This window comes from Candoia aspera, chromosome 3 (assembly GCF_035149785.1).
Source record: "Candoia aspera isolate rCanAsp1 chromosome 3, rCanAsp1.hap2, whole genome shotgun sequence".
In the NCBI taxonomy this organism is placed as follows: Eukaryota; Metazoa; Chordata; class Lepidosauria; order Squamata; family Boidae; genus Candoia; species Candoia aspera.
In genome coordinates, this window is record NC_086155.1 from 161,746,048 (window position 1) to 161,974,707 (window position 228,660).

Below are 228,660 nucleotides of genomic sequence, written 5' to 3' on the forward strand. Positions count from 1 at the left end.
AGAAGGTGGGAGATCTCACATCTACCCTTCCAGAAGTCTCCTGGTCTTCCCACCTCCTACTTTGGGATAGTGGCTTAGTGATTTTTGCTGCCACCACCTGTGTGAGAGAAGGCTTTCATAACATCTTACCTTTCTGGCAATTAAAAGATGAAAATACAAAGGTTGAAATAATTCATATAATGCCAGTTCCTGGCATAGAGATGTGTGACTGGAGAATTCCTTCCAATCTCACAAGAGATTAACCATTTTTTTAATAATAAAAGAAGATAAAATAACCCCCTCCCCCTTTTTAACTTAAAGTATTAAAATGCCAACTTTCAACACTGAAGGAGATAAACACAGATCACAGATCACGACATAGTATTCAGCCACTTGCAGATCAGTTAAAAACTCCAGAAGAAATGGAAAACTGTGGTTATACCATAAGATGGTACATTATTAGAGATCAGAGAAAGTTTATAAATAGATGTAATTCTTTATGTCCAGTCTGAGATATAGATCAGGACTGACATAAAACCCAATTTTCTAACTTGTACAGAGCAATAAACAGCATTAGACTTAGTATAGCACAAAGACATAAATCAAGAACTAAGCCCAAAATGTCTATCTCTAGCAAAGGGAGAGGCTGGGGATATTGAATGTCTGGGCAGCCAAACAGAGGCATTACAGCATGTCAACAAACTGGAACTGTTAGTGGTTTGAAAGGCGCTTCAGGACTTCCTCCAAGACAAACCAGTCCAGATTGCATATAGTCCTTTGTTACATCAACAAGAAAGATGATACTACATACATTCTTATTACCACATACACTGCCCTTCTTTACCTCACACTGCAAATTTGCCATTTCATTCCATAAAATAAAATCTCACAACCATTTCTTCCTTTTTTGTTCTAGTGAATGGTATCCTCCTTTTCTAATCTCCTTTAAAAGCATGTTAATGAAGAGTTTGATTTGTCTTTACCCACTAGTAACCCCACAAGTGCCTGCTTGGAGTCTTTTTCTGTTGACTCCATACTAATGTGAAAGCTTTTTGAATCAATGCCTGCCACATTCAGCTGCTTTCATGGAAAACAGCATTTTTAATAGTAGTAACTTTGGTTCACTGGGTGGGGAAACTGTGCCTTATGTTGGGATCCACTTTTCATCATTGTTCATAGGGATTAAATAGTCCTTCATTAGTTACCTTCTATCTCCTAAACTCAGTTTCCACATTCCACTTAGTGCCTTTTTTCCCACAATGCTTCAACCCTGACTGGAAAGTCATTCCATTCCCTCTACGTTTAGAGAGCACCTGCTTTCTATCTATATCAGTGTCATTGTCATCATCATCCTCACCACAAATTTATAAGAGTTGGACAGCAAAATTGCATTAAAATTATATAGCATAATAAAAACTTATTTAAAACTGTATGTAAAATTCTAATGACTTAATTTCTAGAAACAGTCCACAGGTTCTTAAAATCAATTTTGCATGTACCTAAGTGTATATCAAATACATCACAAAAGCTGAAGGTAAGATCACTGAAAGTAGAGGCAAAGGTATGGCTAGTACTGTCAGTGTCATTTCAAAGAGACCTTCCTGGTTTGAGCCTTTCAATGCTTATCCAAGCAGTTGGGTCTTCCTGTTTGTTCCTACACAACAGTAACTCCTGTTGTGAGTTACTAAAGCAATAGTGTCCTCTTTCAGTATATGCTCACTCCACAAGCCATATCTGCAGCCTTTATACACAGGCTTTCCTTATGCAAAGCAGCTATTTGACATTAGCCTTCCACTTTCTCCAATGTTGCCAGTTGGATCTCAGTGCAGAGATAGGAACAGCAGTTCTGTCTTTGGTCACAACCTGCCCTCCTGTCCTGCCAGGAACTGAAGGATTTCCATAGGAGCCTTCCCTAGTGGCCCAGGCCATGAGCAGGACAGGATTCCCACCAAGAAATCTTATCAGGTTACAAGATTTGGAATGGGACCTATGCAGGCACATATCCCGTGTGTGTCAATTCACAGATGACAATTAAAAGAACTTTAGTTATAACTAAGTAATCAGTTCTTCTGGATTTAGTGCCATATCACATTTAAATTAGCTTTATGGGAATATCATCTTCAGTTGTATCCGACTTTTTTTTTTTAAAAAAAGACTTAAAACACTGAAACAAATATTATTAAAGTTGACCAGAGGAAGAAGTTCAAATGCTTATTTCTATTCCTATTCCAGATTCAGCCTGAAAGTACTTCATTGCTTCAGTAATTAGTGGTTCATTGGGCAGAGAATGCAGATACCGTGTGCTCACACACTGGTACATGAGGGTCACTGAATTTCCACTGCTCCTCACCTAAAGAGGAGAAGAAGTCAATGTCACCTTGTGTCCTCATCCAATCTGCCTACTAAATGATTTATGATAGTGTACAGGTAACTTGAACTAAAAAATTGACACCAAGAATTACATAAGAAGTGAGTGTAGATGTTTCAGTATCCGAAAGTAAGGTACAAATTAAACTACCTAATAGTGAAGAATTTTCTTTCAAATATACATAAAGAATCAATTTAAATGTTTCTCCTGGATATAAAAGAGATATCATTTCTGCTTAACCATCCTGTTTCTAACACACACTTAAGACTGATACTTTAAGGCAGGATACCTTTATGGCAGCTATTAAAATTTCCCTGTAACTAGAAAAGGTATTCTTATTTCCTGTTTTTCTTTTTTGCCACTGTTCAGTCCAGCAGTCCTAATAAGGGAAAGGGGAAAGGTAGCAGGAGGAAAGGAAACACTTAGAAGCTAGACAAACATATAATAATAAATCAATTTTTTAGCTTAAATAAAAATTTGATTCCCTACATCATCACTGCCGCCTCCTCCTCCTCCTCTAAACATCTATTCTCCCTGACTCTCAACAACTCTTTGTAGCTGACAAGAATCAAAGAAATTACAATAAAATCAATTAAACAAAAGATAAAGATAAAAGATGGTCAGCGTGACAGACTGGATGGAATGAAGTGAGGGATCTTGCTCTCCCTCACCAAAGGTCTGGGTGAAGAGCCAGGTCTTCACAGATCTTCTAAGCAACAGCAGAGTGGGAGCCATCAGGATCTTGGGAGGAACCTCATTCCAGAGGGTAGGTGCTGCTACAGAGAAGGTGTGCTTCTGGGTCCCAATAAATGACATTGTTTAATCAAAGGGAGCTGAAGCACACCGACCCTGCAGAATCAAATTGGCCAGGCAGATGCTATAGGAGACTGGCAGTCCCTCAAGTAACCAGGCCCTATGCCATGTAAGGCTTTATAGGTAAAAATCAGCACCTTGAATCGTACCCAGAAGCAAACTGGAAGCCACTGAAGCGTGTGAAGCAGACATGTTACATGGGCATACCGAGGCATGCATGTTACTACATATGCCACCACATTCTGGACCATATGAAGTTTCTGGGTGGTCTTCAAGGGCAGCCACATTTAGAACATTTTGCAGTAGTCAAGCTGCAAAATAACTAGGACATGAGTATCTGAAGGGCCCCCTGAACTCCATCCAGTGTACCAGTTGTGGTACACTGGATGGAGTTGTGCAAAAGCCTTCCTGGCAACAGCTAACACCTGCTTTTCAAGCAGAAGCTGTGAGTTCAGGAATACCCCAAGATGTGTACTTACCTTGAAGGGGGCAATGTTATCCCATCCAAGGTCAAAGGTAAACTATCCCCAGATCTGGGTGGCCCAAAGTTGGAGATGGCTCTTCCCCATCCAAACCCACACAAACTCCAGGCACTGGGACAGAACTTTGACAGCCTCACTTAGCTGGGCCAGGGTCAAAAGACATAATTGGGTACATCAGGGCTGTGAAAAGCTTCTGTTTGAAATTCAGTCAGTGATTGCTTCCACATATCATTTTAAACCATGGTACATATAACTATGTGTTGAATAAATCACAGTTGTCTAGATTTGTGCAATCTAGTTTCAGTGGTGATAAGTGCACCATTGGGAGACTTGAAAGAACAGGTTGTCATGGAGAAAATCTATCTATGTAGTCACTAGGAGTCGAAAACAATTCAATGGCGCATAATCAGCCATGGTTTATAACAGCTGAAACAGCAGCAAGATCCCACAACGTGTCAACTGTAATGTGGTTTATTTGCAAATATAAATAATCACAGGCTATGACTCCCTACAATTGGTATTTCCTGACTGGTTCACATTCCATGTTACATCATGCTATGGAAACCAGCGTGGTACGGAAGTCAAGGTGTTGAACTAAAAACAGCGAGTCTCAGGTTCAAATCTACTTCAGCTATGAAGTTTACCAGGTAAATCACTCTCTAAGCCCAACCTATCTCAAGGGATCATTATGGACAAAAGTTGGAGGAGGGAATGGTATGTACAATTCCTGGAGTTCCTGAAGAAAAGAAGGGAATAAATCTAACATAGAAACCAACATAAGTAGCAAAATCATTGGCAGATTCTAGCTGGACACACTGTGTCTAATGTCACATGATTTCTAAAGTATGGTTTACAGTTTAGCAGGTTGTGCTAAACCGACCCAATTATAACTTATTGAATAAACTGGTTACACAAATCATGGCTTAGTATGACGCCTGCTTCAGGGTAAGTTGCAGAATCAGGAAACTGAACTCCAGTACTGACACCTGTACTGTTTTGAGCTCTCAGAATCCCGGCCCAGGTTTAGCTTATGTCTTGCTAATTGCAGATCAGTTCTGTCAGGACTCCAAAACAGAGTGGAAGAAACAATGGAAAAGAAGTGAGAATAGGACAGGCCACAGACAGCTTTGTAGAGTTCTATGGGTGATTTAGAAAATAAAGTTTAGTTCATCAGCTGACTGAGCTTAAGATCTTACCTCAAGTCCAAACTGCAGTACAGGTAGTCCTCATTCAGTGACCACTTGTTCAGTAACAGTTCATAACTTTGAAGGTACTGAACAAGAAGACTTACAACCATGCCTTGTAGCTGTAGCTGTCAAGAGTCCCTGCAGTCACATAACCGTGATTTGGGCGCTTGGCAACTGGCTTGCAATTACGATGTTGCAGCATCCTGCATTCATGTGATCGCCATTTGCAACCTTCACTGCTGGCTTCCTACAAGCAAAGTCAACCGGGAACCCGGAAGGAGGTTGCAAAGTTGCAAATGGCAATCACGTGATGTGGCGCCTTATGACCCGGTGGGATTCACCTAACGACAGCAGTCAGAACTGCCAGAGCTACCATTGTAACTCTGTGATCACACGATGTTGCACTTTACAACCTCACTGCTTAGCGATGGAGTTCCCAGTTCCAATTACTGTTGTTAAGCTATGACTACCTGTATCTAGAGCATGCATTTTTATCCACAATATGGTTAGGGAAGACAACCAAATGTGCCTGAAGGACATGAAACACTAACTGAAAACTGGGGCTTGGGAATTGGGTGAAGGAGTGGAATGGAATGGGGATGTCCAAGAAGGTGGAGGGTGTCAAAAAAAAGCAGGATGGTGACTGTGACTGCACAATAAAAAAACAAACCCCCCTTTATTTATTTATTTATTTATTGAACTTCTCCACCACCCAACTCATATACAACGACTCTGGGCAGTTTACAAATAATTTTTAAAAAATCACTAAAAGATACAATATATGTAATATAAATATATATATAAAAATAAAAATACAATATAAATATAAAATACAAATATAAAATATAAAAACAACACACACACACCTTCTATATCCATCATGACAACTGTTGTGGCTATCTTGATTTTATTTACACATACTCCCACCCTACCCCCTCGGACACCCCTGATTTAGTAAAAGGAACAGAGTATATGGAAAGAAAGTGTTTCTAGCTGGTACCATGAAAAGAAACATCACATTTGGTTGCAAATAGCTGTGAATGAACTGCTGTGACGAACCTTTATTATTAGGGATCAGATTTTTGAATGGAGTCAAGGTCTGGAAAATGACTTACAATTTTGCTTATTGATTCACAGGAGCCAGGAAGCATGCAAAAGGCCATTTAACTCTTTCTTCTCTGTTGTGACCATAAGCAGTTACTTGCCATTTTCTCCTTATGCAACTCAGTTGCTGATCCCAAGCATAGGCAACAAAGTGGGCAATAACACAAATTGGAGATAAAACACTTTACTTGTGAATCAGTTTGTATAAGAAAAAAAGGCTGAGATTCCTGACATCTGGCTGAACATTATAGAAGATGACATTCAGTATATCTAGATGGCACCAACTTTGGAAAGAGTAACAGAAAATCAGATCAGGCTGTTGGATTCAAGAAATCTTCTACTGTTGCTTTTGGCTATCTATTTAGGAAACTGAAGTCATGTAAACAGATAATTGGGTCAGCTATTAAGGTTTTAAATAAGCAAGGTAGTCCTCACTTAATGACCACAATTGGGACTGGCAACTCTGTCACTAATTGATTCACTAATTAAATGAAACACATGACACCAGAGAACTTACGACCTCACTTCCACCTTGGTTAAGTAAATGTAAGGTTTGAGTCTGACTCTGAGGTTCAGGAGGGGGAAACCGAAACTTATGCTGAGAAAAATGGGGAAACAAAAGCTTATGCTGAGCTAAACGAGGAAACCGAAACTCAGGGTGACTCAGCAGAGCGGGAAAGTCTTGAGCAGCTGATTGGAGGATAACAGGAGCCCAGTTTAAAACTGCCAATCAGCACGAGGGAAAGGCGAGCTGAAAAGCGCGCCAAACAGAAAGAAGCCCGATTGGTTCCAGAAGGGGAACAGTGTGAAAAGAATGAAAGGAGCCAGCACATGGATCGGGTCGCCGGAGACAAACGTTCCACTGAGCTAACAGCTTCTTCTGGAGACAAGCCAGAATCATCCTCAGAGCCTTGCCCTGTAGTCGCTATGGAACCAGAGCCTTCCCAGTCTTCTGAATTCCACCTTACTGCCTCGCATCGAAGCCCCATTGCGTCCTGTCTTGCTGCCTTGCCTAGAAGCTCAGCTGAGTCGAGTCTTGCCGCCTTGCCTAGAAGCCCAGCCGAGTCTTGCCACCTTGCCCAGAAGCCCAGCCGAGTCGAGTCTTGTCACCTCGCCAGAAGCCCAACCGAGTCTTGCCGCCTTGCCAGAAGCCCAGCTGTCATGTTCATCATTTCAATGTTCTGTTAACATCGTAACGTTTCTCATGTCAAACCTGACAAACCTCTAATCCGTGTATTACATGCTTGCACGTTTGCTGGTATTTTCCATTTCTGCTGTGTTCTTTATCTTGCTACTTCGGAATGTATGTTTGGGTTAGTACTCTTTTCAAGGTTAGTTTCCCAGGCGCATGTAACGGTTGCTAGCACCTGGGGGGGGGGGTTGCTAACGAGCATTGGGGGCAGGACTGGTTCGGGCGCAAGGCTTTTAAGTTTGTATTTGGCGCGCTTTTGCTCATTCTCAGCTTTCTCTGTATTTGCATACTATTCCTTTAATAAATCAGTTATCTTTAAGCGGTGGCTTGTGAGACTGAGTATTTGGGATTAGGCAACCATTACATAAAGCTGAGAATCATTTATATCATCTTCCGCTAGCCCCATCCAAGTTTTGGGTAAAGGGGAGCGCTAGCGATGTCAGAACCTCAACTGCGCGAAAGTGATGGGAGCGAAGAAGAGCCGGACTCGACAAAGACCCTGGTAGCTCCGAGTTCTCGAGCCCAAAGGGCAGCATGTCGAGATAAGCGGGATGCCCAATTGGATGATCTATTGTTGGCGGTGCAGGGTGCTACACGGGGTGAACCCCAACCCGAGGTGGAAGCAAGAACGGGGAGGGAATCACCACAGCCATCCTGGGAACATGAAATCCCCTTATCACCGAGGGTGGTAGTGACCACTGGACCCTTAGAAGAACCTGTCACCCCTGCCCGCATGAAAGCAATAGAGGATAAAATGGACATTATAGTGGCCCTCCTGAAAGATATCCCCAGAGGGTCGGAGTCCCTGCGAGAAGATTGGGAGGAAGACCCCACCCAATTGATTAACCCAGGAGAGAGGTCCCCGTCACTCAGGGGAAGAAGTAGGACTCGGACTTTCCAACAATCGAGGGGAAAGGAGTCGAGAGCGACCAGGGATCGGCCACCCCCGGGGGCTCGATGTGCGTTGACGTTTGTGGAACCATCACAGCCGGCAGAGCCGATAGAACCCTTCCACCGTTTGGGGTAAAGTTCGATGGCGACCCTACCAGCTATCTTTTTTCATTACTAATGCTAGACATTATATGGAAGATTGGGGGCGATGTTTTCGTTCGGAACAGGGTAAAATTAATATTATTGCCAACAAGCTAAAGGGGCGGGCAGCGGATTGGTATGTGCAGTTATGCCAAACAGAAGCTACGGAGTTAGAGGACTTTGATGAGTTTCTGTGGGCACTAAAACAGCATTTTGAAGACCCCTTGGCCCAAGAGAGAGCGAAAAGGGCACTGAAAAAACTTTATCAGGGAACCCTCTCCGTCGCAGACTACGCTTTGGAATTTAAAGCCTTGGCGGGAAAGGTGGAGGATTGGTCCCAGTCAACTTTAGTGGAAATGTTTAAACAAGGACTGGAGACGGAAGTCCTCCGGTGGGCTTTGTGTCGGGACGATCCCAAAACGTTGTATGGGTGGATACAGTTGGCGGGCAGCGCGGAAAACGCTCTAGAAACGTTCGCCCATAGCAAGGAACTGAAGCAAGGCAGAGCAAGTAAAGGGGCTCGTGCCATGGGATTTTCAAGCCGCCCTAAAATGAAAAGTTGGGAGGAAGAAAGAGAACAACGATTTGCAAAAGGTCAATGCCTGAGATGCGGGAAAGAAGGGCATCGTGCCACTTCGTGCCCAAAACGCAGACCTGAGGAACGGCCAGGGAATTCGTCGGGAAAATCGCCATCATTACCGCGAAAGATGAGGGCTGCCTGTGCAGAAACCGACCTTTCAGACATCCCATTTGGAGAAGAGGAGGAGGAATTACAGTTAGACCAGCTGGCGGGAAAAGGCTACCACCTGCTCTGAAGGGCGCCGTTGGGCAGGTGGAAGAAACAGGGCGCAATCATGACTCAGTGAGTGGGAATTTTCCTACACTGACTGTCAAATTGAAATTGGGATCTAGAACCAAGACTGTGGAAGTCTGGGCTATGCTAGATTCGGGTTGTTCACGTTCGCTAATGCACCCCGATCTCGTAGCTGCCTTAGAACTTCCCATGTTCCCTTTGCAACAGCCAATGATCTTCACGCAATTGGACGGAACTATGGCTGGGGGAAAAGCGGTTACCCACTCCACAGGATTGGTGGCTTTGCAAATGGGTACCCATTGGGAAAAATTACCTTTTGTCATAGCTCCTGTGGGGGGTCCTTTAGTCATTTTGGGAATGCCTTGGTTCGTACAACAAAACCCTTTTATTAACTGGCTGCATAGAACTGTAACCTTTGCTGATGGATTTTATAAAGCACCAGAAAAGGATTTATTGGAGGACATTGAGGGTGGACGGGTGGCTACCACCACTGTACAAACACTTGAACCCCTTGAAGGACTGCCTAAGCAATACCAAGTTTTCGCAGATGTGTTTGGAGAAAAGGAAGCTGATCGCTTACCGCCTCACCGAAAGACAGACTGTGCCATTGAATTTCTGCCCAATGCAAAATTACCTCACCCAAAAATCTATGCCATGTCTCCTAAAGAGCTGGCTACACTGAGGGAATTCATTGACAAAAACCTAGCTAGGGGTTTCATTGAGCCAGCTAACTCCCCGGTGGGAGCCCCTGTTCTCTTTAGACCAAAAAAGGATGGCTCTTTGAGATTATGTACCGATTTCCGCAGGCTAAATGCAGTATCAAAATTAAATAAATATCCTCTGCCCATCATCAAAGATATGTTATCACATCTGGCCAGAGGCAAAATCTTCTCAAAATTAGATTTACGGGAAGCTTACTTTCGTATTCGCATAAGGGAAGGGGATGAGTGGAAAACAGCGTTTAACTGTCCTCTCGGGGCTTTCCAATACAAAGTGTTGCCTTTTGGTTTGTCGGGGGCACCTGGGGTTTTTATGCAACTAATCAATGAGGTCTTGCATGACCACCTATTTAAAGGGGTATTAGTGTATTTGGATGATGTATTGATTTATACTGAAACCATGGCAGAACATATTCACTTGGTCCGACAAGTGCTTGCTAAACTGAGAAAAGCTGAGTTGTATGCGAAACTGTCTAAATGTGCCTTCCATCAATCACAAATTGATTACCTGGGATATAGAATCTCAGCAAAAGGCATTGAAATGGATCCTGCCAAGGTTGAAGCCATTGTGGCATGGGAACCTCCCCGTACCAGGCGTCAATTACAAAGTTTCCTTGGATTCGCCAACTTCTATAGGGCATTTGCCCAAAATTTTGCTGAAATTGCCCTTCCCCTTACTGAACTACTAAAAACTAAAGCTCAAGGGGATACACGGCGCTCAAAGAACCCAGGCGCGCTCCTAAAATGGACCCCAGCCTGCCAACAAGCGTTCGATGCACTCAAACAGATTTTCACCACTGAACCTATTTTGCAGCATCCTGACCCAACTAAGCCTTTCGTAGTGCAGGTTGATGCCTCCAACTTCTCCATCGGAGCAATTCTGCTTCAAGCAGACCAATCTAGCACTTTAAAACCCTGTGCTTACCTCTCTCGCAAGTTCACAGAAATGGAGAGACGGTGGCATGTATGGGAGAAAGAGGCGTTTGCTGTCAAAACAGCCCTAGAAACCTGGCGTCATGTATTAGAAGGGGCTTCCCACCCTTTCGAAGTGTGGACTGATCATAAGAACCTTGAGGCATTAAGCACAAGTCGAAAACTCAGCCCCAAACAACTTCGATGGGCTGAATTTTTTAGTCGCTTTGATTTCACACTCAAATTTATACCAGGCAAGAAAAACTTTTTAGCAGATGCTTTATCACGCAGACCCCAAGATGTGCAGGGTACTGTGTGGACTGAAAAGCAATTGAGTTTGGCAGCTGTAACACGCAGTCAGACGCGAGCACAACAAGCTCAACGGCAAACCGCTCCGCCTCCCTCCCGTCCGGCACGTTTGCCAATTCCATCAGACTTGAAACAACAGTTGCTTTTCCACTTCAAATCTGACACTTGGTTACAGGCAAATTTAAACACTGTAACTTTCACTGAGGACTTTGCCTGGCGAGACGATCATCTGTATGTACCCGAGGCTTTACGAAAGACGATCCTCCACCGCTGCCATGATGATAAGGTGGCTGGACATTTCGGCTACCTCAAAACCCTCCATCTCATCAGACGTCAATTCTGGTGGCCAACTCTTCTGAAAGACCTTAAAGCTTATGTGGCTGCTTGCCCTGTATGTGCAACAACCAAGCGCAAAACTGGCAAGCCTCAAGGCTTTCTGCAACCTGTGGCAACCCCTTCCTACCCATGGCAGGACATATCTATGGATTTTATTGTCGACTTGCCACCCAGTCAACGAAAAACAGTCATTTGGGTGGTCAAGGACTTTTTCTCTAAACAAGCGCATTTTATCCCATGCGCTTCTATTCCCACCACACAACAGCTGGCACGCCTATTCCTCGTACACGTGTACCGCCTTCACGGAGTCCCTGCCCATTTGGTGAGTGACGGGCTCACAATTCACATCACAGTTTTGGCGGGCATTTTTGAAATTGATTGGCACCAAACAAGCCCTCTCCACCATGTGGCATCCGGAGACGGATGGATCTACTGAGGCTGTTAATTCAACACTGGAACAATATTTGCGGGCATACATCAATTATCAACAAGACAACTGGGTGGATCTTCTCCCATTTGCTGAAGTTGCCTATAACAACGCAGTGCATCAAAGCACTGGACAAGTTCCTTTTAAAACTGTCTTTGGGCGTGAGTTCGTCCCAATACCCGAACTCCCGCATCCACAATCACTGCCTGCCTCTCTCACTGACTGGGCTGAGACTCTAAAAGACTCATGGCAAAACATTCAACAAGCCCTTCATCATGCCCAATCCACCTATAAAAAACATGCAGACGCCAAACGCTCCCCCCAACCTATGTTTGCTGTCGGGGATAAAGTCTATCTATCCACAAAATTCATCAAATCACCACAACCTTTGAAAAAACTTGGTCCTAAATTTGTTGGTCCTTTCCCTATTATTGCACAAATTAATCCTGTGACGTTTAAACTTGATCTACCCCATAATCTTAAACGTTTGCATCCTGTTTTCCATTGCAGCTTACTTAAACCGTACCTACAGTCGGATCGCTGGCATCCCCAACCAACCCCACACCTCCCATCATGATCGATGACCAACAACACTTCGAAGTCAGGGAAATCCTTGACTCCCGACACCAGCGCTCCACCTTGCAATATCTCGTTCGTTGGAAACATTTCCCTCATCCTGAATGGGTTTCTGCTCACGACGTTCGCTCCCCTATCCTAGTTGCCCGTTTTCATTCTGCCTATCTGGGCAAGCCGGCTCCTTAGCATTTTTTTTAGGAGGGCGATATGTCATGTTCATCATTTCAATGTTCTGTTAACATCGTAACGTTTCTCATGTCAAACCTGACAAACCTCTAATCCGTGTATTATATGCTTGCACGTTTGCTGGTATTTTCCATTTCTGCTGTGTTCTTTATCTTGCTACTTCAGAATGTATGTTTGGGTTAGTACCCTTTTCAAGGTTAGTTTCCCAGGCGCATGTAACGGTTGCTAGCACCTGGGGGGGGTTGCTAACGAGCATTGGGGGCGGGACTGGTTCGGACGCAAGGCTTTTAAGTTTGTATTTGGCGCGCTTTTGCTCATTCTCAGCTTTCTCTGTATTTGCATACTATTCCTTTAATAAATCAGTTATCTTTAAGCCCTGGCTTGTGAGACTGAGTATTTGGGATTAGGCAACCATTACACCAGCTGAGTCGAATCTTGCCGCCTCGCCAGAAGCCCAGCCGAGTCTTGCCGCCTCGCCAGAAGCCCAGCCGAGTCTTGCCGCCTCGCCAGAAGCCCAGCCGAGTCTTGCCGCCTCGCCAGAAGCCCAGTCGAGTCTTGCCGCCTTGCCAGAAGCCCAGCTGAGTTGAGTCTTGCCGCCCTGCCTCAGAGTCCAGTCGAGCCAAGTCTTGCTGCCTCGTTGCGATCCTTAGCCAAGTTTTGCCTTGCTGTCTTGCTGTGATCTCCAGCTGTCTTGCTGCTGTCTCCAGTTGAGTCCTAACCAGTAGCCTTGCTGCCATCGTTGGCCAAGTCCTGTCCAGTCGCCTTGCTGCAGTTCTCAGCTGATCCTGGCAATGTTGTTTTGCCAAGTGCTCCACCATTGCCCACTTGGGTTTGAACAAACATTTAGTAAAAGACATTGCTACTGTAAATAGTTTGCTTGTAAATAAAGATTTCTAACTGAATTCTACTGGTTGTCTGAGTCTAACCAGAACAGTGAATCACCCACAGTTGTTAAGTGAGGCATTATATGACTATGACTTCTGATTTTATGGCAGCTTTTCCATTGACTCTGTTGGAAGCCTGCTGCGAAGTACACAAATGCAGATCACATGACTGCAGTGGGCTGTGACGGCCATAAACGTCCACCAGTTGTAAAGCATCCAAATTTCGATCATGTGACTGAGGGGATGCTGCATCGGTTGTATGTACAAAGACCAGTCACAAAGTTACTTTTTCAGTGCCATTGTAACTTCAAATGGTCGCTAAACAGGGTAGTTTTCAAGTGAGGACTACCTGTAGATGCAGATAACTATTTTCTCAAATACTTTAACAAGATTTTTTAAAAATGATATCCATATTTATATCAACAGATGTGCATAACTGAAAATAACCTTCAAGGCAGGATTTGCTTTGCTGCTCTAGCTAATTGTTTGGAAACTAAATATACATTTAAAGTAAATTCTACAGCTCCAGATGTAATTGAACAAGCACTCTGCTACTTTACGTTGCTGCATAATCTGAAGGGAGCACAGGATGGATAAAGAATAAACGAGGCTTCTACAAAACATTATCATCTAATAGGGATTCCACATTAGATTTTAATATTTCCAGTTTATTTCCCCGTTCACAAAGAAGGTTAGTGTAAGAAATTATTATTTTTATACTGTTGTTTTAAAAAGAGATGTTACATGGTGAGAGTTAGAAATAAAGAATGTCTCAGATTAGGTGGTTTTATTTTTGCTATGGGCAAAAGAGAGGAATTTCCTCATTTCATAAGGCTTCTCTTAAATTTTCAGGATTTAAAGAAAGGGCCAGCTTAGCTAGTGGCTGGTTTCATTCCTAGAATGGATGACTTGCTAGGCCCCTGAGGTTCAAGTAAGTAGCTCTTTAAATAACATATCCTCTGAGTTATTGCATTTATCCTATGTGCAGGAGCAGGTAACATACATTCTTTACCATCTTGGATGCTTTTTGATCATGAAGCTATGTCCAGATTTCTTTAACTCCACACTGCCCAGGTGTGTTTAACTTCAATTCTCATAATCCATAGCCAAATATGCTTCCATTATTGAAGGTCTCCTGCCTCTTTTTCCTTCCCAAGGAATAAACCAATTGCACTGATTTTCCTTTCTTGCCTTTCCACCCATTCCTTTAGTTCAGCTGTAAAATATATAAACTAATACTTCCCTAATGGTAATACATTTTTCAATGAAAAAAGGTTATAATTTTTCTAATAATATAGACTTCAATAACAAGACTTCCAGCAATTGTACTATTTTTGCTTTGATTTATTTTCTAAACTTTAATTATATACTGTACATGTATTTGAATAAAAGAGTTAAAATGCAACTCTTTGTAAAAAGACAAAGACTCCCTCAAGTTATGCTCAGCTCTCAGGTAGACATATCCGTGTAGTGCTCTTGCCAACAATGTGAAAATCACTTTCTATCTGGAATGTTTGTTTTTCAACATTCCTGTTGAGTTTAGAGTCTCCCAGTCTCCCACTGACCTCATCTGATCTTGCTTAGTTTTTTGGATATCAGCCCAAGTTGGATAGGTGCTACTACCAACATGTTTACTTGTGTGCTTACATTCCTTTAAACCCAGTAGGTTTCTTTCAGAGAAGGCATATACAGCAGCGCACTGTTAATCTCACTGAAAATCAGTCCAACGGCAAACCTGTGCATTTCCTGTGTGGGAAAGTTTGTGAGGCACAGTTTTCCCTAGCTGTAAGATTGAATCATGTGATCAAGAATGCAGAAACACCTTGCTGCAGGTTTAAAAATACAAACAACATAAACAGCATTATTTGCTGCAGTGCTTTCAAAGTCTTCCTGGTCTTAGATATACAGTAGTCCAAACCCTCATTTTCAACATATATATTTGTTTACAAATAGTGCTCTAATGATATCCAAACAGTGAATAAGACAATACACATAATAAAATGCATTCACCAAAACATACTGTTCCAGTTATATTGCATTGAACATTTCTGCTCATACAAGGTATAGTAGCATGCGAACCATGCAAAGTTTCAGAATGGGAGGATATGAGAGACAGGAATCCTTTTTATCTGGCTTTCCACCACAGATATATACTTCCAGAAGAAAGAACTGCTTGCTTAGTGCTTCTCATTTACACAGTAAATAACAAATAGTTGCATATTTCACTGTTATTTATTGAAGTATTTATAACCTGCTCTCAGGAGAGGATCTCAAACAGTTTCCATTCTTCCATCTCCATGTTACATCTCTAGCACATTTTTCTTTGAACATAGGATGTTTTGTCAATGGCACTAAACACATTAAGGTATATATTTCCCTATTTCATCTTCAACAAAAATATTTTAAATAATCATTCCATTATAAACTATAAATGGCTATAATGGTGCTGTGCTTAATTTTATGTTTACAATGTGGAATACATGCTAACAGAATTTGATGATTTCATCTCTTTGGTAAGAAATAATGGGAATGGACTTTGATGTCAATGTTTTCCTGACATGTTTAGCTGATGCAGAAGAAAATTGACAACAATCATTTTAATATCTGATTTGTAGAGGAAGCTTTCTATGGTTTTTTTTTCCATTTTCTCTTATGTAACAGAAAAATCTGTGTCTACCAAAACAATAAGGCATACATTCAAACGGGTAGTACGTTTCAGACAGAGCATTTTTTGTTCAAGGTTTCATCACTTATTTATGTAAGATTTGGATGATGCAACAGGGTGTGTGCATATGACTGCAGTTCTTGAAAGGCAGATGGCAAGCCATGAAGAACTTCCATTTTACGTAAGTTGTCATGATGACATTTTTAGTTTTGTCCTGAAGATTATATAATTTGATATATTTCATACATAAGATGATGTAAAGAAAAACTTCCTGATGACAAGATCTGTGGAACAGTGGAACAGCAGCAGGATTGGTAAGTGGGGCTCCTAAGTGAGATCTCATTCCACGGGTCCTTAAGTCACTGCACTGGTTGCCTGTGAGCTTTAGGCATAATTCAAAATTTTGGTCTCAAAGACTTAAAATCACCCATCAATATGTAAGGAATGCCTAAGACCAAATAAAAGACTCAGACTCTAAATCAAGTTTAAGCTCTGGCTTTTATTTAGAATAGAATGCACACCAGTAAAAAGCTGAGAGTGAGGGAAGCGCGCCAAAAGTTGAATTAAATAGTCTTGCGCCAAACAGCGCTCCACCCCCACACTCCCCGGGTGTGCCCCACGAGTTCCACGGAGTGACAGGCCATCAAGACTTGATAGGTGAGAGGTCGTCCAGCCCCATTCGCCCCGGGCATCGCCCTGTTTATCTTCCTGCGAGGTAAGGGTCCATTACCGGGCGATTAGATCTCGATATTCCTCGAAAGCCCAGACGCGCCCTTCCGAACCTCGCCCTGATCATTTCTTTGACAATGGTGTCAATGGTCGATTACCGGGCGATGAGACCTTGTTGTTCAATAGATCTCCCAAACCCATTACCTTCTTTGTCCGGTTTATCGCCTGCACCTCTCCAGTCATTGACACACATCCACGCTTTGTCATGCGAGCTGTTACGATGTCGCAAACATCGCAACAGCGATCATGACACAATATCACTCATCCGCTGAATTAATTTCAGCAGCTTAGACCCTATTCAGGATTCCAACCATGGCGTCAGATCATAGTAGAGGTACTACCATACCTACTGTGCCCCCGCCCCCCATTTACGGAGTTCTCTTTCTGGAGAATGGCTGCCTCTGACCCCATTTAGACCCATGCAACAGCTTAAGACATGGTTATTCACCCAGATATTTTCTGGGTAAAATAACCCCAGTTGTTTTTAATGGGCTTTATATTTAAAAAAAATGAGAGTGTTTAAATAATTCTTTATGGCATACGTTTGTGTGTGCGTGTGTGTGTGTGCGCGTGCGCATATGTGTGTACCACTCTGCCTATTGCTCTGCACTTCCTTTGGGAGAAACAATGGTTTAGTAAGGATAATGAAGATGAAGATGATTATTATTATCATGGAGCCGGGTTATCTGAGGGACCACCTCTCCCCAATCACATCAGCCAATCCCATTAGATCCAGCAGGGAAGACATGTAAGCGGGTTCCATCACCTAGGGACTTGCATTTAGTGGGTCCCAGGAGGCAGGCCTTCTTTGCCGTGGCTCCCTCCTTGTGGAACATCCTCCCCCCTGAAATTAGGCTTGCTCCTTCCCTGCTATCGTTCCTAAACCAGTCCCATAAGACCTGGTTATGTCGTCGGGCCTGGGCGTCTTTGGGAACAGGGGACATTCTTAGATGGGTCTATTATGATTGATATTCTTGCTCTTTCCGCGGGGTTGGTATATTTAAAAATTTTTTGATCATATTCTTATTTTAATAATTGCTTTTATCTTTTATAACCGTTTTTTTTACTTATTTGTTGTTTTTATTTAATTGTTGTATGCTGCACAGAATCACCTTGTGTGAGATGGGTAGCCATATAAATCTGAGCAATAAATAAATAAAGCTAATAATTGTTATACAAAACAGTTCTCATGATATATTCTTATTTTTTGATTCTTATTATATTGTTGAAACATGTTTATTTTTTATATACACACACACAGGATTAGATAATTAAAATGAAGATAGTTATTGTTAACTCTACTTGCCAATGGGAATAATATTTATAAAGGCAATTCAAAGGTTTCTTTGTAGCCTTGCAGTTGAAAAATCATATACTTCCTAGCTAGCACCATTTACTCCATGAAATAATTTTCCCTTACTCATTTTTAGATGGAAAGCTGCCTTACCCTAAAATAGAACAGTGTTCTATTTAGATCAACACTGTTTACTGACTTGCAGCATCTCTCTACCTTTTAGGCAGAAGCTTTTTCTGAAGATGGCAGAAGATTGAATGTGGTCAACCACAGTGTTACAATGATCAAAGCCAGGCATCTACAGAGTTCTTTCTCTTTTGGAGTCAGTGGGTTTCACATTTACTTAGACTTTCTTGCATATTAAGATTTTAGAAAGCAGCTGTTATTTGCTTTAGATGTTAAAATGTGATTAGCCCAAAACATTATTTTGAACTTCCCAGACAGATAAGACATGTAAATGAATACTTTTAAATGTGTCAGCTGTATTAGAGATGCATATTACAGTATTTTGTTCCTAAGACCACAGCTATGCAAACACTATTGTTGATTAAAAAGATTTCGTATTTGTCAAAATGTAATTATTATGACCATGAATGTTAAGTATATGCATTTCTATTCAAAAGACATTGTGAAATCATCAAAAGCAATAAGAAGTGTGATAAAGCAACAGCAAAGGCTTAACTGTTAAGTTCACAAATCATTCCAGGTAGCTGTTATAGCTGCCCAGTTTCAGCTAGAAACAGTTATAGCTATGGACTGTTGTGATGGCAACCAAAGTGTCTTGGAGAAGTAAGGAACTGATGGACATAAAGCCCGTAGTTATGATGACATGCAGATGAGGAGAATGTACACATTTTTGTTACTAATCAGTAGCTTTATAAGATCTTGTTTCATGAGAGTAAGAATACATGATCAGCACAAGGAGAAATTGATAATTTCCCATGAATTAAATCAGTTTTAGTTTTGATTTTATACTGCAGAAATAGAAAAAAAAAGACTGGAGGTCACAGTACGGATAAATTTTTAGTGCATGCTAAAATATCAACAGATCTTGACAAGCTCAGCAGGAATTGTCATCCTGACTGTTCTTCATAGACACCTTGAATATGCAATAATAGTGATATATTTTTGCAATGTGCAATTTTGTTTAGAATTTAATCCATTAGCTGAAAGCTATCTACTGGAGGGTGTAGGAGGCAGCAGAGAAGCAAGTAAGAATCTCTGAAACACACAGTAAGCCACCACACACCTGGCAGTTTGCCAGTCCTCCCTCAGTCTGAAAGAAATTGGAACATGATTGGTGAGGATGCAAGACAAGTGAAATCAATATTGTGTTTCGTGAGTTGGTTCTTTTATAAGGAAGGGAATTGGTATTACATCACTGCATATTCTCTTAACTGTGTCGTAATTTGCTATGTGTTCCAAAGGCCCACAATTTTAATGGCATCAAGTGATTTATCTATGATCATCCCTTGATGGAACGTGTCCACAAGCCCTGCAGGAAATATATGAAGCAGGCTTTTACTGAGTCAGGTGGCTGATCTAATTTCCTACCTGCAAAACATATGATCTGTTGCTGTGTTAATCAGAATAACATTTGGAAAACAAAATGGCCAAAGTTTGGGTTTTTCTAACTGCAGATAGTACATTATAAACCTCACAGATATTACCAGGAGATGCTTGTAAAATCAATTGCTCCTTTTATATTTCAGTCTGTGTTCACTTTTCCTTCTGTTTATAAAATGCGAACACAAGTTGTCCTGTTTTTGCTGCAATACGCTAGCACAGCTGCTCTTCTGGAAACTAGTTTGAAGTCTAGTTTGCATCTTTAGACTTATTTCTTCTACACATCTAATAGAAATAGAGGGAAATCAAACTCAAGAGCATTCAGAAATCTTCCTTTTCTTTCTTTTTACATGTGGAACTAAACAGGTCCTCCTGACTCAAGTCCTTGGATTATATTAAGACAAGTCTTTCTTTGAAATGTATTACTTTTTGAGAATAAACATATGTTGATCTAAACAACCCTTCCCAGCATGCTGCCCTCCATCTGGGTTGGACTTCAGTGTCTGTAATTCCCAGGCACTAACTAGAATCAGAGTTTAAGTCCAACACATATGGAGGGCTCACAGAGTGACCGGAGTGCATCTGGAGGCTTTAATGGGTACATACTATTCTGAACAGATACCCCTCAAGTCTTACAAGGAAAAGAGCCATCCTGGCTTCACGGTCAGATTGGGAGTGGAGGATGAGTCCAGCTGGCTCAGACAGGAAAAGGCAGAGGGTGGTATGTTCACAATGTCGTGGAAGCACATGATTGTTAAAAAGTGACCAAGAGCCTGAAGGGAATCCACCAATTTTTAGATCCCATCAACTTCTAGGAGATGGCCCTATTTATGTAATCTCCTCAAGACCATGTGCTGTGCAACACAAGCGGAACTCCACCTTCCTCGCTTCCCCTCCCACTAAGCAGATTGGAAAAAAAAGTAGAAGGAAGAAAAAACACTAGAGGAGCTTCCTTAAACCTAGTTTCCTCCTCCTCCTCCCCACGTTTCTTCTTCCTCCTCCCTCTTTATCATCCTCCTCCTCCTGGCCGGAGCTTTTGTTTTTCCTCCCAGCTCTGTTTCCCACACGTGATTGCCGTGTTTTTGCGCCGGGCGCTTGGCGGGCCGAGTGCACCTATAAATGCTAATAACTTTGGCCAAGGAGAGAAGAAAGGCAGGAGCCAGAGGAGAGGAGGAAAGGAAGAGGAGAGGGTGGGGGTGCACAAAGTCGGGCGCTCTATCCATGGAGGCAGCCGGGGGGGAGGCGGAAGACATGCCATGCAAGCCAAAAGTCCCCTGCTTCGCGCGGCTGGGGCTCCCTCGCCTCGCCTCAGCCTGCTGCTAACCCTCCGCTCGCCGCCGTGGTGGTCTTGCCTGCCGCTCGGAGCCTCATTCTTGCCCGCTCCGAGGGAGGGACGGAGGGTGGACGGACGGGCGGGCGGGCGAGCGAGCGCCACAGACAATGGCGGCGGCAGCGGCGGCGGCGGCTCCTCCTGCCGCCGCCGCCGCCGCCACCACCAGCAGCAGCAGCCCCGGTAGTGCCAACAGCGGCAGTGGCGGCGGCACATTCCACCAGCAGCTGGAGCCCTGCTTGAGGAAGCCGCCGCCGCCGCGCATGGACCCGCGGCGCAGGCAGGCTGCGCTCTCCTTCCTAACAAATATCTCACTGGACGGGCGGCCGGTGTTGCAGGGCGAGGAGAGCGGAGAAGAGAGCGACGTCGGCGCTGCAGTCGCCGCAAGGACCGCTTCTGCTGCAGCCTGCAGTATCAGCAGCAGCAGCAGCAGCAGCACTCGGACTCGTCGGGCCAACCTGAGCGCTTTCCAGCCGCCCGCCTCGCAGCAGTACGGAGCTTATGCCGCCGGCGGCAGCAGCAGCAACATCAAGCTCATGAGCCCCCTGGGATCGGCTGGCCAGCCGCAGCACGGCGAAGACGACGAACAGGATGAGGATGAAGATGCCTTTGCCAGCGTGCAGATGCCTGTCGCCGCCGCCCTCCCGGGCTCCTCCGGGACCCCCTGTGCAAGGGGTCGCCTCAGCTCTTTCACTCAGGGAATCCTGCCTGTCTCCTTCGCCAGAGCCGTCCCACAGAACTATTGCTGCCTGGAGCAAGGCCCGGTGGGCGCCAGCGCTTTTGAGTTGCAGAGGTCCCGGTAGGTGGCATCCAGAAGGGTCTCGAGTGGGTGTGGGTGTCTCCCTTTCTTCAAAAGGTGGGGGGACAGGAAGGGGGAGAGGGAGGAAACCAAAGTTTAAATCTTACCTGGAAGGTCTTTGGTATCTGATTTCTGAGATGTGGAGACTGATTTTTGTGTCACTCTGCACATGCCCAGGGGCACCCAATTCTTTAAGAATATTGAAGGTATCCCAGGGCTGGTAACTGTTGCTTACATTCCGAGCTCAGGAGAGCATTATTGTCAGTTCTCAATTTTGACCAGTTATGTATTTATTACTGCAATTTATATGCCGCTTAATTCCAAAAAAGCTTTGAACAGCTGTCATGAGAAATGTCAGGGTTTGAGGCATCTCAAAAATGTTTCCATCTACTCTCCAACGTGTGTGGGTAGGTAGAGGAGTCAATTTTTACACAGTGGTGAGAAGAAAATATTTTCTTCACGTTCAAAGGATTTTCTGTACTCTAAGGCTCTAAAATTTAGCAAAAGGGATTTGAGTTGAACTTAAGTGAAAATATAGTGAAAAGGGAGTATGTGGAAATATCATGTAAGGGGATTTAGTTGTTATGCATTGACACTGCTGTACTTAGTTGATCTTTCCACCAGTGCATATCTGCAGGTTAAATCAGGAGTCTAGTTCACTCTCTTTGTCAACAGTTGACATGTTGCACCTGTGTGGGCTCAGAAGCTAAAGGGGCTTGAGCTTGGTTAGTATTGGATGAGAGACTTAGGAAATCTCAAGGCTATAAGACAGACTAAAGGAGTTAAAGCACCTCGGAAGAAGGCAGTGGCACTCCATCTCTGTACTGTTGCCAAGAAAACTGCATGAACATGGGCATGACTTTAGCAGGAGTTGAGCTCCAGATAAAGGAATCTTGCTTTTTTAAAAAAAAAATCTGCTATGCAGCCCGATCCTCTGTAGACACATAGAATTCTGAAGGGGGAAAGATATTTAGGCCCGAGAAGCCTAAGAATAGAAATGTAAAATGCTTCTAAGTATTATTTTTTTGAAAGTGCAGAAATTGTTGCAAAATGCACAGCAGCCTACCTTGTAAACCCTCTATTACACCAATAGTAGACCCAGTCACTTTTATGTTCTGTACAAGATCTAGCATAATTGCAGGCAGCATTGGTAGGCTTCATATTAAAGCATTAGTATTAGTAGGCTTCGATATTAAATTTAGAATTAATCCTGAGACTATATCCACTACATTACATGAATGGACTTTTGCTTGCACAGTGAGACTTTCCTTTGCTGTCCTGATGCTGTGTGCAGAGTTCCTCCAGAGTAGGCTTGGGAAACCACTGGGAGAGATGGAAGAATTAGTTCTGCCAGTAGTTTCTTTGATAGATGGGCCAATACAAACTCCTGAATTTTCATGCTAGTCTGCCTCTGTCTGACATAGCACATAAGAACTTCTTGGCAACTCATATAGAGCCAGTTTGGTCTAGTGGTTAAGGTGCTGGGCTAGAAACCAGGAGTCTGCGAGTTCTTAGGTGTGAAAGCTGGCTGGGTGACCTTGGGCCGGTTTTCTCTCAGCCCAACCCACCTCACAGGGTGGTGGTTGTGGGAAAAATAGGAGGAGGAAGGAGTATTAGGTATGTTTGCTGCCTTGAGTTATTTATAAAAATAATAAAGGCGGGATAGAAAATAAATAAAATAAATAAATCTCAAAAGACTTGTCCCATCTTTGTAGGCAGAATGCTGACTTATTTTAAGAACTTCATTTTAAAACATTTAGAGCCCTGAAAAGCAATATGCAATGTGACAAAATACTCTGGTGCAGCCTTGGCAGAGTTTGAATAAATGTTGTACCTGATTTTCCTGCAGTCTCTGTTCATAAGCAAAATGAGCATGCTGAATTTCATTAGGGATTTGAATTCAGCTGACCAAATCTTGGCACTAGTCTGGATATCAGGACTTGTGCCATTTCTCTTGTCATGAAAGTTTGTGGCAATAATTTCTAAACCTGCTTTTTAGGTTAATGAGGAAGCCTTTTTTTTCTCAATTGCATTTCAATCTCTGAAATACCATTCAGCAATGTTTAGAATAACACTTAAAATATTATTAATGCTGAAACTACATAATCAAAGGTGAGCCTCCCCAATTTTTGACAGTTGCTTCTGAATGAAAGATATAAGCTATTTCTGCATCTTGATTAGATCCTCCCTTTCTGTTCTGTTCCAGTTGTTGAGTTTGGTGACAAATAGAACTCCTACGAGGGAAGAAACCAGCTGCTCAACCCTTACTACTGATGCAAAGAAGTAGCTTGGAGAGCCTCATTCATTCTCTCCTCGCCTTCTCTGTTCTGATAGCACTGATAAACTGTCATAATGGGTTTAGCATATTATATGGAGGTCTATAAATTTTCATTTTTAATGGGGTCCTCATTTCAGGAAATTATAGCAAAATTAATGAGAAGCAACATCTCCATTATCTTCCTGAGGTTAAATCTGGTAGACTGCCATTTAAAGTAACACTCATATCTAATCTTTTGTATGTTTTCTTCTGAGTGTTGATCTGTCTTAGTATCTGAAATCTTAATCCCTTCATTTATTCTCTGCTGTTATCATGCATTATTTATGAGCTGATGTACCACCCTATCACTTGCATTCTGTTCTTCAGCATTGATCTTTATTTAATGGGAAGCTGCTACGGCCTGTTTGTTTGAAGAGTGAACGTTCTATTTATCTTGGAAGTTAGGCAGGGTTGGCCTGGTTCTTGCTTGGATGAAGGGCCATTTGGGAATTCCAAGCCTATTGGCTAGGCTAGGGAGTCAGGAAAAAGGTCTTGGGAGAAGGCAGCTGCAATGGAACAATGCCAAGAAACTTTCACAAATGCCATCTCCAAGAGCCGAATTTAACTCAAAGGCATCTTTACCTTTACCTTACCTGTTTTGAAACATTAAAAAAAGTCTTTTAAGCAGTGATCAGTGAATAAATAAGAGTGACGATCCTGTGAATCTTTTCCCCTAAATGCTTTAAACTTGATTCAGATCTTAACAAAAATAATTGTCAGAAGGCAAGCATTTGGTGGTTGTAGTTGAAATCACAGGATTGTATCTGGCCTATGATGTCAGGTAGCCTGGTTGATCTGGATAGGGTAAAAATAGTGCATGGCAGCACTTGTTGGAGTCAGGATAGATGTTTATAAAGGTAAATGTGTATTTATTTGCTATAATGTGGGATTGCTTGGGTAAGGATTCGTATGTGCGCATATGTATTTGTACTAGATTTCTCTCTCTCTCTCTCTTTGTGTGTGTGCGTGTGTGTGCCTGCAAGTCAGTGCTGACTTCTGGCAACTGCCTGGACAAGTCCCTGCAGTTTTCTTGGCAAGGTTTTTTGGAAGTGGTTTGCCATTGCCTGCCTCCTAGGGCTGAGAGAGGCCCAAGGTTACCCAGTTTGCTTTCTACCTAAGGTCTCCCTGTTTCTAGCCTGATGCCGTAATCACTGCACCAAACTGGCTCTCTTTCTCTCCATGAAGGAGGTTAATTTATTGATGGGATAATCTCTCAATGTAAACATTACTGCTTATAAAGAAAAAAAAAAGGAATTGTGACCATATCTTAGAGGCAAGGTGGTTTTTATAATAAATTGATCAGTGGTAGGCTGTAGCTGATTGACATAGAAAAGGTTAATTAATGTATTAGTTAATGTGAGATAAGTGTTATCACAATTGTCCTCATCTTTATTTCAGGAATATAGCATTTACAACAAAACCCCTCTGAGATGAAAGAAAAGGCATACGACAGCCTTCAGCCACCCAAATCAGGTTAATAGGAGCACAGAAGTCCAATTTCCCTGGTCAAAATTTAACATTTATTTGTGATATCCTACTACTTCCGTCTTACCAGTTCTGGCCTGTTTTTGTTTTTCTTTACTAATTTGGAGCATGCTTCCTGGAGCTTAAAGGCTCTGATAAGTTTTTTTTTTTTAAATTAATAGAGCTGAGTTCCTACAGCATGCTTACACCAAGTGAAAATGAGAGTGCATAGTTTTTGGTTCATCATATTGTTTTGGAACTGAGCCATTGCTTTAGCAAGTTTTGGAAATCAGGCATCATGCTTATCCATAATAAGGTTTATTTGTTGGGCATAACATGTTCTGTCAAAACAACAGTTGCATTTCCTAATCTGGATTTAGCATGTTGTGTAAACACAGCTAATAATTCATTCCAGATTTATTTTGTATATTTATAATAATGCTCTGACAGTGATTTGGCATTTAGTTAAAGCCTTGAAAAGGATTTTATCATTTAAAAGATTTATATTCTGTCCTTTTATGAAATAATCCTCAAGGTTTACTAGAGAGCTCCACCAATAGACAATAGATGCAACTCACTATATATTCCATATTTTCTCTGCTTCAAATATTTAATTTGAGCCTAATGTAAGTAGGCTATTACCTACTTAGTGATATTGATATATGTGACATGCCAATGCACATTTTATTACCAGTTCTTTGCCAGAGGTAAAACATCTTGTGTGAAAGTGGCAACCTGTGGGCTGGGACTGCATCATGGTAATATTTGACTAAAGCCCTTTCCTTCCTTCCTTCCTTCCTTCCTTCCCTCCCTCCCTCCCTCCCTCCCTCCCTCCCTTTGGTGGAAATCTTGGTAAGTCTTTTGAATGTTTAATTGGTTGAATGCTACCTCTTCTAGTGATTTTTAAATGAAGTTTTAACTGTGTTATTATGATTCTAATTAATTTTATGGAAATATAGCATCTAAATAAGCAATTATTGCCCTTTGAACTACATGACCAACTGAATTAGACATGTCAGATAAGTTGTTTTAATGCCTCAATTAAATGTAGAATAGTATTCAAATTAATCTGTTGACAGACAGGATATAAAACCCGTATATAAATGAGATTCTCTCCATCTCACTTCTACTGTGGATTGTCCATGTAGCTGTGAAAACCACATAACATATTTTTCAGCAAATGCCAAACCACATTTTATTGTTGTTGTTGTTGTTATCATTATTATTATTCTTTTGCTAGTCTAGTCATTCAAAGGGGGAATTTGTGAGTTTCATGCCCACAGATCTGTTATCTCTATCCATTATCAAAAAGGCCTAATTCATATAAGGAAATTTTACCGGTGTATATAACTAGAGAACCAGTTTGATGTAGTGGTTAAGGCACCAGGCCAGAAACCGGGAGACTGTGAGTTCTAGTCCTACCTCAGGCACAAAGCCAGCTGGGTGACTTTAGGCCAGTCACCCTTTCTCAGCCCAAGGAAGCAAGCAATGGCAAACCACTTCTGAAAACGTTTCCAGGAAAACTTCAGGGACTTGTCCAGGTAGTTGCTAGGAGTCAAGATTGACTCGAAGGTGCATTTACACACACACACAAAATTACTTTCATAGGAGTCTGCAACTAAGTATTATGTTGCTGATGTTATATTCATTCTTCTGGTAGCATCCATTTGACATCCAAAATATGTACTGCTGTATGTATTCATAAATTATCTGCTAATTACTAATTGTAGTAATGCATAATGCTACAAGTTGGCATGTTGTAATCTGGAGGGTGCTCTTTTTTAGTTTCTTCATATGCATCATTTTAGCTCTGCTTTTCAAAGTAAAGTAGAAACTGAAGTGTAGTATCTACAGAAGCTATCTTCTTTCTAATCTTTATTCCCCATGTGTTGTGATGTCATTTTGCATTGTTTTATTTATGTGCTACCTCATTTTGGTAGTATAATAGTTGAATTTACTAGGAAATAAATTCTGACTAAAGATGGTTAGAATTCAGCTTCAAGCCATTTTTCCAAAATGAAAAAAATGATACAAATTAATCATTACAGGAATCCTTCAGTTTCTGGTTATGTGTAGAACAGATTAACTGAATACAGAGCAGCTTCTGCTCCTGGAAAAATAATCTGACAGAACCAGTCATGCCAGTAGAAAGTAGAAATGATGTATTCATTTATTTTGGCTTCTGCATGTTCTTGTGTGATATACTTTGAAACTATGGAATGAATCTTATAGATTAGGAACTACTGTTGACTCTGGGTGTCTTGTAGTTTCATTTGTTCAGCCAAACTCCAATACACGTGTGGGCACAATTCCCTAAAACTAAATGATGTGGCCTGATTTATATTTTGGTCGCTTGATATACTTATTTTTGCATTGTGAACCTTCTTATTATCTTCGTTTAAATTTTCATCCCATTATCAGGTACAACATAAAGTTTTTATGTTTACTTTTTAACTGTATAAACTTATTATATAAACCAGCACCTGGTTTAAGAAAAGCCAAATAAAAATTCTTCCCATTTGTTGCCTTTCTTCAGCTCCAGGTTTCAAATACAGACTACAGAACACAATGTAATCTAGAGCACTGTTGGTTTTGCAGTAACAGTGAAATATTAATTGCATCTTTAAGTTGGGAGATAAATATTATAAAACATAGGGAGAAAAGAAAATGACTGTTATACCATATATATCCCTACATTACAACGATGGGAAAAAAACAAACAAACTTCACCAGAGTATTCATATAAATATGAATTGTTTGTAGCAGTCTGCAATTTTTTGTTAGATTTGGGTAGCTAGTTAGAATATGTGGCTTACACTGCATAATCAAAATCCTCAGGTCAGGGAAGAATTAGGTTTTATCAGTGATGCTGTGCTGTACTTTAAAAGTGGAATTTAAAAGTGGTACAACTTTGTTTCTGATTATTAATGTAATTTCAGAAAGAAGTAGTCTTATCTGCTGCATTTGCCATATTGGTCAGATTTGATCACCTGGCACCATTTTTGTGGATCATTAATTGAATTAAATCTACATATGCTTTCAGATGAAATGTGTAGACATTGCAGAAAGGCACACCTTAGAAGAGATATCTGATGTGTGAGAGAGATTGGGAAATACTTCTTCTAAAATTGCGTTAAGAAAATCTATTTGTGTGGTTGCTGAGAATCAATACCGACTTGTTGGCACATAATCAAATCATAATAGCATGCTCAGTAGTTGCAAATGCTTATTTATTAGTGGGGAAAATAAACCTTGAATAATAAGGTAGTAGGGGAGAAATGGAAGACACGGAAAGAGGGCTTGGGTGGCTAGCTGACTAACTAAAACCCTCTGTTGGCAGATGCTGGGAAAGCCTTTAGCCCAGGAGAGGTCAAAAAAGTCACACACCAAGCATTTCTATAAAAATAATTTATTTACAGAAAGCAAAAACAAAACATATTTAAAGGACTTAGCTCCCTTGGAGCAAGCCTTGCTTGCTACGTATCGGCAGAGAGAAAAAAAAGGAAGTGAGAAAACAAGTCCGGGCAGGTCCTCCCCCCAGGCTATTTTGCATGAAGCACGTGCGAGGAGACAATCTAATACAACCCCTTCACCTGGCCTAAATGATTAGGCACAATAGCAGTCTTAATCTATTAGTAGGAAAACCTCAACACCCTCACTGTGAGATTTTGTCGCAAATTCTGCTTTAAAATTGATCAGTATAATTATAAATGCTCTCACTGAACTATTTGTATTATGTTTCTGAGTTATGCAGATATTAGTGAATATGCATGTTCTTAGTTTAAACAGAAGGTCTACTCATTCAGGTGTGACCTTTTGCTCCCTGTAAATGTGGAAGCAGTGGATAAATTCCATGTAATTGCAGGTAGATGTGTAGTAATGAAACTGCTTGATGAAAAACATTAGCTCATCTCAAGGTGAGTCATTAGATATGTATGATAAAACATGAGCCTTGAGGATTAGAAGAAATAGATAGTTAAAAGAAATGGAGCAGGTTTCTTTTCTTTTTTTTCTTTTGGTCATATATTATGTCTGTCATCCTCTAAGGTTCCTACAGTTTTTATTTTCAATTGAAAGAATAGCCACTTGGAGATGGATCTGTGCCATTTATTATGAATGAAGCAATATAGTCATTTTCTGCATTACACATACTTGTTTTCACGAAGCTTTCTGAAGCTCCTATAAAGCTATAATCAGAGTTCCTTGGCTTTTCTGTTTGTGTTAACAGTTTATGTAATTATATAGTAGATTATATTTATCAAGGTTATCATTTTTGTGGTTTGGACAGGGGTTGTACATGTATTCACTATACCCTGCCTTCTTCCCCCCCCCATGTTTTGTAGAGCTGCTAGATGTTAAGATGCTAATACATCAATTCATAAATCACTGCATAATCAGGGTGCTTCTAGACCTTGGTGGGCAGAAGTAAAACTGGATGGGCCTGGGTGATTTGTAGTCATATGAGCAAAGATTTCCTATTGTAAATTGCTTGGCAGTGGCAATCACACACAGCCTGGTTCTAGGTAAAAGTTTAGAGTAGCAATTGCCCTGCTGATAAGTAAAAGTAGAATTTTGTGTGGAAAAAAATTAAATTCAGGTTTTGAGAATTCTGTTTATTCTATCCTGATAAATGTTCCATTCTGTTCCAACCATGGGATGTGCGGAGGAGTATTGGGAAGTTCAGTTTAGCTTACTCAGCATTGGTTGGACCCATTGGAGAGTAATGAAGAGTGGTTGTGTCACTTCAGCCCTTCGAAGTGGGCAGGGTCAAGAAACAGGCACAGCAGGAATTCCAGGAATATTCTTTATTATTGTACGGTAAACTAACAGAATCTTGAAAGCCTGTCAGGATTTCTTTCTTATACCAAATGAAATCAGGTCAGGGTTATGTTGAGTTTCTTTTTCATGCTTTCCTCTTTCTCAGGACTGAGTAATCTTTTCTGAAAGCTCCTTTCCCATTGCCAAGGCCAAGTCTACATTCCTTCATACTACTCCCACCATCAGAATCCCTCCGCCCTCCCACATGCAAAGACCGGCCAGGGAAATGGACACAGAATCCCTCCCCACTTTCTCCCTTAGGCCAATGGAAAAGTCTGGCTGAAAAGGCTAGAGAGAAATGGAACGTACCCCCTCCCCTCCTGTTGTACAGCAGCCATCACTGGAGGGTCTAGTGTGGCATGAAGCAAAGAGTCTTCTTCATTCTGGCGGTCATTGCCTATCGATACTGGTGGCAGTTAATGGGGATGAGGCATGAGTGGGAATTTCAGATGGAATCAGTGGACAAGTTATGGTGCATGGACATCCTTTGCCTCCTCCCATGACCTCTCTGATTCATGGGAGCCCCTCCAGTGAATTCTAGATGTCCCCTCCTGTGTGTAAAATCCAGAATACATTCCACCTAGTGCTTCTCTTCCCCATCCACCAGAACCAGTGGGTGGAGGGAAGAACAGGTACAGAATGCAAGGGATAGGGCAGCTTCTCTTGAACAAAGAGTGACCAGTAAAATATTGAAAGGGAGACATGCCAGTAGAGGAATGCAGTGACAAATTCTGCAAGAGGCAACAATAAGGCCAATTGCCCTGCTGATAAGAGACATAGCAGTGCAAATTCTATTCAAGTAATGTGTTTGTCTTCTCTGATTGTCCATTAGATTATGGATCATGAGAATATGAATGTCCAGTAAGTGGAAAGAGGCCTTGCAAGGAATAAAATGAATCATCTTGGCAAACAAATCCACTGTCACCAAAATGGTCAAGCAAACTTTTACAGGGAAGATTGATAATAAAATCCAGGGAAACCACATCCCACAGTCCTGGAGTGGAGGGGAGTGGCTGGAGCAGATCACCTGGCTTAGTCATGGTAATCTTAGCCCAGCCCAGATATGACAGGATGAAATGTAATCCTTGACATCAGCCCTCATTCTTGGCTACCAAAACTCCCTTAGCACAAGATGCAACAGTTTGAACACTCCCCCATGTCTATCAGTTTTATTGTCATGGCAAAGTTGTAACACCTGTTCCCTGAGAGGAAGAGGTACATATAAATGACTATTGTGAAACAAGTGTCCTTCAGTCACAGAGAAGGGAGGAGAATCAGTCTGTGGGTCTCCCTTGGCTTCTCTAGAGTGCCCCTTCTGGGGGAGTCAAATTATTCTGTTTTAAGATTGTGGTTAGAAGAGATAGCCATCGAATATTTTGTGTGGGGGGAGAGGGTATCATATTTAGGCTTCTGTGAGCGTGCATATTACAGCTTGTTCTGTCACTAAGAACATAGATATAAAAATTGAAATGGAAGAAAAATTGTGCCCACGTGATCTGACATGAAGTGAGGGTCTGTGCCTTCTGCAGGTGCTCCAAATTCCTGTGAACTGTGTGTACCTCCTACAGGATGGGTTGCTCCCTCCAATTAATGTCTCTGTTGTTGGAACACTGCTTTTATGGCTAGCAGCTCTTTACTGAAAATATCATAGTTTCCACCCAAGAAAAGGAGTGTGGAGTAAAAGGTGCAAGACAAGAGATCCTCCCTTCCTCTGCCAAAGCCTGCAGGAGAAAAATTCCCAAATCTCAGTCCAAAGCATCGGTTTGTGCAAGAAAGGGATGAGTGATATCTGGATGCCTAAGTAGTAGGACAATGAAAAGAGATTCTTCAAGTCCTGAAAGATAGATTGCTCTGGAGTAGATCCAGAGCAATGTATGTCCTTTAAATGTATGTCCTTTTTTCGGAAGTTGAGTAACTAGTCTTGTGCATTCTGCAAAATTAGAGATGAATCATCTATAAAAATTGACAAAGCCCAGAAAACATTGAATATCTTTCACATTTCTAGGTGCTTGCCTTGTGAGAATGGATTGTACCTTTCCAGGATACATTTCTACTCTTTCTATAGAAATGTGATAACCCAAATAGTCTAGCTGGGAAAGATTGCACATTTCTCCATTTTAACAGTTTGTGCCTGCGAAGGTGTTCTAGGATATTTTTTAGAGGAGTTTCATGCAAGAATGGGTCTTCTGAAAAAAAAAAATTGTCTAGGTGTAATGATTGCCTACCCTAACAAAACCAGACTCACAAGTAGAAGCTTAATGATATCTGATTTATTAAAGAATAGTGTGCAAATACAGAGAAAGCTGAGAATGAGCAAAAGCGCGCCAAATACAAACTAAAAACCCTTGGTGCGAATGTAATCCCTCTCCTCGCCCAAACCGTTTCAAATTCCCCACCGCAGGTGCTGGTGACAATTTCTGCTGATGTCCTGGGAAGAAAACCTTGAACACACGAAATAACCCAAACACATTCCAATCCAACTGAATACAGATAACATCCCAGGAGACAGAATCCTCCTCCCCTCCCAACCTAAACACGCATCAGCAAAATGACATGCGAAACATTACGATGTACATTTAACATTGAAACGGTGAACATGACACTAGGTATACCACTACATATTTGTTTAAAATATCAGAAAATATTCATAAACCTAGAGAAGACTGTGGTGCATTTAACCAATCCATAGGGTATTGCTATGAATTCAAATTTGCCATACTGGGTATCAAAAGCTGTAAAATATTCATGGCCCTCTTTCATTTGGATTGAATTGTAAGCTCCTTTCAAATCCAATTTAGTGAAAATGCATGCCTTCTGAAAGTGATATATGAAAGTATGTGATATAAGAGGCAGTGGGTAGTGGTCCGTAATGGTTGCAGAGTTCAGAAGTCTATAATCACACATAACTCTCTTTCTTTTTTACAAAAAAAAAAAAAAGTAGGCCCACATGTTGGATATGTAGAAGGGTGAAGAATTTGTTTCTTCAGATTGTCATCCAGAAACAGTTCTAATGTGGATAACTCTTGACTAGTCATGGGATATTGCCTTTTACTTGGAATCTGGCTTCCATGTTTTAAGTGAATGATAAGTCACATGCCCAATGAAGAAGCAAGGCAACCGCTTCCTCCTCCCCTAAAACATCAGCAAAATTTGTGTACTTTTCTGGCAAGGAAGGAGGTTCAGGCAGTGGTGTGGAAGACAGAGAAGGAAAAAGAATGGAATGCCTGCCAATGGTGCTCCTGATACTTTCAAAAGGGAAAAGAAATTGTCCCTTGCTGCCAGTGGATATCTAGATTTGAGTTTGTGGCCAGTCTGTGCCCAATATTATGGGGACATATAAGGGAGTTGTGAGATAAAGTGGTAAGAATTCTATACAATCATATATTTTCAACTGCAGAGGAGTTGTACATCGCAAAATATGACCAGCATGAAGAGATTGCCCATCAATTGTCTTAACTAGCATAGCGTTCTCTAATAATGATGTGAGCAACTCAGACTGATGCACTGTAGTCTTATCTATGAAATTAGCTGTTGCTCCAGAAGCTAGAAGAGCAGAGAGTTGTATTTTTGCATCAGTGGGGATACAAAGAGTAACAGGGATAATCAAATGCACTTGCCTGAGTTCCTTTTAATTGTTTGAGTGCCTCCCTACTGAGCTCTTGAAAGGGGAGTCTGCAGAATTTCCTAAAGGTGAGACTCTAGACTGATTCAGGTCTTTACTCAGGAGGTAAAGTCCAGTTCTACAGGTGTAACACTTTCCAGACTAAGAAGAACTTTAGCAGAACAAGTCATGGCTAGATGTATGCTACAGTAAAACCATAAATTGAGATCCCGCTTTATTTCTCTGCTGCAATCAAGAATCTTTTTACTGCTCCTATTTGCATGGGCTCTCCTATGCTAGAATCCAAATAAGTCACAGGGAAACGGATAGGGGTGTTGAAGGGCTGTAAAACCTCTCCCTATTATTACTTCTGTGCATCAGTTCTTCCAGTCATCCATCAGTTAACACACAATGCTGAAACAGTTCTTCCAAATTCTCTGGTGTGCCTTGTCTTACCGACTCATCTATCAGTTCATCAGAGAGTCCTTCCCAAAACTGGTGAATCAGAGCAAGATTATTCCAACACACATTTTGGGCATACAACTGGGAATCCTTTATGTATTCACGTACTTTGTGATTTCTTCTGTTTGCAGATCTTCTGATTGGTGCTTGCTCTCCCAGCTGAATCTCAAAAGCAATTCTAAATCGTTGCATGAGGTTCTGGTAATTATCCAACCATGCATCACTTCCCTCAATGAATGGCATGGTTCAATTGGCTACTACGTCTTTCAGCAGACTAAGGAAAAAGGTGGCCTTAGTTTGATTTGCAAGAAATTCTGCTGGTCGGCCACCATGAACAGTTCTCACTGTGTCGTGAAAGTCAGGAATTGATCTTGATCCCCCTTCCCCCCAGAAACTTTTCCAGTAGAGCGATATTGTTTGCACAGCACATTGTGCAATCGCTCCTGATGGAGGTAAGCTTTGTCCCAATTGCTGTACTGGCTGTATCTTGATGTCAGCTTTTTGAGATAGGCCAGGTCAAGAAAAACAAGCGTGGCATGGATTCCAGGAATGCTCTTTAGCGTAGTATGGTAGAATAACAGAATTTTGAAAGTGTGTAGATTTTATACCAAATAAAATCAAGGCAGGGTTATTTTGAGTTTCTTTCTCAGGCTTACCTCTTTCTTAGGACTGAGTAATCTTTTGTGAAAATCTCTCCTTAACAACTTGCTCATTCCTTCCCAAGACCTGGTCTCTTTTGCCTTTGCAGTCACCTTGAGTTAAGCAGTTTATTTATGTATGCAGTTATACATGCATGCAGTTAGGCATGCATGCATGCATGCAGAAACACCTGATGGCCTTTGTCTTCTATCTGTAGGCCCCTTGTTGCATCTGGACATGGGTTGGTTTTAGGGCTAATAACCTTCTTCCCCACACAGAGATGACAAAAAGAACTTGGTAGCAATTAGTTCCCCCTCATAACATTCTCATAATATTCTATTTGTGTAGTATAAGCATAAAACAAGCCCTTTGGAAGCTAGCCAAGTGATCAAATAACCTTTGAAGAAAAGTGTAGTGGAAGAGAGACTGAAAGAATGAACTCTTTAAAAATGATATCACAGAAAGACTGCTAACAAAAATGGAGTAACATTATGACATGTTCATATATTTGAATAATGCTGGGAATTAGGTAGTTTTCTGCATTGTAGAACAATATAGGGGAAGCACATACAAATACTGGTTGCATACTTCACAGTATAGTCAATATCAGAAAAACTAGCAAATTTTGTGTAAAGGGAACATTTTGGAGACATTGTAAAACAATCTAATCTTGTCATTTTCTGTCCATTGTACTTAGTGTTTGTAGCACAACTTGAACAGCAGTTTATTCTCTTTTATCCTATTTTCTGTGACGATAACTATAGAAAAGGGATTATTTTATCATTAGAATAAACATTTAGGAATATATAACATTTGCATATATTTATAGCATTGGTAAAACTGTACATTTTAAAAGTAAAACCTCAGTTTAGTGTTGTAAGTTTTGTTGGTTCTTGAGGAAAATCCAGTTGAAATTAAAGTGAACGGTGAATTATAATATTACAACAATGACTCTTACTAAAAGCAAGGAGGAGTGGGGTTTTTGTGGAACCCTGTTGGTGATGGTTTTTGTTAGAGGGAATGTGTGGTCCAGGTGCACGGAACTGCCTTTTGATTGTTTTCCTCTTATTATCCTTACTTGTGAATGTAAGACACCAAGGGTAATTTTGGAGGCAAGCAGCCTCTAAATCCTGATCATCATCATCATCGTCGTCGTCGTCATCATCATCATCAAAAAGGCTAAAGAAAATTAATTTTGAAAGAAAAACCACAATGAACTAAAGAAACCTGCTGTTGCTGTAAATATAGTTTTAACAGGTTCACTTCTTTTTGTTATATATTTTAAAAATAAATACTGATTAGTTTCTTTTAAAAGAGAAAGCCTTATTTATATACTGGATATGTAACCATTGTTGGAAAATGAGAAGTTGTTACTAACATCTTCAGCTGTTTCAGAGGATGAAAACAAATTGATATTGGCTGTCCTTCTTTTCTATTTGGAAAATTCAGCTTGCTTCCTGCATTATCTTTCACTGAAAGTGGTTTTACGTTGGCAAAAATATTAGTGCCAGCAAACTTGTAAGCAGACCTACAATAATAAAACATACTTTAAATGTTTAATAAGAGGGTTTTTTTGTATACTTCTTAGATTAACACCAATCTCGTAGTAATTATAGTAAGCATAGCTAAAAAAGTCCTCCTTAGTAATAGATCAGAATTATTTTTCCAGTTGATCTTGTATATCTGTGGAATCTACTCAGGCAGTACTCAGACTTTATGAGGTGATTACACCTGGATAGTTAGAGATAGTTAGGGAGCCAGTTTGGTCTAGTGGTTAAGGTTCTGGGCTAGAAACCAGGAGTCTGTGAGTTCTAGTCCTGCCTTAGGCATGAAAGCTGGCTGGGTGACCTTGACTTTGTCTCAGCCCAACTCAGTACAATGTAGACTAGCCTCCTTGTGGTGCACCCTGGGCAACGTGACCTGACACAGCTGAATAGTCTACACATCTGGCTGCTGGATCTCACAAGGATTTCCCAGCAAGCAAAAGCAGCATGAACACCAAACTGCTATGCCATACGATTAAAAAACAACAACTGGATAGTTCAGATATCATTGACTTGGTTATCATTTGGATGGGTTACATCATTGGACTTGGTTATCAATTGGATGGGTTACATCATTTTTTTGTGTTAGAATGAGAAAGTAAAAATCATAATAAAGAATCAGTTTCTTTTATATAATATGGTAATCAAGAGTATACATATAAATCTGAACAGGAGAGAGAAGAGATGGGAGGGCATTCATTTTGTTCCCATAAAACACATCTCTGTTTTGAGGGGGAAGTAAGTATATTGTTACAGAACCTGAAAAATGGAGTTTATATTTTAAAGAGCCATCACCCTAAAAGGATAGTTATGTGCAAATGCACAACTCTTTCACTAATTATTTGAAAGTCTTGCAGATAAATCCATAGAAATTATTATACAACAGGATTTTAAAAATGGTAGTCCAGTAGCCAGTATTTGAGAACTGTGAGATAACAAGAATCTAAAGGAAAGATATATACACCTAGCTTTTTCACAGATAAATAGAAGATCAGATAGGGAGGGAGAGAACAGTTATGAATTAATATCTGAACAGCAGAGGACTGTAATGGAAATCTCTAGCGATGCAAGCTTCTAGATATTCCTCTTAACTCAGAACATACCCAAAATTGACCCTTCTAGCTCTGTGGGACCAGTTAACTAAATTCCTGAGTGTGAAGAACTCCCTTCCCCTTGAGGATAAATTGTGAGGGAGAAGTTAACTGGAAGCTTTTGTGCTTTTGAATCTTTCATGGGAGCAGTAGCTGCTCTGGGGAGGGAAAGACAAGGAAACAAAATCACACCCCAACCCCAACTTGTGTGGTAACCTCTTGCAGGACGGAATCTAATTGACCAGACTTATTGGCACAGTGAGTGACTAGATAGAGCAATGTTAGGATTCAGTTTTATTTTGCGGTGCTCAAATCAAACCTCACCTGATTTCCTCAAACCAGATTTTTCTCTGACACCTAATTGCTATCTTAGATGGACCTATCCATTGTTCCTTCCTCTTCTGAAGCTTAATCCTTTTCTTTAAGTGTAACACTATTGGGTTTTTTTCTTGTACTGTGGGTTTTTTTTTTTCATAAACTTTAAATACAATTTTGAACAGATATTTTTGGTGCCAGTTGTTTCTTGGGAGGTTATAATCTGATAACAGGCCTCTGCAGATTGACTACCAGTTATTAGACTTAAGGTAATAAATGTTCCTCAATATGCCTCAGTGCCTCAAAAAGGAAGGCATTTTCCTTCTTTTGGCCTTGCTTCTATAACACTGGTTAAAAGAAGATGTTGACAGCAGATACTAGCAAAGAGAGTAATTGTTGCAACATCCCAGACTGACTGGGTAGAGTAAATCCAGTGATAAAAAGCTTTTGACAAGAATAAACTAAGTTGGACCAAAATGGACAAGAGCAACCTCTTTTCCATATTAATGGGTGTTGGCATCAAAATGTCAAATGCAAATAAAGAAGGGGCAGAACTTGTATTGTGACATCACAATGCATGTTTGGCATTTTAATAATATTTTGGCTTGCTGTGCACACCCTTGGTGTTACCTACTGTACTATTGGCAAACTGCTTTAGGACAAATTAGCTTGATTATAATTAAACAGAACTGTGAAATAAAAAGTCCTCTTTACTGTATACCAGAGTATACATGGCTTATGTTCTGGTGATAAATATATAAACCATGTGTACTTCTTAAACTGATGATTTGAAAAAAAGGAATTAATGTTATTGTCTTCCATCATGTTGCATCTTGTTGCTAAATACTGTAGCCTAAGTTGACACACCAGACTGACTTGAAATCCATTTTTTCCAACTGACATTTCTTGTCAATTAGATAAGTTTCCAGAATAATTCTGCAGCATATCTTGGACAGATCTGACAGAATTACTGTTGTTACTGAGATATATTTTTGGCGGGTCTAAACAATGCAGTTTATTCAGGTACTTGGCCTTGTACTGGCTGGAAGAAAACCAGAAAAAACAAAAGCAGTCCCACCTACTTTGCTGCTTTAGTTTGATCTCTGTTTAGCTTTTTAATAATTGCTGTACAATCAACACTTCCTTAAAATAGGTGTAGAAAGTTCAATTAGGAGTTTGAAATTACTGTTAGCAACATTTAATGAAAGTTATTAGTTTGATCAAGCACTCTACAAGTTACTAAGTGGAACTAGAAATTTATATAGGTGTCCAGACAATAAGTAATCAGCCAATACTATTCAATTGCCAGTGTTTCCACAGTTGTGTATATAGTCAGTTGTGTGTTTGCTCTTTAAGGAGCAAGGATGTATAGCACAAATTTTAACACTGTTAAGATCACAAGTAAAATGTTAAAGAATTTATTTTAATCAAGGAAAAATACTTTCAAATAGCATTGAGGTCTCATTGGGTTCTTCATAACTGACTGGTCATGAACTCAGTCCTGATATGTCAGATACCCAGATGAAGCCATTCTTTATAGGCACATCCTTGTAAACAGTGATGCTATTGTTCATTCTTTGCTGCAGAACTCTCATGTCTATCTAGTAAAAATTATTCAACTGTTGTTTTAGTGACACATTTTAAGGATCTCTTGCCCTTTCATGTACTACAGTTCACTTGTCCATAAAACAAGTGTTTCTTTTTTCCTGTGCTTCTGTTCTTCTGCTTGAGGCTACAGCATGGAATATATAATGAGGGAAACACAGGTCAGATGATCTAAGTCCCTGTGAAAGATAAAAGGGGAATTGTTACATCTGAAATTAATTACATGAAAGCTATCACTTGTGGACCAGTTGTGGGTTGTCAAGTGGTTGGCTAACCCACTCTCAGAGCCAGAATTAGTGACCCTGACTCACTTAGACTCAGAGGATGGCAACAAAGGTGATATAGGGACTTGGGGATATGACTTATGCCAATAGGTTGCAGGAACTTGGATGTTCAGTCTGGAGAAAAGACTGAGGGGAGACATGATATCAGTGTTCAGGTACATGAAAGTGCGCCAAATGGTCAGGAACTATTTTCCATTGCCAGAGAAACTTGGACCAGAAATAACATGTACAGGTTACAGCTACTTAGATCTTGTTTAAATACAAGGAAACTCTTCCCATCAGTGAAGTGTAGTACCCGTCAATTGGTACTACAGTGGAACAGTTTACTTATGGAGTTGTGAGTTCTTCAGCTCTGGAGGTTATTAAGCAGCCACCTCTCAAGGATAGTTTAATTGGTTTCCCTGCACATTGCAGTGGGTTGAACTAGATGAATTCCACAATTCTATGATTCTGTGAAAGTAATATTGCATGCAGTTGAATTCTACATTACATATTTATTTACTTATTTGTTTACATCAATTTTGGAGGGGTAGTAAATCTTGGGGAAAATCAAAATAGTAGGAAAAAAGTGAAAGAAATGAGCATGTGAGTAGAACAATTGCAGGACAGTCCTATATGAAAAAATATTAGAAGACATATTAATCTTCCAATAGAGTGAATGAAAAATGGATATAAGGAAATAGGATGTGGTAGCTGCTTGGAACAGAGTAAAAAAGAATTATCTTAACAAATGCCAAAGAAGGCTGCTGAGTGGATTAATGAATTGAAAGAGACTGTGGATGAAGAAAAAATTCTATATAAGGGAATGATTTCTATTAAAAATAAGAATGAGAGAAAGATATTATATAATGAATATTGAGAGGAATACATTGTTGCAAAAAAATGTAGTCAAGAGAGCAAAAAACATTTAAGGATGCTGGAACTATTTTTGAGATTTATGTGGGAATGAAAATAATACATTAAAAAGTAGAATTACTATGAATATTAATATCTGAGAAATACTGTTGAAAGGGAAGCCATACACACTGAGCATATTGAGAAATGGTAAGCTTCAAGGCGTACATTTATTTATTTATTTGTTTATCAAATTTTGCCACCGCCCATCTCCCCTCAAACGGGGGTAGATGGTATAGCTTGAGAAATATTAAAATATGGATGCGGTGTACTTATGCAAGCAATGACTGAATTAGTTAGATTTCACAAACAACCCTTTAATGGGATATTTATCCAAGTTTATGCTCCAACCATTTAAGCACAAGAGGAGGTTCATGAGTTTTATGGTCAAGTTCAATCTGAAATCAACAGCACTTGCAAACCAGATCTGCTGCTTGTGGTTGGAGACTGGAATGCCAATGTTGGAAAGAGTGAGGAGGAATATGTAGTTGAACTGTATGACCTAGGAAAGAGAAATGAAGCCAGATCTCTTAATTCAGAAGGAGGTTCCAACCTTAAATTGGTATGTTAAAGGATGCCAATAGACAGATAGTAATTGATTCAAAGAAAATCAAACAAAGATGGAAGGAGTATACCAAAACTCTGTACAGTAGAGATGTTAACAGGCAAGATACTTTAGAAGATGTTCCATCTTCACAAGAAACTCTAGTAATAGAAGTTGAGGTTTGATCAGCTCTTTGGTCATTACCAAGTCAGGAGGCTGCAGGAATTGATGGCATATCTACAGAAATATGGCATGCAACAGAAGAAGAATCAGTAAAGGTTCTACCCAAACTATGCCAGCAAATCTGGAGAACAACGAAGTGGCCACAGATTGAAAGAGGTCAGTCTCTCTCAGAATCATACAGGCAATGATTTCCTGCTTCCTTTGTAACAACACTTTATGGAAGCGAAAGTTGGGTTTTGAAGAAGCAGGATAGGAAATGTAATGATCCTTTAGAACTTTGGTGTTGGAGAAGGCTCCTGAGAATACCATGGATAATCAAGAAAACAAACAAATGGATCATTGAACAAATAAATCCAGTTATTTGTCCTCACTGGTACAAATAACTATGCTCAGATTATCATATTTCAGACACATTATGCAAAGATCAAGCTCTGTTGAAAAGTCTGTAATGCTGGGAAAGGTAGAAGGAAAGAGAAGAGGATGACCAGCAGCAAGGTATATGGTCTCAATTACAGTGGCATTGGAAGACTTGGAGGGCCTGGTTGGGGACAGGTCACCTTGGAGAAGGTATGTGTGATTGCTAAGAGGTGAACACCAATTTGATGGCATATAACTATACTTATGGAAGTGCTGTGTAACTTGTTTAGCATGTGTGAAGACTGCAGTTCTACCTGACAGTTCGTGGACTGCCATTATTGTTTTCCTATACAAAGGGAAAGGTAACAAGAATGAATGTTAAAATGATACAGAGATTAGTTTGTTCAGTCTGCCTGACATGGTGTTTGGCAGAATTCTGATCAAAAGGGTACAAGAGGTTATAATAAGCAAAAATATGGAGCTTTAAACTGGGCAGGATGTGTGAAAATCAGATTTTTGCTCTTCAGGAAGTATTTAAGAAATTTAAGAATGTGAGAGAGAAAGTTGTGTATTTCTGATTTAGAAATAATGTATGATAAATTTGGTAGGCTTGAATTATGGAATGTTTTGCATGAATATGGAATTGAAGGTTGGTTGCTGAATGAGATTAAGAATGGTATATCATGGAAATCAAGCATGTATGAGAATAAATAGATTGCTTAGCAAATGGTTCAACTTTGAGCAAAGGAGTAAGCCAAGGATGTTTGAATGATAGCAAAAGTTTGTGAAGGAAGATAACATTATGTAGGATGTGGGGTAAATTGGGCTGAGATTTCCTACATTTTAATCACTTTGCAAGAACCAAGGTATCCTAAATTACCTTTCAATAGTATTCTCACATTTCACTAAATTTTTATTAAAATAAGAACAGTTAGTTTCTAGCTCTGGATGTCTCTCAAAAATACTTTTATAATGAGCAAATCAGGAAATAGCAACAATATATATTAGCAACCAAACTTGAACAATTTATGCAAAAAATATGGCTGTTGGCATAACATCATCTGTAGTTTATGGTATAGCTGAGACTGGCATATTGTGTACTTGTCAGTAGTTGGGAGTAGGCCGCACATTATGTCTTAGTTGAATTTCAAGTTTAGAAGACAAAATGTGGTAAGAATGATTGGAAACTGCAAGAAAGGAACTGGGATTAAATACAATTTAAATTAAAACATGATCAGTTTTTTTTTTAATGTAAAATGTAATAAGACTCTTTAAGAAGAGCAAGACTAGCAGTGGTTAATTCAGTAAAGCTCAGTCTTACTCTCTGGGGGCCACAGGCAAACAATTATTGCAAAGGTAACGGGATCTATGTTGCACACAATTAACTTTTTAAATATAATTTCTTGATTCCTCAGCATTACCAAGCAACAGTATGGTTGGCCTTTATATATTTTAGTCCACCAACCATAGCTACCCTGGTTCTCTAATTCCAATCATAAAGGTATACAACAGCAAAATAGTTCCAATGATTACATGCAGTGGAAAACTGGGGATATACAGTATAAATGCTCCCTTATTGGAGCAGATACAGTCCACTTTTCTGAAATGCACCTTGGGGGTAGACGAATCCACACCAACTCCAGCAGTAAGGGCAGAGTTGGGTATATCCCCTGTACAAAATCATCTAGTAGTTAAAGTATTCAACTATTGGCTGAAGACCTTATTTATGGACCTAGATAAATTACTCTAGCTATGTTTCAAAGAGCAGACATTTAATATGTCTCCTCGCACTTGGGCAGCCCAACTTTCAAATGCCATCTCACAATATGGATTCTCTGTCCAGTTCCCAGTCCATCAGGTCTGAAGGCCAAGAAAAGCTTCAAACAAAAGGTCTTGGACGTTGCTGCCCAAGATGTTACCACATCCCTTAAACGTGCTATGTCCTTGAAGTGGCTGGCTCAGCACAATTCAGCCCCCCAGACAGAAAAGCATTTAACAACTTACATGTTCAAGCATCTTAGAAGAGCTTTCTCTCTAGAATGTGTTTTGAACAACTAGATTCCATGATAAGATATGGGAGGTTCCATTTGAAGAAAGACTGTGTATCTGTGGTGCCCCAGCTGTTGAAGACATCACACGTAACATGTTTGATTGCAAACTATATTCTGTGGAAAGGACTGTTTGCTTAGACCCTTATTTAAAAATTAATAAATATTGGGACACCCACGAGAAACTGTCTTACTTCTTGCAGGGAGTGAACCTGCATATCACTAGCAAGACTGTAATTTTTATATCAAAGGACATTTTGACGAGGATAGAAAGCTGAAGAAAGTCAGCACAGTTGTGGTTTCACTTAGAGATCGCTTCACTTAACAACCGAGTTGCTGGTCCCAATTGTGGTCGCTACCAGTACTAGTTAACGCATAAAACAATATTGAATCATACCACGTTAAACCTGTTAGGCTGAGGATCCAAAGGCAGAGGAGAAAGTGCAAACACAAGAGCTTCTTCTGATTGGTGGGATTGTAACCAGTTTTCTGAAGAGCAATTTATTGACATGAAAATCTTTTATTACTTTTTCTACCCGGCCAATCTACTTAACATTTTTTATAAAATGTGTTACACGCCTGTATAATTGTATGTATCCTATTGTAGGACCATTCTATAATGTTTATCTGTAAACAATGTCTTCTTAGATAATTTTTTTAAACTACTCTGATTTTATATTAAAATAAAAGTTGAAATATAAGCTTTTTAACATTGAGGAATTAGGAAGACCAGTTTGAGTAAAATGTATTATTTTATTTGTATTCTTACATCTTTAACCCATACCTGCCACTTTATGGCTATTCTGTGCTGTTGTCATTCCACAACCCCCCAGTTTGCGTAAGGCTTGAAAATTTAATTTCTTTCTTTCTTTCTTTCTTTTTCCCTTGAGAGACGTCGGCTAATTTCCCAGAGGTCTTCACTGGAGACTTTGGAAGACATTGAGGAAAATGCTCCCTTAAGGAGGTGATTATGTTTTTCTGATGTCTATGTACTGTATATATTGTTCTGCCTTTCACATACAATGCAATAGGAATTTGGTAACAGTTTGCATTCACTTAAGTTAACAGTGATTTGTGCAATAACATAGTGTGAGAACAGATCCTTAAGTGTGTGATATTTCTCAGAATCCAGCCTAGCCTGCTAGGCATGTTTCTTGTATTCTTATGCAGGACAATTAGTTCAAATGAAAAAGCTTAAGGCAGGCAGCATATCTGGGTTTTTCACTGTATGTTAAAAGGAATGAGTGGCACCACTAGTTGGCCATAAAGGTTTTTATTTATATGCAGAGATGTAGTCCATATCCTTTTTCTTCAAAGGAGCCACAGACTAGCTAATAGTTAAAACCATTTGGTTAGAACGAACAGTAATCTGAAGCAGCAAAAAACCACAAATATAAAAGAGATGTGCTAACCCAGAACCTTTAACAGTCACCAAAAAATACGAAGATTTTCACTGGGCACCAAGAGAAATCAAAATTGATAGTAGACAACTCTTACTGGGGTGGATGCTCTGGAGATTAGATACACCAAAAGAGGCCAGCCTTATATCATCCCTGCCTTCACTTCAGGGGTTAGGAAAAATGTAAGGAAACTTTTGAAGACGATCGAAAGTTCAGAGAAAGTTCAAGTAGTCCTTACTGTACAGGGGTGGATAGTCTTTCATGAATGGGGGCTGTATTTAACATTTTGGGGGGCAGCCCAAGGGCTGCAGTGGTTAGAAACAGTGATGCAAAATGGATGGGGCTGTTTTTCCCTTGATTTGGGAGGATGGGGACCTTTAGTTTTAAAACTACTATGTGAAGCCTATTATAGGACTTTCCCTACAGTTTGAATGCATTTCCCACCTCACAGTGATGGGAACTGGCCCATGAATTTTCAACCTCATAATCAGGACTGCAAAGAAAGGGCTTTGTGCTCATACAGCCATGGAATCACAAGTTGACCACCCCTGTTAAAGCAAGAAGAGCTACTGTTTGAGGAAGCTGATTTTAGGAAAATTGCTTGCTCCAACAAATTATATCTACTTTGCTGGATATATTGTTTGCACTTTAGCCTTGCAAGTGCTTGGATTAACCATATTTAGAAGTTGTTGAGCTGGAGGTATTTTGCCCCATTATATATCACATTACACTTGCATAGTTTGAACTGCATTTGCTATTTAATATAAATTTTCTTAGATTGGAAAAGAAAGTTTTAGAATTCTTTGCTGTCTCTTTTGGTTTTAACCATCCTAAACAATTTGATTTTATCAGTAGACTTAGCCATCCCACTGTTCATTCCTGATTCTAGATAATTTATTAGCAACAGTATGGTTCTAGCACTGTTGAAACCCTATCCTTTACTTCCCTCCAGCACAATAACAAATTGTTTATTTTTCTTATCCCATGACAACTAAGTCTGCTTTCAAGTTCTTAGTGAACACTTTGTCAAGGGCTTTTAAATGCCCAAGGTGTACTTATTTATTTACTCAGTCAATCCATATGGATCTCACCCTGAAGATAATCCAAAAGTCCTTGAAGACCGGGCTGTTCTCCCAAACTTGAGGCTTGGGTGGATGTTGAGTTGTTGGTTGGTTTTTCATTACTGTATATTGTATGTTTTCTGGACATACATGGGTCTTTCTTTTTTTTGGCTCAGCTTTACGTTACTTTCTAATTTTTAATTGTTAGATGCCCAAAGTCATCTGGAGTTGGGTGGCCTCTATGTTTAATCAATTAAATAAATAAAAGATATGGCTGCCCAATTTACATATTGCAACTATGAGCGGCTTACATAGATTTAAGAAGGAGTAACTCACAAAAAATTCCTAAAACTTTGTAACATTTGCAGAAGCCATGTTAATTAGCTTTTCATTATTTAACCTGAACCTTCTGATTAAGATTTTTTGGATTTCCTTGTCAACTTTTTATAAATCTGTATTTTTGTACTGTGCTTGCTGTTTCCAGATTCTTTGTAGATTTTAAGAAAAAAAAACCTACCCTGTTTATAAAAAAAATGCGTCAAGGACTTTGCTCTTCAACACCTACATATTCTCGCCTTACTCCATCTTCAATCCAAAGCCAGCTGTACTAGATCACACCTTGTCCTTATTATTGAAGTATAGACCAAGAACATTTGAAATAATAAACATCTTTATTAATAACAAGTCTTTTTTGCTCATTTAATCATGTTTTGTACAACTGTCATATAAATACTGTTCAAAAGCAGTTTTCAGGCTACTTTCTTTTAAGGCATCTATAATTTGTGCAGCAAGAGAAAAGAGCTGCTTTGTCTCATCTCTTTCCTATGCTAACTTCAGGAGGAGAAGAAAAAAATAAACATAAGGAAGCAAGAGCTCTACAAACTCCCAAAGCTCCTGTAGAAGGGGACTGTCCTTACTTATTACACTCCTGTCACTTTTTGTTTATTTAGCATGTTGTTATACTATGTCAAACCCTTTGCAACTGAGCAGCATCAAGGGAGCAAATACTGTACAGATTTCAATAAGGTCTTTATTGCAGTCTGGACTAAAAACAGGATTTTGGAAACTGTAAAAGGAATTTCTAGTCCTGATTCATAGTGAGTTAATTAAGGCAGAGTCTCTTTGAATTACTTGAAATGCTTCTTTCTGGGTTTTTTTTGCCACCCAGACTAAGTTGCTGTTTATGAAATAAGCATATCATAAAATCTAATTTTGAAGTGCAGTTTGGACTTCTTCCTGGCCGATAATGTAGCTTAAAACTATTTTAAAGGATTTTTGTCCATAGCATTTGAAAGTGAAAACCAAAAAATATTAACAAATCCAGAAACAAAGATAATTTATATAATCAAATATCATTGGCAAAGAGAAGGTATACTTCTAATCTATCCCCAGTATCAGTGTGTGCTTGTAGAATCTGTAATCTGCATCATGAGTCTCTTTACCAGTGCAGCGTTTGGGCCAAATGCTATATAAACTGACAGGATATTAATTGTAGGTAATGGGGTTGTGCTTTATTCAGAAAGAGTGCTTCAGAACAAAGCTGCTCCTGGCTGTCTCTCCGTGCATGTGCCACTTCCCTTTTGTTGGGGAGGGAAAAGCAAAGCAAAGTGATTGTGCACACACAAACATACGAAGATGGCCCAAAGGTTTGTTGTATCTAGATGCACATCATAATCAAGAATTTATTTCATTGTCGGAAGGTGCTTTAACTAAAAAGCTGTTTTTGACATACACTGCCATCAGTGGTAAAGAATCTGGATAAAAGTAAAATAATCTATTTTGGGGGTTTAGCTTATGGTTCAGCACATCTAGCAGAAGTTTTATTTGGTGATCTAAAGACCAAGGCCCAAAATTTTCCAGAGGAAATGTTGCCAATCACCGACTGAAGGGAGAAGTAGCACATCTGTCCTATCAGGAGCCAAATGGGGGTTCTCTGAAGTGAAGAAAAACAAGGGAAATCCTTGAGTTGAATGCCTCTTCAATTCTCCTAATATGTCACTGGAGGGGGTTCTTTAATTGCTCAACCTGCATAGTAAATTGCCCTCCCATTGATTTAAATGGAAGACAAAAAGGATCACCAGTTGAAAAACCTGAAATGGCTACCCCTCTTATTTCCTGTCTTTTGAAAAATACATAACTACTACTACATAACTCCTTATATCATCTTATTAGACTGAAGTTTACCAATTCATTATTTGTTAAACTGAACTGAAACTAAAATTAGTTTGCCTTTTCCCATCTTTTAAAGCAGAAGCACAAATGACAAAATTTACCACATTCCTATTAATAAAATATGTTATTTTATACAGTATGTAACTGCCTATTCACAAGAATGTAAAAAAACTGTCATTATACATTATTCAAATGCATCTATAATTGCCAAAAGAAATAGTGTTTAATATTTCATATTGTTTACTTAAGGCAATCTTTCCAATGGCGTTTTGTTCACAGTGAGGTGTCTTTTAATTGGAACCCATTGTGATTGCCAGTAGCAATAGGAAAATGTTACAAGGAGAGAAAATTAGAATTTTGAAATAAGCATAATTAGCAGAATAAAGTCTCCAGAAAGGATATGCAGGTTTTTTTTTTTTTTTTGGTACCTTGTGGTCAGTTCTGGTTCAAACATATGAGTTATAGGACTAATACCCACATCAGTGCCAAATTACATGTTAACATGCAGTAGTTTTAGTTTTTTCTCTTAAACTTTTGCTTTTTACTGAAAAACCACAGAACAGTTAGCAGAAATAGTTTCCAGATTCTCTTAAAAGGACAAAAATGAAGAGATGCTATCTACCTTTCTTACAGTTTAGCAGTTTGTAGCTCCATTGGTAAAAAAAAATGTGTAAAGATCAACCCAAGTAATGTTTATAATTATTGTTCAAATAAACCAAATATATTTAGAAATAATACATTTTATAAAGTATAAAAAATTAAGTATTGCATATATTTCAACTTTTCCCGTAACTGCTATTCTCCCTTCCCCAACTCTCCACCACAGAAAACCCACAGCATTTTTTCCTGTTGCTTCATAATGTCTGGAAATTTTGGCATTCAGTCAATCCCTTGCTCAAAGTATTGCCATTCTGAATGTTGATAAGAAAATAACTAATTTTACTTGTCCATAGGATCTTGTAAACTCTTGTCCTCACTAATTATTTCAGGTCTGTAATTTCCTGTTCCTCAAGATAGGAGTATTTCTTTCCAATAAATAAAGACATTTCCTTTTCATCATATAAAAATAAACTGATCTGTCCAGAAATTACTGATCCCACTTCTAAGAACTTTTTTTTTTTACTATGTCTCTCTCTCACCCCCCACCCACGCCCAAAGAACAGATTTGGATAGGTGGTTATTCACTAATAAGCAACATACTGTGTAACATTTTCTTTAAAAGAAAGCAGTTTTTGCAGTTGTTTTGCTTTTGTAAAATGAATTTTATAATTAGTATTATTTAGATCATCATACCCCTCTTAGATGTCAAGTCTATTCCATTTCTGAGATCCTGTTGGCATACCAAAGGGAACAGAAAAAAGAAGCCAAAACACTTTAGGAAAATCTCATGTATCAACCTGTTATTTATGTGAGCCAGGAATTTCACTCATTCCCAAATATTTTGAAACATAGAAATTATAACACATACTTTAGGATGCATAATCAGAAAATTCTTTTGAGAGAAAAGAATGCTACACCCTAGCCCTAACCCTTTCCTAATGACAGCTACAACATAATCCAAGAAGCTTTATTTTTCCTTTTTAAATACATTGGTTTATTTTTTTAATGTAAGTTTCTTTTATTTCTACATTCTGCTATTGCTATAAATTCCTTAATTGGACTGGGGAGAGGGGTGACTTGAATAATTTTCTAATCTCTTTCATTCTTGTTTTTGTGCTGAGAGATTCAGCTATCCGGAAAGAATTTAATTGTTTCAACATCATTATTTTTTAGATGCCGAACTCTGTCAGGCTCACCCAGACCAAAGAACTTTAAGAAGATTCATTTCATCAAGAACATGCGGCAGAATGATACAAGGAGTGGCAGGTATTTTGTAGGAAAAAGACTCATAATTGTGGTAACACTGACACACAAATAGAGGAAATGAGAACATATTATTCTTCTGGGCATATAGAAATGGGATTCTAAATTTAGAACTGTACATTGTCATATGGAAGAACTCTGCAAATAAAATCAAGGCATATTGATGGAGAATTATTTATGTATGCTGCTCAGCAAGCTGAGCTACATGTTAAAAAAATGTTGCTGTGCTGTTGCTATGACCTAGAAAGCATGCTTTCTCTGTTGTGAACTCTGCCTTCTGGAATAACCTCGCCCCAGAGCTTTTGGCTGCCATGACCCTGCTAATCTTTAGACAATCTTTTAAAATGTGACTTCCTCCCCAAGCACTGGGATAGGTTGGTTTTGTGTTCACTGTGTGTATAATTTGCCTTGCTTACAATACGTTGTTCTCCTTGTTATGTCTAGCTCTATTTCATGTTAGCTCGGGATTTTTGTTTAGGTATTGTATTGGATTTAATTGATTGCCACTAAGAATCCATGCTAATTGGGGCAGCCTTTATAAATCTAAATTATAAATAATATAAATTTTATCTGCCTGTCTGCCTATCCAGATGTGTTGAAGTACAAACTAACATTTCCAGCCATCATGGCCACTACTGTGTCAGTTGGGAATTTGAGGAACACTAACTCAATACAACTGGAGAATACTAAACTGAGGGATGATGGTTTAAATCTTCTGTATTCCATCCACAGAACAAATGAGCTGGAAAGTCTTATTTGTGATACAGAGAGAAAATATCTGCAACAGATATCGGGGTCTCTCCATGCAGTTTCACCAACTATACATGCTAGTTAATCTTTATCGACATAATTTATGTACTGAAGGTTGTAGCTCTGCTAATCTCTTCAAGCTTGATTCATAGTAATATGAAGATTAAATCTTTTGTATGAAATCAAGCTTGCTATTTAGATAGCCCTAGGCATCTAGCTAACAAGGCATATTTACAGGTGATAGGCATCATTCTTCTCAATGACACCTTGATGAGTTTTGTGTGCTCTGCAACATAATAAAATACAGAAATAATAAAATCCTACATGTTACAGTGGGACTAGGAAATATAAGATAATAGGCAATGAGACTCTTAGATGCAGTAAAGAATAGTCAACTGTTTTCTTGGAACCTATTGTTAGATTTCAGTGAATGAGCAACACCAATCTATTGGAGTTGAAGACTAGGATCTTTTAAGTACAGAAAGGAAAGGAAGCTTGAGCACTCTATGCCTGGAATAATTATGTAAAGAATTTGTGTCTCTTATTTTGTGCTTGAGAAGTTATGAAATTGGATAGGATAAATTACCACCTAATTTATTTGATGGTGTACAAATGCATGTTGGGCATGCAAGAGGGGAAAGATATCCTACAACCATTACCTCTGAATAATTGAATGTCTTTCTTTTTAGCCATTAACAATCAGCATTGGCTTCCATATCCTGGAAAATACGGAATTTTGTTTATGAAATCTGCCTGCTTATTTTACCTCTTTGTATTGCCAGCTTGAAAGTTATGCTGCAGCAGGATAGACTTCTGTACATGACTAATGTTTGAACCTCTCCAGATTAGAAGCACCGTTTCACAATAAGACGATAGCATGTTATATAAGAACACAGCAGGCTGGTTTCTAGGAGGAAATATTGTTTTCCTATTTAGTCCAGCATGGCTGGCTTTGGCTTGCCAGGGTTTCTTCTAGTGAACCATTTCTTGTTCCCTGCCACTGGATCTTTCTCCCAAGAAAGGCCAGCAGCTGAACCTGGGGCTGTCTGCATTCCAAGCAGACGCTCAGTCACTGAACTGTAGTCTAATCACCAAACATTCACAGTGGTATTTCTACTGTATGTGTCTCTTTAAAGATCTTTAGATGAAGTTTCTTTGAAATCCTTTTGTGTGGTCAACTGCTTCCATGTTGGGTATGAAGCAACACCAGAAGCAATCTCCTGGATAGCTGAACTGGACATCCAGTTATGAGGCTACTGCTGTATCCCTGCAAAAGTTTTGTATATAATTGTGTGGACTGTGTGTATATATTTGCTTTTTCTCTTGTCATGTACTCATCATACGAGATATGGATGGATGGATGGATGGATGGATGGATGGATGGATGGATGGATGGATAGATAGATAGATAGATAGATAGATAGATAGATAGATAGATAGATAGATAGATAGATAGCCTGCTAGTGTAATACCTTGGGGGTTTTTCCAGCTTCAGTTAGGTATTGAACTTTGTTATGAATAGGAGTATTACCATTCAAAAATCTCAAATACTAGGTAGCAGAGACATACAGAAAATCCTTACTATTTACTATCATCTAATGGTTGTACAGGTTTCTGCAGTCCAAATGTGATAGTCCTAGCTATGAACACCTTCTTAATTAAAGATTAGGTGAGCAGTCTCTAGATCTGTCCTTGTGTTTTGCTTTATGTTTTTTCCACTTTTCTTGCAATTAAAATAAGTTTTTAATTGCCAGAAAATCACCCAGCAGTGCAGAGTAATAACAAAATAACTAAAGGGTGAATGAGAGTTCAGTTTTTATGCTTCATGAAGTTAAATTCCTATGGATTAAACGAACATTCCTAATAGATTAGCATCTATCATAGCAGTCATTCTGCATAGTATTTTGCCACAGTGTGGCAAAATACTTAGAAACCTTGCATACATTCATTACATACTGTGATATTACATTGTATAGTTTGAAGAGGCTGGAATATCAGCCTATTTTTGTAGGTTTAATGCCTCTTCTAAACTGTAGTACTTGATGTAATTTTTGAATGAAAACACAAAACAGTGAAGCCATCTGTTTGATGTTAGATTTGGTTAGCATGTTAGTATCTGTACTATCATCTGCTCAGCAGGATTTACCTATTGTTATCTTTATGAACACTGCCAGAAAGAATCATTTATTTCTCAAACATCTCTGGCACAGCATTCTGCTTAAAAAGAAAAAGGATAATCAGCTGTCTCATTAGTAGCTTCCCGTGGATTACCTTGTCAGGTATTTAAACATAATTAAAGAGACAAAACTATGACAGCTGGGGTTGGGGGGGTTTCTGAAAGTTTTATGGAGATGAAAATACCCAGGGTCAGGTCATCACTTCCTTATCTCCTGCCCATTCTGTACTTTCATTGTGTCTTAGACATGGTATTTTTAAAGCTCATGTTAATAATGTATACAGTATTCTGATCTGCAGTGGTTGTGCTTGTTTGAAATACAGAGAATAGACCTCCTTTTCTCCCACTAGAGATATGATTAATGCAACACTCTTTCAAAGCACTGGCTGCCTGTTCCAAAATTAGACGATGGGCTGTCCCTGTGCTATACAAATTCATAATGCCTGGACTTGCATCTGATGTAATAAATGAGAAGGAAAAGATGGATTTTGACATTTGAAAAATCCTTAGCCCACAACGAAATAATAGAGAGGCACTGTGTTCATGCAAGCAGTTAAAGTGTTGTATCAGGTCCTGTGAGAGCCAAGTTCAAGATCACACCCAGCCACGGAAGCTCACTTGGTGACTTGAGCTGCCCCTCAGGCTAACCTACCTCACAAGGTTGTTGCTGTGGGGAAAACTGGAGGAAGGAATGGCATGTACATTATCTAGAGGAAAGGCGGGAATAGCAAGGTAATAAGAAAGAAAAAGAAGAGTGAGAAGTTTATGAGACCATTCTGAATTGCTGGATATTCTGCTCCAGATCATATCCTTTATCTTGTTTGCCTTCTAGAATAGTCCTTATTAGTGGCAGAAGATCCTTCTGCAGCATATTTTCAGTGCTGCCATATCGGGACTGTAGCCATGTTGGGTATGTATACTTTTTCATAGTTTCTTTCTGAGCATACATTAAGTGTGACTTGCAATATGGATGCCACAGCTGTCATTTCAGGAAAAAGATACCTTAACTTAACAATTGTCTCTACCCAACTGGAAATTGTTGAAGACCTGGTTGATCTCCCAGGCCTTGGGTCAGGGCGTTTGTGGAGCCCCTGTTTGGTTTGCTTTGATTTTGTGGGGTTTGATTCTTTGTACTGTGGTCTTCTAGTCTGTTGTATTTTTCTTTTAATTAGTTGGTTTTTAGTTGTAAGCTACCCAGAGTCATGTGAGAGTCAGGTGGCCTATAAATTTGAATGAATCAATAAATGAATGAATGAATGAATGAATAAAGTTTGTCTTTGACAGAAAAACAATACCTACAGATGTAGTTACTCTGCAGCATTTGGGATTTGCCTCTTTAGAAGGGGGCCATTGTAGTCAAGCAAGAAATAGTGATGTGGTAAGATTAGAAATGAATTTGTCAAGGTTCTCTTCTTATTGTTCGGAAAAAGAACATAAGAACAACATTTCAACAAGGGGTTGTATTGCATGGCAAAAAATGAAAGTATTTTCTATGTTAAACTTACTTTAATAAATAAATAATACAGCAGATGCTTTTCAGGCATTTTATTATTTTTTAGCTTCTTCTAAGACCAAATATGCTTTAGCATGTAGGATGAATAGAGATAGCAAGAAGCTCAGTAATAGTGTCTGTTTCTTAAAGATTTTGGAACCAAATTAGTCGGAACTGCAATTTGACAATAATTGCTCTCTTTTTTATTAGTTGAGGTAGATTTAAAAATGAGATGTTAAGTCTAATCAGTGCTGGTATAACATGAATGGCTATCATGTGAACATTGATATTGTTGCCAAAGCAGAGCAGCTGGTTTTGTGGAAAAGTAGATATCAAATAAAGCCATACATTCATTGATAAGTAATATAGCTGCAGTTAAAGATACTGGAACTAGGTACTTGTATGATGCATAGTAAAAGGGGGGTCATTCTGAGCACAAATATCTTACAATCAAATTGTAAAGTATGTTGACTGCTTCTTTGCTTTTAATTGCTAATTATTAGAATGCAAAAGCTATTAACTGGGAAAGAAAGTGGAAGCTGATAATTATTAATACTGAAGATGTTAGAAGGACAATTTAAGACTTCCTTTGAAGCTAGCATTTGCTTTGGGAGATTTATTATTAGTGATAATAATGTCTCAAAGCACCTGCTAGCTTTAGAGCAGTGATGTTGCTCAGTGCTGCAACAGGAAAGGACATAATAATATCCACATACTATATGCCCGGTCATCATTCTTCCTAGCTGATCTGATCACATTTTTCAAAACCTGCACATTACACGCAAAGCAGATTTTAAGCTTGCCATCTGCTTTAAATACACAGTATTTTCAGATTGACTTTCGTTTAGCTATGATAAAAAAGGAATCCTCATATTTTGTTCTACATATCAGTGGTATCCACCAGGGGTGTCAAAAAAGGGAAGATGGGATCCATGACTATGCAGTCAAAGCCACCGTCATTTCTTTTTATGTGCATCGCAACACACATGAGCAAGGGACAGACTTCAGTTACAGCCATCATCTTGAATTTTTTGACTGCCCCGGCTCCATATAAATATAGTACACAGTGGACTGAATTGCCAAAGAACACTATTTTCAAGCTTCTGCTGCTGAGGAAGAGCATTGGATTTTCATTTTTGTTTTTCATTTTTTTAAAAAAAATGCCAGTTAAAATTGAATTATCTTGTAAATTATTCACTACTAAAGTGTTCAGCTTGTTACTGCTTGAAGAACAAATGCCTGCATTAGTTTTTATTGATCTTTCATTACATTCAAATAATCCAGTTACATCTTAAAACAATAGTATCATAAATTGTGACAGTGAAATTATTCTGTAAATTGCAGCAGCACTGGTTTCTTTATTGTTGATGTAACACATGTTTATGTAATCCATAAAAAGAAGGACTATAAATAACAGCTGACAATAACAGCTTTGTACAGTGAATGGTCAAAACAAGGAAATGGCACAGAGGAAGAATAGACATTCTCCTAAGCAGCATGGCCTTGATTCAGATGGCACCACCAGCTTCTTAGAAGGCCAGTTTAATAATAGTCTTTGCCCATTTTTGAGGAACATGATCCTACTTTAGGATTGGTGTATATTTCTTTACCTTTAGCTGCTTCTGGTGTACTCAGTCATCTGGAATTTTATGTGCGTGAAGACTGCAATCACAGGCACAAGGCAGCTGCAAGGACCTTTTATCAACCAGTTTGTCAGAAAATTTAGCTTTCATGTAATGCTATATGTCTATGTGAGAGAAAGAGAGAGAAGGGAGATACAGAAATACATCTATTGTAGTTTGTTTTTTACAGTGGACTGGTTCACATGCAATGCTAATCCATGTATTTTAAACAATGGTTTTCACACCACACTGATGTGTTCTTTCTGACCCAGAAGTTTATTGGTTATTGTTATCTTAAAAATAATATTTTGAAATCACATAACCCATGGAAGACATACAGTTGAATTTAAGTTTCATCAGTATATAAGAGAAAGAACATATTTATAAACATGAACTTTCTTGCATAAGGAAAAAGATAAATTGAAGGGCTGAGATAAAAAAAATATGCACCTGATTTTCCAGCCCTCTATCCAGGTGATGGAAGAAAACATATTTGAACAATTGTATTGCCTCACACTTGTATTGCATTTTTCAGCCACCACTACTCTTCATTCTCCAAATTGCTCTTAAAGCCTCCCTATTTCTAGCCATCAAGACAGAAGACCATGTCATACCATATCATATAGGAAACATTCCCTTGTGATGAAATGGCGTTCTTGCCCTAACTAACATTATCTTAGTAACAATTCTGATTGTCTGTTTGATGTTTTGATGATGTTTGTAAGTAGATCACTGATAATCTGAGTTCATATTATGAAGAAGAAGCCTGGTAAAGTAGAGAGAAAACAGAACACATTAACGTATTTCAGAAACCCTTAAAAATGGTGGTGAGAGAAAGACCATTGGAATGATGGGCCAGACCTTCATTTTACACTCCACAATGTTTATTAAAGAATATTTGGCAGAATTCTGAAAAGTTATTCCTGTTGAACGCATGTTACATGTCACTCAAGATAAGATGAACTGTAAATATAAGCTGGTACCACTATTTCACAGTTAAATTTTTAAAAATGAGAACAAAATGGGCACACTTTAACATGGGGTATATTTTAATCAGAATGGAAATAAATGTGATGTGTCTCCCTGACTTCAACTGATATAAAATTAAGAAAAACATAATGGCCATCCAAGCACCAAATATTCTGTTAGAAACAAGGTGGTTTATACATTTTCCAAGGAATGAATTTTTCTTTAAGAAGCCACTCTTCGGAAAATATATCTGGAGAATAAACAAGTACTTTCCAGATAAGATGTTACTATCTTGTGGTTTCCTCCTGTTGCATTTACAAATATTTCCTTGGTTAACTTTTTGAACTTTCAGGGCAGCATATTTGTGTGATACAATAAAATTCTAGGATATTTCACATGGTTTCAGATAGATGGTTGTTTTTATGTTAATGTTATCTAGAATTCCTATCATGAATGCCAAATGTTTGTTTATAGCATAAATTATTGCTTCTAAGCTTCTCCTGAATAAAAGTGGAGGAAAAAATCGTACATAAACTACAGTATATACTTAACTAAGGGATATGAAAGTAATATCATGGCCTGCTAAAAGAAATTTCACTAGGGATAAACACACTGTGGCATTTTAGTCAAATGAAATTAGGTATGAAATATCCTCAGGAGGGGGACATTTTTATCAGAGAGGGGAAAGAAGTGTTTAACCTTGTGTGTGGTTTTTCCTCTCAAAATAATTACCAGCATCTTTTGTCACATTGATACGGTAGAGTGAATCCATATTTATTTTGCAAGTATGGCCTAGAACTTGATGACAATAGGACATGTAAAATGTGAGTCTCAAGGGAAGCAGCCCTCCAAGGGCATAGTTAAGAACTCTTTCTTCATTACCTAATGAAGCTGCTTTATAACACAAAATGAACTTTTCTTCTTCATTATCTTTGCCTGCTATTTAACTAATATGTCCTTTTGAACCCTATTTTAAGATTCAGGAGGGCTTAATTAACCAAAAACATCCCTTCTAATTAGGTCCTTTTCATCATACTTCATCCAGCGCTAGGTTTATGCTAAGGTGCAGTTTCCTTAATCAGTAGGCCGGCTTTACATATCATACAAAGCAGTAAATCATGATTTTTTAACCAATTTAGCTGGGTTTGCACAAAACACTGAGCCAAAATAAAATAATTCACACTATGAACCCAGTCAATTTATGCTCCCCGCACAATAGATATATAGGTGTCAACAGCCAGCAACAATAACATCAGAATGCTATGTATTATGATGTCATAGCACAAGCTCTGTCCTTTCATACTTGCATCTCAATATTGCATGCAAGTAAGGGGTGGAGTCTGTGTTGTGATGCGTGTTTAGTCATTTGTTTCCCCTGCCCTCTGTAGATGCCTATGTATAGATATGCCCATCCAATAAAGCGGGAATATCCATATGCACAAAGGAATATTTTGTAGGAGTGTTTTGATATTTCTTCAACTAAATGGAAAATGTTTGTGAGTAGAACTACATCCATGCAATACACTTCCTGCACTCATAACAACTTTTAGAAGAGTTCATGGGTACAGTACTGGTTTGTAACAGGGTTTCTTTGGTTAAAAAAAATGTTCCATTTAGGCAGTGAAAATAAACCATTTTCCATCTTCAAGTATATAGTAAAATATTTAATAAAAATATTGCAAATATGTAGACTTATTACTGAGTTTTTGCTGTTTGTGTTTCTTTTGCATCTTAATCTATACCTGCAAGTACAAAATGTACCCTATTTAATCCAGTAAGATTATTATAACTTGGCTGCAAAAACAAGATGACCAAGAGATGGTAGCAAAGAGCTACAAGTTTTTTATAACTCCATGTTGCCAACTGGAGGTGGCAGAAGTATCCAGGCTTCTGCAGCCCAGGTATGGCAGTTGTAGATTAACAGATTCTGTATTTTTTCCAAACATTTCCTAACCTTGACTGGAATTTTACATGAATTTGAAGTTATTTTATTGCTTTCTTTATCTTCCTCATTTTCCTCTAGCACAAACCTATAGAACTAACAAATACATTTTTTAATTCAGCATTGCCACATAATTCTAAAAACTACATTCATCACTGGTTTTATTTCACAGAGATATGAAAACAGAAGGTGGAAGGCAATGTCATTCTACTGCAGGTGTTTGCTTGAAAGATATAGTTGGCCTTGAAGGTGTGGAATTAGGAGCGAATGGAAAGGTATGGGTACTTATTCTTCAAAATATAGTCTCTGAAGTCAGATACTGCATTAGATTAGCATTTTAGGGGAAATGAAAATTTCATGAATAGTCTCCAATTCTATAGGAAGTGTTATTATTAAACAGTTAGTACATTAGATTATTCAGTTCATTAGCAAGTTTATGCTAAAATCATTCATCTCCTTCCAGGGAGTAATCTTCACTGCATTTAATGGGTTTTATTGCTAACTAGTTATATAGTCAAGTTGAACTGTGCAGCAGTATTGTTCTATAAATAGCTCCCCCTTCATCTTCTGTGACGTGTTGTCTCAAACTGAACTTGAATTTCTTTTTCTTTTCTTCTTGATTAGACTGTTTCTTATACCCAGTTTCTCTTTCCAACCAACGCCTTGGGGACACGGAGAAACACGATAGACTCGACCTCATCCTTTTCACAATTTCATAATGCAAGCCATCGTAGCCTTTCATTGGGAAGAGCTAACAGCACCCAGGGGAGCATTGATACAGGTAGCATATTAACAATATGTGCACATGTGATCTAACTGGCCTTTTCTGAAATGATGTAACAAAGCTATCTTTGGACACATTCTACAAATCTGCTGCACTCTGCTTTTCCTCTGTTAGAGTATGAAATCAAATCATAGTATTACTCACTAATCTTGCAACAGCTGCTGATACTGATGGGAAGTCTTGCTTTAGCATATGGCCAAAAGCTAAGGCATCTTGCTGTGATTAAGCAAGATTAATTGTTCTAGATGCTCATTCGATGCAGCACAGCTATTTGTAGATCAAGCATTTCACTGATACTGTTCATTCTTCAGTAAGTTCATTTTCTACAAACATGATGTGAAAAAATAGTTTTATTAGCTTCTACATTGATATCTAATAATAGAGCTGATATGAAATTCATGCTTTATCATTTAGGTAGGAAGCCTGCCTTTTCCCATCTATACCTTGTGATTCCTTTACTTACATGTCTTCCATCTATTTGTCCATCCATCTACTTCGACACTTTCCTAAATTGTCTTTGGAAATTATATCAATTTTACATCCTACCTCAGCCCATTTAGTTTTAACTATATATTTCAGATACAAAAAAACCAAGGCAGAGGTAATATTATATAATTTGACTATCCATTTGTCTGCTGTTGTTTTATGTCTTACACAGTTGCTTCTTTTCATTAATATTCTTCATAGGCAGTGACTTGGGAGATTATACTGAATACAATCCTAACCTTTTAGATGATCCTCAATGGCCATGTGGAAAGCACAAGCGGGTGCTGATATTCCCTTCTTATATGGTGAGTATAATACTCTTTTTTTTTTTTATCATTGCATGGCATAGCAGTTCAGTGTTCATTCTGCTTTTTCTTCCTGGAAAATCCTTGTGAGGTCTAGCAGCCAGATGAGTAGACTATTTAGCCGTGACAAGTCACATTGCCCAGAGTGCACCATGAGGAGGCTAGTCTACATTGCACCAAGCTGGGCTGAGGAAGTGACTGGCCCAAGGTCACCCAGCTGGCTTTCATGCCTAAGGCAGGACTAGAACTCACAGAGTCCTGATTTCTAGCCCAGAACCTTGACCAGTAGACCAAACTGGCTCTCAATACTCAGTAAGATGACAGATAGTTAAGTTTCAGTTATAATGGTTGGTTATACTTCTGATTTTTATATGGCTTTATTACTTTTATGTCTTTTATGGCTTTATTACTTTTATGAGGGTAACAAATTGGTATGCTTGTACTGAAATTGGACTAACACTTGTAGAATTGTGCTCACAATGGAAGAAGAGGACAATGAAATGATCACATGATTTTTATTCAGTGCTTCAGCAATACCAAATACATTTATTATTTTCTTTTTTTTTTTAATGGATTGGTTGGCCCCCCCGTTTTCTTATGTACTCTTTTTCACCCTTGAGATACTGCTTTTCTGTTTATTGGTGAGTGTCTTGTAGTATTTCATATAAGGGACTGTTTGGACATCCATTTTGACTTCAGAAAATTCTGCTGCCACCAAGAGTTATAAGTCATCCTTTCTTAGTAAGAGAAAATGATCAATAAAGCTGATACTAAGAGCCAGTTCATGTGATATTCCAGCAACTCCTACCATACAGTTAAAAGTTGGACATCCAACAGTATACTTAGGCCTAATTATGATAATGCATCATTCCATTGTGGCTACTATCGGCATGAATTGTGTGTAGATCTCTTTGTATAAGCAGTTAGTTATAAAACTAACTTACATGGTTTGGTTTTCCAGTCCTCTGCCATCAGGAGCAGATTCTGAGGGTGTGTATTTGGAGGAAAGCTGAAGGGGTGAGGAGAAAAGAAAAGAATTCTTGCCTAAGTGGATTTCCACTTGCATGACATTGGATTCTGCCCACTGTATAACAAAAGCCAAAATAGATCTGTAACATTGAAGGGAATACTGTACAGCTATTTTAATTGCAACATTTTACAAGGGTGCCAAACTAAGAGTGGCCCTTGTGTCAGCAGGGAACAGTTTGTTCTCTGTGCGCTGAAATCTGGTTTGTAATTAAGCAGTCATTTGTTGGCAGGCTTTTGTCATTATAGCTTGGCAGCTACAGCCTTGTAAAATTGTTCTCTCTCATGGGCGAGGACACACGCATACATAACATGGAATGGATGGAAGTAGGATATACAAAATGGTCTGAAATAGTGCTGTAAATCAGCTTTTGTACCATAGATTCAAAACATCGCACTCTTGCACTCTTGTTGTCATTGTTTTTGTTCTAGTATGTAGAGTAGAATTATGTTGGTAGACTAGGGATATAATTAACTAAATCAGGACTGAGAATTTGGCAGAGGCAGAAAAATACCACAGAATTTTAAAATTTGAGGCATTTGGATTTCTTCAAAGAAATATGCCTTGATGTCACTGAATACTCGCATAACATTACTGAGCATGCTTTGGAGGGGGATTGACATAAAGTATTTCCACTAGCCATGCTAAGAATATAGTACTCTGGAATGTATCATTTGAACAGTGGTTTAAGAGGGAAAGAACAGAAGTTGCAAGAAATATGCAAACTGGGGTTTCTTTCTCCACAAGTCTTTGTTTCTCAAGGAATAAGAATTGCTATGCAGGGTTTGAGGAGAAAGAAAATAGATTGTAGTTGATGCTGCTTAAACCAATCTATGTCTAGGTTAAAAACAGAATTCTTTGGCAGGGTAATGTATTTGTCAACTTGTGTACTGAGAAATACATCTGTCTACAGTCTGGCAGAACGTTATATTCTGATGTAGTCCATTCCATCCATTCCATTACAGAAAAGCTTTTGTCAGATGCATGGGGAAGGATATGATTTATGTCACCCCCTGCACTTCCATCCTCCCCTGCTTCCAAATCTTGCGGAGGGAGTCAGGATTTGCAGAAGGAAGAAGAGAATAGAAGGTCCTGCTGTACCAATAAATGACTGCTTCTACAATATTGGATTTCACCCAAAGTAGCTTTACATTGAGACTACACTATACAACAGCATTTAAGATGACGAGGTACCTGATCAGGCAAACAGACCTGAAGGGCTTCTGCTCAGGCTGAAGTGATTTTTTTTTTAAAATAATACATTGCATTATTCTGTCCATTTATAAAATGCCACAGAAGAGTGGTTAGGGATGCACACTACTTCGAAAATGATTTGGAAGGAACACAGCACCACTGAACAATTCATGAAAGTAGGCTGACTTTTTAGGTGTCACATAAACCTGAAAAAAGATGTCACTGCTTTAAGGAACCCACACACTTAAATTAATGGAGCTTTTAAAGCAGCAGCACTTTGTTTCAGGCTTACCCAAAAATAAGGATGGTGTTTGCAGCCAAATTTCTTGCACCATAGCATGTCTGAATGCTTCAAGGCTGATTAATTTGGAAAATAAGGAAGTAGCGGTGCAGATCCAGAAATATGTACACAGCTATAACTTACATAAGTGATGCTTGTTTATATTAAGTTTTTACAGTTATATTACATGTTTCATCTTTTTCCAACTTGGAAATGATTGAAAAAAATATCTAGGGAAGTACATCCAGCATTTGATTTTGCTTCAGGTTATTTCCAACTTCGATAGTTACTGGAAAACCTCAGGAGTTATTTAGAATTGCTTTCATAGTCAAGAAATTCTCCATGGCGAATTGTCTCAACAGTGGGTTATAGCAGAAATTCAAAAGGACTTAAATTGTGCTGCAGGGGAGCACCTCATATTTAGTTGTCCATTCCATTGAAGGGGATTATTCTGCTTGCTGTGTCTGGCTGAACAACTGAATGTCTGCCAGGATAAATAAGTACCAATTCCAATGGATTCATGCCAGCTGTTCTCCCACATTTAAGTGCTAACAACATATTTCATGTCTCCAAAAGTAAACAGTCTGCCACATTCAACACTCTTTAGGGATGAAAAAAAATGGGCAGGTCACTGGGTATTTTCTTGCCCTTTATATTTTAAAGATTAATAAAATTTACAGCTATATTCTGAGGCGTTTTTGTATTCTTCAGAACTTAATAAAAAAATCCCTGCAACTCTATTTTGCTCTTTCTTTCAGTAATATATGGGCAATAATCAAGGATATAATAACTAGCATTATTAACCAAATTATTGTTCAGAAATAAAATAATATATTGAGGGAAAAAGGAAATTCTGGTAGAGCATAAAATGGAATGTTCTTACTTAGTATGTACTTTCAGACAATGACTGTACCTCACTCTCCCATTATACTTGAAAGAATACATTCCCTGAATTGTTCTTGTATTATTTTTATAAGCTATTTTGGAGTCTTTGTAGGTTTCCTGATAGACTATGAATTGTGATTTAGGACCATATGTTGGCATATATCTTTAAAAATGCCAACTGCTTAATATATTAAAATTGCTTATATATATGTATGTATATATGTGTATATGTATGTACATGTGCATAATTTTATTAAGAATTTTGATTATAATAGTAAAATCTAATACAAACTAAAAGGGAAAAGAATAGAAAGAATAAAAGCTACAAGGTAAAAGAAAAAAATGAAAGAGAGAAGAAAGAAAAAAGTAAGAATATAATAAAGAGAAAAGGAATATATAAATAAGTGACTTCCAAACTTCATCATAACAAGTATAAACAAATTTAGTGACTGTTTACCCGCTTTAGGGTTACAAACAATTATTTCTTCATCCCATATCCCAGTGTGCTGGCTGGAGAATTCTGGGAGTTGAAGTGTACACATCTTCAAATTGCCAAAATTTAGAAACATTGCTATAGACAAATCCATAAAGCATCATCTTTTCAATCCTGGTATCAGCAGAAAATCCACAAAGGATTGCCTGATGTAACAGCATATCTTGTTTTAACCTTGATGAAATAATCAAACTTTATATTCCTTCCTTTTACTTCAAACAGTCTTAATCTTTAGTTCAAATATTGTCATAGGATTTGATTTCTCTTCATGTCTTCTTTGTCCCATCATACAGAGTTCTTCAAGGCTTTAACAAGCCTCTTTTGTAAATCCAGCAGGAAAAAATTATCCAGGTCACTCTCTTGGTTTATTATTTGTATTTCCATTTTGAATTTTAAAACATCAGCCAATTTCTTTTGTAGATCCAGTGAAACACCCTTTTCCAAGTCATTCACTTGGCCTGTCAGTTGTAAATCTACTTTCAATACTATATCTTGTCAGATAAAATTTTTTCTACCTGTTATTTCTTCAATAACATATTTTGGACATAGTCTATCAATAGAAGCAGACATCATTACTTACACTGTTGATATTGTGGCTACTAATTTCTGACTCGATTCTTCAAAAGTCTCCTTCAGTATTTTCATCGTTGAAATGTTTTGTACTTTATAGGCTTGTATTTTTTAGCTCTACCTAAAATCTTTAGTCCCCCCTAGTGTCAAGTTTTTAAATCAAGAAATTGCTTATCTCTGTTATGTCTTCCAAAAACTAAAACAGATCTATTTCTCATGAGAAGCTGTTTTTTCTTTATAATTCCAAAATCTTATTGTAAAAGTTTCAATATTCCAGATTTGGCTGGACCCTTAGTCCATTTATAACCTTCTAAGATCAAAATCTTATTTAGCTTTTTGTTATTTATTTCAGAATCTTTAAGTTCTTAAGCTTATAATTAATTTTCTTTTGTTCAGAGTTGAAGATAAACTTGCCTGATAAAGACTTCAAAAACTTGTCATTCCAAAGGTCTCTAATAGCTTTAAAATGGTTAATAGGGAATTTCCAAAAGTGATTAGAAAGTGAGATTTTTGAACTTAATGTCCTTTAAAAGGCTTTGCTGTGGTTGCGAGCAAGATGGCTGATCCCATTGTCTCCCAGCTCTCAAACCTGCAGATAACTGCTGTCCTGCAGTCTTCGTGTGAGGAGCAGTCATCTAGAGCACATGTGGGAAATCTCCCATCCTCTCCTCATCTGGAGAGGTTCTAAGGAACCGGTCTCACTGGTTCCTCAGTCTTTACCATGGTCATTGGCTCTGCTTTCACAGAGCCATCTTTAGTTCACCATACCTCCCCTGGAAGTCCAATATATTGAACTTGCTGATGAATTTTCAGTCTGCAGCCTCCATATCAAGATTAATTCTGAACTATAAACTTTATGGCCACAAAATCAGATCTGCTTTTGTGACTTTACTGTTTTTTTCCCCATCCTCTGCTTTTTGTCTTGCATAGTTTGATGAAGAATTCTGTAGAACTCAAAAACTCACTCATTGGGGGTGTTTTGATCAATCCTAATTATGATATTGACCAACTGTTGATTTTAGTGTTTATTTCTCACAGACTAGACAGTTATCTTTGGATGTTTAGGCAAGCAAAGGGCTAAAGATAACTTGGTGCTCAAAAGTATGTTCTAAAAAAACTGCTTCATTAACGTTTGCGGCTTTGTGTATTTCCAAAGCAGAGAGCTCTCTCTACTTGAACGTTGAAAGAACATAGTAAGGATCTTCTAGATTTTGGCCAAACATTTGTTAACTCATGATGTGTTTTTCCCTGCCTCCAAAAAGTCCAGTGTATATTTTTAAGCCATTCAGTTCCTATACTGCCGTAGATGTTAAGTATCTTACTGCCTTTGTTAGAAATACAGACAGATAGAATAGATTTACCTAACAAGTTAAGAGAAAAATAGTCTTACACAAAATACAATGTGTGTACATATGTGTAAATGTACATATGTGTAAGATGTACATATGTACATCTTATACAAAATACAAAAAAAGATATGTACATTGTATAATTTATAGCTTAAAAGGCCTACATAGGCAAGAACACTTCACAGCACATAGAATTTAGTTCATGGAATCATCTAGCAAGCTAGCTTAAATATACTCATTAATATTTTGAAGATTAAAGGCAAATCTTCTTTCCACTTCATTACTACTGTGAATCTGTCTTACTTGTATTTATTTATTTAGTAATATAGGTAGTCCTGCATTCTGGGTTGGAAGGATTAGCCAGGGAAAGGATAATTCGCTGTTACCAGGGGGCACCACTTGGAGGTTCCTTCCTTGCCCACCGAATGCCTTTACCCTAATCCACACTGCCAAACTCCCAACCTCTTTCAATAGTGGTGGGTGGAGAAGAGGGTACAACCCTGATTTGATTTTTGTGAGTAACAATCTTAGCAACCAATGCAACTAAGAGGGTCTGGGATCTGATCCCTCACTCGCAGCATAGACCATTAATATGCGAGGTGCATTCTGTTATTAGGCCAAGAAATGTTCCATTTCGGTGTCACTTTAACTTCAAAAAAGCAAATTGCAGGCATTTCTCGGATGTATTTGATTCTGAATTGGGAAATACTAAACCAATACCAGAAAACTATGATCTTTTTGTTAAAGCTGTAAGCCATGCGTCCAGACAATCCATCCCAAGAGGGTGCCGAACTCATTTTGTAACGGGGCTTTCTCCAGATATTATGCCTCATCTTAATAACTATGTTAGAATGTCTAATGAAAACCCATTATCTGAAGAAACAGTTGGTGATAATATAATGCTACTCCAAGAGGGAGAAATGGAAGGCCACCCTAGAATCAATTGATTTGACAAAGAATAGCCAGAAGGAAACTCTTAAAGCATCTGAATAATGATCCAACTAATTCATGCCAACATAAGAACATTACGGCAAACCAAATAGCTCATCAGCTGTCATGAGTAAGGATGGCGAGCAGGGGGCTCCCTTCCAGACTGTTAAGCTCATGCGTAGCACTGAGGAATTGGTGAGCCATTCCAAGAGGCACAGATTGGGACCACCTTAACCTGCGGGGTTTATATGGCTGGGTTTTTCCCACGCTTGTTCAGTTTGTTAGGATTACTGTTATGTACTAGCAATACACATTAGAGAACAGTTCCTTGTCTCAGAGTGTTTCCTGGGAGTCAGGACATCAGCTGTTGTTAAACAGCAGGGCTAAGGAGAGACTTAAGAAATGCAGGCTTCCAAGGGCAATGGAATGGCAGGCCGGTGCTCTGACTTCCCCCTTTGACGGAGAAGAACTGGAAACAGCAATTCGAGATAATGAAGAATGGAAAAGCTGCGGGATTGGACGATATTTGTGTTGAACAAATAAAAAACTTCAGGGATTTTGCTAAGAATGGTTGCTGTCACTTTTTAATGTACTGTGTGGCCTCAAATCGTATTCCAAAGATCTTGTCATGAGTAAGGATGGCGAGCAGGGGGCTCCCATCCAGGCTGTAAAGCGCATGCGTAGTACTGAGGAATTAAGCAGCCATTCAAAGAGACACAGATCAGGCCCGCCTTAGCCTTTGGGGTTTATATATCTGGGTTTTTCCCACGCTTATTCAGTTTGTTAGGATTCTGTTTATGTAGCAGTAATAAACATTAGAGTACTACTCCTCGTCTCAGCGTGTGTCTCACTGTTAGGACAGATCTGGAGGAAAGCCTGGGTTATTGCACTTTTGAAACCTGGAAAAGAACCGAATGACCCAAAGAATTTTTGTCCAATTTCCCTCCTTTGCCATCTCTTTAAATTCTATGAGAGAGTTCTTCTAAATAGAATGCTTCCTGCTATTGAACCTATTCTTATCCCCCAGCAAGCTGGTTTTCAGCCAGGAAAGTCCTGCACAGGCCAGATACTTAATCTCATCCAGCATATAGAGGATGGCTTTCAATTAGGTTTAATCACAGGAGCTGCTTTTGTCAATTTATCTGCGGCTTATGACACAGTTAATCATAGGAAGCTTCTCTTGAAAGTATATAATATTACACACAATCTTGCTTTAACTAAATGCATTGAGGCAATACTCGGAATCAACGATTCTTCGTTGAATTCCAGGGAAAAAAGAGTCGGATTCTTCATTGAATTCCAGGGAAAAAAGAGTCGGTGGAGAGTTCAGTGGCATGGTCCCCACAGGGGAGTGTCCTTGCTCCCCCTGTTATTCAATATATATACTAATGATCAACCCATCGGTCCTGATACATTGTCCTTCATCTATGCTGACGATTTGGCACTTACCACTCAGGGAATTAACTTCAAGGAAGTGGAAAGCAAGCTCACTCTGGCTCTTAACAATATGTCTAAATATCATAACGAGAATGGACTAAAACCTAACCTGTGAAAAACTAATGTCTGTGCATTCCACCTCAAACATAGGCAGGCCAGACATAGACTTGCTATTATCTGGGATGGAGTGAGTCTGGCAAATTGTGAGACACCATGTTACCTCGGTGTAACATTGGACAGAACATTAACTTTTAAAAGACATTGTTGCAACTTAGAGCAGAAGATTTCCACCTGTAATAATCTTCTCAGGAAGTTGGCTGGTAGTACTTGGGGTGCTAACCCTACTATTCTATGCACGGCCACCCTTGCATTGTGCTACTTGGCAGGAGAGTATGTCTGCCCTGTTTGGGGCTACTCTGTGCACTCTACGCAGGTGAATAGGGCACTAAGTGACACATGCCACATTATTACCAGGTGTTTATGCCCCACTCCACTTGATAAATTATATATCTTGGTGGAAATAGCCCCACCAGGCCTTAGAAGGAATGTGGCACAAGGCGTGGAATATGGAAAGGTGTTACACGATCCTGCACGCCCATTATTTGGCCAAGTACCTCCTACAAAAAGATTGAAGTCAAGAAGGAGCTTCTTAGACTGCACTGAGGAGATTGCTACTACACCTCAAACAGAATGATTAAAAAGATGTAAAACATCTCCATAATTGGTTAGAATCGCTTGAGGAGTTGCCTGGAGGTTCGGAGGAGGAGTGGACGGGTTTGGAGATATTTAAACAGACTGTCCTAACAGCCAGGAACCACGCTGAGACAAGGAATAGGTCTCTAGTGTTTATTTACTGCTACATAACAGAGAATCCTAACAAACTGAAGAAGCGTGGGAAAACCCAGACATATAAACCCCAAAGACTAAGGCGGGCCCAATCTGTGTCTCTTTGAATGGCCACCTAATTCCTCAGTACTACGCATGCGCTTTACAGCCTGGATGGGAGCCCCCTGCTCGCCATCCTCACTCATGACACAGACCGTGCACTGGTTTGGCCAGAACTAAAGATTATATGGAAAAATGGGGGTTTCTCCCTGAGGGCAAGGATATTTGCTGCGAATGCGGCAATATTCAAACAACTACCCATCTTTTAGTGCCCCTTGGGACCAACATGCACACAGAGTGACTTATTGATCGGAAACACCTCTGCCATCAATGTGGCCCGGCATTGGGCTACAATTATATAAATTTTATATTTTTATTAAATGTTTTTAAGTTTTCAAATTTTAATTAATACTTTCCCCCTTTCTATTTCCTGCACTTCTGACACAAAACAAGATGAGATAGATGGTCCTCAACTTGCGACCACAATAGGGACTGGAAAATTCATCATTAAGCAGTGCAGTCATTAAGTGAGGCATCATGTGACTGCATCCAATTTAATGTCATTTTTGTGGCAGTCACTAAATGAATCATATGGTGGTTAACTGAATCATGTGGTTCCCCATTGATTTTGCTTGTTGGAAGCTGTCGGGGAAGGTCACAATTTGTGATCGCATGACCCCAGGATGCTGCGACCATAGTAAATACATGCTGGTTGCCAAGCATCCAAAATTTGATCATGTTACTGAGGGGATATTGTGATGGTTGTATGTGTGAGGACTGGTCGCAAGTCACTTTTTCTGGTGCCATCATAACTTTGAAAAGTCCCTAAACAAATGGCCGTAAGTCAAGGACTACCTGGTAGTAAACCATTCTTCTTAAATGATTTAAGCGTAGCATGAAGCAATGAAAGTACAGTGCATATGCGAGAATTAAAAACAACTGATAATTATAGCTAGTGGACTCCTGAATCTAAGTACAGGTACTTTTTACCACTGAAGACACATGTATTTCTGTTGATAGTTTTGGATCAAGGAGGACCATAAAGTGCAAACCTGTTCCTTTAGAGGAAATAAAAATACAGTCCATCTCCCTAATTATTGAACCTGAGAGCTATCTGTACGTAGCAGTTCTGTCAGATTCAGATTCCGTATATTGATCCCTATCCAGCCCACCCCTGCATTCACGTGGCCTCTCTTGGGGCAAATAAAAGGAAGAGGTGAGCACAGTGATGACATCACAGTCCAAATCACAGTTCCCAGTGGCTCCTCCAGTGGGATCCAGTTGTGCAGATGTAACGTGACTAGCTTAAATATACTCATTGTAATCACTGTTAAGTCCTGCAGCTAGGAATAGCATCACTGAAACAGAGACCTCCAGCAACTAATAAATAAGGTTATATTATTTTTTTAACTTCACACATCACACAATAACGCTTGCAGTGGTGGGAATTTTTAGGCGCCATGATGCTGCTGCTACCCTGCCACTTGACTGTCCTTATAAATGTTGTAAAATGTGGATTGTGTAGGTTAGACGTGAATTGTATTGTGAAGTTTTTGTATTTTTGTGATTTTTATTCAGGAGTTCCCTGAGTCCTAAACATTATTTCAAGAGTTCCTCCAGGAATGAAAGGTTGCCCTAAACTATCCAAGGTCATGCTAATAAAACGTAGCAGAAGACCCTTTTTCAACAGCAGTTTTACAGGCTTTGTTTTCTGAAAATAAAAATTAAAATAGGTTTGCTAATCCTCTGCTAGGCTTAATGCATTTGTTTTATATCCAATTTTTTATTCTCTCAAGATTCTTGGGAGGAATCTGAGGAATCTCAGATTTAAAAAATATGACTTCCCTGCCCACAAAAAAGGTTGCTTACCTCCAGTCTGAATAATCGGCTTCCTAGGAGTATATATGTAGCTAACGGGCCACCATCCTTCCTGCTAGACCTTATGAGCTGTGACAGGTAAGCATCAAAGAACAGGCCTGATCTCCATAGGCACCTGGTTCAATTGCTTAAGCCATAATTACTGAACTGGATCCCATAAGCCCTCAACTATATGGTACTTCAGTAGGCACCACTCAGTCTGGAGTGTATATGAATGACTTTATCTTTCATATAGTGCAGGTGACAGTACAAGTGGTCAGCTTCCAGAGCAACTCATTCACAACCTGCAAAAATTCTGCTGGGCACTTCTCTGAGAAATAGTTCTCAGCAATAAAACTCAGAGTGGCCCATACGCAAACCTATTGCTGCTCTTTGCTTTTGATAGCCTTTTGGCTCCACCAGTTGTGAAAAAGTAATTAGTAATGTATGTGTTGGTGTTCGTGCATGCAAGCATGCTTCCACATGTGCACTCTTTGTGGATATTGATGAAGAAATCTTGAGCTTATGAAAGCCTAAGCAAAGATATTTATATCGTTTTTAAAATGCCACAAACTGTTTTGGTGTCTTTTGATGAAACAGATGTGCGCTAGAAAATAATTACCAAGGTAATTTTTGAAAAGAGGGCAGGGAAAGGAAAAGACAGAGATTCTAATGCCAAATGGATATTAAATCTTGTGTGTAATCTATTGCAGACGACAGTCATTGATTATGTGAAGCCATCAGACCTTAAGAAAGATATGAATGAGACCTTCAAGGAGAAGTTCCCTCACATCAAGTTGACACTCAGTAAAATAAGAAGGTACTAATCTCAGGCAACTACTCTTTAACATATTTGGTATAGGGAGGTAAAATATTAACAGTAGATTTTCTGAAAAATGACCTTCAAGGACACACAACAAATCAGCTGCTTCCTGATTAGGATGCTGAGTAAATAGGATAGGAAGCACATGGGCCTAAGTATATATTATTGGCCTGCAATGTTTTAATAATTAACTATAAATCCTGAAAGGTAAAGCTAGAGGGAGGTGAGAACTTTTGTAAAGGCAGTAAACAAAATAAAAAAAATCTTCTATTAGATACCAAGAGGAACAGACAAAAGATTGAGATTCATTAATAGGATCAGTTGATGGAATAATTCATCCTAATTGTATTTTATTGGATTAAAGACTGCCTAGGGATTGGCAAATATGTCAGATTTAGTTTTCCTCATTGTTCGTTTTTCTAAACTTAAGTTCATTCCATCCTTGTTCTGCATTAATTCACAGCTTTTGTTTTTTAAGTCTAACAAAAATCCATGTTTTCCTGTGTACATTTCTCCTGAATATTTTTGTGAGCAATTTCCTCTAATATAATGCATTTTATAGCACTTTCTGTACTATGCACTTTTTAAAAATTACAGATTGTACTCTTATATTTGAAAAAGTGAGGATGTAAATAATGTCCAAGATGTGCAAATTGACACACCGTCTTTAGTTGTTTGTAGTATTATGCAAAGACTTTCCATTTTGCATATATATCTATATATCTATATCTATCTCTGTATCTATCTATAAATGCACATGCACATGCGCGCATGCGCACATATACACACACAGAGACGCAGTGTTAACAAGTCCTGTCAGAGGAAAGATTATAGTAGAAATTATTTTTCCCTATATGCACATGTATAAAAATAGATTGCCATGGGTACTTAGAGCAGCTTGTGACCCTTTGCCTCTTTTCAGAAGCTTTTGCTTAGACTCACTTCAGATCTCCAGCAGGAGCCTTGTTTAATGCCTGCTGGGCAGAGTAGAAAGAGGTAAGTGGGGAGGAAAGGGAGTTGCAAAAGATCAAAAAGGGGGTTGCAGGAAATACAAAAAGTGGCCCAGTCCAATTCTTGCTTTGGCTTCATCTTCTGCTGACATTCAGGTCCTACCATCACGTTTCTTAAAAAGAATTCCCTACTTCTAACATCCACCCCCCTGTTGTGCCACCTCATCATCATGGTGGTGTGATTCCTGGGAGGGATGAGTGAAGAATGTTGGGAATGTATGCCAAGAGTATATATTCCCAGGAGGGTCACCCAAGGCGTGAAGGTCATCTCAGCTGCCCAGCTAAAGCAAGCAGGCACCTATAGTGGGCAGCAGTGATGTAGGAAGATGCCAGAGGTAGATGATCACCTTAGTGACAATGGCAAAGGCATCAATTCATACTGCACAGGAGAAGGCAATGGTAAACCACTCCTGTGTTTTTACCAAGAAAATCACATGGATAGAAAACATAAAATCAACCACTACTAACATAGATGGAAGCATTTTTTGCTATTCATAGAGTATATTCAGGCAACATACTCAGTGCAGAGAAGGTGATTCCTTGGAGAAAAGGAGAACAGAGAAGAGCTTAAACAGAACAGGAGAAAAACCCCAATAAGAGTTGTTCAACAAAAACCAATAACCCAGAAGGAGGTAGTGGATCCCTTTTACTGGATGAGTTCATAGGTTGGATAGAACTCAAAATGGTAGCCATTTCTGATTAGCTAGCACTAACTAGAATTTGCAGCCAAGTTTAACTGCTGGTTTCAAATGTTGATTACTTGGTAACTAGAAAGAACAGCCATTCTCCATTTGGATGATAAGAATAGCTATAGGAAATCCACCAGCTGTAGTTGAGGAACTACATTGACAAGCAAATTGGTAGTATCTAAGTTCCAATTAACTGGCTGGAATGGCTTTAGCGTATCATGCGTACCCATATACATCCTTTTTCAATCACATGGATTAAGCTCACTCATTATTTTTAAATGAATTTATTGTCCCTTTGTGATGCATCATGTACTTGCAGGACTATAATCCAAAAACATGATCAAGCTAAAAGAAGAAAAGAGAAAAGAAGAGAATTCTATCTTAAGTTTATAAAATTATTATTTGCAATTGTCCAGAAGTTCAGGAGACTCTTTATGCGTTTTGCGGAATACAGTTGCATAGAGGAAAGCATAACAAGAGCCCTTCTTTGCCTTGGCCCTCACATATTTTTCAAGGGGGTTCACAGCATGTGACCAAAAGGCTAGGTGTGGCCTTCAGCCTGGAGACAGCAGTGCATCCCTAGTCTAGAAAGTAGAGTAGGGAAGAGGGAGAATAAGAAAGAGTTGTTAGATTAGAATTTCTGCTTGCTAAGTAGCCTTTTTGGTACAGCCTCGTGTGGCGCAGAGTGGTAGGTGGTAGTATTGCAACCGAAACTCTCCCTATGACCCGAGTTCAATCCCAGCGGAAGCTGGATCCTTGGGTAGCTGACTCAGGTCGACTCAGCCTTCCATCCTTCCAAGGTCGGTAAAATGAGTACCCAGCTTGCTGGGGAAGGTGACGACTGGGGAAGGCAATGGCAAACCACCCCCGCTATAGTCTGCCAAGAAAACGTCGCGAAAGCGGCATCCCTCCAAAGGGTCAGACATGACTCGGTGCTTGCACAGGGAATCTTTCACCATCAAGTAGCCTTTTAGGAAATTCAGTCCCTTGCTATGTTGGTTTCTTTATTTAGAGTGTTGCCTGGTCCAGCACAATGGAATTCAAAGATACCAGGCATATAATAATGCTGTGCAAATAGCCATGATTTTAAACATGGACATTTCAGTGTTCTGAAATTCAGGAGGCGTAAGTAATTACATGTACTGAGAATAATGTGCAACATAATACTACAAATATTTCAGCTATGTATACTTAGGCAAGCTTTCTAAATTACAGACATTGTTATTATCTTCAGTTTTCTTTGGCAACATAAGTTATTTCCCTTCCTCTTTCAGCTTGAAGCGAGAAATGCGCAAACTAGCTCAAGAAGAGTGTGGTTTTGAGGAGCCTACTGTGGCTATGGCCTTTGTCTATTTTGAAAAGCTTGCTCTCAAGGGAAAACTCAACAAGCAAAACAGAAAGCTCTGTGCTGGAGCATGCGTCTTACTAGCTGCCAAAATTGGCAGTGACATCAAGAAGCATGAAGTCAGGCATCTTATAGATGTAAGTATCTCTGGGCCACTAATTTTGCCATAAAAGGTGAAGCTAAAGGAGTATTGGGGGTGTCTCAGATGAAAGGGGTTGTGTTTTCTTCTGGGGTCGTTACATCAAGTATTAGCCTTTGCTTGAAAAACAATTAAGATGATCAGGAAATTCTATTTTAATAATAATGATAATAATAATTTAATAATAGCTTATTAAATGTATATGCTGCCTGTCTCCCAGCGACTCTGGGTGGTTTACAAATTGTTAAAAATATTTTAAAACCAAGGAACAATACAAAACACAAAATCAACACATATCGAAAGAGCAGAGATGGCAGAGAAAACAAACAGAATGGGAACAAGGAAAAGAAAGAGGGGCGTCAGATGTCCTCGCCAAAAGCCTGGGCGAAGAGCTGTGTCTTCAGGGCCCTTTGAAATACCAGCAGGGTGGGGGTTGTTTGACTCTCAGGAGGAAGCTCATTCCGGAGGGCAGGTGCTGCTCCAGAGAAGGAGCGCTTCCAGAGTCCTGCGAGGTGCCATCGCTTAACTGATGGAACCCAGAGTGCACCAACCCTGCCTGATCAAACCAGTCAGGCAGGGACTATTTTAATGTGTCAATAAAGTCAGGGGAAATTATTTCAAGTACTGTCTGACAATTGGTATCCTAATGCACTAAGCTGTGACTGTTGGCTGTGTTACAGAAATTGGAAGAAAAGTTCCGCCTGAATAGGCGAGAGCTGATTGCCTTTGAGTTCCCGGTGTTAGTGGCCTTGGAATTTGCTCTCCATCTACCTGAACATGAAGTGATGCCACATTACAGACGTTTGATCCAGAATTCCTAGCACCGGCTACCCTTCCAAGAAGGGGGAGGGGTTTACAAGCGATTGTCTGTTTTGCTCAGAGGAGCAGCAAGTCACTACTGGAAATGCAAAAAAACAAAAACAAAATGGGATGCAGAAGCCCCAGTGCCCTTTCTTCTCTTTTCAATGCAGCTTTTCAACCAGACAGTAGGAATAAAACAGTGAATTCCTTAAGACTTCTCAGGCTAGATGAACTGTTTAACTACTCAGCGCAAGTGTTGAATGAGTTTGCATGCGAGTGAACAGTGGGTGGAACATTCGTACAGTACTTTGTGGACCAAGAGAGAACTTGATTGCGTTGCCCATATAATTCATGAAAGAATGAGGAGTATCAGCACCTTTCCTTTTACACTCCTTTTTAATTATCCTGTTGACCCACTTGAGACTGGACACTTTCCTACTAGAGGCTGATGTCCACCTAACGAATGGATCCAAAAACAATGATGGGTTGTGATTGATATTGTCACTGTGTCAACAATGTGCCAATCTATTTTTGTATCTGTTATTGAAAGTGCACTTTTCCTGGTGGGTGGGTAGATTGTTGTGAGCAAAATGTTGGGCAGATTTGGAACCCATGGCAGCCTTGGATCATTGCAGTGATACTGTTTACTAAAGACCAGAGGACAACTTTTTTCTGTTTGCCTAACAAAAACTACTGGAAGGGAGACACATGGCTTCATTGGAATAACCTTGGGTAGTATTTTGTAATTCCTGATTATTTGATTTCCCCACCGCCACCTTTTATTTTTTCAAGACTATAGTACTTAAAAAAAAGCTACATCTACAAGTAAGAAACAAATAACTGGTCTTATGTTTTCACATTTGTATGTGATGCCATTCAGACGTTCAAAACAAAGATGCTATTATATGAGGATCTTGTTTTAGGCCACATGCACATTCTAACCACTGCACTTTTCCCTCTGTGTAGGTTAGATTTGCACTTGGTAGTGTTTGTATTTTGTGCTCTATGTTAGAGTGCATTCCAAGGCACATTGATGATGCTCTATGTTTAAGCAGCATTTATAAAACCAGGTTGTACAGCTGAGGGGCAGATTCAGCAGCAGCCTTGGGCCCTTATACTAGATGCATACCTAATGTGAGAAATTTTTATTGTTGAATTATTGTTGTTTTCACTAGAAATGACTGTACAAAATCAAACTTAAATTAGGGGCCATTGAAATTGCTACTTTTTCATACTACTCTGGAATCTTACAAACTTTATGAACTGTTTATAAACTGCATGTTCATAAACTACAAAGTGCAGGCTGAAAAAAAAAGCAGACTTGTCCCAGACACACTGCTGCAACTTCCATGTATCCTGTTTTCTAAATAAATTATGTATGCATAGGCTCACACATACACACAGATCTGTGAGTTGACAGCTGGATGTGCTTCATAACATGTTAGAGGACAAGCATCAGATAATTAAATTACTATTTTTATATATAGTTTATGCTCATGTCCCACTTTTTCCAGTGCTGATTCACTTGATATAGACCATGACTGGCACAATAATTAAAATAAAATCAAGTGTTTTACTGTTCATCATAGAATGCAGATTAATTGAACAACTGTTTTATTCTTGTTCCTCCTTTTATCAGTCATTAATGACATATTAGGATTAATAGACATGGAACTGAAAGTAGAACAACAACCACAAACTAAAAATCTATCGTCTCAAACTTCAGACATGGAAAAAATGGAAGCTAAGGCTTCAGACTTCAAAATAGCAGACTTCTATTTTATTTGCTTTGATTAATGGGGCACTACTATACTTGATGCAGTACTAGAGTGGGGTCTGAGCAATGCAGAGTAGAGTGGACCTATTACATTCTGTGATTTGGAAACTACACCTCGGCTGATGGAACCTACATTTTTCATAGCCATGTCACATTGCTGATTATACCACTGCTTGTGATCAACTACAATTCTAACATTTTTTACACAAATATTTTTACTAAAATAGGTGTCATATACCTTTGTATGTTTTCTTTAATAATTTTGCATTTGTCTTCGTAAATTTTATTCTGTCATTTTCATCCCTCTGATCTATCAGGATTGTTTTGCATCTTGCTTCTGTCTTTTAGGTTATTAGCTAACCCACCCAATTTTGTATCACCTGCAGATTTGGTAAGCATTCTTTCCATCTCTATCCAAGTCATTGTGCAGATGTTCAAGAGTACCAGAGCCAAATCTGAACCCTTTGGTATCTCACCTTGTTTCAATATGATAAGGAATTTTTTATAGTAATTTTATTAAAGATTATAATTACAAAGTAAAAATACAAACTAAAAAAAATAGAAGAATGAAAAGAAAGAGTAGAAGGTGCAGAAAAGAAAGAAAAAATAGGAAAAATATAGTAAAGAAAAAGAAAAGAAATATATAATGAAGTGACTTCCCCCTTCATCACAAGTATAAACAATTTTAATAACTTACCACCTTCTCTTAAAATACAACAAATGATCTCTTCTTCCAATATCCCATCTCTTATCTATAAAGAAATTCATAAAGCATTGTCATTCAGTCCTGATGTCAGCAAAAGTCCATTAAGGGTTACCAGAGATAACATCTATTTTACCTTTGATCAAATAAACCAGATTTATATTCCTTCTTTTTACTTCTAACAATCTTAAGCTTTAGTCCCTTCAAATAATGTCCTAGAACTTGATTTCTTTTCATTTTTTCTTTGTCCCTTCTCACAAAATTCTTCAAAACTTTAACAAGCCTCTTTTGTAAATCCAGTCAGTATAGGAAAACTATCAGGTCACTCTCTTGGTTTGTTGTTTGTATATCCCTTTTAATTATTAAGACATTAGCTGGTTTCTTTTGTATGCCCAGTGTAGCATCTTTTTCTGTGTCAGTCTCGATCTTGTCAGGTAGGACTTCTTCCTCTTCCATAACATCTTTTAGACACAGTCTGTTTATAGAGGCAGACACTATTAAAATTAACTTCTGGGTCCATTGTTCAAAAATATCCTTCAATACGTCTAGTGTTAAAATATTGTGCTTCATTCTGTAATTGTAAATCAAGTTTAAGTGTTCGCCTTTAATTGTAATCTTTAGTTCCCTCTAGTGTCCATTTTTTAAAATCTCATATGCTTTTTTTAAAATTCAAAACAAAAGCATTTTCTCACAGGAAGGATTCTTTAATTAATTCCAGAATCTTATTTCAAATTTATTTGGACCCCTAGTCCATTTGTAGCTTTCTAAAATCAAAGTTTTAATCACCCTTTTGCTGTTTATTCCCCCCCCCAATTTTTTTAAGTTCTTAAACATGTAGTTAAAACTTCATTCGCTAAGGATTAACGGAAACTCACCCAGTGCTGTAAAACTTATTGATCCAAAGGTTCCTAATAGCTGAAAAGCAGTTAACAAGCAATTTACAAAAGGGATTAGAAAAGGAAATATGTAAACTTAGTGTCCTTTCAAAGGTGTTGACCATTGTTTGAGCAAGGTGATTATTCCCTCGTCTCCCAGAGCTCTAAACCCACCAGAGACTGCTACTTGCCGGCTCTTCATTCCACTGTGCTCATCGGCTCTGCTTTTCAGACCTGTCTTCAGTCTGACATTTCTTCCTTAGAAGTCCCTGCAGTGTGACAAGGAATTGTTGATGGGCACTTTTTGAGTATGGTTTTCAAGCCAGCTGTGAATCGACCTAAACGTGCCATGCACTTCATGTATAATTTGCTTGCTAATCTGAATATTGTGGGGCAGTATTTCAAGATGTTTGGCTGAAATTTTACTGTGTTCCTATTTACTAAAGAAGTTACCCAATTTTCCAGTAAAGGAAATAAAATTAGCCTGATAAGACTTGGTCTTGACAGAGCATGCTGACTGCAGTATTTTAAGGTGCTTTCAGACCATTCCTTTAGGAACTGCTCTAGAATTTTTTCAGGTACCAATGACAGATTGACATTTGCTGCCCTCCAGTCCTTTCGTGCTTCATGTATTCTCAGAGATTTCTTAAAGATACAGAATAGCTGGTCAGCAGTCCCACAGCAAGTTCTTCCAGTATTTTAGAATTGCAGCCATGGGAATAAGAGCCGTGTGCTCCTTGAAGTTGTTACAGAACATTTATATACATCTCATAATGTTATGAGAAAATCCAAAGATCACAATTTTCAAAATCCAAATCTTTTTTTTAATTATTATTATGAGATACCATCTGTGTTTTGGTATGAAAGATAATCCTTGCCAAGAAAAATCTTACATAATCAGTTAAGGCAGTCCTTATCCTGATTTGTGATGCTGAACTCCAAGACAAAGCTGTTCTATCATTAGATTAGGAAACTCCATCCAGCCACCTTAACAGCCATTTCTTTTCATTAAGAGGCCCTCAGAGCTGTTCAGTTACATTCTGAATGTTTTCTAGTGTTTACCTATAGGAAAAGATGCTGATAAGTTCTAAATAATTCTAATAATTAGGACTGCTAGCCAGTTTTTAAAGAAGTTTTTCCTTAAATATCAGCCTTTACACTGTGCATCCTAGGGCTAAAGGGAGTAACATGGCTTAGTATGAGACTGCACAGTATATTCATATATACATACTAATTGAATAAGCCCCTCAAGTTTGAGGGGGCGGCAGACTTGTACCCCCATCTACTGTTTTCCATCTATGTTGCCAAGTATGTAACTTACACATACTTAGTCCATCTATACAGATGTCTGAGTGTAGAGATTCTCTACATGTTTTGTTTTGTTTTTTAGATTTTTTTAGCCGTCCTTTATTATTTTTAAAAATAACTCAAGGCGGGGAACATACCTAATACTCCTCCTTCCTCCTCTTTTCCCAACCAAGACCACCCTGTGAGGTGAGTTGGGCTGAGAGAGAGCAACTGGCCCAAGGTCACCCAGCCGGCTTTCATGGCTAAGGCAGGACTAGAACTCACAGCCTCCTGGTTTCTAGCCTGGAGCCTTGTTTGATGGAGGAAGGCTTGAAATCCTTTGCATAGAGGACTTATATATGAATTAATCAGAATACATGCAGGGTTTTCATGTCTGTCAAATGCTTTAGCATAATTGTCTTCTAGGAATGAACACAGCAATCAGCTTTTGCTTATTTGGAAGGCATAGTTCTAGATCAGGTATTAGCCTAGCTCTATAGCAAAGCAACGCCTAATCCTTTATTCAGACCTGCAAAATCAGTTTTTTTCTGAGATGTTAGTGAGGTCAACATAAATTTGTGACTTCTGTCCCCCTTTCTAAATTGACAGATTCTAGCAAAAAGATTGCGTAACACTTTCCTAGTATTGGCTGAGAGATTTGGCTTTTGGAGCAATGTAGAGTTTGTATTTGTTTTTTCAGTGTGTGTATATATTTATTTTATATATTGCTTTGTGTGACTCTGAATAATAACCAAATAAAGCAAATGATTTAGTCCTTTTGAGGATTTGAAGAATGGAAGTGACACATCTAAATCCCCTTTAACAAGCAGTTGCCCAGAAGCAAAAATGTTTGGGGGAAAAGAGATTCAAAGACCAATATTTGCTATGGAAACAGCCTGCATTTAAATGAAGCAATGCTGCAGACTGAATTTCAAAATTGTATGCAGCATCTATATATTTCCTTGCATATGTAGAGTCAAGACAAATTATGGAATACAGGTAAGTGTTATAACCCAAGTGGTATAAATATTTAGATATGTAATAATAACTAAATATAAGAGTGGAAAAAAAAAGACAAGGTTAAATGTGAATAAGATTCACTTCTTTTTTCATTCAATGCAACTGGTGTTGCAGATGTGCTGCATATCATTCAAATTTTTACTCTTACTTTCCACAGATCCCTGGGCACACATCAGATTCTGGCACGGGTTTGTTCTTTGTTTTGTTTTGTTCTCAAATGGTTCCATTTTATGCAGAAAGTAGAACTGAATGTGATGCTGTCACTTTACTGGAGATTAAACCACATCCTTGCTGCTTACCATTCAATTCTAACAGAGTCAGCATTTGAATATTCAGTGGTCTTGATCCCTACCACTGCAAAAAGTGCAAAGGAGCTGTGTGTTGGAAAAAATTATTTCTTTGCAAGGTAGGTTGGAAATCTGTTTGCTTTTGCTTTTGCAGAGGTTCAAAAATGCCAAATCCTTATAACCCTGTATCCATGGGAACAAAAATGAACCACCTTAGCCAGCATGCTTACATTTGCCCTTGCTGAGGCAGATGGCTGTGGTCACATAATATATATCAAAGCATAATGTGACTTGGGGTATTGTGACTTGTTAATGGTGAGTTTGTTAACTGGATTAATGTGCGTGAACCAATGATAGAGGGCCTTTAGACAGTGGTTCAACTTGCAGTTATATGGAAATAAGCACAAACGATTTTGTGTACCTCAGTTGACACAGCTAGAGTTGTGTGGTCGGACAAAGAGAAGGATACATCTTCAAGTACTCTTAAGCTATCAGATGATCATTTATTTATAGTGGTCATTTATAGTCTGGTTCTTCCTTGCATCCAATGTTTCCCTCACAGCAGGTTTGTAAAGGAGGCTAGGCTAAAATCACCCGGTGATTTTCAGGTGCCATCAGGACAGAACTCGGGCACAAATCCATAGTCTCACTCAATACTGTAAGCAGCCTTCCCCCCCCAACCCCATCCCTAGAGCATGACTTCACACATTTGGAAGTAAAGAAATAGCCATCTAAACCCCCTTGTAAGGCTATTCCATCCAGAATCTCAACTGCATGGCTACTGAATAAGAATCTGGAGCTGGGTTTTCTCTCTTGAACCATACATCACATAGGCTGACTGGTCAGTTTTTGATGTAAATGTTCTGAGGAATTAAAAATGAGCAATGGACATAGTAATTGTCATCATCTGACACAACAAACAAATATTAATTCCAAAAAGCACTAAGTTGCCTCTCATTTAGCAAAAATCATACCACAATGGCTTTAGTGCTTCATCTGTTTGCCCTTTTTCTTTGCTGGCAGTCACACATCTGCCAAACTCCTTTTTAAAATGTGTAATGACTTCTCTGTTTAGCTGCTTGTCTGATTCCATGGTTCAGATGCTTTCCCTTAGCTCAGTGTTTTTCCAACTTGGCAACTTTTAAGATGTGTGGACTTCAACTCCCAGAATTCTCCAGCATACTGGCTAGGGAATTCTGGAAGTTGAAGTCCACACATCTTAAAGTTGCCAAGTTTAAAAAACACTGCCTTAGCCGCATTCCACACTGCTTCAGTGTCACAGAACATAGCACTACTGCATGTGAGGGTCAGATCATAACGAGAGGTCATTGGATCTGCACCACTGGCCCCCCAGGATTGTTTGGTACTGATGCTCGCCAATGGATCCACTCTTCCAACACACTTGTGCTGCTGACATCTTCCCAGGGGGTGACAGAGGAGGATAGGGAAGCGGAAAGTACAGTATATTACCTAGATAATGTGCACCCCAGGCTGATGAGGACCGCACGTACGTCTGCAAAACATCAGAAATCAGAATACTGTATTGTAGCGCTTCATGAAGGGGAATTGGGTAATTTATTCCATTCTGCAGTAAAAGAAACAATTGTAATCTGAATAGAGTTCTACAGCTATAAGATTGGCCCTGAGGAGAGAAGAAGTAGGGAATGTTTGGCTAGTACCAGAGAAGTCCCGGTTTAGTGATGATCCTTCACTTGAACATAATGGCACAAAAAAGAATCAAATCCCATCTTTCTGCGTTGCTATTAATAGAAGCTATGGCTCAGAAAACAGACACAGGTAGAATGAATCCTACTCTACCCTATAGCCGTTGCCTAGGTTTCAGTGTGAAGGGGACTTCTTTCTGAGAAAGCCACCATGGGACAGCACTTGTAACTCGCTGTTTGCCTACGTGTCTTCATGATCGCTTATTCTCAGACTTTTCAATGGGAGTCATCTTCCTCACTTGCCAGTGTTCACGTGCCAGTCTTTTCAATGTAAAGAAGCAAGACTTCAGCAAATCCACCAAGCAAAAGACTGTTAAGAAAGAATAGCAGAAACTTCATTAGAAAACATTTCCTAGGACAGCCACCAGAAACACACAATCAAGAGAGCATAGCCCCAAAGCCAATAGGGTTCATTCTGAAGTATGTATTCAGCTTTTTCAATAATGCAAAAATCAACCTTCATGGATCGTTTGCTGAAAATATGATCACATCCAGGTTCCTTCTGTAAGACTCATTCCCCAACCTTAGTGGTCATGCACTAGGGAAGGTACCAACACTTGGGAAGGATATAGTTCCCTCTCCTGAGACTTTCTGAATTTCTCGTGTGAGTGAATGTGTGTGTCTGTGTGTGTGTGTGGAGGATCACTTGAATAGTCAACTGTCATGTGGGCATGAAATCCTTCACTTTCTACCACTGGGCAGTCTTGTCACTTCTTCCACAGCTGAGCCATAGGATCTTTAGAGATACAGAAGCTTAGTAATGCTGCAGATGTTCACCTTGCAACATCCTCTTGATTTTCCTTCTTCTCCATCAAATAACACTGTTACAGAATTCTATACATTTGGATGTAAATAGTTAAGGAACTGCAAACAAGTTGGTGGTATTTAAGTTCCAGTTACCTGCTTTGAGTGAGTTTAGCATACCATGCATAGCAGGTTGGTGAATTTCATGTACCTGCTTTTCCTGTTGCACACAGTTACCTCTCTCTTTATTTTAAAATTAATTTAATGTCCCATTGTGATACAACAGTTACATCAGTCATATAATTCTATATATGAACTAGAGAACCATAAATTCAATGACTTGAAACAAATACTGTGTATTTTGGAAGAGAAGAAAAGTAGTCCCTGTAGTAGTCAGGTCTAGTATTTTTAGACATTTAGAAATAAGCATAGCTTACACCAATGTTTCTCAGCCTTGGCAACTTTAAGATGTGTGAACTTCCAGAATTCCCCAGCCAGCCAGCCAGCCAGCCAGCCAGCCATGCTTTGCCAAGGTTGAGAAACACTGGCCTAAATAGATGAATATTCAGGTTCATTTGTTGCATATCGCCTTGATGCCCATTATTTCTCCTAGAATGTCTTTTTTAGGAATTCCCCTTTCTAGGAATTCCCCAGCCAGCCAGCCATGCTTTGCCAAGATTTCCAGGAATTCCCCAGCCAGCCAGCTATGCTTTGCCAAGGTTGAGAAACACGCCTACATTGATAAATATTCAGGTTCGTTTGCTGCACATCGCCCCAATGCCCATTCTTCCTCCTAGAATGTCCTTTCTTCCCAGTCAAATCCCAGGAAGGCATGGCCAGTGATTAATTCAGGGCATTTTGAAATACTAGCTTGGATCAAAGTATGGGGAGCTTTCGATATACTGTATGCTCCCTCCTCTAGGGAAGCTCCGGGAATAACAGGGTATGCGTGCTGCTCAGTGTCAGCCTCTTCATTGCAAGCATGAGGAAATTATGGCCCACCAAATGTTGTTGAATTACAAATCCCAGCAAACCTCAGCATAGTCTATGCTGGCTAGAGAAGCTGGAAGTCAGAGATCTGGAGGACTAGAGCTCCCCAACCTACTGGGTTAATAGTTTACTATAATTGCTACATCATCTGGCACAGAAGTCTGTAACTATACTGTAATGCTTAATCCAAGATTTATCTCTCTCTCATCCATTTATTTTTAAACTGCCACAATTGTATGACCCTCATAATTTAAAGGTGGATAGAACTATGATTAATATGCTTAAGACCGAACTTTGGTCTCAATGGCATGGATCAAAACACCCTGTGCATGAGCAAAAACCTCTGCTTATCCATAGTGCTGTTAATAAGTCACGAATTTCCCCCTTCATATTGCCCACAGTATCAGGAGTTTTCTTGAGCGCAGGCAATTTGCTCTCAGAGAATGGAATAGCATGGATGAAGCCAAAGATGACCAAATATACAGTTTCATTTTTGTGTGGGGTAGCAATTAAAGTGCTGGAGGAGGATCGGGCGACCTGAGTGCAAGTCCATCCACATGGGGATACCAATCATTCTCTCTCAGCCCACTCTACCTCACAGGGTTGTTGTGAGGCAATATGGGAGGAGCGAATGCTATATACACCACCTTGAGCTTCTGGTGAAAGGCAGGACATATACCTAGCAGATACATAAGATACAATTAGGACATCTTATCCTGCCCTTCCTTCCAAGGAATTCTAAAAGTGCCTACCCTTCCTTTAGGCTTACAATAACCTTGGGATTTGGGGTAGGCTGAGAGGAGGGAGTGACCCAAGTAAGCTTTGCTGCCCTGTAGATATAATGCAATGACTCCCCAACCTAAGCCTTCTCCCAGGCCATCTTTTACTTCTGTTTTAGTTTAAAAGAGACTTTATGTGAATTAACACATAACACATTAAAATTTATTTACTGAATGCTACTTGAAGGGTTTGGAAGGAAACCTCCACAGCAGCTTGGATGGATCACTTGAATTGCCTAATACGTTTCTGTAATGCTGCATGTCGCTCAGTGGCCCCTGTCATACCTGCCCCAAAGGTGCTTCTCCTGGCTTCTCATATTCCAGTCTGTCAAAGACGTTTCCTATCCTGTACTAATGTGACAATCAATATCAGCTGAACAAAGGATCCCAGAGGCATCCAGGTTCAAGGGGTTCATTTTTTGTTTCTGAAAAACAGCCCATGCATCATTCATCTTGAGCAAGGGCAACAGAGGGCTTCAAGGCTTTTCTCCCATTTCTCCCCCCCCCCCAAAATCAGCAAAATGCTGCCTCCACTCCATGTCTCTTCCAACAATTCAATGTTACAACCTTCTATTTTAGCCCCATGGCTTAGTTTACCAAAAAACCAAAGCCTCTTCTGCAACTATATCAATAAAACTGGAGAGCCAGTTTGGTCTAGTGGTTAAGGCAACAGGCTAGAAACCAGGAGATTGTGAGTTCTAAACCCACTTTAGGGATGAAAGCCGGCTGGGTGACTTTGGGCCAGTCACTCTTTCTCGGCCCAACTCACCTCACAGGGTTGTTGTGGGGAAAATAGGAGGGGAAGGAGTATTAGGTATGTTTGCTGCCTTGAGTTATTTATAAAAATAATAAAGGTGGGAAATGTAAATAAATAAATAAATAAAATTTTAAAAAATTGTACAATGTGTAGGTAAGAAGGCCCTTTTTATATGACAAGCTAGCAAAGCTGTCTGGATTTTGAGAACATTATACTCTTTCAGACTCTTAGTTTCATTAGACTCGTTCGCAAGTCACACGAATGCCTTTGTTCCTGAAATATGATTAGCAAGATTGGTGTTATATAAACAATACCATTTTTATACCATAATATACTCAAACCATTATTCATTGTAAGCCAAGGAGAGCCAGTTTGCTCTAGTGGTTAAGGCAACGGGCTAGAAACCGGGAGATTGTGAGTTCTAAACCCATTTTAGGGATGAAAGCCGGCTGGGTGACTTTGGGCCAGTCACTCTTTCTCGGCCCAAACCACCTCACAGGGTTGTTGTTGTGGGGAAAAGAGGAGGAAGAAGGAGTATTAGGTATGTTCCTCGCCTTGAGTTATTTAGGCACAAAGCCAGCTGGGTGACCCTGGGCCAGTCACACTCTATCAGCTGTAGGAAGGAGGCAATGGCAAATCACTTCTGAAATCTTGCCAAGAAAACTGCAGGGACTTGTCCAACAGTCGCCAGGAGTCAAGACTGACTCAAAGACACCAAAACAAACCAAGAAAAAATAAAAAAAGAAGACAATTTTCCTGTTCTAATTTGTAACTGCAAATTGATGCAAAGGGAAGACAAAAGAACTTCCTCACCAACAGAAATTTACTTTTTGGAATACAGTTCTGCACAATGAGATGACAGCTACTAGCTTACATAGGAAATTGGTTAAATTCATGAAGAAAGAGCTTTGATTAGTTACAGTGACTACTTTGTGGAACCCTTTTCCAGACATAATAAGGGGCAAAATCAATCATTCTGTCAGACTTGATGGGTTGGCCCAGAAGGAATCACTTTGTGTTCAGATGGCTCATGAACTTGTGAAGGGTCATTAATTTCTACCTCAATCAATAGATGCTGAAAGCTGTCTTTTCCACAAGCTTAGGCTCTGTTTATTAAGAAGTATGGCTTGCTGAACTTCAGTAAGGCTTATTCTGAAGTGGGGCTGCACAAGATGTTTCTATGGGCTTTGACTTTACCATTGCCCCCCCACCTCCCAGAGTAGGTTTTTCCAAACAATCATATCCTTTTTTTTTATCCTACCTTTATATTTTTATAAATAACTCAAGGCGGGACTAGAACTCATGGTCTCCTGGTTTCTAGCCTGATGCCTTAACTTCTACACCAAACTGGCTCTCTGTTTCCATACCAGATATACTTTATGGGCCTTGATTGTTAAAAAACCCTACTAAAATTAATGGGAATTATTCCCATGTAAGTGGAAGTACCCCAAGTTCATCCATCATTTCTGAGAAGACAAACAACACAACTTTAAACAAACAGCCGTGCATTGGAAGGTCCACTGTGACTCCCATCCCCTGAAGCAGGGTTTCTCAATCAGGGTTCCATGGCACTAGGGGTTCCCTGGGGGATTACAATTTATTTTAAAAAATTATTTCAAATTTGGGCAACTTCACATTCAAGAGGTAAGTTTCATTCCTTATGTTAAGTTTAAGAACACTGTTACTGCACATATACAGGCCTACCCATGAAATGAATATAACAACTTTGTAACTTCTGGCCTATATTTGAGCCTGAATGCGCAGGGGTTCCCCAAGGCCTGAAAAATATTTCAAGGGCTCCCCCAGGGTCAAAAGGTTGACAAAGGCTGCCCTGAAGTGTCAGGGTAGCAGGAGCAGCAACTGGAGGAAAGGACAAGCAGCAAAGAGAGGCATCTGTGCATAGCTTGTCCATCTCTGGCATACAAGGCCAATGTGTTTTTTCCTCCAAACAGCAAGCTTCCCTGTCTGGCTAGCCAGTGGAGGTGTACTACTTGGTACTCTTCCTATGCACAGTTCACAAATCTTACCTTAAAGCAGGCCCTGTCACAGTGTACAGCTTCAGTTCAATACTTCCTTCTCTAGTTGTATAAAATGTTCTTTCTATGCAGCTTAACTCTGTGGTTTGGCCAAACTGGCCAAGTCTGAAGACACTAAGGAAGATGGCTTAGAAATTCAAGGACATTTAAAATAACCGCAACCCTCTGTGTAAAATACACACCAGCAGGCAGTTGGTACATTCACTGCAATCTCAAAGAAGAATGGAGACAGACCAGCTGTGATAACCTAGAAAGAGAGTAAGACAGAAGGCAGGTTGTGACAATAATTTCCTGTTAATTAAGCCACAAGAACTTACAAAGAGCCAGGGCAGGGATGTACTCAGGGTGTGGTCAAAAAAGTCAAGATGGGCACAATCGTGCAATTGACGCTTAAGTGTGGCATATACCCTGCAGAAACCCCTGAGCCAACAGGAGTGGGGACAATATTTATCTTTATTTCAAAGGTCTTTTTACATATACATATTAGCACCTTTCACAGATTCCTTTGGCAATCTTGTAAGAACATATGAGTACTGTGGATCAGGTGAAAACCCCATCTAGTCTAGCATTCTTTGTCACCATCAAATACATTTGGAAGCTCCCTGAGAGGATGTCTTTGGACTTAAGGGAACTGGCAACCCCCTTTTTGAGGAGAGAAAAAAAATCTGCCAACAAAAGTCTTACACTGAGTGTTCCAATGAACTAAATGTGTTATTATTAGAGGTAGTCCTCACGTAGCAACCACAGCTGGGACCGGCAACACAGCCATTAAGCAAAGCAGTCACTAAGTGAAACCACGACTGCGCTTACGATCTTACTTCAGCTTTCCTTTGCTTTACAGACCTGCGAAGGTCATAAATGCAAGGATTGGTTGCAAAGTTACTTTTTCATCACCATTGTAACTGTGGTCACTAAATGAGGACTACCTGTATTATGATTTGGAGGTGTGTACCCTTCAAAAAATGAGTCTGAAGTTTAAAGAATATATTCTGATAATCCAGCCAACCAAAGGAACCAAGAAACTGCTCTTCTAGATAGCCAAGCAGCAGTCCCCCACGCAAGCAGTGATCCCATGCTGTCATCCCGGATGGGGAGCTGAGCTGCTACACTTCTGTCTTGGCTGCAGTGTATCTGGTACTGCAGCAAAGCTAGTATTTCCTTTTTGCAACATATGAAATGTTGACCCAGTGGGAACTCTCATTTCAACCCATCTCCCAGTTCATGCAGTTGAGGCAACAGTTACCTTCTTTTTCCCTCCCTCAGCCTCAGTTTAGATGGTATCTCCCGGGAACTTCCATTTCAAGGCAAGAAAGAAGAGAAAACAAGCAGCAGCAGCAGCAGGGCCTTTTGCAACCAGCTGGCCCTCTGTCAAAGGGAGGACAGAATTTCTTGACAATTTCACTGCTGTCCCTGGAAAGTAATTCCTGCGAATTCCCCCACTCTTCCTGCTGCAACTAAAATAGCATTCTGGCTGGGGAATTCTGGGAATTGAAGTCCACACATCTTAAGGTTGCTGAGGGGGAGAAACACTGATTTCAGCTATTGTAAAAAGTGCCAGATTGTGAAAGTTGACATGGTATTTTTTCAGCTTCACAGTACCAGGAGCTTTGAGTAGGAAAGGAGCTTTTGCAACCAGCTGAGTTCCCCTCATGGCAACCACTCGGATTTCATTTCCTTTTACAAAGGCCAAATGTACATCACTAGTACTGAAAACGTGTGTGCGCGTGTGTGCATGTGCTATACATTTATTTACTTTCCCTTTGGTGGATTTTTTAAAAAAAAATCTCCAGGGAGCCAGGGCACTGATGGAATGTCATTTTTTAAACCATCTGCTTTTAAAGCATCCTGATTCCTGTCCCTTGGGAATGTAATGATATTTTTCAGTGTCTCTGGAATTTGGAATACAAGGGCGAAGGAAGGAAGATTGTCAGGGCTCTGCAGCCACAATCTATTGGAGATACAGAAAAAAAAATGGAGGAAAATATGGAAAAAGCCCCTTAAAATGGCCAAATGACTCGGGGTACAGAAAAAAAAATCAGGTCAGAAAATAGAATAAATGTACTCCATCTCCTGTAGGGAACGCTTTAATTGTCTGAATACTGGTGCTGCTGGTAGTGGTGATGATGTTGATGACAATTACTTCTTTACCCATTAAATACTGTATCATATCTTTCCTCAAGGAGCTCAGAGTGGTGTGTGCTAGGTTCCCTGAGATAAGGATGAACATGACTAGGAACTATATCTTTATGTATTCCAGGAAACAGTAGCCATATAAGGTAGATGCTACTTTCTGAGTGACCAGAAATAGTGGTCCAGAATTTATACTCAGAAGATCTCAAATCCTTTGTACTCTCTTGGAGTGCCTTCCTCTCAGAAAATGAACCTTGAACTTCTCTCTAGCCCTCACAGTGTCCTTGAGGATGGATGCTTGTTTACAACCTCTGCGTTCCTACTGTCAGCCCTACAAGGCAGACCAAACCAAGAAATAAACTCCATGGAACACTAAACACTACTTTTATTTAGGTTGGTTATAGGGACATAATCTTGCAAGTTTGATTGTGCTCCCCTTCCTCTCTCTCTTTGTAAAACCATGGGAATTAGGGAGGTGTCTGTCTGAGGCATCTGTGCACAATTTCTACATGTCCTGGATTTAATCTATGTTTTGCTTCTTGTCTCTTTGGTAATAGTTCCGCCCTTTCTCCCTCTCCCCCTCTTTACTCTCTATACCTACTGTTCTTTCAGAGAAGCCCACCAAGTTTGGCTAGCATTTTCCAGCCATTAACTCAGCCATAACACCTCCAATTTTTCCATTAACTCCAATAACACAGTGAGGTAGGGTAGCTACTGACTGGATGTTATTAATTGAACCTGAGTCTCCTTGGTCCTAATCCAACATCTTAACTTTTAAACAGAGAGACACAACTTTTTCAGGTATAAGAGGTACACCTGGCTTTTGAAGAGTATGTATGTATATATGTATGCATTTCAAATGCTTTTATGCTACTGCAATCAAAAGTGAATCTAAGTGGCTTACAAAAGTGAATGCAATAAATTAATGCTCCACCTGTGGATAAGCCAACTGTAATTTTTTATGGCATTTTGGTTAAAAATTTGAGGGTCAGCTTATCTGTGGATGGACTTATTCATGAATATATAAGGGAAATACAGGTACTTTTTTAAAAAAGTATTACCTTATATACTTGCAGTAAGCCCATAGTCCTTTTTTTTTTTAGAGTTGTAAACGGCCCAGAGTCCCTCTAGTGAGAGGAGATGGGTGGCGACAAATTTGATAAATAAATAAATAAAATAAATAAGCCCATCTGTGGATAAGCTAAACCTGATCTTTTGGCACCTAAAATTCTAGGCTTATCTGCTAATATATAATGCACATGCAATGTTAATAAGCAACATCATCATAATATCCCAATAACACACTCACATGTATTCTAGGTACACACATCCTAGGATACATCTCAATTCCCTGATCTGATTTCAGGAGGATGGCACATATTCTGGAGGCTGCACTCTAAAAAGCAGTAGGTGAGAGCAGAACACCCTGCCTGCCTTTTGAAAGGCATTAAAGATCTGGCTTTTTCCTCAGGCAAGAATGAGTAGATGACCCACAGGACAAAGTTTTTCCCTGTACTTACATGTGTTCATATGTTGTTGTTTCAGATTGTGTTTTTATACATTGTTTTATTATGTGTATTTTATTGACATTATTGCTTATTGGCGATATACTGTATGCTACCCTGAGTCATGGGCTCAGTAAGGAGCAATATAAATCGGTGAAATGAAATGAAATGAAATGGATAAAGTAGATGTCATTTCATTTACATTTAATTAAGATTAATTATAGTTAACATTATTATTCTCCAGTCGTATATTTAATCATTTTTCTCTTCTATCATGTTAACACAGTGTTTCTCAACCTTGGCCACTTTCAGATGTGTGGACTTCAACTCCCAGAACTCCCCAGCCAGCCTTACCAAGGTTGAGAAACACTGCATTAACATTTAAAATTGAGTAACAGTGTTTAAAACTCTTGGGATGATGGTAGTTAGATCTCTGTACTATACTTCATTCTTACATTTTCCCAACTCAACACGGGGAAGATTTACTTGGCTGTTATATCCTTCTGTGTATCAACTGCCTTACTCCCAGAACACATGACAACCAACCTTGTTGATGCTATTTTCCCTCAAAAATCTTTTTTTTTTCCTGACAGGTTTTACAATGCTTTTTGTGAGCAATCATGACTCCTGTTACCTGCCAAATCCAAAGAGTTTCACGTCTGTAATACTATCAATTTCACTTAGAGAAAACTGATAATGGAAGATACAAAGGTGCAGGCTAAACACATAAAATCAAGTTTTCTATTGGCATCTTAAAACTGACTACAACAGACTAAAACTGGGTTGGCTGATAAAATTAACTTGAGAAATCAAAGCAAGGCACTTTGCCACGGGCAGAAAGTGGAGAGAGAGAAGAAGTTCTGAACTTTCTTTTCCCCAAATTACAGGTAGCATGGAAAGGACTGTATCAAATGCAGGAATTATGTGTGCATGTTGTATACATGTGCATGTGTTGCAAATAGAAAAAAATGGACTTAAAGTCATGCAGTGGCAACGAGAGTGTGAAACTGCAGTCCTCTTGACTGCAAAAACCACATCTGTGCCACAGTTAGGTATGAATGAGGAAAGACTCTACATCAAGTCACCAGTACTAAAACACAAAGCTTTGATTAAATGAAATTCTGACAAGCAAATTGATATTATTATTTAGCAATATTGAAATTACTTGGGAAGATAGTGGTACTTGGAGCAGCACAAGACAGCTGTACTTACTTAACATTATTTTTAATTCACCCCCAAAAAAGAACATTTCTGTTATGCCTCTAGTGCTCTTTCAAATATTGCTGTGCATTGAAGAATAGTTATTTATGCTTATTTTCCATTTCTAATTTGAATTCCCCAGGCTGTTATTGAGACATTATAAAAAAGCAAGAACAAGAAGGTCCCGGACCTGCTTAAAGGGACAAAACCAAAACAAAACTGCTCTGCTGATCCTGTTCCATCTGTCCCCACACAGCTAAAATTTTTGATTCTGCCACTTTTTGCAGTATGTCTGCTGTTTCTCAGATGATGTAATGGAAAAGCAAAAAGGAAGAAAAGGAAGCAATGGGGGTTGTGCTATGCTTCATTTTTCCATGAAAAGATTGGCAATGCTAACTCTGTGTTAGAGGACTCTGATCCATCCATTTCTTGCCTAGTTGTTGTTTTTAAGGTCTTCCTCCCATTGCAAACTAACAGCTGATCTAAATGTCTCCTGAGTCTAGGGCAGGCTTAAGATCTTGAGCTATTCCTACTCAGCACTGGTCCCTTCATAAGTTACATGCCTGAAATGCGGAACTGACACTTCGATATACTTTGCATAGCACCTTTGATAGCCAACTCCAAGGAAGAAACATCAGTCTTTTTTCCCCCAAGTTGAGGGTAACTCTTTGGTTGGAAAAGCAACTTTGTTAAAATCTACTTAATTTATTACTGCATAAACTGTTATGTACCACAATCATGTGATCCATTAAGCTTAAGTGATACTAAAAGGCAACAGTGATAGGGGGAGATATGCCCAATTAAATGCAAAATTCCAGAGGTTAGCCAGAAGAGACAAGGAATTATTTTTAAACAAGCAATGCGCGGAAGTGGAAGAAGACAATAGAATAGGTAGGACAAGAGACCTCTTCCAGAAAATTAGAAACATCGGAGGTAAATTCCAGGCCAAAATGGGTATGATCAAAAACAAAGATGGCAAGGACCTAACAGAAGAAGAAGAGATCAAGAAAAGGTGGCAAGAGTATACAGAAGACCTGTATAGGAAGGATAACAATATCAGGGATAGTTTTGACGGTGTGGTCAGTGAGCTAGAGCCAGACATCCTGAACAGTGAGGTTGAATGGGCCTTAAGAAGCATTGCTAATAAGGTAATGCTCAAGATCATGCAAGGTAGACTTCAGCAACTCATGGAGCAAGAATTGCCAGATGTACAAGCTGGGTTTAGAAAAGACAGAGGAACTAGAGACCAAATTGCCAATATCCACTGGATAATGGAAAAAGCCAGGGAGTTTCAGAAAAACATCTATTTCTGTTTTATTGACTATTCTAAAGCCTTTGACTGTGTGGACCATAACAAATTGTGGCAAGTTCTTAGCAGTATCGGGATACCAAGTCATCTTGTCTGCCTCCTGAGGAATTTGTATAACGACCAAGTAGCAACAGTAAGAACAGACCACGGAACAACAGACTGGTTTAAGATTGGGAAAGGAGTACGGCAGGGCTGTATATGCTCACCCTACCTATTCAGCTTGTACACAGAACACATCATACGACATGCTGGGCTTGAGGAATCCAAGGCTGGAGTTAAAATCACTGGAAGAAACATTAACAATCTCATATACGCAGATGATACCACTTTGATGGCTGAAAGTGAAGAGGAACTGAGGAGCCTTATGATGAAGGTGAAAGAAGCAAGTGCAAAAGCTGGCTTGCAGCTAAACCTCAAAAAAACCAAGATTATGGCAACCAGCTTGATTGATAACTGGCAAATAGAGGGAGAAAATGTAGAGGCAGTGAAAGACTTCGTATTTCTAGATGCAAAGATTACTGCAGATGCTGACTGCAGTCAGGAAATCAGAAGACGCTTAATCCTTGGGAGAAGAGCAATGACAAATCTCGATAAAATAGTCAAGAGCAGAGACCTCACACTGACAACAAAGGTCCGCATAGTTAAAGCAATGGTATTCCCAGTAGTAACATATGGCTGCGAGAGCTGGACCATAAGGAAGGCTGAGAGAAGGAAGATAGATGCTTTGGAACTGTGGTGTTGGAGGAAAATTCTGAGAGTGCCTTGGACTGCAAGAAGATCAAACCAGTCCATCCTCCAGGAAATAAAGCCAGACTGCTCACTTGAGGGAATGATATTAAAGGCAAAACTGAAATACTTTGGCCACATCATGAGAAGACAGGACACCCTGGAGAAGATGCTGATGCTAGGGAGAGTGGAGGGCAAAAGGAAGAGGGGCCGACCAAGGGCAAGGTGGATGGATGATATTCTAGAGGTGACAGACTCGTCCCTGGGGGAGCTGGGGGTGTTGACGACCGACAGGAAGCTCTGGCGTGGGCTGGTCCATGAAGTCACAAAGAGTCGGAAGCAACTGAACGAATAAACAAACCACAGTCATGTGATCCATCAAGCTTAAGTGATACTAAATTGGTTTTCAAGGTACTACCAGACCTTTTGGCTGTCTCAATATTACAGGCAGCTGTACCAAGCAATCTGGTACACATAGCTGGGATAAATTAATCTCTTTTTCAGCAGCCCAAGTTTCTGGATCATGCATGCCAAGTCAGCTTGCTTGCCAAAGCTGTTTTATGTTTTGTTTCCCCCCCCCCTTTTTTTTTAACCAATTTGACTTCTCCTGGCAGTGTCCTGGCAGTATTAAGAGTTCTGTCTAAGGACTGGAAGGAGAATTAACACAGATATGACTGTCTTGCCCTTGCTTTGGCCTATTTTTCTCCCATCATCTTGCCTGTCCCATAGCTCCTATTCACCCTACCAACTGCTATTTCTTCCACTTAGAACTGCGCCAAGAAACAGGAAATAAGGACAAGTTATCAGATAAGATTTGGCACAAAGGACAAACCTGAAAACCAAGTAATTCTGAAAGAAACTCTAGACTATTGCACTGAATGAGAATGAAAACCATACTTGTGACATAGCACTATCTAATTTCAGTATCTTCTAAATCGGCATATTTGTCAGAGTTCAATCATCTGACATATGTGTTTGCAAATTATTCCCAGACCAATTCTTGTTATTTTTTCCCTTTACTGTCTCCATGAATCATTGTTCAGCTTACACTACCCAACTATAAATAGCTTAAGAGAGAGACTAAATAAAAACCTTGGATTGCCAAGGTGGGCACAGGGAAGAACCTATTATACAGACAATAATTCTCAATTAAAGATCAGGTTTTAATAAATTCTGGAACTCACTCATATTCCTCTATTAGGAAGCAGAAATAACATTTGAAATGGTAAACAGTAAAGAGGAAGATGCATTACAAGGCATTGTAATAATGTTATCAATATGGGTAACTTGGCAGTAGTCTATACTTTTCAGCATTTTATACAATAATCTTACCTGTGACCAGAAAAGAAAAAAATAGTAGTATCCCCTGGTTGGATAGTGGTGGAATGGAGAGGATTGTTGTTTTATTGTATTTTTTTTAATCTGTTCAATCATGTCTGATTCTCAGAGACTGCCTGGAGAAGTCCCTGCAGTTTTCTTGGCAAGGTTTTTTGGAAGTGGTTTGCCATTGCCTTTTTCCTAGAGCTGAGAAAATGTGACTGGCCCAAGGTCACCCAGCTGGCTTCATGCCCAAGGCGGGACTAGAACTCATGGTCTCCTGGTTTCTAGCCTGATGCCTTAACTACTACACCAAACTGGCTCTCTATTTTACTATTACTATTTAATATATTTCCATTCTGACTTTCTTCTATAATAGAGTTCATGTTATGAAAGGACATAGAGGAGGGTTCCCAATATGTCTTCCAAACCAGCTTAGCTTCAGCAAGATTGCTACATCATATTGTCTTCAGATCATGCCCTGCGTTCAATTACTGTCTACAGTGATTGGCATGTATGGGAATGTCCAGTGTGAATAAACAGATTAAATTGCTTACAACCCTAACGTATATCAAGGTAAATGAGGCAGTATTAAGACTAGGATGAAATATACCCTGTATTGGAGTTACTGTATCCTTCCTTAGACTGTTTTTCTATAGATTTGAACTGCAAAAGCTCCTTTTGATAGTTTTAATCTCATGAGAGAAATTCTGATTGATATTGTAGTTTTGAGTATCAAGGGCACATCAGCATTAACTTCAGTATAGAAGGAGAATTATATCTAACGCACACGTGTTGCTATCGACTATTTTGAGGACTCTGCAGCAATTTGAGTGCTGGATAATTAGTGCTGGATGCTTCAAAGTTATTATCAAGTCATCTCTATGGAAACAAGCAGAAAGCCTACAATTATATCTGCAACAAGTCCCTTGTATCAATCTCCTCTAAACTCTACATCCTCTTCAGGTATTGAAATTGTATGCAGGTTGAATAGTTTGCTTTGGATATGACTTGGGACCAATGCTCACTATTATATTATAGTCATAGACCATAGTGGCCTTTTCAACACATAGTTAAGTGGAATCACTTAGTGTTGCCTTTACCTTTTTCTGATCTCTGCTAGTAAATTGTTATAATTATGGGAATATCTATATTTGTGCAAAATATTTTTGGCTGCAGAAAATGTCAAGCGATCAGTATTTGTCCTTGCTGGCCCAAAGGTGGCTAACAGGTATTTTTGTACCCCCTGCACATTTTGCTTACAATGAGCTTGCCTAGATCATGAATGAACAAAAAGCCCTTCATTCCCCCACCAGAAAAATAAAAGCATTCCCCAGCTTTCTCATCCACCCCCAGTCTTTATATTGTCTATGTGTGTATTTGACTAGATTTGCTTAGCTGTTTGAGGAAAAAAAACAAACTGAAAGGCAACTATATGAGGGTCATAATGAGGCAAGACTAATTATTAAAAAAAACAACAAATATTCCTGCATATAGCAGCTTTGTGGCCATGGTAATACAGCAATAAATCTACAAGTAGAATACTTTCTACTAGGCTTTATGAATGCTGGCTTGGCAGCAAATCTATGTATAAAATTCCTTTTCTCTCTAGTTGCATATTTAATGAAGCCCAGCCTTCTGAGTGGTGGTAGGAAGAGAGAGAAGGAAGATCAGTTCTAAACAACACATATACAAACACCGTAACACTGAAAGCTACATAACAAAAAGTTAAGCCTCAATGTAGAAGGGGAAGAAGTTATTGTAGAGGGTTGTAATGCCCTTTAGTTTCACATGGAAATGAAATACTGAAATTGAACATAGCCGCTGGCAGGGAGGGTGCAGTGAGAAATCCCAGCCCCCATGGGGAAAAAAAAATCCCACTACCACCATTGGCTGCAGAGGTATGGCTCTGGTTTCCAGTGTAATAATGCCAATAATTTTGTGGATTTCAAAGAAAACCCTAGTTTTTTTGTCTTTGGGGAAAATGCCCAAAGAGTTCTGTTCTATGAAATCTCAAAGAAACATAATAATTAAAAAAAACACATAAAGTATCCTTAGGGAAGAACTATACATAGTTTGATGAAATCTGTGAAGGAAATGGAATTACATAGTGAGAAAATGCTCACTTCTTTTTTTATTGTTTTATTACATTACAGAAAACAAATAATAGCCAAGTACAGTGGTATTTATACAACAGGAACTGAAAGCTATTCACACTGAAAAGATAAAAGTAAATTAAAGAAAATGCCCACTTCTTAAACTCTTGAGCAATAGAAGAGTAATCATCTTACCTTTGCTAAGAAATTCCAAGCTATATACTGTCCTGAGGAGCTGTTGCTTTTAAGTTTCATAGTATGTAAAGTCAGAAGAAATCCCAGAAGTCCACTGTGGTGGGTAGTAGATAAATTTATTAGTTGATTTCTTGTGTTCAGCTAAGATCCTTAAGAAACAAGTTAATGTTTTTTAGAGATGAATAGCAACAACACTGTGTTGTTAACACTGTTCCATCACAAATGGAAAGGTTTAGGTCAGCTTTCCCAACATGGTGTTTTCCGGATGCATTGGATATTAATTTCCATAATTTCCAGCCAGCATGGTCTTTGGCACCAGGTTAGGGAAGGATGCTTTAGATCCCATAAAGAATCCCATCAAGGAAGGCAAGATGCGCAATTTCCTCCAATTCCTTTTCCCTTTGCAGTACCATTCCAATTCTGGAACAGACTGTGGTGGGAGAAATTAGGCTACAGGGAGAAAGTCAAACCAGCAAAAGTGTTCCTCCTGTCTGCTGGCAGGAGCATCCTAGTTGCAGAACTTTGGTCACAGATGTTTTGTTTGGTGGGGACAAATCCTGCACCACAGTTCTGTAGGGATTACTATAATCTGTCCATCTTTAAACCATAGTTCAAATCTCATTTGGCTATTTAGCTCATTAAGAGATTTTAGAGAGTCGCTATTTTTCAGAATGGGATTCTTAAAATCATATCCTCTAAGCCATCTAAGGCTCAGTGGAAAAAGGCCAGAATACAACTGTGATGGTATGCTTCTAGGCTCAAAATACAGGTGGTCCTCGAGTTACAACCACTCATTCAGCAACTGTTCAAAGTTACGATGGCACTGAATGAGGGGGACTTACGACCAGTCCGTGAAGTTGCGGCCGTTGCAGCGTCCCAATGGTCATGTGATCATGATCCGGGCACTTGGTGCTCAGCTCATAATTACAATGGTGCAGCAAGTTGTGGTCATGTGATCACACTTTCTGACATTCCCTGCCATCTTCCCCCAAGCAAAATCAATGGGGAAGCAGCAGGAAGTTGGAAGTCGCCCCCACTTTTTCACCTGCCTGTGCTGCATAGCGCCTGCCTGTGGCACCTCCTGCAGCACCTGTGCATGTGCCCACACTCAGTAGTGCCTGCCTGCAGCACCCCTTGACCACCCCACAGCACCCATGTGTTCCCCCCCGCCTGCTTGCCTGGGACTCCAGCCTCTTCCTGCTTAATGATCCACGTGGTCCTGGGGTTATGATGGCAACCAGGATTGCGGAATTGCTGTTGCTAGGTGATGCAGCCACCTGACATTGCACTTCATGACCGCATCACTTAGCAATGGAAATTCTGGTCCTGACTGCTGTTGTAACCCCAGGTCTACCTGTAAATATATTGCTTAACAAAATAGGTAGCTGAAGAATGCCTCCTAAAATGTCAGAGATGGAGATATCAGCTGAGCAATCTTGAGAACCCTTGGAAATATTACTAACTCTGACAGTTGGTTCAATCTGGTATGAATACTTTTAAAAGCACACTTTAACAAACTGAGTCAAGGGGCAAAATGATTTAAAAATAACATTTTGGGTTGCAGTCCTGTGGGTATGACTAAATGAATAGACATGCACTGGGACCTTTGGTGTAATTCACGAACCTTTTCCTATGTTGATGCCTTTCATGAGTGCTGCACTACAACTTGCATAATCCCCAGCCAAATTTTATGCAACCTTTTGCTGCAACAAAATCATCCCATAAATTATCCACATTATAATGTTTGGTATATTTTGAAGAACACATTTTGTTAAATTTCAGATGTGTATGATGCATCACTGTTGACAAATAACTGAATGTTTTGGACCATACTTGAGCCTAAAAAAGAAAGCAGATAGTACAAACCTTTAACAGCTCATCAAAAATATGAGCAAAAAACCCCACAATTTTTTTTTCACCCATATCATAAGGTCTGAGGTTCTTGGATACTGAAAAGTTACCTGGCAAGGCAACTGCTGTGAAAGATGTAGAAGTATAGGAGTGGAAATTCCAAGGCACTGAAGAGATCACCTAAGAAATAAAATCATATGTTTAGTTTTAAAAAAAAGTGGCAACAGTACTTGGTTGCTCTGTTGAAAAATGGATAGAAGAACAGAAGAACACAACAATAAGAACCTGGAATCGAATGGCTTGTTCTGGATTTTAACATGGTTTTTATCACTTCTGTAATTTGCCACTGCTTTTACAACATTTCATTCTCATTCTCATCAGCCTGAAATCAGGTTGTAAAAAAAGGGAGAATGGCATTTAATGAGTATGTTTCTACTTTAAAAATGATTGTATTTTCCATGGAAAGTCATGGGCAAGACTCCCATTTATAATCATGGTCCTTCAGGGAGTAATTTGTTTTCCACTGACCATGTTAATTCTTTTTTGCTTCATACGATGCCGCAGGAAATACTTGCAAGTATTGACGATTTCCCTCTTTAATTTTGAATTGTGAAGAGAAGAAGAAACAGAGAAGGAGGAACAGAGAAGAGACCAATTGGAGTGCCATTTCAGGGTTTCAAAAAGAAGGGACCTGTCAAGGTACATCTGAGAATACATTGCACAAAAGAGGTCTTCTTCAATAGCGTTGTATGTTAAATGTATTCTATCTCCTAAAAATCAGAAATCTTTGTGCTCTTGAAGAATAATCAGATCTCATAAGATCGATAAAACTGCTCCACTATCTTCCCTAAATAGTAGACCAGAAAATATATTAGTCACAGGGGAAAAAATAGGAATGAAGTGTAACAGTTTATAGGAAAGGCTCTACAGACAATAGAAGTTGACCTTTTTTGCACCTGCCCATGTTATCATCTTTCCTCCATCTGGGAGAATCAGGACCTAAAGAAAGGATTGGCCACTCCTTTTTCAGATTGCCGAAACAATTTGGAGGAAAACATACAAGATTTCCAACTCTGTGTTTCCCTTAAAATGGCCTGTCCTAATTATCTGAGGGAATCTGGGAGCTGCAGATCCAATATATCCGGAGGGAAGGCCACCTCACAATAGCTATCTTGCTTTGGGATATTGACTATGAGTGGCTGAAAGAGGGATGCCAATTGTAAACTAAAGCCCTGTCCAGAACCAATCTAGATCATGCACAAAATTTGCATTACCCCTCTTGCTTTACTAATGTTGTATGTTCTACAAGTGGTTTATTTCACAATCTTTGAAGGCCAAAATTTAAGGACTAAATTCTGCTTTATAGTATGCTAGAAGAAAAAGGGCACTTTACTAGCAAATCTGAACTCTCTCCTTTGTAGATCATCAACAGAGAACAAGCTATGCTTCTGGCTTGAAAGATCTGTATCATTCCCAAAAGCTTCTGATGAAGTAGTGCTCAGCATAAAGAAAAAGACTTGGAACTGCTGCTCTGCAGGCAGTCGGGAGCCTTGCTAGAAGGCAACAAGGGCTGACACCACTGCCTGTAAGAACCTGAGGAGTGGTGCACAAAATGCTGGAATCAAACACAGTATACAGTTCTGATTCATACAGTAAGCACAAGTGTAATTTGCCAGTTGAGATGCAACCATGAACAATTTTATTTTTCAGACTGTCCTTCACATGAAGCTGGGCTGCACTCCTTGGCCTCAGCGTCAAACTGACCATGCCCTCTAATGTGCACACATTCACAACAATATCTGCAATGAAGAAGCTATGCATGTGCAGTTCCCAAGTCATGCAATATCAGAGCAACTCAGGGGGTATAATCATCCACAAAATAAATTATTTTTGGATTAGCTAATGCTTTTGAAAGGAATAGAGTCCTGATTGTGTAGAAATGATTCGGATGTGTGGCTGAACACACACACACAAACATAGATCAACAAACCAAGAATGAACTATAGCTTATAAAATTCCTAAGTAGCATTCATAAGGAAATAACACCATGTCTAAAAATACATACACACACATGCCAGTTATAATTATTGATATTTTTACCTGTTGGGTGGGATGCAAAAGCCAACATCACCACGCTAGAAATAAAAGATATTATTAATTTGAATCTACAAGTATATAACCCTTTTATTTATTACAACACTCTTCCTCAATCTAGGAGTCTTGCAGAGACTTTTCTCAATTCATTTAAAAATATTCTCAAGATGGCTGTGGAATCTTTTGACTATTTTCTGATCCATCTGGGTATCAGAATGCTATAGGTACAGCATGCTTCTACATTTGTGAGTCTAAGATTGCAGATACCTGTCAGCCAACCACAATTTGCCGTTTCTGGCCAACAGCAGAGCACAGGGTACCAAAAGCGAACCGATGTTCACTCGCCTGCAAGGAGCGAGTGGCTCGGCCCACCTCTTTAGGCCCATACCTAAACACCCCCTCCCTTCCTCCATCAAAAAAATAAATCAGAATAAATTACTGGCATTCCTTCTTTTTCTGAGCTCACCACAATGGCAATTTTCCTAATGCTGGCATGCAGACCATTCTGTATTTGGGCTGTCTTATCTGATGATACTCTCATGCTGGTAGTGGGACAAGCCAATAACACACCTCTTGAGCAAGGCAGTAAATACGGTTCCAAAACAGTATTTGCTGCCTTGAAATGACAGTCCCACAGATTCAGTGCAACTGCCATGGGGATCTACTGAAATTGCTTGCAACGGCAAACCCAAGACTATGACATTGAATCAATAAGGGCCACATCTCATCCAACTGCAGGGACTACATTTTCATCTAGAAGACCCTCTAGAGCAGTGTTTTTCAAACTTGGCAACTTTAAGATGTGTGGACTTCAACTCCCATGCTGGCTGGGGAATTCTGGAAGTTAAAGTCAACACATCTTAAAGTTGCCAAGTTTGAAAAACACTGCTCTAGGGTTTTCCAGATTTATTGGAGTTCAGTTATCACCATCCTCAGACAGCATGCTTTGCACCAGATTTAGCAAACTGCATTATGTGTTTTTTAACCTACACATACTGTTGTATTCCTAACCACTGCAAGACAGATAGCACCACTTTAGGAAGCAATAATCAGGAAAGTTTTTCTGATTATTATTTCCTAAAGGGACACTATCTGCATTATTCTTACTCTTATTGGGATTTTGGCTCAGACAGACATTTGTTACAGATGGAAGCAGCGTTCCTGAATGTTGACACACACACAAAATATGCCTTTCTAATTCCATTTGCTTCTCAGTGTAGATTCCATAGATGGCAACATGATTGCTTTGGGACATGACATTATATCATATTCAATTCAGAATTCTCTACTCTTCTATAACTAGCCGATAATGCATACAAACATGGCTCTGGTGTTGCCATCAAAATCTAATTAAGTAAAAAAAAAACACTAAATAAGATGAACAAGCAATATGAATATTTATTTATTTATTTATTTATTTACTATCCCATCTTTATTATTTTTATAAATAACTCAAGGCAGCAAACATACCTAATACTCCCTCCTCCTCCTATTTACCCCACAACAGCAACCCTGTGAGGTGGGTTGGGCTGAGAGTGACTGGCCCAAGGTCACCCAGCTGGCTTTCATGCCTAAGACAGAACTCACAGCCTCCTGGTTTCTAGCCCGTTGCCTTAACCACTAGACCAAACTGGCTCTAGTGAATATATATGAATATGATAGGCATTAAAGTCATTCAGCTTAATGTCCATACAGTTATGAAGAGATGGTAAACATTCTATATATTTTTTTCTTAATCAAAATAGAAAGTACCTGAATGCATAGTTTATGTACTGTTGTTCAGAGATACTAAGGAGGAAAAAAAAGTCAGTTACTTTAATGTCAGGAGAACTCTATCAAAACAGTATCAGTAATTACTTAAATAATTAGACATATAAACACACACTTATGGTACTAACTTTTCTTTGCTCTCAGTTATAAGATTTCTTGAATCTGATTTAGGCAGGTCTTCTAATCTGACAGATACATTTTAGCTTGACTGTATATTGTATATTTAACTTGACTTTATATTGTATAAAACAAGATCACTTGTTTGAGATGGGCGGCCATTCAAACTGAATCAATCAATCAATTAAATATATAAATATTGTGTGACAGCTAGAGTTGTCTTGGAGATGGAAATGTTTTCTTTCACCAAGGGTAGTCAAATATTTCATAGTGGGTAGCTAACAAGAACTGGCAGAAGTTTAATCAAGCTGATCTTCACATCATTTCTATGCTATATTGCTGCAGTAGTGTTTTTGATTCCAGAAAAGTACAGATTAAGCCTTCCTACACACTTTTCACACTCTGATGTGAAACAAGAATTTTTCCCCTTCATACGAAAAAGTGAGCAGATGCTTAATTAGTCTGTGGAGTTAGAAAAATATTGACACTGTTGTCTATTGTTTTCAGAGGTTGTCCTCACTCAAAAATGTAGCCATCTGTAAATTATGTATCTACCTTTCAATTATATTTTCAGGGAGTAAACCAATTATTTGTGGGGTCTGTTCTGTCTGTACTTTCTGTTGCTACTGACTTTAGCTTGTCTGTGGTTCATGACATGATTAAAATTCAGTAGAAGCTGGATCGTGATTAAAGTTGCAAGGAAAAGATTTCCAGAGCCAACGTAATGATCATTCCACATTGTTGAGAGATGGACAACCAATTTGGATGATTAGGATGCATCTGCTGAATGTCCCCTCCTATCATGAGGTGCAATGGGAAGAGCATCATGGAGGGTGTTCTTTGTGGGAACTCTCCTCTTTTGGAACAGCATGCCTCCAGAAGCAAAGGTGGATCCCATGCTCATGACCTGAAGGCAAGTAAAAACTGGTAATTTTGGAATGCCTTTGGGTGGGGATTAGTTGCATGGAGTTAATGAAGTCAGAATGGTTGTTACTGTTTTTCATCAAACTATATATCAATTTGTTATTATATTTTAGACTTGTACACTGCCTGGAGTCCCTGAGGACTGAGGCAATCAATAAATTTTATACATAAATAAATCTACTCATCCTGTTTGTATTCTAGAGACTGTTTAATTACCATGTTGGGTGGTAAGAATCTTCTACTGAGCAATATTTCCATTCATTACATCTGTTTCTGCCTATGCTATTCTTTCAAACCAGGTTTTTCTAAATGTGTTGGGACTGAGAGTAACTTCCAGAATTTTCAACTGCTACTGTATATGCTGGCTAGGAATTCTCGGAACTTTAGTTCCAACACATCTCAAGGGTATCAGGCTATGGAAGGTTAGCCTACACCTGCATGGGGCAACCATTAATTTCTTCCTTCTGTCTTCTTATTAATCCTTTATGTGAAATATATCAAGAGCTAAAGAATATAATACTTTTTTCCTTATCCAGACCAGCTAACAATTTCCCCATAAATGTCCTGCTGCTGGACTCTGTGAAAAAGAAGAAATGACTGAGATTCAATTTTCAGCTAAAGAACATCAAAAACTTTTTCATGTAGGGATGTACTCAGAGAACCCCAGTACTTCTCTGATCTGTAGAGTTATTAAGGCTTCTCCTTGATAGAATTTCTATATAAAATATAGATCACCTTAGAGAATTTGGTTTCCACAACTTGTGAAATACTTTGTAAGCCCCTGTGAAATAAAAAACATGAAGTTGGAGTCATAATACATTTTTCATCTGGTACAGCTAATGAATTATTTTGGTTAAAGATCTACTTGCCCTTATAAAAATCTAACCCTTCTACAGCATCAAAGCTATTTGTGCTGGGGTTGCATTCTATAACAGTCATTTTTCCTTTCTAGTACAGATTAAATTTCTTTTTCTAAGTTTACTCTTTTCAGTGCTGTGATCTCTCCAAACCATTTGGAGAGCTTGATCTTCCATTATTAATTTACTTTTCCATTTTCATAATGCTACATAATACAGTGTAAAGTTGGATTCATACATGGGCCTTTGGAGAGGACGTATAGTACAATTTTCCATTCCAAGAGAAAGTAACAGAGACTCTGCTTATGTAAGTCGTCAGATATTAAGACAGAAAACTGAAACTCTCAATCCACAACCCTACTAAAGCAAAGAGGAGCTACACATAGGCTAGAAAGTTTAATTACTTCTTCTCTAATTTATTAAAAACTTACCAACACATAGTAAGTGTATGAGGGCCCAAAAATAGCCATCTGTATCAAACTGCAAAATAAAACATCAAAGTCCAGAAAGATAAACAGATCCTTCATAACTTGTTTCAAAATATAACTGTTGCAGTAAGGAATACTCTAATTAATAAATAAAGTATCTTAGAAATCTGCATCACTTTCAGTGAAATGTATTACTCTTTCTGAACAGTTTCCCTCCCCATAGCAACAATCTTATGGCTTTCATATCCAATTATATAGAAAAAGCAATTAACAGAGAGTTGGAAATTTAAAGAAAGAAATCAACGTACTGATAGAGAAAGATTGTTTGGGGGACATAGTACATCAGGACACAGGGTGGTAAATTCTTCCATGCCAAGATTGATCTAAAGTTTTACTTCTATTTTATCTAATTAAAAATATGTTGCGTCTCCCTTTCTGTTAGAAATTTTTCTAACACAACCAAATGTCAAGGAAAAAAATTAAAACACCATTTAGAATGCCTGTTATCCTTGGGAACAATTTAGCAGGATGCAGACAGGATGCCCATGGAAGCAGAAAGCCTTCCGCACAGGGCATATAATGATTTCAAAGGCACCAAGGGCCTCTCTGGGGAGGGGGTTAGGCAGCCCCCTCCCTCTTTCCAGGCAAACCTAAATCTGATGTTGATAGGCTACGCAGGAAAGCCTCCCTGGAGCAGAGGCAGGCTGATATGGAACAAAATGGTCATGCCATTCCCTCTAGTTTTGTCATTAGCTCCTCTGAAAAAAGCTGTTGGGAATAAGCACGCTCAGGCTGTGTACCTTCTAAAATTATTGAGTGCCAAACAGAAAGTGCTTGTGCATTTTTTCTACCAGTTTAATTTAGCAACAGAAGATTTGTTTTCAACATTTATTTCAAGGGGAAGGTTTTGTCTGTGAGAAGTTCTCTAAGTAAACGTTCTTTCTTAGTTATGAGATGGCCACGTGGTGTGTGCCTACAGCCTCCTTTCACTGTACAATCCTCTTTCCAGTGGTCTGCACTGTTTGCAGCTTCCCGCATTTCAAAAGAAGAGAATTTCCCCCCAAGGCTCATTCAGACTGAGAAACAAGGGCAGCCTCAGAAGCTTTACAGTGTGGGAAAGGTGCATAACAAGTCTTTACACCAGCAATTGCATCTTTGGCTGCCTCAACCAATAAGCAAGCTCAAAATACTCCTAAAAGTCATTCTAAAGAAATTCTCATGCAGTCTGAGAATGAGGTAGGGGAAAAAGCCCCTCTTTCACAGAGAACGAAAACTTTTGAGAAAGTGCAAGACTGATTTTGGCACACCGTTCAAATTATGGAAAGATGTAAAAAAAAAGAGGTCCTGAGGAATACTATATTAAAATGCATCCAACTTGGGGCAGGGGTATAAAATACATGCATTTTTATATACAGTGAATCAGAAACAAGGAGTTTAAAATGTCCCAGGAAAATAACATTGTATGTACTGCTGAAGTTATTATTGCAATATGCAATAATAAATTTATTAGCCTTTAAGGGGCCACAAATGTATTTGCTTTTTGTTGACTTGCTTTGTTCTACAGCACACCTGAAATGCGGTGGGCTAAGTTTAATGAATTGCTGTGAAGTCCTCTTCTATGGATTTAGTTGTTGTCCCTAGAAGGTGACCTCTGTTTAAATGGTGAATGAACCATCATGCTCTAGGGCAGTGTTTCCCAGCCTTAGCAAATTTAAGATGTGTGGACTTCAACTCCCAGAATTCTCCAGCCAGCATGGGGAATACTGCTGAGTTCAAACCATTTGGTGAAGTTCATTCTATCAGTATTCCAGGCATCTCTTTCAACAGAGCTGTGCTTTTCACAGCAAGTTCAGGATTTGTTTGAAAACAACTAACCTGTGGGTCATAGAAAGGAAGCCCCACTGCTGCCACCAGAAGAATTAGCACTCTGCAATTAAAGGGGAAAAGGCCACGTGACTGCCACTTAGTGCCAGAGATTCCGAGAAATTATACATTTCTATTTCACACTGTGGTTAAAAATAATTATATTATTGATGTTAACGTTTCTCATTCTTAACCCCAACAAGAGCAGAAAGCATACATATCATCCCTGCCCCTTTTTTTATTCTCATAATAATACTGTGAAACAGTATCTGGTCCAAAGTCCCCAGAGGGCTCCATGGCTGATCAGGGATTTGAGCCAGATGCTAATGTGATAATCTAATCAGCCTGGCTTCAGTCTCATATTTATTATTGTGTATTATTATTAAAATATGAAAACAAAAGCTGCTTTGAAAAAGCAGGGTAGGAAGACTATTGACAACTTTGAACTTTGGTGTTGGAGAAGACTCCTGAGAATATCGTGGACAGCAAAGAAAACAAACCAATGAATCATTGAACAAATCGACCCAGAGTTCTCACTTGAGGAACAAATGACCGGGATCAAATTATCCTACCTGGAACACATTATGCAAAGACTTAGCTCTCTGGAAAAGGCTCTAATGCTGGGAAAGGTAAAAGGAAAGGAAAGAAGAGGAAGAACAGCAGCAAGGTGGACAGACTCAGTTACAGCGTGGATGAGTGCAGTGTTGGAAGACCTGAAAGACCAGGTTAGAGAGAGATCATCATGGAGTAAATCTGTCTATGTGGTCGCTAGGAGTTGAAAAGGAGTTGATGGCACATAATCAATCAATCAATCAATCATTATTAATGGCCCCATGTTTCTATAAGTATTTCCCCCACTGAGATATATGATTATATGCCTGTTTTCTCATTCAGCATCACTCTGAAAACAAGATACTAGATTAATCATGTTATTAATAAATACTGCTCTTAAACAACCCTAATTTTAGATTGTTTGATAGAATGACCTATTTTAAAATGAAATTATTTTACTCCTCCTCTACCTACCATAGTTCTTATACTAACTACTTATAGTTCTTATATATCACACCAATCGGTGGTGATAGAGAGATCTGACCCTCAACCCCTCCATTATGGGGTGCCACAGGGCTCGGTTCTTTCTCCTCTCCTATTCAACATCTACATGAAACCACTGAGTGAGATCATCCGTCACCATGGGATGAGGTATCATCAATATGCAGATGATACTCAATTATATATCTCCATCCCAGGGGAAGTAAGTGATGCCGTGACCATCCTCTCCAGGTGCCTGGAGGCTGTGGGGGTCTGGATGGGGAACAACAGGCTCAGCCAAACCCTGGTAAGACAGAGTGGCTGTGGGTTAATGGCTCTTCTGTATCCAGGACTTTGTCATCTTTGGTTCTGGATGGGGTTGCACTGCCCCAGACAGACTTGGTGCTTAACTTGGGGGTCCTCTTGGACTCATGGCTCCTGCTCGAAGAACAGGTGGCAGCCATGGCCAGAAGGGCCTTTGCGCAGCTTCGTGTTGTGCATCAGTTATGCCTTTTCCTGGATCGGGAAGCCCTTTGAATGGTCACTCATGGCCTTGTTATCTCCCATATTGACTACTGCCACGCGCTCTACATGGGACTACCCTTGAAGAGTATCTGGAAGCTTCAGCTGGTCCAGAATGCAGCCGTGTGGGTTACTTTTGGCACCCCCAAAAAGGCGCATATAACACCTTTGCTGTGCAAGCTGCATTGGGTACCGGTTTGCTTCTGGGTCCAATTCAAGGTGTTGGTTATCACCTTTAAAGCCCTACATGGCATGGGGCCAGGCTACCTGAGGGACCACCTCTTCCCTGTTACATCAACCTGTCCCACCCAATCATGCAGAGGGGGCATGCTGGGGACCCCGTCAGTAAGAGAATTCTGTCTGGCGGGGTCCAGGAGGCGGGCCTTCTATGCAGTAGCACCTGCTCTCTGGAACATCTTGCCCCTGGAGGTGAGGTTAGCCCCATCACTTCTGGCCTTTTGGAGGAACTTGAAGACCTGGCTCTGCCAGCTGGCGTGGGTGGGGAGAATAGTCATGCCTGGGGCTGGCTAGTGCCTTGAAGTACCCCTTCCATGCAAAGACTGAACGAGATCATATCCACCTGGACTTTGCTCTTATTTATATTTATTAGTGATATGTAATTTTATAATCCATTTTATATATTTATTGTTTTAATGAGCATCTTGTTGTAAACCGCCCAGAGTCCCTCCGGTAAATAAATAAATAAATAAAATTTTATTTTAATGTTAGCTCTGATGTTTGTTTTAGGATGATCTTATTATGTACTGAATGGTATCTGGGGAAAGTTGTATTTGAAAGATGGCTGAAAAGAGCGGTACAGATTTAATACTATTTGTTTATTCCCTATCATTATATAGGTCTTTAAAGTAAGAAAGAATACTAGGCCAGATATTTAAATACTGTCTTGACAATAACTCTTCTTTCTCACACACGCTCCCTGTATGCCCCTATTTCCTTATCCTCTTGCAATTTTTTTCTGGATTATGCAATACATATGTCAGCACCTATGCTCACTGAACATACAGTACCATAACTGGGATGTAACTGAGAAGTACAGTTGGAAGACTTTTTTTCCAGAGTGAATTGCTCCAGGTAATGATGCAAGGAAAAGGAACTGCTGCAGGTTAGCTGGGAAGACAACACAATCCATATCTGGGCCCCTGAATGCAGATATGGATTGCCCCAGCTTACAAAATCGGTGTTAGGAAGAGGGGTCCAGTGATCCTAAAACAGGATATGGCCCAGTGATATAACAGAGTTATGGCTCCCCGTGTTGGCCCATGCATATTCCTTGCAGGAACAACAGGGGCCATCAACATCATACATAGGACTGGAATTTCTGGTGCATTTTCCTAAGGAGCTCCTGAGAAATCAGGGCCTTCACACATCCGGAAAAATGTAATTCATTCCTTCACACCAATTCCCACAGGCAAATAACCTCCCTGAAATTGCTTTCAATTTTAATTGTACCAAGGAAAATATATAAATATACAGAGTCCTAATAAAATGAATTCTCAAATGTTTCTTAAATGAGCTTTCTCCAACCTGCTGTTCTCTTGATAAATGAGGTAGAACTCCTATAATTTCTACCTGGCATGACATTTGCTATAGTGGCAAATAATAACTGGAATGTAATCAACTCCTATAGGCCAAAAAGTTGGGGAAGCCTAACGAAGTATTAGTTTGAACTTCTTTACAGAGCAAGTATAAAAGCTGTTTCCTGTTTCCAGAAGGTTTTTTTTTCCCTCCACTATATTTATATAATAGTTTTTTATGCTTTTGTGTGCCTGGGAACAATAGCCTTATTGCCAAGGTTGTTTGAAAAATTTTTTCCCTACTTAAATATAATCAGAGAATAGAAACTTTATTACTAAACCACCCTATCAATTCTTGACAAATACAAATGCAAATTTAAGCCCAACTATAATCCTTGAAAAGGTTTTTCTGAAACAATCATATTTTAAAGAATCATATTTTTAATTATAAACACTATGTACATTGGTCACAGGTTTGAACAGGATTTAGGTTTAACTAAGTGTAAATACAACCTACATTGCAACCTACATACAGGTAGGTCTCGATTAGTGCAGTTAATGAATCCCACAAAAATAGTTGCATTATTCGAATTCACACTATTCAAAGTGATATTTCTATGGAAAATATGGTAATTAGTTCCAGCTCAACGGAAATAGGTAATGAAAAAATTTAAACATAATTTTTATATGTATATTAACAAAATATTACAGTAAAGAATAAAAATATATACTTATATTTTAAGTCACAGAGTAGTTATAGAAAGCAAAATTTTTAAAAAATCTATCATAGATTCAGGCATTCCAACATCTCGTACTATTTTAGCATTGCTATCACCATGTTCATGACATTCAATCACATTAAATTTTTGCTCTAATATAATAAGCCTCTTCTTTTTTAAACTTGTACTGTTTTCCTCTGATGAAATCTTCCTTTTCTCCATTTTGCACACACAAAGATGAGCTGTGTCTAAACCTCCAACCTCAGCTGTGCTTGTGCTCGCCTCAACTGTGCACGTATTAGTCTCACATTAACTGAATTTTGGGTTGCATTAAATGCAACCTTGTATCAATTTGCAATTTGCACTAAATTGAGTATCGCATTATTCAAACTCACACTAATCACAACCTACCTGTATGATATATGATGGACCCCCATAACTCTTTGTTAAATAGAGGATCAACTGTTCAGTTACCATCTCTGTGGAGTTCCATATATTTGCACATTGGACAAACATTGGAAACTTACCTGCAGAGTTTTAGGGCGGAAGTCTGTTGTTAAGAAGAAAAAAAATACAATAACGTGATTAAAGACCTCCCATCCAAAGCATGATTAATGAAAGAAAACTACCTTATCATGCATTTGAATGTCACCTGTTTTCTATGGGATTTCAATTAAATGTGACTTCAGTAATAGAAATACAAAACTTAATTTACCCTACAACCAGGAACACGTGCTAAGCTGTGGGAGTAACTAATCCAAAGGTCACCCGTTGACTACAGATTTCAGGTTGTAGTATCCTGAAAAGCTAAGTAATCCTTACTTAGCATTCTCATCAGTATACTGGGGTGGGCATCCAGTTGTTTATAGATCATATATATCCCATGAACATTTAAAATAATCTCTAGAGATCCTATATATCATAATTCCAAATTTTGGTAGCAAACTTTCTATCATCAGCTGCCCAAAATAAACAAAAGATAATGTATGCCCCTGCAAAGATTATCTATCCCACACTGTGGTATTGGAATGTTTAGCAGATGGAACATAAAATACTTTAAATGTTTGTATTTCTGCAACACATATTTCACTTGCAAATAATTATCAGTATTAAACATTATAAAATGTCCAAATATACATAGTGATTTGCATTTATACTAAAATGTGGGTTGTGGACATCAAATCCAGCTCAAACATCTTCAGCAAGATTTGGTAACTACTTCCTAGTGATTTTATGTACAGTTTCTTCAGAGATTTTAGGAATTATTATGAAAAAGAGAAATATGATTGTTCTAAGTTGGTCAATATTGATTCCAAAAATGGAACAATTTCTCAGGATGCTGGACAGATGAAAAAAGATGACTTCCTTGAATCAAGGTCCATGTAGTAGTGCATAGAAGTAGTTGCCATTGGCTTCTTCCTGGATGTTTTTTCAACTTCCCAGGCAAGCCTACAGCCCTTCTTGGTGGTCTCCTATCCAAGTACTAACCAGTCTGTGGGAAGATTGTTTTTCACGGATGTATATCTGATCTCTTATTTCCACTAGTGACTCCATTTCTGGTCAGAAAATATGTAGATGACTGAAAGAGTAATAGGTGTCTTTCTTCCATAGTACCTTTCCCCAACCTTTTGTTCTTCATAGATGTCTACCACAATTCTTATCACTCCCAGCCAACCTACATACTGGTTGGTGTGATGAGACTGTAGCCAAATACATCAGGAGAAGGCTGCACAAAAGGAAACAAGCTACTGTAGATAAAGAAAATGTCCAAGGCCTATAGTTAAAGGCAGCACAACACCCCACTTTTGAGTAAGGAACAGATCCAGAATCAGGAAGCTAAATTAAGATCCCACCAAAATCATTCTGGGACTAGTGATGGTCTAACTTCAATCATGTGCTTTTTCACTTACCCAAGGGAGGCAGATGGATTTTTGCTGGCCATGCTTACCTGGCTAGCAAAACCCCCACCATAAAAAGTGGCCCTCCTGGTTTGGGAAACTCTAGAGTGGGCAGCAGAAAGGGCTCCAATAAGAAAAGGGGAGTGGGCGATATCAAGAAGCACTTGAGAATAAGGCAGTGCCATCATTAAAATACAACTCCTGTAGATTCAACCCAAGGCCTCCTCAAAACAAGCTTTGCTTTGACAAAACCCACTTCTTATGAATCTTCAGAGTAATACTCCTTGTCATGCAGTTTTCCCCTCACATGTTCCCCCCATCTCTCTCCCATATACCCCCAAAGATTTACTTTAAATATACCATCCCCTAGCAGAATTAAATTATTTGAAATGCAAATTAATTTCATTTAATGTGTGTGCATGCATTAAGATTAATATCTGAAATATTTAGCCTAAGAAAATATAGTTAACAAAGGGACTAGGAATCCTGATATATAGACTATTTATTTATTTTATTTGTCTAATTTATATAGACACCCATCTCACAAAGCATTAGTTCTCCATACCTCTTTCTGCACTGATGCTTCCACTCCATAAAATGGAACATCTGCAGCATTGTGTAAGGTAAGAAAGATAGGAATTGGCTGCCAGGAAAGAAAATGGGACCAACAGAGTTAGCATTGCAGACCCTCTCAATCATGCTGCCCATCACCATCCGCCCATCTGATGGTACTAAAAAGCAGACATTTGAAAGGACCTCTCAGAAGTCTTCCTTCAGTTTCCTCACACTGCCGATGCTCAGAACTAACTCACAGGTAACAGCAAGGGATATCTCTGATGTGATGAAAAATGGCAGTGGTTACAATCAATGGAAGGAAAGTGATGCCTCCAGATGCAGGTCCAGGGTCCACAGCCAATTAGGACAGGGGGCCGATTTAGCACACATATCTCCCCCTACCCTTCTACTCGTGGCTGGTTGGCTCACTCCCTTACTAATATCCAGGGTGTACAGATGGGCCCCTAGCTGAACACAATGAAATGCACTGCAAGTCTTGAGGGTCTTCTTTCTTCTGTTTCCCAGATCAAAATTTCATTTAAATGGTTCTTATAAAGTAAGGTGACCAAGTGGAGAAGCCTCCCTTTTTTTTTTTTTTTGCTATTCTCAGACCACTTCTGGTAGCAGTAATATTCAAGCATCCTGAGCCTTGGCACTATGATGGTCATCACTGAGAGAATAGCTGAATTTCCTTGAAAGTAATCCTCATATACCTAAAAGTGAGACTTGCAAGAAAAAGGTTGCAGGGCAGAATGTTCCCCAATTCAGATTCATTTATTCTCCCTCCACCCAGTCTATCAACCTTCAAGGGTCACTTAACATGCTTTGGTTGTGTAAACAATCAAGTTTCCCAACCTGGCTATGCCTCCATCTTTGAAGGAGATGGCATTGTTTTGACTATATGAACAAGGGCATTCATAGCCTGAGCCATTGAAACAGAGGGCGAGAATTATATACAGTACTGCAGACTTACCCTGTTAACTCATTTTCTTATTCCAAAAATGGAATGGAAATGATGTGGGAAGTTTGGAATATTGAATGTCTAGACCAGTGTTTCTCAAGCTTGGCAACTTTAAGATGGCTGGCTGGGGAATTCTGGGAGTTAAAGTCCAGACATCTTAAAGTTGCCAAGATTGAGAAACACTGGTCTAGACAAATTATAAGAAATCTTTTTAGATATGAGGTCTCTTTCAAGTGTTTCCCAATATTTTGAGTCTAGCTAGTATTTTCAATGGACAATTTATTTGTTCTTTTTTTAAGTTAACTGAAGAAATGAAACACAGCCAGGACTGAGTAAATCTAAGAGATAGCAGCTACAGAGCAGTTTCTTTCTGAAGACCTAGGAATTTGTAAGAACTGGTATTAAAAGAAAACAAATGAACAAGGAACACAGATAACAAGCCTTTCAGCAGAATCAGGGGGTGGGGGTGGGGGGGACAGCTCACAGCTCCACTGCTGGGCTTGTTGCCATTTTTGTTGCTGAGAGAGAAGGAAGATCCACCGTCAAGGACAAGTCTCTTGAACCAGAGCACAATGAAAGGAAACACTAGAATAATGCTATCTTAGGAAAGCTGACATCAGAATTTACATTTTTTCCTTTTCTGCAGCCAAATTAACATACTTACACACACACAACCTTCACCTCCTTTATGCTATTGGCTCTTCATATGGCCAAGAGAAATGTGTTTTCCTGCCAACAATGGCTCCAGATTGCCCAGCTCAGCTAACCCTCACCAGATGTTTATTGTCTTTGATCATCATTTTTATTCATTTTAGTCTTTAGAAAAGGAAATTCAGTATGTTGGGTCAGTCAGTTTAAGTTCTCATCTCTCCAAATCCATCAACTCATCAATTCATCTCAGCCAGATGAGGATCTACAGTGTCCATCTCATTACAAACCTCGATTCTTAGAAAAAGGAGAAACAAAGGCCCACGCAGGCCCTTAGGCCCAATTCTGACAGCAGCATTCTGAGTAATATCTGTGGTATTTCAATTGCAGAAATCTCCTTTGTGATGCTCCTTGGTCTGAATCTTTTTACAGGTGGGGAATTAAGGTGTTAGGGAATTAACAGCAGGACAGGAATTTCAGTCCAGTCCAATGTTGACCACCCACTGACTTCAAGTACAAACAGGATAATAAAAATCAACTTGGCCAATTTAGTGATAGAACTATATCCACAGTTTTAAGCTGTTTGGGATCAGCAACAATAGCCTTTTGGGCACTGATTTATGAATGATATGGGACTGAACAAAGCATCTTTCATATTCACCCATGCCACTGCATATTCAAAAGCTGCAGTCAGATTACACAGGATATGTCCTGCAGAATTGGGAAGTAGAAAAGGAAAAGATTATGGGATGGAAAGCTTTGCACCAATCAGACTTCTCCAGACCTTTATCAGTGGATCTGGGTCAGCAAAAGAAAAGACAGGAAGGGAATGCACTTTGACTGTTGTAAAATGTTAACTACTTTGCCCTAAGAATTCCTAGATTTCTGCTGGTATAGGCTTTTCTTATCCTGTTATGTATAACAAAAGCCTATACCAGCAGAAGCCTAAGAACTTTTATAATACTGGCTATGACCATAATAAACTATAACTAATTATACTGTTTATTCTGTATATAGGATGACTAGGCTGTTTATTTAAAGAGCCACATCCAGAGATTTGGCTGAACATCCCCATCTCATTACCTGTTTCACTGTTTGGTGCTAAGTTTATATTACATATTACAGGATACATACTTCCATTTTCTTGATATTATACAATATTATCATTGCAGAAATAGAGGTTATTTTTTTACCTGCATATATTGAGAAAAGCTGAAAATAATAGATTATAGTATCTGAAAACTGACCATACTGGTCTTCCTGTATTTATTTGGGGAAGATTAATTTTAGGCTGTGTTGGGCCTTCCCATCTCACATGCAGGAGAAGAGAAAATAGTTGCAACTGAATTTAGCTGCAAAACTGAAGATGTACCTAATATCTTATATCTGAGTCCTATTACAGAACTCAAATCCCAGCATCCCCAACCTTTGGCTAAGTTTCCTAGGGCTGCTAGAGTTGGAAGTTCAGCAACATGTGGAATAGCATAGATTGTCCACTTCTGGGTTAGAGCAGGCAGCTTTCCACTTGTAGAGAAAAGCCCACTGCTGGATCTGAGTGGAGGTGCCCCCCCCCAGAGGAACAGTTAAGCAAATAGGTAAACAGCCTAGCTACGTGCACAGCCACAGCCAGCAACAGCAAATCAAAAGTCCTGCTTGGATGACTAGCTTGAAGCTGGCAAAAGAAAAAGAGAGGGGTGAAACATCAGCAGGGCAGGAGCTACAGTAGGGGATCACTCATTCCACTATTTCCTACCTTGGACCTTTTCTGGATGTTATTCCTAGCCACCCAAGATGAAGTATGCAAGACAATGTTATGCTCATAAAACTTCTATGAGTTTTTAAGATTCAGCCTTGCATCTTTTGCTACTTTCAGATATAGGAGTTTATCTTCTTGTGACCTGAAATAGTCTTAGACAATAAAATCATCTAATGGTCATGCTTTTTCTCATTGAATGATGGCAACATCTGGAAAAATGTTTTTTTCTCATGACTCTGTGCCCTGGTTTTGTGCTGTATTGTCAGAGTAGTAGAGTATCCAGTTCAACCTTCATGGTATACCTGACTAGCAACTGAATTTGAAGCAAGGATTTTTGCAGTAATGCTATTTGTTTTGATTATTTGAAGAGGCAGCAGGAACTGAACTGAGAAACAGCAACTTGCAAAATATACTCACTATAACTAACAATGGTTTCTTTTTCCCCCTCTGAGTTCATAAAACATTTAAGTATGTTCATATTGTATATCAAACCACACAGACTGCTGGAAAAAGAACTATTTCAACCTGAAACAATGGACCATTGCACAGCTGCAGGAACCTGTGAACAGGGAAATAACTGAGGGCACTTACTGACTGCTTGTGCAGAAAGCCCTATTCTGACTTCTAGATGCTTCTAGACTCCAAAGCAAGGTTCTCAACCTTGGCAACTTTAAGATGTGTGGACTTCAACTCCCAGAATTCACCAGCCAACAATGCTGCTCCAAAGAGTGTCCTACATGTGTCTTTAACCATTGTAATGTTAATTACTTCAACCTTAGTATGACATTTGTAGTAAAACATTAATAAAAAGACATGTTAGATACTATTTGCATATCTTACCAATCTGGATAATGCCCTGGAACCTGAATAAATAATACCCACAAAAACTGCAGAAGCTGGAAGCCATGACAATACTTCAGACCTGTAACAAATAATCATAATCATCATCATCCTTCATTTATTATCATGTCACCAGTTTCTGTTTATGAACAACTTCAGAGGACATCCCTTTTTTTCCCTGAATAAAAATAATTTCAGCCAAAGAAAAATACAAGCCAGAATCACTTTGATCAAATGAGAGTAAAATATGTAGAGTTGAAAGCAATCCAAGGTACACATGGTGTCTGAATACTTCTGCAACACATAGATCTGTGTCTGCATTTTCTGATAACTAGCTTACAGTGGTTTATTGTGTGTGTGTGTGGGTAAAGAGTGAGTTTTGAATGTTCAGGGATGTATTCAAATGACCTTATAGCATGTTTTTTAAAGATGCCTTAACATGTATATTCAAGGGTAGTATGAAAAGAAATAATGTTGTATAAAAATACTTTATATTATACTCAGAAGGACAAATTGTTTCAATAAAATGAAAACATTTGATTGATATTTAATTGTTGACCATTACTGAAAGTCAATATGACTTAAATATTCAATGGTTATGCATAAATCTGCTTTATAGTTCAAATTATTAATTAACATATGCTGGAATCTTTTGTTACTCTATTTACAGTCAGATAAGGCTAAGCAGAAGTTTGAATATTATCATCCCTTTTAAGGTCATTGATTTAGATAAAGTTTTTTAGGACCAATCTAGCAATAGTAATTACATTGTTGGTAACATCAAATCAGATGCCCCTTTAAAGTAAGCAGAGTCATCTGAGCTGGGAGGAAAATAAAGCACCAAGGCTTGAGAACAAGACCGCTGTAGGAGAAACAGAGATCACTGACCAGAGTGTGAAGTTTTAGGAATCTCTGGCCATAAGAAGCAATGGAAAAGAGCACAAAAGCTGTTCCCATGATGTAACAACCGAAATTTGTGCTGCCAAGAGAATTGGAAAAGAATGTCTACAACTACAGGAAATGCTTCAGCAGCAGTCATTATTGTTATGGGCCAAACCATACAATGGTGAAACTCAGAGTCTGCTATAACGACTATGCAGAAGCTCTGGGCTGTATATTTTTAACATGCCAGGAAGAAATATGTAATATTACACAAATAGGAAGGGTAACCGTATCACGTTAGACTTGGGGATGACAGATCAAAACTACAGTCCTGGGTTAACCATTATTACTTTTTCACAAGGAACCTTGCCAGTAGCTGTTCAATGAAAAAGTCAATAGCATAGCCAGAAAAAAATCAGTATCCAAATAAAGGACAATTCCAGACTTCCTTTGTTGATAAGCTTAGAAGCCAAGTTCATTTAAAAACAATTTAAGGTTGCTATATAGGTGCCCTCTTTGTCTGAATCACAGCCTGTTCAATCAGAGGAACAGAATGGAAAAGAAAAGTTTCAAAAAGCATGCCTGTGTCAACAGCAAACTTTCAACTCTTGGATATTTCAATCCATGCTACACTTGTAGAATATAAATTGTGAAATATTATAAAATGTTCTTTTTAAATGTTATTGAATGTTATTGCAATTAATGCAGAGAAATTTAATAATATAAAAGATGATAATTAAACTGAAACTTAATTCATAATTCTCTCAAATTTACATTGCAGTTCACCAACATTTATAAAAATGTGGGTTATGAAAGAGTATACAAAAATGCACGAAAATTACTACAAATATGCAATATTAGTTTTTTTTAAAACTGCATTTGTTTAGAGAAATATCCATCCAAGTAAAATAATCTTGATTTCAATGAACTAAATGTAACATAAACAGAAATGAGAAACTAAAAGATTTCCAAAGTGGTAGATTCAACCATTCCTCACTGTTAGTACCTCTACAGTAAAAGCAAAGTATATTTTGAAGAAAGCAATAGCAAAAATGGCTGAAGAGAGGGAAGAACTCATGACCTGAGCATTATCTAAGTTTCAGTCTTTATGTTTGACATTTCTATGTTCATTCTTGAACTGAATTATCCAGAAGCTTCAGGAAAAAAAATTGGGACAGGAATATGAAGGAAGTATGTTAACTATCAGACAGAAATACAGAAGAAGATAAAATGCTTTACATTATAAATCTTATAATTTACTTCATTACTGATATCAACATTTTTGAATAAATCAATACATTGTTTACATAAAATTCACTCATCAGGTCTGAATCTGAAAGGCTGTAGTACATGCCTCGTGGGAGAGCTTCTAAGCTCAATAATTATTTGAACATATTTACTCCTCAAAAACCCAATGATGGCACCTCTGTGCTACAGTAACAAAATAGCAAATCTGTGCCCCAAATAATTAGTCCACTTGCTCAGTTACACTGAGTGATAAACTCCAAAGCAAATTCGGCAAGCTGAATATTGGATTGAAGCTGTGGAATGAATGAAGACTCAAAGCAGAAACTTAATCCAGATATGAAAGGCTGATAATGGCTGACTCAAAGATGAGGAGATAGTGATTTTGTCTGTTTTAATGACACATTCCCTCAGATAGAAAAATTCTTATCACTGAGGTGTTCTATTAATACATACAAATCTGCTCAGTTCTCAGAGGGCAAACTGTGTCTTTTTACAGATTTAGCCAATTAGCTGATGGAGAATTCTCCTTTCTTATAAAAATCTAAGCAGCCTAAGCAATCTGTGTAACCACCTAGTTGGACTACTATTACACACTCTACATGAAGCTGCCTTTGAATACTATTTAAAAGTTACTAAGCCTGTGTAGAGCAGTCATACAGGGTGTATTACAAAGTGTGTTAGTGTGAGTGAAGCACCCCTACTTAAAATGTTAAAGCAGCTGTCTCTCGTGGAAAATTTACACAACTGTTTCAAGGCTATCTTCCACTACTGTTGAAAGCCCATGAACCTTTTTGGTGGACAGGGTTGCTTTAACACACGGATAGGAAGTGAACTTTTTCAAGTATCTATACTGAATGCCTTGCACAACACTAGAAGTGACAGCCTGCAAACCATTTTGAAGCTCATCTGATAATCTTAGAAAAAACTCCTCTTATGTATTGTCTGCCTGCTTGTTTGTCTTTAGGTTTAATCAAAAGTGGTGATGTTGACTTTTATAGTACACAAAGATCCTCTTCCTTTCAGATCTATGGAACATGGATGCTTTTATTCCGGAACAATGGCATCATACTGGGAATTCTCTGGCTTAAATTACACTGACATCTAGTGGAGTAAAACCCATAGCTCCAAATCTAAAAACATATACTGAACAAAATGATGGGAATCGAGATGTTTTGAAACTAAAGGTTCGAGAATATAATCCATCAAAAGGCATTGTGCAGCTACTCCAAACTGCAGGTTTTTTCATGGAACAAAATGTGACAAAAGCCCAGTGGAAAAATGTGAAAACACTGTAAGAGGGAGAAAAGGTTGTCTAGACCTCTCCTAAAATTCCATGAATGAGATAGTTAATAAAAGTCTGGTAGCATACAATGCTGCTGCTGCTTTTTAAAAACAGAATGCATTAGAGTAAGAGAATGGAAGTTAAGCATCTGCTGCGTGAAATTATACCACAATTTAGGGTTTTATTTGCATATAATAACCAACCTCACCCACCCATACCTCCTCTCAGGTACAACTAACATGATAATGCTGACAGAAATCAGTATGAATCTCTTACTACCTACCTTCACGTTAAAGGCCAGCCTCATCTGGCTATGCAGCACTACAGAATGTTTAAAAATCTGAGTAATTCACTGAAAATAGTTTCATGTTTCTAAGGTGGCCAGGATGAATTTCTGTTATTTAATATTAAACTTGATTTTCCTTTCCCTGGGGAACCCAGTATTCTTTCGAATAATATCCCAAACTAATAATTCTTGAGAAGAGCTTGTTCGATGGAGGGACTGAAACCCTGTTAACATTCTAGAAGCCGGGTTGTTGTGGTTGTTACTGTTTTTGGCTCTAGATAGCACCTGATATTCAAAAGCAGATTTTTATGGAGTTGAGAAATCTACTCAATGTTAATGGCTGTTTTAGTGGCAGAAGAACACACATCATGCACACATCATGCAACACATGTGATAAAAACAGCGAACTATAAATTTAATGAACGTAGGGGAACAGTCACAGATAGGTGTGTCAAAAGAGTCAAGATGGCAATGATGGCATGATCAAAGCTCCACTTGTTTTTTATGTACATTGCACATAAAACAAAACATCCCAATTACAAAAGCAAGTAAAAAAATTGTCTTAATTTTTTTAAATTCAGCTTCAGAGTTCTTGCAATATTAAGGGAGGTGGAATGGGAATATAATCAAACTATATGGTAAAATGATATATCTCTCACTGGATATTAATCTGAATACTTCAGAGCATTATCTATTAACATTGGTTCATTTATTTATGCAGCACTTTCATCTATACCTTGAACTGCTGCTGATCTCAACCCAGCCGATTTTCCAGGAAACATGTAAGAGAAATCCACCAACAAGCGTCTGCCACCTGCAATTGCAACGTATGTCAAAAAATCACTTAAAAAAAAATTCTGGGATATTTATAACTTGTAATGGAGGCTTCTGGATTCCATACAATGTATAGGATGCCAAATTTCAGTTTCTAGTACCATAGGCTTGTGCTTTTTCTTTATCTCAGCAAGTGCTGCTGCTGCTGCCATTCATTTGAATTCCTGCTGCTATAAGGTAAAGGTAAAGGTTTCCCTTGACGTAAAGTCCAGTCGAGTCCGACTCTAGGGGGCGGTGCTCATCTCCGTTTCTAAGCCTTGGAGCCAGCGTTGTCATAGACACTTCCGGGTCATGTGGCCAGCATGACGACTCGGAACGCCGTTACCTTCCCGCCGAAGCGGTACCTATTGATCTACTCACATTTGCATGTTTTCGAACTGCTAGGTGAGCAGGAGCTGGGACTAGCAATGGGAGCTCACCCCGCCGCGCGGTTTCGAACCGCCGACCTTCCGATCGACAGCTCAGCGGTTTAACCCGCAGCGCCACCGCGTCCCTGCTGCTATAGTTTTTTCATAATTAGGGGTCATAGGAACAAAATTATCCATCTAACTCAGTAATGTATGGAGCCCGTAGGACTTTTGATAGGAGTCTTTCCTAGCCCTGAACTGAGATGTTAGTGATAGAGTATGGACAAGTTGCATGGAAAGCATATGCCCAATGATGGGAACAAACACTTCAATGACCACACCTTATCAAAGGACATGTTTGCAAATGACACAGAAGACATTTTTATATTTCTACCACATGTGATGGAAGACTGAGTCCTTTCTTGGTAGAATGTAGATTTAATCATTAAATTAAATCATAAAGTTGGTTCACTGGGTAAGTACCAACGGGAAGTAAGCAGTATGAGCTAAGAGACCTTAGATCAGTGTTTCTCAAGCTTAGCAACTTTAAGATGTGTGGTCTTCAACTCCCAGAATTCTCCAGCCAGCCATGCTGGCTGAGGAATTCTGGGAGTTGAAGACCACACATCTTAAAGTTGCTAAGCTTGAGAAACACTGCCTTAGATGCACAACAACAAATGCATTTCAAGCTTCTTTCACCTGCTTTTTGTAAAGGGAGAGATGAGAAAAAGGTCCCGTTCTATTAGTTTTGTTAAGGTACTAGCTTCATTTAACCCTCCTCTAGCCAGACTGTTCTTATTCTAACTATCAAACCAAAAACTCTGTAACATTAAGAACTGGTGGCTAAATTACTTGCTTCTTCTTCCAACCCTCCATCCCACATACAGTACGTAAGCAAAGTCACAAAGTGGGCTTGTTTAGTTTGGATTAGTAGTGTGTTATGAAAGACATCCTTGGCTTAGTGAACCGTATAAATCTCACAAAAAGCAGCTTCTTTAATGAACCACGGTTGAGCATAGAATACCATATCTGGCTGCTAATATCCAGACCACTGCTAAATAGTAGTAGCAGAGTTAATTTTCTGTATCTTTGCTGTCATCAAGTGGTAGTTCAAATTTTTGCAGCCCTACCTTAGTATGGTAAGCAAACCATGTTTGCGTGTCACATCTACAGACCAGAGTTGTCTTGCTTGTTGCTGATCAAAAGAAATGAAAACAAAGCTTGCATACAGTACGTTATTCCCACAACTTACCGTTATAGCAGGACATCATGTAATTATACAATATAATACAGCCTGGGGACTCAGCAATCACGCTCACTATTTGGAGCTATAGTCCAGGTGGGTATCAGGTTGGTGCAATACTATAAGAGTTCTCCAGGTGAGGGAAAATAACAATTGCCATTCACGTAGTACAAAGATTAGCTTCTCCCTGGTTCAGTCCCTACCAATCAAATACTTCTTTTCCATGTACATTTGAAATTATACTTACCCTTGAAAAAGTGTTGGGTAGGTGAATTTCAGGACAGATAGGACATACTGGAAAACAAATGCCAAATCAGAAAACACAACATTAAATATTATCTACATGCATGCACAAAAATATATTTTATAGAAAGCACAGCATACTGTTAGGACCCAATGGGCCCATTGGGAATGTGGAGATCATGACTGGGCCATTCCCACAAAAGAACTGCCATTGGGAGTATGGACAGTCACAACCTCCAGAAGGCACAGAGATGAACTTGCTCCTTATCACTTTCACTAGGACCCAAGAGGTAATCTTTTTTTTTTCTGGATTTTTTTTCATAGAACTCACTGGCCTGCAGAACCAGTCTGGTATAGTGGTTAAGGTGCTAGACTAGAAATTAGGAGACCCTGAATTCTAATCTATCCTTAGGCACAGAAGCCGATTGGATGACTTTGAGCCAATCACCCTCTCCAGCTCACCTCATCTCACTCGGTTGTTCTTTGGGCGAATATAGGAGGGGGGACAATTATGTGTGTGATCTACAGTTGTACATAATGAAGGCAAGATCAAAATCTAATAAATAATTGTGTCTGAATGATATTACAAAGACATACTTCATTTTCTGGGTGTTTCCTCACATTTTTTCTGCAAACTCTGCATTTGGACAAGTAATACTGAGAGCACTCATTATGTTATCATAAAGTAACTATGGACAAACCACATTTATAGAAGATGTTATGTGGCTCCATATTCAATAAAATTAAACGCCAATGATTGGCTAACACATTATAGGCTTTGTGTTATTCACTAAGTACACATATCCTCTCCCTAACACAGAACAGTATGGATCCACTTTTGTGACATGAGAAGACGGGTAATCAGCATTTTACATGCCATAGCAGTGTAATTTTAAGGTGATGGTCATGGAATGCTGATCCAATATAAAGAGGGTTAAAGGAAAATAGAGAATAATCAGCACATTAATTGACTGTGTTGTTTCAGAGTACACAGTAAACAAAGCCACATTTTGAGGGAAAAAAATCACCAAGTGAGGTTAGAACAGAAAGATTATTAAATAGTATAATGATACATTTGGAATTGACAAAAATCATTTTTCATGTTATTTTGCAACCCTGGGGAAAGACTATAGGTCTTTGTTTAGATTATACACAGTATCAGCTATATCCAGCTGGTATACTGTACATGTTTGGGGATGACCCTTTGTTTCCCCAGCCAGGCATTCTTAGCACATCTAAAGGATGCCAGGTTGCTGCAAGTTGATACATACAATTTAGAGATTTCAACTCTAGATGTGAGAAAAATGAAATAATGAGCATAAAACACACTAGAGATAAATTGCTTTTTGAGAGGGATGCCTTCTTTTGCACTGTTCTTTCTGAGTGATAATCTCTCTCCATTCTTTATCCCCCTTGAATAAAATAAGATTTGCCAAAATTAAACCGCTGAGCTGCTGAGCTTGCTGATCAGAAGGTTGGCGGTTCGAATCTATGTGACAGGGTGAGCTCCCGTTGCTAGTCCCAGCTCCTGCCAACCTAGCAGTTCAAAAACATGCAAATGTGAGTAGATTAATAGGTACCGCTTCGATGGGCAGGTAACGGCGTTCCGTTCAGTCATGCCAACCACATGACCACGGAAATGTCTACGGACAAACGCCGGCTCTCCGGCTTTGAAACGGAGATGAGCACTGCCCCCTAGAGTCGGACACGACTGGACTTAATGTCAAGGGAAACCTTTACCTTTACCTTTACCCTTCATTACCATACTATATGCTGGTCCTACCAAAATTCTCTCCCAAGGGCAGGACACAGGATAACAATCTTAAGTTATAGGAAACCATGTTCTGATTGAATGTTAGGGGGGAAAACCCCTTAACAAGAACCGGGTTAAATAGTGGAACTAATTATCCACAGATGTTGGTGGGTTCCCCTTCCCTGGAGATGTTCAAACAGAGGCTAGACAGACATCCATTGAGGATTCTTAATTTTGGATTCCAGGACTGAGCGGGGCATTGGACTCAACTCAGTGATTCTGAGATCAGTATTAGTTTGATAGCTTGTATATACATATTTAAGAGATAAGCAAAGGAATCTGATAAGTTTCCTCCTTACTTGAGAATAGATTGGATAAGTAGCATAGGATGCTTTAACTTCATATGACCTTTTGCGTAGGAGAAATCTATAGCCAGTTTTCAGATTCTTTGGTCATACACTTAACTATTCCTATTTTTTCCTAGCAGTTGAGATAAAAGGCTGTTTCACACCACATACCTATAGTTAACTGACCAATAATTTACCCCATTAACTTCACTTTCGGGGTTCATAACTATAAACTAGTTATATGAACTGGTTCTCACAATATATTAAGCTAAAATGTGATTGGCTGGTTTGTAGTTGAGTGTGTCAGGCAAACTCAGCTAGAGACAGCTTCTCATTTACCAACTTAAACAGCATTTGACTTCTAGACTGGGATTAAGTCCTATTGAAGCCCGCAGAATTGACTTCCAAGCAAATAGTGATTACTGGATTGATCACCTGAAATCTTCCTTCACAGACCTTAGACAATGGATTTCCCTTTGCTCTCTCCCCCAATTCTCAGTGTCAGGCAAGATGCAGGATGGGCTAAATGAAGGCACCGCGGTGTTCAAATACAAAGCGCTACTGAGTCAGATTTCACACACACACACAAAGAACCTCCACAAGCAGGTTTTCATCATGGAGAAATAAAACATCGGGCAACTCCTGAACTCCTCTGCTATGCTGGAATCCTAAGCAGGCCATCCCAAACCCCAACCAGAGGAAAAGGAATACATAATGGACAGTCTGTAATGCTGTAGTTGCTAGCTTCTTCATCCTCACCTTGTTGGTGAAATAAGAAGCCACGTAGAACAAACAGAAAGCAAGACCAACGGCAGGTCTCTTGAAAGGCATCAGTCAAAGCATGTCACCAGACTCGGAATCTATAAGGCACCTCCGCCCTGCTGCATGTGGCTGCCATGACAGGAACACGTTACTGCTGCCTTTGCTCCAATGGGCGCAAAGCAAAGGAGTCAAGAAACAGCCTTCTTAAAGGGGTAACGCTCCCTTTAGAGAAGTGTTACTCAACCTCCTAGAGCATGCTGGCTAGGGAGTTCTGGGAGTTGAAGTCCACACATCTCATAGTCGGCAAGGTTGAGAAATCCTGCTCTAGAGCAGTGTTTCTCTGACATTTTGGTCTCAGGACCCCTTTACATTCTTAAAAATGATTGAGGACACCAAAGGGCATTGGTTGATGTGGGTTATATCTATTGATATGTATTGTATTAGAAATTAAAACGGAGAAATGTTAAAATATTTATTTATTTGACTTTGCAGACCCCCTGATATGGTCTTGGGGACCCCCAGGACTGCTGCTCTAGAGGAAGGAGTGTCTGCACTCTGTCTGCTCTCAGGAAGGGCACAATGGAATTAGATCAAAGGAATTGACAGCAGGGTATAGCTGATATTTTCAAAAAGGCATGCTGTCTAGAAACTTGTCTGTATATTTTCTACCAAGATTTTCAAAGTGGAAAATGGCCTGTAATAGAATTAGGGAAAACAATGGAAAGGACAAGAAAAGGTCTAAGTTCCTACAATTTTGTTTTTAAAAAGGCTGAAATATGACATCAACCTAAAATGCCTGTGATTTGTCTGTTTCTCTCAGACAAAACCAACCCATCTTTGAGGAACTTTAAAAGAGATCACTCACTCATCTGTACTTGACATCCATTAAAAAAGAGAGAGAGAAACCTGTGGATCCCCAAAGCTACAGATTTATTATAGCCAATGTTTGGCCTATTAAAGTTTATTTCATCATTGCATCATGTATGCTTACTGCATAATGAATTTAATTTTAAGCTGCCAGTTTCTTTGCTGTTTTTGCTGCATCAGTATACCATAGCTCATCTGCTCTTTTATATTATTTTGATAATAACGCTCATGTGACCATTCACTGCACTTTATAGAGCAATGCATAATTCAACAAATGTCTTTTTATTTATACATTTTAACTTGACAGGCTATATTTATGATGCAGGGAGCAGTGTACTGCAATGTCTTCTGTGCCCTGAAATTAAAGCAGTGTGAAGAATGGATTGTTATGCTTTCAGTGTATTACACTGACCAGCACAATCATAAACTAAAACTTGTGGCTTTTTTGCTTCATTCACATTTTATTCATTACTTGATACTAGCAAGAGAGCTTTTTCTGTGTGTATGTGTGTGAGTGTGTGTAACATAAATATGGAAAGCTAAAAGAAGTCACATATTTTATCTATCTACAGTGGACAGGAGGCGAATCAAAACAACAGAAAAGAAAGAAAAGGGGAAGTCTCCGGAGGGAGCACTAATGGCTCTTTAGCTACATCTACTGACTGTGATGAAAAACCAAGCTCCATTCCTATCGTTTCTAGCCCAGACAGCAACCATAACACAATTGTACTGACTAACAAAACTGCTTTTATTTTGAAGCCATTTCTGCAACCTTATAGGCGTTTATTCAGCTGCTCTCTGATCTTGCTTCTATTCCCCAACAACAAGCCCAGACAGGACTCAAGCGAAGGAGACGGATTTTTTAAAGCCATTTTGCGAAAACAACACACCAACAAAAGCTCCTCGAAAGAATTAAACGCAATAGGGCGTGCGCGAGATAGGGAATGTAGGGCAGGATCAATGACGGCAAAGGGGCGGGGAAAAGAAAAGCGACCTATGGGCAGGAGGGGTCTAGCGGAAATAGCTCTGCCGCCCGGCTAGATCTTGGCTTTGGAGCCAATGAACAGCCGTCGCCGATGATTAGGGGGCGGGAGAAGCTTTGGGAAGCTCCTGAAGCCGGAAGGAGCTTAATTCCATTAGGAGGGGCTTTTGCTGTCGGGTTTCGCTGATTCTTTCCTCTTGCGCGTCTTCGGCTTGTTTCCTTTTCCGTCCAACATGGATCCTGTCGGTGTCGCTGCTGTCGTCCCCGCGGCTGAGGCGAGTCCCAGTCCAGCTTGGCCTCAAAGCAAGGTGAGGCAGGAAGGGCAGGAGGGGCGCGTGACCCGAGAATTCCCAAACCTGGATTGGTGTGGTATCCCAGGAGCTTCCGGAAGAGAGAGGACATTTTTTTTAAAACGCGTGTACATTTGACGCGAACTGTTTGAGGGGCGAAACATTAAGGAGTGACGCTCGCAACCCTTCTGTGGTCTGGCCTGCGAGGAAGCAAATGCGTTTTTCTACGTGTGCTACTCGGCTCCAGCCTCAGCCAGCCGAAAGGCTTTGGCTTTGATTCCCAGAGCTGGAGAAGCTGATTCTTTAGGCCCGACTGACTTCGGGGTTTCCCTCTCCCTTGTTTTTAAACCTGCCCGTAGAGATGCCATCTTTTTCTGATAGGGCCCTATGCCTCTTAGTAGTTGGTTAATACGCGGATATTCAACAGGTGTACATAACGATGTAAAGGGTACAGTCTTTTTTTTCCACAAAGCTATTAAGTGCTCACAAAGGTTGTCAGGCGTAAGAGAGGGTCTCTTTCATCTTTTACCCTTGATAATACAAAGCATTAACATCTTAGGGAGGACAAATCATAACGTTTCCAGTGGCCACCAGGAAATCTGAGTTGGCATGACAAGATTGTTCCCTGTAACTTTTAGCTCATTTGGGGCTTTTATATCCGGGTGTGTGGGAAACGGGGGATAACCAGCAGGATGGTATCTAGGATGCTAGACTAATATCTAAGGGACCTGGATTAATAATCCCTAAACCTTGAGATTTCCTGGTTAAGCCTGTTAATATATCACACAAATGGAATGGAGAAGGAAACGTTGATGCTGCTTTTTAAAAAATCCATTCAATTATGTCTGATTCCTGGAGACTGCCTGGACAAGTCCTTGCAGTCTTTTCTTGACAAGGTTTTTCAGAAGTGCTTTGCCATTGCCCTCTTCCTAAGGTTGAGAGAAAGTGACTGGCCCAAGGTCACCCAGCTGGCTTTGTGCCTAAGGCAGGACTAGAACTCATGGTCTCCCAGTTTCTAGCCTGATCCTATAACCATGACACCAAACTGGCTCTTGTGATGCTGCTTTAAATTGGAGGAAAAGTGGATATAAAGAGATTAATCATCCCCCTTGCAGCTTTCAGAATCCCATCCAGCTACTCCAATAACTTTCTTTTAAATAAAAATAAATAAATGCATTAAAAAGGCACATGAAGGGATGATGTACTTTCACTTGTCTGATGTACTGTTTTATCTTCATAGACTTGTAGTCTTTGTCATTATCAGATAAACTCGAATCTATCCTTTTGTTTTATCCTTTGTCAAAGTAAGTATATTTCTGATGCAAAAATTGCCCAGTCTTAACATAGCTAGAGATCCTCCAATAAAAATTCTTTTAAAGGAAATATTTCCTCAAAAAAGCTGAACTTTTTCTACTGAGGATAAAAGGTAGTGACTACTGTAACTGAATTTAAGTTTAAATTCAGATAGAATCTCTGTTGTAATTTTCTCATTCTTCACAGTTGGACTCTTTTTAAAATGGGATAAAAATCTAATCTTTGAGGTAATGGGCTGTTTTTCAAAGAAAAAACAGATTTCTGTTTAATTTTATTCTTGAGCAGGTATGTCCAAGTTTAAAATTAACAAGCAACAAGAAATCACAACTCTCTGGCTTATAAATGATTGGTAATTTATATTCTGAAAAAGCAGCAGGTGGCAACATAAATGATTGTTTTCCTTAATTGCTGTGTTTCTTTGTATACATATTAAAAATTGTAGAGAAAAGGTAGCTTCTGTTGATCAGCACAATGTTTATCTTTGCAGTGCCCATGGGGGACTCCTAAAAACACTACCATATCATGTTCCCTTGCTGATGTCATGAGTGAACAGCTAGCTAAAGAGTTGCAGGTGGAAGAAGAAAGTGCTGCTTTTCCAGAAATATCGTAAGTTGAATAGCTTTCCATTTACATACTTGTATACAGACTTAATTAGCACAGTAATTTGTTTAGTTGCAATTCTGTGCACTCTGTCTTGTAGGTCTGTTTTCAATCATTGGAACATCTAAATAAATACAGATCACATATATGACTTTATGACAGTGGTAATAACAGCAATTCATAGTATTTTAGGCTTTTTTTCCCACTTGAAGCAGAATGCTCACTGCTTTCCTCAATACCGTCATAACTATAGCTTTCTGTAACCTTGGAGAAGTTAAAGTTTTACTAGTGAGAATACTACAATCTTACAATGTTGCAGAAGTTTCTCCAAGGAAGAGGATAAGCTACTTCCATACTTTAAAGAAGTTCTATTCCAAGTGGAAGGAATGTAATCAGACTACTCTCTCCCAGTTGCATGTTGTGTAGAAATCTGTTGTATTACGTAGGGCTTATTGGAGATGAGGAAACACTCATTTCTTTTGCCTTGGGCATTCATCTGTAATATACAGCAAGTCAGATAGGGAAGGTGGCAACCTGAGTCCTTTAATCTAGCACAGTAGTTTTCTAAAATGAGGAAGCAGGTCTTTCTGCTCTCTAAATAAAACCCCTACACAGTTAACACTATCACTTAATTGGGCATTTTCTTCATTCTCAAGTAGAGAACAGTTTCAGGCAGCAACATGCAGGAAGAAAGACATCTGTTATTACAATTTATAATTTTCACCACAGGAAATTCAGTCCTATCACTCTTTTATTATGCATAAGAAAGGGTTAGTAGAAAGGGCATGTTTCTTCCACTGAATGAATATAACTTGGACTGCCTGATTTCTTAGCCCTGCAAATTCCTGCCCATCATTTATTCAGTCTGCTGTAGAGACGAAGACTTCAAAATGGCTCACTGTGGGAAAAGATCTTCAAATATAATTGCTTCCTGGGGAGTTTCATTCTGATAGTCTACTGTGCAGTTCTTTGTAGTAGTCCAAATATGATTGATATTTCATTGGGTATAGCAGTTTTTCTTCTGCACAGTTGTGTTATGTTCATGCTGTTTGAAAGGTTTATACTCTTCACTCAGCGTTACAAAAGAAGCTGTATTATGCTTTGATTTTGAATTAATGGCTGCTATTCAACATTGTTAGTAGGAATAACAAGTCTGAGCTTGTGTTTCATTGTCATTCTTAACATTTTATTTTTGCCTATTACATCCAGGGTTATTGATAGACCATTTGTTAGTGGAGACAATATTGATACTTCCAGTGACCTTATGCTGGCACAAATGCTGCAAATGGAATTTGATAGAGAATACGATGCTCAACTTCGGCGTGAAGAAAAGAAGTTCAATGGCGATAGCAAAGGTTACCTCACATTTGTCATAACCCCTTTGTTAGAATAAAGTTTATCTGTTTCTCATTCTTCCTTGTCTTAATCTTCAAAAAACGGAGGTGATAGATTTTTTTTTAAATTGCATACCTTTGTTTTTGCTTCTCAAGTGTCCATATCTTTTGAGAATTACCGAAAGGTGCATCCTTTTGAAGACAGTGACAGTTCAGAAGATGAGGTTGATTGGCAGGACACTCGTCATGATCCCTATAGAGCAGGTAGTGTGTGGAGTCAAACTTTTCAATGTATCTCATGATTAACAAAGATTATCAGACTTTGGTAATTAAGGTCTTGTGATGTTTATGTTGTCTACTTGATTACTTAATAAAAAGTAAGCACTGAAACATCCACCGTTCTGCTTATTAATACTAGAATGTTTGATTAGTATACATTATAAAGGTATAATTATGACATAAAATTCCAGTCACAATTGCAGTCATAACTCAAGGACTACCTATGACAAAAATAGCTTTTTTGAAAAAGAATACTTAAATAACATGAAGCTGAGTCATTTTCAGCAAGGTGAACAGTTGCCTAAGCATAGTGTCACTGGGATTTCAGAGCTCAGAAGGAATTGCAGACTAGACTAAAGAAATGCTAATGTGCTACTAGTTTTTGAGATACTGTACATTCTAAGTGTAATGTTGCTTATTCATAGATAGACCGACAACTACTCCAAAAAAGGGCTTTATAGGAAAAGGAAAAGATATAACCACCAAGCATGATGAAGTTGTGTGTGGACGAAAGAACACAGCACGGATGGAAAATGTAAGTTCTCATAGACAGACAGATAACTGTTCTGTGACTGCAGCCATTGTGAAGGGAATATTCATTTTTTTATCCTGCTCTTTATTCAGAGAAGCTCTTAGTGTGAATTAGAAATATCAGTAGTATGAATTCCTGCTCTCAGAATGTAACAAAAAATTAAGATGGGGAACCCCCCCCCGAAATTTATACATTAGCTCTTAAAATTACAAGCTTGCCCGTACCAGTTGAGATGTTCTGATAACATGTTGGCATTGGTAGAGACAGTCAAAGGTTGGTTCTGTTTCAGCAACGGGAATTAAATAAGTTGGATTTTGACCCTGACGCATTCTGGATTGATTTTCTGTATTTATCCAGTAATCAAACTAATTAGTCATTATTTTTGTTTCCTGCTTTTCCATCCAAAAGGATATTCAAAGCAACTACCTGCCACAAAATAAAGTACAGAAACAATCTGAAAATGCAGTTTAAAACTTAGATACATAAGGTAATAAATAATTAAAATAATTTTAAAAGGCAAATTTAGAGACATAAATTTTGACATTTTTTTCTAAGCATAGAGGGAGCGAGGCTCAAATGCAGTTATGCAGGCAGAACATGTAGATGCAGAAGTCTTCTGCGTACCTGACAAATGTACCACTACAAGCCAGAATACCTTCAGAAGAGCTTCTACTGCTGGTTCTCCTCTTATTGTATCTATGGGTTCATAATGAGAAAGGTTGTCCCTTAGATAATCAGGTTAATATTACACATTTGTCTTTTCCAAAATTTAAATTTGTGTGGCCATTTAAAATTGAGGGGCTGAATACAGAGTTACTTAATCTCACTAATTTCAGTGGTTTAGCTATGAGTATGATGACATGTAGATCTTTTTTTAAAATTTAAAATAATGATGAGAGCTAGTTGCTTATTGAATTACTTCTGTGTTTGCAGTTTGCACCAGAATTTCAAGTTGGTGATGGAACTGGTATGGATCTAAAATTATCCAATCATGTCTTCAATGCCTTAAAGAGGCATGCATACTCTGAGGAACGCCGGAGTGCAAGGCTTCACGAGAAGAAGGAACATTCTACTGCTGTGCGTCTTGGTGATTCAATCAAATGAAAATTGCATAGTTTTGTAAGGCAGAGGGTTTACAACAAATAGGGAGTTTACATTAAGGTACTAAGAATTCAATAATAGAGTTGTGGCATCATTGTATAATCATAAATTTGGTAGTGCCTTAGAGGTCACGTAATCCAACCCTTGCTTGCTATGGGATCTGCTAAAATTTTTCAAACACGCTCTCCAGCCTCTGTTAGAAAACTTAAGTGAAGGGGAACATACCACTTCAAAAGCCTTCTGGGTGACCAGCCTATTCCACGTTGGCTCTAGTCCTGCTCTCTAGGGTGACAGAGAGCAAATCCACTCTTGTTTCTATGTGACAACCCTTTAGACATTTGAAGACTACTATTGTACCTCCCTCGGTCTTCTCTGCAGATTAAACATACCCAGTTCCTTTAACCATTCCTCATAGGACTTGATTTCCAATTGCCTCATCACAATAGCCTTCTTCTGAACCCAGTCCAGTTTGTCAATGTCCTTTTTAGACTGGTGTCCAGAACTATATACTGTACACTATTCCAAGTGGGGTATGACCAATGCACCATAGAGTGGGGCAATTCTTGTGTTATCAACTCTGTGTTCAAGTTAAATCAACCCAGAATAACATTTGCCTTCTTAGCAGCTGCATCACATTGTTGACTTACATTGAGCTTGTAATCTACTAGAACCTAGGTCCTTTTAACACTGCCAAGCCAGGTCTGTCCCTATCCCATCCTATATTTATGCCTTTCATTTATTCTCCACAGGTACATGGGGAGACTTGTATCCTTCTTTGGTTATATGCCTCTTTTTCCCTTTCCTATACACATCCGTCTATCAGCATTTTAGAAAACTATGTATGTTGCCACATTGGTTTCTTTAGATGCTTCCTATTTCTTATTCTTTATTCTAATAGAAATGGTTTGCAATTATACCTTCAGTAGTTCATTTTGCAGGATTTCTTCTCTTTCCCAGACACTTTTTTCTCCTTCAGGGTTTCAAGCCATTAGATTTGACCTATCATCTCTCTAAGAAAATCCAGCCTTCAAAAATCCCCTGTACAAGTCTGACTCTTCTGTGTTCCTCCATCCCTTGACATCGTGATGTCCCAGGATTCCAGTCACCTTAATTTCTTCAATCAAATCCTCAGTGAAGGTTATGTCCAGGATAGCAGACCTTCTTGTCAACAAGAGAGGACAGGAATTTGTTGAACTTCTGACTCTTGGCAGAATTTGATTCAAATGTCAAAAGTAATTGAAAATTCCCATTGTCACTACTGTGAGCCTCTTTGAAAACATCTGCCATAAAAAGGCCTTATCCAAATCTTTCTCCAGGCAGTCAGCTCCTATAATTATATCACTTTGTTTCTCTCTCTCATTTTTATTCAGATGCTCTCAATAGGATTTCTATGCTCCAATTTTTGAGTTTCTACACAGACGTATGCTTTCTTTACATATGCTTTCTCCTTTCTGCTGAGTCTGGTCCTTTTGAATACGTTGTACCTTCTAGGGCTATGTTTCAATCACAGGTATCAGCCTATCAACTTTCAGTGATGCCTGTGACATATTGGTCCACCTGTTAGGACTCTATATTCATTTTCCATATCCTGTGTATTGGTATAAAACATCTGAGATTGTGAGTGGTGCCTCTTACTGGCTTCACTTTTGTAGTTTCCTGCCAATCTTGAAGTCCTCCCTCTGCACCTGCTTGCTCCTGTGCTTATTCCTTTATCTCCTGCATCTTTGGCATCAGTCCTTGGTAGTATATTAAATTCTGGGCTTTTGCCACTCTATTGCTTTTTCAGTAGATAAATGCACTTCTGATGAGATTGGCAAGATAGCAGCCAAACACATTCTTTTCAGTTTTTGTCAGATGTACCCATTTTCTTGCCATTCATTAATGTGGATACAGTCATTAATGTGGGTAGCATAGTCTGTGTTTGAGGAACCCAATCCCTTATGAATAGCACCATCTACATAGCCAGTGGTTTACTTCCAGAATCCTGTTCTCTTTTCCTATGCCATAGCCCACAAGTGGAAAGATTAAAGAAAACACTACTTGCACTCCATTGTAGTCTGTGGAATTCCATTCAAAATCATCTTTGGCATCATTGCTTGTCCCCATGTGTATCTTTTTTTTTTTTTTTTTGCTTTTTTGTATTAATTAGTAATTGTTCAAGATACACATTAAAAGGCATAGTTATTAGTACTGTCCATTACATCCTGGGTACAAACATCTGAAAGACAAAGCACCTCCCGTGATGTCATATCAAGTCTGCACACTGCAGCCTTGTTTTTTGTCAGTAGGGAATTGCCCACCTTCACAACACAACTCTTCCTGTGATCTGCAGACACTGATCAAAATAGTGTTCATTCATGGCACTCCTGTAAACTAGAAGAACCTTTTGTTATTTGAACTGGTTAGCAAATTTAAGAAAATACTTACTCCCAAAGTAATTGTCCTGGGACTATAACGGCATACTCAAATCTTTCTTTTCTTGTGTAGGAAAAAGCTGTAGATCCTAAAACACGTTTGCTTCTGTACAAGATGGTCAATTCTGGGATGCTTGAGACCATCACTGGATGCATAAGTACAGGAAAAGAGTCTGTGGTGTTCCACGCGTATGGAGGAAGGTATTTTTAATACACTTGTGCTATTTGATAGTCTGTGAAAATAGGAGTTACTCCAGAGCAGTGCAGTACCTTAAATAATAAATGCAGTGGAACTGTCTTGTGTCTACCTTGCTCCCAATCCTTCACATAAATATTGTTAAAGGCATATTATGAATTTAAACCCTTAACATGAATCTATTTAAATCTGAAATTTAAGATACCTGTAAAAGCAGCATATGTGGCAGGTGTCAAATAGTTCAAAGATGGTTGATAGTACAATATTGATATATTTGAATAATACAAATCTTCAAAGCATTTGCTTTTTATTTTCTCATCCGTCTTCCTACTTGTAGCTTTTTTAAAAATGAGTTTGTATGGCATATGTCTAAACTGGGTGCTTTGTTTTTCCTAAAGTTTGGATGAAAAGATCAAATCTGTTCCTTCAGAATGTGCCATAAAAGTATTTAAAACAACTCTTAATGAATTTAAAAATCGTGAAAAGTATATCAAGGATGAGTATAGATTTAAAGAACGTTTCAGCAAACTGAATCCACGAAAAATTATCCGCATGTGGGCTGAGAAAGAAATGCATAACTTAACAAGGTACAGAAATGGAAATATATAAATATAATGTAGTAATTTTTCATTCAAACTCTGACTTCGGGAATATATGTAAAAATGGTTTAATACTTGACTGGTTTTAGTGTTGTATCAAGTCTTTATTTTTTATTTTATTTTTATCCTGCCTTTATTATTTTTATAAATAACTCAAGGCGGGGAACATACCTAATCCTCCTTCCTCCTCCTCTTTTCCCCACAACAACAATCCTGTGAGGTGAGCTGGGCTGAGAGAGAGTGACTGGCCCAAGGTCACCCAGCCGGCTTTCATGCCTAAGGTGGGACTAGAAGTCATAGCCTCCTGGTTTCTAGCCCAGCACCTCAACCACTAGAACAAACTGGCTCTAATATTAATACTGTATTAATACTGTAATATTATGACAGTAACAATTACTTTACATTTTAATTATTTTAATAGTATATTTTGGGATTCAAAACACAGCAATTGTGAAACATATCTGATTGTAACCCATTAATCATCAAGTATCCAGAGTTTTTTTAAAATATGAGCTATTTTTATGAAAGGCCACAATCTGTACTAATTCCTGAGTAAAATTAATTACCCCAGGGTTTTTCAAACTTAGTGATAATGCAGCCCCCCTAAAATGATAATTGAATTTGTCCCACCCCATCCCAGGCAAAGCAGGAAGGAGTTTGGCTGCAATTCTGTTTTACCTGTACAATTCTTATCAGGCTTGCGTAGGTGAAATTGGAGTCCTGTCGAAACTCACTCTTGGATTTGGCCCCCGCTATGCCTAAGCAAGCCTGTTGCGGGTTGCTCAGAGAAGGTCTTGACAGTGCCTGCGCAAATTGTATTAGCTTTTTAAAAAAATTTCCATCTCCTCCTGTTTAAGTTGCTCTTGACCTCCTGGGGAGTTGGAATCCATGGTTTGAGAAAACTTGAATTATACTAGAGATAATGTACTTCATAATTAGACATTAATCAACACTCTAATGCTGTTTTTCTTCTTAACAGAATGCAGAAGGCAGGCATTCCTTGTCCACAAGTGGTTTGCCTAAAAAAACATGTCTTAGTCATGTCTTTCATTGGTCAGGATCAAGTCCCAGCTCCTAAGCTAAAAGAAGTAAAACTCAATAGTGAAGATATGAAAAATGCCTACTATCAAGTTCTTCATGTAAGATCCCTGTTAGATCCAGTGCTGTGGAAGCAAGCTTCTGCTTGCACAGTGATATTTTCCTCCTTTTCCTCCATTTTGTACCTCATACAGATGCATGCAAATCTGTTTCAGAGAATCTTCCTAACACTGTGGGACATTTGATGTGGGGGAGGAATCCATTCTATCAGTGGTATCTCTTTGGCTTGTCAATGAATATCACTTGTTACAGTGCCTTGTCTGAATTACTGAAAGTTTTGACTGAGAATGCATTACTGTAATGATTAACATATTAATGATGAATAATAGGCACATATGCAGAATTTGAAGTAAAGAAGTACTCTAGGACTTCTTGATAGGACTATGAAAAGCATTCAAATGGGAAGCACTCCATCTTGCAGTATTGGGGCAACATTGTCCACTGGAAGCTTGGAGCATCTACGTCAAAAGTTTTCATAGGTTGTGTGCTGTATGTGCACAGACATCAGTTCTTCTAGGAATGTTGGCACAAGTGGCTATGGGTGCTCAAGCTCACAGAGACAGTCTGGGAAATCTTTCCAAGCAGCTACCTATCAAGCTTTCCAGAGGATGTGGCTGCCTCAGCACTTTGTGGAGGGCTGCTTTGCTCGTACCAACACACTTACAGGTAGTCCTAGCTTAACCCTAATTGGGATCAGAATTTCCATCACTAGATGAAACATCATGTGGCTACATCGCTTAGCAACAGCAGTTCCAGTAGTACCGGTTGTAGTCGCTAGGCGAGGTCCGTGTGGTTGTTAGGCAAGAACCTCACACCTCTCCTGCCCTGTTGGCTCCGTCCCACTTCCTCTTCCCCAGCCAGACCCAGCAAGCTCTCTTCAGCAGATGAGGCTCCGCCGCCCTGCTGCACTCGCCTACACTTCAACTCCGCCCACCCACCTGTCCCCCCACCCCCATCTCTGCCCTTTTGGCCGCCCTACACTCCACCACCACCTACTCCTGCCACTCGCAGCTGACTTTAACCATTTTCTTCTTCCCGCTGTTGACAAGGTGCACCCAGCCAAGGCAGCTGCTGGCCCTTCGCAAAGCCTCTGCAACACCTTGCAGAGGTGTCGTGAGGCCTCACGGAGGCATTGTAAGGCCTTGCGAAGGGCCAGCAGCTGCCTCAGCTGGGCACACCTCAGTAGCAGGACAAAGATGGTGAAGGTCAGCTGGGGACAGTGGGAGTGCAGGGTGGCCAAAAGGGCAGAGATGGGAGGGAGATAAGCAGGTGGGAGATGAAGCACACACTGCAGTCATAAATGTGGGTGGGCTGCCAAGCATCCAAATTTTGATCATGTGACCATGGGGGCGCCGCAATGGCCATAACTTCAAGGACCAGTCATACTTAACATTTGTTCAGCACTGTTGTAATTTCAAACAGTCACTGAATGAATGGTTGTTAAGCAAGGACTACCTGTACTGAAGCATCGCTCAGAATGCTCTCTACAGCCCTACAGCAGTCTATGAAATTAAAAAGAACACTACCACATACAAAATTAAAAATAAGTGATAAAGCTTAATAGAGTTGCATGGAAAATAAAGCAGCCTTTCCCAACATAGTGCTTTCCACAGATCAGAGAAGGTTGATACGGCTCATGGAGCCACTGAACTTTGAAAGCACAGGCTATGAGAATCTGTTTAGAATTACAGATGATCCAGTGAGTATGAGCTAGCTTTAGGAGAAAATAATAGTGAATAAGATACTTTTAAAAATGTCTGTCAGTAATACAGAGTTACACTAGTAGCAAGTCAGGTAAGATTGAGTCACTGTCAACTCTTTAGCAACCACATAGACTTCTCCAAGATAAGATAGTTGGAATGAATATTCTGAACTAAATAATAGTTATATTTTGTCTCTGAAAAATAATTCTCTTCACAATTCTTTCATACCTGCATTTCTCTTTAGCATTATTATATGCTCAGTACTGAAATTTTTATTTACTTGTAATTCCAATAATATTACTTGCTGCTTTCTTCTAGATGATGCAACAGTTATATAAAGAGTGTAATTTAGTTCATGCTGACTTGAGTGAGTACAACATGTTGTGGCATGGAGGACAGGTAAGCTAATTTTAAATGGAAGAAGATAATTTGAAATAGACCTATGTGTATTTTTTTTCTAAGAATAGTCAACCTTGTATTTTTTTTTCCAGGTCTGGTTAATTGATGTCAGTCAATCTGTAGAACCAACACATCCTCACGGTCTTGAGTTCCTGTTCAGAGATTGTAGGAATGTTTCACAGGTAAGAGATCTGCCTATCTGGGTCTTCAGTAATTGGACCTGTAGAATTGCATTATAATAGTGTTTAAAACAAGTTTTCCCAGCAAAAATACTGAATTATCACTTGCTTCAGATAATTTAGCATTGTATCTTATCAGTGCCAATTTTAAAGTTGCATGCAGAAGCTTAGGAACCCCAGGTCAAATTGAATTCAAAGTGAATCCCTAACTGCACAAGCAGGTACAACCTCTGTATATATAAAGTTAAACACAAGATCTTTCTGCATATTCAAATCCATACTTACTTTTTTTGTTTAATTGTTTACAGATTTGGAATAAGAAAATAGTGAATATGGTAAATGCAAGCTTAGACACCCTTTCAGTCTGTCGGAAATAACTGCTTCTAAAGATTTCCTATAGCCAGCTGAGAGTGTTTCTATTCTTGCTTTTGGAATTTTTCCCACTCTTCTTTGCAGAACTATTTTTGGATAAAAATATTGTTAGGTCTTCTTCCATGCTCCGCATGTTTGAAGTACTGTATCTCCACGGATTATCAACAGTACTCAGCTCTGGAGATTATGAAGGCCATTCCAAAATCTTTATTTTTATTTCCTGTAAGTACTTCATGGCTGATTTGGAGATATATTTCAGAACATCATCTTGCTGAAATATCCACTCTTTGTTCAGCTTCAGCCCTTTGTTACTTGCCATAGGTCATGTAAAACACATGTACTTTTTCACAAAGTGGGTCTCAGTGTGAATTTTGTCAAAGAAGTAACTTGCATATTCAGCTTAAGAACTATTATTCCAAGTCCATACATCCATAAACAATTATATAGTAGAAAGGCTTACATTTCTGGGTGTCTAATACTTTTTTTTTTTACTTTTATTAAAAGTTCTTTCAGAAAAGTGGTGTATCTGAAGTACTCAATGAGCGAGAACTCTTCAATGCTGTTTCAGATTTAAATGTTGCAGCTGATGATGAGGTGGATTTTTTAGCTCAGGTAACTATTTTGCTTGTTTTTAGTGGAGGGTGAAATTTTAAAAAAATGATTTTACTCTATTTTAGAGTCTCTAAGCAGCTCTGGGCTTGTTTAAGAAGATCCAGATTATGCAATCAAAAAATCTAAAATAAGAATAGTTTAAGAAAAGTAGTAACAGTTTTGGAAGTAGTTTTAGACTGGAAGTATTGTGCTTTCCTCTATCCCAACAATATCAAGCCCTTTCGAAGAAAGACTTAAGAAGATGGCAGGCCCAATATCAGTAATTCTTATGAATGTTTTTTTGAAGGAATGGTTCTTTATAACATTAGGACTCATTTTATTGCATTTTGATATAGTACTTGGAGTTTGAGACATTTGAGGTGACAGGGCTGAAAAATACTGTTATAATCCTTCAGAAAGTAAACAAATGTCAATGGCATTTCAGTTTAACAACTTGAATCCAAACATATGCTTTATATGCACAGTTTAGTACTAGCCTCTTATTTAGAACAGCAAATCTTTCTACCATATCAAAAACTGCTTTTCAGAACACTTTTAGTTCAATAATAGTCGCCATGTAGTAGAAAAGATAGCTGCTTTTTGAGAAAACAAATGGGAAAAATGTTCTTTGGGTACAAAGAAATTAATTATGAGCTGGTTTTTAGATGCCAACAAAATGTATCTAATCCTTCAAGTGAGAGCATGAGCTGAATTATCAGAGTATTGAACAACGATTTCACTAAAATGTAACACTGAAAATTTACAAATGAAATCCCAAATCTGTTTTCACATCCAATAGATATTGTCTGGCTCTGCAAAGAAAAAACATGGTAGCCTGTGAGCCTAATAACTACTGTCACTGAAGTTATCTCAGCAGAATTCAGATTTAAGTTTGTGGGTTGTACGAACCATGATAATGATAGCGTGATAGAACTGTAATTTTCTTTTGTAATTTGGTGACAATAAACACTGGAAAGTATCAGCAAATCAGTTTCAGACCACATGAGAGCTGCTACATAGTTCTTGACCTCTAATATGTCTTCTTTACAGATTGAAGCTTTGGAGAAGATTAATGAAGATCATGTACAAAATCATGGGAAAAAAGTGTTTTTATTTATACATGGTGATGGGGACCCACCAACACTTTGTAATGAATAGCACTTTGGATTGAACTGAAGTATCTTTTTGGTGTCTCAATTTTAGAGCAGTGAGTAAACCTCAGCTGCCAAAGGCAATGGGGTGTGGTCAGCTCAGATGCTGTAATTGAAACTTCAGGGAATATACGTTGGTGCTTTGATGTATTTTAGAAAAGTCCACAATTAGTCCATTGGAACTAATTACATACCTTTGTGACAAACTAAATTTCATTTTCGGTTAAATCAGTTTTGCAGTAGCAAAGTGTGTGTGATATAAATAGTTAAGATTTCCAAACGATGTAATACTTTCAGATTAAAACACCGCAGTATTACACGTACAAAGGTGAGAATGATAGATGCTCTTTCCCTTGCCTCCATTGCATTTTGTTCTTAAATATCAGTATATGTTTGAGAGACTGAAAATGTTGGATCGTTTCATGTTTTAGAACTATCCAACACTGCATTGTTATCAAAAGTTTACTATTTTTACAAGGACTTGGTATGGAAAAATTCTTAATATTTGATAAAGGAAACCTATATTAAATACTAAAAATAGCTTAAAACGTTTCTATCATTTTTATACACAGTATAAAAAATTGGCCTGCAATTTGACTTCAAACTTTAGCCATAATATAATTCTTCAGAAAGGTGTTGCTAGATAATCAGTAACGAATATTTAATCTTTTATTTCTTAAAACAGTGCTTAAATGGAAGATAGTTTAATATCCTTAAGCCAAGTCTGAATTATGTGAAATGAGTGGAAAGTACACAGCCGAGTTGTCTCTTATATAAACTTGAGATTATTGTAGATTTTCAGTGTTTTCAAAGGATTCAGAGAACATCCTCACTTTTTTTTTTAAAAAGTCCATATAACATAGTTTCATGTGTAATATAGTGTGATACAGTTTGTACAACCACTTACCACTTAAAAATAAACCAGCAGAATCAAGGCTGTTTCTTCATGTTTCTCTAAATGCTTCCCACTTCGTATTTGCATGCACAGAGACTGAGAGAATGAAATTTGGAGACATTTGTTATAAAAATTGTTCCTGTGGGCTCTATATAAAAGTGACCGAGTTCCCAAGATCTGCATTTATATTCTTAGAAAAATAATTTCATTCTTGCAGTGTAATTACATTTAACTAGATGATAATTATTTTAGAACACCAGTATAAACTGAGATAATTCACTGATACAGGTTTCTTTTTTGAACGTGCCCTCCATTATGTTACAATGAGATATAGTTGCTGTATAACATTCATACAACCTATGAAAAGCCTTGTTCCTTGCAAAATGGGAGTAAAAATAAAAAACATTGTTCCTGTATTAGCATCTTTTCTTGTTTAGTGCCAGGATTTAAATCCTTAAACTAGGATTTAAGTTTTGTTTCAAAATCAGTATTTTGCAGCATTTCCACAATTCTCCCACAGCTTTGGTTACTTCCAGCTGTTACTAAATGGGAAGCTAGAATAGGCAAACCTGCCATGTGTAGTCACCAAAGCAGCACACATGGCATTGCTCACAATGAGATGAAACATTTGTTGTCAGTGCAAGTGCAGGTAGTCCTCGGGTTACAACCATTTGTTCAGCGACCATTCGAAATTATGATGGTGCTGAAAAAATGGACGTGACCGGTCCTCCCATTTATGACTGTCACAGCATCCCCATGGTCACATGTTCAAAATGTGGGTGCTTGATGACCAGCCCCCATTTATGACTGTTGCAGCGTCCTGCAACAACAGTCTGTTCTGCCCTGCATGAACTGCCTCCAACTCCCCCACCCGCCTATTTCCCCCATCTCTGCCCTTTTGGCCACCCTGCACAGCATGGTTAAGATGAAGACATTGCTGTATTCTGCTGCTGCAACCCAGCAAACCTCCGTCCTCAGCACTGTCTTCTTCCTCAGCATTGCCTTGCCTCCTCCGCTGGGCTTGCCAATGCCAGCCAGACTCAAGCACAGGGCCTCTGTTGATGCTGGGCTCAGAAGCAGTGGCAAGGGACGGGGCAGCAGCAGTGAAGGAATACAGCAGTGTCTTCATCTCAGCCATGCTGTGCAGTGGCCAAAAGGAGGGAAATGGGTGGAGGGGGCTGAAGTACAGGCAGTTTGCACAGGGTAGGACAAGCAAGTTGGCCTCTTCTGGCTCAGTAATCCCCTGAAAGTGTACCTTGCCTTGGAGGAACCGAGGCTCGGGGCTGGAAGGGACCAAGCCAGAAATAGCTTAGATCAGAGTGGAAGCTGTTGGGAAACGAGACGAGATCACCATTTGCAACCTTCTCGGCCAGCTTACAACAAGCAAACTCATTGGGGAAGCCAGCGGGAGGTCACAAGTCGCGGTCACGGGAGGTCCTCACCTAATGACCGCATGGTCCTTGCCTAACGATCATAACCAGGACTGCCGGAACTGCCATCACTAAGTGGTGTGGTCACATGATAGTTCGCTTAACAACTGCTTCACTTAGCAATGGAAATTCCTGTCCCAATTAGGGTCATAACCTGAGGATTACCTGTAATGCTTTGTGAATGCATGAGGGAATTCTGAAGACTTAACACGAAACTTTAAAATGTGGAAAACAGTATTTGTTACCCGCTTGAAGGTTCCAACTTGCAGGTTGAAGATTCACTCCTGAATCTAAATGCCTAGATTTTTATAGTGTTTGGGGATAGTTTTGCACAACTATGATTAGTGTGTCAACCATGCATGTAATTGACCTTGTAGCTTAGACATCTGGTTTGCCCTATCCTTCAAAAAAGCCTCACACAGAGGACATTTTAAAATTTCACCTGGTTCAGAATGCTATAGCCACACCATTGCCCAGATGATTATCAATAAGTGAAATGTCCACATCTGTATACTACTAAAACTCTTGCGTCTGTCGGTCTGTAACCTTCAATTGGGTGAAATGGTGCATCATAGGGCAACGCAAAGTCAATGGGGAAGCCGGCTGGAAGTTGGAAGTTGCTCCTGCTCCCACTGCTGCTTTGCCCGCCCGTGGTCATTCTGTTTCTTTAGGTAAGGAAATATCTCTGAAAGGATGACCCAACAATCACAATTGTTTCCCTAGAACCAGTTTATTTGAGGACACAATTTAAGTGGTTTCTGTATTGTGATCTGCAAAGCTGTGGATCATATGCCATGGGTGCCCAGGGCTGGACCCCTGCAAGATTGTGATCTAGGATTTTCCCCCACCCCAATAATAATCCAGCTCTGGTTATGCCCTTTAATAGGACAATTATCCATGTTGATGGTCCAAACACTGAAGAGATAGTTGACAAGTTTTATGGTCAAGTTCAATATGAAATTGACAGAACATTCAAGCAGGATGTGCTGCTTGTGTTTGGAGACTAGAATGCCAACTTTGGAAATAGTAAGGAGGAAAACATAGTTGGACTGTATGGCCTAGCAAACTGAAAAGAAGCAGGAGAATGTGTTATTTGTTTCTGTCAATCCATCTATTTCTTTATTGCTAACACAGCCTTCCAGCAACCAAAACAATGCCTAGAAACATGGACATCACCAGATGGAGTATACAGAAACCAAATTCACTAACTTACTGGTACAAGGAAATCAAGGAGCTCAGTTGTAACAGCAAAAACATGGCCAAGGACTGATTATAGAACACATCACAAACTGCTCATGTGCAAGTCCCAAGTCAAGTTAAAGTGGAAGAAGAAAGCCAACCAGTTTCTATGATATTTTCTTAAGTATATACTCGTCATTTTCAAGGAGAATATCAGGAATCGCTTTGTAAGTCCTAAATCTCTTTGATAAAGAACCAGAGGAATTGTGGAATGAATGTAAAAACATTGTTAAGGATGAATGTGAAAAGAGACTGCCAAAGATCAAGGAAGAGATAAAAGCAAACTGGATATAGAAAAAATGGTGGAAGATGGAAACAGACCAGGAAAGAAGGAAAGTCTTCCAAAAGATCTCTAAATTCAAAAACAGGCTCCAACCTTGAATTGGTAAGCTAAAGGTTGCCAATGTACAGAGAGTAACTGATTCAAGGAAGATTCAGAAAAAGACAAAGAATACTGAAATACTGTACAAAGAGATGTCAACATTTAAGACACCTTAGAAGATATTTCCTACTTACAAGAATCTCTGATAGAAGATGAACTTTTATATCAGTACTCCAGTGATTACTAAGTCAGAGGGCTACAAGAATTTATGGCATATCCTCAGAAATATGGCAAGTAATAGCAGACGACTCTGTTCTAACCAAACTATGCCAGCAAATCTGGAGAACAACACAATGGCCAATAGATTAGAAAAGATCAGGCCACAGACCAATACCAAAGTAACAAGTCTTAAAAGACTACAGGTAGTCCTTGACTTACAACCATGTGTTCAGTGACCCTTCTAAGTTATAACAGCACTGAACAAATGGTGATTAGGACCAGTTCTCAGACTTCCAGCCGTCCCAGCACCCCCACGGTCACGGGATCACGCTCTGCGCGCTTGGCAATCAGCGCACACTTACGACCGTTTGCAGTGCCCTGTAATCACATGATTGCCATTTGTGACCTTCCCTGCTGGCTTCCCCAGCCCCTCTGCACCCACACCGCGCCGGCCACTTCTAGATCCTGGAGAAAATCTGTGTGGTCGCTAAGAGTTGACCCGAAACTGATGGCACCTAACGAATCATCAATCAATCAGTGTGTCGCGGGAACACACTCACTCTGTGCAGGGATGCACCTAGCGCTGATAACCCGTTCGACTATTTAAATCCTTGTGACAGAAATATTCAGGGACATATTAATTCTGCAACTAATACTGGGAAAGAGATCAGCCTCCCAGGCTTTAGACTGTTGGGACTTCAAATGCCAATCTCGACGGCTCCTCCCTCTTTTGCCTCCTAGACCTTCCCGTTCAGTCAGCGGCGTCCTGCGCCTTTAGCTCTCTGATCATGCGCAAGAACTGTATTACCAGGAAGTGGTTGTACGGTGCCGAGGAGAGGGAGACTCGCGTGTCTACATGTACTTACGCCCAGACCGTTTTGTGGTGCGGGGAGGGGGGCGGTGAGAAAAAGCAGCGCGAGAACGGCCGACTATCGGCGCGGGGCTAGCGGTGCTACACACTCTCTCTGCCTCTCGACCGCTCCGCTGCTGCCATGGCGACGACCATCAGTCAGGACTATTACTTGGCGCTGTGCGCGCGGCCCGTGCAGTTCGAGAAGGCGAGCCCCGTTAACTGCGTCTTCTTCGACGAGGCCAATAAGCAGGTGAGAGGCTCAGGCCGCGAAAAGGGGCGGAGTCCTATCCCTAGTTCCACCTTCCGTCCGCGCGACCTGCCAGTCGCGCAGTCGTCTTTCTAGTCTTCCCTCGGCTGGACCAGAGTGCTGCCGGGTCTTGTGGACGGTGGCAGCCTTCCAACTTTTCCAGACCCTCGTCCAGCCTCGGACACGGTCCCCACGTTCTCCACAATACGCATCCGGTTTCTTGCTTTTCCTCCTCCGTAGCAAAGACTCTTACAATTTCCCAGTTGTGCGGAATGAGATTTACATATTTAAAAAGGAAATGAAGCTTCTTAGGAAAAGGTGACCAAAATCTGCGTTTGTGATGATACGCTCCTTTGCATTCGAGAAGCCTCTGACTGCAAGAAAAGACTCTTGTGATCCCCTTGCGGGCAGGGTACCGGATACTGATGCGTGGGTGGTGTTGAAAATGAATGATAAAGTACAACTTTGGATGAAAGGATTTTCCTCTGAATTTGTATCGTGCATAAATTGCATAGAGTTATAGTACTAGTGGGCAGATACTTTGTGCGTGCATGTAGGTAGATTCTGGGAAAAAGTTCTTCAGTTATCAGGATTGCTTTGTCTTTTTTTAAAGACATGGGGAAGGGTTCTTGCATCTTTTTACAAATACGTGTTTGGTAGGGAGTTCAATAGATAAGTTGAAAGGCCAGTTGGTGAATTGAGAGGTGAACCTCAATTGTTTATCAGCAGCCAGTACTTACTACGATGTTATGATTAACATATAGGGTTGCTGTTGTGGGGAAAATAGGAGGAGGAAGGAGTATTTGGTATGTTCGCCACCTTGAGCTATTTATAAAAATAAAGGCGGGATAAAAATTAAATAAATACTAGTTTTAATCACAAAGATAACACTCCTGGGACTTTTTGTATGTTTGTTTTTAAAAAGGAAACATACAGTACATAACCTGACAGATTTTTTTTCTCTCAATATGAGAGGCAAAATTGATGAGGCTTTTTTTTCACCTGCAAAATTATATATCTGAATAAACTTTTTTTTTTCCTGAGAAAATTGTGAGTGCTTTCACATGACATGCTTTTAATCATGGATTTCTCATGTACTGTTTTGCTGCCTTGAAGTGGCTTCATGTGATTTTGGTTTCAAAGGACTACTGAGAATCTGATAGTTGAAATTTGGTTTTGAAGGTTTTTTTTTTAAATTTCTGTACTTTGTTCTGCACTTTGGCCTGTGTAAAACAGAATACTGTGCCCAGGAATGAGGACCCTGTGACCTGGAGTCAGAGGCAGCCCTCAGCTTAACTTATAGAGAGCAAGTGGCTTGTTCAGATTTTTGGCGAAAGCCATCCCCATCAAGGAGTGGGCCTGAGGAGCAATGAAGAAGCAGAGGGTGACATTTTATAATTACATCACCACCGCTTCTGTCAATTTATCAGCATGTGGCCCCAAGGAATTATTTGTGAGGAACACTTTTTAATCTTGGTTTAGAAAGAAATGTTACGTTATAGTCAATTTATTCTGATAATTAAACTACTTTAATATTTAGAACAGGAAATACAGGAAACAAATTATATTGTTTGGAAGATGAGGAACTTTCAAAGTAAGATATTAGCTTGAAACTGAAACCAGATCTCTCTCTATTTAGGTTTTTGCTGTTCGATCTGGTGGAGCTACGGGGGTAGTAGTCAAAGGCTTGGAAGACCGCAATCCCATCTCATTTAGGTGATATAAATGCATCCTGAATGCTGTTTTTTTTTTGACGGCTACTTCTATTGTGTTGCAAACTTTTGCAAATATAAATATACTGTTCAAAGGATATTTTTTTCTTTTCATTGTATGAAGTTGTCTTTCGTCTTATGTATGTTCTTTAATCAGTAAATAACAAGGATTTTAAAATGCACAAAACTCAAGAATATAAATATAATTGCTTTTACTTTTACTTTATTTTGAGTACATGTGACAGTACAACTTGATAGTGCAAAATGCATGTAATTAGAACTATAGTTGGGGAGAATTAATATATCAATCTGTAGTGCATGTAATTTATTTGATTCACTGTATGTTAAAATTAGTTTGATAAAGACTCCTTCCTACTGAACTGTTCTGTTTAAAATGAAGAGTCCCCTGTACAATACCACTCTGACATCACGCCAGGATTTAGTCTACATAAATGATTGATCATGCAGACTCTTTGAATCTGGACTTATATGTATATCAGTAGATCATGCTGATTAAATTCAGGATTGTGGAGCACCTATGCAACTTGCGAATATCAGGCAGAAGTTGAGCAGTCAAGCATAGCTTTCTTTTTCCACTGCACAGAGGGCCTTCTGTGCAGGAATGTAGTGTTAATCCAACATACAGACTTTTCTTAATACTGAAAAAAATATATTTGTAGAAGATTCCAAACATAAAGAAGGTCTGTTTGCTTATATCTACTGATTGCTTGATTGATAGATATATTTATTTTTGTTGAAGGCTTTGGATTTAACATTATACCAGTTCATAATGTGCAAATGTATTACTGAGGCATATGTCTTTCCTTCTCCTGCGCTAGTGAAGTTGTAAGATCAGTAGCATCTGTTTTCATTTGGATCATAACAGTTTATTATTTCATTGAAACTGGGACAGATGGTGACTGTGACCTCTAGCGAGAACAGTCAGGGGCTGAATCCCATGCGGTGATAGAAATTTGAATAATAAATAAAAAAATAAAATAATTATTACGTATTTCTGTCACATTACCTTTTACTAAATTACTTCCTAAGCCGAAGTGCTCAAATACTGTAACTGTTGTATAAAGGAATTTGATTATAATTACGTTTCTGTGTAATCATAAGGATGGAAGTGTTTATTCAATTTTGAAAGGTTATAAAAGCAAAGAGTTTAAATATTTTTTTCCTGGCGAAACCCTCAACTTGAGTCAGCCTTGAAATAGTACTTCAAAATAACATCAAATGGGACTGAATACTTAGCCTCCTCAGACCACATGCACAAATGCATCCTTTCATTTTGTCCTAGATATGTTAGTGGCTATCATTCATTCCTATAGAAGAATGAAGTCACTGCAGTTGTGGATACTGTTCAAATGGAGGTAGTACCATCCTCACTTCACTCTACAATGTGGGATTGTTCATTCTCCCCTAAGAGCCCATGGGAGTGCAGTGTAGCCAACCACGGAAAATCATAATCAGACAGCCTGGCGCTTTGCAGTACAGTATACAGTATAATGTATATCTCAACATGACATTTTTGCAACTCAATCATACTAATTTTGCCCACATATTCCATGAATTGTTTATCTCTTGGTTTTGGCCTTCTGGAATAACTAGTGTAACAATGCTGTAACCATTAAACCTCACTTCATTTGGAATGAACATGGATATTAGGTATTGGCAATTTTCCCATCCCTCTTTTTTTTTTAATTTATTAAACTTCAAAACTATTGTGAAAGGTGAAAGGTCCTCTGTGCAAGCACCGAGTCATGTCTGACCCTTTGGGGGGGACACCACGTTCACGACGTTTTGATAATTTAAACTAACTTCCACAAGCCCAAGCCAGCATGGCTGTTGTCAAGATATTGTAGAAACTGTAATCCAAGACATTGCCTGTATCTAAAATACAAAAATGAATTCTTACTGAAATTCTATGTTTGTAGAATGGAAGACAAAGGAGAAGTGAAGTGCATCAAGTTTTCTTTGGGGAATAAGATACTGGCTGTTCAGAGAACATTGAAGAATGTGGTAAGAAATATCTTAAAATGGAAAGATGCAGGTTTTAAAAAAATACTCAAACACAATATACTACTTATTATTTATTATTATTTAAATAATAAATGTTGGATGAATGGTTGGGTTTTGTTTTTCTTTCCTTTCCACCCTTAATGTTTATGTTTTATATTTGTTCATAATTTTTATTACTGTATGTATATAATATCATTATAAACAACTCTGAGATATGATGGTTTGAGAAGGGCATAGAAATATATCAAATAATGTAATAGCTGATAATGTTAAGTAGAATTAGAATAGCTAGAAAAAATGTAGATGAAATAAACTTCATTTATACAGGTAATGCCCCATCTGTAGCCCAGTAGTAAACTCATTTGGAACCAATTCAAAAAGGAGTGCAGCGTATTAGGAATGTGTGGAAGCACTTCTGACAGTGTCTCTAGTCCCGTGTTTCTCAACCAGGGTTTCGTGAACCCTAGGGTTCCGTGAGAGGTCACCAGGGGTTCCCTAGGAGATCACGATTTATTTAAAAAAATATTTCAAATTTGGGCAACTTCACATTAAAGAGGCAAGTTTCATTCATTTCAACTGGGAAGCTGTGAGCATCCTAAATGAAGCCAAATCCAAAAATGCCAGAGAATTCCTGGAAGCCTGGCACTCAGACCAAGCAGCCATCAACAGACCCATAGATGTAAACAACATTTACATACCATTCAAAAGAGACAATAAAAAAGCTAAAAGGGGAAAAAAAAGACCAGAACACCTCCTTGCCAGCAATCAACACCCAGATAAGCAAGGATTAACACCAGGATCAACACCAGATGAAGAATCAAGCAGTAAACAATACCCTAATCAAGGAAGTACCAACTCAGGCAAACAAGCAAGCAGTAAACAACAGCCTAATCAAGGAACTACAAAGGAGAGAACAACACCCCCACCAACATTGGCAGGGCAAGCCACTGTATATAAACGGAGAGCAAACCCCACTCCCTTTGAGCACTGAAGATGTTGCCCGACTAGGCAACATCTTCAGTGGCAAACATCTGCAAGCAAACAACCAAGCTCAGGGAGCACCAAGGACTCCACAAAGTTTTGTTCTTTATTTTTAGTTTACGAACACTATTAATGCATATATACAGGCCTCCACATGAAACAAAATAATTTCTGGCCTATATTTGAGCCTGAATGTGCAGGGGTTTGCCAAGGCCTGAAAAATATTTCAAGGTTTCCTCCAGGGTCAAAAGGTTGAGAAAGTCTGCTTTACGTCCATACTAGCTGATACCAGATTCAGTTTGTAGGCTCCTCTTTCCAGAGGGAGAAGAATACAAACTGCTGCAGATGGATTCAAGAACTGGTAGTGAGTTTTATGAAAACTGTTCGACAGACTTTCAATTTACCTTTCATTCCAAGGATTTGAATCTTTGGATTATGTTGTATTGCATTAAGTGTATTTTCTCAACTATTTTCATCATTGCCTTTTTGCTTATGTATACTTTCCTCCTCTTAATTTCTATTCCATTTGTATTATAGTGCAAAGATAGTTGAGGAAAGGGAGATGGAAATGTTCAAGCAGTAAATATGTTTATAGATGTATATATAAGAAAGATACTTATATCTTCCTTTTAAGTGAATTAATAAAATCTGACATTTTGCAGACTGGCGCACCAAAACTGATGGAAATCCATGGGTTAGATATGCCTACATCTGCACAGGTTCAGCCTACAAATATTTTTTTAATTACTTCTGTTTTTTATGTCATTCCAGGACTTCCTGAACTTCATTCCAGACAGTCCACAATTAGAATACACCCAAGAATGCAAGGTACAAATAACAAAATAAAAAGCCAAAGCAATCCTTCAGCATATTGAAGCATTCATTAATCTAATAGTGAGATGCCTCAGAATGACAACTACAATATCTTCATCTTAGTATTCTGAAAATTTGTAACTAAATCATAAAAATGCATTAGGTGTTAGTTTCCCTCCCTTCCAGACAATGTGCTAGCCTAAACCAAAACAGCTATCAGCAAGTTTGGATTGGTTGCTTAAGTTTTGCAAGCATTAATATATATAATGAAAAGGAAAAGATTGTTCAAGTAGTTAGGGCAGTAATACTGCTTAACTGCAAGAATTAAAATCCTTCCCATTGTTAATCAACTGCTAGGAAGTAAAAAAGCCCCAAGTGTATATAATGCACTATACTGGTTTTAAATTTTTCAGCTAGTGGTGTCCCATCTGCATTTCTAAGCACTGCTCTAATGAACAATAATATTTGTAAATGCCTAATCATCTCATGTGGGTTCAGAGCAAATAATTTATATTGTGAAGTGCAGTTTTTCTTCCCATTTAGCATTCTGTTCTGTAATGTTAATTCTGATTAAATTATTTGATATATTTGTAACTACCAAGTACTAAAAAACTAATTACTTTATGAGTAAGTGAATTTTGTCAAAAACATAACTTAGATTTGTTTAACAGCTAATAATATTTTCAGTGTACAAGAAATATGGAACAACTCTCTACAGGAGAGGGGGAAGTCTTTTTTGTCCCTGTGAGCATGCAGTATTGGGTGGGTGGTTTTTTCCTAGCTTAGGCTCAGATGAGCAGATACCGTTCTTTTAATCTGGTGTCACATGGGGCAGTCCAAAGGTTTGAAGCGTCATCGTTATACTGATGGTACCCATCTTTTTCTCTGTATTGTTCGAATTAGGGAAGGCCATTTAGGCCTGGATGGGCATCTGGACAAAGCAATGGGCTGAATGAGGGTCAGTAATCTGAGGCTGAATCTTAAAAAGATAGAAGAAATGTAGATAGGCAGCTAGCTCCCTTGTCTGAGAATTAGGAAGGGGAGTTGCCGCTCTGGACAATGTTGCAATCTCCCTGAAAGAGCAGGTATGTATCTGGGAACGCTCTTGATCAAAACAGGCGTAAGTTGCCTCCTGGGCAGAGTGCCTTATGCACTCATAACCTTAAGACTGGATAACGATAATATGCTTTTCTTGGGGCTGCTTGGGGAGTTGGCCTAGAAGCTGCACCTAGTGCAAAAAGCTATAGCTAAGCTGTTAAAGGAGATAGCCTGTCCAAAATGTATTACACTTGTTCTAAAAATGCTGCTATGGGTGCTAATATGTTACAAAGCCATTCAAGCTGCTTGTGTTGATATATAAAGACCTGTACAGCTAGGAACCTGATGAACTTTGTTTTTATTTATGTATCCAGTTATATCTACAAATAATCTATGGACAGTGCATTTTCCAGAGATTTGCTATATGTCAAGCTGAGGCAGGGCATTCTCAATTTAGATGCACTGCTTTTTAAAGATTTAAAAGGAAAAGTGGAAATAAGTTATATAAATAAATATATAAACTGATTTTACTTTACATGAGAGTGTATATATAATTGCCTATTTCAATTAAATGTTGTTTATTATTAAAGACCAAGAATGCCAGTATTTTAGGATTCTGCTGGACAGGCTCTGCAGAGATAGTCTTCATAACAGATCAGGGAATTGAGTTTTACCAGGTGAGAAAAAAATATGTATCTTTTAAAAAAATATTCTGCTAACTTGTTTTGTGGTATTAAGTCATCTTAAAGGATTAAATGGTTTTATAATTCATTGTGGATGAGGTATAATGTTTGTTTTGGTCTTGTGAAATCTAAGTTTAATTTCAATTAATTTCTCATATACCTACTTGGAATAGCCTCAATTTTTTGAAGAAAGGTACTGTAGGCTGAAAACGAAGTAATATTTTAGTAAAAAAATGTCATTGATAATGTGAAAATTCGGACATGTAAGATATTTGCTGTATTACACAAAATATAGTATATTAAATAGCAGTCATTTGCAGAATTGTGCAAAGAGGGGACCTGATTTGCCTCAAAGAAGCAGTTTGGATGGTCTCAAACAACTTCTGAGCAGTTCTTAAGGCTCCTCTCAATCTTTTTCCTCAGTGCCGTGCCAGAAAGCTGCACGTACTTAAGTTGCCCAGACCAGAAGATGTTCAGGGTGTGCCATGGAGGTTCCATGGTGGCCATTTTTGCACATACTGCAGGATTGTCTGAAGTGTGCTACAGCCTCCTAGTCTGGAAGACATTCCAGCTGTCTGCACTTAGCATACATGGTGGGATTGCTTACAGTGCTGAACAAAGCTGTCCAGCCTGCAAGGCCTGCAGCACATACTGAGGGGACTCCGGAGGGGCTACCTTGAGCTGACATTAGCCAGCCTGGAAGCACCTCAGTCAGTGGTGTGGGTGAAGGCTCCTCTCAGCCTTTTCTTGTAGATCAAACTCTGGGAGAAGGCTAGGAGAGTCTGCAGAACAGAGCCAGGCAAAGGAATGGGTAGCTTCACTTCACTCTTAGAAATGAGAGGGCTGTGTTGTTTCATGAAGCAGCATCAAGGTGGTGTTTTGTTTCAGTCTGCAGAAGTAAAGCAGCCCTTTGAAGCTTGCACAGCTGTAGTTATTAGGTGCCTTTGCTGTGCAGTTCAGTTCAGATCACTAGTTCAGTCATCTCTTCGTTATTCCTTTCTGGTTTTTTACTTGTACATAGATACAATGTAATATACTACAGTTCTGACCAGTAACTGGAGGAAGTCCATAAAGAACATGATTAGTTAGATGGCTTAGAGATAATTGTTCTTGGCTTTTTCTAGTTGTATTGTTTCTAAAAAAAACAGTCTTAACTTGAGTCATGTAAGACCTTTAGAAGAGTAAAGTGCTGATTGCTTTAATTTGTCTGCAACCAAACAGGGAATCACCCAGTGCAGTGATTTTCAAAATCTGAGGTTTTTTAAAATAAATTATTTGATTTTGCAGTTCTAAAAATATGTAGCCAGCTTGAAAATATTTAGTATATTGGTCTGATTGTAAAACTTTATTTTGTATCTTCAGGTATTACCAGAGAAACGAACTTTAAAGCTTTTGAAGAGTCAGAATATTAATGTAAACTGGTTTATGTACTGTCCTGAGAGCTCTGTCATTCTGCTGTCAACTACAGTACTTGGAAATGTCCTCCAGCCATTCTATTTCAAGGTAAAATAATATTGCTGCATTCAGTGTAATTTTCCATGTTTACTTTGCACAGTTGCCCAGAGGCTTTTTAAAGGTATTTATGTCTAATACTGTATATATGAAATACATTTTAATTTGTTGTACTCCTTTATGTCTAAAATAAATATTTTAAGTCAATTTATTAATTCCAATAGCCAGCTGCAAATTAATTTCACAAATTTTGCTTTGGGAAGTGAAAATTATAGCATTTGATTTTTAGATGGATTAAACTGCATGCAACCTAAAGCATTGCAAACAAAACCAAAAAAAAATTGCAGATGGATTTTTTTTACCATATGCTTTGCTGGAACATATTATAGAATGATAAGAAATATAATGAAATGTGAAAGAGTTACATAGAATTTAATGCAGTACTGAAGGTACTTTTCACTTAGGGTGGAGCTATGGCAAAGCTGTCCAAGTTTGAAATTGAATTACCTGCAGCACCAAAGTCTTCTAAGCTCAGCCTTTCTGAAAGAGATATTGCTATGACTACAATGTAAGTATATTATTGTGGATCTTTTTTTCCCTTAAGATGCTTTATTTTCCTTTTCTGAGCAATAGATTGACTTCTTACTAAAGACATAAACAACATTTTCTTGATCAGTAGGAATGGACTTCATTTGAAGTTAAGTCAGTTAACATCTTTGAATAGAGAAGAAATGGACAAATAAGCAAACAAAACTTTAAAATCCCCCCTGCAGCATCTAGTTAAAAGTGAAACTTTTCTTTTAAAAACTGCTGCAAAAAATTATACAAATTATTTGTGAAAATAGCTTGTAAGGTAACACAGAATGATCTCAATGTCACTTTGAAAAGATGAAAGATATCCATTTGTAGTTTATTCAGAACAAATAAGCAAAAAAGCTTTTTGGTTTTCTTATGAGTTATTTATAAACCAATTGTGAAAATGTTGCCACAAAAGCTGCATGGACTTCTCCATGTAGTCACCAGGAGTCCAGACTTGACTCAAAGGTGTGTATGCGCACACATACACACACACACAGGTGTACAAATATTTGATGTCATTCTGTTTATAAAATAGTATCCATTAGTTGCTGAGAGAATTTTCTTTCACCTTGAAACAGATTAGGCTCAGCTGATTATTATTTTTGAAGTTTCTTACTTAATGTCATGGATTTATGTCTCATTTGTTTTTCTGTTGATTGAATGAGAACTTTTAATGATCTCCCATTGAAATCAGGCATCAGTTCCTTTTTCTGGATCATGCTCAAGAGATGTAGTCGAAACCTTTCTCTTCAGTTGTCAATTTCCAAGGCACTTATAATTTATGTTTGATACACTTCCATGTAAGAACTGTATGAAGGAGAGATGAAAAATCGAAGAAACTAAGGAAAAAATAAGGTGGAAAATTAAAAAAAACAAACAGTGACAATGAATTGTCCCCAAGGAAGTAAGGGAAGACCTTTAAAAGCAATGAAACAAGGGGTGTGCATATTGAGAATATGTTATCTTGTGTTTTGTTAACCTATTTCAGCTTAGTAGATTTGCTGTGGGAATCTTGGGAATGGAGTCTAAATATGCAGCTCTAAATCAAAATTTATAAATGAATGTCTCATATTTTCACTTAAGAATGTGAGAATGAAAGTTTATTGTACCTTTGTTGATTTAAAGAAAGTGTATAGGGTAAGTAGGGTTGAATTATGGAAACTTGCACTAGTTGAAGGACTGTTTCTGAATGTGATAAAATGGAAGTAAAGCATGTGTGAGAATGAATGTGGTGTGCTTAGCAAATGGTTCAACATAGCCATTTTTCTTGAAGCAGACACTTCCTGCTTCCTTTTACCCAGACTTCCAATTTTTTTCTGGGGTTACAGTATTTAACCTGAGGCTCTGGGGAAATGTAAAATCTTACTTGTTTCCAGCTTCTGTCCAGCAACATTTGCCTCTTTTTCTATTTCCTTTTGTTTTAAGCAGCCAACTCCTTTCTTTCTCTAGCAGAGGGAGGATTTGAGATAGCTTTCTGTGTCATGTGAGAAAAGACCTCTCTCCCTCACAGTAGTTTATTGGTGATGACTGAGTATTTATGAATGTCTGAACCTGTCAGGTAGCACAATACATTCATAAGAAATGCCTTTAGTTTCTTAGGCTAACTATTTACTACTACTACTCTGCCTTCTGCAAAAGTAGCTTGTCCTGAAAGAAAATAGCATGATGGGATTGTACAAATTGTATAAATGTATGGATTTGATGGATGTCAGGAAATCTTATAAATTGATCTATCCTATTAAAAATCTGCTTAGGAATTAAAAATGTATTCTTTTTCTTTAGATATGGGCAGCTTTATGTTCTTTACTTGAGACATCACTCAAGGACTTCGAACAGTACTGGAGCTGAGGTGGTTCTTTATCATTTGCCAAGGTAAATTTGGTAGTTCTTGTTCTTTTCAGCTTTTATAGCAAAAATACTAAAAAGTGACTAGTAAAGTTGCTGATTAACATTTTTTTCCTCCCCAATAAATGCTACCACAGGGAAGGCTCCTGTAAGAAATTGCATATATTGAAGTTATATAGGACTGGGAAGTTTGCACTGAACGTTGTTGATAATTTAGTGGTAGTTCATCATCAGGACACTGAGGTACTGCTTTTTCTCTGCATTATATTTTTGGTAGCTCAAGACATCTAGTTTATATTCCTTTGCATATTTTTGCTTAAAATATATTTGGAAGGTACCAGGGTAGGGAATTTTTTTTAATAAATATATAATTGAAGTCATATAAAATTTAAGACTGATGAGTAAGATTTGATTGATTGATTTACAATCAGCTTTAACTATTTTCAGCTGCCTATATATAATTAGCGACCTGTACTGTAGTTGGGGCTGAGGGTTGTGGTGTGGGGCAATCATTTTCTTACATACATACATACATACATACATATATAAATATTTCATCTATAGCAGACAAACCACTCAAGACAACTGTTATGATACAGGAAGTTACTATATTGATTTACTAAAGATCATGTTAATATAACTATTTGTAGGATTTGTTTTGTTTTTATCTGGAAAATTGGATGAGCGGCATCCAAGCAAAACCTGGCAAGACCAAGTAGCTGTGGGATTTAGGGTTTTATCCATCTTTGATTTTGGATGAGGTTTCACTACCCCAAACAGAATCAGTGTGCAATTTGGGGGTCCTTCTGGAGTTACAACTCCAGCTTGAAGAGCAGGTTGCAGCCATGGCCACAAGGGCTTTTGCACTTCATTTTGTGTGCCAGTTGCACCCCCTTCCTGGACTGAGAGGCACTGCTCAGTCATTCATGGCTTAATCACCTTCCAATTGGATTACTGCAATGTGCTCTACACTGGGCTGCTGTTGAAGACCATCTGGAAGCTGCAGCTGGTCCAGAATGAAACAGCACAGGCAGTTACATGTGCACCTCAGTACACCCATGTTACACCTCTGTGAACGTCACTGGCTCCAGTGTGCTTCCAGATGAAATTCAGGGTGCTGGTTGTCATCTATAAAGCCCTCCATGGAATGGAGCCAGGTTATTTGTGGGACCTCATCTCCCCGGTTGTTTTCACCTGTCCCACTAGGTCCAACAGGAGGAGCATGCTCTGGGTCCCTTCAATTAAAGTGTCATCTTATGGTACTTCAGAAACATGCCTTTTCTGTCACAGTGTCTGCCCTCTGGAATACCATACCCCTGAAGATCAGATTGGCCCCAGCTCTGCTGGCCTTTTGTAAAGCATTGAAGACCTGGATGTACTCTAGGGCCTGGGGATCTTGAGGTTAGATAGTCTGTTGAGAGGTTTCTTCTGTTACCTTGTTGGGTTCATCTTTGGTTGAAGAATTGTTGGTTTTTTATTCCAGTAATATTGTTTTTTATAGTTTTAATGTGTTGTTAGCTGCCCAGAGTTACATTAACAAGATGGGCAGCCATATAAATTGATTATGCTAGTATGATTAGAGAGATGCTATCTTGGATGTTGAAGGTATTTTTAAATACATACATACATACATACATACATACATACATACCAACCAACCACTGGATGCAACTCAGATTTATTTTATCTGAAGAAATGTTACAGCTGGCAGAAGGTTTTCCCCCATATTTGCCCATGCCTCTTCTGTAGGGTTAAAGGTCTGAGAAATGTGCAGGAACAGAAGAAATACACGTTACACAAACGGAACGATATTAGCATATTGATGAATTTACTCCATGCTCATTTGAAATTCACTTTTACAGTTGGATCCTAATACTTACTGTGATGCCAGATAGAATAAAAAAAACTTGTTATGGCTGCACCTGTTATTTTGTTGCTTTCTGTATGCATGCAGTTTAGCTTGAATACATGCCATAAAGAGATTTTTGGTGTTTTTTAGACTTCTATTATATTTGACATCAAATTAAAGGGGGAATTTGATGGCACAGTTACACTGCACCAGCTTGTACTTCCAGCTCGATCCATACAGCCATACCAGATTCCTGTGGCAGGTACAGAGTTGCATTTTTCACATTATCTTGAAAATGCAAATACTGATATATCTGTAGTTTTGAAGATAGAATTGCTAGGTTTCTGATTAAATAAAATATATGTTCCAATATTCTTAATACTTTATTTGACTGTATTTCTTGGTGTCACATGTTCATTATATTTAATAAATATGAAACAAGATAAACAGAAATGAGCAATACTTCATCTAATATATTGTTCTGCTCTTGGGAGGAAAAAGCCTGCAGTTACGGCCCATCATAGCTGTTCTCCTTATATGATGTCAGTCAGACAGTAGATGTCTATTATTATTTGGACAGAAAAGTATCTGGTGCTACAACCAAGATGGGCCTTGATCAGATGCTTCCTACTTCTAAGCATCTTTCTTCACATTCCTTGCTTTGGGTTGTTTTTTATACAGGCTATTTTTCTGGAATTGAAATAGCTTCAGCTAAATCTGAGACATACTAGTAAGAACTGGAATAGTAGGTTTGCAAACATTGGTACACGGATGTTTAGAATGGACCATGTTCTTTCCTTTCTAAACTTTTAAGTTTAGAGTTTTGGAAAAAGTAAATGGAAAGGAATTTGGATTTGAAGACAAAAAGTTGCTTTGGAGTATGTACACACAGCACTTGCTTGCAGCTCCTTCAGGCAAATATGACATTTCATGGAACTTGGTGCTTCAGCTCAGGGAACACAGCTGCTTTAAGTAGACTGAAAGTTGCCAACTGGTGCTTTGATCATTCTCCAAAGTACATATTTGCCTTCAAAGCACTGTACAGCCATAATTGTGAAATCTCTTGTCAGTTTCCCACATGCATACCTAAGCAGCAGGTAAACCTTCAGTTATCATGGAAGCTAAACCTGAAAGGTTGGCAACTTTTGGGAATGAAACTGCCTGATAAGAATTTCTTCCGTGCCATGTGGCAGTCCGTTCTCCTCTGAGTTCTAAGTTTTTCAGACAGGTCTACCATTTGCTTCACAATATTCTTCAAAGGATAGGAAATAGGTATTTTATCTTAAATGCTGTGAGCACTACTTCCGAATTCCATTTGGATGTCTAAACTGGTGTGGCTCAATACCATTTGCCTTCCTGACAATTATCAATCATCGTTTCCTAGAAGAATTGTTAGAATCCTAAATGAGAAGTACTTGTATTGAGGGAAGATGTTACATCTTGTAAAATAATCTGCATTCATTGAGTAGAAAATTTAATAAGCTTGAAATGATCTTGCATCGAATATTTATTTATTTATTTTATTTTCTATCCCACCTTTATTATTTTTATAAATAACTCAAGGCAGGGAACATACCTAATACTCCCTCCTCCTCCTCCTCCTCTTTTCCCCACAACAACAACCCTGTGAGGTGGGTTGGGCTGAGTGCGCGTGACTGGCCCAAGGTCACCCAGCCGGCTTTCATGCCTAAGGCGGGATTAGAACTCTCAGTCTCCTGTTTTCTAGCCTGTTGCCTTAACCACTAGACCAAACTGTCTTATTAATATAATTCATAAGAAGCTATCATTCATATTTTAAAAGGATTAAATGTTAAGGTTAGCTTTTGGCGTGCCTTTGGTTCTGTTTTAGATAAAACAGTAAACTCTGGGCCTAAGGACTTTAGGTTGAGCATTCAGAATATATAGTTCGTAGTAAAATGAGTTATTTCTGACAAACGTATCAAATAATTTCCTTTCTAACCCATATAAATCACATCTTTTTCTTATTTGCAGGTCCGGCTTCTGTAACCAATCAGTTTCCAGTTCCCTGTAAACTCTGTATCCTTGAAATAAAAAACACAGATCTTATTTGATTCTGTGGCAAAAATGATTTTTTGAATATCTGAGAGGAGCACAAGTGAGTATCTGTGGTAAATATGAAACTTTTTATCTCTGAGAGGAGTAGAAATAAATCAGTAATACAGAAATAATACACAGTGCAGTCCTGAATGAAGTGAGGAAACTCTCAATTAATGGTCCTCACTTAGCAGACTTTAGATGCAACAGACAAAATCTACTTTTGTGCATTGGACTGCCATTTAACTTACTTTTAAAATGCATACAGTACAGATTTATGTAATTCAGATTAACAGACATTCTGCATTAATGGACACCCTCTCCCCACCCATTAATCTATTAAATTGAGGGCTTACTGTATATGTTTTGCAGGCTGTAAAATCCTATGCATTTTTATTTTGAAATTTGTCTGCATTCAGTGTGATTTACTTTCAGAATGTATAGAGGTGTGATGACTAATTTTGTATGTCCTTACTAGCCCTTTGAATTGATCCCAGAAGCCTTTTGCTAATGTATGTGTATATAGAAACCATTGCAAATTAAGTTTATATGCAACTCTTCACTTCCGGTGTTCTTCTGAAAGGCTTTGGCATTAGTAGCTTCCAGCTAGTGACTACTATGTGTTTGAGAAATTTGATGCTTAGTGAATTGTTGGTTTTCTTCCTTTTGAAAAGCAGATCCTTAAACTATATCACACTGTTTCTTGAAATAGTAATGATCTTTGGCACAAAAAAGTTTGGAATGTAATTCGCTGGGGGACATTGTGTGTTTAAAAAACAAATATCCCTGTCTTCCTTGGATGTATGAAACGAGTTGTGTGCCTCTGAGCTTTTACTCAGAGTGGCTACATAAACAATCAAAACTTTTACTGAGGCAAAACCCGCTGGACTTTGGTAAGAGTTTTGCTTAACATTTAGATTCATCATCCTGGATTGTCTTTCAGCCTGACATTATCATCAGTGCAAGTGAAGGTATGACACTGTCAAAATTCTTTTTTTATCAGTGCATTGGAATGTTTACATGTTTGTAACATGAAGTACTAAATATGCTGCTTGTTGTGAATATATTAATTAGATACCTAATGTTAAATAACCTGGTATCTTCCAGACTGTATTTATTTATTTATTTCTCACATTCTCCACCACCCATTTTGCAAGTGACTCTGGGTGGTTTACAATTCAATTAAAATAACAAGAGATTAAAATCATAAAAACAAGTACATCATACAAATATAAATATAAAATGTAGAAAACATTTAAAATGTATATAAAATATAAATTCCTCTGGACCACATCATGGAACCAACCATCCCATGATTGACTATTCCCCCACCCACTCCAAGTGAGGTGGCAAAGCCAGGTTTTCACTGACTTTTGGAAGGCTGGGAGAATGCGGGCCTGCCTCATCTCTGGGGGTAATGTGTTCCACAGGTCGGGGGCCACTGCAGAGAAGGCCCTCTTCCTGGACCCTGCCAATCGACAGTCTCTCATGGACAGCGTCCATAGCATGCCCTGTCTGCCTGACCGGGTGGTACGGGTCGATGCAATGTGGGTGAGGCAGTCCCTCAGGGAACCTGGACCCATGCCATGTAGGGCTTTAAAGGTGATAATCAACACCTTGAATTGGACCAGGAAGCGAACTGGCACCCAATGCAGCTTGCGCAGCAAAGGGGTTATTTGCGCCATCCTTGTGGCTCCTAAAACTTCTCGCACAGCCGCATTCTGAACCAGCTGTAGCTTCCGGATGCTCTTCAAGGATAACCCCATGTAGAACGCGTTGCAATAGTCTATATGGGAGATGACTAGGGCATGAGTGACTGACCAGAAGGCCTCCCAATCCAGGAAGGGGTGTAACTGGCACACAACACGAAGTTGGGCAAAGGCTCCCCTGGCCACAGCTGCTACCTGCTCTTCAAGCAGGAGTTGTGAGTCCAGGAGAACCCCCAGGTTCTGCACAGATCTGTCTGTGGCAGTGCAACCCTATCCAGAACCAATGATGGTGAGTTCCTGGATGCCGAGGAGCCCTCAACCCACAGCCACTCCATCTTACCAGGGTTCAGTTGAAGCCTGTTGTTCCCCATGCAGACCCCAAACACCGAGAGGGGGCAGTCACAGCATCACGTACCTCACCTGGGATGGAGATGTATAATTGGGTATCATCAACATATTGATGATACCTCATCCTGTGGTGATGGATGATCTCACCCAGCAGTTTTATGTAGATGTTAAAAAGGAGCGGAGAGAGTACCGAACCCTGCGGCACCCCTCAAAGGAGGGGCCATGGGCCAGATCTCTCCGTATCAACAGTAATTGGGACCGGCCCTGGAGGAACGAGGTAAACCAGTGCAAAACTGTGCCACCCAACCCCAACTCCCTGAGTTGACCCAAAAGGATACCACAGTTGAAAGCCACTGAGAGGTCAAGAAGAGCAAGGATGGATGCACTGCCCCCATTCTGCTCCCGCCAGAGATCATCCAAAGGTGTGACCAGTGCTATTTATGTCCCATATCTGGGCCTGAAATCCAACTGAAAAGGGTCCAGATAATCCATTTCATCCAGGATCCTTTGGAGCTGCAACTCCATCACTTTCTCAACCACCTTTCCAAAAAGGGGGAGGTGGGAGACTGGGCGAAAATTGTCCAGTGTGGTGGGATCCAGCGATGGTTTCTTAAGGAGGGGGTGTATCAGCGCCTTTGTAAAGGTTGTCGGAAACACTCCCTCAAGGATGAATTCACCATCGCCTGGACCCACCCACACATCACCTCCTGAGCTGCCTTCACCAGCCAGGAGGGCATGGATCTAATTGGCATTTACAGTCCGGAGGATCCTGTCTACTTCCTCGGGCCCAACGGGTTCAAACTGTTCCCAGATTACCGGGTAAGTACGTTCCCCAGACATCTTCACAGGCCATGCCCCACGCCTGTCATCCAATGTGGTACGAATCTGAGCGATTTTATCCTCCAGATGCTTGGAGAACTACTCTGCATGGCCCTGTAGGTGGGTTACTGGACCCATCTTCCCCAGAAGGGAGCGGGTGATCTTAAACAGGGCTGCTGGGCAGCATTCTGTGGATGCAATAATAGCAGAGAAATATTGACATTTCGCCGCTCTTACTGCCACAAGGTAGGCCTTAATACCTACCTAGCTCTAGCTTGTGTTCGGTCGGATTTGGTCCTTGTCTTCCTCCAGTGGCGCTCTAGATGTCTCTTAATCCTCTTCAGAACCCTCAGCTTCTCCATAAACCATGGGGAGTGTCGGGTACGATGGGACAAGAGAAGTCGTATGGGCATAATCCTGTCCAAGGCCCTGGCCGCCTCCCTATTCCAGGTGGTAGCCAGGGCCTCCTTTTGACCGTGTAGCAGATCCTTGGGTATAGCGCCAAGATCCCTTTGGAACCCCATCGGGTCCATCAGTCGCCGGGCTTCAACAATCCCTTTCTTTGCTATTGGTCATGCCAGATAGGGCTGATAGGAGTTGAAATCCAAAGTGTCTGGAGGAAACTAGGTTACTTATTATCAGAATGTGTTGAAGAAGGAACTCTGGTGAAATGCTTCTTTACCTCTGAAACTTCAGCTGAATTTGTTCAATCTTACTTTCTTGAAGTGAAGCTTGTGGTAAGCTAGATCAGTTTTGAGAAGAATGTACTTTTTTGTTTGTTTTTAATGTAGGTTATCTCTGGAACCTGCAAATGAAACTTGAACCTACAGTAAATCTCTTGCCAGACAAGGGAAAGCTAATGGACTTCCTTCTGCAAAGAAAAGACTGCAAGATGGTTATTCTTTCTGTGTGTTCTCAAAGTAAGCTTCTGCTTCCAATTTGTGGAAGCTACTACGAAGCAAAAAATTCTGTGACTGAATTTTTTAAATAGCTGTCCAACATAGCCTAATATTTCTCTACAAAGTATAGTATTCTATTAGTATATTTGCTAAGAGTATTTTATGGCATATGAAATAAACAGTTGTAGTTTAAATAAGAAATTACCTACAATATTATTATGGCATCAAATTTGAATGCTGCCATTGCTACATTCTGTGATATTCCTTTATTTTAGATGTCTCTTGTGTGTTCTGTTGCAGTGTTAAATGAACCAGAGAGAGGCTCATTGAGTGTAATTGCCACTGTTTTTGACAAGCTCAATCACGAATATAAGAGATACTTAGAAGCAGAACAGGCTTATACTATGGCAAGTTGTAAACACTTTATCTTCTGCACGATCTTTGATTAGCAGTAATTCCTTTATCATAAGTATGATATTGATCTAGCTTTTAAATTAGTGGTTTCTAATTGTTTCTTTTAAGTGGATCACTATATTATTGATTTGAAAGCTTCTGTGGATATCCACATAGGCAAGCCTTTTTAAACATGTTTTTTTTCTTGAATGTGGCAGGTACAATCCACTGATCTATTATTAGATTCTCATCCTCTAAATGGTGGCTCACTTTGTCATCACTCGAAAGTGTCACTGTTTAAAGTGAGAGAACACTGTATTATACAAGGATGATTGTGGAGCAAATTCTCTTGTATCGTAACAAATAGAATATTTAAAATTCCCCTCTGCCTGCAGCATCTTCACAAACCACTGGTGGTTTACAGACCATAGGTTGGAAACCTGTGCTAGAATTAATTACATTACACTTTGTTGTGCAAGTAATATACATTGCTGTACTATTATAGTTCAGCTGCAGTGACCAATAACATTTAACTATTTGATATTATGTCTCATTACTGCAAAAAAAAAAAAACCCAACCCCCCAAATTTCATTCCATTTTTAATAATAATGTAATAAAAATTTTGAAGTACCAGTATATACTTTTGGTCACAATTCTTACTTAATCTAGGCTGGTTTAACAGGTTTCTAGACTCTAGATATAAAATTAGTTTTAAACCTACCATTTAGTGACCCTTTTCAATTAAAGTACCTGCTTTAATAAAACGTTCTTTGCTCCTTTGCAGGCATTAGAAATTGGACAGAGCCGAAGCAATCCACCACCAAAGCGCCCCGTCCGTACGCAGGCAGTTATTGATCAGTCAGACATGTATACACATGTTCTATCAGTCTTTACTGAAAAAAAGGTTGGTTAACTCATAATTAGAAGAATTTTGCTTAATTACTTCACTGTTCATATTTCCATAATTGATATGAGTAATTAAAAGTTATAATAAGCTAATTTGCTAAAGCAAATTTGTTGAATTTTGAATAGCAGCAAATCATTATTTAGATATAACTCAAATCCAAATTCTGTAAACTTACTTTCAAAAATACTTTTTCCAATTCTTTTCTGATAAGGAGGCCCCTCACAAGTTCACTATTGCTGTTGTAATGGAGTATATTCGCTCACTCAACCAATTCCAGATAGCTGTTCAGGTAAGTACTTGAAAGTGTCCTAATTTGAAATAGCTTTTGCTATGGGTTTTTTATCCTTTCAGCTATCCAGTATATGTTCAATGTTAGTTGAAATTTTGAAACCTCTTCAGAAGGCACAGACCATTGCATGAGAGAAACCTCTGCAAGAACAGAGAGGTGAATATCAACCTAAGTACTAAAAGGCTCCATCAGGTCACTGTTGCTGTTGAGGTTTACCTGTTAATGTCAAACTCCAGGAGAATTCCCTCATTCGATGCTGCAAAGAAGAGTGCAATCTGTTGCAAAATCAGAAGTATTCTACCATCCTTATTAGATTTACCTAATCACAATGTATCCAAATTACCTGGATTAAGCTCATTCACTCCCATCCATCTCCAGACAATGGTTTGAGAATTCTGTAACCTCTATGGAAGCAATAGAAATCCACCTGCTGAGTATTCCCTTCATATTGATAATATGTTGGCTCAGACCTCTGAATAATCAACCTATTTCCTGTACATGTTGAAGTGCATGTGGGATGAGATAGAACAGAAATCTGCCAACCCAACTTTACATTGCTCATCCAGCAAGAACTGGAAAAACTTTAATTCTATAGTTTCTAAGGCCAACAAATAGTTCAGAAGGACAATGTCTGACAATACTGAAAGCCGCTACGTGGTCTAGGCATGAACCAAGATGGGTTTCTAATTCATTCCCACTCTCAGTCATTTCTTAAGGTGGCCAAGGTTGTGCCCATTCCAAAACCAAGCCTGAACTGGACTGGAATGAAACCAAGTAATTGGCATCATTTAGGAATACATGGGTATATACTGGAGAATAGAATTAGCCTTCATGCAGATTATTTTTTCTACAGGGAACAATTTCTGAATGATGTGAAAATTCAAGGAATGCAAATAACTTTAAATTGGTCTTTCAGCTTTGAGTCCGAATGCATATAGGTTTTGGACCCAAACAACTCTTGATAATCATTAGAGTAAAAATTCCCACTTTTGCATAAGAAAAAGACACACTCCCTAATCCCTTGTTACCAGTTCCTTACACACATGCAATTCTGCAAGCATAAGCAATGCTTATCTAATTGTACAGGTAGGAGAGTGGCTATATAAAACTTCTAAGTTGCTTTCATGCCAATATGTAATGGAAGTTAAATGATTAACATTTTGGCATGTATTTATTAAGCTAGTTTCAACCATTGGAACTGCCCATTTCAAACTTGAAAAGTTTTGGATGCCATGTGACTGCTTGTGCAAATGCATTTCTATAAAAAGACTAGTGCCTTTTGGATCTATGTCACTCAAATATTTTAGATTTTCTTAAAATGTTCTGCAAGGTTTTGGTACTCTTTCAACTATGTTTGTTTTTCTTAGAAATAAATTGAGGTGTAGCTAAATATTTATAAATTTGCCTAGTTACAAGTAGTTTGAGTATGGAAATTTCCCTGTTTTCTTGTCTCCTTAGCATTTTCTGTATGAATTGGTAATCAAAACCCTTGTTCAGCACAATTTATTCTATATGCTTCATCAATTCCTACAGTACCATGTTCTCAGTGATTCAAAGCCTTTGGTGAGTAAGCTTACATATGCTCTTTTCGTTGCTTTCAATTCTGCTTGTATCCCATCAGTCTCCAAAAATCTAAGCAATGTGTGTAAGATTATCCTGTTTGGCCTCAGATGGTGTGGTTGCATCATAGAGAGGTTGAAAAATAATGACTTGGACAAATCATCTGTTCTTGAACCCTAATGTGCTTCGTTGCTGAGCAAGAATGATTTACTACACTGCTTTTTCGTTTAAAAGCAAATTATGAAATACCAGATACTGATTTCTTTCTTTCTTTAGGCTTGCTTATTGTTGTCTCTCGAGAGTATTTACCCACCAGCACATCAGCTCTCCCTGGATATGTTAAAGGTAGGTGTATAGAGAAAGTGTAATGTGCTTTTAGTGATGAGAAAGCAGTTCTAAGTAGAGCTGAAAGTCTACTAATTGCCCAATTGGAGGTAATCCAAAAAACTTCATAAGGAAGATTCTGGGCTCCCCCCAGGGTACCCCCACCACCTATTTAAGGATGGAGATGGGGTACCTTCTATCACCATTAGAATACATCTTGCATTGTTGGGGCACTTTTAAGAAACCAGAAAGCCTTCAAGAATCCTATCTTGCCAAACTCTGTTTTCTCTGTTACACAGTTGGGAATCAGCAGACCAAACTTTTGTCACCCCTCCTACAAATGCATTCCCTACCACTTTTGGAAGAACTTTGCTCTTGGAACAGAGAAAATCCTAGAGATAGGCTTTCTGAAAGGGATGCTAATAAAGATGCCACTGCAATACAATCATCCACATTTTCATCTTGGTACCATCATTATAAAACAACATAGAAGCTTCTCCCACTACCTGGTTAAGATAACCAGTGCTTTGCTGAGAAGGGCTTTAACGTCCCTTCACTTGCAAACCATGCCCTCCGCATATCTTGAAGGGAAATTTTGTAGGCTCCCTGTTGAACAATGTCTCTGTCCTTGCGGTGTCGATCAAGTGGAGGACATTATCCATTATGTGTCCACTGCCCCATATACAATGAGATTAGGGCCAAATTATTGATGGTAGGTGAACTCAAGGGCTCAGAAAGAAATATTTAAGTTCTTAGTTGTAGCTTTGGCTTTAGTTTGCTGTAACCTTTTTACATCCAATACTCTTTTCATTACTTCATTTTACAATATTACTATTTTACTGTTATTTCATTGTATGTTATGGCACGCACAATTAACTGATTACATTTATATAGCTGCCCATTTCACTAAAAGTGACTCTGGGCAGCATGTTGACCTGTGTTTACAACAGTAAACTTGCTGATTAATAGCTGCAGTAAATAAAGCTAGGCAGCTCATGGGAAAGAAGTCACAGGTATGTTCAGCAGCCACTTACTGTGATCATTTGTGCTTTCAGAGACTTTGTACAGCAAATGATGAAATAGTAGAAGTTTTGTTGTCTAAACATCAAGTACTAGCTGCCTTGCGATTCATCAGGGGCATTGGTGGACACGACAGCATTTCTGCTCGTAAATTTCTTGATGCAGCAAAGCAAACTGAAGATGAGATGCTCTTCTATACCATATTCAGGTTTTTTGAGCAGAGAAATCAGCGAATACGTGGGAACCCTAGCTTCACTCCAGGTAAACAGCAATTTGGCAGACATGTCAAGAAAGTCAGGTCCCTTTTTTTTTTTTTTTTTTACAATATTCAAAGTTCAGAGCTAATAATCCTGCCTGTTAGGCTATTTCCAATAAAAGGCTGTATATTTTTAATTGGTGCAACAGGGTTTCAGTAACTCCCTAATCTATCAGTAGAGTGAGAAAATAGTTTTTTAAACAATTGTACACTCCTGCAAGTTAAAGCTAAAAAGCCACCCCAGCATAGATTAGTAAACCGTACCAAGTTAGTATAGGTTTTTGGTAAGTAGTTCATATATAAACTTTCATAGACCTGCTGGACCATGGACTTTATAACTCCTGCTCGACATTGATCAAAGTGTGTATTAGGTTTTTGTTTTTAAATAAGTTAAAAAAGAAACTAGGCCCCCTCCAGTGAAGGAAAAGCAAATGAAAATAGGCCACTACTGCTTTTTACTTAAATGAAATTTAATTTCTGAAGGCACTGTGGCTGCCTGTTATGTATTGAGAACAGTTACAATAAATGGGTTCTTCTGAAACTCGGGAGAAAGGACAAGAGTTATTAAAACAGCTGGAACATATGTAATGCAATATCAAAGGCTAAAAAAATATGCACGATCCATAATTGGAAAAAGAATTAGTCTTAAACTATGTGAATATTGACTTCAGTATAGCTATGTGGTATGAAATTATACACACTATTTTAACAATAGGGGTAATAGGTCAGTTGGAGACAGCCTACTTACTACATTGTAGGAGTTTGTAAATCTTGTGGTCTTAGAAATACAGCTTTAGAATTTACCTTGTCTTAGACGGAGTAGTGCTTTGCCATTCTTATTAACTACCACCCATTAATGAACTTGACAGGACTGTAAGAGTATTTCCTCTAGTTATTTAGCAGAACTTCACCTCCCTGTAATCAAAATCCTTGTCTTTGCCCCTTTAACTTTTTCTGTAGGAAGAATATCGCCATACTCCATTTCCAAATCAGCAAATGATTTATTAATGCTCCTCATGCATGCAGTTCCACTCTACTAGAGGCCTTTGTGCATTTCTCAGCAACAGCTTTAGTATCAACAGTATTCAAAAGCAAGATAAATCTTAGTTTGATGAGAGCAGCTCCTGTGTTTAATGTTGAAATTGCTGAGTGAAATAGTATAGTATTTAACATGGTGGCTTAGCAATAGTTGTGAAGACAAATTATAATTGCTAAACTTAGTTATACAAGAAAAAAGATCGTATTTAATGCTGTGGAAAATAAGTGCCTAAAGGGTAATTTGTAACGTTCTTTTTCTCAATGTTCTTGATTATGCATAAAATCCACTTTTCCTAGTATTATCACACACAACTCGTAACATATGCTATGTGTACAAAGTACCTAAATTACTTTAAATTAAACCCTTAAAATGCATCTAGTTTACCCATCTGATACCTGTTTTTAATACAACTGCTTTGTGTTCCAGCTGCCCAGTTTCACAATTTGAGATATATAGTAAAGGGAGTGAAGCAGAGGCAGCTCCTGAAGTTGAAAATTTTAAAAAGAAAAAGCATTGGGAATACATAGACTCAAATGTGATTCCTTAAGACTTTAAAAATAATACTAATTACATTTTCTGTTCTTTTCTTGTAGGAGAACACTGTGAAGAACATGTCACATTTTTTAAGCAGGTTTTTGGAGACCAAGCATTAATGAAGCCTACCACTTTCTGACATATTAAAGCTGTTTCAGTATAAGGATGTATAAAGTTAATTTATTGCATTTATGTACTTTTACTTTTGACCTACAAAAGATCTATTTTATAATAAAGTATATATAGAGACCCTTTGGCAAATATTAAAAATATTACATCATTTTGATGGATGACTTATTTTTCTTCTAAAAATACAGGCAAAAATTGCATTGACTTGCATTAAAAAACTGTCAGTGGTTCAGCAATCTAGCCTCATAACTATCACTTTAAATGTTACAAGGGAATCTGTTTGTATTGCAGATCAGTGTCCTTTTCAGAAACAAAAACTAGAATAAATTATTATTTATGTTCTCAGTAATGCTTCTAGTTTAAGTAATACTGATAAATGTTGATAGAGTTCTTTCTGAATCCAAAATGTTCAGAATTATTGGTTCTCATCCAGTTATGTGGAGAATTAATGAATTCCAGTAGCATTTTACAGTTGTGAGACAGTTATCATAGAAACTTGCTACAATTTCTTTGTCTTCAGCCAGAATTCAGAGTTCACTGACCACCTTGTTTAAAACAGCTAGAAGAACAGGAGTTTTTCTCTTTCTGTACCTTTGTTCCTTTCTTGTGCTGCACGTGCTTTAGCTTTATTTATAGAAGGCCCTATAGAAGAAAAAGAAAAATGTTGATTTTTTTTCCTGTAGTTCAGTAATGCCAGATTATGCAACATGTTCAAAATTAAGTTGTGTTTCAAAGAAGAGAACTTGTGATGCAATAAGATGGAGCAACAGACATGACTATAATATGTTCATGAAATTTACATACAAATCAAGTGAAGTTTTCAGGTCATTTTAACATAATGAATCCATAGTTAAAATCCACTGTACTCCTACTGGTCAAATTGGAAGTTGATACCACAAGCCATGGTTTAGCAGAATGTTCATTTAGCTGTGTTCATGTATAGCACAATGCCATGGTTTATAGAATAAGCTACTGTGGCCTAGTTTACATGTTAAGGCATGATCATGGTTTACAAACAGGCATTCTTATGAAGCCAAAAACACGTGAATCTAGCTGATGTACAAACCCTGCCACAAACAAAGCTAGTTTTTTCTTCTACAGCAAGGAGTTTGCACGTTTTTGCTCCTGCTTAAACTTTACTTTTTCAAAATGTTCACCAATTAGTTTAACCCCTCCAGCTTCAGAAATAATTATATGAAGATGGCTTATTTTAAGCTAAACTGAAAGTTAATAACTTCGTCAATCCAAGCATATTTCACAAAATGCTATGCTAGGCATTTTTTGGTATGTCATTGTGGCCTAGTTTAAGCATGACGATAAGCCAAAAATAAACAGTACATATTAGGGCTTAGCATGAGAAACCAGATTTTTGTCTCAGTCGCATTAAGGATTGTGGGTGTATGCAAGCCCAAGTCTATGTTGCTAAACCAGTTTAATGTGATTTATTTATTTAACGTAATAAATAATGTTAAATGTGGCCTCTGGCACATAGGTCACTTTATCTGGAGCAAATCTCAATGTTGTCTTACCTATGTAGCTAAGTAGGACAGGAAGAAATATTAGACCATGGGTTGCTCCAAGTAGCACCATGGCTAAATACATCCTGAAGTAGAAGATCTGGAAAATCAGAGATTTGGAAAAAGCAAGCACCACTATTCCTCCAAATTTTGTAAGTGTAATACCACTGAAAACCTGTTGAAGTTAAAAAAAAAAAAAAAAGTACAATGGATCTAGTGAAATACTTCGTCCTGTTACAGACAACACACCCAGTTCCCCAACAGGCCAACATTTTATTTTTATATCATCATCATCAGAAAAGTAGCAGTACCAGCACACAGCCCGCTGCATGGCTAGCAGACAAGCACCCTGCTCTCTGCCTACCAGCTCGTCTGTCAGGTTGGTGAGGACCAGATCATTGGTTTTGTGATAAAATGTACCATCTGCACTGAGTTACTTAATGGAAGAGAAGCCTCACTGTTTTCTTCCCCTCCCAGTGTTCCTACCCTAGATCACTGTTCTCACACAACAAAAACACTGATCTGCAACCAGGATGGATTTTTTTAAAGCAGAGTATCTCATTGTTTCCTCTCTTCCCTGCAATCTTGCTAAGGTTCACTAGGAAAGAAGGAGACGAGACAATGGGATGGTACATGCATGTGAAGTGTGAGTGCATAAGAATACAGTCCTTGATCTGCAGTACTTAGGATTAAAATGGTTGTCTACCCATATTATGTAAAGAAAAGCTTTTAGTCATAATTACAAACTATTGCAGGAAGAGATGAACTTTATGCACTGTGTTGATTGTAACCAATGTGTTCACATTTAGATGTGTACAGGCCATGGTCAATTAAGACAATACAGCCCAGTTTTTGTGATTTCTATTGCCATGACAAACAGGATACAAAATGCTACTTACAGAGCTCCCCATGTGGGATAGTGCTTCTTCAGCACGCTCTATTCTTGTTGCTTTTGTATTAATTGTGAATGCTCTTGTCACATGGCTACAGAACTCAACAGAGATGCCACAACTCTGCAAAGGAAATAGCATATATTAGGATACTCTCAGCACCAATTATGTTTTATAAATCATAGGGCATTCAAATAAATAGCAATTAAATACTAATAGAATATTGTTATAGCATATACACAAAATAACATAAAAGCAGAACAGTACAGCAACAGTATAGTACAGTACAGCAGCTGTAACAAATTAAATGCAATAATCAAAGATGATGCTATCTGTTCAATCATATCTGATTCTTGGCAATTCTAGGGACCAGCTTTCTTCACATTTTCTGATCTTATATGGCTTTTTTCAGTTGCTTTACGCTCTGGCTGATGTCAGCTTTGATGGTGTCTAGCCACCATGTTTTTTTGATGGCCTCATTTCCTTTTACTGCTGACCATTCCGAGCATAACTGCCTTTCCAGCGAGTCTGATTGCATGACATGGTATGAAGATGGCTTTTAAAAAAGCCACTATAGTTAGAATTGTATTGAATATTGTGATACCTCTAAGCCTTACAGTTTAAACCAATTATTCTAAGCATATCGCACATCGTTCAGTCAGCTATGAAGCAGCCACAAATAAAGAAGATGCATCTATTTGTCAACAGAGACCAAATCTTGTATTACCAAAAAGTTAAAAATAGTGCTTTTTTCCAATGGGAAAGAAAACATTTTCTGTGAATAAGGCTTGGGAGGTATCAAAATACCATTGATCGGTAGGCAGGAAACAATGTAGAAAAAAATGTGAAAAGTGGGCAGTTCTGTCACTTTTTTTCAAATCTCCAACAGAAAATGGGTACAGAGATATGCAAAAGCAGCAAATATTTTCCAGGTGTAAAATACAAAGCTACTTACAGAATCAAATGTTTCAATGATTCAATTAATTTGATTTGATTTGTTTGATGTAATCAGAAGTAACACAAATATATATGTTCATTCTCCCCAAACAACAGAACTGAAGGATGAAGACATCTCCTGGCTGGTCTTCTCTTTACCTTCTTATTTTCTCCTTTAGGGTACATTATTTACAGGAACAGAAGGTCATGGAGAAAGAAGCAACTAGTGGGAATAGCAGCAGCAGTATTCTATTTGAAAAATAGTGAGGACCCAGAGGAGTTCTCCTTAGAGCTCTATGAAGACTTCTTAGATGGAAGCTACAATCAATCCCATGAGAAGTGAACTCAGCAACCAGTCCCATGAGAGCAAAGGCCATCCACTATAACATATTTGTCCCCAAACAAATCCTAACTAAGGCAGAGTCCCTAGTCTCCAGCAGAGCACACAGACTGGGGAGTATGTGACAGTGTGTGGAATAAATGGCAAATCTACCAGGGTGCTGGAAATATCGGAATGGAACTGCTGGATTCTTGGACAGTGAGAGGGCCCAAGAATTCCCTACTACAATAAGAGATAGAATGGCATTCCACCTGGAATGTGAAGGTGATTTGTCAAATTCCAGTGAGGGACCTCAACAAAATTCAGCCAACCCAGTCACATGCCACCACTGGCCAAGAATCCACTTTGCAGAAATGCCCAGAGCAGCTTTAGTTTTATTGGGTTAAACAGAGATCATGGAAAAGTTCTTCGTTAATTTTTCCCATTATCACCATGCAATGGAGCCACTCCAATCACTAAAATATTTTCTGCTTTCTTATAATCTGCCTTTCTAAATGAAGCATCGGGAGGACTTGTTTTCAGAGGGTGACAGGATACTCTGCACGCCCACCATGTAGGTGATAGAATTATCAAAGAAACATGACTCTCAGGACTGTTTCACATGATAGAACTTCCTTTGCTGAAATGGATTTGTAAATGAATTCCAGGACCTGTAGGTAAGGAGGGAAGCATTGATAAAGTAGGCTCTCTCACTTCCAAGTAAGAGGCTGACTCAACTTTTCACTTTAGCTCATGAAGTAAAGCTGGATGTGAGAACCTAATCAGTAATCTGTTTTTGGCTAGCATGCTTACAAGGACTTCCAAGTCTTCCCAAGTATTGCTGGAATGCTTCACAAAGTTTTTCCACAAAGTTTTCCAAAGTCATCAACCCCACCTGCAATCAGTCCACAAGATGCTGCTAGAAGGTGATCATCTATATTCATGAGCTACTAGACCCAGCATTTTTGCTCAGTATTTCTGCATCTTACCTCACAAAATAATGATGGCTTCCACCATGTGAAAATGTTTTTAGAAATGGGACTGATACCACCAAGAATCTAGCAATTGAAAATAATGTACTATTTTTTTTGCAAATTTCAGAAGGTTACAAGATTTATTTAGAATATCTTTACTGATGTCCATTTTAGTCTAGATTTTGGTCTTTTGGGCAAAGGACAGGAAAATTCATCAAAACTGCAAACTGGCAAAGAAGTTACTTTAATACTACTAGCACCTAAATTTACATCGGTTCTTGAGGCATTGGTAATGTGTACCAATGCACAAGCATATCTGGCTAAATCACTAAATGGATGCTAAGTCTAAGACAAACCTTGTCACTGTATTCTTTAAAAAAGCTAAGGTTTTCAGAGCAACCTAAATGATTTGCCAATAGAAACAAAAAGGGCAACACTTCCCTTTCCTAAGCTTGCAAGGCATGAAATAAGTGTATCAAGCAGAGCATGTTGTCATGAGTAAGGATGGCGAGCAGGGGGCTCCTTTACAGACTGTTAAGCGCATGCGTAGCACTGAGGAATTGGTGAGCCATTCCAAGAGGCACAGATTGGGACTGCCTTAACCTGCGAAGTTTATATGGCTGGGTTTTCCCACGTTTGTTCAGTTTGTTAGGATTACTGTTATGTATTAGCAATAAAACATTAGAGACCAGTTCCCTGTCTCAGAGTGTTTCCTGGGAGTCAGGACACATGTATTCCTTTTGAGCCTTTAAATCCATCTTTAAGGCTATAAATTGTATAGAATCTAAGCAGCATAACTTTTTGCACCAAAGTTTTGTAAGCAGATAAAAATTAAGTGTGGGTAAACTTACCATGACAAGGTTTACTAAGGAAACTGCATTTAAGCTGATACCCCAGAGCCACATCATTCCAAACATGTTGACCAGTATCATAGCAATGGTGAAGGAAACAACAATGGCAGCCCATATTTCAAAACCAAGCAGCACCATTGTTACTATGAATATTGATCCAAGGGAAATGCCAAGATTGAAGATGGTGTCATCCACAATTGTCAGATATTGTTCATAAAAAACATAGAACAAGCTGTGAAGAGAATAGAAAACCAAAGTTAACAAACTAATGGACTGCAGCTTTACACTTCACAACTTCTGAAAAAGTCACTTCCCCCTTTTTCCAATAATCAAAGGCAAGAAAGAAAGCATCTAATAAATTTATTAGATTTATTTAATCTAATATTATTTATTAAAATTTATTAAGCTAAAATTAGTTTTACTGCTTTAATTATTTTTAAACTGTTCTACTATCTCTGCACAGGATTATTAATGTTTTCCTGTTAAATAAAAACACATATACTGTGCAGAAAGAGAAAAATCAGAACACTATCACCATCACTCCATAATAATCAAAATTGGCACTGGCTTTTGAGTGACCTAGGAGGGATCATCTTCAGCAAAGGATTGTTACCTTGTCGTGCTGCTGGAGCTTGAGCACCTCAGTGATGCCATGAGCTAAACCGTGAAGGGCCACCCAAGATGGGAAGGTCATGACAGAGAGGTCAGACTAAATGCGATCCCTGGGGAAGGTAATGGCAACCCACCGCAGTATTCTTGCTGGGAAAACTAAATGGATCAGTACGACCAGAGATATGTCGGTATACCATCGGAAGATGAGACCCCCAGGTCGGAAGATGGTCAAAATGCTACTGGGGAGGAACAGAGGATGAGTTCAACTAGCCCCGGACGTGATGACGCAGCTAGCTCAAAGCCGAAAGGACGGCTAGTGGCCGACGGTGCTGGTGGTGAACGGCGAATCCGATGTTCTAAGGATCAACACACCATTGGAACCTGGAATGTAAGATCTATGAGCCAGGGCAAATTGGATGTGGTTATTGGTGAGATGTCAAGATTAAAGATAGACATTTTGGGTGTCAGTGAACTGAAATGGACTGGAATGAGCCACTTCACATCAAATGACCACCAGATCTACTACTGTGGACAAGAGGACCACAGAAGAAATGGAGTAGCCTTCATAAATAATAGTAAAGTGGCTAAAGCAGTGCTTGGATACAATCCAAAAAACGACAGAATGATCTCAATTCGAATTCAGGGCAAGCCATCTAACATCACAGTGATCCAAATATACGCCCCAACCATAGATGCTGAAGAAGCTGAAGTAGAGCAGTTCTATGAAGATCTGCAGCACCTACTGGACAACACGCCTAAAAGAGATGTTATTTTCATCACAGGAGACTGGAATGCTAAGGTGGGCAGTCAAATGACACCTGGAATTACAGGTAAGCATGGCCTGGGAGAACAAAACGAAGCAGGACATAGGCTGATAGAATTTTGCCAAGACAATTCACTCTGCATAACAAACACTCTCTTCCAACAACCTAAGAGACAGCTTTATACATGGACTTCACCAGATGGACAACACCAAAATCAGATTGACTACATCCTTTGCAGCCAAAGGTGGCGGACATCTATACAGTCGGTAAAAACAAGACCTGGAGCTGACTGTAGTTCAGATCACGAACTTCTTCTTGCACAATTTAGGATCAGACTAAAGAGATTAGGGAAGATCCACAGATCAGCTAGATATGAGCTCACTAATATTCCTAAGGAATATGCAGTGAAGGTGAAGAATAGATTTAAGGGACTGGACTTAGTAGATAGGGTCCCGGAAGAACTATGGACAGAAGTTCGCAACATTGTTCAGGAGGCGGCAACAAAATACATCCCAAAGAAAGAGAAAACCAAGAAGGCAACATGGCTGTCTGCTGAGACACTAGAAGTAGCCCAAGAAAGAAGGAAAGCAAAAGGCAACAGCGATAGGAGGAGATATGCCCAATTAAATGCAAAATTCCAGAGGTTAGCTAGAAGAGATAAGGAATTATTTTTAAACAAGCAATGCGCGGAAGGGGAAGAAGACAATAGAATAGGAAGGACAAGAGACCTCTTCCAGAAAATTAGAAACATTGGGAAACACTAAAGAATGTTCAAACTATCAAACAGTGGCACTCATTTCACATGCCAGTAAGGTAATGCTCAAGATCCTGCAAGGTAGACTTCAGCAATTTATGGAGCGAGAATTGCCAGATGTACAAGCAGGGTTTAGAAAAGGCAGAGGAACTAGGGACCAAATTGCCAATATCCGATGGATAATGGAAAAAGCCAGGGAGTTTCAGAAAAACATCTATTTCTGTTTTATTGACTATTCTAAAGCCTTTGACTGTGTGGACCATAACAAATTGTGGCAAGTTCTTAGTGGTATGAGGATACCAAGTCATCTTGTATGCCTCCTGAAGAATCTGTATAACGACCAAGTAGCAACAGTAAGAGCAGACCATGGAACAACAGACTGGTTTAAGATTGGGAAAGGAGTACGGCAGGGCTGTATACTCTCACCCTACCTATTCTACTTGTACGCAGAACACATCCTGCAACATGCTGGGTTTGAGGAATCCAAGGCTGGAGTTAAAATCGTTGGAAGAAACATTAATGATCTCAGATATGTAGATGATACCACTTTGATGGCTGAAAGCAAAGAGGAACTGAGGAGCCTTATGATCAAGGTGAAAGAAGCAAGTGCAAAAGCTGGCTTGCAGCTAAACCTCAAAAAAACCAAGATTATGGCAACCAGCTTGATTGATAACTGGCAAATAGAGGGAGAAAATGTAGAAGCAGTGAAAGGCTTTGTATTTCTAGGTGCAAAGATTACTGCAGATGCTGACTGCAGTCAGGAAATCAGAAGACACTTAATCCTTGGGAGAAGAGCAATGACAAATCTCGATAAAATAGTTAAGAGCAGAGATATCACACTGACAACAAAGGTCTGCATAGTTAAAGCAATGGTGTTCCCTGTAGTAACATATGGCTGCGAGAGCTGGACCATAAGGAAGGCTGAGAGAAGGAAGATCGATGCTTTGGAACTGTGGTGTTGGAGGAAAATCCTGAGAGTGCCTTGGACTGCCAGAAGATCAAACCAGTCCATCCTCCAGGAAATAAAGCCAGACTGCTCACTTGAGGGAACGATATTAAAGGCAAAACTGAAATACTTTGGCCACATAATGAGAAGACAGGACACCCTGGAGAAGATGCTGATGCTAGGGAGAGTGGAAGGCAAAAGGAAGAGGGGCCGACCAAGGGCAAGGTGGATGGATGATATTCTAGAGGTGACGGACTCGTCCCTGGGGGAGCTGGGGGTGTTGACGACCGACAGGAAGCTCTGGCGTGGGGTGGTCCATGAAGTCACAAAGAGTCGGAAGCGACTAAATGAATAAACAACAACAGGAGGGATCATACGACACAGTGAAAAAATGATGGTCCAGAGCAAAGAAGTAGACAGGGTAGGGACTAAATTTAATTTTGATTAAGTGTAATATAGCTCTTGTTATAATCTAATATGATTTCTTCCCATGTACTTAAAAAAATCCGCTTTACAGTTTAAAGGCAACTTCTGAAGCAGCTCAGGGCATCATTCAAGGATTGGGTGCTGGCACATGTCGTATAATCAAATTCTAATTCTTAATGATAAAGTTGTGGGAGAATTTTCTGCCTGCAAAGGAATTACTGCACCTGTAAGGAAAAACATGATAGTCTGTTTCTTTGTGGGCCATGGCGTCAGTAATATTGTTTGCTATGATCCGTGCTTTTTTCAATGCATCAATAAAGTCCGCTGAGTTTTTTAGCACTGTATGGTAAGTCATGAAGTAAGTGGCTCCAATTTCAGTAGAGTTGTTTATAAAGGTGACTGCAGAACTATATGCAGCATGTCCTCTGCAAAAAGAGAGTACAGTTAGCATACATCAAAAAAGCTGCTCTTTCAAATAAACTGACTAGCAGAGGCATTTCAGTTTGTATCCATTATCTTATTAGAAGATACTACAGACCAGCACTGACTAAGTGCACACAATACAAAGCAAGAGAACGTCGGTTTGCCAGCATGGATGTATTCAGTGAATATAGTATTTTGACAATGAAGTAAATATTCTGCTGGTAAATGTGATCTCTAAAAAACAGAAGTTGAAGAGTACTGCAAACACAGTATTATGTTTCTTACATTAAGAAAATGACAATATTAAATTTCATAGCACAGAGATATACTGGGCTAGTGAGCATATTTGGAATATTAAGTAAATTTCACATGGATTTTCAAAATGTCTGCTGTAAGAAGGATGTTAGTCCCCAAAGACTCTCCAAATGGCAAAATGGTGAGGTTTTGCCCTGCCATCTCTTTTGTTCCCCCAGGATGCTCTTCCAGGGGTAGACAAAGCACAGCTCACATGCAGCATCATATCTGCCATTCTAGAGATTTCCCTGGGTGGGCTTGGCCAAATTTTAGGACTACTTTTTGTATGGAGCAAGATGGTACATAAGGCTGTAAAGGTAGGGCACTACTGAATCCTTTAAAACCTTCACTCTCCCTCTGAAGAAATCAGGCCAATTTGTCTTACTTTTGTGGGTTTTAAAGGGCAAAATTTATGACCATTACAGCAGCCTGTGGTCACATGATCACCATTTTTGATCTTCCCAGCGAGCTTCTGGCAAGCAAAATCAGTGGGGAACCATGTAGTTTGCTTAATGACCATGGCGATTTGCTTAATGACCACCACAGAAAAGGTCATAAAATTGGGTTGGATTCGCTTAATGACCACTTTCTTAGCAACCAAAACTCCAGTCTCAATTGTGGTTGTTAAGTGAGGACTACCTGTAATCACAAATTCACCAGAAGAGATTTTATCAACAGGATGTTAGATTAAATCATTTCATTATACACTACTTCATGCCCTTTTGAAAGTTCTTGATTTATTTTGGAAAGCATTATTTGCATTGGTCACTAGTAATCACCTACACAAGCATATAGTTATTATGCTAGTAATAGCATAACTATATGCTATTACTAGCATATAGTTCTATTTATCTTCTCTTTCTTTTTTTTTATAAGAACTTTATTAATTTTCAAAGTATAATTAAAATACAAAATATAGAGTATAGGAAAGCTAGAGCATAGGACTAAAGAAAAAAGAAAACACTATAAAAGTGCAAGCAGATAGAAAACAGAAAGTAACTTCCAACTTTCTCCAATACAGATATGAATAAGTTACATATATCTCTTACCATTAAACTTTAGTAACATTATTTCTACCAAAACATAACATTTAATCACTAAAATCCAAAATCAAAGCTTATTTTTTTTTCTAATGCAAGCAAGTAATCTAAATATCTTCCCTTTAAATTGCTTCAGTTCCTTCTACATGGCAGTTATATCAATTGCTATGTTTGAATTATGGGAATTATACTAAGTCTAAATGATATTTATTAAGCTATATTTGCTACCCAAATTTAAATTTAAAATTAAAGTTCAACTTAATCTTGTCATTTTTTGAACTGTGAGCATTAATATATAAACAATGAAAGCCATGTACTTTATGATTCAGTGTTCTTCCTAATTTTTCATTGTTACATACCCCTTGCCACATTTTGGATTAGGATTATCCACGAGGAACATAGGGAGAAATTTCATGAAATCTTCACCCTGAGGTCTCTGCTTTCCTTCTTTAGTCAGTGGCCGGCAGTGCACACATGATGGATTGACCACTGCATTAATGTTATTGGAAAAAATTCATAAAGTTAACATTCTTCTTCATACACATAAACACTGATTTGCTTCAGGTTCAATACTTCATTAAATCTTGCAATTCAGCTGTACCTGAAGCATTGCAGAATGTTCCAGTGGTATTATAAGTTCTGCAACAGGAAGATTGCGGCTTGATCCAGTCAAAGTAGTCATCAATCCAGGAAGAAGGTGCATAGCCAATTCTTGTACTAAAATATGAAAATAGTGCCATCATTTTTTGTCAAACATTTTCACGTACATTCACGGCAAATGCCATAAATACATTCAATACAATCCCATAAATTAAAAAATATATATTTTGGGGAGAGGGGAGGGTGGCAATTAGGAATTGTTCTTCCAGACTGATATGGAAATATTCTACATTTTGGACTTCTGGGGAAGAAATCGTGAATTGAAGATGGCTCCGCTAAAACTGGAGCTGACAACCACAGTAGAATGAAGAGCTAGCAAGTATACTGGCTCTTCATAATTTCACTCTGGATAAGATGAGGACTTGAGATCACCCACAAGTGCTCCAGACAGTTGCTCCTTGTGAGGAGACAGCAAAACAGTGGTCTCTGGCAGGTTTAGAGCTCTGGGAGATGAGGGAATAGCCATTTTGCTCAAACCACAGTTGGTGCCTTCAAAAGGACACTGGGTTCACATACTTCCTTTCCTAATCACTTTTGGAAATTGTTTGTTAACTGCTTTTCAGCTATTAGGAACCTTTGGATCAACACATCTGAAAACACCAGGTGAGTTTCCTTCAATTTGTTTTAAATACAAATTTAAGGATTTAAAAAATATATATTTTTGAAATAAACAGCAAAAGGGTGATTAGAACTTTTTTGAAAGTTACAAATGGACTAAGGCTCCTGATGGATTTGAAATAAAATTTTGGAATTAATTATAAGAATCCTTCCCATGGGAAAATGCTATTGTTTTGAATTCCTTTAAAAAACATGATAGCATGGGACTTTGAAGGTTGGACACTAGAGGGAACTAGGAGGAACTAAAGTTTACAATTAAAGGAGAACAACACATAAATTTGACTTACTAATACAGAATGGAGCAAAATATTTTAACATTGGACGTATTAAAGAATATTTTCGAACAATGGACCCAGAAGTTAATTTTAAGAGTGCCTGCCTTTATAGATAGACTGTGTTTAAAAGACGTTATGGCAGAGGAACAAGTTTTACTGGACAAGACTGAGACTGATCTGAAATTTATTTAATTTTAAAAATGACAGGCTACAAGAACGACATGGAAAAAGATGTTATACTGGACATACAAAAGAAACCGGCCTATGTCTTAATAATTAAAAAGTATATACAAATAACAAAACAAGAGAGTGACCTGGATAATTTTCCTATATTAGATTTACAACAGGCTTGTTAAAGCTTTGAAGAATTTTGTGAGAAGAAGGGACAAAGAAAAAATGAAAAGGTAGCTCTTAATAGACTTTTGCTGTTGAACTTTGAAAGATGAGTTTTTAAAATTTGATTATTGTTAAGGGATGAGATATGGGAAGAAGAGTTCTTTTTTGCTTTTTTATTGAATTACTAGAGAAGGTGTTAGGTTATGGTTGTCTATACTTGTCTGGAGGGAGGGGGGAGTCATCTTTTATATGTCTTTTTTCTTTTTTCACTTTTGTCTATCTCTTCTTCTTTTTCCTTACTTTTTACATTTCCTGTAGTTTGTATTAGTGTTTTATCTTTGTATTTTAAGACTGTAATCAAAATATTTTTTAAAATATTTCTAATCCATTCAATAAGTAAGGGACAAATTTCAGTTCACCCTGGTAGCCTTTACCCAAAAAATGCATTATAAGTAAAAAGCTAATGTTCTAACTTCTTAGCAAACATGGCAGGTGCTTAGCTCTGGATACTTCCCATGAAGCAATGCATCTAGGAATCACATGAAGAACAAACTGTAATTGCATATCATAAGCATTTGCTCTATTATACAGTACATCAAAATAGTAGTCTAAATAAAAGTTTGTTTCCATTCTAACAGAAATTTGTTATTTGTAAGAGAGATTTTAAGAAAAAGGAAAATGAATACCTACTAGCTGCTAATCTCTGCTGCATCAAACACTTGCTGAATCAGAGAATTGTTGTCACATCCCATTCCTCCACAGACCATGTTTTGTCCATCCAAGGTTGTATAGTTATGCCCTTCTTTCAACACAAAATATACTGGAGGACCTGCATGCAGGTATTTGCCAAGATTGTAGAAGTAGTCTATCAAATAGGAGTCCTTATTTAAAAAAAAAAGTGGGGGGACACAAAGGAAGGGAGAATAAAGTAAGACATTACTTCTACAACGTTTACCAACACAGTGCTTATTTGTCTCTCTCTATATATAGTCTATTTCTTATGTGTACAGATAGGTAGCAGTCTTTCTCAGGAATTTTTTAGTATTTTCTAAGAAAAAAGGGTAGCAGTACAGGAAGCTGAAAAAACTTACATCAGGCATTGATAATCTCTGGTCCAGGCCAATATCGACTTTGTTGACAACTGCTATGCTGAATGATAACACACCCACAAATATGGATATCTGAAATACAGCAAAGTCTTCTTTATCTCACAAACAGCATTCACTTAAACCTTTTCAAGATTTTGATTTACAAAGATCTATACACTAAATCAGTGCTGCTAGCAAATACACTGTAGCTCTTCCATCCTAAAGGGTAAAAACAGTGTCATGGTACACTGACAACAGGATGGAAGAAACATTTAAAATGTTCCTGTAACAGTGTAAATCCAACTAAAATGTATTGAACGTTAATCTGTTTAGACTACTGAACTGATTTTAACCATTCTGAAAACCAGTTAAAGGAGAACACAAATCTGCATAAAATTAAGTATAGTTGTTCCATTAAGGAAATCTCATGATTGCATATAGGTTATTATTTAGTTTAGACAATGATACCTTAAACCAAAAGGTACTTTAGTTGCAACAGAAAAAGTCTAAGTATGCAGGCAAAATGCTTAAGGGATCTTTCTCAAATCTCAGAATTTAACTTAAGCAGGTGCCTTAAATTCAGAAATAACCTATAGGAATGAAACCAATTCTATCATTTCATTTCATAATAGCTATGAAGGTATACGTACAACAATTGGCCTCATCCAACCTTTAAGAAGAAATGGAGAATATATGTTTTTGAAGAACCAAAACAACATGCTTTTAGAGTGATGGAAACTACTAATTTCTTCACCACCTTTGATACAACACAGGACATCACATAGATTTTTCTGAAATATAAAATGCCAAAATGAATGTGCAGCTAAAACTACCCAAATTTGTTACCCAAAACAAATATTAAAAGAACTTACCTCTTGGCGCTTAATGTCCAAGCCTAGGAGACTTACAAAGCAGGTAATTTGAAGAAGGAAGTCAATAAATACAGCCACTGCAGCAAAGAGGGAGAATGTACGAACTGCAGGCATAGTAGACAAACTTCCTAAGAGAGAAAAAGAAACAGATGTATGTCATACTAACCCAATACAAAAGAATAAATTCAAACATTTATATACCACTTCCCATAAAATACCATAAAGCAATTTGCCAATCATCTTTTTGAAAAAAATTAATTAATATAAAATAGCCATTAAAAATAGAAGGGAGAAAAGGTAATCAGTGTATTTCTACACTTCATGAGAAGATGCCAGCGAAAAGATGGGTTTTCTGTAGGTGCCTAAGCAATACAGTAACAGGTGCTATTTCAATAAAAGAAAAGCGTTCCAAAGAGTAGGCATTACCACTGAGTTTTTTTTGCCAAAATCCTGGTCTTCCATGAAGGTATTATGCCAAGACTCCCGTACAAGGATAACAGAAAAATGTCTGAGTACATAGGCAACATGCTTAAGGGATCTTTCTCTAATCTCAGAATTTAACTTGAACAGGTGCCTTAAATTCAGAAATAACCTATAGGAATGAAATCAATTCTATCATTTCATTCCATAATATAGCCCATTTTCCAACTTTATCATAAATACTTTTGGTGAAAAGCAAAAATATGGGTAGTATTCAGCATAGCTGTTTGTAAATAAGAAAAGGCTGGGATAAAAAAAGTGTTTCTACATGGTATCAAGAATTTGGCAGTTTATATTTTGACAGTTTTGGCATACTACTGAAATGCATTTTACTTGTTATTTTTAAAACACCATTGCTCACCTCTCTGTGGGGCAGATGTTGATTTGCAAGGGTTTGGAAATAATAGCTTCACCTGTTTTTAAACACTGGACATGGAATAAGAGAAAATAACTAATTCCAAAATCCCAAGTACAGAAAAATGTAAAAATCTTACCTAAGAAAAAAGCCACTGTCTCTGAAAATGATGAAAGAAACATGCTAGGAGCAACATCTCCAAGAATTCGACCAATCTGCTTATCTAAGGTTTCATCTTGAAGCCGTTCATCTCTCTGGAATTACAATTCACTTATTAGATCAAATTGTGTTCTCAGATCTATGAAACGAATTGTCTTAGTTAAGAAAATGTAGAAACATGCCTCCTTGCCAACATGCAAAGGCTCCAGGTTATCCATTTATTTTTCGACAGTTCAGTAATGTATTTTATATCTACAGTATATGGTCACTCACACCTACATGGACACACACATGCATGCGCACACACTGTAAAAGCACTCAAGAATTCTAAATATTCCCCTTTAAAATACTATAAAAATCCAAAAAACTATAAAAATCCAAAATGAACAGCAGCATTGGCCAAACTCATGTTTTTCCAACCTAATCTAGAGAAAATATTTGTTTCCCTTCTCGCAAGAACTGAGAAAACTTATTAAAAAAAGGCAACAGGCAATCATCCTTTTCACTGCTGTAGAAAATATCCTGTTCCTTGCCTAGATGAAATGCAATACAATGTTTTAGTAGAAGAGACAAAATTAAGACAAAATTATCTCTTTTAGTTTTGTTATTAATGACTCTGCAAAACCCTTGAAAGAGGTGCTATGTAAGGTTCATCAACATGGGTATTCTCCTGGAAGGATGAAAAGTATGGTGGGTTTTTTTAGAAGGATTTCCCTCATTGTATCTCTGTGTATACACAGAGGGAATGCTTTTTCTGGAACTATCAAAATTAAGCAACTGCACATACACATATACCCAGACATGTTGCATATGTATATTTGAAATATTTGTTTCAATACTTGCCCTGCCACTAAACATTTCTTCCCACAACAGACACCACTTGCAACTATTCCACAAATCCTATGGAAAGAAGGGAGCTTGCAGGCATGAGGGAAGTGTCATTGGGCACAATCTTGCACCATGCTAAAGAGCCAGGCTGTATCCCATAGAGGTCAAATGGAGGTTTCCAGAAAGCCCACAAACACAGTACTCTCCTTTCTCCCCAGAAACTGATATTCAATGCCACACTGATAGTATTTAAAGGGAGATCAATGATATTATCGTTCTTAACACACTATTGCAAAAAGCCACTTCCAAAATATATTAATTACAATGGAACGAGAATAGGGCCCTGCTCCTTGACCTCAGGCTTTGAGGCCATGGTAAATCAGCAGGCTCACATTGTCATAAAAGGTCCAAGGTTCAATTTTCAGTATTTCCAGATAGAGTTGTAAAAAGCTTCCATCCAAACCTTGGGAGAGCTACTGCCAAACAGGATGATCATTTTGGCTCATATTTCCAACCCAAGCCAGAGAAAGAATAATAGGTTAATCACACCACTAATTTATCCCAATAAAATGCTGTTTATGCAAATGTCAGCTCATTATATACCAGGCATGTCCAACCCACGGCCCAGAGGCCACACACAGCCCTGAACAGCTAGTAATGCGGCCCCAAAAAGTTGTAAAATGTTAACATTATTTTGCGATTTTTTTTCGTGATTCGAGCGTGCAGTACTCCAGTGCGGACTGCGTAGGTAGAAACAACGCAACACTGTGTAGGGGAGGGGACAGTGCAGTGCTAACACTGCTGCCTGCTACACATGTCAGCTTGTGGTAACTTGGCGTTATACATATTTCAACCTACCTACACGTGTTCTGTGATGACAGGCGTTTATTGTTATTATTATTAAGTAGACGTGTAAGTTTTCTTATTTGATGATTAAACTTCGCTTTATTTGCCTACCTAACAATTTACAATGAGCTTGTTGTGTTATTTTTTTTAAAATATATTTATTCCTAAATAAATTTATTCCAGCATGGCTTCAATGTTGTTTCAACAGAAAACAGAATCCAAAAAAGAAAATAAAAAAGAAAAATCATGGATGAAGGAAGAGTATTCAACGAAAAATTGACAGATGAGTACTTTTTTGTCGAGACAAATACTAAGGCACTATGTATAATTTTTCTAAAATCGGTTTGTCTCACCAGACTATAGCTAAGCGAATTGAAGAAATAGGAAAATCTATCGAAAAAGGGTTGAAGAGTAAAGCTGCTAATTTCAAATTTTATGCTTTGGCGATGGATGAAAGTACTAATGCTACAGATACGGCTCAACTTGCCATTTTTGTTAGTGGTATTGATAATGAATATAATGTCACTGAAGAAATGGCTTCTTTGGTGCCATTAAAAGACACAACTAAATCTCTTGATTTGTACAAAGCAGTAAAAATTACATTAAAGCGATTTTCTTTAACCATTGTCAACATATCTGGTATATCTACTGATGGGGCCATGGTGATGGTTGGTAAAAGTGAGGGACTTACAAAATTGATAGAGGATGATGCAAGTGCTGCCGGCAACTCACGTTTGATGAAGTATCACTGCATTCTACATCAAGAAAATTTATACGCGAAAGCTTTAAAAATGGATAATGTCAATGCAAATTGTCATCAAAGCAGTGAATTTCATAAGGGCCAAGGGACTGAGTCGTCGCCAATTCCAGGAGTTCCTTAAAAGTATGGATGCTGATTATGGGGACATCATTTACTTTTCTGAAGTACGGTGGCTAAGTTGGGATAAAATGCTGAAACGATTTTATGATTTGCAAAATGAAATCAAGTCATTTATGGAATCAAAAAGAAAATTTGTGCCAGAACTTGAAGATGAAAAATGGCTCAGATTTAGCATTTTTGGTGGATTTGACCACTCATTTAAATGAGTTAAATGTGCATCTTCAAGGTGAAAACCAACTTATCACTGCAATATTTCAAACTATAACAGCATTTGAAATTAAACTTAAAAGTATGGCAAGCTCAAGTTATGGAAAATAATTTTATACATTTTAATACGTTGGCTAAACAAAGTCCTGTGAACAGTGAGAAATATGCAGCCTTGCTTTTTGGTATGATACAGGAATTTGAGAACAGGTTTCAAGATTTCTGGAAAAATCATCAATATTTTTGGTATATTTTTGACTCCATTTTCAGTCAACATAACTACATTACCTCCGAATTTTCAAATGGAATGCATAGAGTTGCAATCAGACATACAACTCAAAGAAAAATTTGATCATGTCTCTTTACTGGACTTTTATAAGACCTATCTTCCCAGAGAAAAATATCCCTCGCTTCACAATCACACCTTATTCATGACATCGCTTTTTGGCAGCACATACATTTGTGAGCAACTATTTTCAAGGATGAAGCACATGAAGAGTAAAATTAGAATTAAAATTTCTGACAAGCGACTTGAGAACTCACTGAGCATTGCAACCACTTTCATCAAACCAGACAACGATGCATTAGTTTCATAAAAAACAAGGTCAAATATCCCACTAGTTTTATGTTGCCCTCTTTTAAAAAATTTTATAGTAAAATATATAAAAAAATAAATGAAGTTGTATTACTCATATACATTAATTATAGTATATATTTTACGTGTGGCTCAAGACAATTCCTCCTCTGTAAGGCTTGTCCTCCAGGGAATAACTCACAGATGCTGTTTAGGCAAAACAGGTTCAGGGTTTATTCAGGTAGGTACAGGTCCAATAAAAAGCCGAGAGTAAGGTAAGTTGTCAGGTAGTTCAAATATATTCCCTTGTTCCCGCCAGAGCTCTTCCCCCCTCCCTTTGCTCCGCCCTTTCCCGGATGTCCTTATTTGGGTGTGCTTGACTGCGCATGTCTCAACCACACCCTGCTCCTTCCTGCCCTGATCGTCGTCTGGAGGAGGCGTGAACGATCGGGTGCCGGTTCTTCTTCAGGTAGGAGATTTTAGGTTATTGCTTTCTTTTGTTTTCCTAAGTGCTTGTCCTTCTCCCCTCTTTACTTGAGTCTGTCTTTTGTTATGTGTGCGCCGCCATGGCTTTTGCCCCATGGCGGCGCACTCATGACATCCTCACTCAATGTGGCCCAGGGAAATCAAAAGGTTAGACACCCATGTTATATACATTATATTAACAAAAATACCTGTAATGTCTGAACAATAATAAAAATGTTGTCCACTCCAACAGCCAGCACCAAAAAGGGAATGACTTCAATAACAATTAGTGTTAGGGGGACTCCAAAATAGCTGAAGATACCCAGAGAACTTGCAACTGAACTTAGTACTATTAGGACACCTGCAATGCCCAATGAGATCTTTGAATCCACCTAGTAAATAAAGACAACATACATTAAAAGTCTTTTTAAAAAAAATAAAAAATACTGTTTTACATATGTAATTACAGTTTAATAGTTTAACTCATTGTCAAATCCATACTATCTTCAGTACTTTTAAAGAACTTACATTGTATAAAGCAATTGGGGAGACCCCCATGTGTGCCCCATAAGCTTTCAACAAATAGATAAATAAATGAACTAATTTCCAGAAGACTGTAGGGATAGGGTGTGGACCTTACTATTTATAGCTGTTACAGACGAAAATGTTCCAAGTAATAAGATACAATAATAAAAAAAGTAAACATTAGGATTGCTACATGCAGAGAAGCTAAAATATTAACCACACTTGCAACAAATTGATTTCTTTTGCTACAGAATTATTTTTCAGCAGTTAAATAGATACATACCAAGAAGCTAGCAGCACTCTTAATGTGCCCAAGAGCTACAGAAATGTACACAAACATGACTACATAGCTAATGACAACAGTGCGAACATCGCTGTTGCTTTCTCGATTTATTTCATCTTCAATACTACGTTCAGCAGAGAAGGAAATTGTTAAATTTGGGTTGTCATAGTTTTTCACAAAACTGATAAACCTGAAAAACAAACAAGAGTGCCAATAATTCTCAAGAAAGCCAGACTAACCAATCTCTATTAAACATGAAACTATGGGCAAAACGTTGCACAAAATTATTTCAATGTTTTATTGTTAAGCTGTACCCTGCATTGCCAATGTATGCTGGTTTTGGTGTAAGATCCTACATTTCTTATGTTTAAGGTAACATGTTTTTCAGATGTTTCAAATTAAAATTATCTTTGATCTACCCAATTAAGGTTTTAAAAAAATAAAGTGAAATCTATTGGCTATAAGTGAAAAACAAGGGTTTGTATGCTATAATTCCCATACTGAAAGAACTGAAAAACAGACATTATTCAAAACAGACATTATTAATGTCAAAGAAAACACTAATGTTTTATTTCTGAATAATATTCCCACTGTGAAAACATGAAGCTGCTGCTTCATTTTGGAGTACTTAAAACGCTGTGAAGCATATCTTTATTACAGTTCTAGAATCTACTGAGCAGGAAGCTTATTGAACTTCCAACATACAAAGTTTACAGGGATTATTTCAGTTAAACCTAATTTAGATAAAACTTACTCCTTTTCCCAAGCCAAAGCTTTCATCAGCTTTTCTGTGTCATTGTAGTAATTCTTGACAGGAAATGTGATCACAAGAGCTGTGGCATTATTATAATTTTCATCTAAGTATTTAATAAAAGAATAAAGTAATTATTTCAAAGAACACACACACACCCCACTTCGCTATCTATTTCCAAGGGTATCTTTGACGGTATGTAAGCTTGCTTCTGCAAGATTTTTTAAAGGCTTTTTTCCCCCATATGCATACTATATTGTTTCACTTCACGGAATTTTTTCCATTTACTACAAACAGAAGTGCAGCAAGTGCTAACATAAATCTATTTTACACTAATTTCAATAAAACTTACTTTTAGGCACAAGAGGCCCAATTACATGCTCTACCAATCCCAATAAGCTACAATATTGCCCTGATAATTTAATGATTTTTGCATACATCACTTGCCTCTTCAACATTATTTTGCAACTTATTTTTTCCTCATAGTGCTATATAAGTACCATGTATTTATATAGTACATAAGGTACTCAACTTACGACCACAATTGGGACCAGAATTTCCATTACTAAGTGATGCCGTCGTAAAGCAGGATATCATGTGACCCCATCACTTAGCAACGGCAATCCCAGCACTCCCTATTGCCATCATTAAGCAAATTTAACCAGTCTTCAGCCAAGGACCCACCCCAATCCAAGCCATTCCAGGCTTGGTCCCTCCTAGCCCCAAGCTGCAGTAAAGTAAGGGACTGCCTCCAACTCCCCCACTTGCCTATCGCCCCCCCATCTCTGCCCTTTTGGCCACCCTGCACCCTGCCTTGCAAGAAGCCCCTGAGCCACAGCATAGTACAAAGCTGTAGCTGCCCCTGGAAGCCTCAGCTGGCCCAGCCCACCCTATCAAGTGCCAGCAAGCATTCACCTAGCTGCCTTCTCTGCCAGTTCCCCGCACTGACCTTTCTCCTTTTGCACCAAGCCGCAGTGGCCAGAAAGCACCAGCAAGCGTCAGCAAGCATTTGTTTGCCGAGCTGCCTTTGCTGTCTCCTTTTCGGACCCAGCTTCTCCTGTGACCCTTTTTCTCCAAGTAGCTCCCTGAGCCTTTGGAGAGCTGTGCTGTCTTTGCAACACCTTCAGAAAAAAAGGGCAGCCTTCCGCTATCTTTGCAGTGTCTTCAGAAAGCGGGCAGCTTTTCAAAGGCTGTGAAGTCAGTGGAAAGCTACCCTCTTTTTCTGAAGGTGCTGCAAAGAGAACAAAAAGCTGCCCTCTCTTTCCGAAGGCGCTGTGAAGAGAGCAGATCTCTCTGATGGCTCAGGGAGCCAAGTAGAGAAGCGGAGGAAACGTTCATAGAAGAAGCTGGGTTCAAAAAGGAGACAGCAAAGGCAGCTGCCCAAACAAATGCTTGCCGATGTTTGCTGGCACTTTCCAGTGCAGGGTGGCCCAAACAGCAGAAATGGGGGAGAGATAGGCAGGTGGGCGGAGTGGAAGCACCCCTGTGGTTGTAAGTGTGGGCAGGTTGCCAAGCGCCAGAATTTTGATCATGGGACCGCAGGAGCACTGCAATGGCCATAACGTTGGGCACCGGTCATAAGTCACTTTTTTCAGCGTGTTCATAACTTCAAATGGTTGCTGAACGAATGGTCGTAAGTCAAGGACTACCTGTAGTACTATATAAACTGAGAATTTCGAGCTTAGGACTTCTAATTCTGGTTTTCTTAAATAATAGACTATTCAAATGCTAAATAGAAAATAAGGGTACCAGTTCACAGTTATCAAGCTCTTCGCTGCTATACACATACTTTTCTTTAAATGAAGCTACCTTGCAAAATAGCATTTTCCAACTGCCTGCATTGCTGCCTGAACATGTTAATTTTTGATAGCCAAGAAGCAGTAACTTGTTAGTTACAAACGATGACCCACGTTACAATACAACATGTTGGCAAATAATATCAGCAATAATTTGTGTATTATCTGCAATTTTTTTTTTTAGTCCATTCAATCGTAGAGATGGTGTAATTTTGACTGTCTAAAAAGAAAGTGGATTCACAGGCCTCACATTTATTTCAGCAATAAAATCAACACGTCCATCATGCCTACCATCGTATCCTCCCATCACCAGCCATGGGAAGACAGGACCACCAAAGGTTCCCAAGCAGGGTTTGTGAAGGAGGGTTGTGTCATTCAGAGATGCTGGAGCCCTATCAGATTTACACATAATGTTGTTAGAATTTGTAAACAGGTATTACTTGTGACAATGTTGCAGTAAATTGTATTTACTCATAAAGACCTGGCTGTTGTAGAAGGCCTTTAGAGAACAATTAAGTTATGATGCCAAATTGGATACTGTTGCTCATGTACACTGTTTAGAGTCTTTTCAGATTGAAACAGTATACAAATTTTAGAAGTAAATATATGCTCAATGACAGAAAGTCATTTATTTCAGTTTTAACTTTGAAACTATTCAACAATATTTTTTCATAGGGAAGCTCTGAAAATATACCTTATTCTGAAATATTCTTTTAATTTTTTTAGGGCACTGTAGCTCATTTCACAAATTCATATTTAGATAACTTGCATTATTTGAAAAATACAATAATATACCAAGAAGAATTCTGGTTGGTTAGTCACATATGCTTTAATAAATTACAGTCTGATCCAACTTAAATGATATTAAGCAAATTTCCAAGAAAGGGAATTATAGTTAATTTTAAAGTAAGCCTTAAACAACTCCCTGAATTGGGCAAATGCTTCCTTACTAATTCTGTTTCCAGACGGAGTTCCTTAATCATGCTAACTTATAACTATTTGTTTAGTTTTTGGTGGATATTCATTCATTCATTCATTCATTCACTCATTCATTCAAAGATTTATGAGGCCACCCAACTCAGGCAGTATGTCTCTGGGTGGTGCACAACATAAACATATTATAAGAAGAAGAAAAAAGCAAAGAAAGTATCTAACAAACAAACAAAAGTATTACTGGTTTGATTAATGTGTCATTGATGAGCCCCTCAAGGCAGTTAACAAGTTATCAAAACAAGGAAAAGAAAATCATCTTGTCAATCTGACATAAATAAAGCTACAAAAGTATTTCATTAAGAGACAGAGACAGTGTTTTTGACTGGGCTTACCTGACACAGTATAAGAAGTGAGAGTGGAAGTCAGCATAGGTAAAAAATTCATCACCAACACTATAATCTAGGAGTAAATGATTGTTTTGGAAGTAGTTGAGAACACTTAGAATAGTACAGTTGTTATTGTAGGGAGCAAGAGGTGCCAGGCAAATATCCTTCAACATTATAGTTTCATTTTGATAAGATGCAGTTATGTTTTCAATACCGTTTTGCAAATCTAGTACCTGAGAATATGAGACAGTAAGAAATTTATTACTTAGCATACCAATGGGACAGAATCTCTTCTCTCTGTATCTACCTTTAAGATTTGATAGATGAAGTTAACTATAAGCAAAATTTTGATTAAAAGCAAGATATCAAGAACAATGACCCAAAATGACTTTTCAGCATTCAAATTCTGAAAACACCTTTCTGAAAGAATCAGAATCAACTTAACTGACAAAAATACAACATATCATACTACTGAAAAAAGAGTGTACATTTAATTTCTGTTATTAGATATAAGTGAATAAGTGAATGTAAAATTTACTGAGCTTTCATGCAAAGAAAAAGGTATGCTTTATATATTCAATTAGAAGCATTTTTCCTGAAACCCTATAAAAAAAATTTTCCCCACTGAACCAATTCCTTGATTTTAAGGCTATTTAAATCTATGATCCATCTTAGTTTTTATGCCTTTACCTAATTTTCCATGAGCAACCTTGCCCCAAAGCCTATCAGACCTCAGCCTATCACAGCAGTCAGGAAAAAAAAATCAGCTTTTGCTCAACTCATTCCATAGGAAAATACTTGGATCCAGCCCACAAGTTCACTAGAAATTCTGCTGATCAAAGGGAAGAAGCTGTATTTAAAGAGCTTAATTTGTACCCACATCAATTGAATATCAAGAGTTCAGTTCCTATATTACCTGATGCAAGATATGTTTCCTAAGTGGAGGTCCAAAAGGAATATCTGCTCCTGAAGGATATGGAGAATAGATCTCTGGAGCAGTATTCACAGCCTGAATAATAAGTTGTTCAGTACGGAAGAAAGGTCCAAAATTAGTATCAAAGTAGTCCTTCTCTCTGCGAACTTGGCTATTTGGGGATGACCACAGATCTACAGGATTTGTAGTTATTTTGGCAAATGCCAAGCCTGAGGAACACATGGCAATGATAACCAAAGAGAACAGAATAACAGGCCGTGGGTTTCGAACACAAAAAGCTCCCCATGACGTAAATGTAACTCTTAAAGCATTCTCAAACTTCTCACCAAATCTTTCACACCACGTAGCTTCTCCTGCAATGACACAATCACAATGAATAAGTAAGCTTTCCCTGTCCAACATATTTTTATGCAAATTTAAATGTTTCCCAGATTTTTTGTTAAAAGGTATGAGTGAAAAATAAAGGAACCATGCTATGTTAAAAACTTTTCACGTGAAAAAGGATGTGAGACAGCTGCCATGTGACAACAGAGTCAATGTTGTAAGATCAGGACCATATACATAATTAGGAAGTATAGGCTTTTACACTGGCAGAATGGAGTTGGAAAGAAGAAAACCATCTAAGAACAAATATTTACACACTAATCATTTGTCACTGACAGCAAAAATATTATAATGATATCCAAAACAGTTCAGAGCATTATGTCCCATAATAAAATATGCAATATTAATAAAATAACATAGATATTATTTCTAGAAGAAAGCACAAAATATTAATTCCTTTATATTCTAGAACTTACCAGTATTTTGATGTGAGTTAAGAGAATAGGCAATGTTGCTGTCAATGGGTGCATACTCAGAAACAAAATGTCTCTTCCTGTAAATAATGAAAACACAGACAATATAACACAAGTGAGCTTTTTGCATTAATTCATGTAGTGCATGTAGTGATTCAAGATAAACTATTGGTTATTTGACCAAGTATGGTTGTATAAAAAAGTATAGGCATCTCTTATCAAGCTTAAGTTACAATCAATGCCTGAAAAGAAATTGGATATTGCAGCAAGACAACACCTGAAACATACCTCCAAATCAACCATGAAGTACTTATAGGAAAGAAAGATTTTGGAATGGCCTTTATAGTACCCAGACTTGAATATTATTGAAACTTTGGGCATGCAAGGAAACCTAAGAATATTTTTCAGCAAACAAGTTCTGAAATGAAGAATGCAGAGGAGACAATCCAGCTGGAAAATATCTGAGATGGTAGCTGAGATGGTATTAAAGGCCGTCTGGTGGAGGTGGAGGGGACAATTCTATTGAGCAGGCTGATATTACTCTATAACTTTTAAAAATATTTAAGTGCAACAGTAAAACTATCTGCTTGTGGTAGCTGCTTTACAGCTACCAACACAGCTATTTTTAGAGCATAACATCTACTTTAATTTTTAATATACTGTATAATTAAGTATCCTTACCTTTTTAAATAAATCTGTTGGCCTGTCCTACTGCTGAATATATACGGCTGTGCAGAAGTTTTGCGCTGGCCAAACTGGTCAAAGGTTTTCATGCTACATTATTTTCAGGGCTGTTACAGTGCTTTGAATTCAAAGCAAAAAGGTGTTCCAGAGAACCTCTCTGCAACTCCTCAGACTAAACGTATCTTTTCTTGGGATCACATGGCAGCTGCAGAGGCAGCTATGCAATCCTGGGGAAAACTGTGGCTGCTTTAAGGATTTGCAGACAAGTGGTACATTTGTACCACTGCATGTTCCAAAACACCTTTTTGGCTTCAAATCCAAAAATCCATCCTATACTTTTCAGTACAATGGTTTCATTCTATAATGATGATGAAACTGTCTAACACAGACAGCTATTAGAAAACATCAGTTTGTACCTAAAATGAGAGAATGCTACATGCTGTATTTAATAAAGCTATTCAATGTGGCCAGCCTCCTCTTTCAGCAAGCAATTAGAAAGGGAAAAAATCCCATGATTATTAACAATGATTCTAAATTATGTTGTTTATTCAGCCCCATTTTCTGATGGCTCTATAGTTCAGAGTCACTAGTAATACAGCTGCAAGTACACCGTGCATTTACCCACAATGAATAAGGCCAAAGTTTTGTGTAAATCAACACTCCCACCAACAAAAAATCTCAATGTAACACAACTGCTTACAGTATAAGTATTCTTTCCCTCATCCCATATCATTTTGCCAAACCTGATTACTTTCATAGATTAATGGGTCAAATGTATAATATGAGTAATTACTACAACACCATCCATATTTACTTTTACACTTTAAAAAAATTCTTAAAGAATATGAAACATTAACAAGTACTTAAGTGAGCAACCATTAGGTTACTGAAAAACAGGAATATGTCTAAAGTGATTCTAAACAGTGAGTAAGCATGAATAATTTGGAATATTTTCAATCTAAAATGCTTAAAATGGCTATTTACCTGTAACACCAGAAGCCACAAACCACTGCAAAGAAAGCAAGAAGAAATGCTGTGTAGGAGATCCACATAATAACATACATGGCGTCCAAACCGAGCAAAAGCCAAGGTGCAGGAAGTGGTGGAGGTTGTGGTTTTGGGCCACAGACAATGGAACAATCTTGACAACTACAGGGTCCTGTGATATCATCCACAGACTCATTACAGCCTTTGGTAGCATTGTTCATAGGAATCATCCCATGGATAGGTACATCTAACAAGGGAGAAGTTAACATTTATGAAACAAAAAAGAATGTAATATCTATTGCTCTTTAAATTAAGTGACTTATAAGGATATTTTTATAGTTTCACAATTTCAGTTTAGTGTTAACAGCATCATTAGAAAAATAATAATAATAATAATAATTATTATTATTATTATTATTCAATATACCATGTATAAGCCACAAGATTCATGTTAAAAAAAGGCTTCAATTTCATTTTTTAAAAAGCAGTCACTGTTACCAGCTTATTAGTTAGAAATAACTTGCAACCATTTAAACTTCCAGAAAATAATATTTTAGAAATTTAATAAGTCACCAGTTATTTTCCCCACCTGGCAACATCACAAGGTGCAAAACCAGACACAGAATACAACCTCATCCTTTTAACATATTGTCTTTAAAACGAAATTGAAAACATGAGGGCAAACTGAGTTGATGATTCTTTCCTATTTGCCCTATCAGCAAAATATTTTACAAAGTACTATCCAATTTATAAAACTGGAACAGAGGTGAATTATTAGAAAACCAAAATACTGCTGAACCTTTTTGGTAACAACGTTCCTTAGTTTCTTTGTAAACATCAATATGGAAAATTATTGTTCCAGAACAATCCACATTATTTTTGATAACACATCAAGTGAAATAAGCTACAAACATAACACAGGACTTTTTGCATAAATAGAAATCCTGCCCAAGTCTATCTAAATATTTAGAATCTATTATTTCCTATGTATGTGAAATCCATTATTTTCTACTTCACCTAGTGATTAACAGAAGTAATGCAAACATTTCAGTTCAAAAATTTTAAAACCAAGCCTTTAAAACACGTAGAAAAAATTATTTTGGTCAAGATAAAAAAAAAATAGAAAATCAAATATATATATATAGCCCAAGTGAAATAGTAAATACACAGTGAAATAAAATGATACAGGAGAAGATGGGCAGGGACAAATTAGATAGATAGGTAGGTAGGTACGTAGGTAGGTAGATAGAAGAGTATAAGAGAAATCCTAAGGCCAAATTCAAGCCCAGTGCTTCCTGATAGCATTTGTAATAGCATAGAATTCAGTTACTTTTGTGAAGATACTAGCAGGCCAGTCTTCTAAGAGAAAGTATACTACCTGCTCCTCAAGCCAGCCTAAACACTTAGCAAGGAAGGGACTGATAAGCCTGGAGCACTTGCTATCATAAAAAGGACAGTGCAGCAATACATGTGCAATTGTTTCAATAGCTTCATCCAGGCATGGACATAAGCCTTCCAAGAGGGAGGCACTGTTACATCTTCCCTCCAGCATCTAGAGGATAAGACATCAAGCCTCATTAGATTAAAGGGAAACTGGCAGAATATTAAAAAAAATATGTAAAAGATCTACATGGCAATGGCTCAGGCCTTTAAATTTGTCTCCAGAGCCAAATCAAGGATTCTATGTTTGGCATCTATAAAGACTTTTTCAGGGCCACACACAATCTGAGAGTTAGCTGAAAAGCAACCACAGACTAAGTCCTTGAGTATACATTTTTTCCAAGAAGAGACAATCTATCAACAATATTAGACTGAACCAGAGATCCAGTGTAAAAAAAAAAAAACTTTTATCCAATAGTTTAAATAGTGGATTCTCACCCAAGGCAAGACCAAGCTCCAAATGGAGAAATACATTAGATACACAGTGAGGAACACAGAGCAAAGTTCTTAAACATTTTGATTAAATTGCTTTCAGAACATTCAAGTATTTATAGAGATAAAACTGTGCCCCATGTAAATGCTAAAAATGAAATGAGTAACACTACATCCAGCACATGCAATCATACAAAAAATAATTTTCAACTTTGTAAGACTGAAGCTATAAAACAGTTATTTTGAAAAAAATCAACATGTTTTAAGAGGAAAATCTGTAAAATACATAATATATTATGAACATATATTACTAACGGAACACAATACTGAACATACTTGTTGCAGTTAGAAAAACATTGAAAACATTAATAATTCTGTTCAATAAAACTACATACAAATCGAATAAAATAAAATCAATAAATAAATATCCAAACATTTTTTTGCCTTTCCCTACTCTTTTATATGTATTTCTGTTTAATTAAATAAAGGGTAAAGATAAACTCAAACTCAAGTGCAATATAGTTGAACCTATACTAATATTTTATTAGTGATATCCAACTATTTAAATCATTATATCATGCAGCACCCACTAGACTGCACAAAAACTAGATGTTTATTAAAATGTCTATGTTTCCTACCTGAAAATATTGGAATTATGTTGAAAGGAGTCTGACCATTATCCTTGCTGAACATATATTCAATCCAATTGGTTGCATTGCATTCTTTAACATCTTTCCCACACAACAGACCTAGGGCCTTAATATTGCTTGATGGAGCCTCCACATCTTTGCAGGCATTATACATATCTAGAAGTACAATTTTAATACTAAAATTACAAGTTTATATACTAAATTATAAAAAGAAAATTTATTATACTGAGTCAACAACAGCAATAGAACAACCCTGAGATTACAGTCAGATAGCTAAGGTAATTTTGATGCATTTCAAGCTTAACCATCCTCTCATTCTTCTCCCAACTTCCCCCATCATCTTTCTCTTCACATTTCTTGATGAACTATAAATAATTTGTGAGAGGAAATCCTCTTTTCAATGGCTTTTTTGCAACACTGAATGCTGCAAAACAGAACTGTGCAGAGACAGTGGTAAATAAGACAATCCAAAACAAGGCACACCCAAAGAAGAATGGAGAAGGAAGGAGTATTTGGTATGTTTGGTATGTTCACCACCTTGAGTTATTTATAAAAATAATAAAGGTGGGATATAAAATAAATAAATAATAAAAAATTAAAATAAAATAAAATAAATGGTTCTACTTGGCCCAGTACCGACAGTAACTTTATAAAAGATGTTATATTGTATATGTTTGTTTGTTTGCTAATTTGCTTTTTGATGACAGGGCCAAACCAAGATTGAATAAAGCACAACAGTACAATATTATCAGAAGAGGAAAAAATTCTCTAGTACAATACATGTATTTCGTAGTAAATTAACATGCTTTAATAGTCAGATTTCCACCGTTAGGAAATATTAGTGAGAAGCTTGCCTTAAATAACTGATTTAAAATCAGAATCTTCTCAATTTAAATTAAACATTAAACCACAGGGCTGATGCCTAAACAAGAACAAAATAATCAGTTCAACGGCCAAGAAGCTTAGGGTGCAATCTTCTTTATCTGAACTATATGGGCTATTTACACATAAATGTGCTGATAAATTTATAGAATTATAGGATTCTTTTATAAATCTAGACAATGAAAAGATTCAACTCTACTATATTGTTTATATTATTTTCTTACCATTAGCAAATTTTTCTCCAATGTAATACTGCAGCTCTGTGATGCTGGTTTTGTTCTCTTTTGTAACTGGATCCTTATATGGCTTTGTTTGTGTAACATTCAGAAATTCAGACTGATGAGGACTACAGGTTAGCTCACAGAACAGATTTATTAAATTATGAAAGCATGATGGACACCTAAAGACAGGCAACACTGATGTTGTAGTATATGTATATAAAATAAAACTCACACATTCTTTCTAGTTATCAAGAGCAAAGAGTTATGGCTTAAATGTTTAAATTTAGATTAATAATAAACTTCTGGAATTCGTAATTTTAAAAATCACCAATAAATCTTCTAGCTATACTGAAAGATCACAAATGTTTCATTTGTGCAGAATAAACAGAGTTCAGCACATTAATACAACAAAATACTAGACTTAAGCATATTTACTCATATTTATTAATTGCCATTTATTCATGCTGATTAATTTTATTTAACAATGCATAGGCATGCAGGCTCTAGTCTCAGAGGCTATTCTATAGTGTTTCTAACCCCAATAAAAACACACAATCTGAACTATAACACATATATGAAAAAGTAATCAAGAACACATCTATTACAGTTGTGTTTCAGATAATTCAGTTTAGTGGAAGTGGTTTAGTGTTAATTAAGGGTGAGAAGTCTGCCATCGTCAACATTTTCTAGAACAGTCTTTAGGTTAATACCAAAATAATATTGAAAGTATTTTTAAGAGACATTCCCTTGTGTTTCTTTGTGAACTGAATACCTAGTTAATTTCTTACAATTTATTTAAAACACTTTATAAAAGGTACAACCTCCTTATATATACTATACCCACATACCTGGAAAGAAACTGTAGAGGTAGCTCCAGGTTGTTTTTCAAAGTCTGAAGTTGCTGCAGGTCACAGCAAAGGCTAACGTTCTCAAAGAAAAAACCTGGACAGAGTTCCTTAACAGAAAATTGAATATTTAAAGAAGTATTTCTAAAATGACCAAATAATCTGATTGTTCTATTGCTGATTTCAGACATCTGACTTAGAAAACACCCCTTGATTTCAACAACATATTTTCAGCTTATAATATGGCAACAGTGCAAGTAGTCATTATTTTATAAATAAAAATGTTAAGGTAGTAATATAAAAGGTACTGGTACATCAGGGGTAGGACATCTCATGCTGTTTGGCACAAATATGCCTGCAGATAAGTTCCTTTGCATTTGCTAAGGAAATTTGCCAACTGTTCTACTTCACCTGCTGGGGGGGTTTTTGGTTATTTTTTTTTAACATTCTTTTAATTTTAAGGAGGAAAGTGATATGCTTCCAGGCAAAGCAATAGGAGGTGGTAAACCTGTAAAGTGGTAGGATCAGTTGGGGGGTACAGTGGATGGGGAGAAGAAACCTCACTCATTTGTCTTCAGATAAATCTGCATTTTGTAATTAGCCCACTCACCTGTCTCTGAGCACTCACAATATCTTAAATCCCAGATATGCCTACAGGTAGTCCTCAGGTTTCAATGGCAACTGGGACTCCAGGATTGCCATCACTAAGCGATGCGGTTGTAAAGTAATTGCATTGCTTAGCAATGGCAATCCCAGCAGTCCCAGTTGCTGTTGTAACCCCAAGATCATGCAGGTTGTTAAGCAGGAAGAGGCAGTTTGCATGCCACCTTACTTGTCTTGAGGCTCCCATTACATTTAAATATTTTATTTACGTAACATATTGGTTAGGAAAATATAACCAAGTATTTTACCTCATTTCCACTAAAGATTTATTTTTAAGAATCCTTAATAAAAATGTAATTAATCGGAGACTTACCTGCACCAAATCATAGCCACCCTTTGGTAGTGGCAATGCTGAGCCATTATATTCACAATTGTATACTTTGTTTCCAGAAACAATTTCACATTGACCATACCATACGCAAGAGTCTGAGAATACCTACATATCAGGAAAAAACACTTAATTAAGAAACAGGATACATATTAATTGGTCAAGAAGCAGACTTAGTCATCCAAGCTACAAAATATGTCAGATTATTCCATACATAAAAATACAAAGCTCAATTGTCTAAACAGTAGCTGGATATCAGAAAGCTATTTCAATGTATTCACAATGTTTAACCTTAGTGCGCTACATCACAGAGTGCTTGTGAAAATTCTCGGAGTTTCAAAAGCAGGAAGCTATGTGGCATTGGGAACATGGAACTAATGTGCATATTTAACATATTCACCAATGTTTAACACACACAACATACAACAAAGGATCTCAAACTCAAATCACCTCAAGGGCTGCCTGAGGAAAAGTCATTTTGTACATTGATACAAAAATCTCTAGTGAATCAAAAATGAAGAAAACAGAGTATTGTGGCATACCATTCAACTTAAATGCATTTTAAAGAAACTTTATAGAACAACTTTCCTATATTTTTCATCATTTCACTTTGTCCGCTTAGGCTGTGGTAACATGTGCATTGACAGACAGGGTTGATACCAACACTGAAATGGCATGTGGTGGATGACTCTTGCATGGCGAGCAGACAGGAGCAGCAAAACCCTTGGTTTTGTGGAAGAGACTCCAGGAGCCTCATTGTAATGTGAAGCTGGGTCCAGGCCAGATCCTGCCACTGCTTCCTTATATATTTATCTATCCTGTTTTTTATACAGGAACTCAAAGTGGCATAAAAGTGCTCCTTCCTCCCATTTTTCCCCACAACAAAAAGTCTTAAGTGGGGCCTCTCTCTCTTCAGGGCCAGAGGGTGAAGGAGTAGGACTATTACAGTCTGGGCTGGGACCTGTTTCTCCTGCACTGGTCCTCCTTGCCATGACTTTAGGATGAGAAGTCTGACCCTGTGCCTGGCCAGGGCAGGCTAAGGGGTGGCTACACTTCTAGCTTGGCACTGAGGTGCCATCACAGCTAAGCCTGGGATCTACTGTCACTCCTTTTTGCTACAGCTTTAGGATGAAAGGCAGATTCCATGCCTGTGAGGTGAACTGATGGCTCCCAGAACCTTTGGGCAGGGCTTGAAGTATAGCTGCAACTGAGCCTGCTCTGCACATGCACAAAGCTGTGATTCCCATTCTAGAGTTACAGCAAGGAAGAACTACAGCAGAGACAGCGGCAGACATCACCGTCCCTTGGACTGTCCTACCTGATGTCTAAAGTTAGTGCCACTCTTTTGTCAGTTTAAGGGAGGATCAGCAAGCTACCTACTTCCAATTATTGCCCTCCAGTATTAAGCACAGACCACACAAAATGAGCCTGATGCCTGCACATAGCTTGTGGGCTATGAGTTTGAAACCTCTGACATGGGGGCTACCGTTTAAGCCAAATAATTGAGAATATGTAGAAAGCCAGCAGGAGAAAGGGTGCTTTCCAAGTACAGCATAAAACATCAAATGTATGACTGTCTGCAAGTTGGACATAAGTTGTAGATTTGTGCTCAAAATAGTGAGCTCTTGGTTCTCAGGGAAACAAGTTAAACCAAAATGGGTGACTAGGAGATGCCAGTGAGGTAGAAATATGCCAGTGCTAGAAGTCTCTGAGCCAAAACAGGGAAATTAGGCAGCTTGACTGCAGATGAGAACAGGGATACAGTGATTTTACAGACCAATGGGGGAAGGGGCTGTCTGTAACTCACAAATGTACACCACTGTGGTGGTTTATGTGATTTGCTCATTTGTATCATATTATGCCTTTTATATAAACGACAAGAAATAACATAATCCACTGCAGAAATGAGACTATTTTATGCATAATGCACTGTAATACAGAATGCCAGGAAAAAGAATCTGAGGAGCATATGGTGAGAAATGATTTAAATATATTTGAATCAGAAAACCAGTCAGGGAAGCAGCTGGGCTGTTGGATGACAAAGGAGTGAAAGAGATGCTTCAGAGTAGCAATTCCAGAGAAACTGAATGAATTCTTTGTTTCTGTCTTTAGTACAAAAGACCAATACCTGAGCCTGTATTAACTTTCTCAGGGAGAGGATCAGAACACTAAAGTGCACTGAGGTAGTGAGAAAAGATATCCTCATCTTACCGATGTACACAACTGGAGCTCTGGCTTTCTTACACAATCAGTAAACTCAGCTCTCTGGAAGTGGAAGGCCATTATGTTCTTCCCTCCTATTCAACTTCCTCACAAAACTCCCCTGTTCCTATTTGCTGTTTATGCTCATTCTAGTTGTGAACACCTGTGTCTCTTCTTTCTAAACAATGCTGGCTGGGACTGAGGCTGCTATCAAAGAGAACTGGAGGATCAGTTTCTCAAGTGCTGCCTGGGACTGAGCTCTTGGCTGGGAATACCGCTCCCCCTGCTAACTAATCCTCGATCAATGACTCTGCTGCTGTAGCCCCTCCTCTTCAGACCACATGATCCACCAGCAAGCAAACCCCCACCACTTAGCGGGAAAAACATACAGCCTCTCCCAATAACCCACTTTAAATGCAGCTGATTTCCTTCACAAAACTCATTGGTTCCCTTGCAAAGCTCTCTTTTTCCTTTTTGCCTTCTGTTCATTTGCTCTTGTTGCAAGCTCTCAGCTCTCTCTCCTCTTTCTAAACAGTGCTGGAGAAGACTTAGACTGCTTTCTAAGGGGATTGGATAAATACATGGGGTTTCAATATATTGAGGGTGAATTGGAAAGTCCTGGTTTTAAAATACCTTGCTATTGCATAACAGGGGAGAGAAAACTACCATGCAAAGATTTCTTAAAGCAAGACATCCTACAAATATCACATCAAGTTATTATTTGGTTACAATATTTTACCCAAATCAGTGGGAAGGAAACAGCTGTCATAAACACATTTTCCTTGTCTCAGCATGACAGAGCACTGGTTCTTTTAATCTAACTAGAAACAACAAGCTAGGGGAAAATTGCAAAGGCTAAAAAGCTGATGTAGGGATTACACGCATCACTGAAAATTTAACTCTGCCTCTAGGCGGCCAATATTCTTTGAACCTCTGGTCTTTTCCCCCAATGAAAGGACAGCAATATTGGTATTCTACAGTGTGTTTAAGGATTGCAGAAATCATGCACAATTACTTATTTTTGAAATGTTATGTCTATGACATTACTATGTTATGCTTTAGCTTTGTTCCAGCTGCAGCATACAGAAATCACAATTTCATGTATATTCATGATTTTCACACGCTCATTTCAGGATGAACTTGCATTTCCTAGTTTTTGTACTCCTGAGTTTTGAAGAGCAATGTTAACACCGTAACTTTACGGTAACTTCTACTCTGCATAAAACTGTTCTGTAATGTTTTGTCACTAATACTTTTGTAAAATCATACCAACTACAGTTGGTAATACTGCAATGTTTGGTTTTGGCTTCATATGTTATATCTACCTAGTCAATGTGGTTTGTAAAGCAATGGCTTCATACAATTTCTAAACCTAACCAAATATGGCTTATTCAACAAACCACAGTCAAGCAATCATGGCTTATCACAGTGCCTGAACCCAGTCAAACTTTTTCATTTTGGAAGTTTTTCAAAATACATAATATTAAGAATGCCCAGTTTATCTCTGGAATGACTTTAAATACTTTATTATATGTAATGTGCTTGGTTTACAAGGGCACATTCCTATTATCTATGCTCAACCTTGATTTGGCATCACAGAGGCCACTTATGAAATTATACCAGAGTGTCAACTCCCTTATTTACTACTTCACCATTATAGCTGCAGAATGTCCAAGGATGAAAAATTATACCAAAACATGAGGTAAGTTATGTTTTACATAAAAAAGTCTCATCTGATCTGCCTTTTGACAGCTTTGGAAAATATGTTAAGCTTCCATTTCTAAAAATGAGTTTTATAACCATAACAATAGCAGTATTCACTGTGGTTTTCCACTGGATAGCTGAAACAAGCATGTAGGGACTGTTTTTTTTTCATATGTCTTCTTTTGAAACATTTTAATTACTTCATCTTGTTTCTATTCAGACATGCTCCTGTTTAAAGGCCACTAGTGTAAGACATGTGCTTATCAAATATTCTAGGACTGGTCAAAGACAGATATTCCCGTGCACTCCAGTCAGGATGCTAACCAAAAATGGGAATGTACATGAAAACTATCATTTAACTTATATTTCTTTGCCTTTTCATGCCTTTATTATATTTGCCAAGGCAGCAATCAACTGGCTATGGCTTATCTCACAAAAGGTAAGCAAAGTATTAACCTTGTTAATATACAGATGGGGAAATACTAAGAAATACCAGCACTATAGACTAGGAAATTGAAACTATTTCCATAGTTTTGCCAAGGAAACTATAGGGATGGGTCGATATAGTCACTGGGAACTGAACCCAAGGACATTATAGTATATCTGCAAACCTCCAGTTCCACTGTTCATTTCTATTAACACAAGTACTCATATTGGTGCTTGACTTGTACAAGTAGTCCTTGACCTACAACCATTCATTCAGCATCTGTTCAAAGTTATGATGGCACTGAATGAATGGTGGTTACGGCCAGTCCTCGGAGTTCCAGCCATCCCAGCACCCCCATGGTCATGTGATCATGATCTGGGCACTTACGACCAGTTACAGTGCCATGTGATCACACAATCGCCATTTGGGGAAGCTGACAGGGAATGTTGCAAGTTGCTGGGGTAAGTCTCCTCCACACAGGCACTCTCCCCCAGCCTCTCTGCACTCGTGTCGTGCCGGCCACTCACACACCCCCTCACACCCTCCCTGACCCGCGCCTCTCACACATCCCCTCATGCCCTTGCACGCCCTCCCCAACCTGATCCACGCCTCTCGCGCACCGCCTTGCACTCTCCCTAACCCACGCCTATGTGTGCGCCTGTGTGTGCCTATCAAAAGCCACACCAAAATAGGAATGGCCAAGAAAAAAAATATATAATTAATGCCTACTGATTAAAGTTAACTTCCTATAAAATAAGGTGTCTCACTTATAGAACTAATCAATCCTTCTGCATTTAACAACCATTCTGTCTCTCAATTCAAAAACACAAATAGACATACATTCTTCTACTTCTTCCTAACAGAAAAAGAGCAAACTGGTGGGTGGATGGGAGAGCCCAAATCGAGTGGTGAGGGTGTGCATATCTGCACTGGGAAGGAAAATCCTCCTATTCCAATGTGCTGTTTACCCTGATTGTTAGCAGGAGACCACTATAGTTAGGTATTATTTTGTTACTATTGTTGATTATTTTATTCTTTTTATTGCACATCACCCAAACTCTTGATTGATTGGGTTGATTAATAATTACTGTAAATATATAAATAAACATAGAACCTAATTGCAATCACTCATTTTTATTTTACAATAAAGTTTACAAGGCATTCAGACTTTCTTGTGTATGAAGATGATCCCAATAGTTTGCACATAATTTTATTTTTATTTATTTAAATTTGTTATAGCCACTCAACTCAGATGGATTTTGATTACTCTGTAGAATGCAAGTTTTCCTCTTTTTTAAAATACTTTTTTAAATGTGAGAAGTTATGTGGGGCAAGAAACTTGGGAAGAACACAAAGGGAATTGTCTACCAACACACTGGTATTCCACAAGGTGCTCCACTGGGATTTAAAATGTAAAAAAGCAAAGGCCGAGAAGATGTGATTCATTTTACCTCAATATTTTGTTAGCAAAAAAATAGAAATTATTGTATGTTCTGCTACACTTGGGAAACATGAAGCTAATTAAATCCAATGATATTAAAAACATAAAACACCTTCAATACTCATTCACAATTTGCTGCTTGATTTACTCTACCATCAAAACTCAGCAAGACCCAAGATCCAAACCCACTCTGATTCAAAGGGGAAAGGGTGCTTTGGAATTCACAAGGATGTTCATGCCAGCACCTTCTTAAAGTAGCTGCATCTTTTCCCAGGTGCTGTGTGATCCCAGGAAAAGAACATTTGGTTCAATGAGTTGTCACTTGATGCTACACGCATACCTGTATGTGTTCTGAAGCAACTTTTCCCCTTCATATTCCAAGTGCTACAGACTCTTAATGTACTGAATTTGACTACAAATGTTTCCACCAGAAACACTCCTGTATAATGTATTTGGCTCATACGTAGTATCTCAGTATTTATCTAATGTACAGGTCTACCAATTAATCTAATACAGTGCATTATTTATCACAAAGGCGTATACAAATATATCACAGCATGGTTTGAATTTCTAGTTAAATACTTAAAGCAATTTGCACATTTTTTCTCTGTCTTTAATTATAGTGACCTTACAGGTAGAGTGATGAGGTCCATGTGGGTCATTAAGCAAGTGATTGCAACTTCCAACTGGCTTCCCAATTGACTTTGCTTGTGGGAAGCCGACAGAGAAGGCCACAAACCGTGATCACATGACCCCAGGACGCTGCAACAGTCAGAAATCCAGGCTGGTTGCTGAGTGCCCAGATCATGATCACATGACCATGGGGGTGCTGCAACAGCTGGCACTTCAAGGACTGGTCATAACTACCACTCATTCAGCTCTGGCGCAAGTTCAAACAGTCACTGAACAAGTCGTCATTAATCAAGGACCACCTGGCCATTATAATGAATTTTACTTAAACAGTTCATGTACAATTATGATCCTATTACAACTGGAATATTAAAAAGTACCCCTATATTGTAAAATATGATTCCCAAGTACCTTCTATTGAGCCATTTCCCCAAATATCTTAACAAATATATAGCCCAACAATGCCTTGACCACAGAAGGTCCCTTCACCCACTCTGCAGCTTGCATTACATGTACATGATTGAAAATATTTTGTTAGCAATGTCTCTGTACAAAGAAAGTACACAAAATGAATAGTTCATATAAAAAGCAGAAGAGGTAGGTGGAGAAAACTATGCAGAACAAGGAAACTGATTCAAAACAATGGACATACTGTTTTGCTCATTGAAAATGGTGGCCAAGTATCCACTGAGATTAAGCACATACAACCATAAATATACTTTCTCATATGTACTACTTCTTTCAGTAAATTAATTTTCCATGAAAAGTTTGCCAGTTCCATAAAAGCATGAAGTCACAGAACCTTTCTGTTCCAGCTGTTCCTTCACTGTCCTTTCCGTGAACATCTAGGAAGCCTGTCTCACTCCATCCTATATAGATTACAAGCATAGTCTATAATAGCAGCAACCTACTAGAAATCAACTTTCCTCATGTGGGCTTGCCTCTTAGGAATGAATCACAGACAGAATTTTAAAGTTGAAATAATATAAATAAATTTTAAAGTTTTACCCAGCATGGGACTAATGATGAGGAAAACTGCACCTTTTACTCTTACATCTGTACTCCAACTTTCAGAGGCCCAAGAGCTAGGTTATGACATTTTTATCCCCTTCTCCCATTATTAATCACATTGAATTTATTATGGGTATATAACAGGAAGGGATCCTCCATAACTAAACTTTATCATTGCTGAAATAATTTGCCTTTTATCAGAAGTCTCTCTACTAAAGCATAACTCAATATCCTTTCTTTACTCTCTGTACACTCCAACTTCTTTAGTGCTGAGATGAGCCAAGCAATCTCCAGGGAGGCATACACTGCTAAACAACAACTACAGGAAATTAACCACTGATCACTGACCTAATATGTAGACGTATAGTTAAGCTAGATGATGGAACAGCAAAATGAAGTACCTTCTGAAGCACATTCTAATCACTCCAACAGAACAGTCTACTGCTATCTTCCAGCAGGTGAGTATCTCTTCCAGAAACAGGGAAGTGGGAAAGTATTCTTACCTACGCAGAACACTTTCATGATTGGGCCATACAGTTCCTATATAACACCAGGAAAGGGAAAGGAGTATAACATGGACTAAACCTGTGACAAACTGTAAATGCTGTTGAGCTTATTTTCCTTCTTCTCTGGGGATTGTGTAATCAGGGTTTTGAAGCAAAAAAAAAAAAAAAAAATCTGTAAGCAACACCTTGTTAAAACAATCTAAAATTATTGTTGCTAGAATGTCCAAAACAAATATTATGTCTTGGGAAAACTATGACTAGCCTAACTAGTCATTGTGCATTTAACTGGAGCCAGAGTGCAGAAGATATACTGTGTTTAAATTCTCATAGATGTGAAATACATTGGAGTAATGTATTTCATCCTAAGTACTAGTGGAGTAAAACTATGACACTGGTTCTAAAAATAACTACAAACATAGTATTAGACCATCTACTTGCCTACTTATGTGTCAGAGATTTGAAAAGTGACATTTTGCAAGTTACTTTCCCCAAATGACCTCCCATTTTTATCTGTTCTAAGAATATTACTACTTAAATAGTTGGACATTTACCCTTAATTCATTCAGTCATCTGTTGCATTGCTAAATTCTTTTTTAATAATCTCCAGGGCAGATTCAGTATCTCATATTATGAATGCTTCAATACTTTTTTAAAAATGGAAGTGGATACAATGAGTCATTTTTGCTATAAAAAAAAAGTCAGTTGTAAGCAGTCTCTGCAGAAAAAGTCATCAAGCAAGTGACAATGGAAACCGTCCTCCACTCTTTATCCAATATACCTGAAACTGTTTCTGAGTACCTCCTTGTGACACCACCTTTAACTTCCCTTAATATTCTCCTTAATTCTTTCCTATTGTAAGTCTATAGGCATTGTAAGCAGATGCAGCTGACACAGGGACATTTAGCTTTCCTCTATCCCTCCACTTCTCTTCTGTTCTTCCATTCCCTTTGTATCTTTTAGTCTGTAAGCCTACTTAAAGCTGCAAGATATATTGTGTCATATATACTGCTAAATTATGTAAGTAATAAATTACAATGAGGCACTACTCCAATAAACTACAAATGGCTACAGCCTCTGAGTGCTTTCCAACTCAATATAACTTAGCTCCATAGACACATACAGTACTTATTTCACAACCTATATTTTGCAGACAACTACAACCACCCAATTAAAACTTCCATAAGACAGTCCGTAAGTTCACTGATTTTAGACCAACTTAATTTTTTCCCTCAGAATCAAGACAGCGGCCTCAATTTTTTCCCTCAGAATCAAGACAGCGGCCTCTGCTTTTTATGCCATTTCTTAATACAAGGTTATTTTTATCTGCCCAATTTTCGGTTCTATGCAGTTCCCCAAATACAATTCTTAACTCGGAACCATCCGCAGGAATGCCACTCCGAAGGATTCCTCAAGACAAACGCTCTATATACATCAACCATTAGTCAAAATAACATTAATAATACGCCTTGGAGCTTAAATAAGACTTATTTTCAAGTAAACACGCAAAGCAAGACACTTGGAATATTCTCAGTCATTACAGCCATGCCTTTTGCCAAAGCCTACTTTCTAGGACTCTTGGAGTCATAGCTGCAGACGGTGGCCACCTCACCCACCTGGCTGCCTTCTACAGCAGCCATCCCCAACGTGGCGCCCTGCAGTTGGGGTAACTCTCATTATCCCAGCCAACAGCGTTGGTGCAGAACGGAAACTGTCTGAAGTCAAACAGATCCGGGGACACGAAGCTGGAGGACGCTTCCTTACAGCACATGCGGCTCCCCGACAAGTTCAAGCTACCTTCACCTCCCTCAGGGTTCAAAAGTCATTCTCCGCCCCGCATCTTCCAGATTCGCCCTTTCTTACGCCACTCTCCGCTCGCTCAGTCACTCACCTGGCCGGGCAGAAGGGCCAGTAGAAAGACGAGGGCGACGGTCAGGCCGCAGAGCCTCCCACAGCTCTGGGCGTATGGCATAAGTTGCAGGCGCATCCCCGAAGAAATCGCAGCACCTTTCGCTCGCTTCGCCGCCAGCTTTAGGAATCCCTGGCGGGGCTTAGCCGATTAGTCAGCGGGAAGTATGGCTGAGGAGCCGAAAGAGCCGTCCCTTCGCTTTCCGGTTTTCTGCGCGAGGCGGTGCTGATCGTAAGGAGATCCTCCGGCGGGGAGGCGCCGAGACAGCTTTCCCCTCCCTTCTGGAGTTGAAGCCGCCAGCCGGGTCGATCGGCTCCGCCTTCGCTCAGCGAGTCGCCCGCCTTTTCCTGTGAGGTGACGCCGTCTCCTTCTCACGCCACCGGCACGCGCTGCCCTTCGTCCCTGCCCACAAACCCGCCCCAATCCTTTGGCGACCCGTTTTCTCCCGTTCCCCGAGCGCAGTCCTTGGGTATAGCTGCTCAAAAGTAAGTCTCGAAGGCTTCCGTCTGCCTTACAGTTAGGAACTGGGGCAGGACTGCACCTTCGCATCGCAGCCGGTGACTTAAACGTGACGGCTGTAGTGGTTTTTTTCCCTTCATAATTGAATTCCAAATGCATTTGCTCAACGGTTAATCTTGCTGTCGTCTTTTCTCAGAACTTACTTCTGGGGAAATGTACTTGACCACTGAGCTATTTTACAATTCAGTTTTACAATAATTTGTAAATTTTACAATTTACACTCGTTTACAATTCCATTTTACAATAATTCTATTACTGATATTCTCTTTAAGATTAGTGGGAATTACTTCTGAGCAAATGTATGGTTGCAGCGTTTTTCTCTTTTATTCTAGGTCTGTGTTTCCGCATCAGTGCTGCTGTGAAGATATGCTGAAACAGAAAGCTCTTATACCAAGCGCCTAGAGTGACAATGATACCTATGTCGAGGAAGTATTTCTGTTTAAAAAAATCAAATAAATAAATATAAAATATTTCCATTAACTCAGCAGTAAAGGAAGAAGCGGTCAAGAAATACGCTGCAGACTAGCACTCAGTAAAGCAGCCATGAAGGCCTTGGAAAAGATATTCAAATGCTGTGATGTCTCTATACCTACAAAGATCAGAATTGTGCTAGACATGGTATTCCCTGTGACACTTTATGGAAGTGAAAGTTGGCCTTTGAAGAAGCAGGATAGGCAAATATTGGTGCCTTTGAACTTTGGTGTTGAGAATACCATGGACAGACAAGAAAACACACCATTGGACCATCAAACAAATCAACACAGAGTTCTCACTCCAGGCCCAAATGTCCAGGATCAAATTATCCTACTTAGGACAAATTATGCAAAAACCTAATTCTCTGGAGAAGGCTCTAATTCTGGGAAAGGTGGAAGGAAAGAGAAGAGGATGATAGGATCAAGGTGGATGGACTCAGTTACAGTGGTGATGAGTGCACTGTTAGAAAAACTGAAAGGCCAGGTTAGGGAGAGGTAATCATGGAGAGTATCTATGTGGTTTGTAAGAGTCAACAGCAACTTGATGGCATGTAATCAATCAATTCCATTAAAAAATCAAAATAAAATACGCAAAATAAAATGTGCATATTTTCAAACTTCAAAATCAAGGGGCAATTCTAAATTGATGTTGCCTGATGATTCTTTTAAAAGTAATATCTTCTGGGTCAGCAAAACTGAGTTGGAATCCACATTTCAAATACATATCAGTAATTTTAGTCCGAAATATCTGCAAACAAAGCTTTGTGGGATTTTCATGGAAAAACAATTGTTGTGAAAGCTTGTTGGTCATGTGATGTCTCTGATCAGCAGACCATATGAGTGTAGCTCTCTGCAATTAATCACAAGACTTTTAACAAGTGGTAGGTTTGTTCTAAAAATCCACATTCTTATTTAAAAAGTGTCATTTCTTTACAGGCCTGGATATCTCTATTCTTTATATGCTTTATATGTCTGTGTTGTACACAGATGCATGTACAGTAGATGTGTGATGCGTATATGTATAAATATGTATATGCTATGTTGGAGTCTTGCATTATATGGATATGGATTTTTTTTATTTATAACTAATTTCTATGCAGCATTTCATAAGAAAGAGGCAAAATTAGCTGCAAATATATAAATTTGTAATATGGCCTGTGGTCAAATGTGAGTCTGAGGTTCATTATTGCCATTTGAACTTTCCTGTATTCCAAGCTATATAGTTCCATTGATATATTGTATGCAGATCCCACAGTCACATGGAATAATTCTACAGAGAAATAACTTCATGCAAAAACAGCTGCATATGAAGGATCCCATCACATCATTTTATTTATTATTTGCTTCAGTAATTTAAAAACATTTGTAAGTGAAAGTATATTTCTAATATGAAGGATTTATTTTAGTTAGTAAGAGAAGGTTTTCTACATACAGTATCTTCCAATAGTTAGTTTTGGTAAAAACTGCTAGGTCTGGATTGCAAAAATTCCGACAACTCCTAAATGGCACCAAAGAGTTAATGTTTTCTTTATCTGTTTGTTGTCACTGAATGGTTGTCCAGATTTTTGCAGACCCCATCTAGTAGCATTAACTCAAAAGCCATTATTGCTTGCAAAAATTTGTATTAACTTTAGTATTAGATTTTTAACAAAAGACAAATACTATCCTGTGCATATTTTTATAGAAATGAGCCCTGATGATTTCAGTACAGGGCTTTTTCTAGGTAAGTATGCATTATGGCCCAAACTGCACGTTCCTGTTCTTAAGAGGACTTTAGGTAGCCCCATTGTGTGATAGGGTTTATCACCTATGTGACAGCATAGAGTAGATTTTACTACGGTTGCAGCATGAAAATTTGTCTAATATGTTGTGTACATACTGCTGAGGTAAAGTGGTCTGATTAGTGTTGTGATTGTCAGTATTGGATGACAGAAGTTTCTAATCTGTTAACTTGTCATCTGACTCAGAATGAATAAACAGGATTCAGTACCTATGGCAACCAAAATATTTCGCAAACTTCAGAACCATGTGCTGGTAGACACTTGTATTGCTGAAAGGGAAATTGTGATTTCACACATATTTATTGGTTGTCATTTTTGTTTAAAACTTCAGGGCTACAGCAAACCTTAAAGACTCTCTAATCCAACCCATTTACAAGATCCCTAAATCTTCCCTTTTGAAGTATTTGATACAGAGTAGAATATAGCTTTCAATGATTTAAATAAATGTAGATAATACTGTAGCAATGAGACCACTGAACACATGCATGAGCCAGAATGTTATGGCTCATTTCTTTAGTTTTACATAATTTGCATGAATTTGATAAATAATAAACTGAACCTTGTGGAAACTCTTTTTTCTTGTTTCCTTGAAAAGCCTCATCATATACTTCAATCTGTACTTTCTTTCATGGCTTATAACTATGTTCTCCAATCTAGTACTCTACATGTATATTGAATCACAAGCATGTTTGGCTTTTTCAGCTCCCAGAAATAGCAGTGTAAAACAACATTACCTGCTCCCATTTAGAATTTAAAAATTAGTAATATCTATCAAATAGCTCCAAGATATTGTTGTTTATTTGTTTAGTCGCTTCCGACTCTTCGTGACTTCATGGACCAGCCCATGCCAGAGCTTCCTGTCGGTCGTCAACACCCCCAGCTCCCCCAGGGACGAATCCATCACCTCTAGAATATCATCCATCCATCCTGCCCTTGGTCGGCCCCTCTTCCCTTTGCCTTTCACTCTCCCTAGCATCAGCACCTTCTCCAGGGTGTCCTGTCTTCTCATTATATGGCCAAAGTATTTCCAAGATATACTTAAGACAAAATCATATTTTAGAAGTATCTTTACTATTTTTCATTCAAGTAAAATGAGACTGATGGGATTTTGACATGATGGAAATTCCAGAAACAGAAGTTAGTAAGGAAACTTCATCAGCTATAAAGGTGAACTCAGCCTCTAACGCTGGGTACATATAATAATTTAAACCAGGGTTTCTCAACCAGGGTTCTGCGAGAGATCACTAGGGGTTCCCTGGGAGATCATGATTTATTTAAAAAATTATTTCAAAAAAGTCTGAAAAAGTGGTGTCCCAGCGCACATATATTACAGATTATTTAATTATTTAAATCATGGTTGAACAGTATCAAGTCTGGCTATCCTATCAGTCCTTTTGAGGTACCTTACATTCCAGAAAAGTAGATAATGGTGTCTTTAATAGGAGAGAGGACTTGACCAACAGATGCTTGCCTAAACTTAAGGTTTTCCTTCAGTCCATTTAAATTTGCGGCACAGATGCTAAAGGCTGTGGAATTTAAAATCTACCAGGATCACAGTGCAAAACAAAAAAGCAGGGAACCTTAACATTTTCTATTTTTTTATTGTTTACAGCCTAAAATAATGTTAAGCCTGTGGGACTTTGCATAAACCATGCCCAAAAACTAAAACACAAGCAGATCATTTTGTCCCAGTTCTTTTTAGGGATGCTGCTGCATCACCCATCACACTATAGCCTTCAGAAACCAAAAACCATTTTAAAAAAAAGTGTAACACCCAGAGGAATAAAGCTGTCTTTTTCTGATCCAAGTGTTTGTTAACTAAATGCTGTGGCAGAATGCTCAGGCTTGGAAATGACACTTGTCAGCTGCAATAATTCTAGGGATCTTTTTTGTAGGCAAAATGGTGAAGACTGAGATAATTGGTTATTCTCAGAAGTGAACTGCTGGTATAATTACTGGTGATGTTTTAATGAATAATTATGGGCATGGATCCTGAGCATCTATGGGGAGTCAGTTTAACCCTTCTGATTTATATGATTTAAGGTGTTTAAAAAGACAAATGTACTGTAGGTCTATATATTATTCTGATGCAATATGACAGCAGAAATTTAAGCTGGAAGGAAATGTTGAGTGGTGTACCACAAGGCTTCATTCTAGTCCCTCTGCTGTTCAAATATTTATAAATTATTTGAATTAGGTGTTACAATAGAAAAACAGCAAGAATTTCAACAGGATCAAATACAAAGTCATAAGGATTGGAAAAAATTAAAGTCATGACTATAGGATGGGTAGGGACTTTGCAGCAGTACATGCAAAAATACTGGGTGTCTTGTGTTGGAATTATCAAGGGTCAACTCAGCATTGTCTCACAAGAATAGTAAGGAGGTTTCTCTAGTAGACGTATCTCTATTGTGCTTGTAGGATGTCACATGGGTCACCTGATTTCCACTTCCTACTCCTCCTTGGGCTTGAGAATTAACAATGGGATGGCAGTTGTCATCCAAGGGTCTCTGGTGGCCTTCAGGGGTGCTGCTCCACAAGTGGCGGGTTGTGAAACCCTGTTCTTCAAGTTGGGTGCCCAAGAACAGTTGGGAGTGTTGCTGCTGTACCAGCCTCCCTGCTGCATGGCAACCTCCCTGCCTGAGCTGCTGGAGGCCATCTCGGGGCTGGGGGTGGAGTACCCCAGGCTTATGGTTCTGGGGGACTTCAATCTGCCATCCCTGGGGCATGCCTCGGAGGTGGCTCGGGAGTTCATGGCCACCATGGCCATGAGCCTGTCCCAGATTATTTGGGACCTGACTCGAGACAGTGGCCTCACCCCAGACTTGGTTTTCTTGTTGGAGCAGTGGCAATGTGATCTGAGGGGAGAGTTAATCTGTCCCCATTGTCATGGTCAGATCATGCCCTGGTGGCCTTGAGATTCTCTGGTGCTGCCCTACTCTGCAGAGAGGCAGGACCCATTCGATTGGTCCACCCCCGACAACTGATGGACCCGGTAGGGTTTCCAAGGGAGCTGGGGGTTATACCCGAGGATCTACTGCACGGTCCAGCGGAGGCCCTAGCCATGGCCTGGAATAGGGAGGTGGCAGGGGCCTTGGACAGGATCGTGCCTGTGCAACCTCTCCTGCCTCATCCGACCTGGCACTCCCCGTGGTTTATGGAGGAGCTGCGGGTTTTGAAGAGGATTAAGAGATGTCTAGAGTACCACTGGAGGAAGACAAGGACCAAATCTGACCGAACACAAGCTAGAGCTGCCATTAAGGCCTACCTTGTGGTGGTAAGGAGCAGCAAAATGCCAATATTTCTCCGCTCTTATTGCATCCACAGAATGCCACCCAGTGGCCCTGTATAGGATTACCCGATCCCTCTTAGGTAAGGGGGATTCGGCGATCCACTTACAGGGCCGTGCAGAGGAGTTTTCTGAGCATCTGCAGGATAAAATCACTCAGATTTGTTCTAAGTTGGACTCTAAGCATGAGGCACAGTCTGGGGAGATGCCGAGGGGATGTACTTACCCTGTTATCTGGGAACGGTTTGATCCTGTTGGGCCTGAGGAAGTGGACAGGATCCTCCGGACTGCAAATGCAACCACATGCCATCTTGCCCCTTTGTCATGTTCACTGTTTCAATGTGCACTGTACATTGTAATGTTTCACATGCCATGATTCTGACGCACGTTTCTGTTGGGAGGGAGCTGCTGTGAAACATTGTGCCAAGCTCTGTATCTATGTTCATTTCATTGGAATGTGTTTGGGTTATGTGTTCTGCTCAAGGACTTTTCCTGCGGACCATCAGGAGCCGTTAGGAGCACCTGGGATTGTGAGCCTGAGAAGATTCTACGGGGGGAGGGATCTCGTTCGTACCGAGGGTTTTTTAGTTTGCATTTGGCGTGCTTTTTCCATTCTCAGCTTTCTTTGTGATCCTGCATACTATTCTTTAATAAATCAGATATCTTTATGAACCTGTTCATGAGTCTGATGGTGTTTTAGGATAGGCAATCATTACACCCTTGCTCCTCCTGGCTGGTAAAATTGGCCCGGGAGGTGACTTGTGGTTGGGTCCAGGTGATGGTTAATACATCCTTGAGGGAGGGGGAGTTTCCAGCTGCCTTCAAAGAGGCGCTAGTACACCCCCTCCTCAAGAAGCCATCCCTGGACTCTACTATACTGGGCAATTTTCACCCTGTTTCCCACCTTTCTTTTTTGGGAAAGGTGGTTGAGAAAGTGGTTGTGTTGCGGCTCTGGAGGAAATGGATTATCTGGACCCCTTTCAGTCAGGTTTCAGGCCAGGATATGGGACAGAGACTGCATTGGTCGCACTTATGGATGATATCTGGCAAGAGCCGGATGGAGGGAGTGCATCCATCCTGGCTCTTGACCTCTCAGCAGCTTTCGATACCATCGACCATGGTATCCTTTTGGGTTGGCTCAGGGGGTTGGGGGTGGATGGCGTAGTCTTGCGCTGGTTCACGTCCTTCCTCCAGGGCTGGTCCCAATCGGTGGTGATAGGAGAGATCTGCCCCTCAACCCCTCCATTGCAGGTGCTGCAGGGTTCAGTTCTCTCTCTTCTTCTATTCAACATCTACATGAAATGCTGGGTGAGATCATACGTCACCACTGGATGAGGTATCATCAATATGCCGATGATACTCAGTTATATATCTCCATCCCGGGTGAGGTAAGTGATGCGGTAGCTGCCCTCTGCAGGTGCTTGGTGGCTGTGGGGGTCTGGATGGGGAACAACAGGCTTCAACTGAACCCTGGTAAGACGGAGTGGCTGTGAGTTGATGGTTCCTCTGTTCCTCTGGGAAGTTATCATCTTTAATTCTGGTTGGGGTTGCACTGGCCCATTCAGAACCAGTGCGTAATCTGGGGGTCCTCCTGGACCCACGACTCCTGCTTGAAAAGCAGGTGGCAGTAGCCAGAAGGGCCTTTGCACAATGTGTTGTGTTGTGCAGCAGTTACACCCTTTCCTGGATCAAGAGGCCCTCCGAACAGTCACTCATGCCCTGGCCATCTCCCACATAGACTATTGCAATGCGCTCTACATGGGGTTACCCTTGAAGAGTATCCGGAAGTTTCAACTGGTCCAGAATGCGGCCGCGTGAGCAGTTATTGGTGCCCCAAGATCGGCACATGTGACACCACTGCTGCGCGAGCTGCACTGGGTACCAGTTTGCTTCTGGGTCCAATTCAAGGTGTTGGTTATCACCTTTAAAGCCCTACATGGCATGGGACCAGGCTACCTGAGGGACTGCCTCATCCCCTTAACATCGACCCGCCCCACACAGTCATGCAGAGAGGGCATGCTACAACCCCCGCTGGTAAAGGAATTCCACCTGGTGGGGTCCAGGAGGCGGGCCTTCTCTGCACTGGCGCCCACCCTCTGGAACATTCTGCCCCCGGAGTTGAGACAGGCCCATTCGTTCCTGGACTTCCGGAAGAACCTAAAAACCTGGTTCTGCCACCTTGCTTGGAGTGGGAGGGGCACCAGTTCATCTTGGGGGTAGCTATTATAGATCTCTCCCCAACAGACAAGATCTACGCTGCTGGATTTTATATTTATTTTATTTGATAGAGTTATTTATATTGTAATTTATGTGTTTTAATTCTGATTGTAAACTGCCCAGAGTCCCCTTTTCAGGGGAGATGGGCGGTGATGGAAATTTGAAATATAAACAAACAAACAAACAATCTCCATTACCCTTCTGGCACACATGCAAGCAGGAGGTGCTGCAGAAATGCAGCTCTCGCCCTATAGAAAGTGTCTACAAAGAACCAGTGATGATTGCTTTCTACTATGAACCTACCTGTATCCAGAGCTACTGAATAAAAGTAAGCTATCTCTATTTTTCTTCATCTATTATATGAAGACTGAATTTATTTCTGAACGTAATTAAGCTTAATGTGCAAGTTCTTTTTTGGTTCATGCTTCCACTCTGCAAAATTGCTGTTAGCTGCTTGGAGTTCTTTTATTAACCTTTAAACACTCCATCATCTTGGTGGAGCACAAGATGAACATGAGCCAAAAGTCTAATGCAGCTGAAAAAGCAGATACAAACCTAGGCTGCATCCAAGTAGGCTACGCTGTAAAGAAATAATCATCTCTGTCTCAATTCTGCATTGACCAGACAGCACTTGGAATATTTCATTCAGTTCTAGACATCTCATGTATGGAAGTATATTGACAAATGAGAGCATATCCAGAGCAGAAAAAATCAAGATGACAAAGGGCCTGGAGGGAAAAACTTACAAGGGATGGTTGGAAGCATTGTGCATGTTTAACCTGGAAAAAATGAGACTGTGGGGAGAGAGTGGCTATCAAGTTCCTGAATTTCTATTATGTAGAAAACAGGACAGAATTGTTCCAGAAATTTCAGATAATGGGTTTACATTACAAGGAAATACAGTTCAGTTGGATATAGGAATTCTTTTCTAAGGTAAGAGCTGTTCAACAGTGAAGTAGACTACCTCAGGAAGTAGTAGATTCTCTTGCACTGGAGAAGTTTAAACAAAAGCTGAATCCCATCTGTCAGGCTGCTGTATAGTAGATTCCTGCAATGGGCAGGGGATTCCACTAGATGATTTCCAATATCCTTTCCAATCCTTATCTTAGGTGATTCTATGATGTTATTGAGTTGCAGATAAAATCAGCATCTAGAGCACTAATTGGAATAGTAGAGGGTAAGAAGGTAAATTATTGCTCAAAAAGCTGAATGTTGTTATAAATGGCCAGACCTTTATTAACTGCAGTTAATATATATTGGCACAGGCCGCAGCTCCAGGGAGCATTATGAGTTATAGCAGCCTTTCTTGACTTTTTTACCCTGGAGGAACCCTTGAAATATTTTTCAGGCCTTGGGGAACCCCTGCTCATTCAGGCTCAAATATAGGCCAAAAGTTACAAAATTATTATATTCGTTTCATGTGTAGGCCTATATATATATGCATTAACAGTGTTGTTAAACTAAAAATAAAGAATGAAACTTACCTCTTTAATGTGAAGTTGCCCAA

General features: G+C 38.8%; 5 protein-coding genes across 7 annotated transcripts; 3 read left to right on the top strand and 2 right to left on the bottom strand.

The window, feature by feature from the left end:
• The first annotated feature begins 20,588 nt into the window (after positions 1-20,588).
• CABLES1 (Cdk5 and Abl enzyme substrate 1) lies at positions 20,589-78,186 on the top strand. 3 transcript variants are annotated; one of them, XM_063299183.1, is made up of 10 exons: positions 20,590-21,703; positions 44,762-44,833; positions 50,276-50,368; positions 54,124-54,201; positions 59,489-59,591; positions 59,941-60,097; positions 60,788-60,891; positions 72,512-72,618; positions 75,595-75,802; positions 76,485-78,186. In XM_063299183.1, exons 1-10 carry the CDS (start codon positions 21,015-21,017, stop codon positions 76,623-76,625), a joined length of 1,752 nt encoding a protein of 583 aa, XP_063155253.1. In that variant the 5' UTR covers positions 20,590-21,014; the 3' UTR covers positions 76,626-78,186. The 3 variants fall into 3 exon arrangements, with proteins under 3 accessions (XP_063155255.1, XP_063155253.1, XP_063155254.1); XM_063299185.1 differs by lacking the exon at positions 54,124-54,201 and having other exon boundaries at positions 20,589-21,703; XM_063299184.1 differs by lacking the exon at positions 44,762-44,833 and having other exon boundaries at positions 20,611-21,703.
• Positions 78,187-83,732: 5,546 nt separating this feature from the next.
• Positions 83,733-129,816, bottom strand: TMEM241 (transmembrane protein 241). The gene is made up of 15 exons (XM_063299187.1): positions 129,657-129,816; positions 126,802-126,848; positions 124,867-124,944; positions 120,433-120,514; positions 116,238-116,315; positions 114,302-114,324; positions 109,979-110,030; positions 108,107-108,155; positions 107,554-107,599; positions 105,760-105,795; positions 104,014-104,048; positions 102,024-102,093; positions 100,063-100,156; positions 89,767-89,831; positions 83,733-84,588 (listed from the first exon to the last, which is right to left on the bottom strand). Exons 1-15 carry the CDS (start codon positions 129,726-129,728, stop codon positions 84,528-84,530), a joined length of 888 nt encoding a protein of 295 aa, XP_063155257.1. The 5' UTR covers positions 129,729-129,816; the 3' UTR covers positions 83,733-84,527.
• Positions 129,817-131,619: 1,803 nt separating this feature from the next.
• Positions 131,620-146,595, top strand: RIOK3 (RIO kinase 3). The gene is made up of 13 exons (XM_063299188.1): positions 131,620-131,816; positions 133,600-133,718; positions 134,922-135,067; positions 135,203-135,310; positions 135,751-135,860; positions 136,791-136,934; positions 139,446-139,573; positions 139,967-140,155; positions 141,147-141,306; positions 143,287-143,367; positions 143,460-143,549; positions 144,423-144,530; positions 145,560-146,595. The coding sequence occupies exons 1-13, from the start codon at positions 131,742-131,744 to the stop codon at positions 145,665-145,667; spliced, it is 1,566 nt and encodes a 521-aa protein (XP_063155258.1). The 5' UTR covers positions 131,620-131,741; the 3' UTR covers positions 145,668-146,595.
• Positions 146,596-150,563: 3,968 nt separating this feature from the next.
• On the top strand, positions 150,564-176,275 carry RMC1 (regulator of MON1-CCZ1). The gene is made up of 20 exons (XM_063299190.1): positions 150,564-150,868; positions 152,505-152,581; positions 154,518-154,602; positions 156,355-156,411; positions 158,025-158,111; positions 159,480-159,620; positions 160,034-160,137; positions 161,931-162,020; positions 162,131-162,236; positions 163,993-164,104; positions 165,835-165,879; positions 166,815-166,868; positions 169,565-169,693; positions 169,973-170,079; positions 170,851-170,970; positions 171,185-171,262; positions 172,721-172,825; positions 173,099-173,167; positions 174,202-174,427; positions 176,055-176,275. The coding sequence occupies exons 1-20, from the start codon at positions 150,758-150,760 to the stop codon at positions 176,132-176,134; spliced, it is 1,983 nt and encodes a 660-aa protein (XP_063155260.1). The 5' UTR covers positions 150,564-150,757; the 3' UTR covers positions 176,135-176,275.
• Positions 174,875-219,162, bottom strand: NPC1 (NPC intracellular cholesterol transporter 1). Its single transcript, XM_063299189.1, has 25 exons — positions 218,857-219,162; positions 209,033-209,155; positions 208,060-208,166; positions 207,215-207,390; positions 206,097-206,264; positions 203,584-203,833; positions 201,919-201,995; positions 201,101-201,471; positions 200,191-200,417; positions 199,157-199,257; positions 197,073-197,175; positions 196,319-196,508; positions 195,720-195,902; positions 191,694-191,808; positions 190,720-190,847; positions 190,498-190,638; positions 189,851-189,940; positions 189,450-189,640; positions 187,472-187,587; positions 187,230-187,359; positions 185,338-185,538; positions 181,612-181,843; positions 178,541-178,654; positions 177,654-177,816; positions 174,875-176,766 (listed from the first exon to the last, which is right to left on the bottom strand). The coding sequence occupies exons 1-25, from the start codon at positions 218,950-218,952 to the stop codon at positions 176,684-176,686; spliced, it is 3,876 nt and encodes a 1,291-aa protein (XP_063155259.1). The 5' UTR covers positions 218,953-219,162; the 3' UTR covers positions 174,875-176,683.
• Between the last annotated feature and the right edge of the window lie 9,498 nt (positions 219,163-228,660).

Coding starts and splice junctions, on each gene's coding strand:
- TMEM241 (XM_063299187.1), bottom strand. CDS start 129,728: ATGCCTTTCAAGAGACCTGCCGTTGGTCTTGCTTTCTGTTTGTTCTAC. Junction 126,849..129,656: donor CTTCTTATTTCACCAACAAG/GTGAGGATGAAG, acceptor TTTGTTTTCCAG/TATGTCCTATCTGTCCTGAA. Junction 84,589..89,766: donor AATGTACCAACTGCCTGCTG/GTGTGTATTTTA, acceptor CTTTCTTAACAG/TCTTTTGCTTGGTGGATTTG.
- RMC1 (XM_063299190.1), top strand. CDS start 150,758: ATGGCGACGACCATCAGTCAGGACTATTACTTGGCGCTGTGCGCGCGG. Junction 162,021..162,130: donor GTTCTTTATCATTTGCCAAG/GTAAATTTGGTA, acceptor ATGCTACCACAG/GGAAGGCTCCTGTAAGAAAT. Junction 164,105..165,834: donor ATACCAGATTCCTGTGGCAG/GTACAGAGTTGC, acceptor TCTTATTTGCAG/GTCCGGCTTCTGTAACCAAT.
- NPC1 (XM_063299189.1), bottom strand. CDS start 218,952: ATGCGCCTGCAACTTATGCCATACGCCCAGAGCTGTGGGAGGCTCTGC. Junction 206,265..207,214: donor TGGAGAAAAATTTGCTAATG/GTAAGAAAATAA, acceptor TTGTACTTCTAG/ATATGTATAATGCCTGCAAA. Junction 196,509..197,072: donor GCTTTGGCTTGGGAAAAGGA/GTAAGTTTTATC, acceptor TTTGTTTTTCAG/GTTTATCAGTTTTGTGAAAA.
- CABLES1 (XM_063299183.1), top strand. CDS start 21,015: ATGGCGGCGGCAGCGGCGGCGGCGGCTCCTCCTGCCGCCGCCGCCGCC. Junction 60,892..72,511: donor TGATATTCCCTTCTTATATG/GTGAGTATAATA, acceptor AATCTATTGCAG/ACGACAGTCATTGATTATGT. Junction 75,803..76,484: donor AAGTCAGGCATCTTATAGAT/GTAAGTATCTCT, acceptor GCTGTGTTACAG/AAATTGGAAGAAAAGTTCCG.
- RIOK3 (XM_063299188.1), top strand. CDS start 131,742: ATGGATCCTGTCGGTGTCGCTGCTGTCGTCCCCGCGGCTGAGGCGAGT. Junction 135,068..135,202: donor GTTCAATGGCGATAGCAAAG/GTTACCTCACAT, acceptor TTGCTTCTCAAG/TGTCCATATCTTTTGAGAAT. Junction 139,574..139,966: donor TTCCACGCGTATGGAGGAAG/GTATTTTTAATA, acceptor TTTTTCCTAAAG/TTTGGATGAAAAGATCAAAT.